Source organism: Prinia subflava, chromosome 11 (genome assembly GCF_021018805.1).
Source record: "Prinia subflava isolate CZ2003 ecotype Zambia chromosome 11, Cam_Psub_1.2, whole genome shotgun sequence".
In the NCBI taxonomy this organism is placed as follows: Eukaryota; Metazoa; Chordata; class Aves; order Passeriformes; family Cisticolidae; genus Prinia; species Prinia subflava.
The window spans coordinates 3,866,830-4,094,666 of NC_086257.1; the positions used below are offsets into that span (position 1 = coordinate 3,866,830).

Sequence of the window (227,837 nt, forward strand, 5' to 3'; positions counted from 1 at the left end):
GAGGGCTGTGAGCGCTGAGGAGCAGTGAGACAGTGCGGGGTGTGTGAGGGCTGTGAGCGCTGAGGAGACAGTGCGGGGCATCTGCGGGGCGTGTGAGGGCCTTGGGAGCTCTGCGGTCTGTGAGAACAGAGAGGGCTATGGGGGCAAGGAGGTCTTTGAGGGCTGCGAGGGCTCTGCGGTGTGAGGGCTGTGAGTGGTTTGGTGGCTGTGAGAGCTGTGTGGGCTGTCTAGGGGTACCTGAGGGCTGTGTCGGATGTGAAGGGCTGTAAGCCTGGGATAAGCCTGTCAATGATTAACAGGCAGGACTAAAAGCGATTGGCAGCTGAGATCAGCCCAGGAGATGGATTGACAGGTCATACTAGGAGTAATTGAGATGAGGAGTCATCCTCTCAGAGTGATGAATACCGCCAAGAGTGATGAGGAGCAGGGTCAGCCTCCCAGAGTGATTGCAGGTAGGGCTGTGGGAATGCCCCACAGCTACCCTGACACTGGGGCTCCAGGCTGTCCTTCGTGAGGAAAAAGAGCTGTCCTTTGTAGCCAGGCCTCCATGGCTGAAATTGGGATTCTGCCTCCCAAACCTGTGTACATCCAAAGATTACTCCCAGACAGAAGCTGCCAGACTGACTGGTCTCACTGGCCTTGGCTTCCCAGGGGTGACCTCTCCACTGCCCCAGACACTGGGGCACCAGGCTTTCCTGGTGTGGAAAAGGGCCGTCCTTCACAGCCAGGCACCCAGGGCTGAAAGTGGGATTCCACCTCTGTGGCAGCATATCTCACCCCACACAAGAGCTTATCTGTTGCTTGTTAATTGGTCAGATAACTCAAACAGGACAAGCTATCATGTACTGAGTTATTTTGGTGCCGTGGGGTTAAGACTGGCCTGGCATCTGGAAGATAAAGCTGGATTTCTGACTGACAGACACCTCACTTTATAAAAGCTACTTTGAGAAAACAGAAATTTTCTATACTTTTCCTGGAAATGTTTCTCCCATGAGCAGGACTGCCTGCTTCACAGTTACTCCCCTGAAGGTTAAGTGAAAGGAATCTGTGTCCATTATCATCATTTCAGTGGTCAGTTACATCTGACTCCTAATCACTACTATTTCTTTTGCTAGCTTTAACATAGGTACCCTGATACCCTGCACTGTTTTGTGTTACGCTGTCATCTACTAGTAGTACTTTTAGTACCAAGAATTGCCCCCAGACAAAAGTTTCTAGGAAAAAAAGTTTCATACAGGTCCCACTGGCCTTGACTTCCCCTGGGTTGCCTCTCATCTGCACCTGAAACACTGGGGCTGTGAGCTTTCCTTCCTATGAGAATTTTTTTTTTTTTTTTTTCCAGGACCCCGTGGCCAAAATTTCCATTGTACCTCCAAAATTCAGTATATCCAAGAATTACTCCCAGATGAAAGCTGCCAGGACAGACTAGTCTGGCTGGCATTGGCCTCCCCTTGGCCACCTTTCAAGTGCACCTGAAACATTGGGATTATCTGCTGTCCTTACTATGGAAATGAGCTGTCATTCTCATCCAGGAGCCCATGGCAGAAACTCTGAATGCTCCTGTACATCCAAGGATTTCTTCCAGACAAAAGCTGCTAGGACAGATGGGTCTGCCTGGGCTTCTCCTCCCCTGGGCCACCTCTCACCTGCACCTAAAGTGCTGGGCGTTATGTGCATTCCTTCCTGTGGAAATTAACTGTAATTCCCATCCAGGAGCCCATGCTGGTGATCCGATTTGCACCTCCAGGAGTGCTATGTGCTGGACTCTTCTGTGCTGATCCATGATTTACTGCACCACAGTAAATGGACATTTCAGGCTCCAGGAGAAAATTACCCTGCAGAGCACCATGGCTGTGTGCCATGTAAGGGCTGCAGGAGGAGAGTGACTGCCACAGGATTGCCTTCCACATTCCAGCTAGCAGCTGTGAGGGGGGAGGTCAGCAAACACTGTCTGTGCTGGCACATGTTCCCATTCGAGACTGATGTTGAAACAATTCTGTTTAGCTTTAGACTCTGAGATTCAGCAAATATTGTGGTGGAAAGCACTGAGAGGAGAACTGCAATACTGCACCGGTGTGTTTGGTGTGGCTTACATGAGACAAGGGGAAGGTACAGGCCAGCGCTGCCTCAGCAAGCTCTTGCTGTCTCAACATTTCACTTACATGCTGTGAAAAGCAACCACACGCTGCAGTCATGAATTTACCTGCTCAGCTGCATGTACCATCACACTCTTGCAGTCTCCAAAACCCAGCTCCAGAACTTAACATGTCCAAGCATGGTTCTCCTGCTGTAGGTCCTAAAACAAGAGGTAAGCACTGGCCTTCACTTTCCCCTTGCAGTCTCACAGAGTCCAGTTACAAAACTAAGCACGTTCAGCAGCTGGTCCCCTGGAAAAGGTTCTAGAGAAGAGAGGCCGTGCTGGAATTTGCTTTTCTTTTGCAGCCTATCAACTGCCCAGCTAACAGTGAGACGATTCTCCTTCCTTCTCAGCTCTATGCAGGATCACATTCTTTCAGTCTCGAAGGTTCAGGATCCACATCGGAACGCCTGCACCAAATGCTCCCACTCTAACAGTGCAAGGACCGAAAGGGCGTGACTTCCACCTGGGCGCTATCAGCGCCCACAAAACACACCACACGATGGCGGTGTGTACTTGCAGAAGAAGGAAATGCACCTTCTCCACCTCTAAACCACCCGAAATGCACCTCCAAGTTCAAAACGTCACTGCTCTCAAATAAACTGTCAGGACAGAAAGATTTCACTGACCTCCCCCTTCCAAGAACAAACTCCTATTTGCACACACTCAAAACGAACTTCTCTGTGCTAATAATTTTTTTCTCTCTCATGGAGTCTGCCTACAAACTTGAAGACCACCAAAAAGTAGCAAAAGTGTAGCTCACAAAAGTGCCAGCTGAGAAAGCTGTCGCTGGCCAGAAGTGTCCCTGCACCCATCGAGCTGCACCCACAGTCCCTGCTGCCAGCCCTTTGCTTCTCAGCTCTGTCACAGCAGAACCCTTCCGTCTGTCAGGGTCAGAGCCAAACCTGAGCAGCACCGCTGACTGCTCATAGACTAAAGGTACCCAGGCAAAAAGCTCAACAGCTTGGCTTTTGCATTCCCACTGTAACACTTCAGCAGCTCTAACCCAGAATACTCGAGAGTAGGGAAAGCAATTAAATTCACCAAGATCACCCAAAGAAGGGAGGGAAGGCACAGTAAGGGAGGGGTACATAAGTCATGGCAGCAGCACGGCACGTAAGGGAAGGCAGGAGAGCCATAGAACGGGAAGGAAACCAGCCAGGCCTTGTGTTTCAGGTGCAATGATGGGCTACTGAGCAGAGGTAATGAGTAGCCCCAGCTTTCTGTTCTGACACCTCTGATGTAGAAAATCCAAGTGTCACATGAAATGGTGAGGGGTCCTCAACTCTTAGTGTGGGGACGTTCATTTGACCCTTCGTGTTTAATTTCTCTGTCAGCTTCCCAGGAAAGCCAAGACCCTGGTGCCTGATCAGTCGGTCAGCATCCTGTTAGGGGTACCTTTCCCTGACCAGTCCTGCTGGATCAGAGGGTGATTTGGGAACGAGTTCACGTTGCCATGTGAGAGGAAATCACAATAAGGTAGATTAGAGGAAGGGCAGCAAAGCCTTTGTGTCCTGGCTCATTCCGTGTGAGGGCTGTGAGCAGCCGTGTGCACCATGGGACTGGTTTGTGGGTACAGCCACAGCTGGTGGCGCTGCTGAGCAGTACGGAGTGCTTGACAGAGACAGAGGGGGACCGTGGCTGTCTCCAAACCATCCCACGTGGAGATCCAAAGTCCACTGCTCTCAAAGAACGTGTGCCAGAATAGAAAGACATCACTGGCTTTCCCTTCTGTTTGCAAACTCGTATTCGCACCACAATCAAGTTATTTTTCCTTGCAGCCTGTGAACTGCACACACAATCGTGGTGCACTGCACTTTCATTCCCAGCTATACAGTAGCATCATGCACTTTCAGTCTCTCAGAGTGTGAAATGTCCATTTACTTGCAGAGAAATGTGTTAAGACAGAAGCAGTACAGAAATCTGCTTCTGTCAAAACATGCTAGTGCCACACACTTTCCTTTTCAGCTGTATGTGCTGTCACATTCTGCCAAAGTGCCATTCTGTCACATTCTTGCAGTCCAAATCTAAATGGAAAAGTTTCCAGCTACATCTCACATAGATAAATGTGCCGAGACAAAAAGCTTGCTTGGACCTTTGGAAACTTGTGTTCACAGGTCTCAGTCCTCTTTCCCCTGGCAGCCTATGAGCTTCAGGCACACCATAGTTCTCTGTACTTTTCCTACTCATTTATTCTGATCTTGAGCCAGTAACTGGAGCTGGCTTTGAGGGTCCTTCCCCCACATCATCATCATCATCATCATAATCATCATTCACTGGGTGACTGGTTTAGGTTTTGTGCTTTTTTCCATGATAGGAGCAACTGCCATTGGCTTATGCTCACTGTGTGGTTTAGCTGCAGTCTGAGGGACTGGGGTATCTGCTGTCCCCTGAGGGACTGGGGTATCTGCTGTACCCTCAGGGACTGGGGTATCTGCTGTACCCTCAGGGACTGGGGTATCTGCTGCCCCCTGAGGGACTGGGGTATCTGCAGCACCCTCAGGGACTGGGGTATCTGCTGCCCCCTGAGGGACTGGGGTATCTGCTGTACCCTGAGGGACTGGGGTATCTGCTCACCCTGATGGACTGGGGTATCTGCTCCAGTCTGAGGGACTGGGGTATCTGCTGCCCCCTCAGGGACTGGGGTATCTGCTGTACCCTCAGGGACTGGGTTATCTGCTGCAGCCTGAGGGACTGGGGTATCTGCTGTACCCTCAGGGACTGGGGTATCTCCTCACCCTGAGGGACTGGGATATCTGCTCACCCTGAGGGACTGGGGTATCTGTTGTACCCTGATGGACTGGGGTATCTGCTGTACCCTGAGGGACTGGGGTATCTGCTCCAGTCTGAGGGACTGGGGTATCTGCTGATTTATCTCCCTGCCCCCCTGCCTCTATCTGCTGCCCTACAGTATCCAGCAGTGTTTATCCATAAGCACATGCCAGGGCCCAGCTTATTGCAATGAGCTTTTTCTCCTTAGAGTTGTCATTGCAGTTCTCTTGCAAATATTTCCCCACCTCATCTGGGTTCTGAATTTGTTCACATGGAAAGTCCCAGGCTATGGGGTCAGAGAATTCCTTCAAGGTCTGGCCCATTTTCTCCCATTCCCCACAGCACTCAGGATTTTCCACGCCTGGGTCAGGGCTCTCCTCAACCCCTCCAGACATCTCTGCCCTCACTCTAGACAAGCTGCAGACTGTATAGAGAAAGCTTGCCAGATAAAATACCGAGTGGTCTCTTTGACATTCAAGGGAAACTTAACATTCTCAAAAGGTGACATACTAGATTTAAAGGAGAAGGAGGAGATGAAAGGCTGGGAAATCTCTTCCCTACTCACACCAAACCTACTCCTCCATAAAAAACTGGGTGCAATTACTAATAAACCCCCAAAACAGGATACTGAAACTGGGACACAGGGTAGGACAAAGAAAAACAAACCATATATACTTGGTACAAACCCAGTACCATTGTTAATTCCCTATAAATCATTATCACCACACCCAGCAAAATAGCAACCCAAATCCGTGCCCCCTCTACTATAAAAGCCACGTGCCAGGGACAATACTGGAGCTATCTGTGCATAGAAAACAAACCTAGGGGCCAGAAACACCTCAAACAGGCCTAGGGACCAGAGAGACATGAATAACTCAACCCAGAGAGACTGTATAGCTTATAGAAATATAATTAGTTAATGGAAAACTGGCATGTTGTGACTGTGGGGATATTAAATTCTGTTGTTGTGCCATCAGGATTGCAAAGATCAGGAGAACATTGAGGTTCATGCTGCATCTTGCTGTGCCTTGACTGACTGATGGATTTTTACTGGTTTTGGTCTTCCTTTTTCCTGTTGTACTGTCCCTCCCCTTCCCAGAGAGTGCTGGAACAGGGAATGCTGGAGGTTTTAATAAGGCTGATCCCTTTGGTGTTAATCTCCTTGTCTGGGATAAACACGGAGCAGTAGTTAGTAGGTCAACAACCTTTGCTTTCCAAAGCAGAGCTTGAACGTTTTACCTTGGGATATTTGCCCTGAAGCCACCCTGAGACTGAGTTTAGGATTAAAAAAGAGGCAAGGGCACAAAGGCCACCGGACAGCAATGAGGATTTCACCACAGGGAGGGTCACTGCCTCCAGGACTGTCTGAAACTCAAAGGTTTGCTGCATGTGCTGCAGCTGAATGGAGAGCAGGGGGTATTTGTGATTAAAACAGGGCAGAAAAGGCTCAGATGCTCAAAGGCATTAGTTGCCCTGCTCTGTTTCCTGTGGGATGCTCTTGTCACAAGCAATGCTGTCCTAAGGGGGCAGGAGAGATGCCAAAGCAGGTAAAAACAAAAACCCAAGTCCTAAAACAAGGGTTCAAATGAAAGTTAAAAGCTTTCAAGTTTTTTTAAAGAAATGCAATATTTGTTTAAAAATATAGACTAAAAACTAAGAGTAACAACATAACATTTAGGTGGTTATCTGGTGTTAGGCTATTGGGGGATGGGGAGGAAGAGGATGGAAATGCAGACTATAAAAGGTGATGAGAAAAAATATGGATGTTACCAGCAAAACTCAGCGGTAACAGCAGCCCCAGCAGTGCCTGGGGCAGACAGGATGTCTGGCTGTTCAGACCAGGTGTTCAGGAATCCTCATGACCAGTATGACAAGTGACTTGAAGATCTGAATTTGAAGGAAAGGAGAAGGAATTGGTAATTGTGAGGTTTTGGCTGCCTGGTCTGTTTTTTCCATGACAGAAGGGTGCTTCACTTCACTCCTTGAATTCTACACTCATTAAGCTGCTGCCTAATCCTTGACAGTGGAGAAAGTGGAGAAGACAGAGCTTGAACTTGTCACCACCCCAGCTAGTTTTTGGTCACTGGGGTTCCCAAAGGCTGGGTGTCCTTCCCAGCTTTCCTATTCCTCTGATCCATGGAAAACATGGAAGGGGGAATCCTACCTAAAGCTTGTTAACAAGCTTTGTTAAATACATGACAAGCTCTTTAACATATTTATGTGAAAAAAACGTAATATTTTAAGGCAAGTGGGAATTGTATCCCAAAGCTATGTATACAAAAACAGGCAGTACAAAAAAAAAAAAAAAAGAGCACTTCAGGTGTCCTAGGGAAGGAAGGATTGCACTTCAGGCTGTCATGGGGTGTGAGAGATGGTGCAATGTGGAAAATTCTCCTGAATTTTACTGAGGAGTTCATCTTCAAAGCAAGTTCCACCTAATTTGAGGTGGCTCAGGCGAGGCAGCACTTGCAACAAAGCGATAACAGAACCGAGGGAGACCAAGTCATAGAGGTCAAGGCACAGGGTCTCCAGGCGCTCCAGTGTCACGATCGCGACCAGCCCCCTGTTGGTGAGGAAGCAGGCATGGCTGATTTCCAGGTAGCGCAGCCGCTTCATGTGGCGCCCGATGAACACCATGGCAGCGTCACCAATGATGCAGTGCCGCAGAACCAGGCGTTCCAGCTCCTCCAGGTGCGGGGCTGCTGCTTGGATCCCCGTATCAGTGATGCGGTAGGTGCCGCAAAGGCTCAGTGTCTTCAAGTGGCTCTGTGAGGAAATGTCAAGAAGGTGATGGTCAGAAAAGGTGGGAACGCTGTGGATAGCGAGGTGTTGTACCTGTGGTGATGGCACCGAAGGGGAGACGCAGAACCAGGCATCGGGGATGTCGCAGAGGCTCAGCTCCAGCGTGGTGACAGAAGCGGGCATGCTCTCGTAGGGGACGTGGCGGAGGTCGGTGTCGGTGAGGCACAGCCGCTGGAGCTGGGGGCAGCGCTCCCGCAGGGCAGCCAGCAGTGCCGGCGAGAGCAGCCGCTGCTTGCCGCCGGGCCGAGGCGCGCCCCGCATCCGCAGGGTGCACACGCTGTCGGGGAGGCGGTGGCGCACCAGGTGCCACAGCGTGCGGCGGGTGATCTGCGGGAGAAAGGGCCTAGCTCCAGGGAATGGGGTAGGGACGGGCACCCCTGTCGCAGTGCCCCCACATTCCCCTGGGCTTCTGCCTGCAGCGGGGTGATCTGACCCCTCCCCGGCTCAGTGTTTGTCCACGGTGGGGTGATGTCGCCTCCCCCCACCCCTCCTGCCCGGAGCGGAGCTCTCTCCGCCCCCGCCCCGCGGTGCGGACGGGCGGCCCGTACCCGGTGAGGGCTCAGATCCACATGAGTCCAGACCGCCCGGTCCTGCGCCAGCCGCTGCCACCGCCGGCACACCCTGCGGGGAGGAGACGGCCCTCAGCGCCGGGGCGGGAAGCGGCAGGCGGCCGCTCCCGCCCGCCGAGGCCCTACCTGGCCGCTCGCAGCCGGTCCCGCAGCGGCAGCAGCGCCAGGACCTGCAGCAGCACCGAGTCGGGCAGGGGCGGCCTCGCTGCCATCGCGGCCGTTGCTACAACAAACCCGGGCGCGGCCCTGGCGACGCCGCGGCCCCGGGGCCGCCCCGCCGGCACTGCCAGAGCGGGCACGGCCCCGCAGCGACCGGCAGGCCCCGGGAGCTCCGCTGGGCTCGGGACCTCCCTGTTTAACCCCCTTCCTTACCGACAACCCCCTCCCGGTGCCTCTTCGTTCCTCCGCGTTGAGCCCCGGTGTCTCATCCAGTGTCGCCCATCCCGTGGTGCCTCTTGTCCCCTGCTCGGTGCCTCTTGTCCCCACTTCTGCGTGCCTCTTGTCCTGTCATCCCCCCACCCTACCCCCGGTGCCTCTTCTTTCCTGGCACTGTCCCCCTTGGTGTCTCTTGGAGGAGAAGTGGCTTAGCACTGACCATTCCTGGTCCAGTCCCTCTCCCTGACCTCTTGTTTCTAACACCCTTCTAATTTTCACGTGGCATCAGCTCCATAATTTCCTCTCTGGCTACCCAGCAGGCCAGTACAGGATGGGAACAGCTGTCATGACTCTCAGAAAAGAGCCTGGAATATCTGCAGGGCATAGTTGCAATTCCCAAAGAAGAGAATACAAAGTAATAAATTCAACGCTGACCACGAGCAGGTAAAATACGCTGTCCCTACCTCGGCAAAGCTTCATTGTCCTCTGGAAGATGACACATTTCACCAGACAACACTTTGGAGTTGTCTGCTTGTTTTCTTTCCTCTCCCTCTCACCCCTGTGGACACACACACTGTTGTATTTTCCCTTTATTCTGACACCCCAGGGCCTTCACAAGCACACCTTCACACTGATGCCAGCCTCATTGCCCCAGTGTCCCCAGACACACACTTGTCTCTCTTCCATAGCCCACACCAAGTGCTTTTTGCCCACTAATGGTCTCTGAGCAGAGATCTCCTTGTCCTGATGTTCAGAAGTTGTTTTGCTCCATTTGGTAGCAGGTTTCTGTGATCTTTTTTCACATCCAATGTGGAAGGTGGAACAGAAAGGGAGAAGCCTGAAGAGACTTCTCTAAAAGTCTGAGCAGCAAACAATTTACTTCTATACAGGTGGGCACAGAATCCTCCCTGGTGGGAGGAGGCTCTGGCTATGCAGTTGTAGTGGCAGTAGCAGCAATTGCCAGACTTGTCTTTGTAGTTCCAGGGGTTTGGCAACACCGTGGTCTCCCTGAGGAGGTGAATCTTCACAGGCATCAGGGCAGAATACGTGTAAGATTTATGTCAGTCAAGTACGGGATGCTGAGCTGGCAAGTGAGCCAAGGCTGCTGCTGAAGCCACTAAGGTACAGCTGAAGGCTGTCTTCACCTGGAAGCCTCAGAGTCTGAGGTTCAGTTGTGACAGAAAGCAAACTGAGCTCCTTCCCCTGGGGACTCGCGGCTGCCTGTGCTGTGGACCCACTTCTGCAGTTCAGCAATGTGGTGCTTTTGCACAGCCTGGTTTTTGGTAGCCAGGGGGGCTCCTGTGAGAGGCTGCTGGAAGCTCCCACCATGTCCAGCAGAGCCAGTCCCTGATGGCTCTGGAGATGGGACGCGCTGCTGGCCAAGGCTGGGCCCAGGAGAGATGTTGGTAACGCCTCTGTGGTAACAGATTTATGAAGAAAATCAAAACAAAGGGGGGTGCACTGTTAATTCCAGCTAGAGAAGAGGTGAGAACATGTGAGGGAAACAATGTGGAGACACCAGGGTCAGTGGGGAGGGAGGGCAGGAGCTGCTGCAGGCACTGGAGCTGAAATTCCTCTGCAGGCCATGGTGAGACCATGGTGAGGTAGCTGTGACCCTGCAGCCCCTGGGGATCCATGGGGGATGCAGAGATCCATCCACAGCCCCTGGGGATCCATGGGGGATACAGAGATCCATGCACAGCCCCTGGGGATGCAGAGATCCATGCACAGCCCATAGGGGAGGAGGTGCCCAGGCTGGAGTGGGTGGATGCCTGGAGGAAGCTGTGCTCCGTTGGGAGACCTGGAGGAGAGAGGGGTCCCTGCTCCCAGGCTGGAGCAGCCTGGCCTTGGAGGGCTGCACCCCATGGAAGAGTGACCCAGGCTGCAGCAGTTTGGGAGGAGTGCTGCTTGTGAGATTGGATCCACGCTGGAGAAGTTCACAGAGAAGCTCACAGCCTCACAGGGGAAGGACTCCTCTCTCTGAGCAGTGGAAGAACATCCCATGCTCAGGCAGGTAAACCAGAGGTCCAAGAAGTGGCAGAAGTGGCCATGTGCTGCTAGAGCATCTGCCAGGAGGAACTGGAGGTCAAGTTCCAGATCTGCTGTGTCCCAGACCGGGAGGAGTGCCCTAATGGCTGAAGAACTTTCTCAGCTCACTTTATCAACACCTTCCTTCACTGTGTGTCAGTGTAAGAGCCTTGGGGGTGCTTGTGCTAAAGGCATGGTCAGTGGTGCCTGGGCTCATTTCTGACCACTGTGCATGTGGCACAGACTGAGGAGTCAGGATCCAGGGAAGATTGGGTCTGTACTTCCTTTTGCTTCTGATTAATTCATACCAAAAATGCCTGTTTAATCAAATTACTGTTTTCGGCATTTTGAGACTTGAAAAATACATTAATGGAAAATGGCTATAACGGAAGTGATAAACCTTTATATAATCAGCATGAGGAAAAGGAGAGATCCTACCTAATTCTAGTAAGATGGGGAGGTTGTGGATGTTGGGAGATTCTAAAGATGCTTTGAAATCTATGAATTGAAAATTGAAAGTTCATTTTCATGTGGCAGAATATCTGTAACTAGTACTGTATTCCAAATAAAAGAGGATTAAAATTGATTAAAAGATATTAATGTATTTCTGTTTTATCACCAACTTGAATAAAATTTCAGGTTATATAGGTGTGTTGAGTTTGGCTGGGGTAGAGTTAATTTTCTTCCAGGCAGTGGCTGGCATGAATATGTTTTGGATTTGTGCTAAACACGGGGTTGCTAATCTAGAAATGTTTTTGTTATTGCTGAACAGAACTTCCACAGAGCCAAAGGTTTCCCTTATATTGACACGCTGGGGAGAGTGCTGGGAGTGCATGGGAAATTGGGAGGGGACACACCCAGGGCAGGTGACCCCAATGGACCCAGGGATATCCCAGACCTTATGGCGTCATGCTCAGCATATAAAGCTGGGTGGGAGAAGAAGGAAGACGGGGATGTGTGGAGTGAGGCTGTTTGTCTTCCCAAGCCACCGTTCCACATTGTCTTGATGTAAAAGACAGATGTCTTCCAAGGAAGGTGGGAACCCTCCAAATTATTGTAACTTTGAAAATACGGGGCTTTCAGGCAAAGATATAGGAAAAGGAATAGCAGTTCTTTACTAATATACCTTTATCAAGGCAAACACCAATAACTGTGGCAGTAACACGGAACAGCAGCACAAGCCCAGCGCAGCCCTCCCGGCCTTTCCCCTCCGTGCGGGGCCGGGCGCGGCCCAGGGGCGCTGCGGCTCCCGGCGCCGCCAGGGGGCGCTGTGGCGCCGCTCCCCTCACGGCCATGGCGGCCCCGGGGAAGGGAGAGCCCTGAGGGGCGCCAGGGTCTGCGGGACCTGCGTGGATTTCCTGCAGAGCCCCGCGGCCGTGGAGCCCTGCGGACACGTGTTCTGCCACGCCTGCATCCAGCCCCGGGCCGCCGCCGCCACCTGCCCGGTGTGCCAAGGGCCCATCGAGGCCCTCCGCCGGCTGCAGGGCCAGGACAGCCGAGCCGCGCTGGCCCCGTGCCGGCCCCGCCGCCTCCATCCCTTCGTGGTGCGCTGGCGGCAGCGGCAGCAGCGGGAGGCGCAGGAGGACGCTGCTCCTGGAGGCGGCGGGGCCGGACATTCTCCCATGGGGACAGGGCACCGAGCCCCGGGGGCCCAGCAGCGTGGCCAGAGCGTGTGAGGAGCTGGACAGGAACGGGCCGGGGCAGGAGGGTCCATTGTGGCCCCCGAGGGAGCGGGGGAGAAGAGCTGCCCTCAAGTGCACCTCCTCCCCTTGATCCCATCTGACGTGGATCCCCCATGGCCCCTCTGAAACCCGGGATGCTGAGAAGGGCCTTGCCTGGTTTCTTCTGCTCATTACTGCAGGACTGGGGGAGCGGGAGCTGAGGGAGAGGGAAGGATCCGGCTGTGGGAAATTGGGCAGAGGGTGGGATAAGGCCGAAGAACTGGTGGAGAGGGATGAATGTGGTTGTTGGAACTGGAGGAGAGAGACCATCCTTGGTTGTTTCGGTGCTGCTTTGCTCATCCCTGTGGGTATGCAGCCAGGAAATGGAAAGGAAGAAGAGGGAAAAGGAAAAGGGGAATCCCCTGAGATTCTCTGAGCAGATCCTGAAGGGGGCAGTGCCTGCTTTCCTGAGGAACAGGGTGAGAAAAGAGGCAGAGATGGAGGTTTAGGGCAGAATATCCTCTCATGCTCCTGCACACCCTTGCACTGTGGAGAGCTGCAGTCTCAGAAGAGGCTCTCCAGGCTGGGGGATACAACCCTGGCACAACCCTTTGCCAAAAGGCTTTCAGCAAATTCTGCCCTCCTACAGCAAAGCATAACCCGTGCTCACGCTGTGGCTCTGGCCAGCATAAGCTCATTCTCCCCATGAGAGCTGGGTGTCAGCCTGCACTGAAGCCAGGGAGGCTTGAGAGGCTGACGGTAATGGATCCTCGCCAGCTAATCGGTGTTTATAGGCTTAGATCTGCTGCTTCTTAATTTTATTCCAGCCCCTCGATTGAATTTCTCACATGTAAGTGAGCCCCACGAGTCCAAGCTGGCCATATATAATGGATGGCAGTGGAGGGAAAGAACACAAATGTGGCTGAATGCCAGTAACCGATGCCCAGGCATGGGTGCAGCAGAACCTCTGCTAACATCCCCCACTGCCAGAACCTGCCCTCAGCGCCTCTGTGCAAGACACTTCCTCTGTCCCATGGCCCGGGGCCATGACCAGCCTCGGCCGTTCTCCACAGGACAAGGCTCAGAGCCAAGTCACCACGCCACTGTCTCCAGGAATGGCGCCAGTTCCACCCGCGGAGCCCTGGTGCTGCCACTCGATGCCCCATCAAATATTGATACGATGCTCAATGCCTCTGTGCCCTGCCCGAACACTCCAGCCCTCCCTGCTGCCCCGTGCTGCTCACTGCTCCCCACAAGGGACTGTGGGGCTGCAGCCCCACCGCCTCCGGGTGCTCCCTGAGCACGGCACGGCAGGGCCCGAGCCCGCACCTTCAGCAGCAGCCAGCGCAGCCCCCTGCAGCAGGTAGGACCCCACTGGGGCTGGGGCAGGAGGCACCCCCACCCCCCAGGAATGGCAGCCTGTGTCCCCAGGGAGCGGGGGGACGGGCTGGGGACATGGGACATCCGGGGAAGGGCTGGCGGCCATGGGGTGGCCCCGGGCTCGGTCCTTGGCTGCAGGGGGACAGCGGGCAGCAGGGATTCCTCAGCTCCATCCCGTCCTCCAAAGGAGTCAGATCCACCCGTGGCTGTCCCCGAGGAGGGCTCTCCCCAAGCTCCGGGCTGATGTGTCGGGTCACCCCTCAGCCGGGGGAGCCCTGGAGGTGTTGGGGCCACCTCCCCTTGCTGCCCTCCCCAGGAGGAGGCCCGCGCCTCTGCCCCCAGCAGCCGCCCGGCCCGGCAGGGGATGGAGCCCGGCAGGTCGGTGCCGGCGGAGCTGAAGCTCCGCAAGCCCTCGCAGCGGGCCAGGATCCCGGCGCCCTTCCTCGCCCACCCGGTAGGTCGCTGGCTCGGCCCGCGGCCCCCGGCTCGTCCCCTCGGCGGCCGTAGCCCTTCGAGCCCCCATGACTCTCTCCGCACAGGACGGGGCTCCCGGGCCGGCGGGGCCGCCCGGGCCGGACCCCGCGGAGGCAGACGCGGAATCCCTGGTGCCCACGCACGATGAGCGGGGCCGCCTCATCCCCGAGTGGAAGCGGCAAGTGATGGTGCGGCGGCTGCGGGCCCGACTGGCGGACGAGGACCCGGCGGGAGGGCAGGTACGAGGGGCACGGGGAGCAGAGGGGCGCGGGCTGTCGGAAGTGGCTGACCGCCTCTCTCCGCAGGATACGGGCTCCTGGAGCTTCTCGCCCTCCCACCAAGCCGTGCTGGGCCCGTTCGGGGAGCTGCTGACCGAGGCCGACCTGCATCAGTTGGAGTGGGCAGTGGAGAGCCTGCGCCTGCGGCGGCGTGGCGAGGTGTACCAGAGCGAGCTGCGGCGCCTGGTGAGGGAGCTCCGCGCCCTCCTGCCCGCCCCGCTGCTCAACATCTCCGTCCGCAGCCCCCCGCCCGCTCCGGGGCAGCCCCTGCCCCTCTGGTGCGGCCGCCTGGCCGGCGCCGTCAATAGCCTGGCCGCGCTGCTGGGCAACGCCGAGGGCGTGTGGGGTCCCCGTGCCGCCCCCTCCTCTCTGCCCGCCGCCCCCTCCGCTCTCCCCGCCGCCGGCGGGCACGCCCGGGAGCCGGGGGGCAGCCTGGCGCAGCGGGAGATCCGGCAGTGCGGAGTCTGCGTCCGCAGCCTGCGCGGCGCCTTCGAGCCCGCCTGGGGAACCGCGGGGAGCGCGCCCGCCGGGGCCGGGGAGGCGGAGGCCGCCAGCGACTCGGGCATCAGCTGCGAGGAGGCGTTTTCCGACGGCGGCGGCGGCTCCCCGCGGCAGGGGAAGGGGCCGGGGCCAGAGTGGGGCAGCTTGAGGAAGGAACGGATCGTGATGCTCTTCCTGAGCCACTGGAGACGCTCCGCTTACGCGCCCCTCCAGCCCGCCGGGGACCCCGGGCAGACGGCGGGGAGCGGGGCGCGGGCGGCGGCGCGCCTGGCGCGGCAGAGAGCGGCCATCCAGCGGCTCCTGAGCGGCTGGCGGGACGCCGCCTCCCGCCGGCCGCCGCCGCCGCCCCCCGCCCGCACCCTGCTCTCCCCGGAGCAGTTCGTGTCGGCGGCGGGGGGCGGCCCGGCCGAGTACGACAGCCTGTCGCTGGAGCTCTTCATGCTGGGCTATTTCCGCATCTTGGAGCAGGACCTGCCCCCCGAGGAGCGCCGGGGCCGCCACCTGCTCTGTTTCGAGGTGTTCGAGCAGCTGGGCCGGCACGGCTGGCGGGCGGTGCGCGCCTTCCACCGCGCCGTCATCGACGAGATCGCGGCCGGGCGGCGCGGCTGGCGCGACGGCTTCGACGACATCAAGGCACGGCACTTCGGGACCCTGCACAGCCCGGGCCAGCGGCCGGGGCTCGCCCGGGAGGAGGGGGACGAGATCTGCCGCTACATCGATCGCAGCTTCGCCTTTTGGAAGGAGAAGGAGGCCGAGATCTTCAGCCTGGAGGAGTGATGCCGAGGGGCTTCGGAGGCCGCGGGCTGCAATAAAAACCTTCTCGCTTCTGTCCCAGCTGAGCGAGGCTTTCCGGGGCGGTGAAGAAAGCTGCCAAGCTGGGCGGGCCGCCTCAGCAGCCCGGCTCCCCTCTCCCAGGGCGGGTGTTCGGGCCTCGGCTACCGCGGAGTGAGATAATGACCTTTATTTATAGCGGCACCGGCAGTGCCAGCCGGAGGAGCGAGGAGGGGCAGCGCGGGGACCCCCTGCTGCCCAAGGGGGGAGGGAGGGGGCTGTGGGTGCTCGTCCCTCCAGGCTCGGTGCCCAGCGACCCCTTGGCGAGGGGGAGGCGTTCCTAAAGGCAGCAGCGCCGCGGGATGGGGCGGCGGGAGCTCTGCCCGCGCGGTGCCTTTAAGGGCAGGGAGCGGGGTCCAGGTGCCGCCTAAAAATAGCGGGTGCCGCTGGTCCCGGCTGATCCCGTGTCAGGTGGCGTGTCCCTGCCCGGCGCCGGGACCGCGGGCCCTTCCCTCCCGCGGGCCGGCCGGGCTGGCGAGCGCTGCTGAGAGCGGGAGCGACCGCGCCGAGAGGCATCGAATCGCCCCGAAAATCATCCCCCAAAGGGCGGTGGCCGCCCCGGCAGCGCAGCTGCGGCGCGGTGAGGAGAAAACACGGCCGCCGTGGGAGGGGGCTGTGGGAAGCGCTTGTGCGGGCGCTGCTGCCGTGACTCGGGCGCTGGGAGGGCGGGAGGGACTCGCGGCAGGGGGACAGGGGAACACCGTCGCCTTTTCCTAGCAGGGACACCCTCGCCTCCCGCTGCTCGGGCCCTGCCCGCCTGCCAGGCCCCACGGCCGTCCCCGGCACCATGGTGAGGAACATGGACGACTTTGACTTCTGCCTGCCTTCGCACGCCCAGGCCGTGCTGGAGGGGCTGCAGCAGTTCCGCACCAATCCCAAACTGGCCGACGTGACGCTGGTGGCGGGCGGGCGGGAGTTCCCCTGCCACCGAGGCATCCTGGCCCTCTGCAGCCACTACTTCTATGCCATGTTCTCCGGTGACTTTGCTGAGAGCATCGCAGCGCGGGTGGAGCTGAAGGAAGTAGACCCCGGTGCGCTGGAGACGCTGCTTGATTTTGCCTACACGGGGAAGGTCACCATCAACCAGGGCAACGTGGAGGGGCTGATGCGCACCTCCAGCCAGCTCCACTTCCCTGCTATCCAGAAGGTCTGCAGCCGCTACCTCCGGCAGCAGATGGATGCCACCAACTGCCTAGGTATCTGTGAGTTTGGTGAGAGCCACGGCTGCCCTGAGGTCTCCTCCAAGGCCTGGTCTTTCTTGCAGGAGAACTTTGAAGCCGTCTCTCTTCAGGAAGAGTTCCTCCAGCTCTCCAAGGAGAGGCTGGCTGTCTACCTCTCCAATGACCAGCTGCAGGTGCAGGAGGAGCGGAGCCTGGTTGAGGCTGTACTGCGTTGGGTACGCCACGACCCGGGACCCCGAGCCCAGTTCCTGCCGGAGCTGCTGGAGCTGACCCACCTTGTCTCGCTGCCTGACCAGTACCTGCAGAACCTCCTTGCCACAGAGCCTCTTGTCCGTGACTCAGATGCCAGCAAGGCCCTCGTCACCCGATCCCGCACCATGGTGGGTACCCCTTCCCCTGAATGCCACTCCCTGAGCCAGGAAGGAGGAGCCTGATGGCCCCACCCTGGCCTTTCCATCAGGGGCAGAGTGGCACCGGAGCCCTGAAGAACCCCCCAGCCCCACCGCAGAAGCTGGAGGAGGTGCTGGTGGTGGTTGGCGGCCGTGTGCTGGAGGATGGTGAGGATGAGGAGAGGGGGCTGGAAATGCCGGCTCCCACCAGGAACTTTGCCTTCTACAACCCCAAAAGCAGTAAGTGCCCCCCACTTCCTCCACCTCCCTCCATGTTAATTAACCATCTGTCTGCCCCGAAGCCACCTCTTCCCAAACTAGTGTCAGTTTAGAGAGACACTGGCTGGGTTGGGATGGGCTTGAAACAGAGTGGTTTAAAAAGTGCCATCACTGGTTGTGGGGTCATTGCTTGGCTCTGCTGGGTTTCAGGGCGATGGATGGCTCTGCCTGACTTCCCTGATTACAACAAATGGGGCTTTTCCCTGGTGGCTCTGAACAACGATGTGTACGTCACAGGTCAGTGCTGGAGCACGGGGGGTGCTTCAAGCAGCAGGGATGGAGGACAGGGGACAGTGTTATGAACATGAGGCACTGGTGTGGGGCCAGGGGCTCCCCTCTGAGCAAAATCCTCTCCTTACTCTCTGCTTGGGCAAATCTGGCCCCTGGCAAGGAACACCCAGGGACAGCTGCACTTGGAGAGGGTGGCCCACCTGCCTGTCCCTCCCTAGGTGGCTCCCGGGGGTCCCAGAATGACACGTGGTCAACGACGCAGGCCTGGTGCTTCTGCCCCAGGGACGGTGTGTGGAAGCCCATTGCGTCCATGCTGAGAGCCCGCACAAACCACACCAGCGCCGTCCTCAACGGCGAGATCTACGTCATCGGGGGTGAGGCTCAAACGCCCTGGGGGTGCTGCCAGGGTGGGGCCCACGGGTGCCCCAGAGCAGCAGGGTGGCTGCAGTGCCCTGTCACCCTGCAGGGACGACGGTGGATGCGGTGGAGGTGGAGCGCTATGACCCGTACAACAAGAGCTGGTGTGCCATCAGCCCGGCCCCCAAGTACGTGAGCAACTTTGCGGCTGCCAGCTGCTCGGGCAGGCTCTACCTGGTGGGCTCCTGCGCCGTCAAGTACAACGCGCTCACTCTGCAGTGCTACAACCCTGTGCAAGGTGAGAGCTGGCCCTGCCACAGGGACTGAGGGGGAGGTGACACCTCAGGGTGACAGGCATGGTCCTGTGGGATGTGAGCAGGTGCTGACAGGGTGTGGCTGTGGCACAGGGCCCAGGAGCCCCAGGATGTGGCCGTTGGCAGCACGGACCTGAGTCACAGACCTGTGACACAGCCCAGACCTGAGCTTCCGTGGAGTGGAATCTCTGAGGCACTGGGGAGGGGAGGCTGCCCGCCTTAGGAAGGAACTAACGCCCTGTGACAATGCCACCTCCTCAAGCAGGCTCTTTCCAATGCCACAGCACCACTACAAACCATGTCCCCACCCCCACTGTTTTTTATGCAAAAATCCCAGTGCTCAGCTGGATGGGGACTGTGGGTGCCAGTCTGCCTGGCTGCTCTGCCTCCTCCCTTTCAAATTCCCCCTGAAATAGCAATGCTGTTTTCAGCGACTGGCAGCTGCATCGCGAGCCCAGGGTGGGATGCACTGCTAATGGCTGCTCCTTGCAGATCTGTGGAGTGTGATCACATCCCCCTTCATCCCCAAGTACCTGTCAGCCCCACGCTGCGCCACCCTGCGCGGGCTCATCTACCTCATCGGGGACAACACCAAGAAGGTGCACGTGTACAACCCAGAGGCCAACATCTGGCAGAAGGTGGGATGTGGGACCAGGCACCATCAGTCTCCCTGGGATATGGGGATGGTGTTCCCAGCTGCTTCCCCTCAGTGCCAGCACCCTCCTCTCCCTCCTACCCACTCATCCCCTGGCTCTATAACACCTGCAGAGCTGAGGATGCCCCATTCCTTCCTCCCCTGCTCCCCATCACATGCACACAAGGCACCAGAGGCCCCCAAACCCCACAGAAAGAAAAGATGGGGCAGAGGGAGGTGTCTGGTGGGCCAATGTCCTCTGTGGTGGGAGTAGGAGGTCACCAAGGACTCCCTGCACATCTCACCCTGTCCCTCACACAGGTGCAGCTCCTACACACCCTTCATGAGAACGGCGGGATGGTGGCACTGGGTGACCGACTCTTTGTCACCGGTGGCCACTGGAAGGGCATGGATGGGGACTACCGGGTAGAAATGGAGGTGTATGACTGCACCAAGGACCTCTGGACATGTGAGGGCTCCCTGCCCTCTCTCTGGCTCTTCCACAGCTCCTCCTCCATCTTCATGGACACCTCCAAGTGGACAGAACCTTTCCAGAGTGAGCATGGGTGGTAGAAGAGCCACGATGATGCCTGCCACCCCCAACATCCATGCTCCCCTTTTTCTGCTGCCTGTTCAGGTTGGTGAGTGGGAGGTGGAAACCCCTGTGCCAGCCTGGCTGGGGCAAGCAGGCGCATGTTCTCCCCCACCACTGCAGAGAAAAGGCTTTTCCTTATAAACACGCTTTGGTTAATCCTCTCTTCATTTGTGGGTTTGTGGGTTTTTTTAGAACTGCATTTTCCTCTTGTCCAAAACCCTAAAGACTTTAGGGAATTTCAAGGCCTCCCAAAGTGTGGTTCATCCCATCAAAGCCTGACATTGCCACTTGGGGCCAGCAGCCCGTGCACAGTGCTGGTTTCTCTCCAGGATACCCAGCACGCACCCCAGGGAAGTGATCCATGCCATGATGAGGCAGCCGGCATCGGGTAAACCCTGCTGGAGCAGCGGCTCAGACGGTGCCGGTGGCAGAGGGCTGGGCCAGCACACGGGGACGCTTCCCCAGGCTGGAGGGCTCAGCTGCGGCACCTCCCGCTCTTCGGTGTTTCCGAAGCGGTAAAACCACGCCGCGCCGGGAGCCCCGGGCCGGGGCGCGCATCCCCCGCTCCCCGCGCTGCTCCCCGCGGCCCACGCGAGGTTTTACCCGCGGGGAGGGCCCCGAGGGCAGAGCCCGGCAGCGAGGCGGGCCCGAGGCGGGGCGGGGCCGCCCTCCCGGTAGTGGCGGCGGGATGCGGCTGCCGGAGCTGTGCCTGGTGCTCCTCTCCGCCGCCGCCACCGGCACCGAACCCCCGCGGGCGGCCCGGGAGCGGCCGCTGGCCCCGGCAGCAGCCGCGGGACGTGGGGGGCCCGGGGCGGCCCGCGTGGACCCCCGGCAGGCGTGGATGCTGCTGGCCGGGAGCCCCGGGAGCGGCGATCGGGGCCGCGGCGGCTCCGGGGCTCACCCGGCACCGGCGGGCGCCGGCTCCCCGGGAAAGCCGAGCCCCGGCGGGCCAGGGGCTGCCCCGGCCGCCCTCGCGGTGCCGGAGCAGCTGCTGAGAGAGCTGCAGCTCCTGCTCAGAGGTACCGGGGCGGGGACCCAGGGAGGGAGTGCGGGGACGCAGGACACGGCAAAGCAGGGCTGGCAGGACGGCCACGAACAGCGCAGCTGCCCTCCCTAACGTCAAACTCCGCCGGGGTTTGGGGTCAGGCGTGGCAAAGATGTGCAGGACAGCTGGGGAAGGGTGGAAGGAGGAGGAAAGCAGCAAAGGCAACCCCCAGGCCGGGGCCCAGCGTCGTGTGGAGGCAGCCTTCCATTGCCAAACGCGTGAAGACATTCCCGTGGAGCAGAAGATGTGGCAGGAGCTGGGGTTGTTCCACATCGTAAGTGCCCAGCGTGGCCCTTTTCCCTGTCTGCAGGGACACCTGCCTGGCACAGGGACTCCTCTAACTCAGCCCTTCCCTCCCCAGCCTGAGAGGGAGGGGATGTTCCACCGCGGCGCAGGGCTGAACCTGAGCAGCGGGCAGTACACGGCGCCCATGGCAGGCTACTACGCCTTCAGCAGCACGCTGCACATCGCCGGGCGCTCCGGCGGCCCCGCGGCCCCGCTGGGGCCGGCTCGGAGCCCCCGCCCCGCCGCAGCGCGCAGGGAGCCGCGCACCAAGGGCCGGGCATGCCGAGGGAGCCGCCTGCGGGTGCTCATCTGTGTGCAGTCCCGCTGCCAGCACAACAGGTACGCAGGGCACGGCCAGGGAGGGGGAAGGAGCCCAGCATCCCTGGGAAAGGAGGGCCCTGCGCCCCCCAGCACTGCCCTCCCTCTTCCGCAGCCGTCTGGAAGCCGTGTCCCGCCTGGAGAGCAGCGGTGACCATTTCACCATCTCTGTCACGGGCACCCTGTACCTGCAGGTCAGTGCTGCCAGCTCCACTGGTGACAGTGCTGGGCAGGAAGGTGCATTCCATGGCCCCAGCCCAGGGCTGGGCATCAGGTCTGCTTCTCAGGGGACCTCCCAGCTCCAAAGGCAGCCAGGGCAGAGCTGCTAGGGCACTCCCCAAAGCCCTTGTGCTGCTCTTTTCCCAGAAGGAAGGGTAGGGGCAGCTCCTCCAGCTCTTGGCTGCTGTGTGCAGGGGAGAGCTCTCTCCTTGGCTCTGCCAGGCCATGCCTGGTGCCCAGGGGAGGTGTCCTGGTCCTGCCAATCCCTCTCTCCCCCCAGGCTGGGCAGTATGCCTCTGTTTTTGTGGACAACACGGCAGGCTCTCCCCTCACAGTTCAAAGTGGCTCCGATTTCAGTGCCATTCTGCTGGGAGTGTGAAGAGGCACCGTGCTGAACCTGTGCCAGGGGCAGCCAGACCCCTCCCTGTGCCAGGCACCATCGTGTCTCCCCTGCTCAGCACCCAGCCCAAGGAACACAACTGGCTCATGCAGGAAACTGCAGTCTGGTCCAGTACTGCTCGTGCTGCAGAATCAGCTGAAGATGGACAGAAGATCATGAGTAAGATGATGATAATGATGATGGTGATAATAAAGCAGCCTGACTAGGACTTGATGGCATTCACTTTTATCTAACTCTAGGCCTGGAAGTTTATCTTGGAAAGCACTGCTGACAGTGGCAGCAGATGGTTGCCTTCTCCCTAGGGCTCAGCTCCCCCCGTGCCTGGTACAAAGCCCCAACATCCATTTGTGCCCTTGGTGGACACTTCCCTCCCTGCCCAGACTTAGTCTCAGCAGCCCAAGCCAGATTATGAATTGCTTCAGCTGCCCTGCAGGCTGTGAGCAGTGAAGGTTTGATGGAAGGAGCCAACCTTCTTTGCACTAACCATCAAAGCAAAGCCCCAATAATGCCGCACATTCGATTAAAGCAAATTGCTCTCCCTGGCAGGGCAGGCCCTCCCTGCCCGTGGCACAGGGCCCGGGCTGTGGGCAGCACAGATACGCCCCTTGCAGTGCCTGTGATAGCTGCCTGAGCTGAGGATGGCCACAGCCTACGTGACCAAGGCAGGGCTAAAGCAGAAGCACCAGGAAGGATGAGTTTGATTTCCTGGTAGCACTCGGTACTGCCTAAGTTGTGCCAGCAGCACTGCAAGATAGCCTGAGCTGTACCCAGCCCCACCTTGTCCCAGGGGTGTCCCTGGCCCTGCCTGCCCTCTCCAGGGGCTGCATCTCCTGCTGAAGGAGCTGTAAATGCAGCCATTCATGGGTAGGGGTGTTTGGGTCTGGGGAGGACGGGGACAGCCTCAGTGCTGACTTCTCCCAAAGCAAAGAGAACTCGTCTCTGAGAGCAACCTTGTGCTTCACCCCAGCTGATCAGGAGGGCAGCGGCCTCCTGGCACAGCTCCTGCCCAGCTGTGGCACATGGCCATGGCAGCACCTCGCAGTCCCCACACACGATGAGCCAAGGCAGCCCGCTCTGATCACTGCCTCTCCTCCTGCTGCCCACACCTGAGAGGGCAGAGAAGGATTCAGTGTCTGCAAGCAGGACCTCCCAGCTGGGAGCTGTCCTGTGCAGGGGAGATACCAAGAGCCCACTGTGCTCGATCACAAAACTGAAAAAGCTGGTGAAATCAGAGGTACTCCAAGGGTAATTCAAGAGTTGGAAGGGGACAGAAGCTCTGTCAGCCCCAAGGGAGAGAACTGCACACAGAGCACTTGTGCATGGGCAACCCTAACCTGGTCCTGGAGCTCTCCTCAGTACCAGGATGCTGCTGAGCACTGAGGCAAGGAGAGTGCTTTTTTAGGAAACCTCCTGCAGGCCCTGTCTTACCACAAAATTAAAGCAAATAGTTTGTTTTACTTCCACTAAAGCTGGGGCTGAGCCTGCTTTTCTACTTGGCTGTCTACTCCCAAGCATGGTGAGACCTGCTCCTTCCTTTTCTCCTTTGTCATGGTAATTAACTGTTTAGTAATTAATTGTATATTCTGATCCTAGCTGGAGCTGTGCTTTCAGAACTTCTCCCAAAAGGAAGAAAAGCAGCGTATTAAGAGGAAGGAGGGGGAGGGAAAACAGTCAGAGAAGGACAAGCTATTCCTTTCACCAGCTCCTGTACTGGAATTCAGAGTGGCCTCCTGGAAGGAGCCCCCGAACTGGGAGCATGGCTCAGCTCTTGCAGCATGGCACAGAGCAAGAGGTGGAAAAAGGGGGAGCTGAGAAGGGAAAGCAAGTTACCTTTCTGAAATTCGCCATCAGGGTTTCTTTTGCCACAAACAGAAGCAACTCTGTGCTACTCTGTCTGGGCTCTCCAAATTTGCCTTTCAAGAGTAAAAACAGGAGAGTGTGCTGCTAACAAAGGCATTCCCTCAGCTCATCCTGCAGTGCAGCCTTACATCAGAGTCCACAGGAATGGCTGGGAACAGAACAAGCTGGCAGAGGACAGGCACTACCCAAAATCTGTGCCAGAGGGCCACTTCCCTCCTCAGTCCTCTGCAGGAGATGCAGTCAGTGTGCACCCTCAGACTAAGCCCATGAAGGGTAACTGACTGCTGCTGGAGCAGAAATAGAGGTAAGATGGTCAAGGCACCTGTCCCAAACAGGACAGCCATGGTGTGCTCCAGCAAACATGCCAGGAGCTGGGACCATCTCCCAGAGTTCCAGGGATACAAAAACCAGAAAGGAGCCAGGGAAGCTTCACAGCCCTGCACAAAACAGCAGGCACCACCCTGCCCTTGCCCCCTTCTCCTGTGCCTCATCAGAGCAAGGAGCAATCAGAGTGCAGACCCCTCAGCTCACCTCCCTCACACACAGCGAGGGAAACTGGAAACTCAAGTGCTTAGGTAGCCCAATCCATTTAGCTTTCATTCTGTCACTTGGTCTTGAGCCAAACTTTCTCTGGAAAACAGCACACTGACAGCAACAACAGCTGGTAGAGGCACTGAGACAGGATGAGATACCAGACACTTATTAGTACCTAAAACCTGAGATGCCTTCTCCTCAGATGGCAGACAAGCACAGAGCCTGCAGGCAGCTCAACTGCCTGCTAACTCCATTGGCTGAAAACACTTTTTTCCAAAAAACATCAGGAGCAAACTCCAGCCATTTTTCCATACCAACATTGTGGTAAAACTGTTCTGCAAGCACAGGACAGGTATGCTGCTGCTCTGCAAGGGGTGTTTGTGCCCCTCAGCTGCAGGCAACCTCACAGCCCAGCTACAAGTCTAAAGATTTCCTGCCCAGTGTGAAGAGGACAGCCCATTGCACATCCCAAGCTGGTGGCTTGAGTACCCCACAGCCTGTATGGGAGCTCCCCCTGAGCCCTGGAACTCTGGACTCTGCCAGGCTCTCGCACAAAGCCCAAGGATGTGGACAGCAGAACTGTCCCATGTGAACCAGCTGGCAGAGCTCACACCCCCAGACGCCTCTTGCCAGCACCTCTGCCGAACGAATTTACTGCGTTTCCCCAGACATTCAACCCTACTGCTACAGGAGCTGACCCTGTTAAAAAAACACCACCTTTATTTACACTGCAGAGCACCCAGCAGGCCCCTGTCCCCCAGGCACACAAGCATGCACACGGAGCTCTCTGCCCTCCCTCCCTCCCTCAGCGCTCTATCCGCACCACCATGACCGTGACGTTGTCGGCCGAGCCGCGCTGCACCGCCTTGCTGGCCAGCCGGTTGCACGCCGCCTCGTAGCGAGCGTCCCACTCCTGCTTCCCTTCTCTCATCTGCATGTTCTTATCCTGAGGGGACAAAGGAACCCCGTTGCTCCCAGCAAAGGAAGTACATTGTGTTTTCCAAGCAGTGTGAAGCAAACACACACGGACAGACTGGGGAGTCATTTAGGACCGTCTGGCAGGAGTCCATCTCGTGCCCTCTGCACTGACAAACCCCCCCGCCGCCCTCTCCTCACCTCCAGGCAGGACACAATGAAGTTCACAGCTTCTTCTGGTGTAAAGACTTTAAAGAGGCCGTCACATGCTATCAGAATGAACCTGGAAAGCAAGGGGAGACAGGTTCCAAGGCTGAATTTTTGGCTCCCCAGCTGGCAAACCCCTCCAATTTTATGAACATCCATGATCAGATTCAAAGGGAAGATGCACTAAAAGCTCATCTGAAAATCCCTTGGGACCCACCCTTCATAGCAATTCAAAATACAGAACAAAGGGCCAGGCAACTAATGTAAGACATTATGTATGACATTATGTATCAGGACACCCTGTCCATCCTACAGCACTGCCAAGATCATATATGACCCTGGTCAAATGCTCCATTGTTTCTCTAAGAATTGCTTCTTTCCTTGGAGTCCTTTTCATTCATGTATTTTCCCTGTGAAGCAGCTGATGTAAAGAAATAGAGAAACAAAGCTAAATCCCTCATGTACATCACTTTACATTTCTACACTCCTGAGGTCTGTGGTAATTTAAATACGCAAATTCAAAAGAAAAGCACTTGACACAAGTGTGATCAGAAAACTCTGACACAAAATATTGCCACAGGCTGCAGAAGGTTGAGGAGATACAAAGCCCAAGGCAAGGACAGCATTCCCCTTAGGATGGAGACAGCCTGCTGTGCCTCCCTGCCTGCACAGGGAATTGTATTAACCAGGAGCTCTAACCAGAGTCACCAGGACAAGGAAAACTACAACCAACTTACAGAAGTGGTCAGGCTGCACATAACTCTGAAGACATCACTTCAGTGCCTGATACTCAAGAGTATCTTTGGAAATATTTTAGTGGATCACTTGATATGGAACCCTAATCCCAGAAAAAGCAGCAGTACTGGGTTACACTCTCACCTCTGAGACTGCAGGGCCACACTGGCACAAAAGCTCACTGCAATTTGTCGTTGCCAATCATCATGGAAAAGTATCTCAAATCTTCAAATATCAGAGCTGAATGCAAAAGTATTTATGGGCACTACAGCTGCTAGAAACAACTCTTGGACAGAATGGAGACCCAAGAACTCAACCCTTAATTAACTGCTTGAACCCTGCTTTGTGAATTTAGAGCACAAAGGACATCTAAGGCTTGTGTATGCAACTGCAATGAGGCTGGTTCCTCCAAGAGGAGCCTTCACAGTATCCTGGCAGAGCAGCAGCCTTATCCCACTGTTCTGATAAGGAACAGAACCAGAGAGACACCAGCAGCAAGAGCATCCTCTGATTCTGGGGGGATCAGTGTGAAGTGCCTTGGCTCTCCCAGCAGAGCAAGCAGGGTTGTGCAGCTTCTGCTGAGCAGAGCTGGGACAGACAGGGGCACACTTTACCTGTCATTGGGAGTGAGCTGGCAGCGTTTGATGTCTGGCACAGAGATAACACCACAGCGTTTGTACTGGCCGTCCCCGATGGAGCGGGAAACCTCCAGCACTCCCAGGACTCTCCCGTCCCTGCACGAGGAAAGAGAACACTGAGAGCCCTCCCCACGTGTGGGCTGCACTGCACTGCCTGGTGCATCCATCTGCTGGTACAAATAATGACCCACTTCCCCTGCAAGTTCAAATCTTCCCTTCAAAGTCTCCTTCCCTTTCTGCATGTTTGTGTGAAGCTCTGGGAAACAAGTGAGGGGGAGGAGGAGATGAAGTCAGGAGCCTTCAAGGCTGTTTTCTGTCACCCTGCCCTAACTCAAGTCCTGCTTAGCCTAGCAAACTGAGGCAGTGAGTTATATGTGAGCTGAACTCCTGGTGGCATACTTTGAATAGAGATTATTTTTTGGCAAGACATCCAGCAAAGTGCTCTTCCCTAGAAGCAGAGTGGCAGAGGCAAGAGGTCTGAGTCAGCAGCCCCTGCTGTTCCTGTCTGAGGACACCAACCCTACAGACTGGCAGCTCCCAGGAGTGACCAACAGCATGCTCAGCTCCTGATCACTTGGCCCTTAGTAACCACTGACTGCAGCAAGCAGTTCTGTGAAAACTGAATTACAACACCCCTTAGGAAAACAGCTCTGGTTTGTTAAGCTTTTCTAGTTAACCAAGCTCCCTAGAGAAACAGCTTCCCACACTTCACCTGTCCAACAATCAAGCACCTTCACCCCAAAAAGGCTCTTCTGTGCCCCCCTGAGAATACACAAAGCTCATTCACCTCGTAGTCCAAGCAGCCATGCTTGAGATAAAAGCAAGAAGCAAGGCATGCCACAAAGAAGGGACCTGACACTCACACACTTTTTGGCTTATCTCTTGGGCCCAAAATATTGAACTGCAAGCAGTGGGAGAGGCTCCCAGGCAGTCAGGGATCAATTCTGAAAGGAGCTAACAGACACTGGGCCATCTCTTTGCCATGTGCAAAGAGAGATCAGTGCTAAAAGTGACAGCATGTGCTCCCCAGAGATAAGGGGAACAAAGCACTCCAGACACGGCAGCAGAACAGAACTGAGCCCACCCCTCTCCACCCTGGGTGCTTTTTGCCTCCACAGGCATGAAGATCCTTCACCTGCACTGAGTCCTCTCTTTGTGAAGATACCACTAAATCAAGAAACAGCCTTCAAAGAAGGGAGAGAATCTAGCCAGGGAGACAAGACTCAGCTGTTGTGTTTGGCACCAGCTCTCCAAACAGCCATGAACTTCTTTTTGCAAAGGAACATTAAGATGTAAGAATATTTTGGCTCCAGAAAGCTGCTTCCTAATGCAGAGAGCCCCAGTGCATCAGCTAACTCCAGGAGAGCAACACCAACTGACATTGAGGGCTTCTGGTGCTCTCTCAAACCACGCCCCCTCTCACAGGACAAGGAGAGAGGAGTCATGCTGCAAGGAACTGAGTTCTGTTCAGCATCACAGCGTGCAGAAAGCAGTAACCTCTTCAACAGTCCAATCCAGCTGTGTAGGTCCAAATCTGTAGGTCAAGTTTAAGCATGCCTGTGCTGGTATTTCACATAGGTCCTGCCTTGGCCATCATAAGGCTCTGGGAACTATCAACCAACTCCAGTAACTGAGTCCTTTCAGGCCTCAGGCTGTGCTTCCCACAGGCAGCAACATTCTCTCAACTAGGATGCACACCAGCCTCAGGAGATTTCAAAACCTCAGTGCTCAGGCCCAAAATCAGGCTAGGGCTCAGATTAGCTCATTCACACCCTCAGGCACTCACCTGACGTTTCCCCCAGCCTTCTGTATCCGCATCCTCTCCTCATACTGGGTGGGGTTATGCTCCTTACTGAGGCTTAAGGCTGTGTGCTTCTGACTCTCTTCATTGTAACGACACAGAATCGCCTGTGCTGACAAAAGACCATCATCAAACAACAACACAACTGCAGCAACAGCTTCTTGAGAGAGCCCCAAACTGCAGTGAATGGCCATACATCAGGCCAGTGGTGTTTCTCAGGGCTCATTTCTAGGCAGGAGGTGCTGTTCAGTACTTTTATCAGTGATCTGGATACAAGAGCACAATTAGCAAGTTTGCTGATGACACCAAATTGGGAGTGCTGTGGACTCTCTGGAGGACAGGAGCCTTGCAGAGGGATCTGCACAGGTGCCCCACAGGGCAGTGCCAGTGGCACAGAATTGCTGGCACAGGTGCTGGGTTTGCCCCCAGCGCTGGGCACGAGGCTGAGCTGGCAAGGGGTGGCTGGGGAGCAGCTGGAAGGGTCTGGGGGCGCTGCCTGGCAGCAGCACAGGGGAACCAGGCCAGGAGGGCAGGGCCATCCTGGGGCACCCCACACAGCGGGGCCAGGGGCAGGAGAGGGCATGGCCTGGCTGTGCTCAGGGCTGGGGATGGTGGGAAGGGGCTGCAGTGTGTCCAGAAGAGGAGAACCACGCTGGGGCTGGGGCTGGAAGGTGTGACCTGGGAGAGGCTGGGGGCTCTGGGCTTGTCTGGTTTGGAGAGGAGGAGGCTGAGGGACAACCTTATCCCCCTCTGCAGCTTCCTGAGCAGGGGGCATGGAGAGGGAAGTGCTGATCTCATGGGAATGCTGATCTCAAAGCAGGGCCAGGAGAGGTTCAGGCTGGACATTAGGAAGTGTTTCTTTATAGAGCACATAATCAAATACTGCACCAGGCTTCCTGGAGAGGTGGTTGATGCCCCAGACTGTCAGTGTTTAATAAGAGGCATTTGAGCAATGGTGTAACTTTAGGGCAGCCCTGAACTGGTCAAGGCAGCTGGACCAGACGATTGTCATAGACCCCTTTCAACCGAAATATTCAAATATTCTCTTCTTGATACTGTGAAATATTAAGCATCAAGAGAGAGCTTTCACACACCACTGTTTTACACTATGGGAGACAACACAGAAGTACTCTGCACCCACCCAAAACAAATGCTTTGTAGGAACAGTTGAGTAGCTCATGACAACTCAAGACACCACAAACGAACAAACCAACCCACAAAGCTCTGGGCAGAAGAAAGATGCCATCAGTGGTCTCCATTCTGCTTACCCGGCTGTCCCCGAGGTTGGCTATGTAGAGAATATTGTCAACAGCTAAGACACAAGTGGCTGTGGAGCCATCCTTCCATGCTGGCTTCCTGAAGGGAACAGAAATGAGATTACTGAAGGGGAAAAACAACACTTACGAAGTTACAGAGTGTTCCAGGGGACTCAAAGAAGCATCCTGTGCCAACACACAGCAATCAGGTAGCACAAGCCCCCAGCAGCTGCCTGCTAGCAGCTCAGGTTGGTGATAAACAGCAAAGTGGACAGGGACAGAGGAACTACACAGACTACAGATTTCTGAATGCAAGCCAATGCCCAGCTGCTGCAAATGCTGCCAACCACGGCCCCCACACCAACCCTTCCTCACACTCAGCTCCCAGGAAACCTCATGTGTGAGCAGAACAGGCTCAGCCCTGGTGGCTGCCCAAAAGCTGTAGCACCATGAGCAAAAAAGCACCCCACATTCTCCTTGGGAAGCTGCTGCTTTTCAGCCAAAGGAAGGCACAGCCAACTCTGCAGCAGAAATGCCTTCTTTTTTGCTTACATTTCCCTCCCTTTTCCCACAGTATCCCTGCTCCCTCTCCCACCTCAGCCCTCACCACCCCACCTCAGCAGCACCACCACTCGCTCAGTCCTCCTATTTCACTTCCTGTAGTTAAGCTTTTATCTCTAGAGCTCTAAGTAAAATGAGAAGCATTTCTCAGATTACAGCTGCCAGGCTAGTCCTGTCCACAAAAAAGCCTGGCTGTGATGCCATTCTTCACTGAAACTAGCTTTGAGAGACTCGTTTCTAGACATATTTCACCCAGTTTTTCCTCATTTTGAAGGTGTGGCTGAATGAACATGATTCATTTCACCATCAATACACCTATTGCTAGCAAATCTTTGTCCTACGTCATGTTTCTGACCAGAGGCTGCTTTGAGAAAGACACTATTGTGACAGACTCAAGAAAGCATCTTCCTTTTGCCTGGTCAAACTTGTTGTTCTGATTAGATTTAAGAGACTGAGCCAGTTTCCAATTTACTTAAAATTGAAAGTTTTCAGGGAACTGCAGAATCAAATGCATTAACAGTCTCTGCATCTATGACAGAGGTGTCACTGTGAAATAATAACAGTAAAAAAACCAAACTAAACATGTGTGAAGGATTGGTAACGAGGTGACTGCATGTGAAATGCAACCTACATCTTCCCTAGCCCACACAGTTGGTGTGTCAGCTCAGCAGAGACTGAGGGAAGGTCAGGGTGCCTGGCACTCCACACCCAGCTGCAAGGCAGGCTGGCATCTACCCCACAGAGGGACCTTCCTCATCAACATCTCTGTTTTCTAAAGAGTTGAAGAAAGCAAGATTTGAATTTACACAGGGCACTAAAAGCTACCTGAGGGATGTGTTCCAGCCTGGCAAGCACAGCTCTAAAGAAAACTTAGTGGTCTCTACAGATCCCCTCCTTCCACACGTTACTGCCATGGACAGAGATCCCATTTCAGACAGCATGAGACAAGTCTCTTCAATATGGCAAGTCTTTAAAAAGAAGGCAAATAAGATGCTCTGGTAAGGACAGAGGTGGTCCTTGGACCTGTTTTTCTTCCTTCCTTCATGAGGAACACGTATTTTAGTCTAAAAGATCCTACAGACTGCTTACCACAGACTAGAACCAGAACATGCCATGATCTAGTTCTAGCAAGCCCTCAGCTGGCAGAGTCACAGCCTGGCACAGGGGAGCTGTGTGGAGTTTTGCCAAAGCACAGGCATGACACAAGGAGAGTTTCCTCTGCCCTGCTCACAGCTCAGACCTCAGAGATGCACACTAAGAAATACAAATGAACAGAAAGTAAATGCACTCACTGGCTGGATGCCTGCTTTAGAAACTCTTCATCTGTGTGTTTGAAGGTGTCCAAAAGGCATCTCTTCACAGTTTTCTCCACGCTGGCTACCTCACCTGTCAGAAAATACAGCAACTAAGCTCCAAGTAAAACATATCTAATCTATCCTAGTCTGTCCCTCTGCTCATCCAACATTCAGTCAGGCAGTGCCTCTCTTGGACTCTGCAGAGCAGCTGGGGCACATCCTGGACTTACCCTGCCAGAAATCAATGCAGCAGTGTATGTGGAGAGTTTATGACATAAACCTCTCCACCACAGGAGCATTTTCACACCTGATGTGGCACTGCCAAAACTGGCAACAGTACATCTCATACTTGTTTAGTGAGTCACAATTGGCTAACTGTACCCTTGTGCCAAAAAGGCTTCCAGCCCTCTTCCCCAGGAGACACACAAGTCTTGCAAGCCCTCTGGGAATAAGGGATGGGTACTTTAGGACTACACCCAAACAGATCAGTTTTCCTTGTCCATTGCCAAGGCAGAAAAGGTGATGGTTGTCCTACAGCCCTTATTCCCCTCCTCTCACCTTTTGGAAATTTCTTTATCAGGTTTTGGTGCAGATTCTGTGCTGCAAATTTTGAGGCTCGGACTCCCCCGTGGCCGTCAAAAACAGCGAAGTACGAGACACGTGTGCTGGGAGGGAACAAAAAGCAGCAGAAAAGGCTAAGGAAGGCCAGGGAATGGGATCCAGTGCATTCCTCTCCACAATGCCCTGCCCTGTGTCAGCCAGACCCAAAATCCTGCACTCCAAGGCACAAAAGGCAGCAGGTCTCCGAGCTCATATATTCAGCATTTACATGGTTTACATGTCGAAGCACTGAGCTGAGAACTTTCTTGTAATTTTCCACTCAAGAAAATGAAGGGCTAAAGGGTCTACAGACCTCAACTTGGCAGATAAAAAGCAGATAAACATTTTACCTCAAGGACACTGCAACTCTCCACCATTACAGACATCACTCTAGCCAATCCTACTGTACCTTCCATGCCTAAGCTTGTTCCAACTAAAAACCCTTGGATCTCTCAGAACACAAATCTCTTGGGACAGTACTGGCTCAGAAGCTAAATCCAGTATCACGGTGATGCTTGAGGACATTCTTTTAATTTTACATACCCACTTACATTTGGGTAATATAGGATCAACAGCTAGAGTTATCAGGCCTTCACGGTGCTTGTAAAGTCAGTCAGACTGAATCACTAAGCACCCCTCAAAGGGAGGTTTTTGTACACACCAGCCCTGTGAGCTGCCTGGGAACACAACTAGCTGATGATTCACCCCAGGTCTCCCAATAACAACCCCAAACCATGCATCACAAGACAGGCAGACAAGAGCATCAGCTGTTCAGAGCAGAAACTATCATCTTAGGTTTAGCTGAAGCAAGCTGGAGCTCCCTCACCCCCAGGATGGCTGTTCTGGCAGCTGGGGCCCACTTACATTTGGGAGGGCAGAGGCCGGCACTCCTCGGTGATATCGTTTAAGATGACATGTGCATCCTGCATGTCCTCCCTCTCACCTTTTCTCTCTGCCACATAACCCTTCAGTCCAAGAATGCCCACTGATCCTAAAGGGGAACAAGGCAGACACATGCATGCAAATCAAACTCCTCTGTCTCTTCAGCTCAGGCTAAAAACCAGTAAGTTCTCAGCTTTCAGAGCCCTGTCCTGGCAGTGCAGCCCTCGTCCTGCAGCAAATCATCTAGCATCCACTGCTGAACAGGACATGTTTATTTTGTAGCATGGGTTTTTATGTGTCCCCAAGGCCAGCAGCTCTAAAAGCAGCCTGCCCTCGTTTCAGCAGGCAGCTGCAGCCAAGCAGGACTGCTGGGCAGGGGACAGGGTGGGCAGGGGAAGCACGTGGCACTGAACCAGCAGATTAAGTAAAGCACAGCTTTAAAGAGTGCACTAAGGACAGGAAATCCAGGTAAGATGTTCCCAGGACATGTCCTTTCCTTTGTACCCCCAAAGCTGCAACACAGCACGCAGGCTCTGAAGCCAAAGGCCCTGTGTGTAACAAGCCTCTCTCCCTCTCTGGCATCCTTAGCAGCCAGCAGAGAGATCTGTGGATGTGGCAAAAGAAAGTGGTGTGGATCCAGCCTCACAGAGGTTCCACATCTTGGCAGCACAAGCACTTATCCTGCCAGTGCTGAGGTGCCTGCTGCTCAGCTCCTGCTGCCTCAGCAGGGACAGCAAGAAGGCCCAGCTGAAGGATGAGATAGAGCCAGGAAGCTTGAGGAGCTTCCAAACCCCTGCAGCAGTTTGTTTCCTACAAGAGCCTGAAAAGGCAAGAAGACTGAAGAACCAAAGCTCAGCTTTGTTCTGGACTTACTCAGCCCAACGCCACAAGTACAAATTGAGTACATTTGTTTTCAAACTGTCTGAAAACCTTTACAAACTTTCTTTTCCACAAGTTCTTCCCTGCCATTCTTCTCTTCCTCCTCCTCCACGGACTTTCTCTTCTGCCCTTTCTCTTCACTCTCTGCTGATGAGACTTGCTTAGTAGCACTGGAGGCTGAAAGAAAGCAAAAATGCAGGTGGCTCAAGTGTTCTACTTACTTGCATAAATTCAGCAGCAAGTCCTTTCATACCAAAGCACACTCAGGAGAGCAGGTTCACATACTTACACAGCATTAAGTGACCACAGTCATTACTGAACAACCCACAGGTTTTACTCCTTAGCTACAGGGTTTTTTTTTCTTTTTTTCTTTTTCCAGTTAGTTGTTCAGGAAGCTAATGTTACAGGCTAGAAGATTTCTATGTTGTTATTATTATTAATATTATTTTCCTCTATGATCTCTGCCCACAACAATGCAAAGAAACTTATTTTATTACTCCAAATGTGCGTATTTTTAGAGGGTTCAGAAGAAGGCTACAAATTAAAGCTAGCAAGCAAAACCAGACGTCAGAACTCTGGCTTTTTCCTTCTGGAGATTTAGGCTCCTGTGGGTACAGTGAATTATCTCAGCTCCTCCCAGGTGACAGCAAGCATATGGCTGCATGCAGAAAGCCCTGCCAGAGCAGCAGTCTGGGTATGAAGCCATTTTCAGCAAGGAACAAGGAGGCAGGCTGTGCCTACAGCAGAGAAGCAGCCAGGGCAGTGGCTGCACCAGGCCACTTTCCTTCCCAAAGCAGGGAGCTCTCAGAGAACAAGGGTCCCCCAAAGACAGGAAAGTACTTCTGGGAACAGGCCTAATTTTAAGATTCAGAATCCTGATTGAAACAACTGGGGCACAAATTGCCATGACAAGTGTGAGCCAATCTGGACTGGAGAAACCAGCAGCAGGTTAACTTGCTGTGTGTGCACCACAGCAGGCTGCAGCGTGGGCTTTTCCCAGAGAGGGGTGGCTCAGCAGAGGCTGAGGAGGGGCACAGCTCCTTACCTGGGTCACCACTGCTGGCTGGGGGGAGGCCATCGAAGAGCAAAGAGCCTTCTTTGCCTGGAGCACAAGATAAAAATAACTAAATACCATTTTCCTTTCAGGGAATAATGCTTTGCCTATGTTTCTGCTTTCAGGGAATAACCTTTGCCTATACCTCTTCTGAGGTGAAGAAATTATGTCAATTTACCAAACAGACACAAATTTCTACTTCCGTTACTAGTCAGGCAAATCCAGGTTTTGCATTTGTTCCAGGGAACATTTTTATGGAATGTTTTATAGAATATATGAGGAATACCTATAACACCCTGGTTATAAAAACCCAAACAGGATGCAGCTGGTCTGCACACCAGCACTGATAACCTGCTGTCTTTATTCTGTCTCACAAAGAACAGGATTTACACACATATCAACTGAAAGAGATGCTGATGCAGAAAACACAGAAAACCAAACGAATGGCAGGAACAGAGCACCCGTACCTGAGTCAGCACTGCTGGATGGTGGGAGATCATCAAACAGCAGAGGCCCTTTATGGGCATCTTTCCCTGCAAGGCACCAGGGCAGAGTAAGGAACCACTGCAGGCACTCCTGGGGGAGCTGTTCTAAGGAACTGTCCCCAGGCTGCCACAGGTGTGGTGAACCAGGAGAGCCCGACTTCCACCTCATTTTAGCAGCTGTTTCACAAGCAAAATCACCACCTGTCTGGGGCTGAGGTGAACTTTTGCCTTGAGAACAGACTTTTGGGGTTTTGTTGCTAGCAATCCACTAAGCTCGCATTAACATCCCTCGGCAGCACAGTGAGGGGAAAGGCTCCAAGACGGTCTAAACCGCAGAGAAGTGCAGAATAGAACAGTTCTGCTCATACAGAACACGCAAAATCACGGACTAAACTGCAGCGGAGCGGGTCCCAGAGGAAAAAAGGAAACCACAAAACCCACCAAACCCGGCGATTTCTCCAGCGATTTTTAAACCATCCCCTCACCCTCCCCCTTGCCCCTCCAGCTCCCTGTGGCGGCGGCCTGGCTGTGCGCAGAGCCACGCTACCCACGGCCGAGCTGCAGCAGGCCCGGCGGGGCCTGCAGCCCGTTAGGTGAGGCCACGGGCCGAGGCCGGGCAGACCCGAAGGACAGCGCGGGCCCCAGCGGGTCGCGGCCTCACCCGCGGCGGCGCCGGGCTCGGGCAGGTCCCCGAACAGATCCATCGCCGCCGCTCGCTCCCGCCCGCCCCGGCGCCGGCCCAATCCGCACCCGCGGCGGGCCGGAAATGGGCCCGCGGCTCGGCGGCAGCGGAAGGGCTGCGCTGGCCCCGCCCACAAGGGCACGTGCCCGTCCTCTCCACCAATCGCAAGCGGGGTTGCGCTGTCAGTCAGTGCTGTGGCCCCGCCCCTCACCCCGCCGGGTTGAGCAGGCCCGCGAGGGGGCGCCCCCTCAGTGGCGGTGGGCGCTGCCCGCCCTCAGCTCCCCGCCCTCCCTCAGCCCCTCTCCCGCCCTCAGCCCCTCTTCCGCCCTCAGCTGCCCGCCCTCCCTCAGCCCCTCTCCCGCCCTCAGCTCCCCGCCCTCCCTCAGCCCCTCTCCCTCCCTCAGCCCCTCTCCCGCCCTCAGCTCCCCGCCCTCCCTCAGCTCCCCGCCCTCCCTCAGCCCCTCTCCCGCCCTCAGCCCCTCTCCCGCCCTCAGCTCCCCGCCCGCCCTCAGATCCCCGCCCTCAGCTCCCTGACCTCCCTCAGCCCCTCTCCCGCCCTCAGATCCCCGCCCTCCCTCAGCCCCTCTCCCGCCCTCCCTCAGCTCCTCTCCCGCCCTCAGCTGCCCGCCCTCCCTCAGCAACTCTCTCGCCCTCAGCCCCTCTCCCGCCCTCAGCTCCTCGCCCGCCCCCTCTCTGCTGCCACCCCCGCCGGCCCCGGAGAGGACGCTCAGCGCACGGGAATTGCGTTAAATGCGACATTTATTTCAGAACCGAACAAGCCTCACGTGCGCACGGACGGCCAGGACCCGCGGTACTGCCCCCCTGGCACACGGCAGGCAGCGCGGCGGGAGCCGGAGAGCGGGGGCGCGGCCTCCCTCCTCCTCTGGCCCCAGCCTGCCCGCCGATGCCCGCCTGCCTTCCGTGCCAGCCGCTGCCCTGTGGAATTTCCCTTCCGGTTGGGCTTACAGTCGTGCTCGAACCTCCGCTTTGCATTCCTTGCCGAGGGGAGGGCTGCCAGGGCCGTGACGAGGGGCGCGGTGCTGGTACGATGGCAAGCGGCCTGTGTGCCGCATCCAGCGGGCAGCTCTGCTTCCCTCGGCTCCGACCTCCAGCCGAGCCGCCTGCTCTGCAGGTTTGCTGGCCTCAGGCATGGCTCGGCTCTGGCTGGAGGATGCCCTTCAGCTGGCTGCGTCTTGTCTGTGGCACAGGCAGCACCACACAGCCCTGGCCAGTGAACCGGTGTCTGGTCCCTGACAGACACTGGTCCCATCTCTGCCAGAAGCTGCCTCCGTTCTGGAAGAGCCTCCCCTCAGGTACTCCCTGTTTCTCCACCCTTAGCCCCTGACACTGAAATTTGGGATGGTACCGACTAGTCCTTGCTCAGAGCACGGGAGCCAGGATGTTGGGCCCCTGCATTGCCCCTGCTCAGCCTCTCTGTGCCCCCAGGCGGGCCCCTCTTCATACAGAAAGGGCACAAGTTGGCCTCCAGGTCTAAAAAGGATCACAGAGAGGAAAATAGCCCACTTTGCTGGGGAGCTTGTCCTGGGCAGGGGAGCTGGGCTGAGAGGAGCAGCCCCACTGCAGATCTGGGCTGTAGCAATGGGGTAAGATGCCCAAGGAGCTACGGCAAGGCCAGGCAGAACCAGCATGTGCTCAAGAAGAATCCCCAAACTCTTTCTGTCACCTGAAACCCAAATTAAAGGGTGCCTGATATGCAGCAAGGGGGCCAGTGCAAGCCTCCAGTCCTCTGCCACGTCCCTGCCTGTCCGTGCCCCCCACAACACGAGTGTAACGAGAAGACAGCACCACGTCCCACACACACACACACACACACACACACACGCACCCCACAGACAGTGCAGGGAGGTGCGGCAGAGCCAAGGCGCGGCCGTGCTGGACAAGAGACAGCAGAGCTGGGGGAGTGCCTGGGAGATGCACGGAGGAAGATGCTCAGCTTCCAACACGGAGCCGTGCCAGATGCTGCTGGCCACTTGGGAAGCCCTGAACAAAAACATCTAACCACGGGTGAGAGATGGGAGAAAAGAGAGAGCTGCTGCTGGAGGAGGTGGGAAGCAGTGATGGCTGGAGGAGAAGGTCTTTTCAGCAAAAACACCTCCAATGCAGGAAGCCCCCAGATTAACATGCTGATGGAAGCAGGGTGGAGGGAGGTGGGTGCTCGCTTCTGCAGCAGAGGAAGAGTGAGAAAACACCAGCTATAACAGAAAAAAGAAGCCCCATCCCCACCCTGACACCCTTTGATCTGCTTTGAGTCTGTCATCCTGCAGGGAGAAAAAGGGATGTGCAGGCCCTTTTGAGAAAGGGCAAGAAGGATCCTGGTAGGGTGGGATGGTCATTCCTAGTCGTGGCTCCGGGGGAATTTTCCCATTGCAACCTCCACACTGCCTGCAGGGTTGGGATCCTTGGTATCCTGCCCTAGGAGTGGGAAATCCCTTTGGATGAGACACCTGGGGGTCCCAGGCTAGGATAGTGGAGGTGGCCCAAGTGCTTTTGGTTGGAAAGGGTAGCCCAGCGTGGTGTGACAGACAGAGCCCTACCCAGAGCTCTCCACTTCCCTCCAGTAGGACCCAGCTCCAAAGTGCAGTGCCCCATCTGCAGGGACATGGGTGCCCTGGCCAGGTGAGACTGTGGGCTCCTCCCTTCCAGAGGTAGATGGGACAGGTAGGAATTGCCTTCTTTGGGAAGACATGGTGGGCTGTCTGGCCACTGCTCAGGGGAAGAGTAGTTTAAGCTGTAGGGAAAGGCAAAGCAAACAGTTGGGGAGGGCATAGAGTGAGGGTTAGAGCTGTGCTGCTGCCAGGCACAAGGCAGGGATGTCCCGGGGAAGGCATCTCCGGAACCCCAGCCTACCACCAAGGCTCTCCCCTGCCTGGGGGAGGCATTGGCTGGGGGCCAGGACTCAACTTAGGGGATTTTTGTGATGTAAATAGAAATAAATACTTTATAAATATAATCTTAAAGTACTGACACCTGATCTTACTCTGCTGTCTCTTGCAGAAACACCGGTAAATTAGGGAAACCCCACATCTAAATTACCACTTTCCCTTCGCCTGAGGGCAATTCCTCCTGCTCTCCCAGCTCTGAGCTTTACTGCATTCCCATCTCTCTAGATCAAAGACCAGCTTTTAGCCAAAACCACCCTTCTCACTCCCTCCCCTCTGATAGGGACCTTTTTTGGAGCGTTAGATGGTGTGATATGAAGGTCACCCATGGAGGGACAGGCAGAAGATGGCACGTGCACAAGGAATCCTGCCCAGGCGGGTCCAGGCTTTTGCAGCTACAAACAGAAGTGTTTCCCCTGTGAAGCTGTGAATCAAGACAGATCCTTCCATGGAGCAGAGAGCTGGGGCAGCAGATGGTGTGAAAGATCAGATATTAACATGGGGAGTCTTCAGACAGAATCAGCTATCTTGATCCTGTTGGCAGACGGATGAGGTGGAGGGTATTTTTCAGGTTAGATTCTCATCTGGGCTGTTCTCCTTCTGGACAACTTGGATCTGATTTGGAAAACAAGGGACAAAAGGTGTTAAGAGATGTGGATAAGGAGAGGTGTGGACTCCCAGGTTCAGTGTCCTACCTCCAGGCTGATATTTGAATCCAGACAGCCGGAGAGACATAAAATTAATATCTCTTTAGTCAGAGTACAGATTTCTGTGCATTTATTCCTATTCCCCTAGTCCTGCCACTTGAGGTGATCTCAGGAAATCCATGAGATGGTCTTGTTGAGGAATGAAAACTTTTAGTGCGGGTAGCTTGGTGTGCAGCTGCGATTTGAGCTGCAGGGGGGAGCCTGAGGCAAGGCCGTGAACTGCCGATCGTTTGCATAACAAAGGGCACAGGGACCTGAGGCACAGCCAGGGGAAGGACACTTAGAGTCCTTAGAGTGCCCTTAGACTAAGAGGGTGTAAAAGCCCAGGGTTTCCTTTGTTCAGGGGCCTTTCTCAGAGACACCCAGCTCCAGCTGTTATTTTGTTATTGCACCATGATTGAATTATTTTAAGGATCGAGATGTCTGAGATTCCGCTATGGGAAGCCTGTGGTTGAGCCTATTAGGAAACCTTGTCAGAGCATGTGTGTGGTGAGTGGAGGAAGTCAAGCAAGCCCCTGTCGGCTCACTGGAACGACCTGCTGGCAAGGGGCCTCACTCCCAGCTCAGGTGGGCGTGTGGGACTCCCACAGTGGCTCCCGGATGATCAGACAGGAAAGTTTCCTAAACAGCCTCAAAAACTCTGTAACAGGCCAGTAACAGGCCAGTGGCCCTGGCACCAGGCATGGATGTTGCTTTGAGCTCAGCACACCACCACCTCTGTACCACCTGGAATCTGGCCCTAGACTGAAGCATTTAAATATGGATGAGCTGAATTCAAAGTTAATATAGTCCAAGTTTTGCCAGCTGAAAGCCTGTCCAGGCACAGCTCTGCACAGGAGATGCTCCCCACACCTGGCTGGGAGCTGTAGCAGGGAAAGCACTGGGAGCCTGCAGCCACCCCAGCAATGGCTTCTGTGCACCCCCCTTCCCCCCGCTGCCCCTGGTACCTTATGGATCCAGCCAGGAGAGGGTTGAAAGCGTAGAGCCAGTCGTGCATGTCTTTGTCACTGCTCGCCTGCAGCAGGATGCCCCGGTGCTCGGTGCACACCGCAAACGTGTTCGGGGTCTGCGAGGGGAGAGCCAGAGCTCAGTCCCTCGCTCAATGTGCTGTGCAGAGCGGGGCTGGCTCCCAGTGCCCTACCTTGAGCATGGCCTGCTGGTCCTCACTGTACTCCACCTGGGCCTTGGACAGGTTGAGTATGGCCCTCTCGACCGCATCCTTGTCCGAGTTGTAGATGTAGACATACGGACGCCGCACCACCACGAAGCGTTTCACCCATCCATTGGTGTGAGGCTCCAGGAAGTGCAGGTAGCCCTTCTTGGAGACGATGGGACTGCAGAAGGGATCAGGGTAAGAGGTGGGATACAGACCATGAGGAGCTGGCAATGGCAGGGCACGGACCCCCTGCCCACAGGTGCTCCCCTTGCTGGCTGCCCCACTTGCTCCTACCTGACTCGAATCTCCTGGATGTCGGGTACCAGCAACCGCTGGGGCTCCTTCTCCTCCTCAGGCCGGCGGGCTGGGGACTTCTTCTGCTCTCCTTCTACCACAGTCTCCAGATCGGGGCTCTCTGCCCTGGAGGAAACCTGCGGAGGTCTAGGGAAGGAGGAGAGGATGGAATATAGGAAGAGTGATGGCTAGGGAACATCCATAGACAAGGACCATGTCCCAGTGACACAGCTGCTCTGCTTGGGATATGTCACCAGAACCTCCCAACCAGGTTCTTACCTGACCTCCATGCCATTGTAACATCCTTCCACCAGTGATGGGCAGGTTGAGGAGGGGGTGAGAGTGGTGACCCCAAGAGCTGGCATTGAAGGGTCTCTCATCAAGGTCACGGACATTTCAGACAGCTGTGGAGTAATGGAGGTGTGAACTAGAGCTGCACAAAGCCAGGCCCATAAAAAGGAGCAGGCTCCTGCTCAGACAGGGAGAGGCAAGACCCCTGGCTGACAGGGTCCTCTCCTGGCACAGTCCTGAGAGCCACCAGTTCTGGGAAAAACCAGAGGAAGCAGAGGGAGCAGACACCCCAGAGGAGGCATGACTTGTGCCATAGTGCCCATCTGGCCCCGCCCCACCATTCCCCTGCCAGCCACACATCCCTCCTTGGCCCCACCAGCCCAGCAGAGCCTGGGGCAGCAGCAGTACCTTGCTCTCACTGGCGCTAATGCAGACGTGGCTGTGGCTGTATTCCCTGTTGAAGGTGTGCGTGAGCAGGCGCAAGCACTGCAGAGAGAGAAGGAGGACAGTGGGGCACGAGGCACATCCCACCTCCCACTCTCCTTGGGCTTTCTCCTGCCACAACCCCCAGCCCCCTGTGAAAGCCATTTCCTGTCTTCATCCCCACAAGCTGGGTTTGCTGCAGGGTGTTACCTTCACAGCCAGCTCCTTCTGCCTCTCGCTGGGGGTCTCAGGGGGAGAGGTGCGGCCCTCGGGTGCCCCATCAGCAGAGAGTGGGGAGGAGATGCAGGAGGTGCTTCGGGACTCAGAATCCTCGCTGGAGCAGGGGGACAGGCTCTCCATGCCCAGGCGCTGGGTCGTCTCCAGCTTCTCGCGCAGTAACAGGTAGTGTCTTGTCTTCTCCACCTGGGCACAGGCACCCAGGCTCAGGGGTGGCCCTCTCCACCCTACCCAGGCCCCCTAAACCCCGTTCATTCATTAGCTTTGGATCTGCTGGGACCCGGCTGGCAGCGATGCACAGGAGTAGTGGCAGCACAGCCCCATTCCTGCCTCCTCCCACAACCAACACCGCTGTGCCATCCAGGTGGGGAATCCCCCCAGCACCAGTGTGAATGGCAGAGTTTCAGCCCATTTCTAGCCCAGACTCTCACTTCCTGCAGAAGGCTGAGTTTCTCCAGCTCCCACTGATGGTCAAGGATGAGGCTGTCACTGCGGGGCCGCCAGCCAGCCAGGTTCTCCTCTCCCCGAACGTAGGCTACAGAGGTGTCCAGCACACGCCGGCGCCGTCTCTGCATGCCTGTGGGGACAGACACACAGCTGAGGGCACAGACACATAGCTGGGGGGACAGACACACAGCCCCTAACCCGAAGGCCTGGCTGTGCTTCCCTGCCCCAGCTGAATACCTGGGCAGAGGCATGGCACCCACCTGGGCTGCCGGCATCAGCCACACGGCAGAGGCTGAGCTCGTAGACTCCTGTCACGCGGTTGCTGTGAGCAAAGAGAGGTGAAGCATTACTGGCTTTGTCCCATCCCCACACCCCATTTTTTTAGCCAGGCTGCTGGGATGCCCTAGAAAAGCTCCAGTCCCTAGGTGATGACTCTCCTATCCCCAACAGGAGGGTCCTGGTACCTCTCAGAAGCCCGCAGGCTGCCGCTGCCAAAAAGATTGCGGATGGAGCGTGAAGCAGGAAGTTTGGCATCCCGCGAGTAGAAAACCATGCAGAAGTCTTTGGTGATGACGGCGGGCTGAGTGCAGTTCTCCATCTGCAGTAGGGCAGAGGGAGGCATCAGAGGTGCTGCAGGGTGGCAGCCCAGCAGGTCTCTCCCACCCCTGTGCCCGGCAGGCTCCAGTCCTGGGGTCCCACACGGCCCCCAAGCCCCAAGTTGAACCCTGCACCCCATAAGCACCAGCTAAAGAAGGGCTCAGGCTGGCTGCACCCCAACAGCAGGGGAAATCCCAGACTCTGTTGATGTATAGTGACCCCAGCCAAGGTCCTTGCCTCGATGTAAGCTGACAGGGTGATGTAGATCTTCTCCCGGTAAGGGGTAACACGGTTGAGCAGCAGCGAGTTGTGCATGGAGCTATCCCACGCCGCCTCAAACTGGTAGAAAGTCCTGCCAAAAAAACCCAGCAGGGCCAGTAAAACAACCTCCCTCAAACCCCTGGCAGGCAAGCAAGGAGATGTCATTGTCCCCCCCACAGCGCTGCAGCAGGCCTGCAAGGACACACAGACATACATGCGCAGTGGGGACAGATGGGGACAGCCACTCCGGAGGACACAGGCTCAAGGCAAAGGGCACAAGGCATGGTGGGAAGAGGACACGGCACCCTTGAAATGGCCAATGGACCGGGGTTTTGGGGAGGAGGGACCGCGGGAGGAGGGGGGTCTCAGATGGGGTGCAGGCAAGGCAGAGCAGGCTAGGAAGGCAAAGGAGGGCAAGGGAGGGTTCATGCCCCACCCCTGTGTTCAGAGCAGGGGTTGCCACCCCCAGTGAACTCAGGCCAGTCCCCGCCATCCAGCCTGGGCCACAGCACCTCCCAGTCCCTGCCAGGAGCGGGTGTTGCCATTTGGGTGATGATGGCCAGAAGGGAAAGGAGGGAGGGTGCTCAGCACTGGGGGTGTGCTGCCAGTCCACCTCTGGGAGCACAGCCCCCCCGCCAGCCAGGTCCCCTTCCCCAGGGCTGCCCTGTCTGCCAGCCCTGGGCCCCAGTGAGAAGCTGGGGACCATGGTTTGGTGGCTGGCCCCTGTCAGGCTGTCTCCCCTGGCTCTTGCTCTACCCTCATTGCCAGCCCCATTCCCATTCTGCTGCCTCAGGCCCCTTTGCTGTGTTTTCCATGGCTCCCAGGCTGGGAGAAGGAGCAGGGGACACCTGGTCCCACTCACCCATGCCTATAGGACCCCAGAGATGATGGCACAGCTCACCCAGATCAAGAGTGGCAGCTGCCCTCCCTGGGTAGAGCAACCACGGGTGAGGAAGCAGGAGGTGGCTCTGGTGAGAGAGCATGGGGGGACCCCGTTTCACCCCTTGCACCACCCCTGGGCTCCTTGGCTTTATGGTACACCCGCTCCCCAAAACCGCCCAGAGCTGCTGCGGCCCCGGCTCCCGCCTGAGCATCCTCAGGAAGCTGTGGTTCAGCCATATCTCAATGAGAACACTTCAGCACGTCCCTGACGCAGCATCCAGGTGGCTGAGGAGCACTTTTAACAAGAGCCAGGGCAGCCAGCGGGAGTAGGGAGAGGTTCTAGACTGCAACTTCCCCCACGTTGGAAGAAGAGGGAGAGTGACACTGTCAGAAGGTATACAAAACACATAACCCCACCGGCGTGAGACACAGCCAAGGCGAAGGATTGCTTTGCAGACACAGGTTGCTTAAGAAAAGAGCTCTCCCCAAGGAGGAGGAGGAGGAGAAGAGGAGCCTCAGGGGAGGGGAGAAAGAGCAAAAAGCAGAGGGAGGAGGCAAAGGGGAAAAAGAGAAAAGCAGGAGGGACCAGACCGAGCAGGTGCGCGTGAAATACCTAGTGTCATTTCCCAGCGAAATGCTATAAGTGGAAGGTGACCCAAGGACAAACACACACATGTACACACACAGAGAAACGACAGGTCAGAAGAGCCCCTCTGGAAGGGACTCGCACATAATAGCACCGCTGGCCAGGGGTGCTCCGGCCTAGCTGAACACAAAAAGGGAACCAAAAGGAGCTCAGCGAGGGCAGGCAGAGAGAGGCTCACCAGCCTGGGTGAAAACCCTCTGCCTCCCGCCTTCCTCATGGTCCAGCAGCTGGGAAGGAAGCACATGTGCTCCCTATGCCTTTAACCCTGCCCTTGTGCCATCCCAGAGCAATGAGCTCCCACCCAGTGCAGTCCCCTGGGACAGTGCCAGCTGGGGGGATGAGACATCCCACTGCCACTCACACAGCAGGTGACTTCTTGGCCCATCCCCTGGTCCACAAGGAAAGCATCACTGTGCTGACAGACCATAGGCAGCACGACTGTGAACCCACCTCTCTTGCACTGGGGGGCTGAATCAATGCTGCATCCACTTCCCTGCACCCTGGGAGGGGACAGAATGCTGCTGCAGGTACAGCTCTGCCCTTGGATATCGCTGAGCACAACCAGCTTTGAGGTGCTGGTCGTGGGGACAACCTTCAGGCACGAAGTGCCAGGACTTGGGACACTCCATCCCTTGTCTCCCAGGCACATGGCCCTCTTCTTCTGCCATGGGCCACCGTGGTGGGCACTTCCCTGAGGCATCAACAATGCTCCCCCCCAGAGGCTGGTGGCACATCCACACATCTGGCACCTCTCGCGCCATGCCAGGCTCACCAGTGGTCCCAGCTGAAGCCTGCAGTCCCCAAACAGCCCCTTTGCACAGGGTACAACAGTCCGTGCCACATCTGCACCAATGTCACACCTGCATACAGACACACCTGTATGCCACACCTACACACACAGGACAACCGTGCACAGGGTGGGCAGCTGCTGCCACACCAACTGCAGCGCTGCTGTCATTACCGGGTGCCCAGGAAAGGGCAGGACAAGCCCCAAAACTTCCACTGTCCTCACCAGCCCTGCAGCTACTCCAAGCAGCACCAGGGGCTGAGCTGGGGCTGGGGCGGGAGATAATGGAGGGTCTGGTACACTCGGTGCCAGATGCCAGGAAAGATGGGAGAGTAGCAAAGTTGAAAAGCAAGAATTAAACCCAAATCAGGCAATGGAGACGCAGGCGTGCGAGGGGGAGCGGCAGCCAGCCAGAGCGTGGCCCAAACGAACAGCAAAAGGGGTCGAGTGAGCAAGAGGTGCCAGCGCAGGAGGCAGGAGGGATGGGGCATGTGAAGGGATGAGGGGCTGGATGTCCAAGTGCTGCCTCTGGCGGGAGTGAGCGTGCCGAGGCAAGGGGGTAGAAAGAAAGAAAGGAGAGAAGAAGGAAGGGTGGAAAAAAAACCAATGGAAACAAATAATACCTAGGCATATCCGAATCAAGAAACTGCCTGCAAAAACACAAAACAATCACATGGTTAGTGTGGGCTTAGATGGGCAGTAGCAGCTGAGGGAAGCGAGGGGGGACACCAGGCGCTGCCCCCCGCGCCTCCGCCCTGGGCGCTCGATGCAGGGGCGGCTGCGTGCTGAGGAGAGAGCTGAACCGCTCTCCCAGCCTCTTCCTGAGTGGCTCCGGGGCGCCGGGGAGGCTGCAGAGGGGAAGCCAGGGCTGCTCCAGGCAATGGAGGCTGCGTGGCACAAGGCAGCAAAGCGGGGAGCGCAAGCGGCTGGGAGGAGGGTGAAGTGGGCACTGGCTCTGCTCTCTGCCTTCCTTCTGCCTGTCCTCACAGCTGCAGGGTGAAGAATGCATGTCTGCATGTGCAGTGAAGTGGGGGGCATCACAGCTAGCGCCCTGCAGGCAGCTGGCCACCCCCTCCTCCCCCTGCCTCACCGAGGGCAGGCTCCATGGAACAGATGTGGGACAGATATGACACGTGCACCGCTCCGTGCCCCCAAATGGGCCCTCAGTCTCCACGCTTTTCTCCACACCCCAAGTATCCCCCCAGCCCGAGCTGTGTCCCCTTGTCCTGCAGGATTCACGGGGCAGAAGGCAGAGCAGGAGGTACATCCCTCCTGCCAGGCTACTTCAGGCATGCTGAAGATCCCATATGGCTGCATCTGGGACCAGAGAATCAAACACAGCGGGAGCTGACAAAAAACTGCGCAGCCCCAGGAGCCCGCAGGTGCCACAGCCACCCAGCTCCCCGCAAAGAAACCACCACTGGCCTGGCCCCTCCTCATCTGGCCATCTCCATCTGGCCTCCTTCTGTATCCCCAAGGCTGTGACAAAGTCTCCTGATCCCACACGTGCATGCGTGCTGACCCCAGGACTCTGCTGCCCAGATACTCTGCCTGGGTTGCTCTGCCATGTCCAGGAGCTGCCCTGAGAGTGCTCAGGGTACCAAATCCTATCCAGACCCCCACCATTCCCCAAAAACACCCTGCCTTGGGACAGTGGTGATCACAAAGCAGATGAAGGAAGAAGTGGTCCCCATTCCTCGCCAGGAAGTTCCTACACCAGTGACCACAACACACACAGCCAAGGACCAGTCCTGCTGCTCCCAGTGCTGGCAACGACCATCCCAGTCTTGTTGCAGCTGCCTTCATGCACACATTCTGGCCAGAGACCCCCCCTCCAGTCCCCTGAGTTCCACCAGTAGCCCTCGTGCAGAGGAGAGCTCTGCTTTTGACTCCCCCTGCCACTGCAGGACTCATACATGGAGATCTTGGAGATAAAAACCTTCTGGTCCCACTTCTTTCACACCCAGCCAAACCTACCATGGGGACAGCTTTAAGCAGCCTGGTCTAGTGGAAGGTGTCCCTGCCCATAGCAGGGGCTTTGGAATGTGATTATCGTTAAAGTCCCTTTCAGCCCAAACCACTCTGTGGTTCTATGACAGAAGGGATGAGCATCCCTGAAGTCACCCACAGTGGGTGGGAATGGCTTTCCTGCATTTCTTACACACAGATAGGGATCTGCCATGGGTGCCAAGTGGCCTTTCCAGCAATGTCGATGGGACACAGGACAAACAGCCCTCCCCTCTAGCCATGGAGTTGGGACATCCTCCTGGCATCAGCACCAGCTGCCTCCCTGTGCCAGCCCATCACAGCCAGCAGCAGAGAGCAGGACCCACACACAAATTCCCTTGAGTGCCCTCCCCAGCACAGCAAGGCCTGGGGGAGGAGGAGGAAGGGGGTTGGCAGCCCTGTACTCCAAGACCCTGTGCAGCTTCAGAAAAACCCTGCCTCAAGGCAGCAGTGGGTCAGCAGAAGGGCCAAGAGCCTGCCAGGGGAGAGGGGCTGCTACTCAACCCCTCCATCCCTCACCACAGCAGGGGAAGAGCAAGGAAAAGAGCGTCACGCACCGGTCATCCTGGGAGGGGTGGATGTACCCCGAGGAGAGGATGTTCAGGGACAGAATGTTGGGGTCGATGAGTGACTCATCTGCTTCTGGGGTGTTCCGGATTCGACCTGCAAACGCAGCACGGAGTTGCCTCTGAGGTGACAGGCAGTGGCCCTGTGAGGGTCCCCATGAGGGCAGGGGCAGACTGCCTGCCTGCAGCCCCTCTGGCCATTCAGCCCACTGCTGGCCACTCAGCACCAGAGATCCTGGTCCAGCTCCTGGACACAGTGGCAGGGGCTGAGGTGTCCTGCCCACGCTGAGGTGTCCCAGTGTCACCTGCCAGGCAGCCACTGCTTTACTATTGCAGGGCAGGAGGTGAGACAAGGCATAAAGCTCCACGTGAGAACATGGGAGTGTGGGCAAGAAACGGTGTGAGAGGATGGCTGGGAGCTCAGTGGGCTGGGGGCTGGCTTGGCTTACCCACAACCAGCTCCCGTACTTCCTTCCAGCGGATGAGGCTGCCTGTTTCATGCACCAAGGTGACACTGATTCTCCTCTGGATGCCCTGAGACCCACGAGGCCAGAGAGAAGGGACAGTAGTTACCACAGGTCCCAGCAGGAGTCAGCTAGGACAGCACCGTGGGCAGAAAGTACCTGATGAAGGAGGAAGGTCCCATGGCATGGCATGCCGCCACGGTGGTCCACAACAGCAGGGATGTAGCTGGAAGAGAGGATTACAGCATGACACAGAATCCTGACAGCCTGCCCAGAGGTGCTGAGTACTGGGCAAATCCCTCTCCCTCTCCCTCTCCCTCTCCCTCTCCCTCTCCCTCTCCCTCTCCCTCTCCCTCTCCCTCTCCCTCTCCCTCTCCCTCTCCCTCTCCCTCTCCCTCTCCCTCTCCCTCTCCCTCTCCCTCTCCCTCTCCCTCTCCCTCTCCCTCTCCCTCTCCCTCTCCCTCTCCCTCTCCCTCCCTCTCCCTGCAGGACTCACTCGCCGTTGGCCTCCAGCTCACAGATCTCAAAGAAGACCATCAGGTCGTACTTGCACTGGCAGGGGCCAGCACTGGGCCGAGTCATGGTGCTCAGCTTGGTCGCAGGCACTGCAGTGGGTCACAAAGACAGGTGAGAGGCTGAGCCTGCTGCTGGCACTTGGAATATGATGGCAGGGAAAGGGCAGAGCAGGAGGGGACCTCAGGGCACATGCAGAGGCAGCAACAAGAGCCTCATCGCAGGGACTTTGCTGATCACTGGTGTGCTCTCTCCCTTGCCCAACACAGGGTGTGAGACTGGCCTCACCCATCCCCGGGATGCACACACTGTGCCTGCAGTGTCAGCATGGACACATCCCAACACACACAGTGCTGCTGCTCGGGAACCACCAGGGGAGCTTCTCCCTGTGCTGGTGTTTGACTGTACAGCCAAACCCCCAGCTGGGGGCTCAGCAGCCGTGCACAGTGGGGATCCTGCTGCTCCTGTGGGACAGTGGGGCTGGGTGCCCGCCTGAGCCACCCAGGGCAAGGAACCTCCTCCCTGCTGCTCTGCAGGAGGTGAAATGGGAGCTTTCCATCTGTTGAGTATTGAGGAAATGGATGGCTAGGCCTTTTGAGTGCTGTGCCCACAGTACAATTTGTGGTGCCTCTGGGGTCCTAACTGGTCCCTCTGGGGAAGGGCACACCCACCCTACATGGGAACTATGGGTGGGCACAGGAGTAGGAGGCTGGGTTCCCCACCTGGTTTGGAGAGCGGCATCACACGGGGGAAGTGGCGTCGGGACGGCCTCAGTGGGCTGCAGACAGAACCAGCTTGGTTATAGCATCCCCAGGGACCCCCACACCCAGCCAGCCCCACCCATGCCTTGGGGCCACCCTGGGTCCCCAGGCAGCCCACCCCTAACACAGCTGGGGGCTGGGGTGGCCCAGATGTGCCCACCTCAGGACATCCTTGCAGAGAGGTGGGAAGGGGTGCTGCTGGTAATGGCCAAACACCTCAAACACAATTGGCTGGCTCTTGATGTACTCGATGAAAGATTTTGTCACCTCCACAGCGATCTAGAAGAGAAAGAGCTGCTGAGCCACTGACGGTGCAGCTTGGCTGGGAAAGGGGATAGAAACAGCGCCTGGGATGTGGAAGGGTGTAAGACTGTCAGTCCCCTGCATCCCTCACCCACTCCTCTCCCCCTTCAGGGATGCTTTCCCCACTGCAGTGACATCCCAGCCTTTTCAGCTGGACAACAGCAGCTTTTGGTGTTTTTCCTGCATGTCCACCATGTCTAAGCCTGGCTTAGCTGGGTGTCTGAGAGGTTGGGAAAGCCAGGAGGAAGCTGCTTCCCTGGGAGAGGGTCCAGCCAGTGGGCCTGCAGAGACCCCAGCAGCTGCAGGAGCAGAGGAGTGGTAGAAGAGGGGTACGCACATTTTGGACATGGTAGAAGCCCAGGGGTGGCCCTCGGCCTGTGTTCTTCAAGGGTTCTGTTGAAAAGGCCTCGTCATGGCGATGGATGAAGCTGTGGAGGGAAGAAAGGTTGCTCAGGGGCTGTGGGATGGGGACGTGCCAGAGCAGCGAGGGGAGTGACAGCAAGGGACCACAACAAGAGCCTATTCCCTCTAGAGCTGCTGCCTGCACTCTTGGTTGGCACAGGACTCCCTGAAACTGGCAGGAGTCTCTCCTTGCCTTTTGCCAGTGATTAAACAAGTGCTTGGGCAGATTTCACAGCCCTTGGTTTTGCCTCCCCAACCACAAAGGGCTCAGAGGTGGAGGAAACTTCCCCAATTCACCACGAGCTCCCAGGTAATGGCTGGAGCTTGGTGGAAGAAGCAGGGCTGGGGGGCCCTAGGGGCTCACTTGAACTGGCAGAAGATGTCAGCGTATTCTGCGGAGATGCTGGAGGCTTGCAGGACTGTCACACGGAAAGTGAAGATGCTGCCCAGCTTCAGGTGGTCCAAAGCCACCTCCAGCGGCCCATCTGGAGCAGGCTTCTCCGGGCTGTCCAGAAGATCCTCTGGGGTCACTGCAGGGAGGAGGAGGAGACCCTTAGCAAGGCAGGATGTCTTCCCCTCAGTGTTAGGAACATTTAAGAACAACGTTGAAATGCTGGAGCATGTCCAGAGAAGAGCAACAAGGCTGGTGAAGGGTCTGGAACACAAGTCCTGTGAGGAGTGGCTGAGGGAGCTGGGATTGTTTAGCCTGGAGAAAAGGAGGCTCAGGGGAGGGCTCATCACACTCCGCAACCACCTGAAAGGAGGGTGTGGTCAGGTGGGGGTTGGTCTCTTCTCCCAGGCAACCAGTGACACAGGACAAGAGGGGACAGCCTTGAGCTGCACCAGGGGAAGTTCAGGGTGGACATTGGGAAAAAGTTCTTCACAGAAAGGGTGATTGAGCATTGCAAGGGGCTGCTCAGGGAGGTGGTGGAGTCACCATTCCTGGAGGTGTTTTTTAAGAAAACACTTTTTAAGAAAAGCCTGGATGTGGCACTCAGTGCCATGGTAGTGTGCAAGGTGGTGTCAGGTCATGGGTTGAACCCGATGATCTCCAAGGCTTTTCCCAGCCTAGCTGACTCTGTGGTTCCGTCATTCTGTCTGCCAGCAGCCCCTCACTGGAGCAGTGGGCTCTCAATGCCAGGGAGGGTGCCAGAGGCTGGGTGCAGGGATCCCCTCCCAACCTACCTGTCACAGCTCCTGTCACAGCTCCTCACCTGCACAGGTGTTGTTGTTGACTTCATCAGCAGAGGGACCCACGTCGCTGACCTGCCCCTGACCTTCCACTATGCGCAGCTCCTCCTGCGAGGTCCCCGAGCGAGACATCCCCACAGCTGGGCACGACTCTGACTGGAACTGTGCCAGGAGAGGAGCTCAGGGATGCTGGTGGGCCCCAGGGTGGTCCTGCTTGCACCACTGCCAGCATCCCAAGCACCCAGGCACCTCCAGCTCTCCTCTCCCACCCCTGGCAGCCCCCCTGGGACATGGGTGAGAGCAGGCTGCACCAGTGGGTGCCTGAGGTCTTCGTCTGCCTGGTGGACCAAGAACATTTTCCTTTCCCTCCACCTCTAGGAGCCTGGGGGTCCCCATGGAAGCACTGAGGTGGCAGGCAGGGATCTGGGGTCCAAGGGCATCCACCAAGAGCCGGCCCCACCTCACCTTCTCAAAGTGCTGGTCGTCAAAGGAGATCTTGGCCATCCCCGACTGCCGCACACCAGAGCCATAGTCAGGGGCTTCTTCATCCGCTGGAGAAGGGACCAGGGTGAGCAGCACAGAGGGTGCAGGGGGTGCAAGGGGCACATTTTGTGGGGTGGGGGGTTCCCTCCTACCTGAGATGGCCTGGACAGCCACACGCAGGAAACCCTTCACCTCGCCCTTCTCGCTGACGATGGCCACGCGGTGCACCAGGGGCACGGGGTAGAGGAGGTTGCTCAGGTAGACGAAGGCCCTGCCAGAGAAGGGGGGGACACACAACAGGGGGGAGAGCGGTCACTGCTCCCACCCGCGGGTGCCCAGGCACGGCTGGCGTGGCCGGCAGCGGCCGGGATCCCAGGTCACTGCTCAGGGCGCGACCGCAGCGCTGCAAAGCAAAACTAAAGAGAAGGCAGCCAGGGCCAGGCGGAGGGGCTGGGGCAGCGGGCAGGCAGCGTGCCGCGGGCAGGAGGGCGGGCAGGAGGGTGGCACACGCCGTGGACAACACCACAGAACACACCAGACTTGCAGACCTCTCCGACTGTCGCCTCCCTGGCAGGCAGGAGGGGAGAGGGCTGCGCTGGTGCCACCGTGAAGCCGTAGGGCGAGAGAACCTTCTGTGTGGTAGAGAGCTGGAGAACTTGGGCAGGAGGTGCTGCAACACGACTGGGGGCGCGGCTGCAGAGTCACCACGGGGAGGACAGGGCAAGACAGGGGGAAGGAAGGGGGAAAAGGGAGATGGAGGCTGTCAGGAGCGAAGGAGGTTAGAGGACAAGGGCCTGGACCTCCAGAGGTCAACCTGCTGGGGGTTCATGGCCCTGGCTCTGCCCGCAGCGTTGGAGACCACTGGGAGGGAGGCTGCATGGTGTGGCTTGGCAGCATTAGGTTGTGTGTCCCCACTCCCCACCCCTTCACATGTAGGCTTCAGGGTCCCGGGCCACCTGCCAGGTCACAGGGATGGAGCTGCCTGGCAAGTCTGAGCCTCCCTGCTCTCCTCTGCAGTGCCCAGGTTACCGACGCCACCACGGCGAGGTGCAGTGCCAGAGTCCAACACGATGGCTGCACCATGCCTCTGTCAGCACCTCCTGTCAGGCCACTGCTCTCTGCTTCTCAAGGGTTTTGGGTCCTCTTGCTGCCTCCCTTCACCTCCCCGCCAGCTTCCAGTGGTCATCCAGCTATGGCCATGGTGGCACGCTGTACCCTCCGCAGTGACAAATCACCTTTGGCACTGAGCTCCCTGCCAAAAGTGTGAGCTGGCAGCACCACTTCCAGCAAGGTGGGGCGTGGGGTGCCTGGCACCTCTCCCTGTGGCAGTCTTCACGTGCAGTGGGGCAGGATGGTGTGGGGGGCTGGCCAGGACATCTCTGCTTCAGGAGGCTCCCGTGAGGGTTGCACCTCCAGGCGCTGCTGTGCTGCTCAGGGCATCCCAGCCTCACAGGGATCTTCATATTCAATGGCACTCCAAAGTGCTCTTGCAGCCCTGCACTTGCACCCCAACCCCCAAGTCCGGAGATTCTCCCTGCTCTGGTGGCTCCCATTGACCTTCAATTGCTCCTCAAGGCTTTTTCTACCAAAAGCATCTCAAAGGACTCAAGTTGTGGAAGCAGGTGATGCCAAATCATTATCTCCTGATGGGCCCAGAGGCCACTGGGAACAAGTGGTCAGACCATGCCAGACCATTTCCCTCTTCCCAGTGGGACCTGATGCCTGGGGCAGAGCCCTGTGACCACAGAGAACCCTCCAAAGCACAGGGATCTGTGTGTGCCCACCCACCCGAAATCACAGGGCAGCTGGAGTGGAAGCAGAGGACTGGAGAGGGCAGGGAAGAGTGGGAAGGAGGTGGGGCAGGCAGGGAGGAGGGGGACAAGTGTGTCACTAGAGGAAGGAGGGCAGGGACACTAACCACAAGATTGGTGAGGTGCAAAGATGGCATGCTCAGATCAAAGAAAAGCCTTTCCAAAGGAAGACGAAAGTGAAATAACCCCAATTTTTGCTAAAGCTTTGAAGAGATAGAGCCAGCAGCTAAAAAAGAATTAAAAAACCCTTAAAATAACCAAAATTAAAAAAATTGAAGAGGAAGAGGAAGAATGAGAGAGAGAGAGAAAGAGAGAGAGAGAGAGAGAAAGAGAGAGAGAAAAAGAGAGAAAGAGAGGAGAGAAGGAGAGAAGGAGAGAAGGAGAGAAGGAGAGAAGGAGAGAAGGAGAGAAGGAGAGAAGGAGAGAAGGAGAGAAGGAGAGAAGGAGAGAAGGAGAGAAGGAGAGAAGGAGAGAAGGAGAGAAGCAGAGGAGAGAGAGAAAGAGAGAAAGAGAGAAGGAGAGAAGGAGAGAGAGAAAGAAAGAAAAAAAATGGAAGACAAGGATCCAATCATAAACCAATCCAAGCACACTTCACAAGAAATGTGGCCGGCGGAGCTGCTGCGCGGGGAGCCAAACCCAGGGCAGACTCAAAAGAAGTCAGGAGGCACCAAGCTCTGGGGAACACGGCCCCGGCATGGAGTGGGGCCGCTGCCACAGGGCCTGATTTGGTTTTTTGAGGTGCCCTTGAGAGTTTTGGGGTTGTTTTGATTTTTTTTTTTCTTTTAAATAAGGAAAAAGGAAAAAAGAAAATAAAAGGGGAAGAACCCAGCTCTTTCGGTCTGAGGCTGCAGGACTCTTACCCCACCTCCACCCTCTCTGCCTGCTTTGGTCCCTCCTTCCCACCATGCTGCCTGACTCTGGCACACAGAGGAAGAGGAGCCCCTGCCTGAGGCAAAGGCTCTCAGAACAGCTCCTGGTGCTGGGAAACCTTTTCTCTTCTGTGAAAACCCCAGAGAAAGCTGGCAGCTCCTCATACCATTCTAGGGATGGGCAGATGGCTCCAGGTTTGGTGGCACAGCCAGATTTGGGGCAGCTGGTGGGCTTCTCCAGGCCAAGACTGATGGAGCCCAAGGGGGTCTCCAGCCAACAGGTATGACAAAGCAAAGTTTCTTGTCCTTGGCTCCAGCTAAAGAGGAGCTGGAGCCTACACCCAGATCCCCACAACCTCCCTGGACATCTCCTATGCCCAGCTGGGAGGTATGGCCTCAAGCCAAGCACTGGCTAGAGCTGGGAAGAGCAAACACTGCTTTTGGCTCTCTGTTCTGCACCCAGCTCTCCACTCACTCCCCTCAGCTTCATCTCCCACAACCACCTGGGGACATCCAAGCCTCCAAATTCAGGGGGGCTCACACTGACCAACACAGCTGGGATAGCCAAGCCAGTCCCAGAGGCACACAGGGAAAACCTGTGTTTTCCAGGGAAAAAAGTGCCTGCGTGTCCCCAGTCAGCAGCACCACAGGGTCATCCCAAGCTAGGTGGGATGGGGACAGAAATGCCCAGGACCAAGCCCCCCAGGTGGCTCCCCTGGTTCCTCTGGTGTTGGAGACACAGCAGAGCTCCCCTTCCCAGGGGCTCTCCCAAAAAGGCACCCACACAAAGGAAGGACCATCCCCCTTCCCCTGCCATCCCTCGGCACGCTGTGCCTCTCACAGCCCTACCTCAGCAGGAACCTCAGGCAATCCTGGCCGGCCACCCCCTGCACCTCCGGGATGCCCCGGAGGTGGGAGTCGTGTCCAAAAGCAGTTCCCTCATGCGAAAGAGCTAGGTCCTTCCCGGCATGCTCTCCTAAAACCTCACCAACCTTCCTACTAAACTGAACAGGGGGAAGCGGTCGTAAAATGGATCCCGGCCATCACACAGCGGGCACTCCGGAAAGATGTCTTCCTCCAGGTCCTCCTCCTCCTCCTCCTCCTCCTCCTGCCCCTGGTGCTGCTCGTCAGCAGGCTCGGTGATGTCGGAGTCGGGGTTCGAGAAGGTAGGGGAGGGGGTGAGATCAGCCATGCGCTCGCTCATGCATGTGTTGAAAAGAGGAGAGCTGTTGCAGCCAGAGATATCTGAACTAAGGTTAGTACAACAAGATAGAAGACATGTTAACACCAGCTGTTCCAAACAGAAAGAACAGGAATTTTGCTTTTTTTTTTGTTTTGTTTTGTTTTTTCTTGGTTAGGTTTTGGGACGGGTTTTTTGTCTGCTTAAATCAAGGGACATTGGGAACAAAGACCTGCCCATCTGGTGCATCTCTAAAGCCACCAACAGCCAGACAAAAGAGTAACCCACGGAACCAGTGTGAATGCTGGGGACTCTCTTAGCTGGCTTTGCAGGGAACGCAGGGACAGAGCAGGTGGCACAAAGGCTCTCGCCACTCCCCCTGCTGCTGGAGAGAATCTCTCCTCATGCTGCAGCACGGGGGAATGCCTCCAGGCCACGCAGCTCAGCCGTGCTCCCCCTGCCCCAGCCTTCTCCAGCCCCTCTTCTTTGCTGGCCCTGCAGCCTTCAGTCCGGCGTGCAGGAAGCGCACGGAGACACGCGGAACAGACGGCACAGACAGACGCTCAGACACCGGCGCTGCACAGGGACACTCACCGCCACCACGGCACACCAGTCCTGCCTGCTGGACAGCCACCCAGCACCCCCCACGCCTGGGGCCCGTGGCTCCCAGCACTGGGTTATGGCAGGCAGCAGCTCGTGGGTCCCTCGGGGTGCTGGCAGCCACCACGCCGAGCCCCACGGGGGACGAACGCCCCGCGCGCGGCGGGCGGCGCTGGCGGCGTGTCCTCCTGTGGGACAGTCTCTGGGTCCCAGCCACGCTTTGAAGGAGCCAAAGCGCTCACCTGCCCACCAGCCTGAACCAGGGAAAGCGGTCGTAGAAAGGGTCCCCGCCAGTCACCACATTGTCACAGTCCTCAATGACACTGGAAGGCACTTCTGCTGCTCGGTCGTACATCTCACGCATCAGGTCTAGGCGCTGCCTGCAGGGACAGGGGATGCCGATGGTGGCAGTGAGACACAGGGGCTGTGGGCACACGAACCCTCCCGGCACAGCCACCTCTCACCCACCTCAGCTTCTCCAGGGTCCAGTAATGTGTTGCCCCGTTCTTCTGGTCCTGCACCTCCACAGCCACAATGGTGCGGGGGAACGGCCGCTTCTCCCGGTCCTTGGCAGCGTCGGGAGGCAGCAGGTCGGGAGGGAGGGGCGAGTACAGCGTGTCCGTGAGGAGCACAAACTGGAACTGGACCTGCACAGGGCCAGAGGGGCTGGTGAGACACCTGGCAGGGCAGAAGGCGTCACGTGCTGCCTCTGGCGATCTCTCCTCAGCCCTTCAGTTCTCGTGGGTGCTGCAGCAAGGCAGAAAGGAGCCACCCACCCACCTTCTTTTTCAGCTCCACGCTGATGGCATTGGCCTCCTTGAGGAAGATAGCATTGCCCCAGAGCAGGTCACGGAGGGAGGTGAACTGGTACCACTTCCACTTCCTAAAGGCCCAGAGGGCGAGCTCGAATTCCCGCTCTGTCCACTGCACTGTGGGGACATGGAGGGACAGTCACCCCACCACCAGGACACTGACCCACAGTTCACTCTTCATGCTCCCACAGAGAGCATCCAAACCTCATGGCGGCTCCCAGCCCTTACCTTCATCCTCAGGTTCTTCCTCCTCCTCATTTGCCTCAGGGTAATACCTCGAATCCATCTGCTTCTGCAAAGCCTCCAGTTTGCTTTCATAGTCCTGGGGGAAACAGGGAGAGAGGTGATGCAACCCATTGGTGTGGCCTTCCTCCATGCTGCTGCATCACACTCCTCTTCCCTGCAGGAACACAGCCTCCCCTCCTCTGGATCAGCACTTGTGACGACAATTCCAGGACAAGAGATTTGCCCTTGTTTTTAGAGCACAGATCCACCCCACACAAACATCTGCCAGGATTTCAGCCATGCCTGGGCAGCCTGAGAAGGAGCCATGACCCAGCCACCTACCAGCCTCTGCTGCTCCAGAAGGTAATTCGCCTCTTCCCGCTCCCGCCGGTACTGGTCCTCCAGCTCCTGGAGCCTGGGTGGAAACGGGGAAGGAGAGGATGACCAACCTGGAGGTGAACACCCAACTCCCAGGCAGCTCAGCCCGCGCTCTCACCGCTGCTCCATCTCCTGTTTCATGTCGATGCCTTGCTTCTCCAGCAGCTCTCTCTGGGCGAAGGCCCAGTCCACAGGCTCTGCGGGGGTCTCCGCGCACGGCGTCCGCTCCCGCTCCTGCCGAGCCTGCTCGGGGTGGTTGAAGCGGAAGACGTGGCTCTTCCCCATGATGATGCGGTTTCCTGCGGTGAGGATGGGCACGGCGTGGGGGAAAGGTGTGGGTTTAACGTGGAACAAGGGCAGGGCCCCCTCGGGAGGGAGGAAGGTGGCTGGAGCAGCTCTGGCATGGCAGCCCCAGGGACCCACCTGAGCGCAGGATGCTGGGCTCTGTCACCTTCTTGCCATTCACATAGGTGTCAGCACCTTCACAGGGCTCCAGGGTCACTATCACTGTGGAGATGGTGGGAAGGGGAGAGGGGAGGGAAGGGAAGGTGGAAGCAGAAGGATAAATCCTGCACGTCCTGCTCCACTGCTCCAGCAGCGGCACACAGGGTTTTGTGTGGAAGGGAAATGCAAAAGGGAGTTTTGGAAGGGAGGGCCAGGAAGGGAGAGAAGGAAGGGAGAGCCACCCCAGGCAGCACCCCAGGTGTGGGTGGTACCCACCAGCAGCACCCACATCATGGGCAGCTAACAGGACTCAGCCAACCTGATGTTAATCAGAGCACTCCCAAGGAATAAGGGCAGCTGGAGGCTGCACGTGAGAGGAGACCAGAGCCTCCAGAAGGAAAATCCATCCTCCCCCAGGCTCATCTCCCACAGCCCCTTCACACCTAGGTTCCTGCCATTTTGGGGAGTGGATTCTACTCCACATCCTGAGCTGAGGAATCATCTACAGCCTGCTCAGCCATCCTGCCCTGATCTCCTCACCCTGCTTTCTTCCCACATGTCTTGTGTGAGCTCCCCTCCCAGCCATGAGCAATGCAGCTCGTTTGGAAGCATGGAGAGCCCACAGCTATGCAGTAAAGCCCAACTAGTTTGAGGAGGGCAGGACATTCAGCTGGGGGCAGGGGCTGAGGACATACAGAGGGATGGGTCCCCAGGGCAGTGAAGCCCCTCCATACAAGCAATACCTTCACCACCAGTTTTGGTGTCGCTGCGGAACAGGCAGTGCTCTTCTTTAATGAAGTGCCCGCTGAGAACGATGTCCTGCCTCTTCTCAGCATCTTCCCGGCCAACCCTGCAGGGGAAATCTAGCTCAATCCTCCCTCAAAGCAGCCCCTCCTGAGTCTCCCCCCAGCCCCATCCTTGGAGCTGACAGGAGCAATCCTTGGTGCACTGCAAGACCAGAATCTTGGGCATTTGCACTTGGGGATGTACTCTGGGGATGCCCTGGGAATGGTGCCCAGCCTGGGGACAGCTGTCCCCCCAGTGCCCATCAGGGGAAGTCAGGCACTGAGATATGGACAGTGCTCCCTGGCTCCAGGGGACCTGGCCCTCACCTCGTTATCCCGTCCTTGATGTAGTAGAGAAGACACTCGGACATGAGCGGATCCTCGTTCAGGTTGACCAAGTGCGGTGTCTGGGAGAGACAAACAGGGAGTCACCCCTGTGTGCCCTGCCTGCCCAGGCTCTGAGGGGTTGCCTTGCATTATGTAACCAACAAAATGAGTATTCTATTTCGTCTGGAGAAAGCAATTGGGGGATGGTTTTTTGTGGGTGTTTTTGATTTTTTGTCGGGTTTTTTTTCTTTTTTCTTTATCTTCTGTAACTCCAGGGGGAGGAGGGTGGATGACTTCTGATAACAGCCCAGCTGTTAAACCAGGTGGGGCAGTGTTTGTGATCTCTGTCACCACTGCCCACCCTCGGGGATATCTTCTGTTCATGGGCCATTGAGGCTCACCAGTGACTGACACATTCCATCATCCATTGGGAGATGCTCCACCCAGTGGGGAGGAGCCAAACATTCCCTACCCAGATAAAAACTGAGATGTAGGAACACTGAGCAGTCTGTTTGCCACTGGATTCCTGGAGGAAGGAATTCCATCTCGCCAGCACTGGACCCTTTTCCACAGGATCATCCCTACTCCACAAAACTACACCTGTTACTCCAGGAAGATTTATTTGGACTGCCTCCAACACCCTGGCCAACAGGGTGTCAGGTCGTATCTCTGACTCTGTCAGGGTTTTCTCAGACTTTTGTTTGCTTGTGTGGTTTTTTTGTACTACTGCATTTGTATTTTTTCCTAGTAAAGAACTGTTATTCCTATTCCCATATTTTAGCTTGAAAGCCCCTAATTTCAAAATTATAATATTTGGAGGTAGAGGTTTTTTACATTCTCCATTCCAAGGAGAGCTCCAACTTTCCCTGACAGATACCTGTCTTGCCCAACCAAGACAGGGGTGCTCTGGGGGCAGGTGGGAGCTCAGCAGCACCACAGGCTGCCTCTGCACAGGCTCTCCTGCCCTCTCTATCTTCAGGGCGACACGTGCAGACAGGCACTTTTCCAGGGGACTGCAGAGAACTGAGAGGCTGGCATGAAGATTCCCTGCTTCCACAAGCTCCTTTGCCTTTCTCCTCACAGGTCTGAGTCCTAGTTACCCTTCCTCTGGTCACCTTCGAAAATTTATGTTCCCACACAAAGCCAAAACCTTCCCACAGGGAATCCCTGATATGGCTCAGAGTCTCCTGGGGCAGGACCCTTCTCACCTGTGCTGTGTCTTATAGAATCATGGAATGGTTTGGGTTGTAAAGGACATAAAAACACATCTTGTTTCACCTCCCTGCCATGGGTAAGGGATATCTTCCATTAGACCAGGTTGCTCCAAACCCCACCTAACCTGGCCTTGAACAATGCCAGGAACAGGGCAGCCACAGCTTCTCTGGGCAACCTGTGCCAGACCCTCATCACCATCACAGGGAAGAATTTCTTCCCAATACCTATCTAACCCTGCCCTCTGCCAGGTCAAAATGGAAGCAGAAGTGCCTGTTTTCCTCCACTGATTGTACACCAGATGATGTATCCAAAAAGAGCAGGTCCCAGAGTTTCATCCAAAAGCTGTGCAGACCTGAAGCCCTACCTGCAGGCTGAATTTCACTTTCTGGTCTTCTTCCTAACAGGTCCCTCACAGCCCTTTCTTCCCCTGGGTCACAAACCACTTTGTTCTTGAGAAGAGGAAATTTTCTCCCGCAGCCCCCTCTGGCCACAGCCAGCTTAGCTGCTGGGATTACACCTTCAGGGAACAGGGGCAGTCCCAGCAGTATCAGTGGGAGCAGTTCTGAGTTTACCAGACAGAACAATGGCTGTAAGGAACACCTTATCAGCCTGCTGAGAGCCAGCATGCAGAGGGGGCCCCTCACCATGGTGCCACAACCCTCGGCTGACAGCAGAGACTCACTGCAAACAGGGCAGCAGAGATGGAGGGCAAGGGAAAGGTGGGCTCTTCTCCATGGTGGCTGGCAGAAGTTGGCTGAAACATTTCACCTCTGGCTCCACTGGACAGACAAAGGGCCCTGGGGGCTGAGACCTCCTTCACTTGCAGTTTTTGTCCAGATTTGTAAGGCTGGTGGTGGCCTTCCACTGAGCTCCTGGAGCTGTAACCACCCCAGCCACGGCACACAGAAGGACAGCAAAGTGCAATGCCCGTAACAAAATGGAGTTTGCACACTATCAACACTAACTTTCCTCACCAGCCACTGGAGAAGTCAGAAGAGTTTCCACCTGCCAGATAGCTGAAGAGCAAGGAGGCACCAAGACCACCACAGCAATGCCCCCCCTCCAAGACCAACCTGCTTCGGGGAATAAACCCCCACGCTTCCTACCCAAAGGTCTGGTGTCCTAACAGGCAGCAGCTGGGACAGGAAACAAAACAGTGTACAAGTTTATCCCAAAAGTCAACTGGGCCATGTAAGGGGAAGGCTGTGAAGTCTTTATCAGCCCCTGAGCTGGCTAGCCAAATGCTACAAGCAATAAAGAGATGGAATATTTGTCCACCCACATTTCTTAGCAAGGTTTCAGGGGCAGTAATTTTAAATATCTGAAAGTGTGAATTTTTGTAAGTTAACACTGAAGTCCAAGAGAGTGATCATCATCAAATACCCTCACAAAGGGGGACAGCACACCAGCAGAGGGGGGTGGGCATGTACCCATGTATTACTGTCCATGTTTGTGGCCAGCAGGCTCAATGCTGGGATTTACCCCATAGGTTTCAGAGTCCAGAAAAGGCTAGTGAAATACATGGCACTGGACAGCTGTGACAGACCAGAAAAGAAGGGAGCTGCAAGAGTACAAACCAGTCCCCAGGAAGAAGAGAATAGGATGATCCTACCTTTTTAGGAGAGAAAACACCCAAGGTGCCTCCATCCTCCCTCATGGCCACCCCCATTTCAGCCAGCAATGCTTCCCTGAAGGAGCAAGAGAAAGAAGTGCCTGTCAAAACTCCATGCACCCCTGGGGCCAGCACTAGGATGGAAGCCCATGGTTTGTCCCGTGGACTGCAGTGCAGGGCTTGCTACAGCTCCTGTCACAATTCAGGTGGGTTTTTCAGAGCAGCCCACCTCTGTGCAGGCTGACATGGTGGGTACTGGGGTTCCCAGGGGCCACCCAGGGTCTGGCTGGACATTCAAACTGTTTGGCTGCCCCAGGAAACTCAGCTGCTCTAACCAAGTGCAGAGGATAGGAAATGCCCAAGGGACACCACTTGTCCCATCCCATGCTGTCCCACTGCACCCCACCCACCTCTCCATCCGGATGGCTTCTGTCCGGCGCAGCTTCTCCTCCCACGTCTCATTCAGCTCTGCAATGATCTTCTCTGTCTCCTGGCCAGGGAGGGTTAAACAGGGGGTCAGTGCATCCCGTGGGCAGCACACCTGGCCACTCTGCCCAGTTCTGCCCAGCGTGCTTCAGTGGGACACCGGGGCCAGTTTCAGGCTTGTTTGTACCAGCTGCAGCATCTCACCCACACCTTTCCATCAGCCCCATCTTCACAGAGTGAGGCACAAAGACCTCTCCATTCCCTCTCTGCCAGCCCACTCCTGCACCATGCCGGACCAGGAGCACTCCTCCCATGACAGGAGTGCCCATCCTGAGCCAGAAGCACCTGTCCCACAGTCAAAGGCAGCACCAGGACAACCCTACAACTCCCAAACCCTCAGTCTGGGCAAGCTCTCAGTCTGGCCACTCTGCAAGAGCACATCTGAGTGTTGCTGTCCATGAGGATCACCCTTCATGGGTTTCCAGAAAACACCGAGCCCCCTCTGCAAGCTGCAGTGCATTGAGGGGAAAGGGAGAGGGGGAAGGGAGAAGGGGAAAGGGGAAAAGGGGAAAGGGGAAAAGGGGAAAGGGGGAAGGGGAAAAGGGGAAAGGGGGAAGGGGAAAAGGGGAAAGGGAAAAGGGGAAAAGGGGAAAGGGGAAAGGGAAAAGGGGAAAGGGAAAAGGGGAAAGGGGAAAGGGGAAAGGGGAAAGGGGAAAGGGGAAAGGGGAAAGGGGAAAGGGGAAAGGGGAAAGGGGAAAGGGGAAAGGGGAAAGGGGAAAGGGGAAAGGGGAAAGGGGAAAGGGGAAAGGGGAAAGGGGAAAGGGGAAAGGGGAAAGGGGAAAGGGAACCAGGGCACCAGCCTCTTACCTTGAGTCTTTCAATTGCCTCTTCACTGCCCGGAGCAAACATGATGCGCTCGTGGAGGCTGGCGACGGAGGCAGCGCGGCTGGACAAGGCAGAGAGGGAGGAAGAGGGGCTGATCCCAGCGATGGCATTGGTCACTGTGGAGAGATTGTCATGGCGGTGACTCAGCTCTGCCCCTCCAGCATCATTATTGTTCTCAAAGTCGGACACATCTACGGACGCGGGAGGAGGGATGGGCCGGGGAAAGACACACAGACAGGACGACAGAGAAAGACAGAGACAAGAAAAGCTGTTGGGAAAAAAAAAAGAGTGGCCGGTGCGTCGAGAAAAAAAGCCAGGAGTTACAGGAAAAGGCACAGGCAGCAGCACAGCAGCACAGACAGCAACAGGGCAAGGGCAGGCACTCCCCTCCCCAGCCCGGGCAGCCCCTCAGAACAGGGCTGTTTGCTGAAGCAGGTGCTGGAAGCAGCCATCCTGTGCTCCCAGGGACACCTTTTTGCAACCTCAGGTCCTGCATCCATCGGGTCTGGCATCAAATGTCCTCCCCAAGTATGTGCCTCTGTCATCCTCTCCATCTCATACAGCCTGGGTGGTTTCCCACCCAGATGCCCCAGATTAGCCAAATCTGGGAGCAGAGATTGAGAAGGGAAGGAGATGAGAGGGGATGGCCCTCTGCCCTACAAAGGGGTCAGGCAGCCAGGGCAGGAGAAGAAGCAGGATTTCCTCACAGGATCTGCTCAAAGGAGGCCCATGGCCTGCTGGAGCAGCACCTTGGCCAGGCAGCCAGAGAATGAAGCCAGGGCTACGGGCAGTGGTGCTTGCCAGCTGTGAGTCACCTGTGGTGGCTTAGTCCTCCAGCCCAGAGGAGTCACTGGTTCTCAGAGCAGTGTGCCAGAGGCAGGCAGGGCACAGCTCAGCAGGTGCAGGATTAATCACCCATCTCCATTAGCCCATATCCAGGGAAGCTGAGCCAGGAGAGGACAAGCAGGCCCCTGTCTCCTCAGCAGGCTTGCCACAGCCTGGCTGCAGTGCCTGACCTGGGTGGGACAGGGCCATAGTGCTTATCCATGAGCCAAAGCCTTCTGGCCACCACCACGGCATCAGTGGGGCCCCTTTCCCCACCCCGAGGGCTGTGCCAGGCTCCAGTCCCAGTGAGACACAGCACCAGCAGAAGCAGCAGCAGCAGCGACAGGAAACATCACAACAGCATGAAGGAGGAGGTCCCCCTGCTGACTGAGCCCTTGGCACGGCCAAGTGGGAGGACACTGGTCCCTTCAGCACCAGCCCAAGCCCAGGTGCTAACCACGACTCTGGCACCAAGCCCTGTGCCAGGTCCCTGGGGATGGGCAGCCTGCAGGCACACACGGCTCCATCAGCAGGGGCTGGCTGCGGGAGCCCTCCCCATGCTGCACGGGTGCCCCTGGGCACAGCCCAGATCTCCAAAAAGCTGTGAAGCAACAGAGAGTACCAGTGATGGGGAATACACACATTTGGATCCTCCCGCAGCAGGATGGGCTAAGAGAGAAAGAGAGGGCAGGGAGCGGGGGTAAGACAGAGAGAACAGAACAGAGGGGGTTCATCTCAGTAGGGTATCAGACAGCACAGGGAGGGGAGCCCACGGGCAGGTGCAGTCCCAGTAACACCTTCCTGGCACCTCTGCTGGGTGCTGGATGCTGAAGATGGTGGGGGGAAGGCAAGAAGGGGAGGTTTGCTGGGCAGAAAGCAGCTCCCCCCGCGACAGGAAGGGACTGGGGGCTGTGAACATGCGTGCAGGGGCTCCCCAGAGGCAGCAGGGTGCTGCCATGGGGCGGGTGCAGCAGGATGCAGGGAGCTGCGGGGACATCAGCCCTGCAGGCTGGCAGGGCCTCAGCCCATCGCTGCCCGCAGCCACTGGCAGGGAGCAGCCATGGCACCTACTGTCAATGATGTCCCCGAGGCCCTGGGCGTAGAGGAGGTCACGCAGACGAGCCACCTCGTCCTTGAGCTCGCGGATCAGCTTGTTGTTGGGGTCTTCGTTGATGACGGCGTTGCAGCGGATCTGCTTGGCACGGTCGGCGTACCTAGGGAAGGGCAGGGCCTTAGCAGCAGCAGGAACGGGGCAAACCCCCCGCTGCTGGGCAGGCAGGTGTTGCAGACCCCCTCCAGCAAGTGATCCTTTGGAGGATCCCAGTGCCAGGACAATCCTTTGGCCTTCTGTCTGGGGCTGCAGGTGGCCTCCACAGTACACACCCAGCCAGGGACACCACAGAGGTTAGGAGAGCGTGTGGCAGTGCCTGGGCCTCAGACAGCCTCCCCTGTTCTTGCCCACTGCAGGGAGAACCAAGGGCACTTCTTCCTACCTGAGGGTGCTGAGGGTCTCATCGTAGTTGATGTCAGCAGGACTCAGAGCAGCGACCATGGCAGTTCTGGAGTTGCCCCCTGTCCAGTGAGACACACCCATGAGGGACACGCCAGTCCCTGTGTCCCCTGTCCCACCCTGCCTGGCAGCCACAGCCTTCACCAGAGCACACCCCCCACCTGTCCTCACCCAGGTTCTCCCGCAGCAGCCAGGTCAGCACCGAGTCTCGGTAGGGGATGAAATCCGTCTTCTTCTTCTTCTTGTTCTGGGGAATGGAGAGCAGAAGGGAAGGGCTGTCAGGCTGCCTGGTCTCCTCAAAGGGAAGGTGACAGCTGGTCCCCAGCCACGGGGACTTGGAGCAGGATGGCTCTTCCCAGCCACTGCAACCTTGGGCATCTTTGCCCAGGTCCACAGATCCTGCCTGTGAAATGCCCTGAGCTCGAGCGGCTGTTTAAGGTAAAATCCCCAGAGACAGGAGGCTGAAGACTCTGCCAGCCCCCAGGAGAAGAATGGCTTGAGTCCAGGCACTGTCTCACTCCCAAGCCACCCTGCAACCCACTCACACCCACTCACACTGTGCTCAAAACCAACGCCCCCTCTCCATCCAGCCCAGGCACTTACCTTGTTCGGCCCCGAATCCTGCAAAGGAAATGGAGAGACTCTTTAAGGGAGCTGCTTTTTTCCTTGGCACCCACCACAGATCCCTGGCCCTCAAGTAGAGAGTGGCACAGGTCCCCATGCAAATGGCATCTTCACCAGCCCAGCTTGTCCCAGCCGCAGAGACAGCTTGGGATGTGTCTGCCCACCCCTCGGAGCTGGGATGCTCCATCCCTCGGAGCTGGGATGCTCCATCCCTCGGAGCTGGGATGCTCCATCCCTCGGAGCTGGGATGCTCCACCCCTCGGAGCTGGGATGCTCCATCCCTCGGAGCTGGGATGCTCCATCCCTCGGAGCTGGGATGCTCCATCCCTCAGAGCTGGGATGCTCCATCCCTCAGAGCTGGGATGCTCCATCCCTCGGAGCTGGGATGCTCCATCCCTCAGAGCTGGGATGCTCCATCCCTCAGAGCTGGGATGCTCCATCCCTCGGAGCTGGGATGCTCCATCCCTCAGAGCTGAGCCCACCCCTGCTGGCCCAAGCCCATTTCCCCCTGGTGCCATAATTTATCCGTTCTCCAGCTACTTACCATTTCAGCCAGGGCAGAGATGACTTTCCCCAGAGTGGTCAAGGACTTGTTGATGTTTGCTCCTTCCTGGTTACAAGAGGAAAAGCCCAGATGCTCAGGCCCCATTTCAGAGCCACATTAAAGCCCAGGAGAAAATGAGGAATACCCAGTATTCCAGGTGTGGGCAAAGAACAGTTGGTTTTACTGGGTAACCAACACCCCCCAGCTGGGACTCAGACCATGGTGAAACTGGCACTAGGCAGCTTTCAAACCCAATCAAGGATTTTGGCAGTGCAGTGGGCAAGGGAGCAGGCAGGGAAAGGAGATGTTTGAGCTGGGGATGAGGGAGGAGGACACGGTGTCCCCACCAGCAGAAGGGGACCTCAGGTCAGTTCTCACCTTTAGCCTTGTGCCCTTGGCACCTGTGGAATCAGCTCGCTCACTCCCGGCCAGGTCCACCAGGCTGATTTTGCTGACCTGCAGGCAGAGGGGAGGCTGTCAGCCCTGTGGGCACAGCAAACCCTGCCCAGCACGAAGCCAAAACCTCTTGCAGGATGACACTGCTGTGAGGGCAGCAGTGGGCTCTGCAGGGTCCCCCTTGCAGGAGCTGCTCAGGAGCAGGGCTAACATCCTTGCAGGCAGGGCTGAAGGGCACCAGGTGCCAAATATCCTGTCCAGGGGCCATGAGCCTAGAATGTGCCTGGCACTTATCTCCCTCCCGCTCCAATCCTCCACCAGGCTGCAGCACCGTGTCCCAAGTGCTGATGAAAGAACACCAAAGTCCTTTCTGGATCCCTGTGGGCTCCCCTGAGTCCTTCAGGCCCTGCTCTCACCTTCTCAGTGGTGATGTCTGTCTCGGCGTCGTGCCGCTTCTGCGTGAAGATGATGTTGAACACGGCGTGGGAGCGGCTGCTGGTCTCATTCATGTTGGTGGCAGCCACTGTGCTGCAGGGAGAGTAGGACAGGGAGGTGTGACACTCTGGGAGGGACACTGCAGTGGCAGGTGACAGGGCCAGGGCTCATGCCAGGACAGGGTACATGGTGGGAAGGCAAGTCTGGAGGACAAGAGAGGACTTAGGGAGAAGATGTGCACAAGCTCAGACTTTTTCCTGCTGTCTCCAGTGCACTTGGAAAGCAGATGGAAGGTAAGGTGAAAGCAAGTGAGTGAGGAGAGGACTCCTACTTCCAGTGCAGCTGGACTGGCAAAGGAAGGAAGTGAAGCAGGACCTTCTAGAAGTGACTGCAAGCTTCCCAAACCCTGCCCATCACCTCCTTCTCCAACTCACCGGGCTTTGTTTCCGGAGTCCATAAGGTCCTGGATGTCATTGTAGGAGGTCACAGCCAGCTTGGAAAGGTCCTCAACATATGGGCCCATAAGGGGATGCTCCCTCACCCGCAGGTTCCCCTTGTTCTTGGGGTTCAGCAGGTCCCTCACGCGTTCGCAGTAGATCTCCATGTAGCTCACCTAGAGCAGAGGGCACGGGCAGAGCCAGCAGAATGAGCCACCCAGGCACCCCCAAAGAGGGCTCTGCACACTGGCACAGCCCGTGGAGCCAGGTGGGCGGCTGGCAGCGGGCTGGGCAGGCAGTGGGTGCCTACCTCCACAGAATAGGACATGTTGTCATTCGTGGTGTCGTTGATGCGGGAGAAGAGGTCCTCGCACAGCTGCGGACAGAAGAGCGAGGCTCAGCCCCCGCCAGCAGGATGCTCCTGCCTGGGGGCCCAGGATACAGGGATTTCTACCTTTTCACCCCAAAAACCAGCCAATGAGTGCCAGAATGGCTGCTGGGGAGCTGGCAGAGCCCCCCCATGCCGACATGGAGAATCAGCATCCCCAAAGCCGTGCCATGCCCTGCTGGGCTGGCACACGGCAGCTCTTGGTGAGCAGCTCAGCTCTGCACCACTGCTGCTCACGTACACTGGCCTTATGTGGCCACACCACGGTCCATCCAGCCTTGGAGAGCCTATGCGACCCTCCCTGACCCCCTCCTGGCAGAGCCATGCCAGCTCATGTCACAGCAGTGCTTTATCATACCTTGGCAAAACCTGGCCTCAGTCCCACCCTGCTGCCCTCCTTCCTCCCAGCTCTGCTTTTCCTTTGGGACAAAGGGGACAGGTGGTGTTCCCCAGGCACACCTGGGGGATGATGCCTTGCTGGTCCTTCTCCTGCTTGCCCATCATGGTGTAGGATTTCCCTGCTCCTGTCTGCCCATAGGCGAAGATGCAGACGTTGTAGCCCTCGAAGGCATGCTGCAGCATCTCCTCACCAATGTCCCGGTACACTTGCTTCTGGGATGCATAGTTGATGTCTGCAGGCTGCACAGAGAAGGGGGACATGGAAAAATTTGGCAAGGAGGCCCCCCTGCCTCCTCCCAGCCCAGCCTTGGAGGTGGGCTCAGGCTTCCCAATGCTTACCGTAGTGTGGGACCAGTAGGAATAGTCAAAGCTGAAGCTTTTTGGTGTCTCTTTGGGCTGTTTTGGGTTCAGGATAGCTAGGGACAAACAGATGGGAACGTGAGGTCACCAGCCACCCCTGGTACACCTGACCCACTCCCCTCTCCCCCCCTCCATGTGGGAGGGATGAAGGGTGATGGGATTCATTCCAGAACAGTCCTGGAAGGTGGACTGAGACCCTTCCAGCTCTGCAGATGGGTCCAGAACCCCCAAACCCCAACTCTGAAAGCAGAGGAGGTGAGTGCCATGGCCAGCAGAGCCCAGGGAGCAGGGCAGAGCCTTGCCCAGACATCCTGCTGGACACAGTGAGGGGGATATGACTCCCTGCCTCAGGTTCCCTCCTGCTGTGGCACCTGCCCATGGCAGCCCCCTGGCACAGGAGGGTCACAGCCTTCCCCTCCCCACAGCCGGGGCAGCGCGTCCAAAGCTCCCACGCTGGCACCTGTGGGGTGGGAGAGCTGCAGCCCTGCCAGGGCTCCCCTGAGCCCTCTGCCTCCCCAGTGCCCAGCCCCAGCAGGGTGATTAATGTGTCACTCCACCAGCAGAAACAAGAGTCTGCTTTTGTCATCCCCTGATGAAAAGGACGTTGCTATGGAAATTGGAGACTGCATCACTGCTCTTCCTCATGCGATGTTTTTTTCCTCCTGGAGAGTATTTATGATGTGGGTTTTTTCTGAGCCAACAGATGCATCAGAAGAAACCCAAAGCAGCGGCTGATCACGAGATTCAGCCACCAGCCGTGTTAGGTGACAGTGAAGTGACATTGAGGCCTGTGCAGCACAGTTCCCGTGCCCGCTGCCCCAGCTGCTGCCTGCCACCACCAAGGATGAAGAAGCCACGAGCCCTTAGCCTTCTCCATCCCAGCCTGGTCTGCCCTTCAGTCAGCCAGGGCTGGAACCCACCCCCAGTTCCAGCTGGGGCTTTCCTGAGCAGCCCCAGACATGGTGCAGCTCCCTACTGTGGTGTCTGATGCCCAGATGTGTAGTGTGACGCATATGGATGTTTTCTGCTCTAAATCCTCCTCCATCACCACAATGGATGCACCTTCTACTCCCCTAGAGAGAGCCCACCACTTCTCACCTGAGAACAAGCCAGGCCTGCCTGCAAAAGCAGCAAGGCAGACTGGGGAGGGGTGGGAAGTGGGGTCAGGATCCAGCCCTGACCACAAAACCACTGCATGGTGCCTCTGAGAGGCTCCTTAGCACGGACAGAAGCCCAGACTGGCACCAAGGAGGGGCTGGCTCGGGCTCCCTGCCTGCCTACCTGCTGCAGACAGCCCGACTCCAGCAATCCAGACACCTGCTGCGTTGCAGGCAGACTAACCACCAGGAGAAAGGGCTGGGAAGTGGCAACTGCCAATCCTGCAGCAGCAAGCAGGGGTGTGGAGGGCCCTGGAAGAGCAGATCTTTGTGGGCAGCTTGGGCAGCCACAGTGGCTGCCCACTCCTGACCCCTGCCTATGCCTGGCTGTTGTGCCGAGGGCGTTGCCAAGAGGGGCAGGAGCAGAGCTCACGCAGGAGTGGGATGGAACATCTCTGATGGCTCCCGGTGTCCAGCCTGGCAGCTCCGCTGTGCCAGCAGGTCCCCAGGTGTGTCTCTGTCCTGCAGAGGTGACACTGAGCACGGAGAGCAGGAGTGAAGGTGAGAGGTGGAGCGGGCAGGATGGATCTGCACAAGGCGCCTGCTCTGCACCCCAGTGCCAGCCCACGCTGGGCACAGGGAGAGCGGCAGCTGGGGATGGCACCACGCAGCTCCAGCATCCCAGCTGCAGCTGCCCAGCTGCCCTGGGAAACCAGAGACTGGGACACAGGGGAGAAGGGAGCATCCCAAGAGCAGGCATCTCCTGTCCTGAGCCGAAACACTCTTCCCATGGCCCTGCCATTCCCATTTATTTGCCTGCAGGCAGATGGATGCTGATGGTGGGATTTTTCTCCTCCTGTGACCAGGCATATAGGACTTCTGCAAAGCTGCTGCAAAAGATTAATGCTCTGGGCCACTGGGATTCAAAAGGCAAGGAGAGGTGTGGGGGTGAAGACAAACACAGAGACAAGGGGGCAGGAAGGAGGAAAACTTCTGGAGATGTCCCTTGCCTTGCCCTGAAGAGCCTGGGGCAGGCACAAAGCAGGAGAAAAGCCCAGAACCCACATCAGAGAAAATAATCACCAGATTTTAAAGCCAGCAGAGGCACGGCTCCAGACAGAGACCATGATTGTCCCTGTGGGATCAAGCCAGGGGTCTCCTCCACACCACCCTGGTGGGAGCCATCAGGAGAGGGGCTGGGAGTGCTGGTGCCCGGGATGGTGCCCACAGAGTGCAGGGCACCACAGGAACAGGGCAGCAGTGTTGGTGAGCAGGTGGGAGGCTGTGGCAGCTGGAAGTTTGCAGGCAAAAGGACAGCAGAGCAAGGCTGATCCCTTCCCACCCTGGGCCCCGCTGCCTCCCACGGGGCTCAAGGCATTAGGCAGGAGGAGAGCCTGCCTCCCCACCCCAGCACACACAAAGGTCTCTGCAAACAATCCTGGGAAGGGGAAAACTTGCTCTCACTCCCCTCAAACATGTTTATCTTCGGCTTCTCTGCAAGAAGCTGGGGGGATTGAGGTAGTCCTGCTCTGCCAGCACTACTGGCGTCCTCCTGCCTCCACCAGCCACAGCAGCAGTAGGCTTCTGAGCCCCCCACACTTGCTCCCCAGCCCCCTGGCCAAGAGGATTAGCCAGAGGTTTGTCCATTCATGGAGAAAATCCTCCCTGTCAGCAAAGGGCTCCTGCCTGCAGCCCTGCTGCCCTCCCTGGTGCAGGCAGAGGCAGGGCTGGAGGGGTGGGGGCACAGCCAGGGTGTGCAGCATGAGCAGGCAGACAGCTCTGAACAAACACAGCCATGTGGAAGTGGGGGATGCCTGATGCTCTTGCCTGGCACTGGAGCACGACAGGTCCTCCCCAGCCATCAGAACCAGAAGGGGGAACACCTACCCCACTCATTCCCTGGCCCCAGGCAGGTGGGAAGCTCCTGCATGGACACGAGGCTTCCTCACCATGAGGGCAGAAGCTCTGCACCCCAGGCAATGGAGAATCCCTGTCCAACCACGAAGGGAGAACCCCCACAGGACACCAGAGACCAGCAGATGCTGCCCCACAGACCTCCCCTTCCTGCTCCCTAGGCCTGGGGTGGCCGGGGGCTCAGTGGGGTCCCGGAGTCCCCCTGCACCCTTGGGTGCCCTGCTCTCCCCGGCAGCAGGGTTGCCATGGCAGCCAGCACGGCGCGGGTGGCTGGCACCGGTGTCTCACCCACCACGGTGACGCAGGCAGCCCCAGGCGGGCAGGCAGGAGTTATTTTAGACACTGCCCCATCTGGAGGCTTCCAGAGCCAAAGAGGAGGGATCTGACTGCCATGCCCACACCGTACTGCCAGCAGCTGTTATTCAGAGAGGAGCAAAGGCCACCCAGGCTCCTGACAGGACATACAGCCCCAAGCCTCTGTGCTGAACCCCCTACCCTGAGCACAGCATTCCCTCCATAAATCCTCCTCCCACCCCTCCATCCTGCTGCTGTGGCATCTCCAGGAGCCCCAGAGAAGCAGGGATGGCTCCTGGCACGCTGCAGCGAGTGGTACCTGGCCAGGCAGTGCCATCAAAAACCACTTGCTGGCCCATGCACAGCCTCAAGGCTGGGCTGGATGTGGAAGAGCCTGATCTATAGTGGAAGGCTGGAATGAGATCATCTTTAATGTTCCTTCCAAACAAAACCATCCTGTGATTCTGTGATTCCTCCCTCATTGCCTAGTGGGGAATACTGCCCCTTTCACTGTCACCAAAATCCAAGGGCCCAGTAGATTCCACCATTTCAACAGCAAGACTGCATTTCTCCATGGAAAGCTGACATCCTCCCCATCCAAAGGACTCGAGGTGCTTCAGGCATCCTCACCACGGGCCCCCGCAGGCCAGTGCTAGCTGCTGTGGTCACAGCACATGTGCTCCTCCCCAGGCAGCCCCCAGAGCCCCCCTGCCCCTGAGGCACTCACTGGTGGTGCTTCCTGACATCTGGATGATGCATTTGGACTCCCGGCTCATCTCCCGGGAGTTGAAGGGCCGGACGCGCACCGCCACCTTCACCGACGCTCCCGCCATGGCGCCGGCCGCACCGCGGTCCTGCTGCGGAGGAGCGGAGCCTGTCCTGCCAAGGGAGGAAAAGGGGGTGAGCAAAACCTGCATTCCAACCCACATCTTGCAACTGTGCAGCGTGAATGGAAAGCCTGTGCAAGGAAACCTGGGAGCACTGTTTTGCCTCTGCCCGAAAGATGACATTTTGTTTCACACCTCGATCTGCCCTCACTTTACCTCTCCCTGTCATAGCTCAGGTCAGGACCCCCAGCTCAGTGCCAGGGGCCATCCCTGCCCTTGCAGGGCAGCACTGGAGCCTCCATCACCCTGCAGCATCACTTGGTGGCACCCCAGCAGCAGACAGAGCCTTGCAGGCACTTCCAGCATCAGCATAAGCCCCAAGGAGCAGCTTCTACACCCCGGGGTGCCAGTGGCACTGAGCAGGTACCCCCTAACCTGCAAGCAAGTCCACAGGCCCCTGCCTGTTACCCGAGCTCCTGCCTCCCTCCAAGGCCAGCAAAGCAGGGACTGGGCAGCAGGAGAGGGCGGGGCGGGGGGAAAGCCATGGCATTCCATTGAGAGAGGAGGCGGTTGTTGAGCACAGTCGCTGGCATGTGCCTCCCATTCAGCTCCCACAAAGCAGACCTGCAGCATCAGCACCAGCAGCCCTTCCTGGGAAGCCAGTGGCCATTGCACTCAGCTGAAGCTCCCAGTTTACCATCGTGTTTCCAGTCCTTTTGCTAAAAAAATATTAATTGGAAATCTCACAAGATGAAACAAACCCCTCTCCAACACCTCCCAGAGCTGTTGTCTACCCCAGCACTGATGCCCACATCCTCTGCAGCCCATTCCCAGTTAAGCCTCATGAGCACTGGCCAGAAAATTATACTGGGATCCTTCCTCCGATTGCTGCATCCTTTGGGATCCTTTTGTACCTGGCAAAATCCCTTCCTGCTTTCTAACATCCATCCCCTTTTCCTGCCTTTCCCTGGCTCCCCATGCTGAGCCTGGAGCACAGGACCCCTCAGAGAATGAGCAGGAACTGCTCCTCTGGCATCCCACCTGCAAAGGTGTGTGTGAATTCCCTAATGCTTTTCCAGCCTGGGTTTTGCCAGCAGGATATTTGCCCCGGAGGAAGGAGATCAGGGAGAAATGAGCTCGTTAGTGAGCGCCGGCACAGCTCTGGTTACATGGGCCATGACCAGAGGGAAGTGAAGCAGTAAGGAGGGATCTTGAACATGAGATATGTTTTCCCATAGTGGAAATGAAAAATTCAGCAGAATTTGTGGAAAAAGGTGGAGGGGTGGGGGAAGGGAAGAAAAAAACAAATTTGAAAGTATCCCAAAAGAAGGGGATGGCTTTAAAACTACCTGAGGTTTGAAAACTCTGGTTCAATTTCCAAGGGGGTGAGAGGAAACCATAGACACAGTGGAAAAATTTGCATCAAGAAAGTGTTACAAGCCTGGCACTGCCTTTCAGAAACCCTTTGCCTATTTTATAAGTGAGCTGGCATGTCCAACAGCATGCAGAGACAAAGCTTCTTCTGTTGGAGTTCCCAAGCCCTCCTCTTATCTTCCCGCTGGGATGGCTCCGGAGCTCCCACTGTGCTCAGCCAGCAATCACACCCATAAATTCCAGAGTTCAGGCATTTGGTCTCAGGCTTTCTTGAGCTTGGATTATTTTAAGCAGGTGTTTAACACCACCCTTGAGTCCCTAAGACAGCAAGTGGGCTGCTGCCTGCCAGTGGCCTCTGCCTCCCCACTTGGATGGGGAAAAAGAAAAATTAAACAGAAGTGCTTGCCAAAGGGGAATGAAGAAGTTGGTTTTCCCATGAAATGATTGGATGTATTCCCATGTGGAAGGGCTGCATTTTCTCGAGGCTATCAGCTCGAGCTGCTCCACCCTTTGGCACCACTCAAGGACAATGGATTCATCCCCGGGCCAAATCCCATCTTCACCTGACAACTGCCCATCTCAAACATTTCTCTCTTCTCCCAAGTCAAGACAGTTCCCTTTCCCCAGCTCTGCAGCCTCTCCAGCTCCCAGGGCTCTGAAGAGGTGGGGCAGATCCCTGGACTCCTGCCTCCTGCACACCCCCAGAACAGCAGCACCCATCAGTGAGCTGACCAGCCCCAGGACTGCCTGCTGCCTGCCAGGGACCACCAGAGCCCCTGCCCCTGTTCTTACCCCCTTCCACCCCTGTGCCGTTCCCAGCCACTCCAGCCCCATCACTTCCTATGAAGAAACTCTGCTTTCCCCTTTGAAGCACTTTTCCATGTGCCTCATCCTGCTGTGTGCCTTCCATTGGTGCTGCTTTCCTTTCTTTGCCTTCTTGTGCCTGGTCAGCCCCACATCTGGAACCCCCACTGCTGCTGGCCGTGAGAAACCCCCTTCTCACCAGCAGGACCTTTTCTCTCTCCCTGCCATCCACAGCCTAGCTCCCAGTGTATTCCCATATTCCCATTTGGCTCTGCTTGCCCAGCAGTGTGAGCTCCTCTCCTGGCCAGTATTCCCTGCTGTAAAAGCCCCAGTTCTATTTTCTGCTCCATTCATTTCCCTCAGCTCCCTCGGTGGGCACTGCCTCCCTCTGCTCCTCTGCAGCTCTCCAGTTCCATCCCTGCCACGGCAGCACAAGGACCCCAGGTGACACTGTGTGCCCTTGGGGACCACCCGCAGACACTGACCCAGCTGCTTCTCACCCTCCTCTCCTTCCCCTGACTCACCCCCTGGCTCAGCTGCAGGCAGAATCCAGCCTGCACCCATGGCAGGCCCTCAGCATCCTGTGCAGAGAGGGGCCAGGCTGCAGCGAGCAGGGCCAGGGGCAGGGCCAGGGCAGGGCCAGGCAGACCCCCCAGCCCGGGGGACAGCTCGCCCTGCCTGGGGACAGCCAGAGCAGCCACCGCCTGCTTAATCTGCTGCCATCGAGAGAAATTCGATAAGCCATGACCCGCCCTGGGCTGGGAGCATGCCAGCACCCAAGCCCCGCTCCCTGTGCCCTCCCTGCCACCTCCCAGGGCTACCCTGCACACAAGGGAGGCTGCAGAGAGCCATGGCCAAGGGAACATCTGGGCCTGTCCCCCAGTTGTGCAGGGCATCTCTTCCCTTGCTTCCCATGCAGCCTGCTAGCTCTGCCCATCCCTGTGACACACCAGTCACCCCAGTGAGGAGCAAAAGGCCCAGAGAGCCATGATTAACTGGATCAGCTAAGATTAATTGGGTAGAGATTAGCTAATGAAACCACTCTTAAGTCTAAGGGCTACTGACTGGCAGCCTCTCCTGCTGAGAGGTGACCAACAGGACAGGGAGCATTGTCCCCAAGTGCCACCAACCAGCAAGCTCTTCCCCAAAGGATGCTCAGGAACGTGCCCTGCTGCCAGTCCCCCAGCTCCAGGGAAATGCAAGGTGAGCTTCCCTTTGTCTGCACACATCCAGCCCCATGTCACCTCAGTGGCGAGGGTGGACGCCCCGTTTGGCTGCACCAGGTTATTCTCAGCAGCTGCCAGGCTTTGTTGTGGTGAGCCCTTCCCCTGCGCCCTTTGTTGGGGCCCCCAGCTCTGACTGGGACCACGGGACTCTGTCCCGCCTCTGGGGCAGCAGGGAGCACGCTGTGGATGACATGGCACCATCCCTGCCTGCCAGCCAAGCTGCTCACCCCCTCCCGCCCCACACACGGGGCCATGACAGTGCAGTTTTCTCCAGAGCAGCACCTGCAGGCAGGGAAGCAGCTCAGAGGACAGCCCAGGACAAGGGCAAATGCCTCCCACGCCCAGATGAAATCCAGCCCTGCTTCCCCAGCCCCATCACAGGCACCCTGCCCCGTGCCTCCCCACCGCCTGCCCACCCCAGTGGGGGACACAGCTTCAGGGCACAGTTTGCAGCTCCCTGAGGATTTCCATGCAGATTCAGTTTACAGATAGCAAATGTAAGGACATGGATGAGGGGTTCTGCTCCCCCCCATCTCGGCTGCAAAATAACCTCACCCCCCATCCCTGCTGCCTCTATTCTCTCTTCCAGACACTCAAGCCCAAATCAGAGACAAGCTGCACAGAAAAGGCAGTGAGCTCTGGTGGGTGCCCGGCATTGCTGGGCACGGAGAAGGGGAGCCAGGGAGGGGGCAGACAACAGATTCCCACACGACCCAGGCCTTGAGGGGCTGCAGCTCTTGCCACGTGCAAGGAGCTGGAGGGTGGTGGCAGCATCTCTGCCAGCGCCAGCTGCCACCTCCCAGACAAAATGGAGGTCAGCAGCAGCATGCCGAGATGGCAGAGCCACCACACCCCTGGCCATGCCCAGGGGAGGGGGAGGGTCTGCTGCCTCCCTGCCCCCCGGTGCCACAGAGGCCACCCGCCCCGGGCTGCTCTGGGTGCTGGGGTGGGTTGGAGGGTGCCCGGCTGTGGGGCGGCACGGGAGGTGCCCGCCTGGCTCCCTGTCCTCCCCGAGCCCTGCTGCTGTCGCATGGGACCCGAGCGGCTCCCACGGGGTCTGCAGGATCGAGGGGAGGGGTCACTGCCCGGGGAGGGGGAGGAGGAAGAGGAGAAGGAAGCAGAGGAGTAAGACAATAGGGCAGGTGCAGGGCTGCTCCCTGCGAACCCGGATGACCAAGCGCGGAGCTCTGCGCTAGCCCTGCACCCCGGGACCTGCCCCTTCAACAGCGGGCGGCCACCGCACCGGCCCGCAGTGACATGGCGGGCCCTGTCCGGCCACCCCACAGCGCAAGGTCACCGCGGCCGCTCGTCCTTGGGGGCCAGGGAGAGCCTCAGCATCGCAGCATCTCTGCCAGCCACCCGCGGCGAGAGCCCAGGTGGGGCATCCGCCGCTGCCTCCAGCGCTGCTCCTGGACTCCGAAGCATTGTGATGATGACGCAGGATGGCTCAGCTGCATAGCCACAGCCATCTGCCCTGGGGGGAGAGCAGGGGTGCCTCTGGGGTGACAAGGGGTTCCTGTGCCCGCCGCCATGGGCTGCGGGGATGGCATCCTCCCCCTTCGCACCCCGGCTGGGATGCGAGGCGTCTCCTCGTCCGCGGGCAGCCCCCCCCACCCCGGCTGGATCCTTCTGGAAGATGGGGCGGCACCCGGCGGTCACCGCGCTGGGGACCCGAGGGCAATTTCCCTGCACACACAACTTCCAGCATCGGGGGGCTCCGCAAAATGGCCACCGGCCGCAGCCCCCCCGCCCCGCCGGACCCTCGGGGATGCGCATCCCGATCCCACCCGCCACGCCTCGCCCCGCCGGGGCCACGAGGGGCGGCACCGCCACCCCGCAGCAGCCCCGCTCCCCCCTCGGCCAGCGCCCCGAGGGGCGCGGCGGGGCTGCCCCGTCCTGCGCGGTGCCGCCCGCCCCTACCTGTGATGCCCGTGGCCGTGCCCGTGGCCGGTTCGGAGGGGCGCAGCGCTCAGCCGTGGGCGGGGGGCGCCGGCATGAGGCCGAGCCGCGCGGTGCGATGCGGTGCCGGTGCCGGTGTCGGTGTCGGTGTCGGTGCGGGTGGCAGCGGCTCCGCCCCTGCGGTCCCCGCCCCACGCGCTGGTTGGCGGCCGCCGCCGCCCGGAGGGGGACGCGGGGACCGGGAGGGCGCGCCCGGGGATGGAGCGGTGACGTCAGCGCATCCCCCGGCCCCGGGCGTGCCGCGGAACCGCCGCAGGGGCGGGGCGGGGCGGGGCGGGGCGGCGCTCGGCTGCTGTCGCCTGGCAACCGGCACCGGCCCGGTACCCGGTACCGCGATACCCCAATACCCGGTACCCCGGTACCCGGTACCGCGATACCCCGATACCCCGGTGTACCCCGGTACCCGGTACCGCGATACCCCGATACCCCGGTACCCCGGACCGGATCCCGCTCTCCCGGTACCCCGGCCCAGCGCTCCGAGGAGCGCCCCCCGCCAGGGCTTCCCGTGCCCTCGTTCGCTCCTCCGCCCGCCGAGCCCCCGCCCGCCGCCCGGGGCACGGCCGCTCCTGCCCATCTGCGCCCGGAACTGAGAGCCAGCGCAGAAAGCGGATTATTCCTTCGCTGCCAGCTGTTTCCAGCAGCACGGCCACCCTCGCCCCACGGCAGCCCCGAGGCCACGCGTGCCCGCCCCGGCCATGTCCCAAATCTCCCTAGAGGACAGGCAACTGCCAGAGCGTCTTCATCCGATGTGTCGTCATCGCCTTGGTGGGATGATGGCTGGGCGGCAGTCCCCGGGCTGACTGGGGCTTCCATCAGCCATATAGCCATACTCATCTGCCCCAGCTCCTCTCAGTGTAGCCACCCAGCTGCTGGGCAGATGTGCTCTCACCTGGCACTGCTGCCAGCCCCATGCCTCTGTCCCACATGTCTTCAGCAGCAGCCACTGATGCCAGTTCTGCCAGGAGGGAATTCTCTGCTCTATGCTGTCACCCCTAGCCAAAGCTTTGCTCACTGAGGGGCTCCTCTGGGCAAGGACCCACTCGTGGGTCTGCTAAAGCTGGCAGCAGGCAGCTTGTTTGCATTTCAGGGCATGAATGGCAGAGAATGTGCCAGAGGCTGGGCACAATGCGATGTGCTGTGGGTACACACAGCAGGTAACAGAATATCGAACTGCACGTGGGGCCTGTGGCATCATCAGGATACACTGGGATGCCCATGATCCAGGCTGAGCTGCAGAGCACAGCTCGCTGTGGCAGGGACTGGTGCACATCAGTCCAGTGGCTGGTCTCCTTCAGGCTGTCCCTGTGCAAGGCAGGTCCCTGGTCAGGCAGCCCTGGTCAACAGGAGCCTTTTTCTGCAGGAGGAGCTGTGACCATGGCAGCTGTGCCAGACCAGTCTCAGCACAACCATCCCATGGCACAGGATCTAGGTGCCCAGAGCAGGGATCCCACCTGCTGGGATACTGTTGGGAAACATTAGCCCTGGTGATGTGGGGACCATGGGGACAGGGACTGCCTAGAGCCTTGCAAGTCCCAGAGGCTGGCATACCTGGAGAGCAATGAGCACTAGCAAGGGGGCATCCCCCAAAATGAGGGGCCCAAGCCAGCAGGGATAGCACAGGTGACACATTAACCAGACAGAGGAGGCAGCCAGGGGTAGAGTCCAGACTGCTAGGGGGGAGCACCGAATTCTGGGTCAAGGTCCATGGGGACACCGGACACTGCTGGCACAGGATACACCGTGCTGCAATGCTGGCAGCTGCTCAGGCAGCCTCCACTGCTCCTCTTGTCTGGGCTCAGCTCCTGGGGACAGCACGTCGTGCCATGGCCACCAGCCTGCTCTGCGTCCCCCCACCGGGGGAGCTGCTGCGGCCCCTGGCCGTGCCTGAGAGGCTGCTGCTCGGGCCAGGGCCCAGCAACGTGCCCCGCCGCATCCGGGCTGCGGGCGGACTGCAGCTCCTGGGCCACATGCACCCCGAAGTGCTGCAGGTGAGCTGCCCCAGCCCAGCTCTCCTTCCCTGCCCTCCTCTTCCTCACCCTCGGGAGGGGCTGGAACAGCTCTGCTGGGGCCAGAGGAGCCACAGTGGTGTCGTGCTGCCGCAGGTGATGGATGAGATCAAGGCAGGCATCCAGTACGCCTTCCAGACACAGAACAGGCTGACCCTGGCCATCAGCGGCAGCGGCCACTGTGCCATGGAGGCTGCCCTCTCCAACCTGCTCGAGCAGGGGGACACCCTGCTGGTGGCCATCAACGGCATCTGGGGACAGCGTGCCGCCGACATTGCCAGGAGGCTGGGTATGCTGGGAACGGGGCTAGGGGACTGGGCCTGGACGCAGGGTGGCCTGCCTTGCTGTCCCCTGGCAGTGCTTGGTGACATGGCTTACAAAACCAGAGAGCACTGTGCTAGAGAGCACGCCAGGTCTTTCCAGAAATGATGCCACTCCGTTTATGGTGCTTTATGGCTTTTCTGCTGGGCAAACCTGCAGGAGGCCAGACCCTGGCAGGTGGCTCTGCTCCTGGTTCCTGCGTGACCAGTTGCCCCATGGAGCAGGTAGGTGACTGCCCAGTGGGAAGCGTGCCCAAACCTCACTCTCCCCTTCCCAAATTCCTCCAGGAGCCAATGTCTGTGAGCTGCTGAAACCCCCGGGCAAGTACTTCACTCTACAAGACATTGAGCAGGTGAGTGCTGGCCGCTATGCAGAGGGCACAAGCTGACCTCCAGTGTGCTCACCTTCCCTCTGTGTCATGCAGGGCCTGGTGCAGCACAAACCTCTGGTGCTCTTCATCACCCACGGCGAGTCCTCCACAGGGGTGCTGCAGCCACTGGAGGGGCTGGGCGAGCTGTGCCACCGGTCAGTGCATGGTGGGCACCCGCAGGGACTGAGGGCACCCCGAGGTCCCCACTGGGGATTTGGGCCTGGGGATTTATGTGTGCTGGGCTTTTCTCTGGCTCTCTTGTGCTGGAAGCAGTCGGTGCCAGTGAGACAAGCAGCCCCTGTGGGGACCAGGATGCCAGGGCTGCAGGCAGAGGTGTGGCAAGAGGAGGTGTCAGGAACAGCAGGCTGAGCTCTGTCCTCCCACAGGCATGGCTGCCTGCTGCTTGTGGACTCAGTGGCATCGCTTGGGGGAGCCCCCATCTTCATGGACCAGCAGGGTAAGAACCACAGAGCCATCATGGGCAACCAGGGTACAAAGGGACTCATGCCTGGGGCAAGGAGAGAGCAGTGGGATCAGCCCCTCCACCTGCATTTTGGCTAGTAGCACTAGAAACTGGTCCAGCTGCAGCCAGAGAGCCTGTTCCCCTTGGGGGACCATCAGCAGTGCCAGGGGCCCTCCCAAAGCACCCTTAACACAAGCAGGACCTGCTGTGTGTGCCGTCCTTGTGCCTCCCACCCACCACTTGCAGCTAGGTCAGAGGGCTCAGCATTTTCCTGCTGGGAGCCTCTGATTCCTGAGGAGTTGTCTTTCCTCTTGGGCAGAGATTGATGTCCTGTACTCAGGGTCTCAGAAAGTCCTCAACGCACCCCCTGGCAGTGCCCCCATCTCATTCAGTGAGCGAGCCAGGTAAGAGCAGCCCAGCCTCACCAGGGTGGAGGGCGATGGGGCTGGGGGAGGCCATCACCTCTCTCCTTTGCCAGCCACCTGCTCCGGTCCTGCTCTGTGGAGAGGATGCCCAGCAGCAGTTCTATGGGGGTAGAGCCCATCCAAGCCCTAGGAAGTGACTGGGAGCTGCAGCCAAGTGCACTCACTTTAGGGGAATCCTCCCTCCCACGGGGCCGATCCCACACTGGAGGTGGCGGGGCCAAGGTCCCACCTCTCCCCAGTACTCTGTTTCACCAGGGAGAAGCTGCTGAGGAGGAAGACGAAGCCCCCGTCCTTCTATCTGGACATGGGCTGGTTGGCAAACTACTGGGGCTGTGACGGGGAGCCGCGGAGGTGAGCGCAGGCTCTCTTGTTACAGATGCTGCAGCCACTCCCCACCCCGCCTCTGTGCTGGCTCAGGGCTGCCTCCCCATCACCCTGGCTGCCGGTCACAACTCTCTGCACTGGGTGATGAGGAGGGAGGAGGCTGTGCCTCAGTTTCCCCGACCACGAGCGAGGGGCTGCTGTGCTGCAGCCAAGCTGAACCCTGTGGGTGCCCCTTGAGTTCTGCAGGTACCACCACACGGCCCCCATCAACAGCTTCTTCAGCCTGCGGGAAGGCTTGGCCGTGCTGGCAGAGCTGGTGAGCAGCACCAGACAGGCAGGGGAGCACCAGCAGTACCCCTGCGGCTTGGAGGAGCCCTGGGTGCCAGGAGATGCCTGGCAGCAGCAGAGACCTCTCTGCTCTCTGCCCACAGGGTCTGGAGAGCTCGTGGGAGCGACACCGGGCCAACTGCAGCCAGCTGTGCCAGGGGCTGCTGGACATGGGGCTTGAGCTCTTTGTGGAGGAGGAGGTGGGTGCAGGGCATGCCTACCACCACCACGGAGTAGGGGCAGCGTGAGCACACAGCCCTGTGCAGCTGGAGATGTGCCTGGGCAGCTTTTGATGCCAGGGAAAAATCTCCTCCCTCGGTGATGCTCTCTCCTGGCAGTGTGCTGGGGTCACCAGGGGCCGTGGGACTGAAACCAGCTTCTCTCTTCCTCAGAAGGCCAGGCTTCCCACCATCACCACTGTCAGGGTGCCTGAGGGCTACAACTGGAAGGACATCACGGCCTTTCTGATGGACAACCACGGCATGGAGATCGCCGGGGGCCTGGGCCCCACGGTGGGCAAGGTGGGCAGAGCCCTCCCCTGCCGTGCCCGCGGCTGGGCACCAACCCTGCGCTCAGTGCCGCTCGCTGGCAGCCACAGCCCGTGCGGCTGGCGGTGTCCCATCGCCCGGAGCAACGCATAGCAGCACAACCGCACACAATCAGCACCTCATTGAATAACCACGCACGTAATTAGCGGGCTGACACCTCTTTATGGCGTGTTAAACACGAGCAGGGGAGCTGCGCGCAGCCCGGCCGTGGTGCCCCGCTCCGCACGGCACCGCCGAGGCACGGACACTCACCCTCCTCCTCCTCCTCCTCCTCCCAGGTGCTGCGCATCGGCCTCATGGGCTGCAACTCCACCAGCGACAACGTGCAGCGAGTGCTGCGAGCCCTGCAGGACGCCCTGCAGCGCTGCGGCCGCAGCCGCCTGTGAGCGCCGTAGGCAGGGGCTGGCGCTGCCCGCAGCCTGCCTGCAGAGGGGCTCCGCTGCCGCCCTGGGGTGCTGCCAGGACACCCAGCACGCCAAGGCGCCGTGGAAGGAAGCTGGGATAGCACGGGACGTGGCTGTGCTCGGCAGATGTGAGATGTGGTTCAAAACCGCTTCTCCCATCGCCCCCCAATGGCCCGAGTCCTCAGTCCTTTCCCTTCCCCTGGCCCCAGGGCATGGTGTCCCTCAGCAAGCTGACAGAGGGCTGAATGCAGGATCTGACCAAAGGTCCCTTCCCCTCCCATCACCAACAACCTCGGTGTTCCCTGCCCTGTAGTGCAGAATGCCAGCCAGCCCCCCCAGGTTCTGTACCACGAAGCACCCGGTGCCCAGGGCAGCCAAGAGGCTGTGTGTGTCCCCCAGCTGCAGCAGAGGTGCCCTTTCCCTGTACCACCTTTCCTCAATAAACTGACACAGCAGCACACTGCTCCCTGGCCCTGTAGCTCTCCTTGCACCCCCCAGAGTTTTGAGACGCCCCAGAGGGGCAGCAGCAGGGCCCCACTCAGCTCTGCCGAGGGATTTCTTGACGGATCTTGGAGAGGAGCTGGGACATTGCTGAGCGCCGTGCACTGTCCTGGATCCGGTACACCTGGAACTAAAGGCAGGTGGGGAGTGAGGGGAGAGGGCTCCCCGCTCTGCTGGAGTTCCATGCCCCAGCCTCCCACAGCCTCCACAGCATGCCAGAGGGCTCGGTGGGGCCATGGAAGCATCCCAAGCTTCCCAGCCCGGGGGGCTTCTGGTGCTGCCTGCTGAGTTCAGCTGGAGGGCTGGGCTTACCTGGCTGAGCAGCACGTCAAAGTAGGCAGTGTCCCAGTGAGACCCATCCTCTCTGGGGAGCTGCAGGAGGGCTCGGGTTTCAGCGTCTGCCTGCCAGCTGCCACTGAACCCATGTGGGCCAAAGTGGAAGTGGAGGAAGCGCTGGGGGTCCCAGGCAAAGCTCTCGACTTTATAGTAGAGCGAGGCAAGGTCTGGGGCTGCTCCTTGGAAGAGGTTTTCCTCTGGGTTCAGGAAGTGGGGCAGGTGCTGGGTGGCCAGGCAGCGGAGAAGGATCACCAAGAGCCTGTAGACAGAGCCCTCCAGGTCCTGCCAGTCCTCCGGGGAGGGGAAGAGCTCTGTGCTCCACAGCAGCACCATCTGTGAGGAGGGAGAGAGGAGCACAGCATCAGGCACAAGGCTTGATCCCAGGAATGCTGTCCCTTCACACGCTGCAGGTCACCATGAACCACTTGTGGGGTGAATCCATGGGGACTGGAGCAGACAATACTTTTCTGAAGGCCAGATATATATATCTGCCCTTTTTCTTAAAAAAAACCACCCACAACCACCTCCCCCAAAACATCAAAGAATGCAACACAAAGCAAAGCACAAAGGATTTGGGTTACTTGGAGCTGGAGCCATTCTGTAAGCAGAAAACATCCTTGAATCCTTCTTGACCCTTGGCTTGGAGAGCCATCAAAAGGCAGGACACACCCGGATTGTGCCACCAGCTGCTGTCCCCAGCATGGCCAGCTGGCATGGCTCCAGAGTGTTGAAAACAGGTTTGGTGGGGAGAGGAGGCTTTTTCTCAGCAGAAATGCCACCCTCAGCCCTGTACAGGCACAACCCAGCACACCAGGGCATGGGGCAGCCTGCAGCATGGCACAGGGATGCCATCCCACAGACACAGGCAGCCTGGCCCGGGGGATGGTGCCCTGCACACCAGAGCAGAGCCCCAGCTCTGATCACACACAGCGTCTCCAGCTGGATGTTGCTGGTTCAATCAAAGGAAGAAGGATCAAAGCTTTCTAACCATGGCTGGCAGCAGCACACATCCTTTCCAGACACAGCCATGGGCTGGTACACCCCAAAGCACTGCAGGTGCACACCTTGTTTGGGTTCTTGTGCAGGGGAGCAGCCTTGGCTGTGTTTGCCCACAGAGCCCTGGCCCCAGCCAGCAGAACCCACCTACCTTCAGGTGGTTGAAGGTGAGGCTGCCTTTGCCACCCTCCCCTCCCCAGTCCTGGTCACGGAGCTGGTCGAGCAGGCGGAGGCTGTCCAGACGGGGTCCCTTCAGGGTGTCCACTCCTTGGAGCAGCTTCAGGATGGGAAGGTGAGTGGAGGATCTGCAGGAAGAGAGTGGGGTCTGGTGGGAGGGGAGATGAAGACCTGCATCCTCCCAGGATGGGAGAGTATGCCTGCAGTGACTTGGTGTGCAGGGGGATCCCTGCATGCCACACACGGGGTCCCAGGGAATGCAGCATCTCGGATCTACCTCCTGCACCTGCCTCTGGCAGAGCAGAACTTCAGAGGTGTGGAGTGAGATGGGAGCACTGCTGAGCAGCTCCTGCCCTTCCAGGAGGATCAAGAGTGGGGTGAAGTGGGGTTGTGCTCCCCAGTGTGTAGTGGGGAGGGGAGGCTGGGCTGGTCCCCAACGAGGGGCCAAGCTGTCAGCTGGACCACCTTAATCCCAAAATAAATATGGACTGGTCCAGCTGGCTGCTCAGCCCCTCCGTGGGGCTGGGTAGTTGTGCTGGCAGGAGGGATACGTCAGTCCAGCCCCATTTTGTCCTGCAGCCCACCCTGGGAGGCACCTCCTCACCCTGCTGCTGCCAGCTGCCTGGGCTTGTCTCTGAAGCCCAAGCAGGGGTCTGAGAGCTGCCACCCTCTGCACAGTCAGGGTGCAGCTCCAGTGAATAATTTCAGGGGGCTCCTCCAGGTGCATTCCCCCCTTCTCCCTGAGCTGTCTGAAACTTGGCTGAGGTTTTTTTCTCCAACACAGGGAAGAGGGTTTGGGCATCATGAGGGGCTGACTTCAACCCCTGCCGACACACCCCCCACCCTTTCCCAACCTCTTTTTGCCTACACCCATCAGTGCTGGCAGCCAGGGGGGATCCCTGGGGCACGATCACCCCGCTGTGCATGCAGCCCAGCCTCTCACCTCCAGCACTGGGGAGAGGCAGGGACAAAGTGAGCCTCCTCCGTGGCCTTCCTGAGGCTGCCCTCAGGGAAGCCCCTGTGGCTCCGCCGCCTCTGGAGCTGGAGCGGCTCCTGCTGCCTCCTCACCACGGGAACAATGTCAAAGCGAATGGGCTTCCAGCTGCCGCGGATCAGCAAGGAGAGCTCCAGGGCATCTTCCCGCAGGTTTTCAGCACTGATGTCACCTGGATGCAGAGGGTTTGGCAGCAGTGAGGAGGTTAGTGCAGCCGGTCCCACAGGCTGAACCAGGTGTGTGCTGCAGCACCCGTGGCCGTGTCCCACCCCACTCGACTCAGCCCTTGCCAGTGCTGCAGTCTGGTTGCAGTTCCTCGGGTAAAGCCCTCTCCCAGCCACGCTGGGGTGGTTTTACAGGAAGAAGTGTCACAGGGCTCGAGGTCAGGCACAGCAGGAAGTCTCAAGCAATCAAACTGAGCTGTGCTTCTGGGTGGCTGAAAAGTGCCAAGAAAAGCAATGCAGTCCAAGAAAAATGGATCAGGAAAGGTTCATTGCTTTGTGGGGGTGCAGGAAGGTGAAGGTCACTGCTTGGCCACAGAGGAAGGAGGGGATGGTGGACTTGCTGCGACTGGGTTAAGAGACTTTCAGACCCACTGGTCCTCTCACATCACCCTTTCATCACCCCCTGGTTGAGCTTTACTTCAAGAAGCACATTGGGAGACGAAAATGCATGAAGAAGCTTATGGAACTGCTATGGGCATTTCCCAGGGCCCTCCCACCATGCCTTTCCTGAGGACACTGCTGCCAGCTGGGGCCCGTGTGTTCACAGGGTCAGACCCATGCCCCAGGGTCCTGGTCCAGCTCTGAGGCACTCCCAGCTCACTCTCCAAAAAGCCTCCTCCAGGGAGCAGGGGGCTCTTGGAGGCTGAGAGGTGGAGGGGATAATGTGGTTAGGGTAAACCACACCCCCCAAGTCCTTGAGCAAACCCTGCCTGGGGGCTAACAGCAGGGCTGGGGGGACCCTGCACCCACCAAGAAGGGTGCTATCAGAGCCAGGTGAAGATGCCTGAGGATGACTCTGATGCCCTGGGACCGCAGGGAATAGTTTGCATCTCTCCTTCCCCAGCACACACCTCTCACCTGCTCTCTCACCTGCTCCTGCAGCTTTTGGGTGGGCCACATGTCCAGGAACATGAGTCCCAGCATGTTTGCATAGGGATCACTGCCCAGCTGGGCAGCTGGGCAGGCACTGGAGGCAGCTCCTGGCTGCGAAGCACCCCGCCAGTGTACGCACCTGGCTGAAGCAGGAAGAGGCGTTGGCACTGCACGATGGCTGAAACAAGGAGCTCTTTCAGGTGCTGGAGGATTTTGCCTGGAAGCAGGCACCCCGCACCACCTCCGTGCTCCATCACATCCACAACACCAGTCCAGTCCTCCAAATCCCTCCCTGCAGAGCACACTCCCAGAAGGCAGGTGTTCAGCTCTGAGGGATGCCTGGCTGGGCTGTCCCTGGCGTGGCACGGCAGCACACGCAGGCTATCGCCATCGATACGCAGGGGCACCTCGAGAGTGACAGCATCCTCAGAGGCACAGAGACCAAACTCGAAGGCTTCCAGGTTCCTGGCGTAGTCCACGAGGAAGCGAGGTTCCCTGGCATGGACAGTCTCCAACAGGGTGAGCAGGATGTCCTCGGCCCGCTGGAAATGCTCCATCCGCTGCCTCTCGCGGGACTCGATCACCCCGAGGTAGCTGTGCCAGAGGGAAGTGTTGGCTTCCATGGCAGCTGGCTACTGCCTTACAACTGGCAGCTCTACTACTACCTTACAACTGGCAGCTCTGCTCCTACCTTACAACTGGCAGCTCTGCTCCTACCTTACAACTGGCAGCTCTGCTACCACCTTACTCTGCTCCAGCCGCAGGCAGGGTGCGTGGGCAGCAGGGCAGGGCCGGCTGCCGTCGCGGGGCGGGCGGAGGGAGGCAGAGCCGGGCGTGGACAAGCACCAGCGCTGGGTGGCTCCCAGGGAGAGGCCCAGGGCAAACCCAGGGCGAGGGTTTGAGTCACACCACGGTCGCTCCTCCGGCGCTGCAGACGGGTGACAGCGAGTGCTCAGCTGGCGGGTCACGCCAGGGTGACGCTGTGCTGTCCCACACCCCCCTTGGCACAGGGACTACGTGCCGGCAGCGCCCTGTCACAGGCAGTGCTGTCCCAGGTGAAGGGACCCACTGTCCTCCCGGCCCGGCCCAGCCCAGCCCAGCCCAGCTCTTCCTGCCGGCCGCTCCCAGCCTGTGCGGCACCCACGGGAGCTGGGGAAGGGCTGCAGGACCCTGAGCCTGCCCTGCCGGTGCCCGGAGCAGCCCTGCGGGCTCAGTGCAGCTCTGTCAGCCCCAGGCTCAGGCTCCAGCAGGCTCCGGCAGGCTGCAGCCTCCCAGGTGCGGCACCCCCGCGCCCCTCTGGGGGCGAGCCCGTCTCGCTGCGCACACGGGCCCCGCCCGGGGCGCGGTTCCTGCCGGGCTCCGGGAGGATCCACCCGGGGGAAGGCACCAAGCGGGGCTTTCGTCCCCAAAGCCGCCGTGGGGAGGGCTCCGGCAGCGGCGGGGCCGCTCCGTGCGGTCCCTCAGCCCAGGCGCGGCCGTGCCCCGGCCCCGCTCGGCGCTCGGGGCTCGGTGCATGCCGAGCTGCCTGCGGCCGTACCCTCATTCCTGCCCTCGCTTCTCCCCACATCCCACAGATCCCGGAACGGGGATTTCCGGGCTCTTTATGTTTTTCAGTGCCGTCACCTCGCGGAGGTGCGTTCCCTGGTTCGCAGGCGCGGAGCCGGAGCTCAGTGATGTGGCTGGAAGGATGGGCTCTCCCAGCAGGACAGCGTGGTTCAGCCGTGCCGGGCTTTCCTGCGAGCTGATTCTGCCCTTGGTCAGAGCAGGGAAGGGAATGGGGAAGCGGGGGAGGCTCCGTGGCAGCAGGGGGCCCGAGAGGAGCGTGGGGAGCGCTTCTGAAAAAGGAGGGAGGGAGGGTGCCATGGGGCTCATGGCTGGTCCTCCCACCTCCTGCGGCTCACACTTATCCTTTTAAACAGCCCAGCTGAGGTTTCTGGATCTCCCCAGGGCTTATTTCCAGTTTCTCCTTGTTCCCCGTGGCTGAGGAGCTGCCCTGCAGCTCCCTCATGTTCATCTACCCTTCTGCCAGCTGACTGAAGGAGCTCTGCTTTCCAGGGGTCACAGCTTCCACCTGCAGAGCATCCTTGGACATCTGCAGTTCGAGTCATTAAGCCTGCACTGGGCTTCTCACTGCCAGGAGGCTGTGGGTGCTCTGAGCTGGGGAGTCTCAGCCAGATTTTAAACCCCAGCAGTGGGTGATTGGCTCTGCATCTCCTTACCTGAGCCCTGCGCTTCTGGTCCCACCCCATCTGAGCAGGGGATGCTCGGTCCCCCACATCAATGGCTGTCTCAGCCAGGGCTGAGGGGGCAGGTCCTACCCTCCTCCATCATGTGGGGAAGACAGACTGGCTGGTGTCCCAGGGAGGGACCAAAAGCAGCAGACCCCCTCAGAGTGGCTTGGGCTCATCCTGGAGAATGCTGAACCCAAGCCAGACAAGACAGATTACTGCTTCATGCCCTGGTGTGGGAAAAAGAGGGCAGAGCCACCACTTTTTTGGGGGTAATGGGGCATGGCTCACTGCTGGCAGGGTTGCTGTGTGCCCATGGAGCATCATTTTGTCATGGATGCAGTCCTGCTGCAGCAGGAGCCAGGACATTCCTTCTGTCAGTGCCTGGCAGGAATGCTGGAAGGGGCTGTGGGCATCATGCAGGAGCTGAACTGAGAGCCAGGAGTGGTTCTCTAGGAAGGTAGGGCTGGGCAGGGCAGGGAAATGTGGCCGTACCCCCAGATATCTTGGTGCTAGTGGGGTAACCCTGCCCTCTTGTCACAGTGCTGGCTGAGCCCACAGTGTGATCCTGACATCCTGATGCCAGGAAGAGCCAGCCAGATGTGATCCCCTTGACTCATCTCTGCCTTTGACACCTGCACTTTTTGGACCTCTGAGTGCCACAAATCAAGAGGTTGGTGCTGCAAATGCTGCCTTCTGCCCCTTCCTGCAGGCTGAGACCTCCCCTTTTCCCCTTTCCTCCTTCCCCCTTCTGCCTTTCCCTTCCTCCTTTCTTCCTCTTTCCCTCCTTCCTGTTCTTCACCCTGTTTTTCTCCTTTCCTAGTCCCCTTTCTCCTTCCTCTACCACTTCCTCTCCCCTCCTCATTCTCTCCTCTCCCCCCAGGCAAGGGGCCAGGGGCAGGTCCTGGAGGAGCATCCTCCTGGCTGCTGCCGGGCACAGGGAGCACATGAGGGAGCCTGCTGCGGGCACCGTGTGAGAAGGAGGAGTGATGCCAGGCAGTGGCACCTCTGGTGACAAAGCTGCCCAGCCAGAAGAGGTGGGAGCAGCTGGAGGTGCTGCCAGATGCTGAGCAATGCTCTGAGCAGGAGGGAGCAGAGCTGGCGTGGGGAGGGAATGGTGTGTGTCAGGCAGTGGGCACAGAAGCTCCATCCCACGTGGATGGGTGGCTGAGCCCTGGCTGGGGCCATGCTGCATGGGATGAGCCACAGGGCAGGGACACTGCACAGCTGGGCATCTGGGGCAGCTCCTGGACACTCAACCCCACAATCAGCCCAAGCTGAGCACACTTCCATTGGCCCAAAAACAGCAGGGAAAATTTCCTAGTGAGAAGGTCAGTTAGGCTGTGGAAGACGTGGCTGGAGTGCAGAGTGCCTGGGCAAGTCACTAGAGGCTGGTGGCGAGGAGTGCCCTGGTACTGGCAGAGAGTCTGGCCTGGATGAGCTATCAACATTTCCATCTCGGTGTTTTACAGTTCCACGAAGTTTTGCCCTGTTAGAAACAGGAGAGAGAAAACAAACCCCCAAAAAAGGGAAGTACAAGCAAGAGAGAGGAAAAACCTGGGGGCATGGGAGCACAGCAGAGGTGGGCAAGGAGCTACAATGAGCCCCTGGTGCCCCTCACCCAGCTTGCCTCTCTGTAGGGCTGTGCAGTGTGACTGCTGCAGCCCAGATCCTGCAGGGTGCCATCATCACCCAGCAGAAAGGTATTGGGGTGCTGGGCTGGTGGGTTGAGGAGATGGCAGGGCACAGGGGCACCAGGATGCAGGAGGTAGGTTCTGCTCTGCCCCAGCACTTCTGCACCCCACAAGCCCCCAACAAAGAGGCTGGAATGGGGAGGGGGGACAAAGGCAGGGAAGGTAGAGAGGAAGAGAGAGTAATTTAACATGACAGGCTGTTTATTTTGGCAAAAGGGGTCTCTTTTCAACAGATTTCAAAGCTCGGCCCTGGGGCTTGGGGGGGACCACACAGAGGGGTGGGAGATGAGGGGTGCGAGATGGGGGGTTCAAGAGGGCACCCAGGCTGAGAGGGAGGGAGAAGAATCCCCCGTCTGTTCATCCCTGGGGCACGGCCAGGTTTTCCAGCCCTGGGTGTGCTTGCACGCTGCAGGGGGGTGTCCCCACGGTGCCCACGCTCCCCTCGCACATGCTTGCCTACACGCATCCACACACATTCGCACGCTCCCCCTGCCCCTGCTCCTTCCTCCCGGCCAGGGCTCAGCTGGAGTCTTGGCTTCCCCCTGTGACATTTCAAAACAGGCTGTTTATTAAAAAAAAAAAAAAAACCAAAACAAAAAAAACCACCCCAATACCAAAAACACCAAGGGGGGTGAGATTGCTAGGAAAGAAATAATTATTATAATCACATTAAGGGCTTTGGCTGTAAAACTCTTGTGAGGGCTCAGGGAAGGAGCTGGGGCTGCTCTCTGCAGGGAGTACAGGAGGCGGTTTTCCTGCCTTGTGCTCTTTTATTTTCCAGTCCTGATCCAACAACACCTCCCCTCCTCCCCTTTTCCTCCCCTTTATCCTGGGAAATGAAAACAATTTATTTAATGATGGATCATCCCTTTCTCTGGTCACTGACCTTCTGGGTGAATTTCTGCTGAGCTCGGTGGAAAACTCGAGGCTGGGTTGTGGATCCCATCTGTGGATGGGGGAGGGGGGGAGCTCACCCTTGTCCTTCCCAAAATCCACAGCAGCAATCCTGGGGAGCAGGGCAGGGCTGGCAGAGGGGGTCCCCACCAGGAAGTCCAGAAGCAGACTTTGCTGCAGGCACTATCCCTGCAGTCTGGGGGCTTTAGGGGCAGATATGGAGGTCCCAGGGCCTTCCCATCCCTTCCCCTTCTCTCCTTGAACACTCTCAGGGGTTTCCAGCACCGACTGCCTTCTCCCCGAACTGGTCTGAGTTTGGGGTGGGCTGGGGTGCAGTGCTGTGGGAGTGGGCAATGGAGATGTGATCTCCACCCTGCCAACAGCCCTTGCTGCCCAGGGGGGCTTTTCTGGCTCAGGTGTGTGCGGGAAGAGGGGTCAGACCTGGTCAGGACGAGGCCAGGAAGGCGTGTGGGGCTGCACGGGGCTCGCAGCCGCAGCAGCCGGCGATTCCCGTCCCTCTGGCCGGTCCCCTGTTTGCCTGGGGAGGGCATGGCCGGGGCAGTGAGGGGCAAAGGCAGGATTTCCTTTGGCTGGGGACCGTGGAGTGTGTGTGCTGTCAGCACCCAGCACTGCTCCGGGGCGCAGGCAGGAGCGCTGCCCTGCATCCCTGCCCATCCTGCTCACCCCCAGCTGCCCTGCAGAGCCGGCGTGGAGCAAGCCAGCATCCAGCCCCCTCCCCTCTGGCCCTTCATCTGCCATGGCCCGTTGCTCAAAGCATGGTTCTTGTAAAAATGTGTAAATATTTATACAAGAATAATTTAAAAAACATGGTCTGTCAAATAATCAAAGCAGCAGAACATCCGAGGAGCTTTCAGCTGGATTGGGAAACCCGAGGTTGCTCTCTGATGCTCCGCTGCAATGCTGGAGGTGCCCGTGGCCAGCCCCAGCCCTGTGTGATGCTGGACTGCCCAATGTGGCTTCACAACAGGTTTGAGAACTTCATTAAAGCTGCTAATGGGTTGGCTTTCACTGCCATTAACCCAGCTGCCAGCTGCAGGAGCCCCAGCCAGGGTATAGGACTTCACCAGGCTCTGGTTTCAGCCTCGCGTCCTGGTTTTGGCACTGTTCCCTGCACTGGGACTGCCCCAGAAGCCGGGGATATCTTGGGTGAAATGCTGTGTCCCTGTCCTCCCCTGAGATGCGTAGGGCCAGGGACTGGTGTGGGGAGTGACAGGGTGGCAGCTGAGCTTCTAAGGTGATCCCTGATGCTACCAGGTTGCTGGGGCACTCCCTGATAGCATCCCCATCCCTCCAGAGCCAGCAGCACCCTCAGCATTTCAAAACCTTGGCTTGGCCGTGGTGGGGCAAGAGCCTTGGGCCAGGGCTTCCCCAGGGAGGAGGATTTATGTCCTCGATGGTTGCACATCCCATTTGTGCCGGTGTCAGCAGTGGCTGGCAGAGCCACAGCTCCTTTTCTGTGTCCCAGTGGCACTGTGCTCCCCCAGCATCACTGAACAGCCCTGAGCTTCCCAGGGGAACAGCACCTGGAAACCCCAGGCCCATGTCCTTCTGCTCACCTGGGAGTCCCCTGGCAGTGGGGAGGGGACACCGCTGCATCCCTGCCACCATAGCTCAGATGACACGTGGGTGGTTCAGATGTGGCCGTGTGGTTCCGAAGGGTCCCAGGCTGGCAGCAGGAGGTGAAAGGATGGGAGAGGGGAAGAGGTGCCCCCTGTTCCATGGCCCTGTGGAGCGGAGGCAGGCATTGCTGGGGGCTTGAGGGAGCGGGAGCTGGGTGTTGCAGTAACCTCCATCCTCCTGGCTACCCTCCAGCCCCTTCCCACCACCCACATCTGTGCGCGTGATCTGTGTTGCTGCATTCTTTGAGCCCAGGCCAGATAACAAGTTCAAACCCTTTCATTAAACATCAGCTCCCCTCAAACACCCACACGCCTCCCTGGTCTACCTGGCTGCCTCTCCCAGCCTGGGGAGGGAGCTTCCAGGACTAGTTCTCCCCCACAGGAGGTGATGCTTGTGCCACACACGTGTTTGGCATCCGCAGGGAACGCTCTCTGGGCTTGGCCCAATTAGCTGGAAGGGAGGGGAGAGCCAAATCCAAACCATGTGCTGACCTGCAGTCCCCTCTGCCTGAAAGCATCCGTGCTGAATGCGCTCTGGATCATTAATAGCTCCCCAGGCCCCTTCCACATGTCCTTCCCCCAAGCACTGGCGTGGGGGTGGGTAGGCTTTCGGGCTCTTTCCCAGTGGCTTTCTAGGGCTGCCTTTTGTGGGAGGTACTGAGCTCCACTATGGGGCTGTGAGTGATGGCCAGGAGGAACCAGGGGGAGACTGCCTGTGGGTTTGGGGCAGCCCTGAAACTGTGCTGCCAGGCAGAGGCAGGCTTGGGGTCAGCAGAAGGATCTCTGCCTCCATTTCTCGCTCCTGGAGGTGGTTCTTTGCTGGGGAGCATCTCCAGCTGCTGGTGCCAGTGAAGGTGAGAGTCCAGGATACCCCTGGGACCTGCACCGTCCCCTCCACAGCCCGCAGCCTCACCAGAACTACCCACTGGGAGGGCGTGGCAGATCCTGGCCCCGTTTTGGTGGCCATCAAAGAGCTGGATGCCATAAAGGCGGTGGCAGAAAGGGGCATCTGTTCCTGGAGATGGAGTGGGTGGTGGAGGACAGAGCTTGGCCAGATGCTGTGGAGAAAGGGCTGCTTTCCCTCACGCTCCCCCCAGCATTCTCAGCAGAGCCCAGCTTTGCACTGGCTCCAGCTCCAGGCCCAGAGGAAATATCTGCAGCTGGGGCCCACAGCTGTTCTCCCTGCTCCATTTACTGCTTCCAATTTAACGTCCCGGGGAGCTGGGCTGGACAACATGGGGGGAATATGGTGATGCTTTCCTGTGCAAAGCCTGCCTGGAAGAAAATCCTCCCCTCACACCTGGGATGGCTGCCCTTCCCCTCTCTTGAGGTAAAACCTACCAGGAGAAGCCCAGGATGGCCCTGTGGGACAGGTCCTGCCACAATATCCCTGTGTTCCTTGGAAGCTGAGCTTGTGGCAGGCCTGGCATGGCAGGGCAGGGCCAGGAGATGGGACTTGGCAGTGTGGGGCTCACTCTGAGGGGTGTAAGGTGGTAGATGGTGATGGCCAGAAGATGGCCCCGTAGTCACTCCCCAGAAGAGATGGGTCTGGGCTGGCATCCCAGAGGCATGGACTGGCTGTGGGGGATGGCAGGGGCCCTGCTGCATCCCACCACGGTGTCCCCAGAGGCCGGGGCCAGGGCCAGGGTGTGCAGCCTAATGCCTTCCAGAAAGTCAGCGATGAATGGCCAGGGAGGGTAATTCATATCAAACCCATAAAACCTTTATTAGCGTCCTAGGGGAGAAACCCGGATGTGGCTGCTTATTTATTTTGGATTTCTTTCTTTTTTTTTTTTTTTCTCCTTTTAACATTTTCTTCCAAGAGATTTTTAAAGTGATAGGATCACCTCTCTGGGATCGGCAGTAGGGCTCACACAGGGTTGCCTGCTTGGGGAACTTGTGGTCCTGGACCACTGGCATCGCAGGAGTCAGGCTGACCTTGGGGTCCAGCTTTGAAACCCATCATGAGCTGATAATTATTCAAAACCATTGGTGCTTTTCGTGGGGCTTCCCTGGGAGTAGCCCTCGACTTTCCTGGGAGCTCAGCCTCTCCCAGTCAAACCATTTCCCGATAATAAATGTAGGGTGGGTGTGTTTGTTTTGCTTTGGTTTTTTTTTTCTCTCCAGTAAAGACAAAGAAGCCCTTGAGCCTGGACCGTAACCTAAAACACGGCATTCCTGAAAAGAATTTCCTGATAATATTTTTAGCACCTGAAAAAAAAAAAAAAAGGGAGGGGGGCAGAAGGAGGAGGAAAAAGAAAAACAAAAAAAAACAGGAGAAAAAAAGGAAACGACACAGTTTTTTTTACTACTCCACTCTTTTTTTTCCCCGTCCAGTCCCGTGTTTTAGGGGCGCAGAGGACACGGGGGAGCAGGGGGGGCCCACGCGTGGGACAGGGGGGCACCCCCGGCGCTCGCGCTCCTCCCGCGCCCCGCGGGGAGCCCGCCCCCGCAGCCCCGCCCCCCGCGCGCCGCGCGCCCATTGGCTGGCCACACCCCGGGTATGCAAATGAGCCCCCGGGGGGCGTGGCCGGCAGGGTGAGGGCGCTCGGCGGAGCTGAGGGGCCTCCGGTTCTCGCCGCGCTCCGGGCGAGCGGTCCCAGCGCCCGGCTCCGGGCAGCGGCCGCCGCCCTCCCCGTGCCCCTCCGCGGGCGTCCTGCCCTGCCCCGCCCCGCCCCGCCCCGCCTCGCCTCGCCCTGCCCCGCCCCCGCCATGTTTCCGTGGCTGGTGCCCCCGTGAGAGGCGAGCGGCGTTGCCGGCGGCCATGCAGGTCCTGGCAGGCTGGGCCGTGCTGGTGGCACTGGGCGAGTGGCTGTGGGCCGGGGGCGAGGTGCCGCTGGGGGACTTCTACCCCTTCGGGCCGGCCCAGGGCGACGCCGCCACGCGGAAGCAGGACGACGGTGGCTCCGAGCTCCGGCCCCTCTCCATCCCCTTCCCCTTCTTTGGTGCGGGGCACACCGGCCTCTATGTGAGTAATTTCCACTTATTTCTGCTTATTTCCTCCTATTCGCTCCCTCTTACTTGTTTCCTCCTATTCCCTCTTTTCCCCTCCCTCTAATTCCCTCTTTTCTGTTTCTTTCTTCCTCTTCCCTTCCTCTTATTTCCTCTTTCTTGTCCTGCTTGGATAAATCCGAGTTTCCTTGGGGGCCATCAGGTGGTCCCCACTTAACTGGAAACATGGGAGGGATCGCGGCGTGCCCAGGATGCTGCGGTGGGCCCGGGCTCGGGGAGCAGGCAGGACCCATGGCTCGCTGTGGGGGTCCCCAGCTGAGATCCTTGCCCCACTGCCTTGGCAATGCTGGGCAAAGCCCTCACCCACCGTGGGAGCCTGGACTTAGCCCTGGCTAAGCGTGTGTTACCTGCAAACCCACCCCTTGTGAGACTGGCCTGGTGACACGCTGGGGATCCCGGCAGCAGGGAGCTGATACATCTGTGGGCAGGAGCTCAGAGTCGCTGTGCTGCAGCCCTAGCGTGGTGGCCCCCGGCTGGTGACCCATGCTGCAGGGAGGGGGTGTTGGTGGGGCTCTGAGTGTGATGTGGAATAAAGACAGCTGCATTTTGGGCTGCCCACTTGGCACTTCTGATTCCCTTGCCTTTTCCTGCACCCACTGGGCTGCTGGGACTACTGGTGACACACTCCCTTGCAACCCCAGGAGGGGACTGTGGCCAAGGACCTCGAGTCACACCTGGCCCATCACGTCCCCTGTAACTGTGGCCAAAGGGGCAACCCCAAGTGCCTCGTTGTCCATGGAGTCTTTGGGTGCTGTTGTATTGCATCCCAAAGTGAGATTTGGGCTCCCCACGGTGGTTTCCACTTGGCACAATGAATCCTTCAGCGTCCTGATCCCATCTCCCTGGTTTGCTCTGAGCTTAATGGTGACCCAGGCCCAGGCAGAGGAGAGGGCTGAGCATTGCCTTGATGCCATCCCAGAGCTGGGCTCATGTACCATTCTGCTGGCTTGGCTCAGCACAGGGGGTCCCTGGTCCTACCTGGTCATGTTTTACCCCTGATCAAAGCGCCAGCCCTGCCATCAGGTGGGAGGGATCCGGGCTTGGGGCTTGAGCCACTGTGGAAAGACAGAAGGGGCTGGGAGAAGCCAGGTGACGTGATGGTTGTCCCCTAGAAGATCCACAGTGTAGCTCTAGGTCTTGGAGGGGCTGCGGGGATCAGAGGACAGTACATCCCCTTTCCTGAGCTGAGACCCCACGGCTCTGCAGGGCCAGCTTGCCTGCCCCCAGCACAGAAGTCCATGTGGCAGGGGCCCTCCTTGCCAGGGAGCTGCTGTTCAGGGGGACTGGCACAGGGCTGGCCTCACCTGGAAACCTCTGTTCTCAAGGGCTGCCTCCAACCACCTCCCTCCTCCTTCACAAAAACCAGCAACAACAAAAAAAGCCCTTCTTGGCTCTGGTTCTCTCCCATCTTGCTTTAATCAAGGGAAGAATGTTCCTCTGCGGACACAGTGGGGTTACGGAGGCTTTGGGAAAACAGAATCCTCTTTCCCTTAGTCACACTAAGGACTGCCCTGTGTTCAATGGAGGGCCTATGAACCCTCCTCAGGGACTGGGAACTTTCCCCAGGGACTGCACAAGGCTCACCCCATGCCTGGGTGTGCTGGCAGCTGGGCTGAAGGCATTCTGGCTTCCGCATGGCTCCTGGGGATGCTGGCTCCCAGTTCCTTTTTGGCACACGAGTGTGACACCACTGCCTGCCTGTGTGCCAGAGTTGCTCTCTCCAGTTGAGAGCCTCTTGCCTGTACCAGGCCCCCTTTTCCATCGTGCAGCCCAGGGGCTTGCCAGAGCCAGACACTGCACACTGGAGAGTTTGGCTGCAGTCAGTGTGTTCCTGCGTGTCCCACGGTCTCTTGTGAGCTGGAGAACAGAGTGGCTTAGAGCTGACTGGACCGCCAGTCGTGGCACTGTGGCAGAGAGAGTGCTGGCAGGGTCTTCTCCAAGGAATTTGGGAGCTCGGGGTGAGAGCATTTCCCTTTGATCCCTGCCCCCTCCAACCTGTTCAGGCAGGCAGGGGGTATCTTCACCTTTCCCACTCCCACTGCACCCCCAAGTTGGGAGGCAGCACTCCAGGCAGCAACAACTACCATTTCCAGTTTCCTTCCCTGGGCTGAGGCTGCCTCTGCCAGGCATCCCAGAACCCTAATTGCCCCAGTTAGTTAGTGCTGAGGAACAGCTTGAAGTATCTGGGGGTCTGGCATCCCCCACTTTAATGAGAGCAGCCTGCTGGAGCACCGAGGGCTTTGCGTGGGGTGGCGGTGCTTGGTCACCTGGGGATCAAGAGCCCGGTGGCTCACCCGCCGTGCTGTGCATGCTGTGCTGTGCATGCCGTGCTGTGCATGCCGGTGGATGGATTGCTGCCCAGCAAGGCTCCTCCCACCCTGGCCCCGTGCCCACAGCCCCCCTGCCAGGGGGGTCCAGTCCCACGGGCTGCCTGTGAGCCATGAGACTGGGGAGCGAGCTCAGGGCCTCACCCCTGCCAAGAGCAGTGCCATGAGCTGGCCCCACGCGCCGGGCGCTGTTTGTTTTATGCGCAGGGCTCCTGCAGTTTTTGCAGCTGTTCCCCTTCCCCTGGCCCGGAGAACAGGGCTGGGTTTGTTCGGGCAGTGGCCCGCAGCCGCGCTCCAGTGAGCAGGCAGCTGGGGCGGGGGCTGGGGGTGTTGTGGGTGCTGAGGCATGTCTCTGCTTCTAAGGGCAGGAAAGGGAAGCGCTCCAATATTTGTGGAAAGGGGAGGGGGAGAGAAAGATGAAACGGAAAGCACCTCTAAAACATGGATTCCTGCTGGCAGCAGGAGTCAACTGTGGCCACCCGTTTCTTTCCCTTCCCCTCTGCAGGTAAACAACAATGGGATCATCTCATTCCTGAAGGAGGTCTCCCAGTTCACACCGGTGGCCTTCCCCATCTCCAAGGACCGACGTGTGGTTGCTGCTTTCTGGGCAGATGTGGATAATCGGCGGGCAGGCGAAATATATTACCGAGAGAGCACCGAACAGCCCATCTTGGAGAGAGCCAGCAGGGACATTGCCCAGTATTTCCCTGAGTTCCCAGGGTTTTCTGCACAGTGGGTCTTCATTGCAACCTGGTACCGAGTCACCTTCTTCGGGGGCAGCTCATTTTCACCAGTGAGTAGCTGAGGCGAGGCAGCCACCCCAGCCATGTGCCTTCAGTGTGGTGCAAGACCTTCCACTGGTGGCATGGAGCTGTCAGCAGAGCTCAGCTGGCCATGATGGCCCCATCACCATACCTTGTTGTGACAGAGCAATAGTGAGCTGGCAACACCAAACCCTCCTCTTTGTACCGTGTGGAGGTTTTACGACATCAGCCTTCTTGGGCAAAAGTGAGGCACCTTTTGCCTTCCAGATTCTCAATATCTGTATTTTCCCCCATTTTTCCCATTCCTCTGGGACGAGAAGTGAGCTGTTCTAGCTCAGGGTCACAACAAGTTAGGATGAAAAATAATTAAACTCTAATGCCCTTGCTCATGGAGAAGGACTGGAGTTCAAGGAAACACCCCTTTGCTGAATCTAGTTGCTGTCACTTTATGGCTGGTTCATCGTCCCTCACTGCTTTCCTCCCCTCCCTGCTGCAGGTAAACACTTTCCAGATTGTCCTCATCACGGATGGCAAGCTTTCCTTCACCATCTTTAACTATGAGTCCATCACCTGGACCACGGGTATGCACGCCAGCAGTGGGGGGGACTTTGCTGGGCTCGGTGGCATCGCGGCACAGGTAAGTGGCAAACGTGGCCCCTGGGGTGCCTGGGTAGCACATCAGCCTTGTGAGCTCATGGCTCCTGTTTGGTTTCTTGGAGGTGGAAAATCTCCCCCTGCTTGTTGTTTTTTTTTTTTTCTTCTTCAGAGTTCTTAAATAACTGTGTGTGCTCTGGCTCCCAAAGCTGAGACCATACAGGGGGCTTTGTTATCCCAAAACCACAGGTCTTTGCCTTGGCTGATACTTCATAGTCCCTTTTCCTTCCTAACCTCAGCTTTTAAGAGCAGCTGCCACAGCTAGCACAGCTTTTGCTTGTAGTTTTATTTCATCCCTCTGTGTGTTGTTGTGTTTAAGGGAAAAAAAGCCAACACCCACACCCGCAAAAACCCCAGTACCCACTCGGATGTGTGAATTTACCGACAGTTTTCCTTGCTTGGTTCCCTGCTTGCCAGCCTGCAGCAGGCAGGATGCTGCAGGTGGAGAGGAAGTGAATGGGGTTTGAATCCCCAAGAAGGGACTGAGCAGGCCAAGTGTCCACTGCACCCTGTTGTCCTGTCATGTGGACATTACTGAGCGCTGGCCTGTGACATGTGGGAGGGGAAAGTTGGTCTGAGTGGTGCCACCAGTGATGCCGTGCGACAGGAGAGATGAGTCCAGGTGCTCCAGCTGCCTTTTCCAATGCTTTAGTGACGTCTCTTTACTCTCTGCCTTTGTCCTCCAGGCAGGTTTTAACGCTGGTGATGGAAAGCGCTACTTCAACATCCCCGGATCCCGCACTGATGACATCGCTGACGTGGAGATGACGACAAATGTGGGTATCCCCGGGCGCTGGGTGTTCAGAATCGATGATGCCCAGGTGCAAGTGGGGGGCTGCAGCAATACAAGTAAGAGGACAGCAGTTAGGTTTACTTAACTCCCAACCCAACCCCACACTGTTCTCCAGCCCCATCTTTCCCTGCCTCAACCCCCACCTCCGCGGGGTGGAAGAGATGTCTGGAAGGGCTTTGGGGAGGGAGGGGAGGCAGCTATTCGGGGATGGTCTTCAGCACCAGCTGTGGCTGGGGATGGCACCCGTGGTTGCCTTGGGGCTGGGAACGGGCTGGGAGAGGAAATGGGAAGGGGAAGAGGAGTTCTTAGTTTAAAGAAGCCTGCGGGGAGTGATGAGAGAGGCTGGGGAGGAGGTGATGTGCACAGTTGGGCCCCTGCCAGGCAGGGCAGGAGGGGCCAGCATCCTTGAGGGGTGCTTATGTCCGTCAGTCCTAGTACGTTGGGCTGAGCCAAGTGGAGGGCTGCTGAGTGCCAGCCTGCCATGTGGGGCTAGGTTGCCAGGGCCTGGTCCATGCTCCCCACTCCAGGGGTCCTGGCATGGCCCCCACAGAGCTGTTGGTTTCCGGTTCCTCATCCCCACTTCCCCCGGCCATGTTTTCCCATTCGTGATCTGTGTGTCTTGCGTTATCGGTGGATTTTCTGTACGTGGGCTCTCCATCCCCTTTCCCTCTGCCCTGAATGATAAGTGAGGGCATGTTCGTGTCCCCTCAGCCAGTGGAACAGACCTCCTCCCCCTCAGCCAGGCTGCAGGCCTGTGCAGCCTCTCCCCCTTGCACAGGAGGAGTAAAACTGCCCCCTGTCCCAGGGGAGCCCGCAAGGAGCAGCCCCTGCCCCGCCATCAGGCAGGCAGCCCCATGGGCTCCCCAAGCACCCCAGGGAGCCGGGCGGGTGCAGGGAAAGACCCTGGCACTGGTGTGGCTGGAAGGTGGCAGTGAGCCCTGCCAGGCTGGGGGCTGACGGGGGCCACTGCCTGCTCCCACAGCCTCTGTGTGTCTGACACTGCGGCCCTGCCTGAATGGGGGGAAGTGTATTGAGGACTGCATCACGGGGAACCCCTCCTACACCTGCTCCTGCCTGGCCGGTTTTACTGGGAAGAGGTGCCATGTTGGTGAGCGCTTTGCTGCAGGGAGCAGATCTTGCTCCCAGTGTCACTGCTGCGTGCTGGCACTCTGTCTGTCCCCTCCCTGAGCTGTCCCCACCCGGGGCTCTGTTTCAGATGTGGATGAGTGCCTCTCCCAGCCCTGTCAGAACGGAGCCACCTGCCTCAACGGTGCGGGCAAGTTCACCTGCAGGTGCCTGCCAGGCTTCAGAGGCAACAACTGCGAGACTGGTGAGCAGCGTGGCCCTTGAAAAGCAGAGACCCCAGGCTTGGGAGGGCTCTTCAGACCAGGGCTCCTGCAGTAGCTGCTGGGCTCTAGCAGTTTGTGACAGCCAACTTGGATTTCAGCTTGCTTCAGGCAAAGGAAGCTTTTCTCTGGCTGTGAGCCTTTCCTTCTACTGACTCTTCTGAGGGCTTTGCTCAGCACTGCTGCCAGCATTCTTCCACCACCACTCCCTTAGCCAGAAAAGTTGGCAGCCAGTGCTCAAACAAGCCTTCCAGGCCCTGCTTTTGCAGGTGATGCTCTGGTCCCAAGTTCTTCAAAGCCAAGGGAGACCCTCCCAGTCCCTGGCAGGGGCCATGGTTACAGGTTTCCCCCACTGCTGGCCTCCGCCTGCCAGTGGAAGTGCCGCCAAAGCATTTGGCTCCCAGCAAGCTGCCCCACCAGTGGAAAAGGCAAGAAGGGAGTTGACTTGTGGGAGAGGAAGGAAGGGAGGGAGAAATGCCCAGCAGAGCACACTGACATCCAGGAGATGCGGGGGATGAAAGAGCTGAGCTGCCTAAGGACGGGTTTTGGGGACAGTCATGACTGAGGACATGGCCACTGTCTCCTGACAGAAGGTGCATGGGTGGCCCCAGTCTGTGCTGTGCCTGGGCCTGGTATCACCACGGGTGGAGGGTGCCGTGTACTGGTCCTGCACATAGGCTGACACCCCTGCCCCTCTTTTTTTTTATGTTCTTCTGCAGCAGAATCACCATGTGAGAACAGAATGTGCCAGAACGGTGGGAGTTGCCGAGTGGTGAACAGGACAGCAGCATGCTTGTGCCAGTCAGGGTACACAGGGGTGGACTGCCAAACAGGTGAGTGACAGAAACAGGTATGGGTTGGAGATAGTGACCTTTCATACCTTGGCAAGCTTCCTTCCCAGTCAGCTTCATTCCTGGGTGTAGTTTTGGGAGGGGAATGCTTGGAATTGCCAGTGGCACCTATTTTTTTCTGTCCATCCCCTTCACCCTCCTTAGCATCATGCAGGCTGGGAGGCACCAGGTGAGCTGGCTGTGCTCACACATGACCTGACCACCTTTCCTGGCCTCCCCTTGCAGAGGTGAACGAATGTGAGTCCAGCCCATGCCTGAACGGCGGGCACTGCATTGACCTGGTCGATAACTACACCTGTGTGTGCCTGGAGCCCTTTGTGGGACAGCGCTGCGAGACAGGTGCCTGCTCCCCAGGATGACCCTCGGCAGTGACTGTGTCCCCCATGTTCTGCTGGCCATCATGGCCCCTCTGCCAAGCCCAGGCTCTCCTCGTGCTCACTTCCTTGCTTTCCCCTTACCAGATTCATCTTCCTGCGAGGACCGGAGTTGCCAGAACCGGCAGACGTGCAACTACATCCGCCCTGGCCGCTATATCTGCACCTGCTCCCCGGGTTATTACGGCAACAACTGCCAGTATGGTGCGTGCCAGGCATGGGAACAGTCAGGGGCACTGGGCAGGAATGGGGAAATGGCTGCAGAGGGGCTGTGTCCAGTCATAGGCACTGCTGAAACTGGTGGGTGGTATCTGCAGAGCAGCCATGGTGCTGCCAGGAGAGAATGCTTTCCTGTGGGGCTGCTTGACCATGCTGGGACCTCCAGTAGGATCTCCAGGACAGACAATATTCCAGCCCAACTGGACCTGTCCAGCTCAGGCTCCCCTTTCCCCACAGGTGGGCCCCGCATGCCCGGCGCCTGCCTCTCCCACCCGTGCCAGAACGCAGGCAACTGTCTGGAGACAGAGCAGGGCTACGTCTGTGAGTGCCAGGAGGGCTACACTGGACAGGACTGCCGAGACCGTGAGTACCAACCAAGGGGGCTTGCTAGAGGGGTGCAGCATCTCAAGGGGAGCCTTCATGCTCATAAGTGGGAGAAGCAGCAGCCCCAGAGAGCCTGTTCAGGGCTCTGGGATTGAATAGAGGGTCTGCCCTGCTGGAGGAGGCTGTGCCTCTGTGTCTGAGGGCCTCAGGGCTGCTGCCCACCTGAGCTTCCCCTGTGAGTGGCATCTGGCAAGGCCACTTGTCTGTCCCAGCCCACAAGCAGAAGAGGTCCTGGGAAGCTCCTGTTTCCTCTCTTGCAGAGCTCTCTGAGGGCTGTGAGTGCCGTAATGGGGGCAGTTGTCTGGAGGGGAATGTCACCGTCTGCCAGTGCCTTCCTGGGTTTTTTGGTCTCCTCTGTGAATTTGGTAGGTGAAAGTTTTGCCTCCTGTGCTCATTCCCTCTGGGATGCTTGAGTCAGGCAGTGTGTGGGTCAGCAAGGACTGACTGCCCTTGCCTGAGCCTAGCACAGTGCTAGGGGCCCACACTGATTTTGAGCCTGGAAATATTGTCACTTGGTGAGATAGCAATGCTTCCACCTCCATCACTCCCCCTTTAAGCTGTGCCTCTCTCAGCCTCTGCCTCAGCCCAGCTCCCATGGGTGGGGAGGGAGTTTCAGCCTTTGTGCACTCCCTTGCTGAAACTCACTGAGCATCCAGGCTGGGCATTGCCATTTGCACTGTCTGTGCCAGAGGATGTGTCCTGTCTCATTGGACCCTGTAAAGTTAGGAGACTCCTTTTTCCATGTGGGTGTCCTCCTGCCACTGAGTGAAGGAGGCTGGCATTGGCCGTGTGTTTGCAGAAGTCACCACGACACCGTGCAACATGAACACGCAGTGCCCGGACGGTGGGTACTGCATGGAGTACGGCGGGAGCTACCTCTGCGTCTGCCACACCAACTACGGCACCAACCACAGTAAGGCTGCAGGGGATGTGGGAACAGCCCTGGGCTGGGGGTGAGCAGGGAGTGCCCTCAGCAGCAGGGAAGCTGCCCTTGTACCCCTGGCCATACATCCTCAATGATGCCCTGTGTTTGGCTCTGCAGCGATGCCATCCCCCTGCGACTCAGAGCCCTGCTTGAATGGGGGCTCCTGCAAGGTTCATGATGACTCGTACATCTGCGAGTGTCCTGAAGACTTCCTTGGCGTGCACTGCGAGAAAGGTACCTCCACAGTGCTCCCTGTGGCCCCAGCACCTGGCAGAGGTTGGGAGAAGGACTTGGACCCTTTTGGGAGATGAACTTGCAGAGCTGGAAGTTGGTGCAGGTTTACCCATCCCCTCCTACAGGGTGGAGGGAGGGATTGAATGACTCCCTTCATGACACCCAACAGTCACAGCAGCAGATCCAGTTGTTTCCTGTGCAACACCATCAGTGTTGGTGTTTCTTATTTACATGCTACTGCTTCTGCCCATGGCTCCCAGCATCACGCACCTGTCAGGCCCCAGCACAGGTCTGCACGGGTGTAGTTTCTGTGGTGTGGCTGGACCCAGGGTGCAGTCAGGCTTCCCTGAGGGGTGTGTGGGGTGCTGGCGGGAGGCAGCAGCTCTGGGTGACGCCGCTCTGGGCGCTCTCTCTGCAGCCAAGCCTCGGCTCTGCAGCACGGGGCCCTGCCGCAATGGGGGCACCTGCAGGGAGGCGGATGGCGAGTACCACTGCACCTGCCCCTACCGCTTCACCGGCAAGCACTGCGAGATCGGTACAGCCCCCCGGCCCCCACTGGGAGGAGAGGTGGCAGCTGCCCCACCGGGCTCACGCCCGCCTTGTGCCCCCAGGTAAGCCGGACCCCTGCGCATCGGGGCCCTGCCAGAATGGAGGCACCTGTTTCCACTACATCGGCAAGTACAAGTGTGACTGTCCCCCTGGCTACACCGGCCGGCACTGCGAGATGGGTAGGTTTGAGGAGCGTGTGCCTCTGCCTGGGGGAATGGTGGGCATGACTGTCAGGAGCTCGCTGCTTGCTTTGAGCCCCCTTCCCTGCAACTCTTCCTTGTGCCCTGCTGGAAGGGGAAGGGGGCTGGCTCTGGTTTCACTCCTTGCTTTACTCTTCTTCCAGTGCCCTCCCCTTGCTTTCTTAGCCCCTGCCAGAATGGGGCTACCTGCGAGGACCTTGGTGGGGGCTATGCTTGCACCTGCTCCGTGGGCTATGTAGGGAAGCACTGCCAGTTTGGTAAGGGCCTTGCACTTCCCCTGCTGGCTGGGGACTTGGAGCACCTCTGTGGGCCCCATTCATCCCCTGTCTCTCCACAGAGGTCGACTGTGGCATCCCCAGTGAGGTGAAGCACGCCCAAGCTTCTTTCAACTCCACCAAGGTGGGCGCACTGGCTGAATACCAGTGTGAGCTGGGCTACATCCTCAGCCAGCACAACCACCCCCGTGTGTGCCATGTGCCAGGTGTCTGGAGCGACCCCCCCGAATGCGATGGTGAGGAGTGCTGGGGAGTGGGAAAGCCCTGGGACACCAGCCCAGTGGCCTGTGGTCACAACCATGGTTTGGTGACCCCAGGATATGTACTCCAGTTGTCTGCTGCCTTCCTCCCTGGGATCCCTGTCCTGTGCTCATGTCTCCCCCTTTGTCTCTCCCTTGCACAAATGCCTTTAGAGATCGACGAGTGCCAGTCGCAGCCCTGCCTGAATGGTGGCCAGTGCAAGGATCGTGTCTCTGCCTTCCTGTGCTTGTGTGAGCCAGGTTACACCGGCTACCACTGCGAGCTGGGTAAGAGAGCATGCCAGGCATGCTCCAGGGCTGTCACAGTCCCTCCCTCACCCTCCAGCCCTTGGGAAAGCCCCGGTGGATTGCAAACTCCATCGCAAGGAGCTAGGTTACCAGGAGCTGTGTGTGCTTGGATCAGCCTGAGGCAAGGGCTTCTCTGCCAGGACTCCCAGCCAACTGTAGGATTTTCCACCAGGGAGATGCTGCTCCTGTCCAGGGACAGTGACCAGGGTGGGAGGTGGTGGGACTCTGGAAGGTGGCTCCAGCCCAGTTCCCTGGATTTGGCAGAGGACAGTGGTAGGAGAAGGTGGGCTGTTGGAGGTTAGATGAGGGGACATGACACAGGCACCCTATAGGATGGATCTCTTGGCACAGCCCCACACTGCCAGTTATGTCCCCAGGTGTCCCTAAAGGAATGTCCCCATGCCATGTGCTTCAGGAGCAGGGATGTTCCTGGCCATTGGGCTTGGGGAAGCAAATGGCATGGGAAGGGTCCATGCCCTGTGGGAGAAATGCTGCCTCTCCAGGCCCCTGTCCCTAGCCACCAGCCATCTCTGTGCTGAGCTGGCTCCTTTCTTCCCACTGGACCCCAGATGTCGACGAGTGCCAGTCAGAGCCCTGCAAGAACAGTGGGACCTGCCAAGACCTCCCCGGGTCCTTTGCTTGCGACTGTCCTGAGGGCTTCCTGGGGACCCAGTGCGAGACAGGTAGGGGCTCTCCCTTCCTGGGTCAGTGGGAGGCTGGACCGTGGGCACCAGGATATTGCCAGGGCTGGCACCATGCCAGATACCTGGTCACTGTCTTGGACACCTTGACCCCAAGCCATCACCTGATTGCTCACTGATACACCTCCTTGCCTGTAGTTTTGGGGGCAGAGCTGAAACTGCTCTGATGGGGAGGGAGCAAGGAATGAGGTGTCCACCTTTCCAAGGTGTCCACCCCTTCCAGGATATGTGGGCACCATGGTGCACAGTGGGAAATTCAGTGTCCAGCCCAGCTGTGCCAAATCCTGGGCTACGCATCTGCCCTGCTGCCCCAGCAGGGTCTGTCACTGTTGCTCGTTTGTGGGAGCTGGGAGCTGGCTGCTGGCGTGCTCACTGCCAGCCTTCTCCCACCTGCAGAAGTGGATGCCTGTGAGTCAGACCCTTGCCAAAATGGAGGGGAGTGTGAGAGCTACGGGGGCTCCTACCTCTGTGTGTGCCCAGAGGGTTTCTTCGGCTACCACTGCGAGACAGGTGAGGCAGGCAGGGTGGCGCAGGGTGGCCCCGGGGTCAGCGGCACTGCTGACACTGCCAAACCTGGCACCTCTCCCACAGCCAGTGACCCGTGCTTCTCCAGCCCCTGTGGGAGCAGAGGCTACTGCCTGCCCAGCAATGGCACCCACAGCTGCACCTGCAAAGTCAGCTACACAGGCAAGAACTGCGAAAAAGGTAAAGGCCCTCAGCAGCGGCACCAGGACATGATGTGGGGCTTGACGCCAGCCTGGCAGTGCCCACCGCCCACGAGGGGCTCAACACCACCCGGGACCAGCAGCGCTCCTTGAGGCGGGCAGGGCTGGGGGCTCGCCTTGGGGGGGCAGCCCGTGCCCCACCAATGCAGTGGGTGGGTGCTGGCGTGCTGAGTCGCTGCCGCAGGTGCCGAGCTTGGCACCAGGACATAGGGGACAGATTTCCCCTGCAGCAACGGCAATCCCTCGGATGCCCTCAGGAGGGGAGGCAGAGGCATCCGAGGGAAGCCTCTTGGCACTGGCCGCCCCCAAACCCCTGGCCCCATCCCGCAGTGGCAAGTGCTTGGCCATCAGTGATAGCAGGGAATGCTCCTGGCGCCCTGGCTCCTCCTGTGCCCACTGAGCCAGGGGTGCTTACAGCTAGAGAGCCCCTGCCAGATGTCCCAAGCGAGGACCTTGTCCTCTTACCGCCACTGTTCTGCCGCTTGCTGACAGGGTCTGTTCTCTAAAGATTCATGGCATTACCTCTCCCCTTTGCTTTTGCACACACCCTGAAGAATTGCTGCCACCAACCTCATTAAAGGTGGAAAGGGTGGAGGACACTGGTGTGTTGATTTCTTGGCACCCACCTGAGGACGCAGCTGCCAGGCAACTCATTGACGGCTACGCCGTGACGTACGTATCCCTCGACGGCTCTTACCGCAGGACAGATTTTGTGGACCGAAGTCGTTCTGCCCACCAATTGCGGGCACTAACCTCCGGCAGAGCCTACAATATTTCTGTCTTTTCAGTCAAACGCAACGTGAACAACAAGAATGATATCAGCAGGCCCGTCATGCTCACCACGCGCACTAGTGAGTAGCGTCCCCAGGGGGATCACGGTCGTGAGCGTGCGCGGCCCCTGCAGGTGCCAGGGTTTGTGCTGCCACCTCCAGCCTGCCACCAGCTCCAGCATGGTATCAGACCTGGCAGGTTTGCTGGTGCAGATGCTAAAATCCAGCTGGGGGCCTCTGGAAAGTGCTTGACACAGAGAATCGCTGTTTTCTTTGCTGTGAGTAAAAGGCCTGACACCCTGTGGCTCACGCTGCCCAGGGTCTGTAAGGGAGCTTGCAGTGGGGATTGCTCCTGAACCCTGTTAGTTGGGGCCAGGCTGTTGGGCTCCTTGTCACTGTGCCCAGGAGAGTATAAGGAGCCCCCATGTAAGGCAGGCAGCGGGGCTTCTGCAATCCTGTGGACCAGTCCCCCTGCCATACTGCTGAGCTTAGCGTGGGAACATGCCAGCAAGGGCAGGGGCTGCCAGGGACCTCTCCTCCATGGGTGGAGGAAGGGCCACAGTGATGCCTCTGGGGCATGGACAGGCAGAGCAGCTTCAATCCCACTTTCTAAGGCAGGTGTGGAAATCAAATGCAGACAGGATGGAGGGAATTTGACACAGGAAAGAAGATGGCCTCTGAGGAGAGGAGAATGGTGGTGGTAAAGCCCATAAGCCACATCTCCCACAGCAGGCTGAGACCAAGTGAAGCCCAGGGGAGGAGATGGCAGTAAAATGCTGGGTGCAGCATCTCATGGGGCCTCAAGCCATGTCTGGATGCTGGGGTCAGGATGGCCACATCAAGTGTGCCATGGACTTAGCAGTCACTAATGGGGTTCCCCAGGGCTGTTTGGGGCCAGTCCTGTTTAATGCATTTACTGATGGTCTGGACCTATGGATTTTGTGTACCCTCAGTAAATTTGTAGACAACGCCAAGGTGGATGGGAGCATTGATCTGCTTGAGGGTAGGAAGGCTCTGCAGAGAGACCTTGGCACACTCAATCAAGGGGCTGAGGACAACAGCATGATGTCCAATAAGGCCAAGTGTTGAGTCCTACACTTGGGTCACAGCAAACCCCTGCAGCTCCAGGCTGAGGGAGAAGGGCTCAAGAGCTCTTCAGCAGAAAGGGACTAGGGGGTGCTGTTTGACAGCTGGCTGAACATGAGCCAACAGTGTGCCCAAATGGCTAAGAAGGCAAATGGCATCTTGACCTGTATCAAGAGCAGCATGGCCAGCAGGACTAGGGAAGTGGCTTGCTTGGCCACTGCACTTGGCTTTGTTGAGGCTGCAGTGCATTCTGTTCTGGGCCCCTCACTTTAAAAAGGACATTGAGGCACTGGAGCATGTCCAGAGAAGGGCAACAAGGCTTGTCAGGGGTCTAGAAAACATGAGGAACAGCTGAGAGAGCTGGGTTTGTTTAGCCTTGAGAAGAGGAGGCTCAAGAGGACCTCATTGCTCTCCAAAACTCCCCGACAGGAGGTTGGAGTATGGTGGAGGCTGGTTTCTTCTGTTGTGCCTGCAGAGAGAGAACTTGAGGAGATGGCCTAAAACCAAGACAGGGGATTAACATTAGATAGTGGTAAAGAATTTTTCACTCTTTCAGTGATCAAACATTGGAATATGATATCCAGGGAGGTGGTAGAGTCACCATCCCTGGAGGTGTTCAGGAGGCATCTGGATCTGGTGCTGGGTGATGTGGTTTGGGGGTTATAGTGACAGTGCTGGGAGGATGGTTGGACTGGATGATCTCCTAGGTCTCTTCCAACCTTGATGATTCTATGGTTAGGGCCAGGCCTGGGCACTACAGCCTCTTTGGAGCTGTGGTAGGGAGCTGGGGCAGGGGGGACAGACTTGGGGGTGCTTTGAGTAGCACAGGGTGGGCAGATACATGTGCCTCCCACCTGCCTGGAGGCTGTGAGGACAGCAGAGCATGAGTGCAGTGGGAGAGGTGGCACTGAGCTGTTCCACTGGGGAAGGTGATCCAGAGATGCCAGCAGGACCCCCTCTGGGGGCGCATGGGGAAGGGCTGGGGTGACCCACAATGACCGCAGCCTTCTGTGCTTGCTCCGGCCAGGACCGCGTCCGGTGGAAGGCTTTGAGATCAGCAATGTCACTGCCAGTGCCATCACGGTGCAATGGGCTCTCCACAGACTCCAGCACTCCACTGTCAGTAGGGTGAGGGTCTCCATCCGCCACACGGGGGACCTGGCAGGCCGCACCGTGGAGCTGAACAGCAGCGTGGCCAAGTACACCTTCCTGTGAGTGGGGTCTGCCGGGTGCCAGCTCCCTCAGGCTGCCCCTCCTACCCCTTCCCACCTACCTTTTCCTCCACAGGGACCTGCAGCCAGGAGAGAGATATATCATCCATGTCACAACGCTGAGCGGCCTGGGAGTGGAAGACCACCCCTCAGAGAGCCTGGCCACAGCCCCTTTCCATGTGTGGACAAGTGAGTGAGGTTGCCTTTGCCATCCCGGCTTGGCAGGTGCAGGGGCTTGGCAGGAAAGCTGTGGGGAGGGAGAGGTGTGGGAGCTGCCAGACTGTCTGGCCAGCACAGCAGATAGGAGGTGTGCAAGCAGGCCTGGGGAGGCCAGGAGAGACACTGGCATGTCCTCCCCTGCCAAATGTTGTTCAGTCTCTGAGACCAGTGTGAGCCCAGCCCCATGCATGGGCCCGATTCATCCCCTGCTATCTGGCAGTCAGAGGCAAGGGCTGACCTGGGTGCCAGGGTGTAAGGGGGCTCTGTCTGTCTTGGCAAGGACCTAGTGTTGTGTTGTACTTCTTTGGGGAATGGTTTGTCCCTCCCCAGAGACCTCTGGAGCCTGTAACCATGTAGTTTAACCTTCCTCCCCTTTCTGACCCAATTGGCTGAGTTCCAACTATCCTTAGCAGGAGACTAGATAAGGCCCTGTTCTTTCTCATTCATTCTCTTTCCCCCCTGGAAACCATCTGGAATAAATGTCTTGGACTACATCTGGGAGTTAGAGCCTCTTTTGGAATCTTTTGCCTTGTCCCTGAAATATTCCTCCAAAGCCCTCTAGGATCTGAGCTAGCATAAGAACTCTGGGGGGCTGCAGGGGGGTATTTCAGTGTTGAGCATCCCCTCACTGTGCATCCCATGCCTGGAGCAGGTTCGGGGCTGGTGTGGGGCCAGCTGGGGCCCTGTCACCCCTGTGAGGTGATGTGAGCAAGCAGGGCAGTGGCCATGCAGGGACACCAGCTCTGACCGCTCCCCTCCCCATCCCCTGCCTGCCGCAGGGCCTCTCCCCCCACGGAACCTGACCGCGTCCCACGTGGGCGCCACCTCCGTGTCCATGGCGTGGGAGCAGCCGCCCGCGGGCGCCACGGAGGGCTACATCATCAACGTCACCACGGCCCAGAGCGTCAAGAGCCGCTACGTGCCCAACGGGAAGCTCGTGTCCTACACGGTGCGGGACCTGCTGCCCGCGCAGCGCTACCACCTGTCCCTGACCGCTGTGCAGAACACGGAGCAAGGGCAGCTGCACAGTGAGCCCGTCCACCTCCACGTCACCACCCGTGAGTGCTCCCGGGGCTCTGCTGCATTGCTGCAGCACCAGGGAGGCCGTGGCACGACAGGGAAGCAGGGTACAGGGTGGAGACCAGTTGGCCAACAGAGTGAGGAGCCCTTGCTGCCCAGCACTGGGTGTCTGCGGCAGGCCATGAGGACAGGATACAGGTCCCCTGGAGTGGGAGGTGGGGGTTGTAGGGTTAGCGAAGGGCAGGTGCAGAGCTCCAGCTTGGGGATGGGCACCTGCATCCCCGGTGTGTGGAGAGTGTCTGTGTCACCTGGCAGCCTGGGGATGGTGGGATGGGATGATGGGACTGGCTGGGAGGTTGGTTTTTGACCCACACTGCCTGCATTAAGCCCCATCCTCTGGTCTGCAGTGCAGAGGGATGGGGCTCCAGAGAGACGATGGAGCCAAGCTGGGCACGCCCGGGTTCTGCGGAACAGGCTGCCCCCAGCTTTCCTGCCTGAGCTCCGCCTGCTGGCAGATCACGACACAGCTGAGGAGCCCTCACCAGCCCCCAGGTAGGCACTGCTTCAGCGCTCCAGCTCTTCCACTCAAGCACTAGGCTGAGCCCATCCCTTTTCTCAGCTTGCATTCCCAGGTGTGTGCAGGGTCAAGCCATGCTCCTGCTGGGCTGCAGCCTGCTGCTCATCCACTGGGTTCTCAGCTTGGCAGGCCTCTTGCCCTTAGAGCAGCTCCCCTGTGGGACTTGCACAGAGTCTGAAGCCACCAGTGAACGCTCTGTGCAGCTGCCCTGAGCCCCAGCACACAGAGCCTGGGGCACCTGCAGTGCCCCACACCCTTACGGCTCTCCTGTCCCAGGTTCACGGAGCTGGTGGATGGCAGAGGGAGGATCAGCTCCAGGTTTGGGACTGCGCTGGGAAAATCCGTCACTCTGAAGACACGTAAGTGCTCTTGTGCCTTTGTGTCCTGCTCCTGTCATCCAGTACCATCTCCTGCCCCTCCCTGCAAGCTGATGTGGCAGCCAGGCAGGCAGGCTGCTGTAGGGCTGAGGGAGCTATAGAGGGTGGAGCCCTCTCACCTGGCCCTGGGCAGGTGAACATCTGCTCTGCTTGTTAGACCCTGAGGAGAGGGGTGACTGGCTGGGGGAGCCCAGGGAAGGACTCTTGCTGATGGGAGGCGATGCTAACTGTGGCACAGCTGCCCTTCTTCCCTGCCAGCAGCAGCAGGGGCCTGAGCAGTGGCTCCACAGCCTTCCAGCGCAGCCCCTGCCTGCCCAGCAGCCTCAGCCCCCACTGTCAAGAACAGCCTCATATCCGAGGAGGGTGCCTGGGTGAGAAACCCCTCACTAGTCCAGAGCTAGCCCCCACTTTCCATCCCCAGAAGACTGGAAATAGAAGTGGCAGGCCAAGATACCCTAGAGCCCTACACCACGGGGTGGGGAAGGGGCCTGGCACACCTGAGAGCAGCCCTGGACCTCACTGCACATCCTGGTTCTGCCCCTGCCTCCCCAGGAGTCTGTGTCCCAGACCCTTCCTGGAGGAGTGAGAGTGTCACCCCAGTTCTAGGGATGCCAGCTGGGAAGGGCTAAAGCACTGCCTCAGGCCTGACCAGTGCCCCAAAGCTGTGGGCAGGCTGGATTCCCTTGGAGGGGCTGCCTTTGGCTCTGGCTCTGGCCTGGAAGGTGACATTTAATCCTTTCATTGTCCAGAGCCAGAGGCTCCAGTGAAGCTGGAGAACACAGAGGTGTCCAGCTGGGACAGTCTGGCACTGCAGCTGCATGAGGCGAAGAGCAAGAGTAAGTCCCAGGGGAGACCCACAGCAGCAGGAACCCAGCCCTGCTCAGCACCAGCCCTGCTCAGCACCAGCCTGCCCTCCTTGGAGGCATGGCAGGCACCCCTGCCCACCTGTCCTTCCTGGGAGCACCCTGGCAATGCCGAGGGCTTGGCAGGGCTGTCTGTGGCCCCTGGCTCTGATGGTCGAGCGTGTTTTGCAGGAGAGGGGCAGCACTGCTCCAAGAATCCCTGCAGGAATGGAGGCACCTGTACCAGAGATGACGAGTCCTACCACTGTGCCTGCCGCCCGGGGTTCAAGGGCCGGCTCTGCCAACTGGGTGAGTGCCAGGCTGTGCTGGAGGGCCAGGCTTCCTCCTGCAGTGCCAGGCTGGTGGCTGTCCCCATCACAGGTCCCCTAGGATGTAAGGTCACCCAGCACACCCTGCCAGCACCCAGGGGCTCCCACAATGCCCAGGCTTTGCTAGAGATCATTGTTGTCATGCTGGCAGCTGAGAGAGGGGCTGGGCTGTGCTCTTAGTTTGAGGAGATAGGAGTGCAGGTCTGCTCCCTGCTCCTGGCTGAGCTCTGCCTCTGCCTTACCCAGGGAGTTTCATAGGCAGTGTGAGGCTGGGGGCTCTGCTTCTGCTGGTGGGTCAGCTCTGTTGAGGCCAGCCCTCCAGCACGGCCAAGAAGCCAGGGGGGCCTCACAAGGCACAGGCAGGCAGGGCCAGGGATGGGCTCAGTGATAGCTCCCCTCTCCTATTCCCCAAGCAGCTTGCAAGAAGGTGCCACACTCGTGCACGCGGCTGTACTCGGAAACCAGGTCATTCCCAGTGTGGGAAGGAGGCACCTGCCACTATCTGTGAGTACTGCCTGCAGGTTATGCTGCCCCCTTCCCCTTGTGCTCTGAGCTGGGGATGTCTCCCTGCAGCTCGGCTTTGGGGAAGGGAGAGCGAGCACGAGGCCGTCTCCAACCCCAGCTGGCAGTTGCCCCCTCCCCAGCGCAGGCTGGGCAGCCTGGCATGCCCCTGTGGCCACCCCCAGCTGGGCATCAGGGCAGGGTGTTGCTGAAGTGACAGCTCCATACTGGTGTTACCCACCACTGGCAGCAAGGGTGGATTTGGTGTGTGTGGCCCCCAGACAGCAGCAGATCCCATCCAGCTCCTGGCTGCTTCTCCATCTGCGAGCAGAGGGCTGGGAGAGCCCTGATGCAGCACCAGGGAATGGGGGGTTCTGCTCTGCCCCAGCCTCCCTGTGATGGAGGAACAAAGGCCTGGCTGGGATCAGCCAGCAGCACAGCAGGCTGGGCCCCACTCCTGCCAAGGCTGGCTACTGCAGCCTGGAAGGAAACAAGGGAAATACCCAGACTTCCCCCTCACTCTCATCAAAGCACATCTCTCCCTTTTGTCCCCTACACTCACGTCTCCACTCTGTGTGTAGGTCCAGGAGAGTCTACAAGGTACACCAGGACATCTGCTACAAGGAGAGCTGTGAGAGCACCAGTTCCGAGAGGACGAGCAGCAGGTACAGCCCGCAGCAGCACGCTGAATGTGCAGCCTTGCTGTGGGGCTGCACAGGAGGGTGTGGCTGGCTGCTGTGCCAGTGTGCAGGGGACAGCCAGGCTGGGGCTGGGCTGGCACAGGGGTACAGGCATGACCAAGGCTTGGATGCCAGTGCCGTGTGCTTGCCCGTGAGCAGCGGCCAAGGGGCCTGGGGCTGACAGTGCTGTCCCCCCTTCTCTTCCAGAAAGCCAAGCAACAGTCACACACTGAAGAAGCCATAGCAGTAAGTACCTGCTCCACCCTCCTCACATGCAGCCAGGGGCAGATCTCATGCAGGGAATGGGGAGGTGGGTGCAGGCCAGGGCACAGCCTGCAATGTCGAGGGGGTGTGAGGGCTTATGGCTGAGGGCTCCTGGTTGTGTCTGGGGTGGAGAAGCAGGAGGCAATGCTCTGCTTCCCCCTGGCTCTGCAGCTCCATGAACAAGAGATCCCTGCACAGAAAGGCCAGGCAAAGGCTGGAGTCCTGGAGACAGCAGGTCCCCTTCTCTCAGCACAAGACTGGTGCACAGGGTGGGAAGAGGCCAGCTGTGGCACATCTGGCAGACTCTGCACACCAGCTCATTCTACTCCTGCTCCTCCACAGGGTTTAAAGCAGTAGAAGCTTCGTCATTCCACATCTAAGGGCTTTTTGAACACCAGGAAGATCAGATCTGCTCACTGGGTTGAACACAGCAGGGGAGCCTTCCTGCCTGGTGCCAACCTCTCCCTCTCCTCCAGCCCCTTAGGGACACGCAGCTGGATCAGCACACTGAGTAGTGCTCCCTTTCCCCCGCTGGCCCAGCACTGCCTTTGCTGGCCCCCTCTGCCTCTGAGGAGCTGAGCACCAGTGCCCCTTGAGGGGGCCAGCCCTGCTCAGCTCCCCCAGCCACTCTGCACAAGCGACGGGCTTCCCGCTCCACTCAGGGATCAGCCCAGCTTCTTGCCAACAGCATCTGCACCAATCTGTTTTCATAATGCAAGGTTATAAATAACCTATAACCCTCAAATAAAACAGTGTATTGCAGACCAAAAAGCCTTGGCCATCACCTGAAATCTGGCCCCCAGCAATGTGCTCTGAGGAGCAGCCTCTGTAGACAAGTTAGAAATGGTGATCAGCTCCAAGGGGTGAGGCCAGCATGGGCAGTAGAGGAGCATTCCTGTTTCCTCTGCTCTAGCAGGGGCAACTGAGGCAGCTTCTACTGCCTGCCTTTTTTCTTTGCTTTGTAAACAAGCCCTGGTTTTAACCAAATTTCCAGCTCAGAAACCAATAGAGCACCTAAAAAGAATTTTAAATGTGATCTGTAGGATGAAGTCTGTCAGCTGAGGCATGCCACCACACTTGTAGTTGCCTCCACACCAGTGCAGGGCACAGCAGAGGCTTGGTGAGGAAGCCAGCCCTCCAAGCCATCCCCTTGCACTGCACCTGGAGTTTGCCTTCCCTGTGGCACCAGTGCTGCAGGGTTACGTGGAGGAGAGGACCAGCACCCAGCACTGCAGCAGGGCAGGCAAGGAAAGAAAAAGTGTAGCTTAGAAACATTCCTAGTTTTTGTGAGTTTGTATGAAGACACTAGTTAAACATAGATTTGTGTATTAACGTACACGGTGTATATTCTAAATTAACACATACCAGAGATATATCGCAGTTATGGTATAGAGATCATGGCCCCAGCACAGTGGGTTATTCTGGGGAGGCCCTCCCCTCCTGCCGAGCATCACGGAGCTCTGTTGCTCAGCCACATGTCTCAAGCAGCAGCTTGGCAGATGCTCTCAGAGCAGGACAGGCCCAGCAGTTTCAGTGCTCCTGCCACCACCCTCTTCCTCCTGGGAGCAGTGTAACAGTGCTCAGCCTGGAGGCACAGCTGCAGAGGCTGGGGACAGGGACAGTGTGAAGCCACGACCAGCTGGCCAGCGTGCTGCTCCCCTCCTGCACCACCTCTAGCTTTGCTCCCACAGGCCAGACATGCCTTGGCTGCCTGGTGCTGTTCCAGCTGCCAGGCAAGCACAGCCCTGCCTTCCCAGGGCAGGAGAAGCCAGCCCTCCCCACCAGCAAGAGCAGGGCAAGGGCACACCCACACAGGAGGGTTTGGATCCATGGTCTGAAAGCATTTGCACCCCTGCTCTGTCAGCCACGGGATCAGCGCTGACGTGGGCTGTGGAGGTGGCCCTGCCATGGGACAGTTCTGTTTCTACAGGACCTGTCCCCACAGCACCAGGAAGCCTGGTCCCACTGCCAGCCAGCAGAGCAGCCCACAGCCTCCTCTCCCACAGCTGGCTCAGTATGTAATGCAGCCAGAAGGTTTTAACCTAGTCTTGGAAATAAATTAGGGGGTTTTGTTTGATTTTTTTTAATAAAAACACTTTATGGAAACTGTTGGTTTGGATTTTTTTGAAGTAGTTGGTCAAGGAGGAGGAACAAGTTTTTGTATTTGACAGATGGGATTTATTGGTACCCCACCCAGACTGTGCTGCTGTGAGGTGGGAGCCCAAAGCACCTGGACAGGGCTTGGGCACCTCAGCGCCTCAGCTCCTCACTCCTGGGCTCTTTTACTTCCATCACTGTCCAAATCATCATCATCATCGTCATCGTCGTCGTCGTCGTCGTCATCATCCTCTGTGTACAGTGCATCCACATGCTCCTCTTCCTTCTCCTCCTCCTCTCGAGCCAGGAGCTTCTTGAAGACCTCGTACTCCTCTGGGGTGGAGTAGGCCAGACTGGCCAGGAAGTCTTTCTCCGGGAGCCGAAGGATGTCCTTCAGTTTTGGGTTACTGGTTTGGGTCTGCCCTTTGTGTGGGGTCTCGTAGAGCCCTCGGCGCTCCAGGAAGATGTGCCGATTCCGGAGCTCCGCAAAGGGCGTTTGGAAGAGCCGAGCCTTCACCATCTCCTTCTGCTGGAGCCCCATTCTGAAGTAGGCGTACTGCGGGGGAAGGGGGTGTCAGGCACAGCCCTATCCCCGCAGCCGGGGCTGGCAGGAAGGTGGGTCCCGGTCCTCACCTGGAACTGGTGATGGAGGGTGCGCGGCTCCTCCAGCAGGACAGCGGGGCAGGTCCCGAGCACCTCCCGCAGCTGCTCCGCCGTGAAAAGGCAGCGCTCCCGCAGCAGCCGCACCGCCGCCTCCAGCCTCTTGCGGGGCACGTGGAAGAGCTGTGGGCAGCGGCTCAGGGCCCGCCACAGCCGGCCTGCGGGCAGCGGGTCAGCGGGCGGCAGCTCAGCGGCACAGCCCCGCTGTCCCCCCCGCACCCTCGCTCGCTGCCCTACCTCCGTCCAGCCCCAGGCGCCGCAGCTCCTCGGCGCGCTCCCGGAGTCGCTCCGTGGGCAGCCGCAGCAGCGCCGGGCTCCGCTCCAGCAGCGCCAGGGCGGCCTCGGCGCTCAGCCCGAGCAGCAGCAGCTGCGCCGCCGCCGCCTCCCGCTGCTCGGGGCCGAGCCGGGGCTGCAGCGCCAGGAGCCGCCGGGCCTGCTCCTGGCTGAAGCCCATGGCCCGCAGCGCCGCCACCTCCCCGCAGCCGCGACGAGGGCACGGCCCGGGGCCGGCGGGGAGAGCCCGGGCCGCCAGCAGCGCCCGCCCGGCGCCGCGCAGCGCCCGCGCCGCCATGGCCGCGTGGGGCCGCGCTCCGCCCCCGCCCCCGGAGCGACGGGAGCGGCGGGACGGAGCCGGGCCCCGCTCCGGGACCGACAGCAGGGGCGGGACGGAGCCGGGCCCCGCTCCGGGCCCGACAGCAGGGGCGGGACGGAGCCGGGCCCCGCTCCGGGACCGACAGCAGGGGCGGGACGGAGCCGGGCCCCGCTCCGGGACCGACAGCAGGGGCGGGACGGAGCCGGGCCCCGCTCCGGGACCGACAGCAGGGGCGGGACGGAGCCGGGCCCCGCTCCGGGACCGACAGCAGGGGCGGGACGGAGCCGGGCCCCGCTCCGGGCCCGACAGCAGGGGCGGGACGGAGCCGGGCCCCGCTCCGGGACCGACAGCAGGGGCGGGACGGAGCCGGGCCCCGCTCCGGGCCCGCACGGCCTGTCCGGACGCGCAGGGCTGGATCTCTCGGGGCAGAAACAGCCCGGGACCCCGGGGAGAGCCCGGCCGGAGCGCCTTGCCCGCTCCCATGCCCGCAGCGCGGGTCATCATCCCCGCCGGGGCCGGGGCGCCGTGCTACAGAACGCAGGGGAAAGCATCTCTCGGATGGACATAAGAGTCCAAAGCTGGATTCAAAGCTAATTACTAATGAAGCCGAGTCGTGTTGCTTCTCTGCAGAGCTGCAGCAGCCGCCCAAACCGCTGCCTTGTCCCAGCACTTCCTCCCGAGCAGCCTCACCCCGCCTGACTTGGATCGCAAAATGTTCCTGATACCCATGTCTCGACCAAATCCTCTTTACTGAAGCTATTTTTACTTCCCACTCTCTCCATCAAAATCGAGGACTGTTTTCCTGAATATAGACAGGACTCTGATACTAAAATAAAAGGGTTACCAACCCACCCCTCCCACCCAAATCATTCAAGTACCTGTCTGGTTTTGAGTCTCCTTTGTGCACACATACTCCAGAAAACCAAAAGGCATGTTATCATCCATTTATTCATTCACTTTTCAGAAATATATATAAACTACATATAAAAAGTAAAACCAGGCAATTAGAATATTTTCCAAGTTACAAACAATTTAAACGACATTAAAATCTTTACCTCGGATCTTTGAGACCTGTCCTGGGTAAGGACAGGAATGATCTGAGTACATGTGGGTATCAGCAGGTAACCTTCCAATGGGACCTCGCCCATGGGATAAGCCAACTGAGCTCACAGAGCTCAGACTTTTCTAAGTGGTGCCTAGATGGAGAAGCCTTTATGCCGAGGTGTGGGCGGGCTCAGCAGAGGCAAACAGCTCCTCCCAGCTATAATCTGCCAGGTTCACGGGCTGCCGCAGCCAGGGGTCCTCCAGCAGCACGGCCAGAGTCATGCGCTGCTCTGGAACGGGCTGCAGGAGCCCGGCCATGAGATCCATGAGACCTGCAGGGACAGCAGAGGAGGGCTCAGGATGGACTTTAGGCAGGTTAGGAATGAGAGATCTTTCTGTGTTCAAAGAATGACAAACCCCCCAGACTCTGCTGCACTGAGCAGCTTTCCAAACCATCACAGAATGCATTAGGGAGCATTTTTTCAGTCTTCCCCTTTATTTAGGGTGAAAAAACACTGCTTATACTTTCCCAAGAGATCTGCTCCTTTTGAAAAGCAGCTCACCTTCTGACACAGGGCGAGGAGGGCTCAGGACAGCTGCCAAGGCCTCCTCCAGCTCACAGAAGGGATTCTCCCCAAGCACCAGGGTGTAAAGGGTGATGCCAAGCGACCACATCTCCAGCTCAGGGCCGTGGTACCTGTGCAGAGATAAGCTTGATTGAACTCACACTGCAAGCACACAGCTATATGCTACAGAAAGTGGAAAGAAAAAATGGGTGTTGATAGCCCTTGATTTCAACTTTTATTTTAACATAGGAAGTTGGTGAGAACTCTAAGAAGGTTCTCATGTGTTTGAGGAGTCTGCATTATCCTTGTCTGGGAAATAAAACCAGCCACAGAACAGCCAACCAGTTTCTGCTGATGAGCGTGTGTAACATGCACCCAAACTTCCACATCTGTAAGCTGGTGACAAGAACTTACCCCTCCAACTCCTTCATCATCAGCCAAAACTGTCAAGTAAATATTTAACTGGAAGAGCAAACACATCCTCCCAGCCCTTTCAAAACAAAAGTATCTTGGAAATAACTATTAACTAGCTCAATTCCATCTGAGAAAACATGCCAGTTCCTTCACACAGTGCTAGGTGGAACTCCCAGGGCAGAGCTGCTTGCTTCACCTTTCATCTCATTCCCAGCAGGAATTTCCTCTCCTCCTTTCATTGCTTCTCCCCCCAGTGCTTTAGGAGGAGCTGCCTGAAGGACCCGTGGAAACAGCTGAGAAGCAGGAGCAGGATCCATCCAGGCATGCACAGCTCCAGCAGTGCCACCCTGTGATGGGGAGGCCTCCTCGTGCAGCAGCTGTGAGCAGCAGTTACCAGGTACAGAGCACTTGGAGAGGGAAAGGAGAGGGAAGAGAACCAAGATTTAGGCAGCACATCCAAAACAGCAGCAAGAGAAGCTGCAAGGGAAGAATCCTCGAGTCCCAAGGAGTACAAAAATCAGTGGGGAGATGACAAAGGATCAAACTGCAAAAATTCAAATAGAGGGAAGCATGCAGAAAAGAGGAGAACAAAGAGGATGAGAGTGGGAGGATACAAAGCACAGACATGCAAGGAGCAGGTGCTATCGACAGCAATATTTGCTTACTCCACCTCTCTGAAAGAGCAGAGAGACAGCAGATTTAGAAATAGCTCTGTACATATTCAAGCTTTTACAACTTGATTTCTGTCACTAGCATTCTGAGAGATGCTGCAGAGTGCCCTACTTTGTATGCACTCAGCCCTTCACAGTGATTTCTGCCCCTGCAGTGCCTTAAATCTCGCTGCAGTTTCTGTGGCTGGATACTCCAGCAGCGTTCCAATGGCACAGCAGCTTGGCTCCTCTGTCCCAGCCCTGCCCACACGGGGTATTTGTGGTGTGATGGCACAAAAATGACTTTTCAGAGGGTGACATACGGTTTGCCAGACAGCACTTCTGGTGAGCAGTACTCAATTGTCCCACAGAAGGTATAAAATAATTTCCCAGGTTCCAGGTAGGCAGCCGAACCAAAGTCCACCAATTTAATAGTGAAATCTTCAGCAATGACAATATTTTCATCCTTGATATCTCTGTGAAGGATGTTCCTACAGTGGAGGTACCCAACAGCTGATACAAGCTGGAAGAGACAGGAAGAACGAGGTGTTACTACACGGAGTTCCTGGATAATTGATGTGGCATCACAGCTTTCAGAGTCACACTGTGGCTTGTTTTGACACTGCCTAAACAAGATGCACATCCTAATTATGGAACTGGAAATGGCCTCGGGCCTGCCTGTCAGCATTGCTGTAGTGCTCTTGGAAGAGACACTTTAAAGAGCCTTTGCTGCTTTCATCTCCCAGCTGTGCAGGAGGAGGGGATGCTGCAGTCAGGATGTGACTGCGAGCGTTGGGGCTCACTGCTACAATCCTGCAAGTTCCTCTATTTTTATCCCAGCTTCATTTGGAGGGTCCTTTGGTTTCTCTGGAAGGATATTTCTGTGTGCCTTCCATGCTGCAGGATGACAAAGCATTTAAGAGCCAAGTTTGGTATAAATAACAGAGTCACTGCTAAACTCCATTCTTTTTCCTGCACGATTCCTGCTTTAATGCCATAATTAAGGATAATATGAGAATGATATCACCTTGGAGACGATCCTGACTCCTACAATGTTTTTAACAAGAAAAGCAGATGGCTGAGGGAGAAAAGTTTCTATTTATAATACAAATGTGCCTCTGCAGAGAAATGCAGTGCAGATCTGAGGGAACAATTCGGCCTTACAAAGCCCAGGCTGGGTTAAGGAAAGGGCTGATCCATCACAAGGCTCAAGGGACACCTTTGGCTCCCATCTCCCATCAGCACCCAGCTGGGTGGGCACAGCAAGGGTGGGGTTACACAGCAACTCCTGCATACCCCAGAGCAAGGAATCTATTCCAAAACTCCTGAGGGGAAATTACCTGGGGACTGCTGCTGTGGTTAACTCACTAAACAAAGGGCAATTCAGCCCTCAGGCAAGCTCCTGACTCACAGGGAATCTACCCTGAGTTATTTTGCATTATGCCACCCTTAAAATCCAAGGTAATTTCTTGATTTAAACAGCAGAGCCCTTTACTCCTGTAACCAATCTAAACTAAGCACCTAAGTAAATGAAAATATGGCTTTTTGTAAGCTTGGGGCAGCTTCTGTGAGTCTTCCTCCTCCCTCAGGGAAATGTGACTGGCACAGGAATGGTGTCTGGGGGACAGGGGCAGGGGCCCTGGCTCCAGGGAAACCCTCACAGGCAGCAAGGTCCTGGAAGGGCTTCTTTGTTGTTCCTAAGTCAACCTTAACAAGGTTTCTGCAGGCAGCATTTCAATCAGACCCACAGAAAGGTGGGGAAAGGTTCTGCAAGTATTGAGCACAATTCCAATTCAGTCTGCCAGTTGATTAAGAATTAAGTGGAACAGAATCCTGGTTCTTACATTGACCAATTCTCACCTGCGTGTAGCAATTCTGCTCTCACCTGTCTGAATATGTAACTTGCTAATGGCTCATCCAAGTTGGGCTGATTATCAATAAATGTGAAGAGGTCCAGACCAGATCCATGCTTCTCCATCACCAGTTGGAAGAAGCATTCATTTTCAAATACATCCAGCACCTATAAGTAAAAGACCTGTTTAATCATGTGCTTCATCCTCAGAAAGTGTTTTTTTTTTGTTAAACACTGCTCTCCTCTTGAAAATTTAATTGGTGTATATTATATTCTTTAAAGTCTCATTTCACTGAGGACAAATGTTTCTTGAAAAGAGTACAGAATTAAAACTGGGAGTAGAATTAAATCCAAGGGGAATTCTCTTTCTGAAGCAAAAAAACCCACCAAAAACAAACAAAAAAACCCCTCCAAAACCAAAACCAATGACTCAAAACAAAGAGTATGAAACAAGAGGTGTCCAAATTGTTTACTGAACTAGTACATGTTCAGATGTGACATCACAATTCCAAGATATGCATCTTATCTTGAAATAGCTTTTTTTTCCTGTTAAAAATCACATCTTTGGATCAGTTTGGGGTAAAAGTGTGGAAGCGAGCACCAGTCTGCTGTGACACACCCTCCAAAACAAAGCAGGATAAACAGGATACTTTCTTTCCTGAAAAGACAGATTCAGACAGGACACTTGACCCCTGAAGAGGAACACCAGACCCCCAGTATGCAAACAAACCTGATGCAGTGCAAAGTGCAGCAATTCTGAGCCACCGTACCTTAATGATACTGGGGTGCTGCAGCTTCTGCAGGATTGCAATCTCCTGAGTGACCCTGCCCAGGTCAGGATCATCTACCCAGCAGTCCTCCAGCACCCTCTCCTTCCAGATGAACTTCACCACAACCTAGGCAGACAACAGCATCCAGCATCACCAGCCAAAGCGTGGCTTTGAGTGTCTGGTAAGGTTATTTTCCAGGAAATCTGTTTGTGCCTCGTATTACTAGAGGCATGGAAGGAACCCAATGTGAATAGCTATACTATATTTAAATGTGTTTAAATTAATTTAGTCCTAGAAGCCAAATGATAGATATAAATGGAGTATATTTATTGCTGCTCTGAATTCCAAAGGCTTTGACAAGCCAGCTCTCTTATCAGCAGCACATGGGTGCAGTGGAGAGAGACCAGCACTTAACATCCATGCAAGAGAAACACCAGAACTTGTCCTCTCCACACTCAAAACACTTCTCCTAAAAAAGAGGAGGTGCCATCATCTCAACACATCTACTCCCCATTCTTGAGTCATTGCACAATCAAGATTTTGAGGTTTGCCATTCTCTTTAGTAACAGAAGACTAAAACCTATAATTCAGTTAAGATTATTGTCTACTTCTTTCAACAGTTTCAATTAGCTGCATTCATTAGTTCATTAATTCATTCTGCCCCTGTTGGCTCAGGTAACTTTTATACACAACATCAATGCAAGTGTTTTGCTATCCTGTTTCCATCACAGATTTCTGTTTAAACAAAGCAAAACCCCAAACTACCAAAGAGCAGCTTTTAACAGTGTAATGTTAACAGAATATGATGCTCTAACCTTTCAGTTTTCATCCTAAATTATTATTGCACTAGAGCTACAAGAAATACTTCACCTCCTGCTGATCTTTCTTGCTCCTGGCAGTCCAGACAAAGCCAAAAGAGCCTTTGCCAATCAGACTGAGAGTGCTGTAATTGTTTGCATATTCTCCCTCACATGCTCTTAATCCTTCCAGATCCTCAGCTCTTCGGGAATTGTCGAAAAGTGAAGCTGATCTGATGGCCTAAGTGCAGATATACAGGTTACAACAGAGCAAAAAATGACCAGCCACAGAATCAAATTTATAAAATTAATAAATACTGAAAAGAACACACACATCTGCAATAGATAAAAGGAGGAATCTTTGGTTCTGATCGTGAGAACTGTACTCCTTGAGTATCCTGCTATTTGGAACTGCACTGCTCAGGCTGGAAAGGTAACTGCACTAAGCCCCACACCAGAAGAGCTACAAAATAGGGATTGGGATTTTGTTTTAATATATTAAAAAACTAGGAAAAAAAAAAAGAAACAGCAACATGCACTCCACCAATTCATGTCATTAATTTGAAAAGCTTCTTGACTTTAGCTTCAGCTTAACAGCCAAACAAGGAGAAAAATATTCAGTATTCAAAGGTAGGATTTCTTACTTCTCCAAGACTTTTGGTAGAAAGATCAGCAACAGACTGGGAAGAGTTTGCTAGGCTGGCAAGCAAATGCTGAGTCTTTGCTACAGCTTCCTTTTGGCTCTGTGAAATGTCTTTCACCACCCAGACACAGAAAAGTACAGAGGGATCCTGCAGTTCTGCACATTTCACCTCGAAGAGTATGCCTGCAGAAACAGGAAATTAAAATGGTACAATGTAACTTCAGTGTTGAACAAGACCACAGACGTTTCAGGACAAAAATCTGAGCTCTTGACAAAAAGCCCTGAATTTGGGGAACACCTGCTCAGTAAAGAATCACCAGAGGGGCTGACACCAGCACAGCCACTCCAGAGTACCTGGCAGCTGCCTCCAGAGTTCCCACCTCCAGCAGAGGCTTGGCAGTGTCCAATTGTGATTATTCATCTCCACTGTTATTCTAGATTACATAAAAACGGGGCTTTTATTCAACAGGCCACTGAATGCCGCTGAAGGAGTGAATGACACCAATTCCGTGATACAATTTTAATGCAATTTACAGTTTTACAGTGGAGTTTATATTTACTGCTCAGAAAAAGTTATCAGGTTCACACTTTTTAATTGTGTTTTGAGAGTATTTCTGACTTTTCAGCGGGGATTAATTTCTTACCAACTTTGTATTTTATACACCTCCTTTTCTAATACCCTCTGGGTAGACTTAATACCATTTTTTCTCCTAGATGCTTCTTCCTTCCTCTCCACTGTGAGCTTCTAGCCAGAACTGTCTGCATTCTGCAAAACTGAGGGTGAAAAGGAGCACCCCAATTAGAGTTTGGGAGGGGGATAAGGTTTCACTTACTGAATTGTGACCCATCTCTGTGACAGCAATTCCCAACGTAGCTGCCTTCCACAATCTCCCAGGTCAAAGGAGCTGCTGGATTTAGCCTGCCTTCTTGTTTCACTGGGGTTGATGTTACTTTGAGCTCCATGTTTTGCTGCCTGAGGAACTGACAGTGTTCTTCAGGCCTGCCTTTGCTTCTCATGGGGTTTCTGTTGGAGCTCATCCCCACAGTTTCTGCAAGGGTTTCAGGTTTCTCAGGAAATGCTTTGGAGGATTCCTCAGAGTTTTGTAAATGCCTTTTGGAGACCAGCCATCCAGAATCAGCTTCTGTGGCAGCACCACTCAGCAGCTGCTTTCCTTGGTGAGTGGAAAAGGCACCAAAGTTTGTCTCAATTAGAATATTGGAGTCCCCTGCAGCAGAGCAACATCCTCCCACATGAGCTGCAGGAACACCTAAAGAACAGTCTGAGTTCCCCTTGACAGCAGTGTTCAGTCCCAGTACCTCAAGAGCAGAGCAAACACAGCTCAGCTCAGATTCTTTCACCTCTTCAGAGGCTGTGGCAGCTCCTGGTGCAGAAGCACTGCAGCCTGTTTCATTTCCTGAGCAAACATCACAGACTGTGTTTTTTTCACGTGCAGAGAAGGTGGAAGGATCATTTAGCAGGCAGCTGTCAACAACAACGTGCTGGAGGCTGGAATGTTTTGCATCACACACCGAGTTTGTTTTTGACACCTGCCCTGGAACCATGTGGCTTTTGAAGTCTTGCCTGCAGTTCAGAGCTGTCCCAGGCCATGGCTCATCCACTGTTGGGGTTCCAGGTGAGTCACAAGTAACTTCAGGAGGGAGCTTCCCTGGCTCACAGGATGATGAATTTGGGTTGTGTTGTGGTCTGGAACAAACAGGCAGCCATGGAAGTTACTGCAGGAGATGCTGCACTGTGGCTGCCTCTCTGGGATCTCCAAGCTCTGCCCTGAACCCCACTGTTCTGAGTCAGATGATGTGAGAGAGAGCCTTGCACAGAGCAACTTTTGAGAATTATTTGATCCTGAAGTGCCCTCTGTTCTATACTGTGCCACTGTGTCAAGACAGGTTTTGGGATGAGGCTCTGGTGGGCTGAGAGCCCATCTGTAGCAAGGCTGTCCTCAGTGCAAAGACTCAGAGTTATCACAACCCCATGAGTACAAAATAAGAAAACTGTCCCACTGCATAATACCCATTTAAATATGGTCACTGTTTAAAACCTGGACCAACAGTTTCATTTCAAGTTTAAAAGCAAAAGGCAGAAAGCTGTTTGCACAGGCATCCAAAATCCTGACAAATTTACCAGAGAAGAGCAGGTACACTCAAATGGCACTCTTTCCCTGTGGATAATTTCCTTCTCCAGCTTAATTTCTAAATATAGATCATAAACCATTTACCACCACAGAAAAATCTAATACACATGGCAGGTGTTTTGCCAGTTGATGGGGTGAGGGAATGGGCACAGACACAATGGAAAAAATGATCTTATTTTACTGTTAATATTGAGGCAATGCAGAAGTAAAAGGATAAATTTGATGGAATAATGAGCTTATTACTCACTCAGCTTTAGCAACAAGAAAAATAAGCAAGGTGATGCATTTAATCATTACTATATGAGAAAGAATAGTGATTGAGAAAGATCCATCACCAGTTGCCTAAATCCTTTACCATCATCCACAGTCTGCAGTTGCTGGGGAGTGCCTTTTTTCAGTGGGGGCCTGAAGAACCCTTCCCAGCAACTGGAAAAATCCACATGCAGTGCATCCACTTGTAGGTGAGGTCTCCAAGTTTGCTCAAAAAAGGGCTCTATAGGTCTAAATCAAACACTCCAAATGACCAGTTCACCTTTTGTGCAAAAAACATCTGGTTCTGATGGCCCACTTCCCAACCAGCCAGGGCCAGAGCCAGGGCTGGGAGGGTTTTGCCTAAAATATTCCACTAACAAGCGTCTAGGGCTATCTGTTGGGACGATTTCTTAATATACCTTACACAAGGTTACACAAACATCTCTACAACAGCAGGTTTGGTGTTAAAAATAACTAATATAAATGTTTTGATCATTTATTTTTCACTAAAGAACCCTGATGGTATTGATAGCATCATGCTCAAGATTCATCTTGTAAGTGAATTTGGTGCTTAGCCTGTCAGCAGGGTGCTTCCAGTGCTGAAAACACTTTTTTCTGTGAAAACACAATTTCCCTTGTCTGTCCAACAGGAGATGGATGTCTCCCTCCATCAGGGTTTACTGAAGCCCAGGGCATTTTGCAAAAGGTATTTTGCAAACATTTCCATCAGTAAAAATGCAGTGTAGAAAAACAATGAAGCAGAGCACTTACAGTCCTTACTTACAAGTATGATATGAGAGATGTAAGCCAGGAGAGCACAAAAAAAAGACACTATCAGCCACTTAAAAAAGCAGCAAGAGCTGTGCTGTAATAGCTCAGCTATTATTTTATGCCTTAAAATGGATAGTAAATATTTACTGAAGGCTAGGATTGTTAATGTGGAAGGCTGAAATTTTGCCTTAAGGTAGGCCATGAGCATCAGATTTGTACTTCTACAGAATTTCTAACCCTGTAACAGGAACAAGACCTGGAACTGTACAAGAAGAAATGCCTGGAATTCAGGAACACAGTACCCTGTTTTAATGGATGACCTGACAGTTATGCCAAGCACCAGAAGGAATAACAATTAGAATTCCCTCAGGTAACCTGACTTCAGTGCAACACCAGCTGGAAGGAGATAAACATCCAGTGTTTATGATTAATGAAGATAGAGCCTAATTACCTTCCTTAGCCTGGATGAAGCATTTGGTCCCCTTTAGAGCTGGAATTCCTGTAACTTTACACGGGTAGGTTGTGCAGATATAAATAAAAATCGAAGGCAGGGACAGCTCAGCCTGTCTTCCAAACAGCTCTCAGATTCTAAAGACAGCAGAGCATGGAAGGGCCTTGCTGCACCTTCCCACACACATCAAACAGGTGAAAAAAATCAGCTTTTGCTGGTGATTGCCATCACAGCTCTTCATTTTCCCAAGTCTATGAAATGCCTACCTATTAGTGGGGGTGGATGCTGCTCCAGGAGGTGAGGGAGGAGAAAAGAAACTGGTCCCATTCTTTTGTTGATTCTCATCTTGTATTAATTTGTCATCTTTGTGTTGTTGCTCCAGTTTCTGCTCTTCATCTCTTGACAGAAGGTGTGCTAAAGATGCAGCCAAGAAGCTGCTCTCTGTACCAAACAGGAAACAAAACCACACCAATTTAAACTTCTATGTTTAGGCTTCAGAGGCTACAGTGATTAAAAATAAACTTGGAACTGCCTTGGTTTGTCTTTTCCCTAAGGAACTGAGTATCAAAGGCTCAATTGAGGCAAAACAGTCAAAATAAAAGCATTCCACCCTACGTGGAGAAATCACCACATGCAGGAATCTACAAGTTTTATGGCTGCCAAAATTTGCTTTTGTAGCAAAGCTCTTGGGCAGATATTGGTATCATGCATTAGCTGCTTGAAGTTCAGAGGCCTAAAAATGCCAATAATGTAAAGAGACTGAAATTAAAATGATAATACAGCAGCAACATAAAAAAAAAAGCTCAAACCACACATATACAGCCCATTCCAAAGCCATATAATGAAAAGGTTTGGACTGGATTTATGTAACTCACTGAAGCTGTAAGATAAAAAAAGAGTCTAAACATGTTTGAAGGAAGAGGAGATGCAGTTCTTTCCTTCCCCAGTGACAACAGATCAGAATAAAAACATGAGTTTGGAAGATGAAGTACACCAAGTATTATTGCTGCAGAAGAAGGTAATGAGTGAAGAAATCTAGATTTGAATCTAGAACAACCCTTTAATTAGTAATGGCTGAGTGCCAGCAATGCTTCCTCCTGAAGAACTGAACTACTCCTAGATTAGGGACATCATTTCATCTAAGAATTACCTAAGAAATTGTACACTGGCTACTAACTCTTCTTTGTCCCAGTGGGGTGCATTGGTTTCAGCACAGACATGCATTGCTAAGCAAAGAGAAAAAGAAAATAGGGGGGAAAATGGAGACAAAACCAGCCTAAAATGTGATATGGATGAAAGCATGGACTTGCTGGTGTTCTCTGTGTTGGGCAGAGCCAGCCAGAAAAGACAGATATAGAAATGTAAGGCTTCTTGGCTTCTGTTTATTTGTGCTGTGTTCAGAGAAGTAAAATTTTGATAAATTCTGGAACAAACTGCATCAGAGGAATATGTGATGCCTCTCTGACTGAAATACAGCAACCATAACATTGAATATTAGCCAGCAGCACAGAATATTAGATTATCCCCTTAAAATATTAATCCTAAGTAGCTCCAGCTCTGCTGCAATACAGTCACAAAAGCTATATTTTACACATTTTAAAATACCACAGGGTCCTAGCAGGGGAGGGAGGGAGAGAGGGAGGGGAAGTGCTTGTTAAGTACAAAGGACTCTCTATTCTCACTGTAATTTCCAAACTGGATATTCAGTTTTATCTTCCTGGCAACAAAGAGAGAAGCTCAGTCTTAGGTGAACAATTCTCTTTACCTGAGGTTACAGTGGAAACCGGATTTAAAAAGTGCATGGAGGGGCATTGCTTTTATGAATAATGTTCTCATGTTTGTGGGTGAACCTCTTGTCTCTGCTCGTTTGCCCTTAGTTACCGCAGGCACTGACACCTTCAAAAAGCACTCACCTTCTATCCCTGTGGAATCATCCAGAGGAGGTAAAGGCAAAGAACAGCCACTGCTTCTTTCCATGTTGTTATAGAAACCAGGGATCAGGAATGTAATGCTCTAAAACAAAGAATGAAACCTTATAAAGCTAAGCCAGCTCTCACAGGATGGGGGCAAATGCTGACAAGTCCATGTCTGTGAACCTGATTCTCATGGACAGCCAGGCAAAAGTGATCCACAATGGAGAATGTACAACTGTGCAGCTTGCTCTGGGCTACTTGAAATGCACAGCAGCTCCTCAGCACTGCAAGTCTCAGCAATTCCAGCACAGGAGTTTTGTGTCATCCCACACCTCCCTCACTGAATGTGTGGAACACAGGGGCTTTGTGAAGGCAGGGGGTGTCAAACAGCTTCACAGTCCCAGTGGATATGCTGCCTCAGGTATCAGTCTTCTGGGAGGATTTGAACTTATCTTACCTTTCCCAACAGATCTTTCTTCTCATAGCCGAAGAGCATTAAAGCAAAACTCTCCGTGATGCCACGGATGATTCCATCCGACTGGACAGTGATGAGACCACTGATGGTGGAGAAAACCACAACTGTAGCAGAGTACTGATAGCCTGAGAGAGATTCTGTCTGTGCAATCCCATCTTTCTGCACTGCTGCTTGCTCCTCCTCCACAGGGCTGACTTCCAGCTTCAAACTGAGAGGAAACATGGTACCCTCTCTGGATCGGCCTGCAGCTCGCTGGATCCTGAGGCTCTACATTAAAGAAGAAAACCACAACCAGAAAAAACTCAGGCAGAAAACCTCTAACTAACCAAATGTTTTGGGTTTATTGTATTGTTCATATAAAATTATGCAGGAATTCTCAGGGAAAAGGAGCAGGAAAAGAAAAGGAACCATCTTGTGAATATCAAAATGAACAACACTTGTTTTTTTAAGGATTTGGAATCCAATGTTAAACTACTAAATAAATATCCTGAAGATGAAGACCAGTCTATGCTGCAGCTTTTCAACAGATTAGGCATTCATAAGAAGGCCTCCTTCAACTCCCTATCTGCCCACTTGCATGGCATTTGCAAGACCTGGGTATTCTTTCACTCCTCAGACAGACATGATTGAAATGGGCTAAAGAATTGAAAGGAATCTTACAGAGCGAGCACAGTGTCTTACAAAGCTGGAATTGGAGAAAACTGCCTTTCACCAGGACAGATTCCAGTGAGAGGTCAGGGCATGGTCTCATCCTTAGTTAAGAACCCTTCAAACAGCAGCTCCACAAAAGGGCAGCCCACCCTTTTGCAGGGGAATCAGGCTTCTCTCTGAAAGGGCTTGCTTCACAAAGCAGCATGCACTCCAAATGGGAAGGCTATGGAAAAATGAGGTTTGTGCTCACACTGTACCTGTGGCATTTTTTTGCCTAGAGGAGGGATCTGCACAGAAGGAATCAGGTCCTTTATGTGGAGTCCAACTACTGCTTCCAGTGTTGGGTAGCCATGGAGATGAGCATAAAGGAGGTCACACGATGTAATTTTTCCCTGGGGAGGAAAGTTTACAGGATTGTTAAAATTTTAACATTTTAGCCACAGTCCACTCAGTGCTTTGACAATGGTTCCTGCAGTTATCTAAGCAATGGCAGGAAATTTCATTCTGCAGTCCTTTGGTGGACAATCTCACTCAGTAAAAGCAGACAGAGCATAGAACAATACTCCCATGTCACTGTGCAGGGAGCCTGCCCTTTGCCCCAGGAGAGGCAGAGGTGTCCAGTGCCCCTCACAGGACTGTACTCAGCCAGATGATCCCTTCACAAGGGCATCCATACCCCAAAGGATCAACCCCCTGCCAAACCAACACTGTTCAAGGGGAAGATGTTCCCTGAGGAGACAGAGTGGATTTCTGTCCAACACATCAAGGTGAGCCCCACCAGAGATCCCTGCACAGGTCCTGCATGCCCAGCCCTGGTTTCAGGCCATGGACTCACTCCACGTTCACAAACAGCAGCCTGTGCCTGCTGCCTTTCAGACACCTTCCACTCACACACAGACTCTCACAAATTGCAGTCTTGTTTGATTGTTAGGAAAACAACACTCACGTCAGCCGTGAAGGAAACACCAGCTGAGAGCCTTTCCACTGGTTCCAGCACAACCACACAACGCTGGGTGTCCTTGCTTCTTATTTGCCTCAACCAGACTGAGACAGGGATCTTCTCCTTGAGGTGCCCAATAACATCCACCTTCCCACCAGATCCAGAAATGGAGACATGATTTACTGAGACTGTGGTCACTTAGAACGAATTTCAAACAGGAGTAAGATACTGAGCCAAGATACCCCCCTATCATTATTAGAAAAACACTATTTCTTGGCTACTTACTAGTATTTTGGGGGAACAAACAGTTTAAATACAGAGATTAAAATGTCTGAAAATAATGCACAAAATGTTGTTACTTTTGTATCATCTCTCCCCGCCTCAGGAAGTCTAGAGGCATAAAGACTCCAGAACAATAAATGTACCACTCTAACACCTTGCATTAAGCATGAAGTACCTCTCAGAGATGTCTTATTTAAGGGATGTCCCATGGTGCTAATGAACACTCCCCATTAGTAACACAGTCCTTACTTTCAGCTGCAAAAACAGCAGTTTAATTTCTTATGGGAGGAGGTTCTTCTCAGATCAGAAAATGTTTCTTTATCTTACAGCCTGCAATGCTTGTCCCAAGCCTGTTATGATTTTTATATGATCTTGACAGAATGGGTTTATGACTTACACAGTGACTCCTATAAAATATTTGGAACAGCTTAGAATGAGTGCCTCTGTCAGATACTTAATTGTAATCTTGGGTTTCACTGAATCAAATTTAGATCTTTGCTCCCACCCCATATCCAGCTGAGGATCCAGGAAGATAAGGCTCTGAGACACTGATGGTTTCAATTCAAAAATAACACACCAGAAAGAATATGAGCTCATTTTCCAAGGATTCTCTAGTGACAACTCACAACAGCAGCAAAAGAAAATAATATGGAGATGTTCTCATGCAGTTCTCTTATAAATAATCCCATTCTAGGCAAAATATCAACTCCTCTTTTGCACTAACAACGGTGTTTTGGCACAGACATTTCACAGTTTTCAATGGCTTCAAGCTTTATGATATGCACAATCCAAATTAAGACAAATTAAAAAATATTTTTAAGGACCAGACAACTGGGTAATTTTCCACAATAGACCTTTTCCATGTTAAGCAATTAAAAAAAAATCTGAAGTTCTGATTTGGTCAAGTCACTGTGACTGTGTGTTGGCAGCTGCAAAGTTCTCATGAGTATCCCCTTAAACAACCTTTTTCCCTTTGAATTCCCACATCTGCAAACTTTTAAACCCAACAATCATGCAAATGACATAATTGCCAAATACCCACAGAATTAAGTATATCAGGAAATTATACAAAAAATGTAAAAAAACCAAAAAACATCCTAAACCAAAGCCTACAAAACCCTTTATGTGGTGGAGAATATTTCCTTGAACATTTCACATACCACAGTTCCTGAAACCACTGATGAGCATTCAGAAGTTTCCAGGTACTCCTCACCCACTGCTTCCCATGCCTCCTGACCATCAGGTTTGGATATCAAGTGGGATAACTTTTGACCAATGAGTTCCTGACTGCTGCACCCAAGCAACTTGCAAGCTCGGTCATTGGCCACTAGGATCTAGAAAAGAACAGAAAAAAAACAAACCTAAACAAAGAATAAAAGCTATACTTCTTTTAAGAGCTCATCATCTCCTCAGGTTGTTGCTTAAGTGTCTTATAATATCCCTTTCTCTTGGTGGAAATAAAATGGTTCTTCACAATTCTGAGTTCATTATAGATTCTTAATCCAGGACAACCCTTGCCCACACATCTTTTTGGTTAAGAGGTTTTGAGACATTTCTTTCCTTTTAGGTTTCCTGCTTTCTTTTAACTCTAAACAATGACATCAATGGAGGCAAAACTACAAAGTTGTATTTGCAAGCCACAAAGTTGCATCCCAGCTCAAAGGTGTGCAGTGATCACAGCAGTCACTGCCCACTGGAGCCTGTGCAATGCAGCAAGTCAGGACTCAGTGTCCTTAAAGTGGGCAAACCCAAACTGTCAGTTCAAGCTAATGGCACAGCTCTTTACAGTTTTCAGGACCCAATTTTAGATTCCCCTCAGGTCAGGAACAGAGAAATTGTTTCTTTCCCAATGCAAATGAAACGTTTAGTGGGCAGATGAAGACATCTTGTGCCACCACAAACACGTTTCAAGGTTGGTACTTTACAGAGAGAAGGCCTGAAGCACATTCTGCTCTTCCTTTCCTCCCTCATGTCACCTCACAGCTGTATTCTTATAGAACCATTGAACCACAGAATGGTTTGGGTTGGACAGGACCTTAAAGATCCTGCACTTGCACCCCTCTGCTATGGGCAGGGACACCTTCCACTAGCCCAGGTTGCTCCAAGCCTTATCCAGCCTGGCCTAGAATATTTCCAGGAATGGGGAGTCCACAACCTCCCTGGCCTGTTTGAAAAAAGACTCAATACATCCTTGCTTCTGCTATTATTTTGTGTATTTTGCTAAATAGAACCTGCAATGGAAATAAACTCATCAGTCTTTAGAAGACTGTTGAGCTGCAGCAGACTACAAAATGCCTTGATATTTTCATATATACATATAAAAAATGGCATTCTGATTACCTGCAGATACACAAGAGAAAAACAGTCATTTTAGCCTGCTGTCACACAACCTGTAGCAGCTATGGGGAGCTCAGTGCTGCAATACCTCTGTTGTGCTGGCATCCACGGTGAAGATGGCCTGGTTTGGGTGGCGTGCAGCAGCTGGGAGGGGCTGGCTGGGTTCCTCCACAGCTGGGGTGTGGGAAAAGGAGCAAGAAGCTGAACTTCCAATGGAAGCAGAGAGAGAGGCACAATCCCACTGAGCCCATGAGTTACCAAATTTGCTGGTACAAATGTTATGAGCTGTCAGAGAAGACAAACAGTAAGAGCTCCACTTCTCCCCTGTGAAAAGACAAAGGTCAGCAATGTTGATGTAACAGCCTACTACAGGAGTATCAGAGGAATGAATTAAAGAAAAAAAAAAGCTGTTAGCTGAAGCAACTGTCAAGCAATCCCAAAACACTTGCTTCTAGATTTTTAAAGAGACCACAAGAAAATAAAATCACTGAAACTAAAGAAAACAGAAACTATTCTAATAAATTTCTCTTTTTTAATCTGGAACCCGTAAATTTAGTCCATACAAATTGCCAACATTCATAAGTTTAAACCAGACTAGTTAACTTTTATGTTTTATTTGGCAGTTCTTAAAATGTTTTGAAATCTCTCAAATTAAAAATGAAACTGTCATTAAATAATTGCAGTAAGGGCTCAAGCTCTTATTAAAAAATTGCATTAGTTGGAAGCCACTTAATTAACTGTTCACAGTATGTGATGTTGAAATACCTGTGTCCACACCAATGTTTTAGGCTACAAAGTGCCAGGTGATTGTACTACACTTTTCAAAGGTTCTGTGAGCACCTATCCAGAAATGCTTTCTCTATAAGCTCTCTCAGCCTGCAGTAATCCATGGCTCAGGTTTTACTGAACAAGCACGTCCTGGCAGATACTTATTGCTGTTACCTCTGAGTTTGAGCAAGGGGAAGAGGAAGATCTGAAACTGCCTGAAAGCTTCATGGGAGCTCTGTCCCAAAGTGTGCTCACCAGGCAGTGATGCTCCAAGCTGACAGAGCCCAGAGAGACGGCTTTTCCTGCTTTTGTTGCCGCAGGGGAAGGATCTACTCAGCATATCTGAGTCGTTCAAGTGAGTAAGGACTAAAGCTGCTGCTGAAGGCAGAAGGGCCCCTCCAGAGGGGCTGTGAGCCTTAGCCATGGTCACACTCTGGTCGCCACGCCTAGGGAGCCAGCATCTGCAACAGAATGAAAGGAGAGAGTCACGGACTGCAGGACACAGCAGGGACTGACGCTGGCAGGAAACGGAGCCTTCCAAGCCTGTAAGTGGTGACAGAACGCTCGTTCTTGAGCATCCTGCGCTAGGTTTGGTCTGTGTGGTTATTAGCCAGAGGGGACTGCTGACTTAGCACCTGCCCAGGTGAGGGTTTCATCTCTCTGCGGACTATTCACTGAAGAGTTCGATAATCTTTCTGGGACCCTTCCACCTCAGACGCTTCTGCAGGACACGCGGGGCCGATAGGACGGCACCACCACACCTCTCTCTGCCAGAGCTGCTGAGCACGCAGCCAGCACCCTTCTCCCCCTTTCCGCTGGTTTTGAAATCAAAAGCTTTGGGTAACTTAGAAGAGTCATTCACAGTTTTGAAGCAGTAAGTGTCCAGCTGAAGCAGCAAGTTTGAATCAGCTGCTTGCCTCCCACCCAGGGTGCCGCCCGGACCCCCGCGGCCAGCAGCGCCCACCGGGACTGGACGGGTCGGGACAGGTCGGGCGGTCCAGCCACAACCGCGGCCGCGGCTCCTCAGGGCGGCCCGCCACAGCCGGAGGGCGTGAGGGCCCGGCAGGCGGGACTCAGCAGCCACGGCACCCAATGAGCAAGGGCGCTGTGAGAGCGGCACGGAGAGGAGCAAATGGGCCGCCAGCGCGGGAGGCGGCAAACCAGCTCGAAGGCGCGGGTGCTCGCTGCTCCCGCCGGCCTCCCCTTCCCCGCCGCCGGCCTCCCCTTCCCCGCCGCCGCCACACGCGGTGCTCCGCGAGACAGCGCGGCAGACCTGCTCCGGGACGGAAAGCTGCAGGTAGAAGGCCCTTCCGCAGGGCGACAGCTATTCCTCCCTAGGGTTTGTAGGCGGAAGGACGAGGCCGAAAGCGGCGCCCGGCTCGAGGCACCGGTGGAGGGAAAGCGGATCCCGCCGCCTCCCGCCCCTCCCGCAGAGAACTACAACTCCCAGGAGGCCTCGGGGCGCGGCGGGCGCGCGTGCGCGCAGGGCAGTGGGCGGGGCGCCGCCCCTCCCGCGGGGCGCGCCACCTGCGGGCGCTCGGGCGCGGCGCGGCGGCGGCGGCGGGCGCCGATTGGCGGCGGCGGCGGCGGGGGCGGGCTCCGGAAGGGGCGGCGGGAGGAGGAGCGATATGGCGGCGGAGAGCGCAGCGGCGCCGCAGGAGATGATGGAGGGTGAGAGCCCGCCGGGGCTGCGGGGGTCCGGGGTGGCGCGGCCGGCCGCTGGAGCGCCGCCTCCGGGCGGTGCGGCTGCCCGCGGCTCGCGGGGGAGCCCGCGGGCCCTGCGCGGTAGCGCAGCCCCCTGTGTCCAGCCCGGGGGCACTGTCCGCGGGGCCAGGCCTGCCGGGGCCGGTGTGTGGCACCACACGGCGCCGTGCCCGCGGGCTCCGTGTGCCGGGGGAGAAGGAGTGGGGTTGTGGAGATGGCCGCGGCGTCAAAAGTAAAGATAACGAGAAAGAAACCTTCTGGATGGCGCTGGTTTGGTTAGACCCCTGGTGACACGAGAGCACATCCTGAGGGGGGACCATTGGGGAGCGCCTGGCCCAGGCCCAGGGGGCCACCGGAGCTGTGGCTCGGTAAACGTGAAGGGATCTAGCAGGTTATTCTGGGGACACGGTTGCTCTTATCTGCGAGGATTTTTTTATTGATGCCTTCACTTCTTCGTGGCATTGGTACTATTGTACGTGATACTGATTTTTTTTTTCTAAAAGCTCTTAAAATGTAATAGTTCTAATTCCATCTCCGTAATCTTTGGAATTGCACTTCATTGATCTAAGAAATTTCCTTTTTCCTCCAGTCTTCTTCCCAGATTGTTGGTTTTAGGAAGATGTGATGGGAGGAAAAAGTGCATCCAAAATCAAAGTAGAAACAAGGGGTAAGAGGCCTTTTATTTAAGACTAAACCTTTCATTTAGTTAACTTAGGATTTCTACTAACTGCGTAGTCGTTTATGTGCCTCCCGGCTGTTTTACGTGCCCGCTGCGGTGCCCGGCGGGCAGAGCCTCATGCCCCGTTCTGTGTCTTGTGCAGTGGACAAGCGGCTGGAGTCGGAGGAGTCCGGAGACGAGGAGGGGAGGAAGCAGGCGGTGCGCCTGGTGACAGAGCTCAGCCAGCAGAGCCTGCGGGATGAGCACAACGGCGACACCTCCGCAGGTACCCACAGCAGCCCCGGGGCTCCTCCTGGCTCAGCATCCATGCGGGTCTATCTGCCCCAGAGCCCTCTTCCTGCACTCTCAATAAATTGTAGTGTTGTCGTTGCTAGAATAAAGTTGCCTGCTTTTTATGGAATGGCTAATGTTAGACCTTTGACTTTTTCTTTTTTTCCATTGTTTATTTGCACATCCGTATTTCCCTTTGAAATATTTGATGTCAAAATGCAGACTGTCTGTGTTCGTATTTTTCTTTTAGAAACTTTATGTGTAAAGATGCTGGGAATTTTCATTAGAAGTTGTCATGAGGAGGTTTTCATAATTCTGCCTCTGTTTATGTAGATTTTTGCCTGAAGAATTCACAGGTTCCTTTGGAAGGCAACAAAGACTATTGCTAGGAGGAACCTGTCCATTTTATTGAAATTTAGAAACTTTATGTGTAAAGATGCTGGAAATTTTCATTAGTAGTTGTCATCAGGAGGTTTTCATAATTCTACTTTCATTTGTGTAGATTTTTGCCTAAAGAATTCCCTGGTTCCTTTGGAAGGCAACAAAGACTGTTTCTAGGAGGAACCTGTCCATTTTATTGTTTTAATTTAAGAGTTCCAAGACATCTCAGAATTATATCTTTGAATCCTCGTGGGTTTTAACATTTCTTACTGATCTCACTGTTTATATTAGAATAGTTTTAAAATTTCTTACTGATCTCAGGTTTTAACATTTCTTACTAATCTCTATGGGGTAGAAATATTGACAGCCTTTAAAGCCTGTGAGTGTTTGATGGAAGAGTTTTCAGTGGCTTGCATGGCACTTGTCAGAGCAGATCCACTTCTGCAGACCCTGAGCTTTTGGTGCAATCTCAAGTGTAACATTCTTTGGACAGAGATGTCCATGTGATGATTATTGGGATACTGGAAGGGAAACAATGAAACAAATTTTAGTTCTTGCAGTGGATCCCTCCTCCTCTTAACCTGGCACGTTGGGACTTGCCAAAGTATTTTTCAAACTAGTAAATTATTACTAGAATTTTAAATCTCATAACTAAATGCAGTCTACATAGGTGTGGTTTGTTGTTGATAATTTAAGCCCCTTAAATATTAATAAAGAAATGCTCTTCCACAGGCAGGGCATGGCTTTGCAAACTGTGCATGCCAAGCACTGTGCAGTTGATAGAACCATGCAGATCAGAGAGAGCTTTCCTTTGCAGGCCTGGAATCCTGAGTGTTTGCTCAGCTGGCATGATTTAGCTGTGTGTTGGAGGTTATATTCTGCACTTTGTTCCCCTGGGAATTCTATGAAAGCACATACAGAAGTGATGTACTTGTACTCCAGTGAAAGCAAGAGAAACACATTCAGATTTGTTTGCTGAATTACATTTGTGTGCTGTTTGATACAATGACTGTATTGTTACTGTTTCCAAACTGTAAGCTTTCAGAAAACTAGGGCAGGAACCAAGCAGAGGAATAATTTTTGAGCATTTGAGATAGTTTCCACGGCCAGCTTTGAGTTTCTCAGCTGAAAGGAAAATGATGAGTTTTCCACATTTTTTTTTTCACTGAAGATCTTAAGTAGAAAGAGCTTGAGCAGCTGAAATTTCAAATTCATCATTTAGCTAATTCTCTGAGGAATAGAGCCTCTGGTTAGAAAGCTTATAACTGAGCTATTTATAATATTCTTCATGCATATGCACTTTGAAAGTGTAGTTAGGCTTTTTGTTGATTGAAGTGCTTGTGGTACTGTGAACTTACGTAACTTGGTAATGACTGTTCCCACTGTGGAATTTGGGTTTTCTGAATGGTGGAATTTTTTTTTCCACCTCTGCAAAGGCATGTGGCTTGCAGGCATAGGTTGCACAAAAATTCACTTTGGAAACTTCACTGCCAGGGTGATGTTTTTTTTCCCATTGAGAAGTGTGGAATAAGGCAATTTGCAAGGGAAATTGCAGTCCTGGCTGTGAAGTGCTTGGAGGAGGGTCAGTTTAGAGTTTTTTCCTATCCAGTCAGTTCATAAATAAAATGACATATAAATGACTGTAGATTTGCTAGAACTGTTTTCCTCTTCTTTCTCTTTCCTTTTTTCTTTTTCTGTTCTTTGAGAGAAAAAGCATTTTAACATTTTCGTACCAATACTGATTTACAGCTGGTACCAGATACACATCTGCCTCAGGCTGCTGTGTGCTTTATACACAGTGCATAGACTTCATGACAGTTGGCTCTATTACACAACAGCAGTGCCTGTGTGTTCAGTTTTAAATTTATTTTATTTTATTTTAGTGAATTTCATGTGTATCCTGTGTGATTTGGTTTTGCAGCTTTGGATTTGAGTGCAGTTTTCCACACTGGCTATAATGAATGATCTCTCAAAGCCGTGTGTTAAAATTAAGAGCTACCCTTTGACAGGCCCCAGAACAGAGTGTTTAAAACATTACCTAAATCAAGTGTTTATAAATTAAAATGTTCAAGCTTGCTAGCCAAACAAACTCAAAGAATTTTCTTTGCTTGAGTGGGTTTTTTTGCTGAAGATTTTTTTTTCACCAAGTTCATGATTGGCTTTACTGTTGGACAACTCTAAAGTCTCAAAGGACTTGAAACTCAAAAAGTTCCTTCACCGTGACCACTAAGTTACTGCCAGTATGACTCAATACAAGGGGCATAATTTGATTTTTTTGGTGTGATTTCTCAAATAAGTGTTGTTCCAAACTTGGGCACTGTTCCTGTGGGCTGTAAATTCAGCGAGACTGCTTGTTTGGCTTGGAGCACTTCTCACTGGCACTCTTTGCACCCAAGAAAGAGGTCAGAGAGGTGATAGCGGCAGGGTGGGGTTCCCCACTCCCTTGTTGAAGTGCAGAGCTCCTGATATGGAACTAAAATAAGAAAAGGCAGGCGTTGCTCACTGCTAATTGCTGACAGGCACATGTATGAGTGTCAATTTTTGGTGGCATTTCTCTCTTGCTGTTCAACATCCCCAAGACTACCAGCTCGTTTTGCATTCCCAAAATATAATTTATGCTTCCTGCTAATTTGAGCTATTAAAAAAAAATTAAAATACGAGGATTGCTTTTTCACTTCTGTGAATCAGTTCAGTGAGTCTCTTTCCTGTTTGAGTGTCCAGGCAAGAGCAACAGCCCAAACACAGCAAGGTCAGTGATGATCTGTGGACCACCAAACCCTTGGAGTTGGATGGTAGCATTAAAAAGGTGATGCTGGTACTGTTTGTGCCTGCACTACTACTTACAAGGCCAAGCATTAGCAGGAAAAACACTTATTAAATAGGAGCACTTGACATTTACAGGGATGTTTTAACCATGCTGGGCTGTGAAAATAGTCACTGCTGCTGGGTTAAGGGAATGAGCTTGCATAGATGCAGGAGTTAGTGCAAAGCCTTTGGGATGTGACTGTAATTAAAGTTGCTTGAGTTTTTGGTAGCACCCAGAGAAGCTTTGCACATAAAGTAGAAAATTCTTGCGTGTTGTGTGTCAGTTTTGCAAAGCTGGATCAGACTTTGTTTTCCTTCAGAAATTGATGCAACCAGCACACCACCTCCAACAAATGGGAATGGGCATGAATTATTCAGCATGAATTCTCCAGTAAATTTCCCTCCCTCATGTGCTGTGGTAGAAGCACAGCAAATGCTGGGGTGTTTTCCAGAGCTGTAAAAGCATTTCCCAAGGAAATTCATGCAGTGGGATAAACAGTGTTGTCTGGCGTAGTAGAGAGTTCAGCCAAACAAAGGAAGGGAGATCCAGGCAAAAGTGCTCACAGCAGTGACATAAAGTGGCAAGGCTAATAAAGAAAAACCCTGAAGGGTGGGATTGTTGAGATGCTTCCTGGTCATCTCACTAGGCAGTTATGATTCCTCCTTGGCAAGGTTTTATTGTGTTGTCAGAAGGGCACAGGCACTTTGGATGGAGAGTCTTTGAAGGGATGATGGCCCTAGGTGTGAAGGAAAGGCATCCTGCCCACTCTTGAGCCTGCAGCAGCCACGCAGGGAGGTTTGGCAAGGTGCTGATCTGTGTCTTTTGCATCTGAGCATGCAATCATGCTGATAAAGTTTTTTTTCCATGATGAGCTGTCGTGGTTTTAACGAAGCAGAATGTCCAAACTGTGCTTCTCATGTGTCTTCTCCTGAGGAGCATTTGCTCTCTGGATGTTGTTGTGTTGCTCTCAGGCTGTTGTCCTGCCTTTGGCTGTCTGGTACAGAGGTTCATGATGTGTTTGCTTCTGCAGGGGAAGCGGAGACACCAGTGGACATGGAGACCATTAGCCTGGACCCAGAGGCTGAGGTAAAGGCAGATTTTTGTCCTTACGGGCTTTAAACTGCAGGAAACAGAGGTAGGCAAAGGCAAGTATTGGAACCTGATTAAAAGATCCAGTTCTTCTGAAGGTGTTGGCTGCTGTGATCCTCCCCAGAACTGCTTCAGAACCTTTAGAAGTAGAGGTGTTTCATTTTTCATCGCTAGCTGAAACATTTTGTTAGCACTTTAGAATTTCCAATTAAATGTAGATGCACTGGAAGTGTGTGTGTGTTGCTGGCTCCGAGCTTCAGAGGTGTGTTCAGTGAGCTGTTTGCTGCTGTGGTTTGGGGCAGGCACAGTGCCTTACCCAGCCCAGTGCCCTGGCATCAGCAACCTCGTGAGCCCTTTAGCTGCAGAGGGTTTCAGCTGGGGTGGGATGTGCTCTGTTTCTCTCTGACTTTCAGAACTGGAGCGTCTGGGGCTGAGCAGCACAGATGTGGAGTGCCTCAGCCCATTGCCAGTGCAGAATTAATGTTCACAGAACCACTGGTTATTCAAACTGTCAGTGATTGCTGCTCACCTGAGGCCTGGAACTGGAAATGGCAACTTGTGTTCCAGTTAAGCCCTAGCAAAGTAGAGAAGAGAACTTCACACGAAATTTTATTTATGCAAGAATTTCTTTCAATTAATTTCAGAAGATTTCTAATTTTGGTAATGCTGAGACTCAGGAAATGTCTGTTGCATTTTGCAGATGCTGCATTTACAGTGGACAGGTTTAGGGCAGTGTGACCAAGTGTGTCTCAGTTGTGGTGGTAAAATCATGTGCCAAACCCACTTTGCAAATGCTCTTTGAAGGGAAGTTTTAATTTTGTAAGACTACAGTTTCCTTAGAACAAAGTACCAGGCTGACCTTTAGAGACCAGATTTGTTGTGAAAACTGCTAAATCCCTCCATTTCTCTTTAAGGATGTTGACTTGAATCATTTCCGAATTGGGAAGATTGAAGGATTTGAGGTGCTCAAGAAAGTGAAGGTAACAGTCCTGGGGAACAGAGAATGCCTCTTGGAACTGGGATTTTGTAGATCTAACCTGTAAGAGGACAGATAGAGTCTCTTTTTGGCTGAGATTTATTGAGTTTGCTTCATTTTTAGCTGGAGAAGGTAATGTTTACCTATTTGTCAAGCAGTAATAAAAACCTTGGGATTTTGCAAGTTTGTTTTGGGAGGGGATGAGAGACAATGCATGAGGGCACATCCTGGACTAGCACAGCAGGCTGAACACAGAATAACCTGGACGGGAAAGGATCTCTGGAGGTCTGTAGTAAAGTCCTCAAGGCAGGCCCAGTTAGAACGTGTTGCTTAAGGCCTTCTCCAGTTAAACTTTTGAGTATTTCCAAGGATGGAGATTATGCAGCCTCTCTGGGCTGCTGTTACTGTGTCTGACCATTGTGGCTGAAAGATTTCCTTCTGTAGAACTGGAGTATACCAAGAAAAGATTGTAATAAAAACAAACAAACCAACCCCAACAAACCACTAACAACCCAACAAATTCCCAGCAAAACTGAACGGGGAAACCCCCACACCCCCCTTTGTGTCTCTAAGCTAAAAGGCATTACATGCAGTCCTTCATCTCCATTTTCCTGTTTCTTTTTAAACTTTTCCTCAACAATTAGACTCTGTGTCTCCGTCAGAATTTGATTAAGCACATTGAAAACCTGGAGCAGCTGCAGACCTTGAGGGAGCTGGATCTCTATGACAATCAAATTCGGAAGATTGAGAACTTGGAGTCTCTGGTGGAGCTCGAGTGAGTCCAGGGGAGTCACCAGGATTAGTGGGGGGTGGTTTGCTACTCACTGTATTACTCCTGCTGTGCTTCTTCAAGTGTTTATCACCCAGGCCTCTCCCAGAATTTATTTTGGTGCTCTGTGAAGGATAATGTGTATTCATTATTGATATTGAATCTGTGCAGTAAACTAGTTTTATTATCCTGCAGCTCCCCAGGGAGAGCAGCTGGAGGTGAAACCTGTGCTGTGTAAGGCAGTGGGAATGGCAGGGGCTGCAGCTTCCACCCAGGTGTGTGAGCTCTGCCCCCTGTGCTCCTGCAGGGAGAGGTTGTAACAGGTTTTTATTCCTGCAGAAATGACAAGAGGGTAAAGGGTTTTTTGGTGTTGGTTTTCTTGTTGTTGTTGTTTTTGTGCTTTTCTGTATTTTTTAAGAGTGTTAGGGAAGGAGTAAGTACCTTTCCAAGCTTCTGAGTTTCTAACACTTGCCTGGAGGTCCTGGTACATTACAAAACTGTTCCCACTGGGGCAGGACTGGCCCAATTCTCACATCACAACTCCTTCCTACCCAGGGGAGCAGGCATGGTCCTGTCACAGGCAGGTCTTGTAGGCAGGTATCTTCCCAAGAAAAATGCAGGATGGCTTCCTCCCACCATGGCAGCTCCATGGCTGGGCAAAATGATGGCTGTCTTCTGCAGGTGGCAGATGATTTCTTTCTCTTTTTTTTGCTAAGAAAAAGAATTTGCTGCTACTTTTCAGAAGTATTTTGAAAGTTCTAATTGTTGTGTTTTCTAATAAAAAGAAATTGCATTCATGACTTTAGCTTCAAGGCCTAGCAAAGGCTAGATCTCTGCAGACAGGGACATTCCCCACCAATTTACAGATGCTCCTTTCATCCATGAATCATCCGCGCCTGATGGGCTGATGAGACTTTGCTTTGTTTTACCTCAGGGTCCTGGACATCTCCTTTAATGTCCTGCGACACATTGAAGGACTAGATCGGCTCACCCAGCTGAAAAAACTCTTCCTTGTCAACAACAAAATCACCAAAATTGAGAATCTGAGCAACTTGCAGATGCTGCAGATGTTAGAGCTGGGCTCCAACCGAATCCGGGTAGGTTTGCTCTGGGAGCTGCTGGCTGCAGAGTTTGCAGCTCCCTGGTGTGGCACTGGAAGTGCTCTGCATTGACTTTGATTTGCAGTTTTGTTGGTTTTTATTGCTCCAGTCACTCACTGTGCTTATTACTGTGCATGCTGGAGCCTTTCATTACACATTAGTGCCTGGCTGCTAAATCACCATTGGTGAATTTTTGTCTTTAATGAATTCCTATATCCCCTGTGTGTTTCCTTTTGCAGGTGGTGATTTCTTCCTGCTAGAGAACCAAGCCTAGCAAAACTAGCAATTTTTTTCTCTTACCTTTCCACAGATGGGGGCTGAGTCCGTGAAACCTGTTGAAAACAAAATGAGTTTGATTTGCAGGTGCAATTGACAGCCTGCTATGGCAGTCAGTCTTGTTTAGGAAAATGATTTTCTTGAGGCTTTGCTCTGAAATGCCTTTAAAATCTAAAACTTGGTACTGTAGTGCTGATTGGTTTGGGGTTTATTGTGCAGTTTGTGGCTTTTTCAATTTAACATCTGTGCCACTTACAGGAGAGCAGTTAGGAGTGGTCTCTCCTGCCCCTAAGGTGTGATTCTTTGTATTGGCTCAGTTCATAAGAGAATTGCTCAGACAGATGACACAAAAGACTTGTAACATACAAAATAAGCTTTTTTAAAAAGCTTTTTAAATTACATGCTCTTTAGAAAATAGTGATAAAGGATGAGTGCATTTCAGTCAATGTGGTGTAAGTTGGTGCTGCCCATTTATAGTCTCTGAGAAATTACTTGTTATGCTGAAAGATTAGGAAAAGATCCATTTGTCCTTTTTGTTTCAAGACTTGTGGAAGAACACTTGTCTTTGTGGAAGAGAAGGAAACTTCATCTGTTAAAAGCAGCCTTCTAAGGCAGAGATGTGTGCTGCTTTTTTGAAGAGGAAAAATTTTGGTTTGCTCCTAAAGCTAAACTGGGCTGAATTGTTTTCCAGGAATTTCTGCTTTGGAAATTAAATTATTTAGGGGAATAAATCTAGACTGTGAGAACATCAGCCAGGTCAGATGAGGGACTGGGAACCTTTGCATAGGATGGGGGAACAGGAGTTATGGAGAGAAGCACCTGGCATTTTTCAGAAGCAGAGCAGGCTCAGCACACTGCTCCTTGCATTACAAAAGTTGGGTTAAGCAAAACTGTTCTGTATTCTGTATCTAAGCATCATTATCATCTGGGAAAAAAAGAAATCCAGTTAGATCTCTGCATTATACTTAGGCAGTGCATTGTCAATAATTTTGTCAAGCCAAGGAATATTTTTTTAACAATGAGGTTAGATTTATTTTATGTGTGTTTTGTCAATGTTGAGCCCGAGCATATTAACAGAATAAACAAAACAAAAACACAGCAAAACTGTCACTGTAGGGGTAACACAGGCTTCTTAAATTGTTTTTAGTGAGTTTTTTCTGTTTGTCTGTTAATTCTATTCTGACTTCTTCAAATATCAGTATTCTATGCCTCTAATTGCTTTATTGGAGTGAGTAACCTGTGGCTTGGCTTGGCACAGAGACATCTCATGGTACCTGGAACTCCTGGGCTGGTTTTCTCTTGGTGTGGGGTGCCTTGGCTGTATGTTTTACAGCTGGACATATCCTTAACCCTTCAGGGTACAAGCCTGTGGACTCTTCAGGCAGTGTTCTGGGCTCTGAGGTGCCTGATTGACTTCCCTGTGCATTAAAGCTGCTGCAGCAGGGCTGTTCTTGCCTGCTGTGCTGCACACTCACACCTCTGAGTGCCCTTAGCTTGGAATCCCTCATGACTTAGCACTTTTTGCTCTCTTTCTTTTGGGGAGCAGAACTTTAAGCTTGAGCTGACATATCTAAGGCTTTTTTCTTAAAGTTGGACTGGGGCAGCTGTAATGTAAGCACTTCTTTACTTGTTCTTGGGTTTTTGTCCCCTCATGTCCATCTGCTCCATTCCTCTCCCTCTACTGAGTCATCAGTATTTTCTCCTCGGGGCTGGAGAAGCTGCCAATGAGCAACTAATCTATAGTTTTTCTTGCAAGGTCAAAACAGGGCTAAGTTCATAGTCTACAAGGGGGTTGAATGCAAATTTGAGCTGAGTAACACTGTATTCAGTCTTCTGGCAGTTGCAGGACAGAGATTGAAAAGCTTCTTACCTTTCCTGAGTGTCCATCTTCTTCCTCCTCGTGTTATTCCATGCACAGGTAAACACACAGAGAGTAATCCAAGTGGTGCTGGGACTCAGCACTGCTAATTGGAAATTCTGGCAGGCAAGAGGCATGTGGAGAAGCTGAGATGTCACAGCCTGAGCACAGACACACAGCTGTGGGTGGCAGGAGCCTTTTGTGATCTTCCCCTTTTCCCTTTTTGTCCCCATTTTCGCTCTCCTGTTCTTGCTTTTTCCTCTCCTTTGTAATATCCCTGATGCTTCAGAGATCCTTATTTTCTCTTCCTTGAGCTAAACTGGTACAGATGTCTGTATTCTGCCAGTGTATTATGTGTATTTAAATAATATGTGTATTTAAAAAGTGTACATCACTCAGACTGGTGTGGGTGTGTTCTGCCAGAAGCACGACTGTGTAGCCAGTGGTTAAATCTATTAACACACACACACCTGTGAGGCAGTAAACTTTGCTTATGGCAGAGGAATTGAACAACTTTCCTATGTGTTATGCAGTCACTGATGTGCAGGACTAAATTTACAAATTGTGTTTTTTCTCCCCAGATTCTGTTTCCATTCACTAGTGACAGATTATTAATTTCTTTTTTTTGCCTCACAGATGAGTATCTCCTACCCTGGATGCACCACATGGTTATAACGTGGCTACAAAGTGACAGCCACCTCTACCAGGTGGGATTTTGCATTAACACTGTCTCCTCTGGTCGTTTCACAGGTAATTGAGAACATTGACACCTTGGCTAATCTTGACAGTCTGTTCCTTGGGAAGAATAAAATCACCAAGCTGCAGAACCTGGATGCGCTGACCAACCTGACTGTGCTCAGCATACAGGTACTGGTTGTGTTCTGAAAACCACCCTTGAGACAGGATCAGCCCTCCTGAATCACAGAATCCAAGAGTGGTCTGGGTGGGGAGGAACCTTAAAGATCATCTTGTCCACCCCCTGAAATAGCAGGACACCTCCCACCATCCCAGGTTGTGTCCCAGGCTCCCACCTTGGACACTTCAGGGATCCAGGGGCTTCTCTGGGCACCCTGTGCCAGGGCCTCAGCACCCTCACAGAGAACAATTTCTTCCTAGCATCTAATTCAGACCTGCCTTCCTTCAGCTTAGGGCCATTCCCCCTTGTGCTGTCACTACACACCCTTGTGAAAAATCCCTCTCCAGCCTTCTTGGTAGCCCCCCATCAGCATGTCTGCAGTGTTTGAGTCAAACTCCTCTACTGGAAGGAAGTGTGATGATATTCTTTGTGTTATCTTTTTTCATCCTTTCATGCTCCTTGAGATTGACAGACACTGATAAAATTATAAAAACAACTATTTGATTTTTATGAAAGAAAGAGCAGGAAATAAATGTTATCCCCTACTTCCTTCCTGAAACAGTTTCCTAATGCATTACAATAACATTGAAAGTGTTATGCCAGGTATCCTTACAATGACAGTGGCTCAGTGTCACTGCCTTCTTACTGAAGAGGCAAGAAATGTGAGCAAGCCTGTGCTGAGTGCAGTCTGTCCTTAATGAGCTTTCAAAAAGCTTCTTCCTTTTTAAAAGGTGGAATTAAAGATACTCAGCTAATTTTTTTCACCAGGTCTCCTTTTCATCCATGTGACAGTACTTGTGCATTCTAGTAACTCTTAAAGCTGCTGGCAAGGCACACTGAGTGCCTGCTGTGGCACCTGTGTGTGCCATTACTCTGCAGGGCACAAAGAGTTACTACAGCACAGTGCAGAGTGGTTACGGTGGGGTAAATTCCTCTCTGACCTTTCCATTTGTAAAGACCTACAAAATGAACACTGTTCCTGCATAGGCCTGGTGTTTGTTAAGGCACCAAGCCAAAAACTTCCAGGCTGCAACTTTTGATGGGAAGGTCAGAATCTGATTCTTGGTGGAGGCTGGGATTCCCACAGGACTTCCTCATGCCTCAGAGGTGCAGAGGTCAAACAGCTGAGCTCACAAGGTCAGAGTGGGCCCAAGCAGACTAATTCCCCTTCCCAGCCATCCTCTAGAGAAATGGTTTTCCCCCAGGGGCTCACGTGGGTCTGGGTTTGCCTGGGGTGGTGCTGACCAGGCTGCTGCACTTCCAGAACAACCGTCTGACCAAGATTGAGGGGCTGCAGAGCCTGGTGAACCTGCGGGAGCTGTACCTCAGCCACAACGGCATCGAAGTCATCGAGGGACTGGAGAACAATGTGAGCAGGCTTTGCTGGCTCTGCAGCACAGCTGGTGCCCTGAGCTGCTTGTGTTAGTGGCTTTCCTGGAAGTGTTTGCTCCCAGTGAGGTGTGGGTTCCTGAGTCTCTTGAGAGACCACAAATATCCAAGTGTTTGTTATATGTTAAAGTATCTCGTGTGGTTAAAGATCCTCCAGATATTCTGGAACAGAATTATTTTTGTGACATGGGGAAGGGAGCTGTGATTGGAGCAGTAGCCTGGCTGATGCTCAGCCATGGGAGGGCTCTGGACACAGCTGGGTGGCTGCAGCAGCCTCTCAGACAGCAGCTTGTAGATAACCATGAGTGCTTTTCAGTAGGACAAAACTGGAGCTGGGGGTGAGAGAGGCCAGCCATGGCATGCAGCTTGCCTTCCTTTCAGTTGCACATTTGTCTTTTTGGGTGGGATGGGTTTTGTGGAAGCCTTGTATCATTTTCATTCTCACCCAGCAAAAGCTTTTCTAAAATTGTTAAGTTTCCTGCTGCTAAGAGTTTGTTCAACTCAGCTGCTCAAGGGGACACTTGGGATCCAATTTTTAATCCTCCTCTTAATGTACTTTGAGGAAAACTCACTTTTGAGGAGTCCTTGGCTGGCAGTTGCCATCCAGGCAATACTGCCTTCATTTTTGTCACAGGGCTTCTGGGGGTCAGTAGCCCAGCTTGACTGAAAATAATCTTGTTCTATACAGGCAGCAGGAGTTGAGCTGAATGTGAGCAGCTGGCAATAACCTGTCTGCTCCTGACAGTGTCCAGCTCTGGGCCTGGAAAAGGTGGCACGGGGAAGATGAAATCAGATCTAATATTTTTGTGCTTGCTTTGTCTAGAACAAACTCACAATGCTGGACATTGCAGCCAACAGAATTAAGAAGATTGAGAACATCAGCCACCTAACAGAGCTGCAGGAGTTCTGGGTAAGCACAGGCCAGAGCTGTTCCCCAAAATGTCTGTACCACAGGGAGGGGAACCCTTCTGATGGGCAGCATCTGGACATGTGTGCCTTGGAGTGAACTCTTCTGGTTCTGGTGATCAGCTTTAAGATCTTGACAGTCTGCATGGATAAAGTGTGTGCTGGTTTTCCCTAGGAAAAGGGAAGAGCTTAAAAATTCATTGCTGAGCTTTGCTGAGTAGTAAGAAGCCTGTCTCTAGGAAATGGGCCCTGCCTTCATGCTCAGGGTGGTTTTGGAACAGCCCCACTTGTCCTATTCCTGCAGCTCTTCTTCTGTGAGTGAGCATGACAGAGTACCAGGGGAAGCACAGAGCTGGTTCAGAGCACAGTTGATAAGTTCATAGTGTTACAAATATGAAGAAAACAACTTCTGGTTCCATTCCTGTGAGGCAGGTAGCAGATTGCTTCTGTTGCTTTCTGGCACCCTGAATTGCTGAGCTCTTTGGCTTTCCTAAGGCAGGTCAGGAAACCCAGAGATCCCTGTGCTAAAGCATCAGCACTGCCCTGTTTGGGAGCTGTGCACAAACGTGCTCCTGTGAAAGAATGGAGAAGCAGCAGGTGCTCATGTGCTTCAGCTCTTGCAGAGTTCCTGCATTCAAGGCTGGCAATAAGGGCTGTGCTGTACAATGTCTGTCATGTGGAGTTACTGAAACTCTAGGGCAGATGCTGAGAGAAAAGGAGTGGAAAGCAGCTTCAGATGAAACCCAGCTGGGGTGTGGAGCCCAGGCTCCTTAGATGGTTTTCCTCATCTTGCAGTGTGGCTGAGGAGACAGCCAGCAGTGTCACCTGGCCATGCCTGTCTGTGAGGAGCTCTTGAAGGAACAGGACTCAGAAGCCCCTTTAACGTGGCATCTTTGGGGCAGCAGAGGTGAGGCAGTGCAGTGTGGGGCCTGTCCTGATCCTGTGCAATTTCCTGCTGTCTTCCTCTTTGCTGCTGCTCTGCTTACAGGAGGTGTCTGCACTGGTTGCACCTGGAAGGACAGGCCAAAGCTGAACTTGGCTGGATTCCTTTATAAAAAGATCAGTGTGCTGAGAGTCCTTTGTGAGAGCAGAGATTGACCAAGACCTGTTAGCTGAGCATGGAAAATGCCCTCCTGGCTTTGTTCCACTTCAACACCACATTTATAAAACCTGATCTGTTTGAAAAGGAGCAGGGCAGAATTTTCAATGGAAACCAGTGTTCTGTCTCCCAGTTTGTTTGTTGTTTTTTTTTTCACTGACTGCACAGTTGAAGCCACATAAAATTGTCCTCTAACACTTTAAGTAAACAGAATTCAAAATCCTAGACACTGTGATAGTCTTCTAGCAGTTTCCCAGTAGCACCTCCCCAGTGGAGGGACTGAGACATCTGAAGGTTGTGTGACTTGGCTGAGGTAACACTGTGATGAGCTGCAGCAGAATGACACAATCTAGTGAGGGTTTTTTTATATTTTATTTGAAGGTGGCATTGCTTCAGTGACTCTGTATCCAAAAGCAAAGGGTGCTGGTGTCTCAGGGTTGGGCAGCATGTGGCCACATTGCAGCTTTCCTTCCTTGCTGGACAGCTGAAGCACTCACTGCTTTGTGTGCAATTGCTGAGCCAACAATCAGGCAGGGGAAGAACCAAACCAGAGCTTGGCATTTCCTCTGGAGGGTAGAAGCAGTTTTTGCAGGGAAATTCATGTAGGGGAGAGAGGAAAATGTTGCTTTTCTTGTCAGTTTGGGACCTTCTTTAATGTTTCCTGAGAAGTCAGAAAAGTAAAGATGGATGTCACAGTGGAAATAAATGATGATATCAGGATTTCCAGCCCATAAATGCACAGTGGAGTGGGAGCTGGTGGAGGCTGGCCTGGTGCCTTGCAGGCTCTCTCCTCGTACAGGGGTTGGACTGGATCTGCTGCCTCAGGGGTGGGGCATCTGACCAGGACAGTGTGGGGGAGTTGGGCTTAGTGCTGAGGCCCTGGGATGAGACAGGAGAGCTCAGCTCAGGTTCCAGGGAGGAGGGATCTTGCACACAGGGTGTTGATGGGCGTGCAGTGGTGGTGCCCTGGTGGTGGTGACGCAGCACCGTGACCGTGTTCCTTTTTTGGGGTACCTGTGGGCGTGAACGTGGCTGTGTGTGCTCTGCAGATGAATGACAACCTGGTCGAGAGCTGGAGCGACCTGGATGAGCTGAAAGGAGCCAAGAATTTGGAGACTGTGTACCTGGAGAGAAACCCCTTGCAGAAGGACCCCCAGTACCGGCGCAAAATCATGCTGGCGCTCCCGACGGTCCGGCAGATCGACGCCACCTTCGTCCGGTTCTGAGCCTCTCGCTGCCCCTCTCCCCTGCCCTCCTCCAAGAAGTCCCAGCGGGGTTTTTTATCCACTCACCACTCCCCAGGTCCTCAGTACACTGACACACACAGGGCAAACAGTCAATAAAAAGCACTGAAAGCAGGTCTCGTGTACAATGCACTCATTGTTTTTGAAATGTTGTTATTATTATTATTATTATTATTAAATCTTAACACAAGAGCCTTCAGTGTACCTGTGTTTTTTTTATTTTGTGGGGCAGGTTTTGCCAGAGAGTGTTTGCAGCAGACTGGAGCCACGTGAGCCCCTTGCTGAGCACTGTTGACTCTGTGACACACGTTCAGATTAGGAATGTCCTCGCAAGCACCACGTGAAATCAAGGCTCAAGAGTGGTCTGTAAATACATGGAAAATGATCTGATGAAGATCCCCACAGGTTATTTACCAGGTGTGAGTCAGTGCTAAAGACCTGGTGGTACAATGTGGGCCTGCAGGGGCAGTACTTTTTGTACTCACGTTTTTAAACACAGCCACAAGCTCGTGAGAGGACTGGGGACAAAGTGGTGTTAATACATCAATGGTGAGCAAGGGCAGGGTTTGGTGGCACTTGGTTGTGTTTGACATCAGAAAATCTGAGTCATGTCCTGCTTCTGCTGAAGATGGCAGTGTGGTATTGCTGTCCCTCTGCACCTCTGTGTGATCTGGGCCATTGAATTGCATCTCTCCAGCAGCTGGAAAACCCTGGGAAGCACTTTCCCTCTGCTGCTGTTTGTCCAACAGGCATGTCATCAGTCCAGGGGAGCAAGGAAAACACAGGAGGAGTGCTTGACAATGTGCTCTTGGTGGTAGTTTGATACGTTCTGATCAGACATGAGCTTGAATCTTTGAAAGAGTGGGATGAATCCCTTCTTCAGCTGGAGGCCAGGACTATTAAGCAGGGCAGTGTGGCCCTGTAAAAGATTTTATTTCCCCTCTGTGGGCTGTGTTGCCTTTGCTCAGCAGCAGCTCTGCTGTGGATTGTGGTGCTGCTGGAGGTGATGTGGTGACTGGGCTTGCCTGGGGAACCTGCACCCTGCCGTGTCATGAACTGGCAATGTGGTGAGATGAGTTGCTTTGAATTCCTCAAGTGCCACAAACTCCCTGGGGACTGTAAAAGCAGCGTCTCAGTTACTGTTACATCAGTCCTGTACCCCACGTTGTTCCTGAGCTGGCACTGTGCCCCTTGGCTGGCAGCACCTGGGATTTTCCCCAAAGCTGTAAACACCAGCACAAACTTTTCTCTCAGGTGTGAGGGGAACACAGTGCTTACATCCTCCCTGGTGCCCCAAAATCCTGGTGCCTTGGCCAGGCACCAGCCCCTCCAGGGTCCCTCCTGCATCCCACTGAGCCGCCTTTGCTCAGGGCCACACAGGTTCCACCTCCAGCTCAGGAGGGCAGGGCCTCCTCCTGGCTGCTTGGAGGAAGGTGTTTCTGAATGGGGAATGTGCCTGCACACCCATCCACCCTCTTCTTCCTCCTCCTCCTCCTGTCCCCAGGTTCTGCCCCTCCTACACAGGGAGCCTGACGTTCCCCAGAGGGGAAGCAGCCATGCACAGGAGCACCAGGGTGGCACTGCCCACTCTGGGGAGCAGCCATCATCCACAGGAGCACCAGGGTGGCACTGCCCACTCTCTGCCCACCTCAGAGGACCCCTCTGCCCTGTGCCTGCCTGCTCAGATCCAGCTCTGTGGGAGGAACACGCAGGGCACGGGCCTTGGCACGTGTGGGGGTAAAAGCTGCCAGTTTGGGGCTCGTGTTGGGAGCTGTGGGAGAGGGGCAGGATGCAACAGACCCCAGTGCCTTCATCCAGCTTTCCAAGCAGTGCCTGGCCTGGCAGCTGGCTCCCCACACAGCCCCCAGCTCCAGCACGGGGCTCAGAGGTGCCTGTTGGGCTGTTTTGGACACTGAGGGTGTCTGAGGCTCTGCCAGGAGCGAGAACCAGAGGCTGCCCCAAAGGAGCACCAGTGCCAGGCACTCTGTGGGGCTGGGGCTGCATTGCTTCCTCAGCAGAGAGGTGTGTGCCTGTGCTCCAGATGTCATAAGGACTCCTCTGTGTGATGGAGGTTTCTGGGGTAGATCACACCAGAGCTCCTCAGGACACGGATGTTTTTCTTTAGGGAGGTTCTGTGCTTCGCACGTGTCACCCCAGCCTCCCTGACTGGTCTGACCCGGGCTTTGGGAATTCACAGGGCCCAAACCAAGAAAAAAATTGATGCTGACGTGCAACCCCCTTGACTGGGTAGGAGTTACAAAGGATGTAAATGAGGCTGGAATCTGGCTCAAGATTGGGGGCTTGGCCAAAAGTGCCCCAGTAGCTGAGATGCTGGAAAGGAATTGAGTGAAGGTGCCCAGCTCAGCAGGGCTCTGCCCCAGTTCCCCAGCACAGTCCTGGTGTTCCAGGCCCCAGGCAGGACTGCACATTCGCTGCAGTTCCAGGTGTGGTGTCATCTTTTTGTGCAGGTCTCTATCTGGCTGCTTTGTGTGGTCACCAAGTGCCCAGCTGGCTGTCCCAGGGCAGGTTGGGCCACCTTGCCAGGGGGACTTGGCCTTTGTGAGGCTCCCAGCTGGGGCCATTCTTAGTGGTGCAATATTTAGAAGCTCAGGCTTTTCATGGCGTGTTTCCCTCTCTTCATGGCCCAAGAATATTTTATCCCCACGCTGATCTATCCTTACTGTAGGAACAGGAGGCCCAGCCTGTTCCCTTTCTTTGAGGAGTGGCTCTCTGCTGTTTTTAGGTGAAGTTAGCTGATGTCTCTCTCCTGTTTCATTGGTCCCCAGAAGAAGCTCTTGTGTCAGAGGAACTGGTGTTGGTTGTCAATGGCTTCTGCAAAGAGATGCTTTGCCCACCTTGATTTTAGCCAGGAGCAGGTGGGGGAAGCTGAGGCTCTTTGGTGTTTCTTTTCACTGTGTCTCTTGAAAGTTATGATGAAAAGCCAGATCATTTCTGAGGAGCAACCTGATCTTATTAAAAAGGCCAAATGCAAGGAGGTCTAGACTGGATATTAGGAACAGATTCTTAGGAGTCCCTTCCAACCAAGGAAAATACCTTAATGAGGGACACATGCAGATCCCCAGGCTCCTTTTTTTTTGGGTGGTGGATGCGTTGGAAGAACTGTTTCTCTTCACTGCCTGTGCAATGTCCTCCCTGTCTGCCACTCATGCTGTGACACTCTCCTGCTCTCCCACCTCTGTCACTGCAGGCATCTTTGTACTTCTTACTCACCTCCCATGTGTGAGAGATTCCTGTCTGCTCAGCTTCTCAAGGTGTTTCCAGTTCCAAAACTGAGCTCAGTTTGCCTGGTCTTTTAGATGTGAAGTGCTTGGGCCTGGACTGGACCCAGCTGCTGGTGTGGAGGAGTCTCTGACCTTTCCATCACCAGATCACACATGGTGGTGGTCATACCTTTGAGCTGGGTAACCCCAAAGAAAAGTCCCTGCCTACAGTGACAGAGAAAAGGTGCAAGAGGAGGTTGTTCCACAGCACATATTTGGCTGAGGTGCTGGAGGAGAGGAGAGCTCAGATGGGGCCTAGGTGGTGACGTGACAGGAGAACGCTGCACCACACCACTGACCTCTCATGTGTCCCTGCTTTCCACCTGAAAACATTCCTGTGATAGGTCTCCCCACATGTGGCAGTGCCAGGAGGGCTGGGGGGGCTGTGCAGTGTCCAGGAGCTCTGGGCATCCCATTGCCAGGGTCTGCTGCTCAGCACCAGGGGGAGGGAGGAAGGGAGGGGCACAAAGGCCCTGCCATGCCACAGAGGAGCTCCACAGATGATCCCCGTGCTGCCTGGTGGGGCTGGATGGTGGCAGTGGCTGAAGAGGCCGTGGAAGTGGCCCGGGTGTGTTGTCACAACCCATTTCTGCTGCAGCCAGGCTGCCTTGGGGAATTGCTGCTCACCCCACACACCTCACCCCAGTCCAGCCACACAGCCCTGGACAAGAGGAGCATGGCCAGTGTCTTCAGCTGTACAAGGAAAGGTGTGGGAGCAGGGCTTGGCTTGGAGTTGGACTCCTTTCCATCCTGGAGAGGAGGTGGGACAGGAGGGGTCTGTGAGCTTGAGAAGCACAGGAAAAGGCCCAGTGCTCCATGGCTGCAGCTGGCAGCTGTTCCATACATCATGTTCGGAGGACAGTGCACCCCCAAGCCCTGGCAGGCACCATTCTACTCATCCTGCTCCATCCCACTCATCCTACTCATCCTACTCCATCCCCCTCTGGTGCTCCAGCCCTTCCCTTTCACAAGACAGGTGCAGCCCTCAGTCCTGTTAATAAACTCTACCAGCTTCCCATGCCAGGAATACCCAAGTGAAGTGGCTGGAGCCCCCTCCAGGGCAAGCATGTCCTTCCCTCAGCTCCTTGTTTCACTCACAAGACAATGCCCACCCCCACAGGAGCACCAAGTCCTGGAGGACAGAGGCATGCAGGACAAAGAGGGCTTTGGGTTCCATCATGAGATCCCTTTCCTTGCCTCAGACTTGGTCCTGGTGTGGGGAACCATCCCCCAGGAGCTGTGAGAACAGGGACTTGCAGGAGAGATCTGCTGCCATCCACAGGACTTGGAGGAAGAAATTTCTGGACAAGCTTCACTCCACTGGTGAAAAGGTACTCACATAGAAAAGTTCACACCACACAGGAAAGGTAAGCAGTGATCTGACTGCAGCTTTCTATCCCCTTGTGGTAAATGCAGCCTTGATTTGTGGGTTGTTGGATCCAGGGGAGGATATGCCCTGCCATGGGGGCCTCTCACAGGAGGGGAGGCCTGCAGGGGTGAGATGTGTTTGTGTTCATGTCCTGGTCAGCTCTACCAGGCTGACCCACACCAGCACAGTCACCCCAGTGCCACCCCATGAACATGGACAGGTGCCACAGCCTTCTCTTTATCTCCTGCTGGAGTCGCCTCCTCCCCACAGCACAGACTGCTCTGGAGACAGGGAGGTGCCCCCTCTGTGCTGAATGCACCCTGTGCAGCAGCTCCAGCTCTGGCTGCTCTGCAGGTGAGGGGCTGCAGTGCCCAGGCTTGCAGGGGAAGGGGGCAGTGCCCCAGTGCTCCTGGGTCCCACTCTGCACGACCAGCTGCATTTCTGTGCAGCTCTGACAGGGTTTGCAGCCTCCTTGCTTTCCAGGGAACCCAGCATCCCCCAGTCACCACTCTTGTCCCATGGACAGATGTGGGATCCCACTTCATTTTGCTTCTGAATTTCTCCTCCAGAGCCCCATCCCTTCTTTCCCTGGCTCCTGAAAAGCAGGTTCCTGGGCCTTTGGGCAGGGCTGAAGGGCAGGGAAGTGCTGCTGCCATCATGGGCAAGGAGCACCACGGCAGGGGGACTGTCCCACCAGAGAGTGGGAGCCCTCACTTGGCCACAGGATGCCTGGGACTAAGGCAGTGCCAACAGTTGTGGGCTGTCTGTCCCAGTCTGGTACCCATCATTAGCCCTTTGGCCCACCTTGGCAAGAGAGAAGAGGGCTCTGTGAACCAGGGAAGCCCCACTTTCCCTGGGGCTGCTCTGGGTGTAATCCTGGACTCAGTGCCTGGGGTGTCCCCTCAAGACTCTGACGTGGCTCCTGCGGGTTTGTCAGCTCAGAAACCACCTGAGCTTTCTGGGGATCCACAACAAGGAGCTGAGTGCCAGCTGGGAGAGCCCCTGCTCGGCCTTCCCACCTGGTGTGTGCTGTGGGAATGCTGCCCACGCTCGGCTCTGATCCCCGTGTGCCAGCAGGGCAGCCCAAAGGATGGGGCAGCCCAAAGGATGCTCTGTGGGGCTGCCACAGGAGCTGCTGGTCACCATGGTGGGACAGCACATCATCCACAATGTGCAGCAGGTGGCCATCCCGTGGTGGCCATGGCTTGCCATGCCCTGGCTTGCCAGGGCCACCAGCATCCCTGAGCTCACACAGGATGCCCAGGGTGTGTTCAGCAGCAGAGGACAATGGTGGCCCTTCTTTTGTTCCTCCAGAAAGCTGAAGTGCTGGTGGCATAAGTGGAAGCTCGTCTCAACCAAGAAGGTGGCAGAGAAGGAGGAGTCAGCCCTGGTGGAGCAGACACTCTGGGTTGTGGAGCACCCGCTGCTGGGGGTTTGAAGGGCTGCTTGGTGAGTGCTGGAGATGGACAGGGACTGGCCTCAGGCTGGGGAGTGCTGGGAGGCACTGGGAGAGAGAAAGCTGAGGTGGAGAGGGAGGAACGGCAGGAGTCCCCCAGAGGAAGGAGCTTTCACCCTGAGCAGTCTGCGGGGGCTGGAGGGAGAAGGGCTGCCCCAGTCCCCACAGGATGGGGCTGCAAGGTGCTGCAGTAGATGCTGTCATCTCAGTCTGTCCCTCCCCACTCCTCTTCCTCCTCTTCCTCCCACCCCAGAAGCACAGGGCATGAAGGAGAGGGTGAGTATGGGGTGTCCTCCAGCTGCAGGATCTGCTGCAGCACACCTCCCTGCTTCCAGGCCTTCTTCACAGCCTTCACCTCTGACTTTCTGCCCCATGCATGCAACGGGGACATCCACAACAGCAGCCTGCACGGCAATGGGAACTCGGTGCATGCACCACGGGAATTTCTCCTGCACAGCAACACCCGTGCAGGTGGGAATCTGCTCCTGCCTCGGCTGCCTCCTCCTTCCTTGGGCTCGGATTTTGCCTTTCTCTGCCTTTGCCACAGCAGAGTGACTTTTAGCTAAGTCCACATTGTCCACTCACGTCCTTGAGGTCTTGGGGGCCCTCACTCCCCCCAGGGCTGACCCTGGGCTGGACACATCTGTGTGCAGGGACACCACTATGAGGGAGATGCTTCTGGGAGGAACAAACTCCCTGGGGCCAGGTGACCTGTGGGACTGGGTCCCAGCAGAGGCTGGCTGAGGGCTGGCTCTGCTGTGCTCTGGATGCCAGGCTGGGAGCAGGAGTTACTGCTCGGAAGCTCGGTCAGTGCTGCTGCCCTTTGCTCCCTCAGACACAGAGCACCCAGGGAGCAGCACGGCAGCCTGGCCTTGACTCACTGGCAGCTGCTGGCCCTGTGCTCAGGGTTTATTGTAGCCTTGGAGGTACCAGCTGCAGAGCCCAACAGCACGGCCCAGGCGTGGTGCTGGGGCAGGGTAAGGACCCACCGGGGCAGCCAACCCACACCTCCCATCCCCTGCCAGCATTTGGGGTTTGTTACTGGGTGTGTGATTGCGTGGCTGGTACCTGACGTTCCTGAGGCTGTGGAGGTTAAGATGAAGTGTGGACAGTACCTGGCCAAAGAGGCTCTGGTTGTGGAGTAGCTGAGCAAGAGGGACCATGGCAGATGCCTCCCCTTCCTCCCTCACATCAGCAGCAGCCCTGGCACCAGCTGCCTGGAGGCCAGCAGGTTTGTGTTTCCCTATTAGGAGGGCACAGCCCCTGCCCCTTTCCTGCTCTCACCCCCTTCCTTCGACCCCCTGCTTGCCGGGTGAGTCCCACCCCCTCACGGGCATGGCCACACCAAAGGCTCAGGTGTGCAAACCTGAACTCATTCAATCCCTGGCTAAACCCAGCCCAGCACGAGCTGTCTTGGATCTCACCCCACCAGCAGAAATAATACCCACCACACTCCAAGCTGTTGCAGGTTTTATTTTAGAATTTATAAAATTCCAGTGTCATCCATACTCATGAGCCTTTTTACATGTTTGCATATAGTCTCCAAATTCCAAAGTTAAGGCCAAGGGATCATTGCTATGGAAACGTACAATATGGAAGACGTCAAAGAGAAGAAATGGACACATGCCACAGTCTGCTGCGGAAGGAGGGTGGTGGGGGGACAGTACTAGGTACAATCACTTCATGACCTTCTTTAGAGTGGAAGGTTGGGCTGTGGGGCATGAGCCCAAGGCAGTGGGTGCCCTGGATGTAACTCAAGCCTTGCTGTGCAACTGGTGAGGGCACGGGGGCAGTAAGAGGAGGAGGGGGTGACAGGCTTGGTGATGCAGGGCAGACCTAAGCTACAGGGTATTAACCATTCTCTGACAGACGCAGATGGGAAGGTACCACCCTAGTTCCCCTTCTCCCGTGCTGGAGGCAAGGCCACCCTGTCCTTCAGGGGCAACCAGGCACCCCACAACGGGCCACGGTCCGTTTCACTTGGTTCTCAGACTAAAGGAGAGCACTGTGAGGTTTGGTTTGACTTCTGCATAGCAGCCTTTGCCAAGAAGAGCTGGCGCAGGAAGGAAAAGCATCGGCATGTTCGGCCTGTCCCCAGGAGGGAGAGGCAAGGTGGCTGGGCTCAGCCTGCCACAGTTGTGCTCTGTCAGTAGCACTAAAGGAGAGAGGCTGCTTGTCCAAGAGTTGAAGCAGCTGGGACAGAGGAATGGCTCAGACTACAAGCTCTGTAGGACTGATGCAGGGAAGTGGGGGCACACAAAAACCCCACACTCCATGCCTCCCTCCACAAAGACATGGTTTTCCTCTTGCTGGAGCAGCTCAGACACAACACCCTTTGAGCAAGCCGTGGCAGGGCCCAGGTGCCAGCAGCTGAGTATAGATCGTGGATCACCCTCTACCACATGATGGAGGTCTCAGGAGGGCTCAGCACACACATCAATCCCCAATGCTGTCGGAGCAGAAGCACGGCTCACACAACCTCTGCAACCAGGGCTACGGCACAGCTGCACCCGCAGCCCTGGGGCCGAGCCCTGTGCCAGCTCAGCTTGCAGTCCTACGGATTCACAGCCTGCCTCAGCACCACCGTGCTCTGCCTCCCTCGGGAGCAGCTCTCACAGCTGTGCACACACAAGGCTCCTCCTGCTTCTCCTGTGGCTGCCCAGGCGACAGCTGGAGTAGCTGCTACCCCATGACCATCGAGAGGCCCCCATCATCCTGATGTCTGAGGTAGAAAGAAGGCAACAGGAACGGTGTGGCTGCGCTCATGCCAGCTGCTGCAGCACCAACAGCGGGCTGCAGCCTCTCCAGCTGCTCCTGAGCAACCTCGGCTGAGCCAGACCTGTCCCCTCTGGCCACACTGCCCGTGCTGGCTCTGCTCACACTGCTGGGAGGGGGACAAGGAGCGGGGTTTGCCATCAAGCACTGGGAGGCTGGCCAGGAGGGCTGGGCTGTGCTTGGTGCGGCGCAGGGACGCGCGCTCGCTGCGCTCACAGGTGTTCTCCTGACCAGCGTGGCCAGACCTTGCTCTGGCCCCTTCCAGCTCTGTTGTCTCTACAGCCTATTGAAGGTTTTGTTTCTTTAAAAAGCAGGTTTCTGATCTTATAGATTATTTTAAGCTCTCCCCACAGTCAGCTATCAGCATTAAATGAATTTTTGGCAGTTAAAAGGAAAAAAAGTTGATTGCACTCTACAAAGGTAAGGTAAGGCCTGGGATAAACACAAAGGAAAGAGGGCAAACGTTTTGGCTTTAGAAAGTCAAGGAAATTTATTTCCTGAGGTCATGAGACAGGAAGTAGATTCCTAGCCACAGTAAAGGAGGTCTCCTAATGAAGGCGAGAATGCCTAGTCAGACATGCTCAAGAGAGCAGATTGCTCTGCTAGTGCTTGGGAAGCTGCAAATCTTAGCCACTTGGAGTCAATTATGAAGTTTCTAACAAAAACACACACATTTAGTGTTTGAATCTGAGTGGAAGTCTTGTTCCAAAGGAGGAAAGAATATCCATCAAGAGATGAGGGTGGGTCCTAGACACGGTGATAGCTGAGGGGAGCAGGATGGGGTCTAGCACTCCAGACACCATTAGGAGACCTCTTGGGACAATTGATTTGTGCTCCAGCCGCTGGGTCAGATTTCAGACAGTAAGTATTTGTGGCAGGTTAGTGTCAGGTCAGCGGGCTGGAGGAGTTTCTGCTTCCAGGTCATTATCGTTTGGGTCCCCAGGGAAGAGTCTTGGGGGCCACTTGAGCCCCAAAGCTGGGGAAGTCTTCAGAACTGCTCATATCAGGGGCCTAGAGCAAACAAAAAGGGAACAAGTTAAGCTCCTGCCCTGCTGCAAACTTATATTGTGAGGCCCTGAGCTAAGAAGCATCGTTGATATCCCAGAAGACACAATGGGGAAAGGACAAAAAGGATCACTGTGGCCCCAGGACATTCAGAGGTGACATTCAGGAGGGTGCAGATAAAGGTGCAAAGTGCTCCGAGGGTCCCAGCTCAGTAACTGGGACACTGCAGCAGGGTCAGGCCAGCCCTGCAGCAGCACTGGGGCAGCTGAGGATGAGCTGCACATGTCCCAACTCAGAGATGCAAACACTGAGTCAGTTCTGTGCTGCAGCAAGAGCCCCAAGTTCCAGGTCCTATCCCTACCCCTAAATATAACACAAACCTGGCAGGACACCTTCTGGTAAGGATACCCCCTTCCCCAACAGCTCCACAGTGGTGTAGCCAGAGTGAATAAGACATTGGGAAAGTGCTTTGAAAGCTGGACAGGAGAGCCCAGGCCTGTGCTCATGCCACAGAGGACAGCACAAAGCTGCTTTCTCTGTCCCCAAGGAGAGTGTTGTGTCCCCAGCACAGCCAGAAGTGCCCCCACACCCTGTGTCCCAGCCTGCAGCACAAGCAGCACTCACCTTCTCGTTGTTGACGGTGGCCCAGGGGGCATCTCTCACCACAAAGCCCTTGGATGGGGCCTTGGACTCCTCGTGTGAGGAGGGCTTCATGTACACCTGCATTGCCTCGTTGTCCACCACATCTGCAAGCTGCAGGAACACAACCAGTGAGGGGGGATCTGGAGAGCTCCTCAAACTGCAATAAAATGCCCACCCCTCCATCTCACCACACTGCAACCTGTCCAAGCTCACCAGCCTGTTCTACAATGACCAAAAATGGTGTCTGCACTAGTCTGAGGGCCACAACTTTTAACTGATGCAAGCTGCTCCAAGGCAAGAACATGCACATCCTGGGGTGTCCCAGCACTCTCACTCACTGTCCTCTCCTGGACAGAGAGGCAGTCCAGCTGCTTTGAGGGACAGCTGCAGTAGAGGCAGCCACCTGCACAGGGCTTAATTTCTCCAATGTAGGGGAAGAAAATATCACATGGACATAATTTAGACATCCAGCTCTGTGGCAGGGGGAGCTCTTACTAAGCCCCCCCACAGATTTGCTGAACACTTACATATTCCTCCTCCAAGTTCAGGATGTGATCGATAGCTTCTTCTACGTTCTCAGGGAGTCCTGTCACAGTCACACAGTTGGGATCAGGAGCTCCGCTCTGGGGAAAGCGAATATCCACCTGCAACACAAGGAACAGCATGAGACTTACACCTGCACATCTGCAATGCCAGAGACTCCCCAGGACCCTTGTCATTGGAAGCACAGATGTCATTGATGCCCTAATTACTGTCTGTTCACAGCCACAAGTGCTTCAGACCTCCACAGCCAGACACTGAGGGTGAGCAGGTATATAGCTGGCCCCAGAGCTTGCCCAGTTTCCTGTGGAGGAAAGCAGAGCAGTCTGTAGTAAGGACCCAATTTCCAGCAGCCCCTGCTGCTCTCACTCCCAGAGGCTCACTGTTTTCTGGGCAGCTCCTGCAGCAGAAGCAGGAGAGGGGCTGCATTTCCAGACAGTGTCCTCACACTGCTGCAAGCATTTTTACCACTGAGCCATCACCACAAAGCACAATGAGCTTTCTCTGTCTGCCACAGAATAATCCTGGCTGACAATTGCTTTGCAGAACTGGCCTAGTGCATCCCATGCACAAGCACTGTGCTCTCTCACACCCTGCCTTCCAGATGGGTGGCAGAAATCTAAACAAGACAGGATCAAACCCAAAGGCTGCTCACTTAGGAACCAGTTTGTTTCAATAACTGAGCCCAGCCAAAATGCAAGTCTCCAAAATCCCATCCCTCAGTATTCACACTGTTGCCCCTGCAGTAAAGCCTGCTGATGCCATTTGCTATCAGGGCAGAGGTCTCTGACCTTCCCAGAGCCAGCTGACTTTGCCACATCCACAGCCCTGGGAATATGCCATGATTCCCAAGGTCAAGGGGATCCACAGTGGTCTAGAGAAAAGCCAGGGGAATTCCCTGAGTTAAGCTCAAGTAGCTGGGTGCTCTGGGGACAGCCTCCTGGCAGAGCCTCCCAGCAAGAGGCCTGTCTGCCCTCTTCAGTAATGAGCATAGCTGATATACACACCTCCTCCTCTCTCTCAAGATCAGCTGGGACCCTGTCTGCAAAAAACCCAACAAAAGGGCTCCAGAGAGGGACTGCTGCTTGCAGTGTTAACCCAGAGCACCAAGGAAGCATGCCCAGGGTCCACTTCCATCTGGGTTCCAGTAAAACAGGAAAAGCTCCTGGCCTGGCTCCCAGACAAACGTGACTCAGAGCTGAGGTGGTGTGGGGATGCTTCAGCTGGTGTCTGGCTGTGATGTCCAGACAGCCTGGGTGCCCTGGGCATACCAGGGTACCCTGGCCCAGGATGCTGCTCATATGCTGGTGGAATTGAAGGTGAGCAGGGCAGCACTGGCTTTTCTTTCATGTCTGTTCTAGCTGAAGATGCTGAACAGGCACAAGAGACAAGAGCCAGAGGCGCCTCACTCAGCACCAAGCTCTTCCCACAGGAGAACGTGGCTGCCCAGGCCCAGCCTGCCCGTGTGGCATTGCCCCCCTGCCCACCTTGAACTCATCCATGATTTTGCGGATGGCTTTTCCACGCGCACCGATGATGCGTGCGTGGACGCGATGGTCCAGGGTCACATCCTCGGAAACCATCTGCTCCAGCTCGCCCACGATCTTCATGATGGCATCCCGGGCAGCCTCGGCGTTCTTCTCATAGCCAGTGATGGTGATCTGGTCTTGGGCCTGGGGCACAGAGATGTGTGAGAGGCCAAGCTCATCAAGCAGCTGAGCAAGCTTTCTCCCTGCTGATCCCCTTTACCATCCACCTTATCCACAGGCCGTGGAGAGAGTTCAGAGCTCTCAAGACGATGCTCAGAGACAACCACAGACAATCCCTGCTCTCTGTCTGATCTCTCACCTGGCTTTCATCATCCTTGTCAGGGAACTGGATGTTGACCTCGTGCTCTGTGCGTATCTGGGTGATCACTGCTCCCTTCCGCCCAATGATTTTAGGGTGGTACTTGGGATCTACAGTGACTGTCAGTTTGAAGCTGCGCAAGGCCTGCAACAGGAGAAGGGCAGTGAGAACAGGGAGCACACCGTGGCTGTTCCTGTGATGTCAACTCGAGTTACAGCATTTCCTTATATTCCTAACCTATTACTCAGAGCTCTGATAAGGATTCAGTGAGGACAGGTAGAGACTGGCAGCACTGTGAGGTTCCCACCCAGCAGTATGTGAAGGTGGGAGAGAGACCTGGACAGTCCAAAGTTACATTCCCAAATTCTGTCAGTTCATGGTAAATGGGCTACCTTTGAGTAACCCATTTATGACCATCCCACACCCACAGAGCAGTTAAGGGTGCCCCTAAAAGATGAGCTGTTCCAGGAGTCTGCACCCAGGGACTAAAGTCATGTTTGGCTGGGAGGAAGGACAGACACAGGCCTTACCCGATCCTCCTGTTCAGCTTGCAGCTCCTTTACTCTTTCCAGGAGCCCGACCTTGGCACGGTCCAGGTTGGTAGCCAGCCCAGTGATGGTGATGATATCTGACTGCAGCTCAGGAGCAGGCACCTGGATGTTCACCTGAGTAACAAGCAGCAATGACCATTTTGTATCACTGCTCATCCTGTATCACTTGTGATGTCTCTGACTGCAAGCTGGTATCTTACTGGTCTCTGACACCAAGACCAGCTCCCACCCAGGCAGCCTAAAATCACTGAGCTTGTAAAGGACCTCTGGAGGTCATCCAGCTGGGCCACCTGGAGTCAAGTTGTCTGAGACCATTTCTAGATGATTTTTTAATAGCAATCTGTTTTTCCAGCCCATGTGCTGCCCTAGAGAGGCCAGGAAACAAATATATGTTCAACAACACTGACTGCAGCCAACCTGCAACAGCCCCAGAGGCTCTGGAGAATTCTCCTGAATGGGTAGGCACAGCAGAGCTGTTTCCCAGGGCCCAGGAGGAAAACAACTCTCACACTGATGAGGAATCCCTGCAGACACCAAACAAGTCATGCAACACTCACAACACCAACACCAATCGTACAGCTTCTGCACAAAACCTACCAAGCCCTGGATCCAGGGTCCAAAACACAAAAGGATCCTTTTCCTATTATGGAGGCTTGGATTCCATGACAGATGTGAGTATGTTGTAACTGTCCAAACCCCCAACATGGGCACTTAGACATTCTCCAGGAGAGAGATGGAAGGAAGGGCAATAACTTACTTCAAACTCGTCCATCATTTTGCGGATCCCACTTCCTTTCTGGCCTATGATGTAACGGTGAAGATCAAAGGGAACTTCCACCTCGATGGTGACAGGAACCAGAGCCTGCAGGGGATGAAGCACAGCTTACCAGTGCAAAGTCTTCTCCTGTCTTCTAGCCTACCACATACTTGCCCAAAAGAACACATTGCTGAACAGAGGTACATTCCCTTGTGGTCAGGATACAAATTTGACAGGAAAAGAGGACAGCTGGGAACACCAAAATGACCTGTTGCATGTTTTTGAAACAAACCATCTGAAACCCCACCTGTGGGACAAGTTGTTTTCATATCCTTAGCTTTGGTCTAGCAGAGATTTGGAAAACATCACTACAGAAGCATGGCAAGGTCTGCTGAACCTGGAATGACTCAGCCTCTTCCCAGCTGTGCTCCATAAAACAATCATGTCATGCTTTTATGGCTTTTGGGGCTGCTTACGAGCTCTAGTAATTGCAAAGTCAGGCACTATGATTCAAGCTGCCAGGCTAAGTCACAGAGCACAGGGGCTTCCCTTGAGCAGTGCAGACCCCCGCTACAGCCAGCATCACTGACCACTGGCACTGCACCTGGCCTGAGCAGCTTTTACTACCACTACCAAAAATTACATCCAAATATCACCACCTTACCAGGGTAAAGGGCTGAGAAAGCCACCCACCTGCAGCGCCTCCTTTGCTGCCTCACACTTCTCCCTGCGGCCAGAGATGATGATGATATCGCACTTCTTCGGAGAGCTGGGATCCATGTCCTTCCCTTCCTTGCCTTCCCCACCTTCCTCACCATTCTCCTGCACAGCTGGCTCCACAACAGGGGCTGAAAACATGGAAAATCTCATGTTCAATACACAGAGCTCCCTCTTTGCTCATCATGTCCCTCCTCCAGATCCTAAGGCTCAGCCACCAGTGAGACCTCACTAAGCCCACAGAGCCTTTTTTGTCAGGGTAAGTCCTTGTTCTCCCTGTGCTCTGCAGTGACAACATGTTCACAACACTCAGGCCTGCACTTTGACCTCCTGAAACCGTCCCCTTCCCAAGGGGACAAGGCTGATGCTAAGCCCAAACTGAAGGACACTGCAGGAACATCAGGGATCAGTTCCCTCCATAAATTTTAAATAGAACATGCCCACTGGTACAGTGTAGGCTACACTACACTCATCTGATCATCCCAACTACCATCCAAACGTGCATCCACAGGAATACCTGGGTTTTCCTCCCTGTCAGGGAATTTGATCTGGACGCCGTAGTCGCGGGTGATCTGCTGGATCCGGGATCCTTTGGGGCCCATAATGGAGCGGTGGAACTTTTGTGGAATGGTGCATTCGATTGTCACTTGAGCTTCCTGTGGGAAAGCAGAGTTGCTCTGTTGCAATGCAGCCTCTTTCACATCAGAAAACAGGATGTTTGTGCATGGTGAAATCCAAAATGGACAGAGAGAGGAGTCAGAAAAGATAACAACGGCTGACAGGGGAAGAACTGAAAATTTCCAAGAACTGTTCCTCTCTGAGAGGAGCAGAGGATTTAAAGTCGCCTTCAACTCAGGACATTAAAGGCTTCTGAGACTTCAGGCTTCAAACTCTTTAATACACTGAAGAGGAAGAAGCATTAGAAAAAATGAAAAAAGAAAAAGATAAAAGGGAAGAGAACAGGTTTGACATTTGACTGCTTCCAAAAGCTGATAGTAATAGTGCAGGAAATCCCTCAAAGCAATTACTGCCCAAAGCCAGACATGGAGAGGCACAAAAAGGCTCCAATCTTTTAGTGTCTAGATGTACATCAAGGAGTTGTCTCCTACTTCCACCCCTAAAAGCCAAGAAGATTGTCAGAGGAGGAGATTCATTCACACAGCATTGCCATTTTGGAGCTGCTACCCCCAGGCCAGGATCTAAAGTCTACAGACTGTGTATGTTGACAGCAAGGGTTCAAATCAAGAACTACCATGGGGCTTGCTCACATAAAGCATGGTCATACTGCAGGTTCAAGTAGGACACTGCTGAAGGGACAGAGCACAGCAGAAACATTTTTTTCCACAACATACCAGGTCCTCGATGATCTCCTGGATGCGTTTCTTGGCTGCCTCCACGCAGTCCTTGGCTCCCTTGAGGGTGACTTTGTCGCTCTGGGTGCCGGAGCGCGGGAAGCTGACCATGACACCGCCATACTCATCTGCGATCTCACGGAGAACTTGTCCTCGGCGGATGACAAAGTGGCGGTGGTGCTTGGGGTCAACCACCATGGAGTCTTCAACCACATTATCCTGCCAACACACAACAGCCAGTCAACCCCACCTGTCCTGCTGACAGGCACGAGCTGGCTGCACTCAACAGCAATCAGCTCACAACCTCACTCCGAGGTAAGGAAGGACCTTCCCGAGCTCCCATGAAGGGCAGCAAATGGTTTTAGGACAAGCAGGTCCTTCACGCTGACTTGTTACACTTTGCCACAGTGAGAGGCAAGAAAGCAGAAGAAGTTCATACCAAGTTCTTGATGAGGGCCTCCAGCTCCTTCTGTGCCTCTTTGACAGCCTCCTCTGTTCCCATGATGGTGATCAGCTCCTGATCTTTGTCCTCAGAGGTGGGGAAGATGATGCGGGCCCCTGTGTTGTCTCGCACCTTGCGGATGTTGCCACCACCCTTACCAATAAGGAATTTGTGGTACTCTGGCTTTGCACGGAGGTCCACAGTATAACTCTTTGTTTGCTGAAAGGAGCCAGAGACCCATGGAACATGTCAACGTATAGAAAATATCCACCAGCACCAACAGTCAAGCATGTAGGTATGTTACCTGCACCCACATGCAGAGTGCTGCAAAAGCAAGGCAGATGCAGTGCACCGTTGAAAGTAAAAATGGTATATTATGTCTTAAATTAAAAACACTACACCAAAGATGTTCTCAGGGCCAAAAAACTAACTGTACACTTAGCATGACTAGTGAGAATATGAGCAAAGATTCCCTAGGAGAAAGGTCTGACCCACACAAAAGGCAACTCAATCATTTGCCAACTGACTGCTGCAAGCCAGGCTCCCAGAGGCAACCAACCAGCTCCCAGGGAGAACATGTTCACATGCTGACCCTAGAAAGCTTGCTATTAAAATGACCAGTCAGAGCCACAACTCAGAGCAAGCCCTCAAGTCTGAATAAATGCAGTGAAATGGAAGAACTGGAGCTGAAACAGACATTAAGGAAAAAGTGAAGGAGATCTAGAGAGTAAACTGTTTCAGAGAAGGGCGGATACCCAAGAACATTCAAACCACAGAAGCAGGGAGGCCTGAACTCTGAGTATATCATCAGTCTGGCCAGAGATGCATTACAGACAGCTCTACCCACGAGAGAAGAACCCATTGTCACAAAGGTGGAAGTACAGCTTTCTTTTAATCATCCAAACTGTACTCAAATCCCTCAAAAGAGGATTTGTTCAATTGATGCCAAAGGCTTCCCTGCAGACAGAGGGAACCATTTCAACCTCCAAAAAGAAACCGCTGGTCAAACCAACCTGCTCTTCCCCTGTAAGGCAAGGCTCACCTTCTCCTCTGCCAGATGTAGCAGCTGTTTCTTGGCTTTCTCCACATCCTGGGCTGGGCCCCTGATGGTCACAGTGTCACTGCCAGAGCCCTCTGTGGGGAAGTGGATGTGGACTCCACCACATTCCTCCATGATGGAGCGGATGAAGCGGCCTTTGGCGCCAATGAGGGAATTGTGGAGTTTGGAAGGAATAGAGACCTCCACCTCTGTGATGTTGGCCTAAGAGAGGACAGTATGGGGTGTTAGTCAGGCTACAGCAATGTGTTTGCACGACTCTGCTTGCCCTCTAACTCACATATAGCCAGGAGCTTTGCAGAGCTGAGTGTGAGAAATGCCTGACCAGAGGGAATTTGGACTGGCCACTCCTAACACACGAGCAGCCGCAAACTTCAGGTGAAGAGTCAAGAACAGATTGACATCCGTATCTGTCTCCCCCCTGCCACACCCCACTACAAGCACTTCTATATTTATATCTCCTGTAATTCCTATAATTATGTTTTCAAGTCCCTAATCTGCCACAGGCCAGTTGTTTCACTTACCAGTTCCTTTTGGATAGCCAAAATTCTGTGGCGAGCAGCCTCACAGTTTGCTTTTTTGCCCGTGATAACAATTGTCTCTGAGTTGCTGTTCTCAGCTGGGAGATCTATTTTGGTGTTGCTTTCTTCACGGATCTGCCACAATTTAAAAAAAAAAAATCCCAGCAACATCATTTGAGAGGTGTCCCATGTCAAAAAAAAAAGCCTTGGAGGTTTTGTTTTACATTACCAATGAGCAGGGGAGATCAGTGAATGAGATTTTGCTGCAGGCAGTCACCATAACGAGCAGTGAAGACAGGAAAGATATCTCACCTTCTTGATGTTGGCACCTCCTTTCCCTATGATGTTCTTGTGGAATTGTTTGAAGATGGGAACAGAAATAGAAAAGCTGTTTTCAACCTAAGAGAGAAAGGAAGGGAGAACTGAAGATTGCACCATCTTGGCAAGTGAGGCGCCATCCCAGGAACCTGACAAACAGGCTTCTGACAACAGGCTGAGATCCAAGGAATTCTCCGTATGTGACACTTCCAAGAATAAGCAAAGACATGTACCCTCTCCTATAGCCCTCAAATAACAGGTATTACTTGCCTGCCCCTATGCACATAGAACCATGTCCACAGTTCCCTCATCTTGAGGTGTGTCAGCCCCAGCCAAGCCACTACAGCTCTGCTCTATTCCAGGGTTAGCCAGGCATGAAAGAGAGAATAGCAGATAGAAGTCTCCCTTACCAGGTCTGCCACCATCTTTTGCATGTACTTGGTGCACTTCTCCACCTCGTTTTTGGGACCTCTGAGTTGGACAATGTCACTCTTGTGTGCAGGGTCTGGGAAGTTGATGATAACCTGCAGGAAACAGTCACTTAGGGTCAACTCAGACAAACAAAAGAATTGTCATGTCAGACATGTGCAAAGGCTGGGGGATCCTGCACATCTCCTTTCCCATTTGGAAGCAGGTAAATGTCAGCAGTCTCTGGCCAGAAGAACATCTTCTCGTATGTATTAGATGTATGACCAGACACATATCAATTAGATATTTCCCATGCTCACAGAGACATTACATTTATGACTTTACTGAGCATGTGTCTATTACCAGTGTAGGAAATATGCCCTCTGAATCCCTCATCTCCTAGAGAGCCTTACCTCTGGGAATTTCTCCCGGATTTCCCGGATCCGCTCGCCCTTCTGCCCAATGATGGTCCGGTGGAATTTCTGCTCAATGATTAGGTCCTTGGTGCGTTCATTTTCCTGTGGAGAACAGAGTTTACACGGAGTGTTCAGCAGGTGAGCCACATAATTTCAATTACTGGTTTGCTGCCCGACAGCTTACTTGTCATCAATGCTTTTCCTCCAGACATAATTCACTCTAGGCTGACAGAGAAGGGGATCCAAGGGAACAGAGGAATTTGCACTTGTCACGAGATCCAAGTGCTCAGTGGGCAAGGGGCACACACCTCTACCAGAAGGTTACTAGGGAACACAAGAGCTCAAACTCTGTGGCCCCCCCAGGCATCAGATCCCACTAACCATACGGGAAGCGAGTTCCAGCAGCTCTTTCTTGGCCTGTTGGACCCCCTGTGGGTCTCCTTCAATTCTGATCAGGTTGCTCTTCTCATTGTCCGGGGGAATGCGCACAGACACCTTGTAGAGGTCCTTAATCCTGTTAACTGCAAGGCAAGGGCTGTGGTGACACACTCTGCTAGGGCAAGGTTTGGAAGCAAAGACACCTCGACTAGAGGCTGTTTAAGAAGTACATCAGCCTCTGAGGAAAGGCCAGAGGGGGGGAATTGAAACAGAGGAAAGTGCCTCTTCACCCTGGGGTTCAGCAAGAGCAGATCTGTGCTACACAGGAATCTGTACAATTAAATACTATGGCATCTAGAGGCAATAGTTCACTTGCCAGAGTGAGGCATCTGTTTCCTCCCCACACAGCATTGTATTTAGACTAGAAGATACTCATTCATTTCTGATCAAAAAGTCTTTTCTGAGGAGAAACTCAGCATGCAGATTTCTACCTCCCCAACTGAGTTCTAAAATGAAATTCACATAGACTAACTTGAAAAAAAAGAAAAAAACAGACTACTCTCCAACCTCCCCAAACCACAAAAATTCAGCCAGGACACAGCAAAGTAATCAGTTCAACTTTCCAAGACTTAAAGCCATCCCATTGCCCATTTATCTTCTTGTGCCAACTTCACTGCAGAAGGGCAGAGGTGATGTAAAGGAGGCAGCACCCTGGCTGAGCTGCAGAGCCACGATAGGATTGACTAATCAGAGTCTGAGCACAGGAAGGATAAGAAAGGCACCCCACTTACTGTTAGCTCCGTTCTTGCCAATGAGGTGTCGGTGGAATTTGTGGTCGACGTTGATTTCCGCATAATCCATCCGGTTGATCTACAAAGAATTGTACAGGGCTAGGCAGGGCAGGGCCCCTCTGCTGCTGCCTGTGCCCACTGCCAGTGCAGGCACTGACTCCAGCTGCCAGCTACAAGCACTCCTCCTGCTAGTGAGCAGAGCAGAACACTCCTCTCCTCTGAGCTGAGAGCACCACACTTGCGAAACATTTAAAGGCACTTAAATGCCTCTCCAGCTGTGACTGAAAGAGAATCTTTCCTTCTCTGCATCAAAAGACTAAAGATGTAGTTGTGATTTTTTAAGAAAAGCTTTATAACCAGGGTTTCTGCTCACCTGCCACACAACTTGCCTCCTGCAAGTTCTGCTAAGCCTGTGAAGATACCCACAGACGTGAGGCACACTTCCTCTCTGTTGTGTTGCCCCGCCTTTCCCCACTCTCCTCTTATATACCAGAACTAGTACCACCAACTTACCAGATCCTTGACCATGACTTCAATCTGTTCCTGAGCCACATTCACATCTTCTGTAGGTCCTTCCAAAGTGATTTTGTCTTCTCCTTCAGTGAATTCGATGTGAACCTTGAGACACAAGGCAAGGAAACCAGTAAGAATTTTCCAAGACACAAGCCAGGTCAATGCTGTCAGTCAGGCCTACACCATCAATCCCTACCACTAAGGGTACACGTGATTTCAGAAGTAGGCAACCTACAATTTTGGCCATAAGGTTTTGGTGCTGTCCTGGAGTCTGCAAGGGCTTTGAAGAAGTTCCTTGCCTAGCCTTTCTCTAGATATCATCTCACTCACAAGGGAGACGCCTCACTGAATTCAGCATTTCCAGGTCTCCTACTACATCAATTCTCCAAATACTAACACATAAAGCTTCCTTTGAAGGACTCAATGCTTGAAAGTAACATAGGATGGGGAAGTGCTTGAGGCAGCAGAATTTGGTAGATCCCCTGCATATTATGAGATCTGTGTCATTTCCTCCCTGGTTTTATCCATGCTAGAATACATTTCTCTCCCCACAAAGAGTGAACTGGATTAAACTACATTCTACTTCAACTGGTGCTAAGCTAATTGTTCGTCCATACCTTTGGCATCTGCTGAGTTATTTTGGCCAGGTTTTGTCCTTTCTTTCCGATGATGAAACGATGAAGCCAAGAGGGGGCTGAGACCGAGGAGACGGTAAAACTGTTGGCCTGAGAGACAGAGAAGTTGTTTGATGGACAGCCTGGAAGAGACCTTCACAAAAATTCACTTCCAATTCCCATGCTGCACCCTCCTTATTGAGTTGTAAGCTGCATCTCTGACAGCCTGACAGAGACCATCCCCTCCACCTGTCAGTGCCCAGGGATGTCTTTGTAGGGCTTTCAAAGGCAGCGTGGGCCCAGCAGGTCAATACCTTTGCATAGACTTCAGTCAATGCTTGCCCAAGCTTTTCAGGCTCGCCTCGCAGTATCACCGTCTCCGAGCTACTGTCAGTGGGTGGGATCTCGACAGAGACTCCAGTTTTCTCCAAGATCTCCTGCAGGGAATTACCCTTGGGGCCGATGACATACTTGTGCTGGGACTTCTTCACCTCCACAGCGATGGTAGTAGTCTTCTTTTTCTGTAGGAGCAGAGGCACTGGAGCATCAATCACAAGGGAGCAGGGAAAGACAAAAGTGAAAGGAAGAGACACAAGATGCAGTGAAGCTCAGCACCCAGGAAAGATCAAAGCAAAGGTGAGCACAGGAGTTCTGCAGTACCCTAGCATCTTTGGGACCTGCCTACAGAAGGCCCTATTCTCAAAAGTTTACAGGTGAAATACAAAAATTCTTTTTAAGCTCCCTGGGACACTACATGGAAAAGACCACATCCACACCCCTGCCCTTGCACAATGCCCAGCTTTCCCCAGGCAGTGCTGTAATGCAACACCACGCTATAAGCTGATTATCTGTGTTGAAATTCAGACTGGTACAAATACAGATGTAACCATGAGGAAAAACAGACCAACAACTCACAACAAGGATATTCACAGTGACGCTAGCAATGGAAAATAAACTGAAGTGAAATTTACTTTTCAGCAACTTCTACTCATGTAACAATTTTGATACTGTCAGTTGGCCACACTGTAGCCTCCACACTTTCCTCCTTCCTTTGCAGCACCTGTGAAAACACACACCCAGAGAGCTCTTTGCCGTCTGCTAATTTCCATTACACACAAAAGCAGATCTGTCACCTCCCTGGCAGAATCACCCCAAGTCCCACTCTGCCGAGCAGGGAAATGCTAAGACCCAGGTCCCTGTACTGCAAGGGCTGCTGAGCAAGAGCTGACACAAGGAGTATGTGACTGAGGGATGCACAGAAGTAGAACAAGAAATGAAAAGGGGCTGTGAGCAGGTGGGGGGGAGATGGGAAGCTCTAGGGACCATCCATACCTTCTCCTCATAGATCTTCTTGACACGAGCCACAGCCTGGGCCAGCTGTTCCTTCTCCCCTGTGAAGACTATCTCCGTCTTGTTAACGCTGGGCGGAGGAATGTTGATGCGTGTCCCTGTCTCCTGCATGAGCTCACTCACCAGCTTGTTGTAAGGGCCAGCAATGAAGGGATGGTACACTTTCTCCACATCCAGCCGCTCCACGGCACGCTTATCCTACAAGAATCCACAACAGGCCTCAGTGGAAACTGCTGTTGACATTACATTACCATTTCTGCTACATACAGCTGAATTCCCAGTGCTGTCTTGTTGACACTCTAGCCCAAGCACCCTTTCCAGTTTGCAAATGCTGTTTTCCAGTTTTCTGTCCCTTTCCATCTACAAATGCTGCTGTTCCAAATTTATGATATTCACCTCTAATCTCCTCTCTTATCTCAGCTGGCATCTAATATGGTTCACTTTAAATTATGAAAAGTGCTTATGTGACTTTAGAGATGGACAAAAGGGAGAACCAGAAGGTGCAGAACCTGGAAGCAGTGCTCAAACAGCCAGTGGAATGGTAGACACCTCTGTTCAGACTAACAGTGTTGCTCACCACTGGCTGTGGCCGTGGTGGCTACAAACATCTAATATACCACGGAGAACCCAAATGTCCATTCAGACAACGACATGAGAGACACCACAGGACTGAAGTACCTGCTCAGCAGAGATAAGCAGGATCTCGTGTCGGGCCTTCTCAATCCCTTCTTTAGTGCCAGTGATCTTGATCTGGTTGCTGGGGTCATCTGGGCGGGGGATCTGGATCTTGGTTGCAGTTTTGAGCTCCAGGTCCTGCAGCTTCTCACCATTCTTCCCAATGACAAAGCGGTGGTGCTCCTTGGGGATGGCAACTGTCGCTGAAGCCTGCAACACAAAGGCCAAGCATCAGTGAGAGCCCTCACCTGTACAGGGAAAGCTTTTCAGACCCTGCTTAGTGCTACAGCTGAGGAGTAAGCACAGTGCCTTCCAGCACAAGACTTATACTGTGCCAGAGGAGTTGATCTAAGGTGCCTGTATTCCATGATTCTAAATCCCACTATTCCCTAAAAAGTCTTCTGTTTTCCCAGAAGCAGTACACTGAATAAGCACAGGCCTTCAGGCACAGATGAGGTGTCTATGCTCCACTGTCTCAGTCTCTCAGCACCAGATAGCAGCTGGGATGATCTGGGGTAGAGTTTATCTGAACTCTGATACCTGCTGCCAAGGCTACAGAGAAGAAGACATAGTCAGACTCCTCGGAAACTGAAATTCAACACCAGAAACTTATTCCAGCAGGCAGAGACCTCAACTATGCTAACTATCACGGAGTGCTAAGGTGTCTTCAAAGCAGCACATGCTGCTTCAGGGACCGCTTCTAAATGGCTTCTCTTGAAAAGGAGGGTCTCCAGAGCTTTTCTCAGTCCAGCATTAAAGGACTGGCTTGTAACAGGGATTCCTGACTTCTCCCTTCTCAATGCGTTTTTACTGACCTGAGAGCTTAGGATTGCTACTGTGCTCTTGATCCCAGTGAATATGTAACTACTAACTAACTAGGCACTTAACAATTAAAGCTACAATGGAAAAAGAAATAAATCAAATCAAAACCAGATCACTCGGTGTGACTCTTCAACTTCCTGTACATACAGTGATGCCAGTCAAGCCAAGGAGAAGTTGCAATACGGACACACCTATCAGACCTGGGGCAAAGTAGGAGGGATATTTGAGGACAGCGGGGCATGCATCTGTGGTAGTACAACCTAAATTATTTTTTCAGATGCGCATTATGTAGGGTTTGTCCCTTTTTCTCCCCTCTGGCAGAGTATGACACATGGGCTGAACACCACTGAGCAGACACGGTATTAACTATTGCATTTACTACCTTGGACATTACACTTTAAAATATACCATGACACCTGGCTGTGATGGATCTTAATGAGAACTACCATTTTGATAATGAACTCAAGAACCTGAAGGTAAGAAATCAAAATGCAGAGGACTGAAAGGAGAAGCAACTGAAACAAGGAGTCTGCAATTATTTACCAATGGGGCTCAAGTTACACAACTCAGAACCCTGATCTGAAGCTTTCAGTATTTGGCAGAGCTCCCTCTTCTCTACTTTTCGTTCTCCTATCCCTCCACATTGTTCTCGGAAGGACTTCAGAGAAAGCACCATTCCATTCTCACATACTATGAATTTTGTGTGAGGGGTCTGTACCCTGCCAGCACCAGCACCTCAGCACGAAGTCACAGACTGAAGACTCCACCCTTCATGCAACACCATGGCCTGTAATTAGCTTTGAACCCTATTTTAAGCCTCATTTCCATTCCAAATTGTCAATTGTATGCTTTGAAAACAAATGGCAAAGCTGAATTAGTCATCTAATAACACCTCTTTGGCTTATAAGCACACACACCCAAGGGTCTCAAAGTATTTGGGAGTCTTGGGGAAGAGCAAGAACCAAGTGAGAAACAGTTAGCTGCCCTCACCTGAGTCTGCAGTCGAGCAACAATTTCCTTCCGAGCCTTCATGACTGCTTCCAGCTTGCCAGAGACCATGATGGAAAGGCCCTGGTCCTTGGCAAGAGACAGCTCCAGGTGAGCTCCTGTCTTCTGCATGATGTCAAGGCAGATCTTGGCCTGCTCGCCTTCTCCAAACTGATTCATGTCCTTGTACTTCCTCTCCTCCAGCGGCACATGAAACACCTGCTCAGCCACAGACACAAAAAAGAGCACAGCAAACCATCAGTGTGCCTTTTCCTGACAGTTCCTCTCTCTCTCATAGCCATACAGGACTTTAGTGGCAAGCAGACCTCCCAGGTTTGTGCAGCACATCAACCAGCTGTGCCCAGGGAAGTGCAGGAGCACTGCAGCAGCCAGTCTGCCCCACACTTCCTAAAGGGGGATTAGCACTCAATACAGGAATTCTGCAATCCTCTCTTCAGGCCTGCTTCAGCTATTTGTCAAACAGGGATGCAGAACTCCTTCTGGACAGTTTTCCACACATCCCTCCCCTCCAGAGCAGTCCTAGCTCTCAGCTGCAGTACCAGGCTAAAACATGACAAAGAGGCTGACATACCAAGGATTTCATAGTCCAGGGAATGCATCACCTCACCAGCTTACCCACTTTTGGGAGTGGGGAAAAGACAGGAGATAAGACATCCACTCCCACCAACCTGAGTGATGACAGAAGCCTTTATTGGTCGAATTTTGCTCCAGGGACCAGCAGGTTCCTGGGCAGCTTCCAAACATGGTGCTTTCTCAGGGAGTGGAGGGAAGGCTTCCTTGTAGGTTGGAGGATCATTCTCTTCTTCAGAGTTTAAAGCTGTAACTGGGGTAAAGCAAATAGGGCAAATGAGTCACTTTCCATGCAGAAACGCCCCTGTTCACAGGCACTGCAATTGTAATGAGGCACCACTAACAAGGGAGAGCAAATGGCTTGTGCCCTGCTATTAATCCTATTACAACTATGCCTATGGGGCTGCCAAGTCTGGAGCACGACTGGCATCAGCACAGCACAGACTGCAGTGGATGCCACAAACCACCAGCCTTGTCTGAGCTGGCACAGGAGGTGCAGGGAGTGAACACGCAAGTGAATGGTGGCAGCAACAGCACCTTACTGCCAACTTGGTCAAGAGGGGTTCAACTGGGGGAAGGCTGAGCAGAAAGGAGTGAAAGGACCAGAGCAAGGGTGCAGGTCAGAAGGGGATAAGACAAACATAGGCCCAGGAAAAAGGCAGAGAAGGACTATAGTTAAGGCAAAGTCTAGGGAAAGCCTGTACACTATGTTTGACTTGCTTGTGCCCTGGGCCATACCAAATGGGGCAGTTCACAGCTGGGAATAGATGCCAAAACCCATCACTGAGTCAGTTCACATGGTTAGTGACCGTCCCCAGCACCTGGCTGAGCAAAGGGTGGAAATGACAGCCCAGGACACTGATCCATGAGGCTCTTGTGTAGCTCAGTGCCCCACTCTTGTGTGTGCCCCATCCCAGGGCTGAGAGCACTGCAACCCAGAACTCTGAAGTGTTCAGGCCTGTCTCCTTGCAGCCCTGCACTGTGCAGCATCATCCCTGTGCTGCTGGGGGTGGAAAACTAGAGTCTAGCAAAACACTAATTTAGGAAAGGAAAATGCACACTTTTAGGGAACCAGACATATGGAGTGAGCTTGGGTATGAGGTCTGTGCAGTCTGGATCTCGAGACACATCACAGAAACTCACCTTTCACTTGCTGCTGGGTCAGGCCGCTGCGGTGTTCAGCAAAGCTCTCCTGGGTCAAAACTGCCACAGAGCTCATTGTCGACTTCCCACCCACACACAATCCGGGTATGCCACTGGGAGAGATGGAAGTGGCAACAGTATTACCAACAGCATGCACAAAGTCAGTCCAGGAAGACAGAGTATATGTTACTGAGCACTCCTCCAGTGTTTCCTCTTGAAAAGCACCCACAGAGCCCATGGGCTGCCCAATTTCCTTGTTGAAACAGACAGGAGTTTAGGGGGGATATTTCCTCTCTACATAGTGGCCACCAAAACCAGAGCTCCTCCCTAAGAAGGAAGAGGATGTGTAACCGAAAAAGGCCACTGGAAAGGGGGACACCACAAATTTTTAGAGCATACTCTGATTAATCTAAAGTACAGTCTCACTAATCTATTAATTATTAATGGTGTGCAATTTTTACATGAGTATGTGAATGTCTGGACAGTCAGTCCAAGACCACTGTGTAACCCTAGAGAAAAAAGAGAAAGGACCCAGGAAGCTTCCTCTTTATGAGAAACTTATTTAGGTGCCTCACTTAGGGAGACACTTAGAAAGACACTCTGCCTAGCAAGCTCAGCAACAGCAAGATCCTTGGCTTTTCCAAAATAAGAACTTACCAGCTAAATGGTCAGTAGCCAGAGAGTCCGTCCTGTAAGCTGCCTGTTCGTCAGCCTGCCAGCTTTCGCTTTAGAGAAAAAAAAAGAAAAAAAAATAAATTAGGTCCAAGACAACAGAAAACCACGACACCCCTGTTACTGTAACTTCCAACAGAGCACCACCTGTGCCTTTCAAAGCTGCATCTTATCCAAAACGTTCTCGTACCCAGTTGCATCTCCCCACACATGACACCTGTCATGCTTTACCAGCTCTGCAGACAGCGCCACTGCCTACTCTACCTTCACAGCAGGAAGTCTGGAGTAGTTACTCTTTTACCACAATGGCTACAAGAGTGGCCATCCAATATCAGGCAAAAATATAGACAATTAACAACAGATGTTCAATACATGGAATTTCAGGGTTGCAAGCAAGACCTCTAGTCAGAAGAGACTAACAACCTGAAAACCAGCCAACAACACTGCCATCAGTCACAAGTTAGGAATGTAGTTCAGTGGAGCCTGGGTGAATCAACACAGACATCCTCACAAACTAAGGCTCAGGGCTCTCTGCACTCAGCTGCTGGGCAGTCCAGCTCTGCAGTTTTTATTGCAATAAGATCATGCACCAGGCACTAAATTCTGTCTCCAGGCCTAAATCTGAAAGTTGGAAGAAGAAAATTTACACTGGTTTACATGGACTATTTTAAATGTGTACACAAGGCAGAACCAGGAAGAATGATACACTGCTGCAAAGGGATTTCCATCTCCTGAATCTGGATCTCCAGATTTACTGAAAAAGTGCTTAGGAATACAAGTGAAAATGTAAAAGCCAGTACAGTACACACACGGTCAGTTGTAAAATATCCACACCCAGAGTCCCCCAGAGCTGTTCTGTGTGCTTCTGCAGAGCTTGCACTCCCCTAAAACCCAGTGCCTCTGCCTGCTCATGGGACAAGAGGCCCCCTCCCACACACACCCTGCAGTGCTGCTTGGACCATCTTCTGTACAGCAAACTTGACTGCTTTTCAGGAAAGTGACTGCTGCCATCCCTGACCTTCCAATATGTTAGAAAAGGCTCCCAAAACCAGCATCTCTCCTAAAAACGCAGTGTTGCCAATGGGGTGTCCCACATTATGTCAGAGCTGTGATGCAGTACGTGAGGCTGATGGTGGCAGAAGGAAAGGAGGGAAGAACAGGGAGAGCAGTGATGCAACAGAGTCATACAGGCCTGATCTGCACCTCAGCCAAGGCAATTGCCTTTCCCTACCTCAACATGCCTTTAACAGGCAGAAGGCAGCATGGACTGTGCTGTCAGAGCAACAGAGCTAATGCTGCAATTAAGCCTGGAATGAGGCAGCAGGTACTGGGACAGCCAGTCATGCTGCTGAAGTACAGCTGCTGCAGCAATGCAGATCTCTGCAAGGCATCTGCTGTGTACAGAAAGGGTGGCTAGTAACCTGATCGTGGAGAAATCTCCTTGCTGTCCAGGGTTACGCCACAGTGTAAGACGTGGTTACGTGTCCATGGCACATGCCTGCACTGCTCAAGCTGCTGCAGATCCAAGGAAAGCAAGTTACTGCCATGGCACCTGTTCCAGACTATCTCGGCAAGGCCTGCAGACTCTGTGGCAGCTCCTCCAGCCTGCTGGGTCACTAAAGAGGGTGCCACCACCTCACGGCAAGCTCCAAACGAAGGCAGGAGGGACAAGCATCCTAGACACCACAAACAGCTGTCAAGCTCTGGCTGGAGCCTTGCTAAAGGCACAGATGTGCTTATAAGTCTCATTTCTCCAGAAAACACCACCTGGCTGATCATGCATGTGTTCTCTTCCTTAGAGGAGGAGAGTAAGGATAAGAAATCAGTGTACAACACCCAATATAGCACCGACTTGAAAGACACAACCTCAAGGCACAGCTGCTGGTTTCACTGTGTACACACCAGCTGCAGAGATCTTCCTTGCAGCCGCCACCTCAGAGAGCAGCCAGACATTCAATGCAAAATCAAAGGGCAATGTTTATCCATATGAATTTCTGCTTCGTCACCCAGACAAGAAGCTAAGAACAAACACTCTTCACCTCTAGCAATCCCAAGCATCTGGTATATTGTAGGCCTCAGGGATTCATCTCTGGCCAAACTCAGAGGCAACCATTAGAATGGTATTTTAAATGTAATGTCAAAACCAGCAGTTCAAGCAAGGCATTTGGATCTTACACCTCCTTGGCTTCCCACTTAGGTTTTGAAACTAAGGTTACAGCTACGTCATGCCAGTGTGCAGCTGACTGGGTCAACAGGTTTCAAACTGCCTGGTTGATACACTGCCTGTAGTGCTGGCCTTGTGCACCAGAAGAAGTTACAGAAGTCTAGAGCACACTTCAATATAGAGAATGAAATCATCCTAAAATAACCTCCAGCAGGGGCCACACTTAATCACACGGGAAACACTTGTATGAAGAGAAACAAAGGCAAAGTCATACACTGCCAATACAATCAGTTCTTGTGGACAGAAATGTCAGCTACATGTTATTTAAAAGTATATTTAATAAAAACATTATCTCTCTGTTAATCCCATGCAGTGAGAACCACACACAGCAACCCCATGGCTGGGCTGGTTGTGGTGGGCACTGTCCCCTGTCAAACGTTCACACAGCACAGGGCCATCTCTTGGCTGGTGAGTGGACATAGATGAAAATACTTGCTTTCTGAAAACCGATGGGCTCCCTCAGAGACTGGAGGCCCAGGACCCCTAGTTTTGGGGAAACCCCGCTGACAGACAGCTGCTGTGTGGCAGAATGCAGTCTCCCTTCGCATCGATTCCCGACTTCGTGCATCACAGAATGCAACTCGACCGCAGCCCTGGCCGCGGGCAGCCCTGACCCATCCCCCATGTTTACTCTTCCCCTAGCGCGGCCCCGCCACCACGTCTGGCCCCGGACAGGAGGAGCCCTGTGGCGGCCCCGCCACCGAGGACGTGCAGCCGGCCGCGTCCTGCTGGCCGGCCCGGTGGGGCAGGCAGACACAGTGCCTCTCAGCGGGGCTGGAGCGGGCTTCCCCGGCCGCGATCCGAGAGCGGCATGGGCCGGGGGGAGCCCCCCGCGCGGGGCTGTCGGCGCCCGGAGCCCAGCCAGGCCCGCACCGCCACCGTGACCCCCGGCACGGGGCCGCCCCGCCGCTCGGCCCCGCGGTGCCCGGCCGAGGCACGGGGGAGCCGCCGGGCCCCGCGGGCCCGGCCGGGCGGGCGGCGCCGCCAGCGCCACCTCAGCACTGGCGGCACCGGGGGCGGGGCGGCGGGGCGGGGCGGCGCCCTTAAAGGGCCCGGAGGGTCCCGCTGTCACCGCGCCCCCCGCGGGGCCGAGCGGGAGGGGGTGGCGGGGGCGCGCCCAGCGCTCCGGGACCGTGCGGGAACGGGGCCGGGGCGCGGCCAGTGCCACGGGGCAGCTGCAGCCTCCGCTCCGGCAGCCCCAACCCGCCGCGGCCCTGCGGGCTGCAGGCCGGGGGCGGCCGCATCAGGCGAGCGGGGGACAGGCGCTCCCGCGGGGCCCAGTGACAGCCCCGAGCGCGGCTCCGCGGCCGCCGGAACGCTGCCGGCGGCGGGAGCGCGGCGGGCACGGCCAGCTCCGGGCCCGGCCCTGGCACCTCCCCCCGCCGGCCGTGGCCAGGGCGCTCGTCCTTCTATAGCCACGGCAGGAGCGGAGCACTCGGCCCGCGGCAGGCTGGGCTGCCCGCCGCCGGCGCTCCGGGGGCTGATCAACACTGGACGAACGCTCGCCGCCGGCCACTTTGGCTCCTATCGGAATCAAACCCTAACACACCGGGAAGGCTCGGAGCCGCCTCGGCCTGCACCGCTAGCTCCTTCCCACCGACGAGGGGAACCACGCCGCAGCTCGGCCCGGCCGGGCCGCCCCCTCTCCACGCAGCCGAGCCTCCCCCTGGGCCCGGCCCCACACGCCGGCGATACGCGGCAGCTGCCGCCCGGCACAGCCGTGCCGCCGCCGGCCGAGGCCGCGCCGCGGGGGCCACACGTCTCCCTCCCCACCTCCCGCCGCCGGACGCCCTCCCTCGCCGGACTTTGCCCTGCTCGGCCCGGCCGGCGGGAAGTTAGCGCGGACTTTCTAAGCAGCGCCGACACGTCGGTGCCCTGGGGAGGATGCGAGGCCGCCTCGGGCCGGGCCGCCCCGCCAGCCTCCACGTCGGCGCCGCGGCCGCGGCGGAGGGGCCGCCCCCCGTCCCCCGTGACTCACTCCGGCCGGTGCCCGCTCGCCCGCCCTTCTGGAGAAACGGAGCGCTCCTGGGAGAACGGCGCGGCGCCCGCCCCGCCGCCTATATAGGCCGGGCCGCTGCCAATCCCCGGCCCGCACGTCAGCGGGACATGCCCCTTCCCGGCGGGGCCGGCCCGCCACGCGTGCCCTGCGCTGCCGGGGCCGGCCCGCCACGGCCGAGCCTGCGGCTCTGCTGGCGGCCCCGCTGCCGCCGGCCCGCGGGGCGCACGGCCAGGGAAGCGAGGCGCGGGTGGCCACCGCCCGCTCTGCGCCCTCGGGCCCGCCCCGGGGGCCGCGGTACAGGCCCTTTCCACCTTCCCTGCGGATGCGCCCCGGAACGCGCCTCCCGACCGCAGCCCCGCGGCAGGCGAGGCTGGGGCTGCTGCGGCACCGAACCGCCCGCGGGCCCTGACCCAGCCCCTTACGGCCCCAGAGCTCAGGACTACCCACTTTGGTCAAGCCCGGTTTCACGCAGGATTAGTGAGCAGTGGCTCCTGAGGGCTCTGATTAGCCTGAAAACCAGGGCTTAGAGAAGAGAGCGAACACCGGGGGCGCCTGCCCGGAGTGCAGAGGGACAGAGAGGCCCCAGGTGGCCCCCAGAGCCGCCGCCTCCTGCAGAGACCGTGTCAGAGCAGAAGGGCCAAAGTAAGAGCAGGAGCAGGGAAAAACACACAAACAAACCCACAGAAAACCCCTAAACCCAACCCCTATTCCCCAGAAAAGTAAAAAAGAAAGAGCCCCTCTTCTTATTCCAGTCTCTAATTTAGCAATGGGGAAGAGTGAAGGAGGGCAAAGGCAAGCCAGCAAACACAATACCCTCCTTTCCTGCACAGAGGATGTTTATTACTTTGTGCAATATAAATGTTTTTAATTATTAGCTCGGCATACTCAGGGAACCAAGGAATAAACCCATGTCATCAGTGTAAAAATACATCGAATTTGAACTGATTTTTGCATTAACTCATTTTCCTACACAGCATTAATCTTATAATTCATAACTTACACTTAGTGACTGGTTTTCTCATTCCCACTTTGAAAGAGAGCACTCCCAGATCCGAGCAAACAAAATGAAAGAAGCTGCTCTGTGGAGCTCTGCCCACGAAAAATTGAGGTCTTTGGGATAACTGCTTTTCATTACACACAGTAAATTTTAGAGATTTCATGCACTATATTTATGGAAACATGGATGGTATTTATCCTTCAGTAAAATTATTATTTGTTAATAAACAAGAGTAGGTTTCTCCTCTTTTTATCTTACGGCTGGGAGGACATCATCCAAGCACTTGAGTTTTTTGACACAAACAATTCACCTGTGGGTGAAATCGGGAAGTCTGCTGAACAGAGGAGAACAGTCTAGAACTGACACCATGGCCAGGCACCTCGGTGGTCTATCTCCGCCTCCTCAGAAAGGCTGTTATCTCTGTGAGGATGCAGGAACACCACTCCGAGCATGGGCTTCTCCACAGAAAGGCAGCAAGAACTGCTGCCACTTCACATCTGCTCCAGGAGCTGGCTCTGGCTGCTCTGACACAACCACCTGGGCTGTGGATGCCACAAGCACCTGTAAGGCCCACGAGCAGCCTGGTGCTTACCACGGCATTTGGTGGCTCATGCAAAAGCAGAGTTCCAGGACCTGGGCAAACCTCAGCTCCTCCAGTGCAGGGTATTGCAATTTGGGACTCAATCTTGCTTAAGGTGCAGGATGCTTTTCAGGTGCTTTTTGCTCCCTCGTGTTTATCTCTCCAGTGCAAAGCAGGCAGGCTCCTCTCAACACTCGAACTTCCAATTAACTCTAACACGAGTAAGTACCATGATCCCCTGTGCCAGGGAACTAAAGAAGCATCACAACCTCCAGCCTACAGCATCTTACCAAGGCACCAACACCATTCTCCCTCAACTCTACCTCATTATCTGGTTTAGCAGGGGCCCTCTGTGGGGACATGCCACCTTGTGCCTCTGGGATAACAGCACAGCTCTCTTCTGCTTTCTCTGTGTAGTGCTGCTGCAGCCATGGGCTGCCAGATCATTATGGATTTCTGGCTTCTATCACAGCTTTCTCTCCAGGTCTTCTTAAGAGGCAATCTTCCCCTGCCTGTTGCTCTTCCTTTATTTGCCGTTGCAAGTGGTGAGAGGAAAGCCTGCCAGTGCTAGAAGCTACTGGAAGGCCTAGAGCACCTCACTATGTGTTACCCTCAAATGATTTCTGCTGAGGGAAACCTGTCACAGGCTGTTCTCCTAAGACGAAGATCTTCCACAGGGACAGAGGTGCGTGCATGGGGGGAAGAGTGCACCTTTCCTCCCACATTCAGTAAGTACATAAGTGTCCTGTGCATGGACAGAAGCACATTTAGAGGGTGCCATGAAGCTTATTTCAACCTCCTGCTCCTTATCAGCACATTGACCATCCATGTTCCATCCCATACCTCTTCTTCAATGAGGCTATGGAGTATGGGCAGAGTGGGGGTTGCAGGAATTACTTCAGGTCTTTTCTGTCTACTCACTTGCCCAAAAATGCAGTCTCACATTAAAAAATAAATTTAAAATACACTTGTTATGAAGATGTGTGTAAAATGGCTCCTCTGTAAGCCACGTGAAGGGATTTTTGGTAGCTGGGGAGAATGGAGACAGAAGGTACCCAACTCCTTGACAAACACTAAACTACCACTCCCCCTCAACCAACCTGTATTTTGGCAGCATTACAACAGGCTTCAATTTCATGACTTGTTAGAACAGTTGAAAAAGAAGTGTCCCAAAGAGAACACCAAGGGGTGGCAGAAAGGGTAAGGGATTGGGCAGTGTGTAGTTTCCATGGCTTATCAGACTGGCAGCTCATATCACCAGTCCGAGGGAGGACACAGGAATGGGACCGGCAAAAACATCAAACACGCACAGAGATAAAACTAACACTGAACTGGTTTGGAGCTTGTTTTTTTTGGAACATATGTTCACCCATGTGAAGGCAAGGTTGAGGAGTTAAGAAGCTTTCCATGATAACTTCACCCCAGAGCTCTTGGGGAAGGGAAAGAAAGCTGCACCTTAAACTACGGGAGCAAAAAGGTTGGTCTTTCCTGGCACATCTACCCTCAGCTGAGCTGGGATTTTGCAATGCATTTCTTCTAGCCTATTTGTATTTTCTGTTGTTATAAGAGAGTTCTATTTTTCCTGCCAGAAACCAAAAGCCTGATTTGGAAAGCAACCCAAGTATGTTCCAAAGAGTGTGTGCTGTGATTTTATTTCCTGTTAAATATAACTCCAGATTTCTAAAACTGTACAAATAAGCACCCTTTTTGTACTCTGGGTGCTTATCCCACACACTCAAATCAGAGAACACCACAAAGGAGCTACCCCCCAAAAGCATCCATTTCAGCACATCCCTTGGCAGTGGCATTAAGAGAGAAGGGATGGGGGTATACTTTACATCACACTAGAAAAAGCAAGCAAAAGAGGATTCAGGATGCAGGGCACTTGTATGCCAGAGTACTGACGTTCTCAGCCAAAGCAGGATACGTGTCTCAGCTCTACAGCTATGGCTGTGGCTCGCCAGGGGATCTTCCAACAGAACATCTGCATTTCTACAGAAAAATCTCTGTTAAACTGAAGTTAGGAGTCAAACTATACAGATAGTTCTGCTGAGAGAATAAAAAAAGTTTCACCGTAAGAAATGACTGAACATGAGTCCACATTGCTTATGTCTCTGACTTTGAGACTAGTTTTTACTTATCTGCCATGAGGAAGAAAAGTTCCATGGATGTGCAAATCAGACACCTATTTTCCCCATTCACAATCAGTGCTGGCAAGAAATGATTCTGTAGGCTAAATTCTGCCCCTTGGCTGTACTTAATGCAGCCCCACCACCTCCAGAGACCCACTGTAAACAGCCAATTAGAGAATTATATGTAGAAAGAGAAAAGTCTAAACCAAGCCTAGACACTAATCCCAGCTCCAAGCACTTAGTGATACTGTGAAGAAGAGAGGGTGGTGGAAGGAAGATGAGTGACTGTGTGTGTTTGTCTCACACAGCATCTGGGTGGTGTAAAATACAGGGTCCCAGGTGGGTGCTTTCCTCTCTCCTGGTAACCTGCACTGTCTATTGAGGGCAATGCTCTTGCAGGAGCAGAAAAGCTGACTTGATACTGAAGGAAAATATGGGTCTTAGACTTATTTCCTGGGCACTCTGACAATAAAGTTAGGCAACCATCAGCTAGCAAAGAATATATGCACTGCCCTTCCTAGCCTATATCACAGGGTGCTCTGTAACAAAGGGCATGCAGAATAGGTAGGAAGAACAGCAACAACCTACTGGTGTGGATAGAGTTCTAGTGTGAACAAGGAGCATCAGGCCTTCTGACTACTGGTTTTACACAGGGACACTCTGAGAAAATGAGATTTACTGAAAAAAAAACTGAACAAAGAACGTAGTAAAGAGAATCAAGCTCTGCTTTTAGATTTGCTGCAGATTTGGTGAATTGACCAGCAAAATTCTCTTAGTTGCCCTGGTTGTGCACCCACAGCATCTTGATTTTCTCTGTGGACTCGTTATTTCATTTCAAGTTGCTCAGAATGCTGTGATCCTTGGGTATCAGGTGCTGTGACAAAACAAATGCCTTTTCAGAGATGATGAAGGAAAAAAAAAAAATCAATGGACTGTTTAATAAAATCAATTCAAAAGCAAAGCAGAAGGAAGCCACAGAGGATCAGTCTGAGTCTGCCCTTCCACTTGTGAGAGAAATCTGATTTAACATAAACTTGGCTTTCAAGAAGTTGCAAAGGAGTAGAAGTTTTAAGGAGTAGAAGCAAATTTCAAGTTCCTGGCTTCTGGGAGCCAATAAACATTTTGACAAGGAATAAATATGAGGGATACAGTAAAATACAGTATCTTCCAGTTTCACAGTAAAGCAAAACACTATTTTGACTCAAGACTGGAAAAAGTGATTCAGAAAACAAAGATTCCAAATATATTGCCTGGAAAGTGGGAACAGCACAAAAATCACAGAAATTCAGAATATCTGACAACACACGGAGGTCAGAGTCTCCGGGGCCTGCTCAAAGCAGGCTCAGACCAGGGCATTCAGGGCTTTCCTCACTCAGCTCTTGAAAACCTTCAGAGCTGCACAAACTTTCTGGGCAACCTATTCCAATACCTGACTATCCTTACAGTGAAAAAAGGTTTCTTACTTGCAGTTAGAACTTCACATTTCAATGCTGTCTCTTTATGCTGGCCTGGACCTGCTTTTAGTTTAAATTTCCACCACGCTGTGTGCTTATCACTCCCAGGAGCTTTCAGAGTGGTGCTGCAGCCCTGCTTGCCATTCTGCACTGCAGAACAACAAAAATCTTCCATGATTAGCAAGCTGAGAGGGGCTTCCCAAAGCCTGCTAATACCCCAGTTACCCAAGGAACGAGGATTTTGGAGATAGTGCGTGCTTTGTTCTGCACTATTTTTTTTTCTGTTCTTCAAATGGAAACTTTCACTTCGCTCTCCTTTGGCTACTGGGTTGAAGTTCTTTTGTTTACCTTTCAGTGGCTCCTGTTCTCTCTCCATTGGCGCTGCAATATAAAATGAACACGTGGCAATTTTTTTAAAGAAGTGCTGCCAGCAGCTCTCATCCATTATACATCACCTAGCTTGAAAAGGCAAGGGATTTGCAAGCCCTAAACTTACCTTTTTCCACATTAACTGTCATATACTGAGAAAATGTAAAGTCAACTGTGTCCCTTAGCTCAAACCTGTCACCAGACCCACTGAGACCCTCCTCCAGGTACTCTTAAGCTGATGTTTGGCAGGCCAAAATTTTAGTACTTGCTTACAGCAGTTTATAAACATGATAACAACTACTTTTTTCACATTGATTAGATAAATATATACAGAAAAAAAAAAAGAACAGTGCCAAACGAGACCTCCCCAATGCCACTTTTCAGGGGAGGAGCAGAAAAATTGCAACTTAAGCAAAAATGTAAACAGACATTTGGTTTTGTCCGTTTTGTTTGGGTTACAGCTCTTTTTAATCTTGGTTAGCTACTTTCATTTGACGTATTATAAAAAAAAAACCTCAGCAAAGTTGTTCAAGGCTCCTTGAAAGATTGTAAAGATTCCTCAGTTTATAATGTTTATTGGATAACGAAGACTCAAGAGAATGGCAGAGCTCCATTTTTATAAACTTCTGTGTGCTCTGAATTCCAGTTTCCCAAGTCACATGGCTTCACGAGACTCTCTATTCCTTAAATTTCATTTTTCTTTATTTCTGTCTTTCAGTTGCAATAAGCAGCTTGAAACTAGAAACCAGGAAATTCAGTGTTATTGTGACAAACAAAACACTTGAAAGAATAAAAGCCTGAAACTTGCAGGGAGGGTACTGCTTTGTTTGAAACAGGACAGAACTACTTAAAAATGAAAAAAACCCACCTTCAGTTTAGCAACAACTCCTCTGAAAAAGCATTAAAGTAAATATCTGATTCCAACCACCACTTTGGAAAATGCTCTGACCCTCACTGTTTAAGCACTGCCTTCCCTTTGTCCTATTCATAGCACATGCAACAGGGGCTCAGCGTATCCACAGACAAGCACTAATTCCTAATCTCTACTAGGCCAAGCAAAAGGCTCTTCATGTGTTAGACAGAATTACATCACGGTGATCTAAACTGACAGTGAAAAACCCAGACAGTCTTCCCTTCCAAATTTGCAAGGCCACTTTAAGCCTGCTATGAAAGGAGAGAAAGAGAGATAGAGAGAACTCAGAGTAAAACTATTCCCCCTGATTGTTACAAATAATATTATTTTATGCTTAAAACCCCTTTTCATAACTGAATTATTCCCAGTTCTACCCTGCTCATCTTAGGGCTGAAGTGGAACAGGACATGGACCATTTTGGGTACAATTTGTTTGTTTTGATACGTCATACTGCTCAGTCCTCCACCCACTTGGTTATTGTCTTTTGGATTAATAAAATGGTGTCTTGAGCAAGACGAGTTTTCAAATAAAATAGAGAGGTACCGTTTCCTAAATTTGGAAGGACTTCTAACTTTCTGTAATTACTCAGTGCTTGCTCTCATTTTACCCACAGCTACGCTGCATTCAACAGAGCCATCTACTCAGGATTTTGATTGCATGAAACTACTTGTAAGAGCAAGAGTAAAAATTCAGTTTTAAGCTTCTTCAACGCTACATAACCAGCTCCACTTTTAAGCAATAGTCATATACCTACAACTTGCTATCCTCCAGACATTCCAAGGGTCCTTGTAGGACCAAACACCTAAATCCCAGCACGCTGCACCAACTGCTGAAGTATTCACTTTGAAAACAAAGGCATATGCACTAGCAGGTCAACCATAATATATTCCCATTCCCACTCCCACCCTGCCTGCTCTGGGAGTTGTTCTTTTCAGCTTTCCTTTCAACTGCTCCAGCACAGGTTTACCTTCAACTTTATCGCTGGCACAGAGATAACAGCAAGCTTAACTTTCTCCTGAGGAATGGAAACAGCTGGGGCCTGGGGTACAAACAGCAGAACCCTGCTCTCCTCTTTCAGAAAGGCAGGAGAAATCAGGCAGTCCACACCATCTCCAGTGCCCACAGGAGACACAAAAATGCCCCCAGCTCCTGGGGCAAGCAGTAATAAGTCCACTGCAATCATTCCTGGCCTCCTGCCTCACTGTGGCTTTCCCTGGCTTTGCTTTTGTTCCTCACTCTCTTCCTTTTTCCTAACTCAATCCATGTACCCATCCCATGCCCGAGGTCCCTGTTCTGGCCACACAGCCTGCCCTAGGCTTTGTTTGTCACTCATCTTTGGAAAATATCCAGTTTATTTTGTGAAATATCCAGTTCAACTCCCAGTGCCAGAAATGCAGGGATAGACAAAAACAAGAGACTACAAAAAAGCAGAAGAGGACTAGCAAGTGATGCCACAGCAGGTGGTACCACTTGAATTGAGCACTGGCCACCAAGTCAGTGTTCCTCTGAAAAAAAAAAAAAGCCTCTGCAGATTTTTCAACAACTTGTTGTAAAACCTTTGAAATACCAAAACTAACATGGGTGGGGAAAAGGGACAGGGGAGAGATGCCCATGCTGTGTGCCAATACCTGGAACCAAGCCTGAAATTTGAATGATTTAAGAAGATTATTCCAGTTATCCAGTCCCTGATGAAAATAAGCCAGAGGTTACCTTTGTGATAGTCAGCTATACCTGCCTCATGGTATTTACTGGGAGAGATGATTCCAGTAACCTTCCTGTAAAACCAGAATCCTGATGTGTGACCTGGGGTCAGACAGCACTTTATGGGCTTTGAGAGAGATCTCAACAAGCAACTATCAATTTAACAACACAGAGAGAAGGCTGGGTCCTGCCTCCTTCAAACAGGATTGTAATAGTCAAAACACAACAGGGTTCCAAGTCTTTCCTCCTTAAAATCCAGTTATTTGCTGTGATGTTGCTGAATTCATAGCTACAGCACACAAGTATCAATTACCATGACATGAGGACTCCCAGAAACTCTCCTTCACAAGTATTTCTGATGCAGGTCAAAGATGTGGCATACATATACAAGTTATATGTGTGAATACTTTTACCAGAATCACACTGACATACATTTATAAGCAAGTTCCTTATAGAATTCTGTTTCTTGGTTTTGCTTTGTTTCCTTTTTTTCATGCTTGTTTTTATGCTTGTTTTTTTTGTTGGAATCTTTTTTCAGGGGAGAGGGATGGGTGTGTCTCTTTTCTTCCATTAGTGCTAAATAAATCTATCTGTTCCATCCCCAAATTTCTCCCAAGTGGTTCTCTCATCACTGAAAAATCATCAGTAAAACAGCAAAACTGTTGCTGGAAAACAGTTCCAGACACTGTGCTGTGGAGTGTAAGAAAACCTGGTACTACTTTCATTCTGCGTCAACAAGTAAATCCATTTTATTTTGCAATTAAATTAAATGACATCATTTAAAGGAGGTCGCATAAATATGACCGTGCTATTCAATCCTCTCAAAGGCAAAACTTTTGCTGTGAGTCACCATTTCTTTGTGTCTTGCAGCTACTGAACCAATCCCTTCCCTTCTTCTAGTGCTGTTTTTCCACTGAAGTTAAACTCATTATGACTTCCTCTAGATGAGCCTTTTGTGGTCCATCTTTTCTCTCAGGTTTCTCCCTGGTTTTTTCTGCCTGCTGCTTTGCAAGTGCCTCTTTTGTGCCTCTAGCTGGCCATACCTCCTTGCTGCAACCCCTGCTCCTCACAAAAGAGTGACATGCTTCCCTCGCTGCCTCAGCAACACAGGCAGCTCCCCCAGGCACAGCTGTGGCCAAGGTCAGCCCTCTGCACCCACACGAGCACCTACGAGTACTTAAGTTACTTACGTGCCAATAAATCTAGCAATAATTTGAAAAAATATTAGTAGGTATCTTTGAGGCTTGAAAGATCTACCAGATGTAAGATTCAACAACATAGAACCAGTCGTGAGAGACAAGTGAAGTCTACCCGCAGGATCGAAGAAAAATATCTATTATGTGGCAGCTACAGAAATGATTCCTGGATTCTGCAAGAATGCTGGGAAAATATCAGACCTTGTATAGGCAGAAACACCAAAGACCACCTAAATCAAGGACAAATTAACTATGGGAGCTTTAACACACCTTTTTTATTGAACAAACTCAGAACACTAACACAGCCTGATTACTTCTCCTTGTTGCAATTAAAAACCTTAAACACATAAATCCTCTACCAACTCAGTTTTTCTCCTTGCTTCGGCTGGAACTTTTCCTCCTCACTTATTAATACATCTTTTTCCAACCTGACTTTCTGAATTCTTCCACAGAAGTTGCACCATGAGAGCTAAGGGGCAACATGAGCTCACAGAAGGAAGATGCATAAAAAGATAACTAGAGTCATTAGGCATGCAGGACTTTCCATTTAAGACAGGAATGCAAATCACAAAATTTTAATAGACTGTTAATATCCTAAAATCTGCTTTCTTTTAAAGCTAAAAGACAGATAAATACAAACAAACACAAATCTCTCAGGTGCAATTCCACATTCAGGTTAAGCTAGCAAGCCAAAATTGTTCTTCTAAACCTAGGAATTTCTAAAATGGAAAGAGCTCTTGAAACAAGCCCTAGATTCCTGACACACTACGAGATTCTTGACTTAATGGCCAGTGTAGCATGAACACGTGGAGGCCAGAGGCCAGCTCCGGGTGTCCCAAGTCCCCTGCAATCCCTTCCCCAGGAGGCCCTCCTGACCAGGGCCTCCCTCCCACTCCAAATGCAGTTTCACAGGCCACAATCAACACCACAGCCTCTGCAGGAACAGCTTCTAGACCAAAGGCCTATAAAAAAAACAATAAGTAAAATAAAAAAACATGAGCAAAGCCCAGCAAGCTACAGTACAGCATTCTGCTTTCAAAGGCAGGGTAATTAGGAAGAGAAACAGAGGCCTAGTCCTGCAGCTGGGTTTTATTTTCCTATCCCTTCTTTATCTGTTTTCACGTTTTAATATAATAACACCTACTTAGTTCTTGCACAGACACATGCTGCAGATGTTCTACAGGCTCTGGGCCTCTCAGTAACGTGCTCCTGGACAAGTCAGACTTGTTATCTCCTGGATGAACACACCTTTCTCAGTCTGCTTTAAAAACCCTGTTGCAGCTTCTTCAGTGGTGCACAGAGGCCCAGATTGGTTTGGGTTGGAAGGGACCTTAACCACCATCCAATTCCACATCTGTCATGGGGGGGGAGCCTTCCACTTCCCAAGGCTGCTACAAGTCCCATCTAACCCGGCTTTAAACATTTCCAGGGATGGGGAAGCCACCACTACTCTGTATCTTTGTCAAGACTGTAACAATATTCCCATAAGGGTTCAAAAGAGCCAAGGAAACACTTGCCAGTCTCATTATTTCACTCTGAGGTTTATTTCATAAGCTCTGAAAGTATAGGCCTGAGGATTTCCTTCTGTAGAATTCTTGAATACAAAACAAAGTCAAACCATTGTTGAGTGATTTTTTTTCAAAGAGAAACATTTTCATATAAATATAATACTCTACAGAAATGCACCATTCAAATTGCCAAAACCCTTCAAGCTATGGTAAGTGAGCCATTCATTCCTAAGGGGAGGTTTAGATTGGATATTGGGAAGCAGCACAGGCACCCATCAGTCACCATCCCTGGAAGAGTTTGAGATGTATGGACAGGGCACGTGGGGAATGAATTAGTGGTGAACACATCCGTGCTGGGTGAATGGCTGAACTTGATGATGTTGGAGGTCTTTTCCATCCTAAATGATCCTGTGATTCTGACCATACACCTGCATTCAGTTTGAATGTCCTGGACTGGTCCCAGTGCCACTGCTGACTACTCTGACCATCTGACCAGTAGTGATTGGATGAATTACCCAAACTTCCACAGCAGCACAATCCTAAGTGCATTTGTATTAGCTTACCAAGCTGCTGTATACAAAGAGAACACTGTGCTTTGGAAAAGGCAGTATCACCCAAAATACTGCAACCAGTGAAACATCCCAGTTCTCTTCAAAAAGGTGCAAACTGCACAATTCACCTTGTCTGGGATGGCTCCCACTCAGATAACAGCTATGGAAAGCCCAAGGTTACAAAGCTCTCTTCTAACAGACCACACTATCTTCAGAGGAAGCCTAACGTTAAATGGAAAAAGACCAGCTAATTGACTAAGAAAAACTATTCCTAACCTACCAAAATCAAGTTACTATTGTTACCATTACACGGTGCAACAACCAAAAACAACAACATTATGATCTAATTCGGGTTCAAGGGGAAACCTCCCTCATTATCCCAGTCTAGATAAGTGAGACTAATGAAAAAGTAGGGACCATAATAACCTGCAAAATCATAAGATGCATCCATTTTTTCACCCTATCAGGTAAAGCTGGGGGAGAGACAAAAAAGAAGCCAACAGAAAAATTCAGCTTGACTTACCACAAAGGAGGAGACAGGAGTGTGTATCACACTACCAGCAGCAGACACACCAGAATAATCTACATGGAACAAACATGGAGCAATCTTTCTTACAGAAGCTACTTGGAAAACTGTCCTTTGAGAAGGATCCGGACTTCCTTTGCAGCAGTGGCAAAGCTCAGGCTGGCTGGTTACAGTGCCTCTGCCACCCTGCAGTCACATACCACCAGCTACTGTTACTGCCATATCTGATGAGAGCTTTTCCTGCTCCTGTCACTCTGATCCCTGTAAAACTGTGCTGTGGACCTTTGTGAAAAAGGCTGTGTGGTTTTCTTGTGGATGGCTCTGCCTATGACTTGGGTCACGCTTTATGAAAATCCATGTACAAATACGAAGACTATTTTTTTTCCAACTGCTTGAATCTAAACAGGTAAAGGGTTAGAGACAGAGCTCTAGCAGACACACACCTCCACTGCTTCCTTTCCTGCTTCACCTCTGATATATGTTCCTTTACCACTGAGAGGTATACCCAACCCACACACGAAAAAATACACAAAACACCACTTCCAAGTCAGATTTGGAAAAAAAAGCCCAACAAAACACAAACCATACTAATATCTGTTGTCTTCTAACTAAAGACAGTTGTCAGAATAGAACCAGTAGGAAAAATGGAGACTAAATCACTAGGGAGGCTCTTCACTTACTTACTGAACAGAAAACATGTGATAAAGCAATGCAGCACATATGAGTGTGCAGATTTTTCTCTGCATTACACAACAGGATAAGACAAGAAATTACTCTTTCAAACACCTTGAGGCTGAATGTTACTAATCTTAACTTCACAGGCACAGAACTGAGAATGTTTCAAATTCTAAACTTAGTGAATTCAAGGCCCTTGCCTCATCTTCCAAGTTAACTGATCGCTATATTACCAATATTTCCAGCACAATCTCTTGTCTTTCAGCACAAGAAATTACTCTTGCCAGTAACAAAACCTCCCCCCCTGCTTGGGGAAAGCCGCCACGGGAAGTGCTGCTTATCATGTGCCATTTCAGCTATAGCTCAGGAATCATCAGCGCCCCGTGCTTAACCCTCTTCAGGGCTGCTGGATTGCTGGATCATCCCGGTCTATAAATAACCCGAAATAAAACCACACTGCAGGCAGGGACAGCGGGTCAGCAGAGGCTGAATTTCCCCTCATGTCATGCACAGAGGCGGCTGACGCTACCTGCAGTGTCACAGGTGAGGCCAAAACCCTCCCGCACCACGGCCCATGGCGCAGCCTCAGCTTTCGGGACAGCAGCAGAGGGAATGGAGACCACTGCACTCCGAGAGCCCGCAGCAGTCCGGGCCGGGGGCACAGGGCAGGACCCACCACCAACCAAAGGAGGGGGAAGGGCGACCGCTTCCTCGGCCGCATCCCCTCAGCGGCGGCGCGGGCCCGGCCCCGGCCGACCCGCCGCAGGGGAAGGAAGCGGGACATGACTCATGGCTTTTGTCCGCTCCGGGGTGGTCCCGGGGCGCTCCCCGGCGCCGAGGCGGCGGAGCGGGGCCCCGGGGCGGCCCCCGCGCCCCGGCCCGGAGCGGGGTGCGCCGGCGGCACGTGGCCCGCGCTGCGCCAATGGCAGCGGCCGCGACCATAGAGCGGCGCCGGGCGCCCACCGCACATCCCGCCCGCTGCCCTTCTCGCCGCTGCCGCCATCTTGCTGCAGGCGACGGAACGCGCCCGGCCGCGGCGCCGGGCCCGCGCCTCCCTCCCGCTCACCTGGGGCGCTCCCGCCCCCGCCCTCCCGCGCCGGGCCCGGCGTTACCTCTAGTCGGCCCGCAGCGAAGCCTATGCTGGGTACGAGGCCGACGGCCCGGCCGCCATCTTGGTGCAGCAGAGGGGATGTGCGTGACCTACAACATGCGGGCGGCCCCGCCCCGTCCCAGCGGGTTGCTATGGCGATGGGGCGCGCGCGTGCGCGCGGGGCCCGGCACCGCCCACGGGCGGGGCCTGGGGCGGGGCGGCCCCGCCCCTCCCCTCCCCCGGCCGTGCGCGCGCGGGAGCGGAGCTCGGGGCTGAGGGAGGCGCGAACGGAGCGGCGCTGAGGTGAGGGGCGCTGCCCTGCCCTGCCCTGCCCGGGGGAGCGCGGGGGTCCTGTGCGCGGCGTGAGGGGAGAGGGCGAGCAGGGCCGATGGGAAAGGGTCTGTCCTTTTTCAGCCGCGCGGACGGAGCCCCGAACGTGAGGGGTTGGTTGAGGCTGGGTGATGCTGGTGAGGAGGCAGCGGGACGATGGGCGCTGCGGGCGGTGCCGCGGAGGGGAGGCGCCCCGGCCGCCCGCCCAGCGCGGGTCTGGTGCTGTGTGGGCCGCCGTGGGACCCCCGGGCGGGCGCCGCGGAGGAGCGGGGCCCCTCCTATGGCGTGTAAGGCAGTCACTTCTGAAACAAGCTCATATAGAAAAACTCCAGCCGCGCTGTTGAAATCGGAGAGTGAAGAGCATGACCGACCAGCTCCCGAGGAAAATCTGGGCTGCTTCGAGGCACCCGAACGCTAAGCCCTTAACCCCGACCGTAACCCTAAGCCCCTAGCCCCGACCGCGATGCCCTGGGCTCGGGTGGCGGTCGGACGGGCCTTGGCCCTCGGGTTCGGGTGTGCTCCTGCCCGTGTGGGAGCGCTCAGACCTGACGGGAACGCTGTGGGGAAGATCATCCGTGAAAGATTCCTGTGCTTGGTCCGAATGTTAAAATCTAATGTAGCTGTAGCCATCTGCATAACTCTGCTCGCTGCTTGGTTTCTCAGTAGCTGTGAGAAACTTTCCTCTGCTCTTAGCCCGCCTCTAAGTTGGGTGACAGACAAGTCTCACAAATTAAAAGAATGTTCCTCTGTGTTCCAGCAGGATCTAGTTTTGTTTGGCATTGAAAACCTCTCATGGAGAATGCTTAAGCAGGAATCAATGACATCAACTGGGCAGGAAACTCTCTTGGAAGGAAGAATTTCTATCAGAACAATCTTACATGATAAAAGGCTCACGGATAAGTTCTTCACTAGCTGAATACATCATAGGTCATGGTCTGTTTTAGGGGCTGAAATACAGATGTTGCAGATACTAGATTTTATTTTTATCTTGCAATTTCACTTGAGAACCATATTATCCAGTTTTTATTTCGTGTCAGTAACCAGAGTGCCAGAAATTTGGCTTCATGAGAAAGGACACCAAATTGCTTCAGTGCTTAACATCTTCAGTCTGTAACTCCCATCAAACCCAAATGAGGTTAAAATTGGGTAAATATACACTTATATAGCAGCTTTGAGAAGAAAGTCCTGGAAATTATCCCAACATTGAAACAACTTTACCTTGCCTGACACAAAAAGTTTGGCTTCTGTCTAATGCTGGGCAGTTTGTTTTGATTCCAAGATGTTTCTTTCCTGGGAGGAACAGACTGAGGGGTGCTGCAAACTGAAGCAGTTTGGTGTAATTTCACACAACGCTGAACTTGCTGACAAAATCTGCTTGGAAGGTGGAAAGAATCAGGTAGCAATAATTTCAAATGTCTAGAATTAAAGTGCAAAAAGTGCAAGTGAGCTAGGTAAGAGGTGACTGTGGGCTTTGGGAGTGGGAACAGATATCTTGTGGTAAGAGAGCGAGCCAGGAGAGGGACTAGAAAGGGGAATTGAGCTCTCATCACTTGCAGATACAGCATATGCTGGCATTTTTATGTTGCCATAGTAAATCACATGATCTCTTGAAAGCACACATGTTAGTGGTTGGTGAGTCTTTAAGAGACTTTTTTGCACAGAAGTTTTAGATAAGGAATCTTTTAAAAAATGGGTTCGTGCCTGTCTATTTTATATTTCAGCTATGAAAATTTTATGTTGGTAAACAGAAGGTAGAATGACTGAGTTTGCAAGAATCTAGATAAAAGAGGAAGACAAAAAGTTTCATTTTGAAGCTGTTAGCTCTTTACAAAACACTCGAGTGTGGATGGAAATGTTGAGAAAAAGGCTTGAAAAGAAAAATAATACGTGAGTTAGGGTTTGGGGTTTTTTTGGCTTTGAAAAAACTGTTTCCTCTAAAGAGCAAGATTTCTTTTAGCAAGGTGTTTGGTTAGTTTCCAGAAAGGATGTGGACTTTCAGAATGCTTTGTCACATATCTGGTGCCTTCAGCACCCCACATTCGTGTTGCTTGAATTTATTGTCTGACTGTGTTTATAGGAGCAACAGTAGCTGAAAATTCTGCCCCTTGTTAGTACAGAAGAGTCAAATACCTGTGCTCTGGGAAGTTGACACTGTTTCAGAATCTGGCATCCAATCAGGGATGCTCCTTTTTCAATTTAGTGTGCAACAGCAGACATTATTGTGTGGTTTGTGGGTGAGTTTTTTCCTCATACAATTTTTAATAAGCTGAGAAACATTATTATTTTTTCAGATTTTTTCCTGTCATTCCCTAAAAATGTCCAAGGTAAGAACAACATTTCTGTCTTCCAATGTAACAATGTGAAACATATTTTTTGTTGTTAAATATTGTCCTTCAATGACAAATTGTGCAACTTGCATCTGTTTGATGGTGAAGAGTATTCTAAATTTACTGTCTATAGGAGGCATAATATTGAAAGATGAGTGATGTAAAATACAGATTAAAGTAGTTTCATGCAAGTATAGATCTCTGCAGTTAACTAATACTTTTGGAAGGATTTCATTTTGGTCAGAGTTGTATAAAAGCTCCTCACAAACTAGTAAGTCTCAAGTGGTTGCTTATTATTGTCTTATTTTATTTTTTTAAATTTCATTTTTAGCAACAGCCTGCTCAATTTACCAATCCAGAAACTCCTGGCTATGTTGGATTTGCAAACCTTCCCAATCAGGTTCACCGAAAGTCTGTGAAAAAGGGGTTTGAATTTACTCTTATGGTGGTTGGTAAGGAAGCATTTTATAGTTTTTCTCACAATTAATACTTGCTCACAGAGAATTTAAAGTTAAAATGAATGTTACTTGCACTCTTCTAAGGCTTCAGCTTGCATCAGAAAATTTCCTGTGCTGTTGCATTTCGCTTTCTTTTCTATTTTATTGATTCTCGCAGCAGATGTTTACCACATTACAAACCATGCCTGAGTACATTAATAAGTTTGTGGGTGAAGAAATTTCATTGTGCACTCCAGCAATCATTCCTTCCTTCCTTCTCCCTGCCTTACAGGATTCCAGCACTCCATTTAAAATGTAATTTTAAACTGGTTTTGCATTTGAATACAGTCCTAGTTCACTTGTGTGTTTTGATTAAGAGACTAGTATTAAGGAGACCATTCTATTTAAAATGTTGTTTATGCTTCTTTAGCTCAAAAGAATCTGAACCTTTTCAGTCTTTTAGTCTTTTCAACCCTTCCAAATACTCTTGTAAAAGAGAAAGACTGAGAATTGGACAAGTTGGTTTTGATGTGAGCTGTTACTTTTTACATTGATCATGATTTTATGTTAGCAGTTGTAATCTAAAGTGTCATTCTCTTTGATAATTCATTGGGAGTCTGTTGGTATGTGGAACAGAAAGAAAAATCTGGTGTCTGCAGAAATACCTTGATCTTTTGAGAAATCAGTTGCTATTCTTGAAAATTAAATAGACTCCCAAATCAGACCTGGGTGTCTTCTCTGTCTCTCTGTGAGCCATAACTTGTGAGTTTTGGTGTTTGAACTCTGTAATTCTTGCTTTTAAACAGGCTTTCACAGAAAGTATCCTAATAGAATTAGGCTCCTCATTACCTGGCACCACAAAGAATAAATCTCATTTGTGTGCTAGGTTTGCCTAAGAGAGATCACAGTGGGAATGAGCAGCAGAGGTGAGATAGTGCATGATAGGAGGTGTTTAACTTCTTAATTGTTTTGGATTTCATTAGTTACAGGGAGAGTCTGTCCTCAAACCTTTCATTAGTTTTGCCAAATGACAGCCCCAGTACTGCTTTTGTCCTCCTCCTGTATTTTGTTCTTCAGTGTTGTACACAGTTTGCCCTTATCTGTGTCTTCCTAGAACTTTATTGTAGTTTTTTATGGTGTCTTTCATTGGATTTGATTTGGATGATACCATAAAGGATATCTCATAAAATATAAGAGTAAAACCAAACTACAAGTAGCTGCTTCAAATTATGCTGTCTACTGTAACTCTTCAGAATTTACTATTCATCCTAAAAGTGTGAACATTTTTGAGAAAGAAAAGATGTGCTTTCTCTGGTGTAACTAAACTTAACTTCTAGATCTCTTAGAATTCTAATTGCAAGCAGTGCCACATAACATAATTCTGGAAGAAAGCAATGTAAAATGATATAGACCAACAGTTGTTTCTAGTCTCTTGTAAAATTGAAATAGAGGGGAAATGACATGGTGTAAGAGTAACAGAAAGGCAATTAATCCACCCATGTTAGAATAAAGTGGAACTTTATGGTTGTTGCCTGCCAGTGTTTTAAGGGATAAATGAAAACTACAGGAAGAGGACTTGAAAAAAATAGTTTCATTGAAAATTTGGAGTGGTATTTTAAGATACATTAGCAGAGGGAGGCAGCTGATGTAAGATAAAATAAACTGTGCTTTAAATTGTTGATTATTTCAACAGTTTGGAATGTGAAATCTTTCTCTTCAAATATGCACAGAGTTTAAGTATGTTCTCTTGTGGGCTGTGTCCCAGTGCCTGTGTTGAACTATTATTCTTCATTAAGTTGCCATCCTTCTTCATTTCTGAGCAGGATAATTCTTTGAAAGCTGCCTGGGCTGACAGAATCCTAATCAACGACTTTGCTCTTTCACACAGCTTTTGGTTTGATTTTTTTTGCTGTGATATCTGAAAATGTGAGCTGGAGTCTCTAAGAATTTGGCTGCTTGGCTGTGTTGCTCCCAAAGAAATCCCAGTCACTTGTATTTATTTTTATGTTCATTCTCATTATTAAGCTATGACTTCATCTTAACAGTTATTTCACTTAAGAGTCACTAAATTGCTGGAGCCAATATAATCATTGACAGCGACTATGAGAACTGATTTATGTGTAATATTTACCCATCCTGGAACTGTGGCATGTGGCATTGGGTGTAATCATCCTTATTTGGTTCTGCTGAAATGATTCCTTGTGACTGCTGAGTTACTCTGGGTCCGTGTCACCTTCACTGGTGAAGCCTGCACTGGCACAATCTGATCTTGAAAGCCACATTCTATAAGGCACTAAAAACTGGCAGCTCCTACTCAAATCTTCATTTTAAAATCATTTCCATCCTTTATTTTTCTTTTGTTTAGAAATTTTTATCAGATTCATATTGCAGAATAGTTTGTGTTACTCAGAGATTCTGTGGCCCATCATTTTTTAGCATCTAATTTTTTAATTTAATCCTATCAACACCTGAAATAAAACTAAAATTCTAGAAAAAGGTCTCTTCATTGAACTCAGGTACTGAGCATTTGAAGCTACTGCTCTTTTTTATACTGTGGACTTCTGTTCTAATTAAAATCTTGATCTTTAACTAATTAATTGCCCTCTGAATTTTCCTCATGACCATCAATATCTCTGGAACAAAAAAAAATATTTACAGTACAATTTGGTAATCAGTATTAAATCAGTAATCAGCAGGATTAAAAAATTGCTCAGTGGCCATACTCCTCATGCTTTGAGTTCTTGTTTGCCATATTGGCAGAAAAACAGAAATAAATCCTACTTTATGATGCCTGGCTGTACAGAAGTTCAGCAATGCATTTTTCATTGTTTAAATTGATGACAAAGCCTTGACAGGATATAGCTTCTCACTGGGTATGATATTTCACATTCTGGAGTGATAACAGAAAAGCATGTCTTAATAAATCAGGAGACATGGAATGGGAAATCTTAAGTCTAAATGGGTCACAACTCCACTTGACTAGCAGCATTAATCACAAATCATCAGTGAAAGCTCTGGGAAAGTGCCAAGATGTAAAAATTGTTTTTCAATCTTTTTGTGCAAACTTGGTTAATCTAAAATTCGAAGAGGTAAATTTTTAATTTGAAAGAAATATGAAAAAATCCTATAGTCAGATAATGCTGTCAGATACTCCTGGAATTATTTTTGTAAATATGTTGAATTTGTCTTTATACTGAATCACAGGTGAATCTGGATTAGGAAAATCTACATTAATCAACAGCCTCTTCCTGACAGATCTCTACCCAGAAAGGATAATCCCAGGAGCTGCTGGTAAATACATCTTTGCTCAGTGGTTTTTGGAGTTGAATGCCTTTATCTTTGAATTTTGGAAACAGCCAGCAGTGATTTCTAGCTGTAATAGTTTCTAATGTATTTCTTGACACTTGAGCTGTTTGATAAAACCATTTTCCTCTTCACCCAGAATATCTATCAGGTCTTTGTTATTTAGTCCTTGGGTGTATTCATATTAACACCTAGAAATTTGATCCCTTCTTTTGCTTAAAACCAGTCATTGTGTCACAGTAAGATAAACAATCAACTAAAAGACTCAGAGAATTTACTTAGTTTTTAATCTCTTACAATTGCAAATATGTGAATTGTTTATTCCTGCTTTCACCTAAATTCATTTGCTTTGGATTGATATTTAGTGAATGAGAACTTCACTTTCTGTTCTTCAGTTCCTTGTCCTATTTCTATTAATCAAAGTATGCAATAATCCAACAAAAGAGAATATTGTAATAAAATAAGAGATGCAATTTTTCTCTTTTTGTTACCTGTTGAATGACTTGCTTTAATGGTTTATATGTTAGCTGATAATTACTTGTAACTTCCAACCTTAGGGAAAAAATCCATTACATATAATTTTGTATTGTTCTCCAATTACCTATGGTTTTGTCTCAGTCCCTTTTGCCTTAATTTCTACATTATTTTTAAGAAAAGTGTGAAACCTCATATAGTCCTCTAAAAACATCTAAAGAATTTAGTACTGAGTCTTCTTCTTATCAGGCCTCAGAATGTAGTTGATAGAATAATATTTCTGCTGTTAATCTGCCAATTAATCTTTGGAGTTTATCTCAGAATGAGATGGAGTTTGTTGTCTTTCAGACAAGATCGAGCGCACGGTGCAGATCGAAGCCTCGACAGTGGAAATCGAGGAGAGGGGCGTGAAACTGCGGCTGACGGTGGTGGACACCCCGGGATACGGGGATGCCATCAACTGCCGGGACTGGTACGTGCACAGGGGGTGGCTCTTGATCTGGCTGTGGAGACTGGCACACATTTCTTATCTGTGGAGACTGGCACAGATTTCTTACCTGTCCTGGGAGGTGGAAGTGTGGTGTGTGTCTGGGAAATGCTGGATTTGAGGGGAGATTTTTTGTTTTCTAATTTTGAGGAAGCTTAATTTCAGTGTTATGCATTAATTCTGATACATGTGAAGAGGCATCAGTAACTTTAACACAACTTGAAATAAATTTTGTGGCACTTATTTTTCTTCGTTAACTTCCATTTTGCTTGAAAGAGCTTTAAGTGAACAGTGACCTTGAGTCTCAGTAATACTCTGAGAAAGTAAATCACCTACTCTTCAGTGCAGGCAAAAATCCACCTCTAGATCTTATCCACATTTGCTTGAGCATTCTCAGATTCTGTGGCTAATTTTTAAGTGCTTTTCATTGTCTTAGATTTTGTTTGTTTGGGTTTTTTCTTTTTTGTTTACAAATGTAAGTTATAGTAAATACTGAGGAGTAATCTTGAGATCATTGGCAATCAGTTTTCAATGCTAATCCCTTCTCCCACGTCTCTCAAGCCCCTGAACCTCAAGGTAACCTCCAGCTTTCCCCAGAACTTTGGAAATTAGTGCCTCCTAATAAAGTGAAATTCAGGTTCAAGACCACGTATCCTGTCCTGGTGAGCCCAAGGGCTACTGCATGAGCAATCTCCTGTTCAATTTTTTCAAAAGCTTGTTGTTCAGGACTCCACCTGAAATCATTCTTGTGGGTCACATGTTAGAGAGGCCTTACAATCTGCCTGTACTCTGGCATACGCACCGTACAAAAATCTGCACCTGGGAAAGCCTGAGCTTCACTCCTGCTGGTCACTGAGGACAGAACTGGTGTTTAGTTGATCACATCCATTGCAGTCTGATGATGCCTATTGTGCCATTTGTGCCTAAAAACTGGATTTCCTGGCCAAGTCCCTTGACTTTACTTTGTTTTATGGCAAAACCAACCCTCAGGAAGATCTGGATTATCTTCTCCCCTTGCTCAAAACCTTCCTCTGCCACGTTTCCCCACACGATCATCAATGTACTGCAAGTGTTCTGAAGCTTTACAGTTCAGAAGTAACATCAGCCCTTCTATTCTGTCTGAGGACAAGCCCACTGGAAACTGGAGCTGTGTTTGTGCTTGTAGAATTTCCTGTGGTGGTTGTACTTCCTTCTCAGCTCCTGCACCCATGCTGCTGAGGCAGTGGTGGGTTTTCAGTCCCACTTCCTCATGTCTTTTCTGTGGTCATGCAGTAAAACCACAGGTAACCTTGTCGTGTATATCCTGTCTCTTGAGGATGCGGGTGTTTGCTCCCAGTAGCAGAGGCTGGCCCATACTGGTGGAGTATGGAACATTTCTTCTCTAGCTTGCTCGAGTTTTTCAAATCTGTTCTTAATCTTTCTGGACAGTCTTTCCACAGCTGAGGTGCAGGTTTGGTAGGGAAGAAAAACAATTATATTAATCTTGCAGAGTTGGGGCACCTGGAGCACTGTTTGCTCTCCTTTCATTGACACCAATGCCAATGAGTTGAGGTACAATAGTGCACTCCATACAAACTTCTGCCACGTGGATTGTGTGCAGGGGACCTCATCTGCACCTACAGGGACAGATGATTGTTTGCACCCCTGTAGATTGCCTCCAGCACAGCTAATTCTCTCAGGTGCTGATACCTTCCTCCATGGCCTTCCACCTGCCTGGTCACACCCTTACATCATCCTTGAGAGAATACCTTTCCCTCACAGTTGACAGAAGTCACCACCAGAGCTAAGAGTTTCTGTCCTCTTCCCAATCCCCTTGTCAGTGCCCATATTCCAGGGCAGGGATCCCACTTTCTTGGCTTCCCTATGATCTGGTTCCATATGGTGGGCTGTGATATCCTGGTACCAGAGCAGCCAGGTTGCCATGGTCTCCCCCAGTTGGCAGCTGAAATCTTCTCACATATCTTACCAGGGATAGCAAGTGGGTAATTATCTCTGGTCCTGACTCTTCCTCCTGCTATGAGGGCCCTGCTTCCTCTTCATCCTTCACTAAGCAAACTGATTTGGTCTTGGATTTCTTCTGTGTAGGGGCAGCTGTTGGTGGCCCAGGTTGTGGCAGTGGCTCAGCTGCAGTTGGAATGGCCGTGGTGCCTGTCACTCTGCTTTCCTCCTCCTCACCTGAGGATGTTCTCTAGTGATGAGCAGTGTCCAGTAAATAAAAGCCATGGCTCAGCACACTGCAATAAGTTGCTCCTCTCTGAAGCTGCTCTCTCCTGTTGATCTGGGCCAGAACCAGGAGACTAGTGCACAAAAAGTTGGATGTGAGCAGGCAGTCCCTGAAAGCCATTGGCATCCTGGGCTGCATCAAAAGCAGCGTGGCCAGCAGGCTGAGGGAGGGAGTTCTGCCCCACTCCTGTGAGTCCTGCATCCAGCTCTGGGCTCCAGCACAAGACAGACATGGACCTGTTGGAGCAGGTGCAGAGAAGAACCAGGAAAATGTTCCAAGGGCTAGAACAGCAGTAAAGAGAGCCTGGGAGAGTTGGGCTTCCATCTGAAAAAGGGAATGTCTCCAGGGAGACCTTACTGAGGCCTTGAAGTATATCAAAGGGGCTCACAGAAAACATGGAGAGAGACTTAATACCAGGGCCTGTAGTAGCAGAGCAAGGGGCAGTGGTTTGAAACTGAGAGTAGATTTAGATTGGATGCAGCAGAGACTTTTTTACAGTGATGGTGTTGAGGCCCCTGGCACAGGTTGCTCAGGCTGCCCCATCCCTGAAATTGTTCAAGGCCAGGCTGATTGAGGCTTAGAGCACCCTGGACTAATGGAAGGTGTCCCTGCCCATGACAATAGCTTGGAAATAGGTGATCTTTAAAGGTCCCTTCCAATGCAAACCATTTATGATTTTGAATCAGTTTGGAAAAAGAACCTTAAAATGTCTTCAAAATGTGTGGTTAATGTTAATCAAGATTTAAACACTAACCCAAGAGAAATTTGTTGTATACTTTATGTTATTATATATACATATACATATAATATGCATAATAGCTTGTTATTCTAGAATTCAATTAACATTTTAAGATATATGCTCTTGTATTTTCCCTATTCTGTAGAATCAGTAAATAAATTTTCATCCCTCAGAAGATTGGTTCATCAAGAGGGTATTTTAGTGGTTTAATACTACCTCTGAGGGTCCTAAAATCATGGAGCATTTGGTGATTCCTCAAATCCATGTTTGTTTTACAGTTTTAAGACCATAATCTCTTACATTGATGAGCAGTTTGAGCGATACCTGCACGATGAGAGTGGATTGAACAGAAGGCATATCATAGATAATCGAGTTCATTGCTGTTTCTATTTCATTTCACCATTTGGTCATGGGTAGGTGTTTCTCTGTCTTTTTTTTTCTTCTTTTTTACATTTTTTTATCTTAGAGAGTTGTTTTGTGCCTGTTGACCTAAATTTTCAGAATCAGGTTGCCATTACTTAAGCAACTGCTATAACTGCTGACAATAATTGGCTGTGTTCCTTTCTCTCTGTGTAAAGAGAGATATTTATGTTGGAGTGGAAATAAATTAGTAATTTAGTGTAAAAATAAATAAAAATTTTCCATATTCTAATTTTAGCCTTAAGCCTCTGGATGTTGAGTTTATGAAGGCCATACACAACAAAGTAAATATTGTACCAGTGATTGCAAAAGCTGATACACTTTCTCTGAAAGAGCGAGAGAGACTTAAGAAAAGGGTGAGTGTTTTTCTAGCTTGCAGAAATGTGTTGTGCTTTGGTTGTGGCAGCGTGGTGGCTGAAGAGAGGGGCATTCTCATTAACCTTACTCTGACGAAAATATAATCTCATGTGCAGGGTAGCATCACTTAATATGTAGTTTGATATCCTATGAATTATTTTATTATGTATTTAAGTGAGACATTGTCCTTAGAGTGCTGTTTGCAAAATGGCAGTCTGGCTACATTTACAATTAGATAATGAGTGAACTTTGAAACTTTAGAAAAATATTGAAATACATTTGCTGATGGTAATTGCTCTGTTACCTGTTTAATCAGTCCCAAAGCAGAGATAGTACCTGCATATAGAATGTGCATATGTATATTTGGGGTTTTTTACCCAGTCAGAATTCTGATGGTTAAAAAATGGGATTTTCAGAGACGTTTCTGATTTTGAGGTTGTTTTTCTTCCCCTGTGTCACTCCTAAAGCATTCCAGTTCTGTCTTCCAGAGGCAAGACCTCTTAACACATTCAGTCGTGCAGGACTTGATGCTGTATTTGCTGGGAGGAGGTGGGATTCAACAAACCATCATGAGCTAATAACAGCCATGAAGTTTAGAGAGAAAAGTTAGAATTAACTTGTCAAAGGCATGCTCCAGTCTTAGCTCTTGCATTGTAAATTTTATCATTTTTGTCAGTTATGCTGAAAATCCTTATAATTATCTTACCCAATCTGGAATAAAAACAGAGGCTTTATATATAGTATACTCTGTAGGTATATTTAGAGTGCTAGAATTCTGCAGAAAAAAAAGATTATTCTTTTTTAAAGAGTAAAATTTGGGGTCTATGGCAAATGGATTCCTGCTGCAGGTACCACTACTGGCAGTAATGAAAAAAGTATTTGTTGGGTCTATATCTCAGTTTTTTAAACACTCCCAACCCTACCCCCCAAGTAGTAATTCAGAGGTAAGAGCAAGGAGGTTAAGCTGCAGAAAGCATGTATGACTTCAGAATCAATGCTTTTATTATTACAAAAAAACCTGCAAAGGTTTCACAGTTTCCACAAAGGATGGTGTTTTTGTGAACACTCTTGTTCATCTGGAAGTCTGTGGCAAGTAGTTGTTGAATATCATGAAGAAATATGGTATTTAAACCCAAATCCTTGTTGAGCAATTTGGATCAGTAAGATAAATCCAGATTTCCTAAGAGAGTGTAAACTAAGTAATTTTATGTTAAGATTTAAAAGTACTAATTCATATGTACATTATATTGATTTCTTTTATTGTGTATCTCAGATTCTGGATGAAATAGAAGAGCATGGCATCAAGATTTATCACCTGCCTGATGCTGAATCAGATGAGGATGAAGATTTTAAAGAGCAGACCAGACTCCTGAAGGTGTGACTGGTTTAATAGGTTATATAAGTGGATAATATATTGTATTTTTCAGACTGTTCAGATGGCTTTAGAACAAGACTTGCAGTGCAACCTAGAGTGAGTCACTGTGTCTCTGCCCAGGCTTCCCTAGCTTGGAAGATGGTGGCAGCAGTTGCATTTATTTATTTTACACCTTTAATTTAAAAGAATGATGAACTTATTACCATAATATGCAGTGGTGAGCAGAACAAGAGTTGTTCTTGGAGTTGTTTGTCCTGGTTCATTATGAGTAACTTTTGCACTTTTGGCTTTCAGGCCAGCATTCCATTTTGTGTCGTGGGGTCCAATCAACTCATTGAAGCAAAAGGTAAAAAAGTCAGAGGTCGGCTCTACCCATGGGGGGTAGTTGAAGTGGAGAACCCAGAGCACAATGACTTCCTGAAGCTGAGGACCATGTTAATGTAAGTTAGAAAATCCCAATTAAAGAGTAGTTTAGAAAACAATCACCAAGATAATCAAGCACTGTACTGGGGGGTTGCTGCAGTTGTGTAATCCCTGGACACCTTCAGAATTTGTGTGGGGAAGGCCATGAGCAGCCTTGGCCTTGCTGAGCCAGGCCTAGTCCAGGTTGGGCCACACAGGAAACATGGGTTCTCTGTGATCTTCATTACTCAGTGATTCTGTGAAAATAATGATTTGTCTGATTCTTTTGTCGAATGTAGTGTTGTATTGCTACTCAGATGCCCTGGAACATAAACAGATTGTGGTTATTTCAATGTATCTCTAAGTAGATACACTTGTAAAGGAGCAGACTTGCAAAGTCCACTGGTTGTTTTTTTCCTGGTCTTTGTTACTCTGTTTCCCCTGCTCAGCTTCATCAAAGGCCTGGCCCTGGAGCACAACCTCTGTCAGGGCAGGCTCAGGGCTGAGGTGACCTTCTCTGTGTCCCTTAATGCACCATTGAACTGAAATTAGCTTTTAAATCAGTATGCTAAGTGGGTGTGCATGCTGAGCACATTGATCCAGGACAGTGCTGAATGCAAGAGTTGCTTAAGCAAACTGATGTGACACAAGGATGTTTTATCTTTTAATTGCTTTTCTTCCTCCAGCACCCATATGCAGGACCTTCAGGAGGTGACCCAGGATCTTCACTATGAGAACTTCCGCTCTGAGAGGCTCAAACGAGGCAGCAGGTTCTCATCTCATGGTTACACACTGCTTCTTCCTCCTCTGAAACTGCAGTTTGCTTTCCCTGTGTCCCACCTACCGTTGCATTGCTAGGATTTGGTACACCAAGGGCAGCTCTGTAACTCCAGTCAACATCAAGTTCTATTGACAGCTTACAAAGAGCGTAACAAAAAATAGTTGGTAAATCTAAATGCCAGTTGTGGAGTTAGGGAAGTGTGGAATAGAGCAGTGCTTTGGTCTGGGGATTAAACACGGCTGGATTGGAATGCTGAAGGTACTAAGTAGGACAGATCTCTATGATAAATGTTGTCTTTAAAAAAAATCTGTTGATTAGATCAGACCTGATATCTTAAAAAGAGTGTGGGTTTTTTTCAGAATTAAGAACTGGACTATTTGGATTGGGCCTTTAAAAAGAGATGATCAGGGTTTTTTGCAATGCTTTGTTAAATATGACATACAAAAATAGTAGCAGTCACAGAGTAATGGCTGTTAGCCCTGTTTTGAGCTGGGCTGAGTAGGGCAGAGCTTTCTGGAAAGAGAGCTGGGCAAAACACCCCATTTTTACCTACAATAGCAGGTCTGTAGAGATGAGCTGGTGAGTTCTTGTGGGAAACTCTGTGTTTCCTGCTTTAGGTGTTTCAGCTGCATCTCTTCTTATAGCCACTAGAGGGTTCCAAATTGCACATTTTGGGGGCTTTGGGGAGTTTTGCAAAAGTTTCCCCATCCTGCTGTTGACAGAGATTTTGTCACATGTCTGGTCAGTTCTCAGCAAAAGGAGTTTTCCTTTTACAGTTTCCTGCCTGTAGCATTGGCCTACAGGCAAGATAACATGCTCTTCTCTTCTGACTTTAAATCTTGCCTTCTGAAATTCAAGGTAAAAGTCCCCAAACTTCCCAAGTTCTGGCACCTCTTATCCAACACGTGTGTACAAAGGCCTTAGAAGTAATGTGACCTAAGGTCATCCAATTTTTAGAGGATTTCAAGTTGCTGTAAAGTTGGGTATGTGAGACTAAAATATGTTTTTATATCTTTTCCAGTTAAATGACCCATATACCTTTGCTTTCACATTTCTGAAATGGTACTAGAATGTAGTTAGGTTTACTATAAGTGAGGTAGATTTCATGTGAATTTATTTCAAGCTTGCATTTCTACTACCAGGAGTGCTTGACAATAGGTGCTTGGTGACTACTCACTGATGATCTCAGAGGTTTTGGGGCACACTGGATTATTTTACAGTGTATTTCTCTGTTAATTTTTTAACACACCCCAGTTTGTTTGCTTTGCATATTTGATGGCACTTGCTTGATTAGATCCATTAGTAGAACTTCCCTGTTGTGACATGGAGTAGGAAAAAGCTGTTAGCAAAGTGATGGGAAATCATGAGTAAAGCCAGGTCTCTTCTCCCAAGCAGCAAGTGATGCCGTAACAACAAACAGCCTCCAGGGAGGTTTAGATTGAATATTAGGAGAAATTTCTTCACAGAAATGGTGTTTAGCCACTGGCACAGGCTGCCCAAGGGCAGTGGTGGAGCTGCCATCCCTGGAAGTGTTCAAACTGCTGGTGGATGTGGCACTGGGGGACATGGTGTACTGGTGAGCACAATGCTGGGTTAATGCTTGGACTCAGCAATCTTAGAAGGCTTTCCCAACCTTAGTGATTTTATGTTTCTAACAATATTAATATTATTTTAGGAAAATAGAAGATGAAGAAGTAAATAAAGACCAGATTCTACTTGAGAAGGAAGCAGAAGTAAGATGACAGAACTTTATATTCTTGTAATGGGGGAATTTTCTTCTTTCCTTGGTACCTAAGAGCAAATATTTATATGATCTTGCTAATTGGTAAGGGAAAACAGTTATATGTCAATATAAAGTTATTAAAGGTTCACTGAGAAAATGAAATGAGAGGAGACTCAGACTCAGGATAGGGATTTTTTGGAACAAATGGAATCTGGTAAAACATGATTCCACTGTGTGATCCACAATGGATGTAATGCACACTGTGTGGGCAGGGAGATCCATCCTCATGGGAGTAAGGGTTCTGCAGTTAACAGCTGCAGGTTGGGACAAAGTCAGTTCAGCTCTGCAGCAAAAAAGAGAAAGGTGGTAGAAATGGTCAGAAATAAAAAATGAAACAGAAATTCTCATTCTGCCACTATGACAAATACAGAATGCGTAGCTCTAATGCTGCTTTTCTTGTTCCTCTAACCTATAAAGGTTAGAGATAGACAAGACCCAGAAAAAGTGCAGTGAAAAGCAAAATGTGGGCAGAAAGGCTGAAGTGGAGACCTGAAGCAGGTCCTAGGGTAGATGAGATTAACAGCCTTGTTGGGAAGTAGATGACAGGAGGGAAAGGAACTAGCATGATCACAGATGGCAGAATGAATGAGAATCTGCTACACACGCAAGATGTCATGGTTAATGGGATTAATAGATGGCTGATTTCGATTAAATTCAATTAAATAAGATACTTCTAACATAGTCTGTAAATTGTGATATTCATTAACATGGAATTTGTACATAGCAAGGTATTTTTGAGCAGGTGAGCTCAAAAGTGCTGAGGTGGGAGAAGTGGCTTTCTCCATGAATGTGCTTGCTAAATGCAAAGGTGGAGTTTATGGTTTGGCAAGCTCCAAAGCAAAGGGACAGATTGTAGATTGTGAGCACTGTGGAGAGGTACTGGGATGGACACCTGGCTGTGAGGCTGGACCATGCACTTCCCAAGAGCTGGTCCTAGGGAGAGGGCTGAGTCAGATGAACTCCTCAGCCTGCCCCAGCAGGAGCAGTTGCTCAGACTTCTACTGGTGACACTAGTGAGGACCCAAGTCCCAAAATGTAACCAAAGGAAAATGAAAAGGGTTGTTGTTGCAAACAATATGAAAAAAAAGTATAGTGTAAGCATTCTACAGGTTTAACTTTATTGTTAAGCTTAACAGTTTAGTTTGAGCTTACAGTGTGAGTGCACAAAGGCACCCAAAATGATTTCCATAGTGAGGTTGACTTGCCACTTTGTCAGAGTCGGGTGCAATAAAAGGATTTAAGTAATGTGTGTGCAGTATGGTTCAATTAATCTTTGTAGGTGATTTACATACTTTTCTTGTGCTCAAATGTTTAATATGTTTAAATGCAATACTCTAAAACTGAGCTTTGACCAAGTTTAATTATGCTTGTGTCTCACTGGGTGTTTGTCTGTAATACTTGCTTCCACCTACTCATCCCTAGCAAGGGAGGTGGGGAATAATCCTGACAATTTTTCTTTTTATTTTTGATGACAGATACAGGAATAGTTTGGAGAGACATAACTAGGCTGGGTTTTTTTGTGATAAACTTTAGTAAGTGTAAATGCTTGTTCAGTACTTCAGAACCATAATTTTTATACAGTTAACGTCAGAGACTTCAATTTAGGGATGCTTAAAAATCCCATCCCACAGTGCAGTAATGAAGCCAATTTATCTCAGTCAGTAAATGCCAACCTCTTCAGGGATGAAAGGCGATAAAAGAAGATGCCATAACCTGAGATCGTTACCTGTCAGATAAAGAAAATGCAGATCTGTGATCCCTCTTTAATAAAAATAAGTATTAGAGTGGTGACAGTGAAGAATTATACTCTGAGGTGAGAGCGGGCTACAGAATTCTTCTGTGCTGCTTTTCCAGCTCCGTCGCATGCAGGAGATGATTGCAAGGATGCAGGCACAGATGCAGATGCAGATGCAAAGTGGAGAAGGTGACAACAGTGCAGTTCATGGGCACCATGTGTGAGGCCTTGGGTAAGATGCTCCAATAGCCACTTAAAGGGCTTCTCCTTTAGCTGCTTTCTAGTGTGCTTGGTGTTAAGTTTTGGAAAAACTTTACAAGATGGGTTTCTATGGGTTTCAATCTTAATTTTAATTTATAAGGATTAACTGCTGTTTACAAAGTTAAATGGCTTGGAGTTAAACTAAACAGTGTGGTGTTGTGTGTATATATGAAAATTTTCTAGAAAGTCAATACAATACATACTGGTAAGAATTATGGAAGAAGTCTCTGAAATAGTTTAAACAAGTTTCTAAATGTCATGATGAAGTAACTGTTTCCTTGTGACTTATAAAATGTGTGCAGTTCTTCCAGGTTTCCTAATGTGAGAAGACTGCTGATCTGAAATGGTTTTTTTCCTGTCTTATTTTCAGATGGTTTTATTCCCTGACTCACAGGAGACCTTCTGGAGTTGGATTGCAGTGGTGGAGGCAGAGAGGATGCCTCTTGCTTCCATATGATCTGCAGCTTGCTGTAGAGTTTCAAGTGGGACTGTTCTGTGGTAACATCTTGGGAGATGTATTTCATAATGTAGTCAGTCGGTATTTTTATATATTATACATGTTTGACTTTCTTTTTCTTTAGTGCTTCTTATCTTGAGGTTATTTTAAATTTCCTATTAGGAATACAAAATAGTAATTGAAAATTTTCTAGCCTGATAAGCATTAGATAATTTTTTTAATATACCTTATTAGCTCCCTGCTTTTAACTTTGTATTCCATTTAGAAGTAAACAGCTGTCAGTTATACCTTGTTCAAGGCTGGGTAACAGTCACCTCACTAAGGATGCACCCCTGCAAGGTTAATTTTATATATATTGCAGTGTTTACATGTGTGTGCAAGACCAGCAGCCCTTTCTCTGTCTCTGCTCACAGCAGAGGATTTCCTTGGCCTCTGCAAAATATCAGAGGAAAATTCAAGCATGCCTTGTGTCTTAGTGAAAGAAAGAGGAAATGCCTCTATGAGAGGCACACTGTATGTTACATGACAGGCATTATTTCTTTTAGATTTAACCTTGAGGGTTATTATTTTCCTAAAATCTTTTACTCTATTGCAGCTAATTTTGAGTAGTTTCTTGTAAGCCATCACAAATTACTCCAGCTATTTTCTGGCATTATTGTAGCCAAACAAACTTGAATAAGGCTGATTTTATTGTTGAATGAGGTAATCTCCAAAGAGTAGTTTTCTATGCATGAATGTTTCCTATATCTAACGGATAAGAAATTCTATAATGCCTAAGAAGTATTTTCATATTATTTTTGGGCTATTGCAAATTGTTACATGTAGTAAAAATATATATTAGCACCCTTCTCTTTTTAAAAGTGACCTGTTCCTGACTGGGTCAATGCAAACTGTATTTTAAGTCCTTACTCCAGGATGAAGTCAGCAGTATTACTTCAGGAGCGACCCTGGTTTTTTAATTAGGCCAAGGTCACTTTCCTAATCCTGGTAGCAGAGGGGACAGTTTTTATCTTGGCTGCACTCGTGCTGCAGATGGTGCCTCGTGCTGTGTTTGCAGCAGACAGTCAGAGTAGCACACAGCTGCCCAGGTGGTGGCTGCCAGGGCAGGCAGGGACACACCCTGGGCTGTCTGCTGCTCCTGATAATGCCAGCAATCAGATTTCTTCATCTGATCTATCAAAAACCATCCTTATCTGAGCAGCTAATAAGCAGATAAATAGAATTGCAACTTCTTTTGGCTCTTTGAGCTCAGGTGCAGCTGCGACTTCTATAATTTTGTTAGTGTTTCTTTGAAAAAAATAATAGAATTACTATAGCTAATGTCTAATTCCAGTGGTACTTCAGTGGCTAGATTAAATATAAACCTATTAATCAATTTTTACCTGCCTGAAGCTACTGTTTTATGTTTGAATCTCTCTGAAAATGTGAAGTAAAACCCTGTATTGTAGGCTTTGCTGAGGGGCTCCAGCTCTCTTTTCAAAAGTATGTACTATCCAAGTTTTACACGACTCATTTGACCTTTTCTAACCTTGACAAAAATGAAAATGGGAACCTTTTTGTATGCAACAAAGTGTTAAATCCCATTTAGTCCAATCTCTACACATAAACTTGAATAGAAATTCTTGACTTGCTTTTTCAAAAGAAAGTGTAGGACCAAAGTAATGTAGCAGCGCTGTCAGAGAACACTCCACAACATCTTATTTATTTCTATTACCATGAGCCTGTACTTGAAGAAAAACTGTGAAATGTAAAATGTCTGCACAGGAGCCTGGTTGTACCTGTCACTCTCACTGTGTATATTGGATTCATAGGATTTTTCCCTGTATTTTTAGCATGGGAACAAGAGCAGATTGTCCATTTCTTTAGTGCTGTTTGGTCACCATCTGTGAAATTATTTTAGGCAATGTGTGATTCTTTGGAATATTTACATAGCTATTAAAATATTTGATCAGGATAAAGCATTTCATGTGATTCTTAAACAAAAAATAATTCATCTAAAAATTCATCAGGAGAGATATTTTTGTACGTTGTTTGGTATTTAATGGCAAAACCAAGTTTATGGCACAGCCATTTTAGCTGCAATACTCAAGACAGGTAATTGATTGCCACTTCTTCCCAAGCCTTTGGGACAATTGTTCATAGTGTGCCTGATGTTTCTGAAGGTCTATTTCCCCTTCACTTTTCTTGGGATGGTCTTGAAATCGATGGCTTTGTGCTAAGGCATGAAAAGCAGGACTACTTTTCTCAGAAAAGCTGCTGGTAAAAAAGGATATGTGTAGCAGAAAGGCTTGGGGACAAAGGTAGATTCTGTTTAGTGGCTTGCTGAACTGGCCACAGTTCTTTTTCTATTACTGTGTTGTGACAGGTTTTATTTTAGGAGTAAAAATACTTTTGAATTTGCAGAGTTTTATAGTTGATAGCAAAAATTACTTATTCTTGGTACAAATACTTATTATAATCTATGTACTACAATAGCCAAAACCATAATAAAAATCGCTAAAAAGCTATTTTGTGTTTATGATGATTCTTTGTTATACTCTATATTAACTTGTGGTGATATGTTTGAAGTGTTGTCCTGTTTCAGCCAAGACAGGGTTAATTTTCATGGCAACCAGTGAGGACAGGATTGGTGTGGCAGTGAGTGGGGTTGGGTTCCATGGTAAGCATTTTTCCATGTGAAGAACTCTCTCTTTTGTATCCTTTTTATTATTTGAAATGGTTGCTATTGCTGTTCCTTTTCTTGTCTCATTACAGTTTCCAGTGAATTGTTCTTATAACATTTTGTGCTTCCAGTTCTCCTCTCCATCCCAATGCAGAAAAGAGGGAGAGAGGAAGAGGGAGCGAGTGATTGGCAGCCTGGTTTGGAGTTTAGTGGGAACACTAAATTGGGGAATACCATTCCTAAACCAGGACAGCCTTAATTCAGCCCCAGTGTGGGGCACGAAGGGATAATAACAGATCTGCCCAGAGCAGGTTGGGAACATTTGATCCAAGCATTTTCTGTGTTCAGTCACAGCGTTGCTCGGTCTGTTCCTCTGGCTGTGGTGCCTGGCTCTGTACATTGCCACAGATGCTGCTGGTGGGGAGTTTTTTCAGAGCAGGGAGAGCAGTCAGGATTGCTTTGTTCTGTACTGTGGGATGCCAGTTTATGACATTGTAAATCGAGGGCAATGAGGGTCACTTGAGTATTCAGTGTTGCTGTCCGGGGAGGACAGGGAAGGATGATTTTCCCCAGCTTTTCACCCTTTTTTCCTCCCTCAGGCCTGTTACAATAGCTTTTGAGAATTGTATTGCTTTTGTATGTTAAGGCAAACATGTTCTTGTTGCCAAGTCTGCCAGGTCTACTCAGTGGGCTCCATGCCATGTTGAGAGCCAGGACATATTTCCAGGGAGGTCACTCAGAGATCTCCCCCAAGGGTGAACAGGTGCACATAGCATGGGAGAAAATGGGCCACGTTTTGGGGAAATGCTCTGCCACAGTGGTTTTGAAGTTCACCCCTAAAGAAGTACAGGACCCTGTTAAAGTGACAGAATATTTGCAAGGAGAATGCTGTGGCAACTCCAGAGAGGAGAAACTTATTGCAGTGTGCTGAGCCCTGGCTTTTATTTACTGGATACTGCTCGTCACTAGAGAGCACCCTCTGGCAAGAAGGAGGAAAACAGCAACCGTGGCTGTCTTTAGACTCTCCCTTTCTTTGCTCCTTCCATTTGGGATCCTGCAAGCTCCCAGCATTTTCCTTGTATTTCATCCATACTTTTGGGATAGCATTTTTGTAGGTTCCACTTGTCCTGGTTAGAGTGATGGTGGCTTGTATGCCCAAATGTTCCCTTTTCTGAGGACAGGAGTTCAAAAAAGATTGAGGAAAAAGATCATTCAGAGCCTGTGATGGCCTTTCCAGGTGGTTTTGAATATTAGGATGGCTGGGCTGGAGATCAAATTGACACTGGCTTTCCATTTGTGTGACACCTGTGGATGAATTAGTCACATCTCTGTCTTTGTACACACTCTAATGACCTCAGGAAAGCACTGAGGAGAAAGCTCTCCTGTGATGTGAGAGGAAGGGAATGTTTGGCATTTCATTAACAAATGCTATCAATCCCAACTGTATTGAGAAGGCATTTAGTAGGAAATCCTCCCAAGACTGAAAGAAATTAAGTTCAGATCCATGGATCGTATGGGTGTCAGCTGAGTACTTTGCTGTTTCTCTCTCAATAGACAGCATGAGTGCAGAGAGGTGCCTTGTTTTCAGACAACTCTCCTTCTCCACACTGCCAAATACTGCCTGGATCTTTCTGAGTATTTGGACAGGGCTAAGCACACCTCGTGTGTCCCTTTCATTGCCTTCTCTGTGGAGTTCTTGCTGTTTATCTGGCTACTGGGCCTTGGAGAAGAGTTGCCATCAGGATTTTGCTAGCTTGTTACACAGATTTAGTAGTTACAAAAAGAAAGTGAACAAAATATCTATAAACCTTTGTTTCCTGACGTCTGAGTAAAGAAAATTGAAAAATGTAGTGTTTCCTGCCTTTCTCTGGACACTTTGTAATAGATCCTGAAATGCTACATGCTTTAGGGAACCGTCTGAACTAGAGGACAAATGAGGTGGTAATTGCTCGGAACGTGCAAGATATAATCCATAAAGGCTTTGGGAAGAACTGAAACTATTGCTTGGAAGGACATTGTACTGGAATTCAGCGCAAAGGACTCCGTGAAATTATGCACTCTTCCCTATTTGCTGTTTTCTCTCAGCGGTGTGCACAGAATAGAGCACAAAGAGCTTAACACAGGACTCCTGCTGTCAGAGAAAGACAGAAAGAAATGCTTAAAGGATTCCTGCAGTGCAAGAAATCTGTGATTAAAACATTTCATAACTCAGCTTGCCACAGAGATTTTCCCACAGCCCAGGATTCCCAAGGGCAATTCTCAGGAGAGATAACAGTTCAATTAGCAGCTTGTTGTCTTAAAGCCCTGTTCCTTCCATGTCTGCCACCTCTTCCTGGAGATGCTGAGGGAGGCTCTGGGCTGCTGTTCCTTGGACAACCCTCAAGGCATGTGGCTGGCAATGCAGGCCAGTTTACCAGCGAAGCAGGTGTTGTCCCTGTGCTGCAGCAGCCTTTGGTGTGTAGTTTCCTAAAGAATCTCTTCATAATCCAAAAAATGGGAGGTGCTGTCACCTCCTCATGTGTCCTTTTGTATGAAGACTTGGAGGGTGTTGGAACCAGGCTGTTGTCACAGTGAGCAGGTGAGCACACGTGCAGTGAAGTTACATTTGATATCATTATGGGTCAAGCCCAGAAACTGGGAATGGAGGGAGTATGAGGAGGAAGAGCTCTGTCTAAGGAGTGGAGTGATGGCCAGACACGCTGCCAGTGCAGCCCAGACGTGATGGGATCACCCGGGCCTGGCTCACAGCCACCGCAGGGCGTGCCCAAGTTTCAGGTGCGCTGTGGAGTTTCTGCAGCATTTAGCAAGGCAAGATCTGATGGAGCTGTGTGTTTGCAAGTTTAGTTTCGGTGCTTGAAATGCAGAAGGCAAATGAATTTCACTCCCTCCCACAGGAATGAGAGCCTGTCAGTCCAGCAAGGCAGAGGAGGTGTCCAGCTACCTCAGAGAGAGAACAACACACTTTTGGGAGCCTACACTGGTGAGAGCAGACACAGCCCCACAGCCATCCTGCCTGGAGCAGTCCCATGGAGAAAACAGCACTATGGAAAGCACTGAACTCCTAGATAGGAAAAGAATGAGGAGCTCTACTCTCTCTCCCAAGCCTGGGGCTTACCCTGCACCCTCTGAAACCTGCTGTAAACAGTTCTGTACAACTGAGGGAGCCGGTTGTTTATGCTGCATCCCAGCCCTCCCTGGCTCTCAGCTTTGCACACATGGTCTGTGGTGATGTAAATGGTGTCAGCTTTAAGGCTGTGTTCCAAGAGTGTTCCACATTGCCAGACAGAGATTTCTGTTCAGCCCTGTAAGTCACATCCAGGAAGACACAGCAAAAAGTCAGGGAGATCAGAGTTGTAAGATGTGCCTTCCATTAGCAGCTTCACCATGTTGAGGCATCATGCTTAAGGTGCCTCAGCCTGGCTGTCCCCTGCTTTTTATTGACAAACAATTTGAAGCTGGTGGGGCCATGAGGAATCGCCTCATTTTTTAAAGCAGAAGCCAAAAAGTCATGGGGGAAAACCCATGTAGGAAGCATAGGAGCTCACAAGTGTTGTGAAGGTAATTCAGTGTATTCAATAAAATAGGTAAATATACACACTCTGAGAGCTAATGCAAAACACTCATTAAAAGAGATCTTGTGCTGCTTCAATAGCATATTTATTTTAAAAAAAAGGGCACTGACAGTAAAAGGCTTTGTTCAGAACATGCTCATTCCTGTGCCTTGCAATTTCCTATTCTCCTGTTGTTTTTAAAGTTTTTGATATATTTTTTCTTTTAAGAAGCTTTTCCGTAAAGGAGAGCCCAAAACCTAGGTTGAGCTGTTCCTCCAGTGGTACTTGCTCTGAGTTCAGAGCTTTTCCCCTGCAGAGAACACACTATTTGGCTCTCCAGGAATATTTCAGTCTCTTTGAAAGTTTGCATGCAGAGCAAGAAAACTGGTTTGAATCTTGCTTTCCTGCCCAGCAAATAGTCTCAGGCTGCTTTGAAACATGGAAACACAGCGTGGCAGGGATGGTTGTCCATGTGCCTGGCAGCTGGGCTCAGCTCAGGGGCTGTGTCTGGGCAGCAGGGGGACTGCTGTGCTCTGTGTTTGGTACAAACAGCTGGAGCAGCCCTTTTGGTTGAGGGCAGAGTGGGGAATCCACCAGTTTGTTTTGCCAGCAATCTGTGTTTGGCTGCCTCATTTCTGAAAGAACTTAATGCAGCAGAGTTGGTGTTACTGACAGCCTCAACTGCGGTTTATTTGGCAATAAAATAATTGCCAAGCTTATCTGCAAGTGTCTGATATTTGGAGATCCTGAATTTATCATTTCATTCCAAGTGTCTTTGTCCATGAAATAGAACTAGGCCTTTTTCTCCTTTATATTTAACTGGGCAATTGTGCATTTGTTGACTTACTGACTAAAGTTGATTGGTATGTGAAGATGAGGTGATCTTCTTTCTTGTCAGAATTTCAGATTGTGGGGGAGCAGTGTTTTCTCTCTGGGAATGTCTTGTTCCTCACCCCCCTAAACACACAAAGACATTTCTCATGTAAATCTTTAAGGCATTGTACAAGACATGACTGAATTGAACCCCTGTGCAACTTCTCTGAGGTAACAAAACCCAGGCTGATTTCATGGGCAGGGAAATGAGATGAACCTCAATGGGATTTTAAAA

General features: G+C 52.9%; 13 protein-coding genes across 29 annotated transcripts; 6 read left to right on the plus strand and 7 right to left on the minus strand.

Moving 5' to 3' along the window:
- Positions 1-5,803: 5,803 nt before the first annotated feature.
- On the minus strand, positions 5,804-8,564 carry FBXL12 (F-box and leucine rich repeat protein 12). 2 transcript variants are annotated; one of them, XM_063408359.1, is made up of 4 exons: positions 8,407-8,564; positions 8,260-8,332; positions 7,745-8,038; positions 5,804-7,675 (listed from the first exon to the last, which is right to left on the minus strand). In XM_063408359.1, exons 1-4 carry the CDS (start codon positions 8,490-8,492, stop codon positions 7,265-7,267), a joined length of 864 nt encoding a protein of 287 aa, XP_063264429.1. In that variant the 5' UTR covers positions 8,493-8,564; the 3' UTR covers positions 5,804-7,264. The 2 variants fall into 2 exon arrangements, with proteins under 2 accessions (XP_063264429.1, XP_063264427.1); XM_063408357.1 differs by having other exon boundaries at positions 5,804-8,038.
- A 3,407-nt stretch (positions 8,565-11,971) lies between these two features.
- Positions 11,972-19,939, plus strand: KLHL30 (kelch like family member 30). 6 transcript variants are annotated; one of them, XM_063408576.1, is made up of 8 exons: positions 15,763-15,922; positions 16,529-17,369; positions 17,450-17,618; positions 17,808-17,894; positions 18,107-18,262; positions 18,355-18,543; positions 19,052-19,197; positions 19,515-19,939. In XM_063408576.1, the coding sequence occupies exons 2-8, from the start codon at positions 16,596-16,598 to the stop codon at positions 19,764-19,766; spliced, it is 1,773 nt and encodes a 590-aa protein (XP_063264646.1). In that variant the 5' UTR covers positions 15,763-15,922; positions 16,529-16,595; the 3' UTR covers positions 19,767-19,939. The 6 variants fall into 6 exon arrangements, 3 of the variants coding, with proteins under 3 accessions (XP_063264644.1, XP_063264646.1, XP_063264645.1); XM_063408575.1 differs by lacking the exon at positions 15,763-15,922 and adding an exon at positions 16,150-16,388; XR_010081618.1 differs by lacking the exons at positions 17,450-17,618; positions 17,808-17,894; positions 18,107-18,262; ... (1 more) ...; positions 19,052-19,197; positions 19,515-19,939 and adding exons at positions 11,972-12,355; positions 13,418-13,707; positions 13,989-14,178; positions 14,264-14,437 and having other exon boundaries at positions 14,504-15,922; positions 16,529-16,613.
- Positions 19,940-20,169: 230 nt separating this feature from the next.
- On the plus strand, positions 20,170-22,283 carry LOC134556047 (erythroferrone-like). 2 transcript variants are annotated; one of them, XM_063408230.1, is made up of 5 exons: positions 20,170-20,807; positions 20,935-21,107; positions 21,195-21,457; positions 21,552-21,630; positions 22,013-22,283. In XM_063408230.1, exons 1-5 carry the CDS (start codon positions 20,477-20,479, stop codon positions 22,259-22,261), a joined length of 1,095 nt encoding a protein of 364 aa, XP_063264300.1. In that variant the 5' UTR covers positions 20,170-20,476; the 3' UTR covers positions 22,262-22,283. The 2 variants fall into 2 exon arrangements, with proteins under 2 accessions (XP_063264300.1, XP_063264301.1); XM_063408231.1 differs by having other exon boundaries at positions 20,177-20,807; positions 21,936-22,168.
- A 2,863-nt stretch (positions 22,284-25,146) lies between these two features.
- On the minus strand, positions 25,147-36,597 carry ILKAP (ILK associated serine/threonine phosphatase). 2 transcript variants are annotated; one of them, XM_063408375.1, is made up of 12 exons: positions 36,419-36,597; positions 35,740-35,805; positions 35,264-35,320; positions 34,270-34,395; positions 33,322-33,448; positions 32,416-32,522; positions 31,855-31,948; positions 30,014-30,101; positions 28,731-28,852; positions 26,921-27,040; positions 25,566-25,647; positions 25,147-25,395 (listed from the first exon to the last, which is right to left on the minus strand). In XM_063408375.1, the coding sequence occupies exons 1-12, from the start codon at positions 36,459-36,461 to the stop codon at positions 25,255-25,257; spliced, it is 1,173 nt and encodes a 390-aa protein (XP_063264445.1). In that variant the 5' UTR covers positions 36,462-36,597; the 3' UTR covers positions 25,147-25,254. The 2 variants fall into 2 exon arrangements, with proteins under 2 accessions (XP_063264445.1, XP_063264446.1); XM_063408376.1 differs by lacking the exon at positions 35,740-35,805.
- Positions 36,598-37,116: 519 nt separating this feature from the next.
- Positions 37,117-79,915, minus strand: KIF1A (kinesin family member 1A). The gene is made up of 49 exons (XM_063408351.1): positions 79,701-79,915; positions 74,277-74,428; positions 70,224-70,300; positions 69,945-70,124; positions 69,408-69,473; positions 69,095-69,273; positions 68,642-68,753; positions 68,208-68,285; positions 67,830-67,895; positions 67,265-67,282; positions 66,833-66,908; positions 66,645-66,723; positions 66,223-66,365; positions 64,309-64,442; positions 63,426-63,505; positions 63,016-63,091; positions 60,189-60,268; positions 59,820-59,926; positions 59,056-59,139; positions 58,751-58,931; positions 58,597-58,669; positions 58,258-58,351; positions 57,998-58,146; positions 57,686-57,864; positions 57,460-57,597; positions 56,430-56,687; positions 52,910-53,028; positions 52,740-52,825; positions 52,298-52,436; positions 51,448-51,613; positions 51,019-51,109; positions 50,539-50,657; positions 50,340-50,395; positions 49,601-49,709; positions 49,264-49,330; positions 49,090-49,174; positions 48,632-48,737; positions 46,691-46,717; positions 43,729-43,843; positions 43,359-43,492; positions 43,155-43,216; positions 42,879-43,024; positions 42,421-42,633; positions 42,196-42,273; positions 41,776-41,900; positions 41,497-41,643; positions 41,188-41,380; positions 40,994-41,112; positions 37,117-39,954 (listed from the first exon to the last, which is right to left on the minus strand). Exons 2-49 carry the CDS (start codon positions 74,380-74,382, stop codon positions 39,912-39,914), a joined length of 5,358 nt encoding a protein of 1,785 aa, XP_063264421.1. The 5' UTR covers positions 74,383-74,428; positions 79,701-79,915; the 3' UTR covers positions 37,117-39,911.
- Positions 79,916-81,547: 1,632 nt separating this feature from the next.
- Positions 81,548-84,909, plus strand: AGXT (alanine--glyoxylate aminotransferase). Its single transcript, XM_063408638.1, has 11 exons — positions 81,548-81,727; positions 81,842-82,034; positions 82,354-82,418; positions 82,491-82,591; positions 82,823-82,893; positions 83,219-83,303; positions 83,580-83,675; positions 83,895-83,964; positions 84,080-84,175; positions 84,368-84,496; positions 84,802-84,909. Exons 1-11 carry the CDS (start codon positions 81,563-81,565, stop codon positions 84,907-84,909), a joined length of 1,179 nt encoding a protein of 392 aa, XP_063264708.1. The 5' UTR covers positions 81,548-81,562.
- Positions 84,676-90,367, minus strand: MAB21L4 (mab-21 like 4). The gene is made up of 5 exons (XM_063408637.1): positions 89,168-90,367; positions 87,881-88,103; positions 86,912-87,065; positions 85,741-86,097; positions 84,676-85,558 (listed from the first exon to the last, which is right to left on the minus strand). Exons 1-5 carry the CDS (start codon positions 89,649-89,651, stop codon positions 85,466-85,468), a joined length of 1,311 nt encoding a protein of 436 aa, XP_063264707.1. The 5' UTR covers positions 89,652-90,367; the 3' UTR covers positions 84,676-85,465.
- Positions 90,368-97,995: 7,628 nt separating this feature from the next.
- SNED1 (sushi, nidogen and EGF like domains 1) lies at positions 97,996-120,347 on the plus strand. Of its 6 annotated transcripts, none has more exons than XM_063407788.1 (33): positions 97,996-98,452; positions 101,329-101,616; positions 102,084-102,224; positions 102,928-103,090; positions 104,017-104,142; positions 104,251-104,364; positions 105,103-105,213; positions 105,457-105,570; positions 105,693-105,809; positions 106,062-106,187; positions 106,469-106,573; positions 107,008-107,121; positions 107,251-107,367; positions 107,786-107,902; positions 107,979-108,095; positions 108,260-108,373; positions 108,454-108,627; positions 108,805-108,918; positions 109,509-109,622; positions 110,037-110,150; positions 110,232-110,345; positions 110,920-111,216; positions 113,249-113,432; positions 113,509-113,621; positions 114,431-114,709; positions 115,079-115,223; positions 115,525-115,607; positions 116,375-116,461; positions 116,660-116,776; positions 117,213-117,300; positions 117,879-117,962; positions 118,185-118,223; positions 118,584-120,347. In XM_063407788.1, the coding sequence occupies exons 1-32, from the start codon at positions 98,249-98,251 to the stop codon at positions 118,219-118,221; spliced, it is 4,332 nt and encodes a 1,443-aa protein (XP_063263858.1). In that variant the 5' UTR covers positions 97,996-98,248; the 3' UTR covers positions 118,222-118,223; positions 118,584-120,347. The 6 variants fall into 6 exon arrangements, with proteins under 6 accessions (XP_063263858.1, XP_063263856.1, XP_063263861.1 ...); XM_063407786.1 differs by having other exon boundaries at positions 97,997-98,452; positions 105,100-105,213; XM_063407791.1 differs by having other exon boundaries at positions 97,997-98,452; positions 105,100-105,213; positions 111,154-111,216.
- Positions 120,348-120,396: 49 nt separating this feature from the next.
- Positions 120,397-122,372, minus strand: MTERF4 (mitochondrial transcription termination factor 4). The gene is made up of 3 exons (XM_063407793.1): positions 121,236-122,372; positions 120,972-121,156; positions 120,397-120,894 (listed from the first exon to the last, which is right to left on the minus strand). The coding sequence occupies exons 1-3, from the start codon at positions 122,092-122,094 to the stop codon at positions 120,508-120,510; spliced, it is 1,431 nt and encodes a 476-aa protein (XP_063263863.1). The 5' UTR covers positions 122,095-122,372; the 3' UTR covers positions 120,397-120,507.
- Positions 122,373-122,525: 153 nt separating this feature from the next.
- Positions 122,526-140,733, minus strand: PASK (PAS domain containing serine/threonine kinase). Its single transcript, XM_063408257.1, has 17 exons — positions 140,590-140,733; positions 139,572-139,777; positions 138,637-138,872; positions 137,372-137,545; positions 135,936-136,076; positions 135,247-135,381; positions 134,321-134,605; positions 133,864-133,963; positions 132,217-132,391; positions 129,160-130,031; positions 128,328-128,509; positions 127,757-127,924; positions 126,887-127,012; positions 126,150-126,284; positions 124,588-124,787; positions 123,198-123,331; positions 122,526-122,966 (listed from the first exon to the last, which is right to left on the minus strand). The coding sequence occupies exons 2-17, from the start codon at positions 139,738-139,740 to the stop codon at positions 122,803-122,805; spliced, it is 3,396 nt and encodes a 1,131-aa protein (XP_063264327.1). The 5' UTR covers positions 139,741-139,777; positions 140,590-140,733; the 3' UTR covers positions 122,526-122,802.
- A 141-nt stretch (positions 140,734-140,874) lies between these two features.
- Positions 140,875-156,910, plus strand: PPP1R7 (protein phosphatase 1 regulatory subunit 7). 2 transcript variants are annotated; one of them, XM_063408259.1, is made up of 11 exons: positions 140,875-140,987; positions 141,610-141,687; positions 141,842-141,964; positions 146,187-146,242; positions 147,160-147,225; positions 147,866-147,996; positions 148,925-149,087; positions 151,975-152,091; positions 153,345-153,449; positions 154,293-154,379; positions 156,524-156,910. In XM_063408259.1, exons 2-11 carry the CDS (start codon positions 141,645-141,647, stop codon positions 156,698-156,700), a joined length of 1,068 nt encoding a protein of 355 aa, XP_063264329.1. In that variant the 5' UTR covers positions 140,875-140,987; positions 141,610-141,644; the 3' UTR covers positions 156,701-156,910. The 2 variants fall into 2 exon arrangements, with proteins under 2 accessions (XP_063264329.1, XP_063264330.1); XM_063408260.1 differs by lacking the exon at positions 141,610-141,687 and having other exon boundaries at positions 140,888-140,987.
- Positions 156,911-164,282: 7,372 nt separating this feature from the next.
- HDLBP (high density lipoprotein binding protein) lies at positions 164,283-202,796 on the minus strand. Of its 3 annotated transcripts, none has more exons than XM_063408728.1 (28): positions 202,647-202,796; positions 184,695-184,762; positions 184,038-184,150; positions 182,993-183,147; positions 182,307-182,522; positions 180,498-180,704; positions 179,802-180,017; positions 178,784-178,990; positions 178,473-178,580; positions 177,856-177,960; positions 177,343-177,421; positions 176,555-176,694; positions 176,171-176,275; positions 175,760-175,873; positions 175,344-175,430; positions 175,035-175,166; positions 174,496-174,714; positions 173,451-173,672; positions 173,012-173,230; positions 172,177-172,315; positions 171,636-171,790; positions 170,943-171,047; positions 170,165-170,299; positions 169,635-169,778; positions 169,274-169,459; positions 167,774-167,890; positions 167,229-167,357; positions 164,283-166,610 (listed from the first exon to the last, which is right to left on the minus strand). In XM_063408728.1, the coding sequence occupies exons 3-28, from the start codon at positions 184,111-184,113 to the stop codon at positions 166,524-166,526; spliced, it is 3,804 nt and encodes a 1,267-aa protein (XP_063264798.1). In that variant the 5' UTR covers positions 184,114-184,150; positions 184,695-184,762; positions 202,647-202,796; the 3' UTR covers positions 164,283-166,523. The 3 variants fall into 3 exon arrangements, with proteins under 3 accessions (XP_063264798.1, XP_063264799.1, XP_063264800.1); XM_063408729.1 differs by lacking the exon at positions 202,647-202,796 and adding an exon at positions 188,912-188,998; XM_063408730.1 differs by lacking the exon at positions 202,647-202,796 and adding an exon at positions 188,707-188,726.
- A 39-nt stretch (positions 202,797-202,835) lies between these two features.
- Positions 202,836-223,023, plus strand: SEPTIN2 (septin 2). Its single transcript, XM_063408204.1, has 13 exons — positions 202,836-202,927; positions 205,246-205,278; positions 205,613-205,733; positions 208,923-209,009; positions 209,844-209,967; positions 213,224-213,358; positions 213,604-213,721; positions 214,996-215,097; positions 215,392-215,537; positions 216,186-216,269; positions 217,956-218,013; positions 219,918-220,030; positions 220,430-223,023. The coding sequence occupies exons 2-12, from the start codon at positions 205,270-205,272 to the stop codon at positions 220,020-220,022; spliced, it is 1,089 nt and encodes a 362-aa protein (XP_063264274.1). The 5' UTR covers positions 202,836-202,927; positions 205,246-205,269; the 3' UTR covers positions 220,023-220,030; positions 220,430-223,023.
- Positions 223,024-227,837: the final 4,814 nt, after the last annotated feature.

What these genes read in the sequence shown, in the direction of transcription:
- FBXL12 (XM_063408357.1), bottom strand. Translation starts at nt 8,492, where the DNA reads ATGGCAGCGAGGCCGCCCCTGCCCGACTCGGTGCTGCTGCAGGTCCTG. An exon ending in GACCGGCTGCGAGCGGCCAG is followed by an intron (nt 8,333 to 8,406) that starts GTAGGGCCTCGG and finishes TCCTCCCCGCAG; the next exon opens with GGTGTGCCGGCGGTGGCAGC. An exon ending in TGGATCTGAGCCCTCACCGG is followed by an intron (nt 8,039 to 8,259) that starts GTACGGGCCGCC and finishes TTTCTCCCGCAG; the next exon opens with ATCACCCGCCGCACGCTGTG.
- KLHL30 (XM_063408574.1), top strand. Translation starts at nt 13,391, where the DNA reads ATGACCAGCCTCGGCCGTTCTCCACAGGACAAGGCTCAGAGCCAAGTC. An exon ending in AGCGCAGCCCCCTGCAGCAG is followed by an intron (nt 13,708 to 13,988) that starts GTAGGACCCCAC and finishes GTCACCCCTCAG; the next exon opens with CCGGGGGAGCCCTGGAGGTG. An exon ending in AGGACCCGGCGGGAGGGCAG is followed by an intron (nt 14,438 to 14,503) that starts GTACGAGGGGCA and finishes CTCTCTCCGCAG; the next exon opens with GATACGGGCTCCTGGAGCTT.
- LOC134556047 (XM_063408230.1), top strand. Translation starts at nt 20,477, where the DNA reads ATGCGGCTGCCGGAGCTGTGCCTGGTGCTCCTCTCCGCCGCCGCCACC. An exon ending in GCTGCAGCTCCTGCTCAGAG is followed by an intron (nt 20,808 to 20,934) that starts GTACCGGGGCGG and finishes GTTTGGGGTCAG; the next exon opens with GCGTGGCAAAGATGTGCAGG. An exon ending in TCCCGCTGCCAGCACAACAG is followed by an intron (nt 21,458 to 21,551) that starts GTACGCAGGGCA and finishes CCTCTTCCGCAG; the next exon opens with CCGTCTGGAAGCCGTGTCCC.
- ILKAP (XM_063408375.1), bottom strand. Translation starts at nt 36,461, where the DNA reads ATGGATCTGTTCGGGGACCTGCCCGAGCCCGGCGCCGCCGCGG. An exon ending in CGGCCTCTGCCCTCCCAAAT is followed by an intron (nt 32,523 to 33,321) that starts GTAAGTGGGCCC and finishes GTTCCCTCCCAG; the next exon opens with CACACGTGTCTCGTACTTCG. An exon ending in CCAACCTCGGGGACAGCCGG is followed by an intron (nt 28,853 to 30,013) that starts GTAAGCAGAATG and finishes TTGTCAGCACAG; the next exon opens with GCGATTCTGTGTCGTTACAA.
- KIF1A (XM_063408351.1), bottom strand. Translation starts at nt 74,382, where the DNA reads ATGGCGGGAGCGTCGGTGAAGGTGGCGGTGCGCGTCCGGCCCTTCAAC. An exon ending in CCAAGGGCACAAGGCTAAAG is followed by an intron (nt 67,896 to 68,207) that starts GTGAGAACTGAC and finishes TCTTGTAACCAG; the next exon opens with GAAGGAGCAAACATCAACAA. An exon ending in TACAATGGCATGGAGGTCAG is followed by an intron (nt 41,644 to 41,775) that starts GTAAGAACCTGG and finishes CTCCTTCCCTAG; the next exon opens with ACCTCCGCAGGTTTCCTCCA.
- AGXT (XM_063408638.1), top strand. Translation starts at nt 81,563, where the DNA reads ATGGCCACCAGCCTGCTCTGCGTCCCCCCACCGGGGGAGCTGCTGCGG. An exon ending in TCATTCAGTGAGCGAGCCAG is followed by an intron (nt 83,304 to 83,579) that starts GTAAGAGCAGCC and finishes CTGTTTCACCAG; the next exon opens with GGAGAAGCTGCTGAGGAGGA. An exon ending in TGTGACGGGGAGCCGCGGAG is followed by an intron (nt 83,676 to 83,894) that starts GTGAGCGCAGGC and finishes TGAGTTCTGCAG; the next exon opens with GTACCACCACACGGCCCCCA.
- MAB21L4 (XM_063408637.1), bottom strand. Translation starts at nt 89,651, where the DNA reads ATGGAAGCCAACACTTCCCTCTGGCACAGCTACCTCGGGGTGATCGAG. An exon ending in CCTCTTCCTGCTTCAGCCAG is followed by an intron (nt 88,104 to 89,167) that starts GTGCGTACACTG and finishes CTCTGCATCCAG; the next exon opens with GTGACATCAGTGCTGAAAAC. An exon ending in TCACCTTCAACCACCTGAAG is followed by an intron (nt 86,098 to 86,911) that starts GTAGGTGGGTTC and finishes CCCTCCTCACAG; the next exon opens with ATGGTGCTGCTGTGGAGCAC.
- SNED1 (XM_063407786.1), top strand. Translation starts at nt 98,249, where the DNA reads ATGCAGGTCCTGGCAGGCTGGGCCGTGCTGGTGGCACTGGGCGAGTGG. An exon ending in GGGGACCCAGTGCGAGACAG is followed by an intron (nt 109,623 to 110,036) that starts GTAGGGGCTCTC and finishes TCCCACCTGCAG; the next exon opens with AAGTGGATGCCTGTGAGTCA. An exon ending in GTGGCCAAGTACACCTTCCT is followed by an intron (nt 113,433 to 113,508) that starts GTGAGTGGGGTC and finishes TTTCCTCCACAG; the next exon opens with GGACCTGCAGCCAGGAGAGA.
- MTERF4 (XM_063407793.1), bottom strand. Translation starts at nt 122,094, where the DNA reads ATGATGACCCGCGCTGCGGGCATGGGAGCGGGCAAGGCGCTCCGGCCG. An exon ending in GCGCCTGGGGCTGGACGGAG is followed by an intron (nt 121,157 to 121,235) that starts GTAGGGCAGCGA and finishes CGCTGCCCGCAG; the next exon opens with GCCGGCTGTGGCGGGCCCTG. An exon ending in CCCTCCATCACCAGTTCCAG is followed by an intron (nt 120,895 to 120,971) that starts GTGAGGACCGGG and finishes CTTCCCCCGCAG; the next exon opens with TACGCCTACTTCAGAATGGG.
- PASK (XM_063408257.1), bottom strand. Translation starts at nt 139,740, where the DNA reads ATGGCTAAGGCTCACAGCCCCTCTGGAGGGGCCCTTCTGCCTTCAGCA. An exon ending in GCTTGGAGCATCACTGCCTG is followed by an intron (nt 138,873 to 139,571) that starts GTGAGCACACTT and finishes GTCTTTTCACAG; the next exon opens with GGGAGAAGTGGAGCTCTTAC. An exon ending in TGGATGCCAGCACAACAGAG is followed by an intron (nt 137,546 to 138,636) that starts GTATTGCAGCAC and finishes GTTCTTTTCTAG; the next exon opens with ATCCTAGTGGCCAATGACCG.
- PPP1R7 (XM_063408259.1), top strand. Translation starts at nt 141,645, where the DNA reads ATGGGAGGAAAAAGTGCATCCAAAATCAAAGTAGAAACAAGGG. An exon ending in TGACTGTGCTCAGCATACAG is followed by an intron (nt 152,092 to 153,344) that starts GTACTGGTTGTG and finishes CTGCACTTCCAG; the next exon opens with AACAACCGTCTGACCAAGAT. An exon ending in TCGAGGGACTGGAGAACAAT is followed by an intron (nt 153,450 to 154,292) that starts GTGAGCAGGCTT and finishes TGCTTTGTCTAG; the next exon opens with AACAAACTCACAATGCTGGA.
- HDLBP (XM_063408728.1), bottom strand. Translation starts at nt 184,113, where the DNA reads ATGAGCTCTGTGGCAGTTTTGACCCAGGAGAGCTTTGCTGAACACCGC. An exon ending in AAAAGATGGTGGCAGACCTG is followed by an intron (nt 175,431 to 175,759) that starts GTAAGGGAGACT and finishes TTTCTCTCTTAG; the next exon opens with GTTGAAAACAGCTTTTCTAT. An exon ending in TGACAGGGAGGAAAACCCAG is followed by an intron (nt 171,791 to 172,176) that starts GTATTCCTGTGG and finishes CCATGTTTTCAG; the next exon opens with CCCCTGTTGTGGAGCCAGCT.
- SEPTIN2 (XM_063408204.1), top strand. An exon ending in ATTTACTCTTATGGTGGTTG is followed by an intron (nt 205,734 to 208,922) that starts GTAAGGAAGCAT and finishes ACTGAATCACAG; the next exon opens with GTGAATCTGGATTAGGAAAA. An exon ending in ATTTCACCATTTGGTCATGG is followed by an intron (nt 213,359 to 213,603) that starts GTAGGTGTTTCT and finishes TTCTAATTTTAG; the next exon opens with CCTTAAGCCTCTGGATGTTG.